This window comes from Hemiscyllium ocellatum, chromosome 35 (genome assembly GCF_020745735.1).
Source record: "Hemiscyllium ocellatum isolate sHemOce1 chromosome 35, sHemOce1.pat.X.cur, whole genome shotgun sequence".
Classification (NCBI taxonomy): Eukaryota; Metazoa; Chordata; class Chondrichthyes; order Orectolobiformes; family Hemiscylliidae; genus Hemiscyllium; species Hemiscyllium ocellatum.
Genome location: NC_083435.1, coordinates 11,189,243 through 11,450,370, shown reverse-complemented (window position 1 = coordinate 11,450,370; position 261,128 = coordinate 11,189,243). Strand labels below are relative to the sequence as shown.

Genomic DNA, 261,128 nt, shown 5'->3' with positions numbered 1-261,128 from the left:
TATTCCCAATTCCTTTGTCTCCGCCGCATCTGCTCCCAGGAGGACCAGTTCCAATACCGTACAGCCCAGATGGCCTCCTTCTTCAAAGACCGCAGAATCCCCCCAGATGTGATCGATGATGCCCTCCACCGCATCTCCTCCACTTCCCGCTCCTCCGCCCTTGAGCCCGGCCCCTCCAACCGCCACCAGGACAGAACCCCACTACCACCCTACCAACCTCCGTATGCAGCATATCATCCGCTGTCATTTCCGCCACCTCCAAACGGACCTCACCACCAGGGATATATTTCCCTCCCCTCCCTGATCAGCGTTCCGCAAAGACCACTCCCTTCGTGACTCCCTCGTCAGGTCCACACCCCCCACCAACCCAACCTCCACTCCCGGCACCTTCCCCTGCAACCGCAGGAAATGCAATACTTGCGCCCACACCTCCTCCCTTACTTCTCTCCAAGGCCCCAAGGGATCCTTCCATATCCACCACAAATTCACCTGCACCTCCACACACATCATCTATTGCATCCGCTGCACCCGATGTGGCCTCCTCTATATTGGGGAGACGGGCCGCCTACCTGCGGAACGCTTCAGGGAACACCTCTGGGATGCCCAGACCAACCAACCCAACCACCCCGTGGCTCAACACTTTAACTCCCTCTCCCACTCCACCAAGGACATGCAGGTCCTTGGACTCCTCCATCGCCAGAACATAACAACATGACGGTTGGAGGAAGAGCACCTCATCTTCTGCCTGGGAACCCTCCAACCACAAGGGATGAACTCAGATTTCTTCAGTTTCCTCAATTCCCCTCCCCCCACCTTGTCTCAGTCGATTCCCTCGAACTCAGCGCCACCCTCCTAACCTGCAATTTTCTTCCTGACCACTCCGGCCCCACCCCCACTCCGGCCTATCACCCTCACCTTGACCTCCTTCCACCTATCACATCTCCATCGCCCCTCCCCCAAGTCCCTCCTCCCTACCTTTTATCTTAGCCTGCTGGACACACTTTCCTCATTCCTGATGAAGGGCTTTTGCCCGAAACGTCGAATTTCCTGTTCCTTGGATGCTGCCTCACCTGCTGCGCTTTAACCCACAACACATTTTCAGCTCTGATCTCCAGCATCTGCAGACCTCACTTTTTACTCAAGTCATTCCACCCATGCACCACCCTCTGCGTGAACAAGTTGCACCTTAGGCCCCTTTTAAATCTTTTCCCTCTCACCCTAAACTTCTAGTCCCAGACCCACCCAACCCAAGAAAAAGACCTTGTCGATTTATTCTTTCCATGATCCTCATGAATTTTTTTAACAAACCCAGGGAACTTCAACTCTCCAGGGAAAACAGCCTCAACCTATCCAGTGTCTCCATACAGCTCAAACTCTTCAATCAAGCAACAGCCCTGTAAATCTCCTCTGAACCCCCTCACGTTTCACATCTTTCTCATAGGAGGGAAACCAGACTTGCACACAATAATACAAAAGTGGCCTAATCAATGTCCTACACAGTCACAACATGACCTCCCAACTCCTATGTTCAATGTAGTGACCAATAAAGGCAAGCATACCAAACGGCCCCTTCACTATCCTGTCTACCTGTGACTCCACCCTCAAGGAAATATGAACCTGCAAGACAAGGTCTCCTCGTTCAGCAACACCCTCCAGGACCTTACTATTGAGTGTACAAGTCCTGGCCTGGTTTGCCTTTCCAAATTGCAGCCCCTCACATTTTTCTAAATTAAGTTACATCTGCCACCTCTCAGCCCGTTGTCCTTCTATACATCTATGTGGTGACAAATGCCCTGAATAATTGACCTGTAACATTCCTACTTTGATAAAGTACTGCAGATGTGGTGATCTGAAATAAAAACAGAAATTGCTGGTGAAACTCAGCAGGTCTGGCAGAATCTGTGAAGAGAGATGACATGTGAATGGTGATGGTCTACATTATCATGCAATGACACTTGCATTGTTTACATAACACAAGATGTGGGTCACACAGTACTGAAAAATTCAATTCATTTTTAGTCCAGTACTTGGTATCTCACCAGCATTAAACCCTTTGCATGATCGGGCTCAAACTGAACAATTCATATGCACTGCACCGTGCTTCACTCGGCATGTCATGCTGCAAAAGGACAGAGTTCAGTAAGTTAGAGACTGAGAACTTCAAGTCACATATTATGATATAGTGATGATATGAGTATGTCATTGAAGATGTATTACACTACTGCTGTGAGACGTAACACGATATCGCAAAAGTTTTCAAAAAGATACCTGACATCAATAAACAATGTTGTACATAACCAAACATTTTCAACTCTGTACCTATACAGACATGTATGAACAAAGTTAACAAGATTAACAACTTAAATTTTGATACAATGTTTTCGACAGTATGCCCTGATCTGATAATTATATGCCCATTTGGAGAGTTATGTGTTATTCATGGCTCCTCCTGGTCATCTTGATGCTGGTGCTATCACTCAGCATCATCTAACAATCATTACCTTTAGTCTTTTATTCCTGACTGTCGGCACACCCTACATTGCTCTGGAGTTGGTTTTGTTGTTTTACAATGTAGCATGGTGATCTATCATGATCACATACAACATGGGTTGATTGCCTATCTTAGAAACTTTTCCTGTTATCCAAGTACTTGTGGCTGGATTTCTGATCCATTCTCTGTGTCCGGTGCCTAATTGTGGTGGTCCATCCAAGTCTAAATTGTGTTGGGGATGATGATCCTTTCCAAATTAGTGGTGAACATTTGGCATTGTAATGTGAAAATCCTGTTTTGTTGGACGACACTTGAAGTATATGAATTTGATGTTTGGATCATTGGTTGTGCTAAACTGTAGATTATGGGATGACAATATTATATGAGTAACTTCCCAATTAGCAGATGCTTTGATATGCTTTGCCAGTGAAATGTGTTTTTTGTGAGATACAATTTGCTCTGGCACAGTGAATGAGCTGAAAATAGAAGTCTGTGTTTCAGTGATGGTTGCACTGATTTTGTTACTCAGTCCATTGAACTATAGGAAATTTACAAAAGCAATGTCACAAGGATGTAGTTTTCCCCATGTACTGTGAGTAAATCTGTTACTATTTTTTTTCCTGAAGACTGGAAATAACAATGTATGGATGCAGAATCACCTTTCACTGCTCGGGTTAATCATTTTCATACAGCCAGGAGGCTGGAAGAATACAAGAAGTTAGTTGGAAGAAGTCAACATTTCGGGTATAACACTTCTTCAGAACAGGGTGGGGGTAAGGGGAACTGCAGAAAAAGGGAGTGGGGAATAGGGGGAGGGTTTGTAGGGTAGAAGGGTGGAGGAAGAGTGGTGAGGTAGCGACAGATAAACACAGGTAGAGAGTCTGAACTGATCGGCCGACAGATGGAATGAATCCAGTTGGTAGCTGGAGGGAAGGATCACACAGAGAAATAGGAGGAAGGAGGATGTTCTGGAAAGGGAGTCAGGGGAAAGGAAGGGAGGCTAATCATTTGGTATGCTTCATGTGTATTCATGAGTTGTTGGATATCCCCATTCATCTCTGGCCAGTTTAAAGATTCATGTGCTCACATTCTCTGTGTTCAGTACTCATTATTGTTGGTGTAACATGGTCATAATATCTTGGTGTAATGCTTTTGATATTATCACTTTCTTTCTCTTGAAAATTACTTGGTGTGAAATGCCATGTTTATCAACTCTGGCCAAAATGAGCAATTTTCTTCGGAACTTCCTTAATAATGTCAGGCTACCCTCGGTTGGTTTTGGCAACTCTGCAGTTGCCAACTGCAGTGGTGCAAGTGATTCCAGCCAAAACACTTGTTTGGCTGCTTTTGGAGTATTATATGCAGTTTTGGTTACCACCCTGCCAGCAGGATGTGGAAACTTTGGAAAGAGTGCAGAGAAGGTGCACCAGGATGTTGCCTGGTCTCAGGTCATTGGCAATGAGAAAATGTTAAGAAGACTAGGATTACTTTCCCTGGAAACATGACGGCTGAGAGAAGGCTTATAGAAATCTACACAATTATGGGAGGCATAGCTAGGATATACAGTGAGAGGCATTTTTCCAGAGTTAAAATATCAATTACAAGGGGGCTCAGATTCAAGATGAGGGAAAGTTTAAGAGAGATGAGTGGAGAAATTTTAAACACAGACAGTGATTGGTGCATGGAGCACGTTGCCATAAGAGGTGGTGGAAGCAGACACGTTGGTGAGACATCTGGATAGTAACATGAATAGGGAGGGAATAGAGAAATCCAAACTAAATAAGAGCCAGAGGATTTTTTGTTAGATTAGCTCAGGCATGATGATTGGCACAGGCTTGGAAGTCTGAAAGGCCTATTCCTCTGCTGTATATCTCTATGTTCTCTGTAAGAGATCGACCTTGAGAAATCCAGAACATCCATGACCTTCTTGCCGATAAAGTAGATATGAAATTTCAATTTGATATGATTCATTATTGCCACATGTACCAACACACTGTAAAAGTATTGTTGCGTATGCTGTCCAGGCAAATCATACTTCACAGAAGTACATCAGGGTAATAGAAAAGAATGCAGAATATAATCCTATAGCTGCAGACAAGGTGCAGAGAAAGACCGACACTAATATATGAGAGGTCTGCACCAGTGCTAAAATCGAATGTTTTCTACTGAAATAATTCACTCTAAACAAAAGTAATAAGATTTTTGTGTTACATATAAGAATGTTATATACAGCGCCATCATAACCTTGAATCGATTTATTATTTTCACATGTACCTACATACAGTGAAAAGTTTGGTTTTGCATGCTATACAGACAAGTCCAGAGCTCTTTGTTCTTGTATTCAGTGCCCTGAGTAATAGAAACAATTATCTCAAATACCATCTTGATCACCTCCTAACTGCCCTGCTGCCTCAATGCACTATGGAAATGTACATCAAGATCCCTCTGATCCTCTGGACCAACTGAATCCTACTGTTCACCATGTAATCATTGGTTGTCCCACAATGCATCACTTCATAATTTTCAGGATTAAATTCCATTTGCCACCATTCATATATTGTCAGGACACAACGCGGCCTCCACTATCCAGAAGAGATTTGCACTTTCTGCCGTCACTCGTCTTGACTGAGGAGCCTGGATCCACTGAACCGGTTAGCTGCCTGTTCACACACGCTCTCCAATGTCTGTGTGTCCTCCCGCTAACACACTGGTCAAAAACCTGCTCATGTATCCTTCACATCCTGAGATCCGGGCTCCCTTCCTGTGTTTATCCAGACCCCTTCACTGTTAATAAACACAGCGCTGGGAACTTCAGTCACTTACTCAGAGGAATCCACAGAAACTAAATGTGAAAAGGCATTAACGGCCGGCAACATGAGTATTTAATACGAGGCCTGGGGCTCCCTTAATCCTTTCAGAACAGGATTTATCAGCAGAATTATTACCAGAGCTTTACTGGAGTTATCTAGCATTGCTCTCCACTCTGTGTACGTGCCTTTAAACTTTGTGACAGGCAGGGGGCTATCAGCTACTGAGATCATTGTCACTCAGTCTGTAATTATTGAACAGTCAACGGAATGAATTTGTCTTTGCTCGAATGTTTAAGAATTGATTTCGGTGCTCACTATCCCAGCATTATCATTCCCGACAGGCTCGGCATTAACCAGGAAATAAATCCTCATCAACAATTTCACTGAACTGCTGTTCAGTAAAGAGCGTGTCATTCGCTTTCCACAAACTTCCTCCTGAACTCATTCCAAACTGAAACAGTGAGCCTGACAGTAACAGACCCACGGGAAGATGTGGTGAAATGAGCGGAGACAGAACAGATGGGAATGAACAGGGGGGATGGAAATGGATACACTTTGAAAGGAAGGTTGAGGAGTGGCATTATAAACTGAAACTTAACCCGAGTCCCCGGTTACGTTGATAGTGACTGTCACACACCCACTGTATCAGGGAGGAGAAAGTGAGGGCTGCAGATGATGCAGATCAGAGTCGAGAGTGTGGTGCTGGATAAGCACAGCAGGTCAGGCAGCATCCGAGGAGCAGGAGAATCGATGTTTCAGGCCAAAGCAAAATGTTGATTCTCCTGCTCCTCTGATGCTGCCTGACTTGCTACGCTTCTCCAGCACCACACTGGCGACACTGCATCAGCGACCCACAGATATTCACAACATGTACTTGTGACTGGGGGTTCCTGCACCTAACCGACCAAAGGAGCAGTAAGGATGGAAAAAATATGTCAATCCTCACAGATTATTGGTGTCAGAACATGAAATGTAAATTATTGTCGGATGACGCAAACTGTGTAGGTTTTACAGTGTCATGCTCACGATGCGTTATATGAGAATATCAAATACACATTGGGTTGCTATGAGAATTTCAAACATATATCGGTTTATAGAATCATACAGTGATATAGCTTGGAAACAGACCATTCGGTCCAACTAGTCCATGCTACACATTGGTATGAAATATCAGCAAATGTGTAAATGCTCCACAGACGGGAGGTGGCGCTACATGACGGTGTTGGAGATAAATCAGTCAGTGTTTCTCAGCCTGGGCTTAGGGGAGTCTTTCCAAGGGGGACCCAAATCATTTCCGTGCAGGGTCAGTGGAGTCTTTCCAAATCATTTCTCCCAAGTGTGATTGAGGAACTCATGGGGACAGAATGGTGAGGGAATGGAAGAAAAATTGCAAGAATAGCCCACATTCCACAAGTTAGCACAAGCTTTACTTATTTTAACATGGCGACTTGAGCGTGAAAGCCCTTGACATCAAAGCCACATTTCATCAAGTGTGGTATCACGGCAATCGAGCAAAACTGGAGTCGGTGGAAATCAGGGGGTTGTGGGGACAATGTTTCCACTGGCTACCTGGCACATGAGAAGATGGGTGTGCTTGTTGGAGCTCAATCATATCAGCTCCAGGATATCTCTGCTGGAGTTCCTCAGTGTGGTGCCCTTGCCCAACTATCTTCAGCTGCTTCATCAATGATCTTCCCACCACAATAAGGTCTGAAGTTTGATGATTGTACATCTTTCAGCACCAGTCCTGACTCTGCAGATTCTGAAACCGAACATGTATAAATGCAGCAAGAACTTGACAATATAGAAGCTTAGGCTGACGCTGTCCATTTAAATTTGTGCCACACAAATGCCGAATGAGAGCCCATCCAGCTACTCCCCATTGAAATGCAATGGCTTCATTAAGTTCCCTGCTGAAAACATCCCAGTGGTTACCATTAACCAGAAGTACAATTGCCCTCACCATATAAATGCAGAAGGTTTCAGAGCAGGTCAGAGGCTCAGCATAGTGTATGAAGTCACTCACCTCCCGACTCCCCAAAGCCTGTCTATCATCTACAATGCACAAGCAAAGAGTGTGATGGAACACATTCCATTTGCCTGGGTGGATGCAGCTCCAACAATACTCAAGAAGCTTGACATCATCCAGGACAAAGCAGCCCACCTGAATGGCATTACATCAACAAATACCTGTTGCCTCCGCAACCAATGCTCAGTAGCAGCAGTGTGTACTATCAACAAGCTGAACTGCAGAAATTCACCACAAAGCCTTGGACAGCACCTTGCAAACCCATGACCATGTCCATCTCGAATGACAAAGTAGCAGATACATGGAAACACCGCCACCTGCGAATTACTTCCAAATCACTCACCAACCTGACTTGGAAACTTGTCTCTGCTGCTGAGTAGAAACCCAAGAATTCCCTCCCTCAGTGTGTTGTGGCTCTACCATGTGACTCTGCACATCGACTGCAGCGATTCAAGAAGAGAACTCATCGCCTTCTCAAGGGCATCTAGGCCCAGCAGGAAGAACACATCCCTCGAGCAAATGCAAACATGAGTATTTTCCCCACTAAACTTCTTGAAGGGGCAGCATGGTGGCTCAGTAGTTAACACTGTTGCCTTACAGTGCCAGGTTCCATTCTAGCCTTGGGCGACCGTCTGTGTGGATTTTGCACATTCTCCCCATGTCAGCATGGGTTTCCTACCCCAGTCCAAAGATGTGCAGGTTAGGTGAATTGGCCATGCTAAATTACCCATCCTGTGAAGTGCATCAGTCAGAGGGAAATTGGTCTGGGTGGGTTACTTGTCGGAGGGTCAGTGTGGACTTGTTAGGCTGAAGGGCCTGTTTCCACACTGTAGGGAATCTAATTTAAATCTCACCTTCTTCATAGTGACGGGGATTCTTGGTATTATGATTTTCAGCAGGGAGACTCTGATTCACTTTCAGTGGGACGGGAGTTGGGTGACCAGCTGCTGCTGTGATATTTGGCTCTCTTCAATTTGGACTCAGGCAATGGGCAAGTGCCAAGGTCATGCTGCCTGGCCTAATGAGTGTGTCCATCATTTTCAGGTTAATGTCTGCAATTGGGATAAACTTGCCAATTTCACTTCACTGGAAATCTCATCATGCTGCAGCAATGTCCTTTCATGGTAAAGTAACACTGACAAAGTGGATTGGGTTTGCACAGGTCTGTGAATATTGTTATTTATATTTATAACTGCATAAATTATCATTTATTGTGAACATGTAAATAATGTCACATTAAGGGACATTTTATGTCATAATATTCAGTAGAAAGAAACTCATATCTATATAGCTTCCTTTTAAACATTGAGTAGGCCTTCAGCCTTTCCAACATTTATGTGGAGTGAGACTGCGGTGAAGACCGATATAACTATCTGTGTTGGATGTGATGTGCAATTCATTGTATTCATCAGGCCATTTCCACATAATGTTTCTCCCCATGAAACTATCTGTTCTGCAGAGTATTGGTGAAGTTACAAAATACAATTCTTTCTTGTTTAATGTTCTTTCTCATCACTGACCACATCAGTGTCAATAACCTTGACTCACAAATATGCAATTGATAGCATGATAAAGTACACTGTACATGCAGCCATTTCAAATTTCTATGGTATATTTTACTCGGATTTGGGGAAGGGTGGGTGGACATGATAACTGGTTCGCTTGGCACAGAGTCATCAATCAAAAGTGCTGCAGTAAAACTGAACTAGAATTTATGTGAAAGAAAAATGCTGACAAAAATCAAAAGAATTATAGATATTGAGGCAGCAAATCATCAAGTCATAGAACACAGAAACAGCCCCTTCGGTCCAACTCATCCATGCCAACTAAGTCTCTCAAACTAATCTCAGCCCACTTGCCTGTGTTTGGTCCCTGTCCCTGTAAACATTTTCTATTCATGAATCTGTCCAAATATCCTTTAAATGTTGTAACTGTAAGTGCATCTATCACTTCCTCGGGCACATATGCACCATCCCCTGTGTAAAAAGGTAGCCTGAAATTCCATTTTGAATCCTTCTCCTCTCACCTTAAAAGTGATGCCCTCTAGTTTCAAACTCTCATGTCTTCAGGAAGCCACCTTTGCTATTGACCTTACCTACACTCCTCATGATATTATAAACCTCAACCTCTTGTGCTCCAGTGAAAGAAATCCCAGTCTATCCAGCCTCTCCTTATAATCCAAAACCTGCAGTCTAGGTAACATTCTTGTAAAACTTTTCTAAACCTTCTCCGCTGTCGTGATATTCTTCCAAAAGCAGGGTGACTAAAAATGTACACCTTACTCCAGAAGAAGCCACACCAGTGTTTTATACCTGCTATGCCAGCGCTTAATACCTTCTTCTGATTAAAAACAATGTTTAAACACATGCTTTGAAATTAACTTGCAAAATAGTGATAGAGAAAATCAAGAAATGTCTATGCAACCCAAACACTGAAGTAAGTTTGTTCAGAGCGGTCAGATGTAACTCATGTTGATGATTCCTAATTTGGGAAATTCCTACTTTCAAAAGAGGATAGTTACAAACAAATGTCAAGGTGCTTTGCCATATCAAGGTGAGGAAGGGAGAGAAAGGAAATGAAGGAATTAGGAAAGTACAAGAATAAAAGAAGATTCATACATCAATAATGTCATACAATCCAAACTAAGCAACAAAGTATCAAGAAGACGATTATTTCATTTCAGATTCAAGTTACAATACAACCATTGCATAGGCACACTGCTATTGCATTCACCAAAATAGTGGCAGGAACTTGCAATGTGATTATCATATCAGAAATCCAGGCCAACCACATCCAGAAATTTAATTATTTAACTATGCAGTGGCAAATCTTACCGCAAGAATTAAGTAAGTAAAAGATAAAGTATTAATTTTTACGGCTGATCTCACATTTAAGATGTCTTCATGCCCATTGCACTCAAACACTTTGGTGACACAAATGGATCAGAAACATGACACACGTCAATGATTTGAAATCTTGTCACATGTAAGAATAAAAAAGATGGTGAAAAGTGTTGTTAAGTTTCACCACTGATAGCGCCGTCTTAAAACCCAGAAAATAAGCCAAAGCACAGACTACAAAGTGAGAAAAATAAAACAATGACGTTCATCTTAAAGAACTTATCTCAATAAAGTGATGTGGCCTTTGGAACAGCTCCAGTTTCTAGCTCAGACATGGGCCCAGATACAGGCTCCTTCATGCCAATGCCTCAAGTCCCCTGCTGCTAAACCAATGACATGACTGCTGCCACGCATCATCACACCATCGTTACTGCAACAATGAGTGACCACACTCCGGCACCTTCTCGCCTCCACCAGTGCCACCACCACGATTTCACGCTGGGCCGACCTCACCTGTGAAGCCACTGCTAGGGCTGTAGGGTCCTATCCTGGGAGCAAACTCATCGCCGTCACTGTCTCAGCCATCTGGCGCACAGGCTGAGCCACAGATCTGGAACCTTGGCTAAGCCTGTTAGTGTGGATCTGATGGTTAAGATTGGGACCTGCTCTTTCTCACCAGGAGACCTTAGGCTGGTGCATTTGCCACATTCTAGCATTGCTGCTGCAATCACCAAATGACTTCTTGTTTGTGATTTACTCAGCCTCACCACATCCCATGACTGTGCCGCCAGCTCCATCTGGTACTCCCTAGGGTCCATTCAATGCAAGGGACAACAAAATGTTTAACATGATCAACAGAAATAAAGTGTGTGTGTCAAATATTCTCTTGCAGTGAAACAATTTGTCACTTCTTTACACGATATGCAGTGTACTGCAACACCAATGTTGTTTACTTAAAACTGAACAATTTGATGTCCCTGCATTGACCCTTAATCCCAGTCATGCAGTTGTGTAGAAAAATCAAATGAAAGGGGAATGGAACAGTTTGGCTGCCTTATGGGTCTCAAAACTGGGCAAACCTCTAGTACAGTTCAATGAAGGGTCTGACCAGCCTCAAGACTTCAATGAACTTAAGCTAGAAACATGTGAATCAGCAGGAGCGGGCCATTTTGCTCTTCGAGCTGTTCTGTCATTCAGTAAAAATTAAGGCAAAGTTAGCCAGAGTTATAAAACCATAAGGTATAGGAGCAGAATTAGGCCATTCAGTCCATCAAGTCTACTAATCCGTTTGATTGTGGCTGATACGCTTCTCAACTCCATTCTCCTGCCTTCCCCCATAACCCTTGATGTCCCCACTGGACAAGAATCTACCAATCACTGTCTTACATCCACTCAATGACTTGGTCTCCACAGCTCTCTGTGGCAATGAGTTCCACAGATTAACCACTCTCGGGCTAAAGAAATTCCTCCTCCTCTGAATAAAGGGGTCAACCCTTCATTATGAAGCTGTGTCCTCATATCCGAATCTCTCCTATGGTAGAAACATCTTTTCCATCTGCACTCTATCTAGGTGTCTCAGAATTCTGTAAGTTTCAATCAGCTCCCCTCCCATCCTTCTATACACCAAGGAGTAAAGACCCAGAGTCCTCAACCACTTCTCATTTGGCAGGACTTTCATCCCCAGAATCATGCTTATAAACGTCCACTGGATCCTCTCCCCTTAGAGATACTGAACAGAGAGATTTTGGAGTCTTAGTCCATGCATCACAGAAAACTGGCATCGATTTCAGTGGGTGTTAAAGATGCCAAATGTAATGTTGGCATTAATTGCAAAGGCCATGAGGAATAAATGGCCATCTGGATCATCTCTGACACCTCCCTCCCCTTCCTCGACCTCTCCATCACCATTAATGATGGCTGACTTGACACTGACAATTTTACAAACCCACCGACTCCCACAGCTCCCTGGATTACACCTCTCCCCACCCTACCCCCTGCAAAAATGCCATCCCGTATTCCCAATTCCTCCACTTCTGCCGTATCTGCTCCCAGGAGGACCAGCTCCACCACAGAACATAACAGATGGCCTCCTTCTTCAGAGACCGCGATTTCCCTTCCCACATGGTTGAAGATGCCCTCCAACTCATCTAATCCACATCCTACACCTCCGCCCTCAAACCCCACCCATCCAACCGCAACAAGCACAGGGCCCCATTGGTCCTCACATTTCACCCGACCAACCTTCACATAAACCGCATCATCCACCTACATTTCCATCATCTCCAAATGGACGCCACCACAAGCGATATATCTCCCTCCCCACCCCTTACCACTTTCCGCAAAGACCTTTCTCTCCGTGACTACCTGGTTAGGACCACACCACCCCAACAACCCACCCTCCCATCCTGGCACCCTCCCCTGCCACCACAGGAATTGCAAAACCTGGGCCCACATCTCCTCTCTCACCTCCATCTAAGGTCGCAAAGCAGCCTTCCACATCCATCAAAGTTTCATCTGCACATCCACCAATGTAATTTATTGTATCCGTTGCTCCCAATGTGGTCTCCTCTACATTTGGGAGACTGGATGCCTTTTCACAGAGTGCTTCACGTAACATAGAACACAGAACAGTACAAAACAGCACTTCAGCCAACGATATTGTGCTGACAATTAAACATTTCCAGGACACCCGCATCAATTAACCCCACCGCCCGGCCCGATCATTTCAATGCCCCCTCCCACTCTGCCAAGGACATGCAGGCCCTGGGCCTTGTCCACCTCTTCTCTGACACCACCTGACACTGGAGGAAGAACGCCACATCTTCCACTCAGAACACTTCAACCCCAGGGCATCAATGTGGACTTCACCAGTTTCCTCATTTCTCCTCCCCCACCTTACCCCAGTTCCAACCTTCCAGCTCAACACTGTCCACATGACCTGTCCTACCTGCCAATCTCCCTTCCCATCAATCCGCTCCACCCTCCCCTCTGACCTATCACCACCATCCCCACCCCATTCACCTATTGTACTCTTTGCTACCTTTCCCCACCCTCCTCTCTGACCTATCACCTCCATCCCCACCCCCATTCACCTATTGTACTCATCCTGCCAACCTAAATTCCATCCATTGGCCACATCCTTCCTGCGACTGGTACACTATTCTCCTATTACTGGTACATCCTGCTACACGGTTGCTCTGCCCTATTAGTCATAGATAATTCTACCTGTTTTCGCTTCTTCTGTTTTCCTAGTTAAAAATCACACAACACCAGGTTATAGTCCAAAACGTTTAATTGGAAGCACACTAGCTTTCGGAGCAACAGTCCTTCATCAGGTGATAGTGGAGGGCTCGATCGTAACAAAGAATTTATCGCAAAAATCTACAGTGTGATGTAACTGAAATTATACATTGAAAAATTGATTGTCTGTTAAGCCTTTCATCTGTTAGAATACAGTGATAATTTCACTTCTTTCATGTATAAAACACACAACCTTTTTTTAAAGTTGCATTCTCGGGTTAGCAGTTAACAATGGTGAGAGCTAGACAATATGTTGAAGGTGTTAGCCCCTGTGTTCTCTGTCTATACCATTGATTCTAATCTAAAAAGTGAGATAACGGAGTTTTACATAAATTCATGCAGTTTTTGAGCTCAGAGTTCTACATGAATGCATGCAGTTTTTGAACAAATTACAATGTAATTCTGCAAGTACAAATTCACCCCACAAAAAATATATGTGTGCATGTGGGTCTGTGTGTGTGTCTGTCTGTCTGTCTGGGGCTGGGGTTATGAGTGTGAGAAAGTGTGTGTGCATCTGCTGACCTAACTTTCTCCCCAATTTGCATTCGGCTAATCAGTCTAACGTATACCTTGAAAAAAAACAAATTCCGATCCAGTTTGAATTTTTTTCTGTGCCATTGTCCTTCTACAGTTCCCTCAATTCAAGGTAATGTTTTTCAATTTTGCTCCACAGTTCAAAAGTAAATAAAATAAAAGATGGTCTTCCTTCCAAAAGGGACACCTGCCATTCTAATCTGAGCTCCAGTTTTCACCACAGACACAGCAAAGTGATGGGGTGCAAATCACTTGGAAATACTACATCCATATGAAATGCAGTAAGTAGATCTAAAATGATTTCAATGGAATCTCCTCAGGGCAATTAGGAATGGCAATATCAAAGGCCATACTGTTAGTAACTACATCCTGTAATGGATTATAAAAAGGGGGCTGTGGTCTGTGTTCCAAGGATTCTCTGTTCTTTCCTCATGTACCAACAAAAGTAAAATACCCTGGAACATCTATGAGAATGCGATCTTGGCAATTCCACAGAGAAAAGATTCCCGGAAGCATCCCACCTTCGGAGCTCACATCTGATTGAAGGAATTGCTCCGGCTGTAATTGCCGTTATCTGTGACACTCCACTATAGCTGTGGTCTACTTCTCCAATAGTTCGGAAACACCTACCTCTAAGATGTTACAAAAAATGTGTCACCACAGCTACTATAGGGCTTCCAATGATGAATGTAACACCCATCACACATCGGGGTGGCGAAACCCCTTTGTTTCCTGTGCTGTAAGATTCAGTACGTTTGCGCAGAGCTACTCTTGACTGGGAACTTTCTTGTTTGTATTTGCAGAGGGAAGCTGTGACTGGAGCGCGTGGTTACAGAAACTCCGTGTGGAGGGCCGAAAGCCTGCAGAATGAGTACCTCCCGGGTATGGAGACGAGTTTGTTTTTTAACCCTACCTGCCGGGAAGGTTCCAATCAGGGAACAACAACATCCTTGCACAGAGAAAGGGGGAGAGTGGGCATTGTGTGTAATAGAGCAAAGAGCAATACAGCACAAGAATGAGCCTTTCAATCCTCCAAGCCTGCACCGACACATTTGGCCCTTCCATACAAAAACTGTCCTCACTTGCAGAATCTGTATCCTTCCAGTCCCTTCCTATTCATGGATTCGTTCAGGTTTCTTGAATGCTGCCATTGTGTCTGCTTCCACCACCTCCTCTTGCAGTGGGTTCCATGCACTCACCACCGTTTGGGTGAAAAACCTGTCTCACAAATTTCTTTTAAATCCTCAACCCCACCCCAGCCCACACTTTGAACAGTATCCCCTCGGAATTGATCCCTCCACCACGGGAAAAAGCTTCATACTTTCCACTTTAACCATGCCATTCACAATCTTATAATATTCTGTCAGGTCGCCCTTCAACCTCCAACCCAACCAATCAAACCATTCTTCTCAGCTAAAATCTTTTGTACCAGTCTCCCATGAGGGACCTTGTCAAACGTTTTACGGAAGTCTATGATGTAGGCAACATCAACCAACTTTCCCTCATCAATCACTTTTGTCACCTCCTCAAAAAAGGCAATCAAGTTAGTGAGGCTTGACCTCCCCTGCTCAAAACCATGCAGCCTATAAACAAAAGCTGTCACTCGGGGAAGAAGCCCACGAAGCCTTTGATCTCTGGTGAGGAAGGACGCCGAGAGAGAATGGCAGGGAGGATTATTCATAAATGTATGTGACACCTTACATTAGTGATTTGTTTCTCAGTATGGAGCTGGATAACTAGGGGTTTATAAAATCCTGAGGGGCATGGATAGGGTAATTAATCAATCCCTTTCTCTGAGAGTTGGGGAGGCCAAAATTAGGAGACATTGGTTTAAGGTAAGAGAGAAAAGATTATAAACTGGCCTGAGGGATTACACACAAAGGGGAGTGCGTTTTTGAAATGAACTGCCTGAGGAAATTCTGGAGGCATGTACAATTGCAACATTTGAAGGCACCTGTATAGTTTTATGAATAGGAAGGGTTTGGAGGGCCAAATGTTGGCAGATGGGGTTAGGTCAGACTTGGATGTATTGTCCGGCACGAATGAAATGGGCCAATAACTCTGTTTCCATTCTTTATAACTCTATGACTTCTTTGTACGGAATTAATTGAACAATATGGAAAGCATTATTTAACTGCAGGTTCTTCTTGCTAATCTTAATCAATAACACCTTCCAAACCTGTGACCTCTTCCACCTAGAAATGCAAGTGGAGCAGCTATAAAGAAACTTACTGGTTGCCCTCAAAACCAAGTAACATCCTGATTTTGATCTATATTGGCATTTCCTCAATGTGATTGCGTCAAAATCTTGTAACCAGTGCTGTGCAAGGATTGCATTAGCTCAAAAAAGGTAAAAACATTGACTGCAGATGCTGGAAACCATAGTCCAGATTAGAGTGGTGCTGGAAAAGCACAGCAGTTCAGGCAGCATCCGAGGAGCAGTAAAATCCATTTTTTGGGTCGATTTTACTGCTCCTCGGATGCTGCCTGAACTGGTGTGATTTTCCGGCGCCACTCTAATCTAGCTCAAAAAAGCTACTTTCTTCCATCTTTTCAAAGATTGTGAGAATGGACAACAAATGCATGCCTAACCCATGATGATCACATCTTCCCTTGTCTCATACAATGCATTGAATTGAATTTGTCCAAGTTCAAACTATTTGTATTCTTTTCCCAAGTTAATGTGTGATTTTATCTGATGACTTATTAAAATCAATTGCCTCTGCATACAGGTGCAATTTTGAGCTTTTGCTTTGACTTTATGAACCAGATTTCATTTAAGTTCCAGGTGGAGAAGGTTAAAAAAAAACAGCCCAAGCATGAGACCAATGACACACAAGTGCATATGTAAACATTGTACAACCTTTTGAGGTCCCTTTCAGAGCTGGCTTTGCACACAACCTATCATGTTTCAAAAACAAAAAGAGAAGTTTCTAGAAAAGATCAGCAGATCTGACAGCATCTTTCACAAAACATTAACTTTGATTTCTCGACACAGATGCCACCAGACCTGCTGAGCTTTTCCAGCAGCTTTTGATTTTGAGTCTGATTTACAGCATCCGGACTTCTTTTAGTTTTTATTCTATCAAATTTCATGCTTCACTCTCCCAACAGCATTAATCAGTGTGTTTTCAATCAGTGTTCCTTTATTACCGAGCAGATAAAGTATTCACTTCATGACAATGAAGACAAAACTCCATCAGTTTAAAGCTGGCAAGAGAAATGAAGATGGTATGAAATTACATGCAGGACTCGTAGTTGATCTTAAATCTCACTGGTTGTCAGTGGTGCTGAGTCCTATCCACCTTTCTTAGATGTTGGATTGAAAAAGGGAAAGATCCTCTCAATGAAAGTGTGAGTGAAGGTGTGGAGATGACACATCTCGTCTGTACTGTAAAATGACACCTGTCCTTTCTCATAGTCCATGAAAACGCCAATATCCTGTAATTAAACCTTTTGGATGAGAGGAGCCGAGAAGACATTGATGTTGATCAAATAACCTTTTCCAAGAAAAGCCATACAATCCAATAGTTGATGTCAGGGTTTGAACATTTTTTTTCCTTCTTCACAGATGCACCGACTGCTCCCAGAATCCACTCAGTCTTGTTTCCTAACTCCACCTCCAAGCAATAACTCCCTGATGTGAATCCCTTTGATCCCAGGACAAGACGCCAGTGTCGAATGTTTCAAGATGTTAGGTAGCCACTGGGGTTTGTCTCCGAGTCTCACATTGGTCTGGTCCTCAGACAGGGTGAGCCAAAAGTTCATTGTGTTTGGATCTGGAGTCAGAGAAGCTGGAGCTGGGATAATTAAAACAACATAGTCATTTATATTCATGCTATTATTTACTTAAATAATTATTTTTGAAAATGCCACACAACAGGTTGCTCAATTCTTCAATCTTCAGTCACTGGCTTAGAATAAATCCTTGGAGAAAGTGAGGACTGCATATGCTGGAGATCGGAGCTGAAAAATGTGTTGCTGGAAAAGCGCAGCAGGTCAGGCAGCATCCAAGGAGCAGGGGAATTGACGTTTCAGGCATAGAAGGGCTTTATCCAAAACGTCGATTCTCCTGCTCCTTAGATGCTGCCTGACCTGCTGCACTTTTCCAGCAATACATTTTTCAGCTTAGAATAGATCCTTACCCTAATCAGGAAGGTATTCTTTTTCTCCCTTCAGTTGGGATATGCAAAAAGTAGTTTTGTGGAAATAGGTAAATGGGAATGTCTAACAAAAGGAATTGGGCACAATGGCCAAGTAGTAAATTTGCTAGCTCCTTAATCCAGGAATTTAGCTAATGTTCTGAGTGGAATTTGAATTGAAAAGCAAGAAAAAAGCTGGAATTAATTATCGACTGCCAAACATGAAACCATTTTCAGGAAATCCCATCTGATTCACTAATGTCCTTCAGACAAGGAAACTGCCATCCTCACCTGGTCTGGCCTACATGTAACTCCAATGTGGTTAACTCTTAATTACCATCTGAAATGTAGAGGCATGACTTTCAGATGTACCCAACCACTAAAAAGTCCCTTCAAGGGCAATATACTGACCAACCGGCGATGCTTCCATCCCACAAATGAATTAAAAAAAGAGAAGCTTGATTTACTGGTTCATTTCAGATGTAGGTGAGAGAGATATTGCTGTCTCTAGCTTCTTTCCGTGCAGAAGGCAAATTCACCCTTCTTACTTATATGGAAAAACTGGACACCATTATTTCAAAGCTGCTTCTCCTTTGCTCCATCTCCAATCAACTTCTCCTGGTCAATGGAAAAGCTGGACGTCATCAAACTATTGTCATTGCTTAGGTAGTGCTGAAAACAAACAAGTAGAGAGAAGTTGCCTGTGCCGATGTTCCCTCAGATGGAATTTAATTTAGATAATGCGAGGTGCTGCATTTTGGAAAAGCAAATTAGAACAGGACTTATACCTGTAATGGTAAGGTCCTGGGGAATGATGCTGAACAATGAACGCTTGGAGTGCAGTTTCATAGTTCCTTGAAAGTTGAGGTCATGTTGCAGCTGTGCAGTACATTGGTTCAGCCAATTTTGGAATATTGCGTGCAGTCCTGGTCTCCTTCATATCAGAAGTATATTGTGAAGCTTGAAAGAGTTCAGAAAAGATTGACACAGATGTTGCCAAGATTGGAGGATTTGAGCTGTAAGGAGAGGCTGAACAGGCTGGTGCTGTTTTCCCTGGAGGATGGGAAGCTGAGGGTTGACCTTAGAGGGGTTTATAAAATCATGAGGGGCATGGATAAGATAAATAGACAAGGTCTTTTCTCTGTGGTGGGGGAGTCCAGAACTTGAGGGCATAGGTTTAGGGTGAGAGGGGAAAGATGTAAAAGGGACCTAAGGGGCAACTTTTTCCTCACAGCGGGTGGTGTATGTATGGAATGAGCTGCTAGAGGAAGTGATGGAGGCTCGTACAATTACATTATTTAAAAGGCATCCGGATGGGTATATGAATAGGAAGAGTTTAGAGGGATATGGGCCAAGTGCTGGCAAATGAGACTGGATTACGTTAGGATATCTGGTCGGCATGGACGAGTTGGACTGAAGGGTCTGTTTCTGTGCTGTACATCATTCAATGACTGTATAATTCGGAATGGCGACATTAAAAGGCTATGCTGCTAAAGAAAATACACCCTGTAATTGATTCCCTGCTCTTTCTTCATTTACCAGCAGAAGTAAAGTGCATGCCCTAGCACATCTGTGCGAATGCGATCTTGGCAGTTGCGGAGAGCAAAAATTCCCTAAAGCATCCCAGCTTCTGGGCATCAGCATGGTAACATCCGATTGGAAGAATTGTTCTGGCGATAATTAACATTATATGTGAGACTCCACTATTGTTGTTTCTATAAGCGGGATTCCGCTTCTCCATAAATTTCAAAACGACTACCTCTCAACCGTCACAATAAATGTCTAACCATAGCTACTGTACGACTTCCAATGGCAGTCTGTATACCCATCACTCATCGGGGTCTCAAACCCCTTCCATCTCCTGCGCTGTAAGATACAGTGCGCTTGCGCGGCGGTGCCTTCGCCCGGGATCTTTATTGTTTGTACTGACAGAGGTGAGTGGTGACTGGAGCGGGAGGCTTCAGAAGTTCTTCGTGGCGGCCACAAAATCTGCAGAATGAGTCGCTCCTGGGTGTGCAAACGGTTTTCTTCTTAACCCTTCTTGCCAGTAAGGTTCCCATCAGGGAACAGCCACCATTCTGGGACAGAGAAAAACGGTGGTTCAGGTTCCCGAAATGGGAGGGGAGCACTTTGTATGTAATAGAACAAAGAGCAATATTGCACAGAAAAAGGCCCTTCGGTCCTCCAAGCGTGCGCCGACACATTTAGCCCTTGCAAACTAAAACTTTCTTCGCTTGTTGGATTGGTATCACTCTATCATCTCCTTTGCATGTATTCGTAGAGGTGTTTTTTGAATGCTGCTATTGTGTCTGTTTCCATAATCTCGTCTGGCAGCGCATTCCAAGCACTCTTTGTGTGAAAAACTTGCCTCACACATCCCTTTTAAATCTTCCACCCCAGCCCACTCTGCACCTTGATTCTGTGTTCCCGAGTAATTGACCCTACACCCTGTGAAAAAGCCTCAGTCTGCAGCCGGAGAACGAGGAGTTTATAAAATCATGAGGGGCATGCATAGGGTCATTAACCAATCTCATTTTCCTGAGGTGGGGAAGGCCAAAATTGGAAGGCACAAGTTTTAGGTGAGAGGGGAAATGTTATAAGATGGCTGAGGGATAACACAAGAATGGTAATGCATGTTTGTAATGAACTGCATGAGGAAATTCAGGAGGCAGGTACAATTGCAACATTTAAAGGTGTCCGGATGGTAAATGAATATGCAAAGTTTTGAGGGCCAAATGCTGACAGATGGGACTCGGTCAGACTAGGATGAATGGTCGGCATGGATGAGTTGGGCCAAAGGGTCTGTTTCTGTTCTATATAACTCTATGACTTCTATGTGTATAATTAATTGAAATGACATGGAAAGCATTATAGGTTAATATTTGCTAATCTTAATCGATAGCACTTTCAAGTCCATGATCTCATCCACCTAGAAATGCAAGGACAGCAGACATAACTGAACCTACAAATTACCCTCAAAGCCTAGTACCATCCTGATTTTCAATCATGTTGGCATTTCCTCAATGTGACTGCATCAAGCTTTGTAACCAGCACTGTGCCTACCACTACATGACAAGTTTCACACCATCTCTGCTAGCTGTGTTCTTCCATCATCCCAAAGATTGTGAGAATGGACAACAAATGCAGGCCTACCCTATGATATGGACCTCGCCCCCTGTCTCTTATTGTGCATTGAATTAAATTTGTCCAAGTTCTAACTATTTACATTCCTTGCCCAAGTTAATCTGTTATTTCATCTGTCAATTTACCAAAATCAATTGCCTTTCCTGGTCTGTAACCAGTTGCAACTTTGAGGTTTCATCTTAATTTTTCTGAACATGTAAGTTCCAGATGGGGAGGGTATAGCAACAAGCAGCTCAAGCACCAGACTAATGATACACAAGTGCCTATGCTACCATTACATGCAACTTATTGAGGTCCCTTTGAGAGCTAGCTTTGCACATAACCCATCACATTTCATAAACAAAAACACGAGAAGCTGGAAAAACTCAGCTGGCCTGGCAGCATCTGTGAAGCGAAATCAGAGTTAACATTTCCCAAAACATTAACTTTGATTTCTCTACTCAAATGCTGTCATACCTACTGAACTTTTCCAGCAACTTCTATTTTTGTGTCTGATTTATAGCATCCTCAGTTATTTTAGTTTGTATTCTATTGCGTGTTGTGTTTTAATCAGTGTGTTGTCAATGGGTGTTTCTTTAATGTGGAGCAGATAAAGTATTAATTTTATGATAATGAAGTGCACATCTCCATCAGTTTATACTTGGCAAGAGAAATGAAGATGGTATAAAATTACGTGCAGGACCCGTAGGTGATCTTAAATCTCACAGATTGGCAGTGGTGCTGAGCTCTTTCCACCTTCCTTAGATCCCGGATTGAAGAAGAGAAAGACCCTCTCATTGAAAGTGTGGGTGAAAGTTGTGGAGAAGGGCCTTGTTGTCGATATTGTAAAATGACACCTGTCCATTCTCATAGTCCAGGAAAATGCCAACCTCCTGAGGTTTAACCTTTGGGGTGAGAGGAATTGAGAAGACAGTAATATTGGCTAAATAACGTTTACCAGGGAAAAGCTGTATGATCCAATAGCTGGTGTCAGGTTTCAAACTAATTTCCTTTTTCTTCTCCATAGACTTCTGGACCACTCCCAGAATCCACTCAGTCTTGTTTCCCACTTCCACTTCCCAGTAATGACTCATTGATATGAATCCTGCTGATCCCAGGACAAAGTAAAAAATGAGGTCTGCAGATGCTGAAGATCACAGCTGCAAATGTGTTGCTGGTCAAAGCACAGCAGGCCAGGCAGCATCTCAGGAATAGAGAATTCGACGTTTCGAGCATAAGCCCTTCCTGATGAAGGGCTTATGCTCGAAACGTCGAATTCTCTATTCCTGAGATGCTGCCTGATCCCAGGACAAAGGGCCAGTTGTCAAATCTCTCCGGGATGTTAAGTAGCCATTGAGGTTTGCCTCCCGAATCTCACACTGGTCTGGTCCTGAGACAGGATCATTCAAGGATTTGCTGTTTTCAGATCCAGTGTCAGAGCAGCTGTAGCTGAGATAATTAAAATAACATTTAATTTACTTATCCTTTTGTGTGGTATGTGAAATGTACTGCCGCAACAGGGTTTATGCTCAGCAGAGGAGTTATCTATGCCTATCACCACAATGAATCAGGGTCTTATTGCCTGGAATCTCAGAAATCACCAAAAATAGCGTCAATAGGAGGGAAAAACCATCAAGAAGTGTTGGAGAGACTCAATCGGAGTGGTCAGGTGAGTTTGCATGCGAGTGGTCATAAAGATAACAGAGAGCTTTGTCTGACAGGCAGTAGCAGTGAGAATTTACAATGTTTGGGGAACTAGAGATGTAATGAATAGGAGAATCAGAGCTATGACAAAAGAGACACTGGTGGATAGAAGAGGTAGCTGACAACAGGAGGATGCAAGTTGACATCATTAGGAGGAAAATCAGTTGTGGAGTAGGGACAATAGTGAATGCAAGACAACTGATGAGGCAAGGTCTCAGACGGTATGGAGTGCTAAGAAGGGGAAATAGTGGCTGGGAGAGACATATCTGTGGAGATTTTAGGCAAAGACAGTTTATGGAAGAAAGAAGGGAGCACAAAAAAATATAGGTATTCATCTAACATTGTGTTAAGTAGAGACAGTGAACTTAGTTGTGGTTTGACCAGAGTCAGAGAATCTCAGAATCCAATTTCAAGTTCACATTGCTCAAATGCTCATTTGAATTCTTTTAGTTGCATATTTCAGTGTTTAGCTGGCTTCAAGGGCATATCTAATTCCTGAAAAAAAAATCCACTGCAATTTTCTCTCATCTCTTTTCAGTCAGAAAAATGTCGAACACTTGAGGCTAAATGTCTAAGTCAAACAATTCATCAGAAGTTAAGGTTTGCTATCTCGTTATCACCATAAGGAGTTGAAAATGCAACTTGAGGCTGAATAATGCATGAAGTGCAAACCTGCTGTTCCAGTGTGAAAAACGTGGCTGGGGGAGGATGAAATCACAGGCAAGCCTGCAAATCTCTGAGAAGTTTCAAATTACTTTCGAATCATGACTCCAATTCAAAGGACTGATTTGCGTCTGAAGCATGGTGAAACTTTCTTACTGTTGTGAAGGGTGCAGAAAAATCAGTGTAAATTCACCCACAACAGCATACTGAAACATAATGCAAGGAGCAGATTTGGCCTCTGGTGAACAATGGGCTAGGTGGTGTTTGGCTGCCCTTTCAAATAGGTCAGTCAAAATACTGTTTTGCAATCTAATCTGTCTTTACAACTCCATTCTCTTTTTGTGCTTTTCCCTTTATTGTGGTAGAAATTGATGCGATGCAAAAAAACACCTATGGTTTTTTTGTGGTCTATTTTCTCACATCTCGAACTCATAAATTAATCTCTTCACTAAATGAGATTTCCAATCTCTAAAGACTTTCCTCTGGGGTAATTTAATTGATCAAATTAATTTGCATTTAACATGTACTCTTCCAGACTGGATTCTCAGCAAAGCTGTCAATATATTGACCAAAATGTCACCAAAATATTCTGCTATCACCTTTCTGATAACCAAGCTAGAATTTACTCCATGACAAGCCTGTCATTAACCTTTATTGGTTTTCTCTTACTCGGCTTTTAAATACTGGGATTGCATTTGCCACTCTGCAATCTGTCAGGCTGCTTGAGAATCTATTGAAGTTTTGAAAATGTTTCCACTATGTGAAATGTCACTTCCTTTACTGCAGATTACCAGGCACTATGTATTGATTGATCTAGAGTCATAGAGTCATAGAGATGTACAGCATGGAAACACTCTTTGGTCCAACCCGTCCATGCTGACCAGATATCCCAACCCAATCTAGTCCCACCTGACAGCACCCGGTCCATATCCCTCCAAACCCTTCTTATTCATATACCCATCCAAATGCCTCTTAAATGTTGCAATTGTACCAGTTTCCACCACTTCATCTGGCAGCTCATTCCATACACGTACCACCCTCTGTGTGAAAAAGTTGCCCCTTAGATCTCCTTCCCCTCTCCTCCTAAACTAATGCCCTGTAGTTCTGGACTCCATGACCCCAGGGAACAGACTCTGCCTGTTTATACTATCCATGCCTCTCATAATTTTGTAAACCTCTGTAAGGTCATCCCTCAGCCTCCGACGCTCCAGGAAAAACAGACCCAGCCTGTTCAACCTCTCCCCATAGCTCAAATCCTCCAACCCTGGCAACATCCTTGTAAATCTTTACTGAACCCTTTCAAGTTTCACAACATCTTTCTGATAGGAAGGAGACCAGAATTACACACAATATTCCAACAGTGGCCTAACCAATGCCCTGTACAATCCCAATTCCTGTACTCAATACTCTAACCATTAAAGTAAAGCATAGGGTGGAACGGTGGCACAGTAGTTAGCACTGCTGCTTCACAACTCCAGAGACCCAGGTTCAATTCACGCCTCAGGTGACTGTCTGTGCGGAGTTTGCACATTCTCCCCGTGTCTGTGTGGGTTTCCTCCAGGTGCTCCGGTTTCCTTCCATAATCCAAAAAAACAATGTGCAGGTTAGGGGAATTGGCCTTGCTAAATTGCACGTAGTGTTTGGTGAAGTGGTAAATGTAGGGGAATGAGTCTGGGTGGTTGCGCTTCGGTGGGTCAGTGTGGACCTGATGGGCCGAAGGGCCTGTTTCCAAACTGTAAGTAATGTAAAATACCAAACGCCTTCTTCATTATCGACCTATGACTCCACTTCCAAGGAGCTATGAAGCTGCACCCCAAGGTCTCTTTGTTCAGCAACATTCCCTTGGGCATTATCATTAAATGTACAAGTCCTGCTAAGATTTGCTTTCCCAAAATACAGCACCTCGTATTTATCTGAATTAAACTTATCTCAAGAGGGTTGGAATATGAAAGCAGAGATGTGCTACTGAGACTTTATAAAGCTCTGGTTAGGCCCCATTTGGAGTACTGTGTCCAGTTTTGGTCCCCACACCTCAGGAAGGACATACTGGCACTGGAACGTGTCCAGCAGAGATTCACACAGATGATCCCTGGAATGGTAGGTCTAACATATGAGGAACGGCTGAGGATCCTGGGATTGTATTCATTGGAGTTTAGAAGATTAAGGGGAGACGTAATAGAGACGTACAAGATAATACATGGCTTGGAAAGGGTGGACGCTAGGAAATTGTTTCCATTAGGTGAGGAGACTAGGACCCGTGGATACAGCCTTAGAATTAGAGGGGGTAAATTCAGAACAGAAATGCGGAGACATTTCTTCAGCCAGAGGGTGGTGGGCCTGTGGATTTCATTGCCATGGAGTGCAGTGGAGGCCGGGACGCTAAATGTCTTCAAGGTAGAGATTGATAGATTCTTGTTGTCTCGAGGAATTAACGGCAACGGGGAGAATGCTGGTAAGTGGAGTTGAAATGCCCATCAGCCATGATTGAATGGCGGAGTGGACTCGATGGGCCGAATGGCCTTACTTCCACTCCTATGTCTTATGGTCTAAACTCCATCAACCACTTCTCAGCCCATTGGCCCATCTGGTCAAGATTCTATGGTAATCTGAGGTAACCCTCTTCACTGTCCACTACACCGCTAATTTTATTGTCATCTGCAAACTTACTAACTATACCTCTTATGCTCGCATCAAAATCATTTATGTAAATGACAAAAAGTAGAGGACCCAGCACTGATCCTTATGCCTCTCCACTGGCCACAGGCCTCCAGTCTGAAAATCAACACTTCACCACCACCTTTTGACTTCTATCTTTGAGCCAGTTCTGTATCCAAATGACTAGTTCTCCTTATGATCTAACCTTGCTAATCAGTTGCCCAAGGGGAACCTTGTCAAACACCTTTCTGATGTCCATATAGATCACATCTACTGCTCTGGCCTCGTCAATCCTCTATGTTGCTTCCTCAAAACACTCAATCGAGTCTGTGAGACATGATTTCTCACGCACATTGACGATCCCTAATCAGTCCTTACCTTTCCAAATACATGTACATCCTGTCTCTCAGGATTCCCTCCAACTACTTGGCCACCACTGAGGTCAGGCTCACCAGTCTATAGTTTCCTGCCTTGTCCTTACCTCCCTCCTTAAACAGTGGCACCACATTTGCCAACTTCTAATCTTCCGGCACCTCTCCTGTGACTATTGATGATACAAATATCTCAGCAAGAGGCCCAGCAATAACTTTTCTAGCTTCCCACAGAGTTCTCAGCTACAATTGATCAGGTCCTGGGGATTTATCCACATTTAGCCGTTTCAAGACATCTAACACTTCCTCTTCTGTAATCTGGATATTTTGCCATATGTCACCATCTATTTTCCTGCATATCTTCCAAGTCCTTTTCCCCAGTAAATAGTGATGCAAAATACTCAATTAGTATCTCCCCCATTTTCTGTGGCTCCACACAAAGGCTGCCTTGCTGATCTTTGAGGGGCCCTATTCTCTTCATAGTTACCCTTTTATCCTGAATGTATTTGTAAAAACGCTTTGGATTCTCCTTAACTCTATTTTCCAAAACTATCTCATGTCCCCTTTTTGCCCTCCTGAATTCCCTCTTAAGTATACTCCTACTTCCTTTATACTCTTCGAAGGATTCACTCAATCTATTGTGTCTATACCTGACATATGCTTCTTTCTTTTTCTTAACCAAACCCTCAATTTGTTTAGTCATCCAGCATTCCCTATACATACCAGCCTTTCCTTTCACCCTAACAGGAATATACCTTCTTTTGGATTCTCATTATCTCATTACTGAAGGCTTCCAATTTTCCAGCCGTCCCTTTACCTCTGCATCTGCTTTCAAAAGTTCTTGCCTAATACCATCAAAATTGGCCTTTCTCCAATTTAGAACTTCAACTTTTAGGTCTGGTCTATCCTTTTCCATTACTATTTTAAAACTAATAGAATTATGGTCGTTGGCCCCAAAGTGCTCCCCCACTGACACCTCAATCCCCTGCCCTGCCTTATTTCCCAAGAATAGGTCAAGTTTTGCACCTTCTCCAGTAGGTACATCCACATTCTGAATCAGAAAATTGTCTTGTACACACTTAAGAAATTCCTCTTCATCTAAACCTTTAACACTATGGCAGTCCTAGTCTATGTTTGGAAAGTTAAAATCCCCTACCATAACCACCCTATTATTCATACAGATACCTGAGATCTCCTTACAAGTTTGTTTCTCAATTTCCCTCTGACTATTAGGATTCTGTGGTGCTGTGGTAATGTGCCTTCCTCTGAAGTGAGTGACCTGAGTTCAGCCCCTATCTGTTCCATGGTGAGTCAGAACACCTGTGAAGAGGTAGATTTCAAGTCTCTGACAAAAAAAAATTCTGTTTAGCTCTTGGGGAAGTGATCAGCTTCCATGTTTATGCTGATGCTTATGATGTTTTGTTGTTCATAGCATCATACAGCAAGGAAACATACCCAACTCATCTGTGGCAAACAAGTTTCCCAAACTAAAGTAATCACATTTGCCTGTGTTTGGTCCATATCTCCCAAAAGCTTTTCTATTCATACACCTGTCCAAGTGTCTTTGAAATAATGTCACTCTATGTGTATCTGTCACTTCCTGTGGCAGTTCATTCCACATACAAATTACCTCTGGCTAAAAAAGCTGCCCCTCAGGCCCCTTTAAAATATTTCACCATAAAAATATGCCCTCCAGATTTTACTCCCCAACCATTAATAACAGACTTTTGCTATTCACATTATTTATGCCCCTTGTGATTATCTAATCCTTGATCAGGTCAACCTTCTCTCCTCCAGTTCAAAAAATGTCCCAGACTTTCCAGTATCTGCTTATATCTCAAACTCTCCAGTCCTCGGAACATCCTTGTAAATCTTTTCTGCACCCTCTCCAATTCAATAATATCCTTTCTCGTACTCTAACAGTGTCCTCACCAACATCCTAGGCAACCACAACATTTGATACTTAATGGTCTGAGCAATGAAGGCAAGTGTGTCAAATTCCGCCTGTACTACGATGTCTACCTGTGCCACAACTTTCAAAGAACAATGTTCCTGAGCCTCTAGGCCTCTCTGTTCAACAGCAATACCCAGAACGCTACCATTGGAGCCAACTTGTTTTTGCAAGCCGCCCTAAACCAGTACTGAAAAATGTGTTGCTGGAAAAGCACAGCAGGTCAGGCAGCATCTAAGGAGCAGGAGAATCGATGTTTCGGGCATAAGCCCTTCTTCAGGAATGAGGAAGGTGTCCCAAGCAGGCTAAGATAAAAGGTAAGGAGGAGGGACTTGGGGGAGAGGCATTGGGAATGCGATAGGTGGAAAGAGGTTAAGATGAGGGTGATAGGTTGGAGAGGAGGTGGGGGCGGAGAGGTCGGGATGAAGATTGCAGGTCAAGAAGGCGGTGCTGAGTCTGAGGATTGGGACTGAGATAAGGAGGTGGTGGGGAAATGAGGAAGCTGGAGAAATCTGCATTCATCCCTTGTGGTTGGAGGGTTTCCAGGCGGAAGATGAAGTGCTCTTCTTGCAGGCGTCGTGTTGCCATGGTCTGGCAATGGAGGAGGCCAAGGACCTGTATGTCCTTGGCAGAGTGGGAGGGGGAGTTAAAGTGTTTAGCCACGGAGTGATTGGTGCAAGTGTCCCAGAGGTGTTCTGTGAAACGTTCTGCAAGTAGGCGGCCTGTCTCCCCAATGTAGACGAGGCCACATTGGGTGCAGCGGATGCAGTAAGTGATATGTGTAGAGGTGCAGGTGAATTTCTGATAGATATGGAAGGATTCCTTGGCACCTTGGAAGGAAGTGAGGGGGGAGGTGTGGGCACAAATTTTGTATTTCTTGCAGTTGCAGGGTAAGGTGCCCGGAGTGGAGGTTGGGTGGGTGGAGGGTGTGGACCTGACGAGGGAGTCGTGGAGGGAGTGGTCTTTCTGGAACGCTGATAGGGGTGGGGAGGGAAATATATCCTTGGTGGTGGGGTCCGTTTGGAGGTGGCGGAAATGATGAAGGATGATACAATGTATCTGGAGTTGGATGGAGTGGTCGGTGAGGACCAGTGGGGTTCTGTCCTGGTGGCGATTGGAGGGGCGGGGTTCAAGGGCGGAGGAATGGGAAGTGGAGGAGATGCGGTGGAGAGCATCGTCAACCACGTCTGAGGGGAAATTGCAGTCTATGAAGAAGGAGGCCATCTGGGTTGTTCAGTATTGGAATTGGCCCTAAACCAGTAACTTGGCTGACTCTAAAAATCGTCTGCCATCACCTTGTGCCTTCTGGAGACAATCAAAAGACCTTTAAAATGAAAAGGATTGCAAAGAAGACCTCTTGGAATGCAAAAGGAGATTGAATAGAATCCTCAAAGTTGCTGCTTTTGAATTGTAATCCCCAGTATGTATTGCTCCACTCATAACACACTTCTTTGATTATTTGTGCCTACCTGTATGTGTGCAACTGCTTAAAGGGATTAGACTCTCAATTTATTCAGTTATATGTTGCTAACTCATATTTCTCTTGTGTGCACTTAGCTTGGATTTATTTGTAATAAAATGTAGTTCTCAGTACATAAACCAGGGCAGTTTTTTTAAAAAAAATTAAACTATCTCCAAAATATAGGTAAATTTGGAACTTTCAGTACTGCAACTAAAAGTAATGTTTGTGACAACCCCAGGAATACTGCTGTGCATTCTGAGGTGTAACACGAATAATTCTGGGGTCCTGCCTATTTTGTGTCCTCATTAATGGATGAGTATTCATATGACCTCTAAATTAGACATTAAACTTTTTTCCTTCTTTCCATCACATTCTCCTTCAACAGAAACATCCAAACCCACAACCTCTACATAACAGTTGATAAATCCATGGACCCTGATCAGGTGTAGCTGAGAACTCTGTGGAAAGCTAGGCAGGTGATTGCTGGGTCCCTTGCTGAAATATTTGTATCATCAATAGCCACAGGTGAGCTACCAGAATACTGGAGTTGGTCAACATGGCACCACTATTTAAGCAAGGTGGTAAGAAAAAGCTACGGAACTATGGACCAATGAGCCTGACATCAGTGGTGGGCAAGTTGTTGGAGCAAATTCTGAGGGACAGGATTTACATGTATTTTGAAAGACAAGAACTGATTAAGGATAGTCAACATGACTCTATGGATGGCAAATCATGTCTCACTAACTTCACTGAGTTTTTTGAAGAAATAATGAATAGAATTGGTAAGGGCAGAGCAGTGGACGTAATCTATATGGAATTCCATTAGGTGTTTGACATGGTAAACTGGTTAGCAAGATTAGTTCATATGAAATACAGGGAGAATGAGCCATTTGGATACAGAACTGGCTCAAAAGTAGAAGACAGAGGATGGTGGTGGAGGGTTGCTTCTCAAACTGGAGGCCAGTGACCAGTGATATGCCACAAAGATTGGCGCTGGGTCCACTGCTCTTTGTCATTTATATAAATTATTTAGATGTGAACATAGGAGGAATGGTTAGGAAGTTTTTAGATGACACCAAAATTGGAGGTTAAGTGGATGCCGAAGAATGTTACCTCAGAGAATCACAGAATATTGATCAGATGGGCCATTGGATCAAGCAGTGGCAGTTGGAGTTAAATTTGGATAATTGTGAGGTGCTACATTTTGGAAAGGCAAATCAGAGCAGAACTTATACACTTAATAGGAAGGTGAAGTGTTGCTGAACAAAGAAAATGTGGAGTACAAGTTCATAGTTTCTTGTAAGTGGAGTCACAAGTACGTAGGAGAGCGAAGAACGGTGAGAGCATTGAGAATAGGAGTTAAGAGGTCATAGTGCAACTGTACAGGGCATTGGTTAGGCCACCTTTGGAAAACTGTGTGCAACTCTCATCTCCCTACAATAGGTTGTGAAACTTGACAGAGCTCAGAAAAGATTTACAAGAATTTTGCCAGAGTTGGAGGTTCCAGTTATAGGGAGAAGCTGAATAGACTGAGGTTATTTTCCCTGGAGCATCGGAAGTTGAGGGGTGACCTGATAGAAATTTAAATTACATTCTCAAGATATGATTGATATACTATCACCTGATGGAATGTCGCTCCGAAAGCTAGTGAGCTTCCAATTAAACCTGTTGGACAATAACCTGGTGTTGTGTGATTTTTAACATTCTCAAGATAGCTCAGGTTTTTAAACAATAGGTGTGAATTCCGTCTGTGTCTCAAAGCTCTGTCAGACTGACGTCAAACCCTCTAGTTTGTCAGAAAAGAAGTTCTGGGATTTGCATATCAAAGTTCAGAAGCTAGCAGATCCCATTCAAAAAGATGAAAGTTTTAATCTAAGGTTGTTTACTGTATCACATCTCCCTGACACTGGACTCCTTTGGCTACAAATACTGTGAGCATGATCTTAACATCCACAACCACCTGGTGAAGAAGTGGCGCTCAGAAAGCTAGTGCTTCCAAACAAACCTGTTGGACAAGAACCTGGTGTTGTGTGATTTTTAATTTTATTTTATCGGTACCTCCAAATTATTTAAGATGAAACCGCAACTCATCTGCTATCGAAGTGGGGCAAGTGTTAGTTCGAACAGAAAAAGCCTGAAATTTTCATCTGTGCTTCAAACATCGCCACTTTGATAAACAGTGAAGCTTCGTAAAGTCAAACGGATGGATAATATTAAAGGACACTTTGTAAATGATCTGGATCTTTTAAAAGCTCTTTGTCTATTTGCTACCATTCACTATATCCTTTCTGTCGAGTCCTAAAGGTTTTTTCTATGATTAGATAATCCCTCAGATTCCTTTGACTACTTGCTGTTAAACTTCATTCACCTCCATTTCAGGAATGCATCCCTGCAACTAATTTGCAGCATAAAATACCCTGCTCATTTCCATCTGGTTCCTGAGGCAATCACCTGAAATCTGATACTTTGATTGTCTACCCACAGCAATTAAGTGGCCTTTTGTGGATCCTTTTTGTTCCACGAATACCCATGAGAATATGAACTCCTATGTCAAATCCTTTTTAACATCCTCTCTCTGTACTGTGACTTCTTGTGTACAATTTTGTGCAGTTTGACAGAGATCATTAAGTTAAAAACTCTGTTCGTTATTTAGCAAAGTTAAACATCACACTACATCAGATTATAATCCTTCGTTCAGAGCTGGCGCTCTCAAAGCTTGTGCTTCCAAATGAATCTGTTGGACTATAACCTGATGTTGTGTGATTTTAACTTTGTCCACCCTAGCCCAAAACAGGGACCTCCACCTCACAGTATTTAACAGTCATCTCAACAAGTTCCGACATTGTGACATATGGCAATTTCTACCGTGATCAAGGTTTCCTCAGTCTTTAGTGCGTTTGCACTCTTAACTGTTAATTACTGATTCCAAGTATGTCTTATTTTATTGTCAAATGCATCTCAAACATGGCTTGCCATGGTATAAGATCACTACATGTAAATCATCAGAACTCTTTGTTTTTAAACAGACATTAGATTTGGAGAATTGTTCTCTTCATATTGGTTTTTCTCATTCTTCTTACAAAAAACACATCACTTCAAAACTCTCTGTGCCAAATGTCATCCCTTTCCTGGCCCATAGAACCAGTTTGACTCGTTGTCAACTTGTTCACTTCATGTTAATCCATCAGATGGTGGAAGAACTGGAAAGCCCACTCCCCTCCCGCCTCACCCTGCGCTGGTTTATCCCAGTTTTGCTCAAGCCTAACCTTGCTCCTCTCCAGACACCCTGTGTCAGATACTATGTTTCAGCAGCAGCACTGATGCCTCACATTCGGTTCAATTCCCACCTCAGGCGACTGTCTGTGTGGAGTTTGCACATTCTCCCCGTGTCTGCGTGGGCTTCCTCCGGGTGCTCCGGTTTCCTCCCACACTCCAAAGATTGCAGGTCAGGTGAATTGGCCATGCTAAATTGCCCGTAGTGTGGGATAGGGGGTAAATGTAGGAGTATGGGTGGGTTGCGCTTCGGCAGGTCGGTGTGGACTTGTTGGGCCGAAGGGCCTGTTTCCACACTGTAAGTAATCTAATCCAGCATGTACCTCGCTGGTCTTTGTGTCGCAATCAGAACCGTCATCCATAACAATGCATGTGTTTTGGTTTAATTTGGTATTGATGAAGGGGAGGGTAATGCCTTGCACATCTGGACCATGGTATCAAAGTCGGTATTGTAAAAGAAATGGGAACACTAGTGACACACCATTGTTCTGCCATTCTCACATTCCGATCACTTAATCTGAACAATCAACACCTTTTCTTCACCAGCACCCGACACACACTGCCCCAACCTCATTCCACGCTTCCCCTCTAAATAAACTATAACATAGATGTTGTCCCTTCCACACTTTATTTCAGCTCTGATGAAGTTATCTGGACTCCAAAGTTAGCTTGCTGCCTCTCCGTTGTGGTCTCCAGCATTTATTGTTTTCAGTGGGAGCACTACAACATGGAGAAAGTGAGGACTGCAGATGTTGGAGATCAGAGTCAAAAAGTGTGGCGCTGGAAAAGCACAGCAGTTTTCGGGTTTAGGCCAGAAACGTTGATTCTCCTGCTCCTCGGATGCCTCCTGACTTGCTGTGCTTTTCCAGTGCCACACTTTTCAGCTCCACAAGTAAGAGATGCCTTTGGTTTGTTTGTTGTATAGAGTCAAACACCAATGCTTGTTTTCTTCATATGCTACTGTACACAACCGAACTGCGTTTGTGACTTTATATATGGAAATATTTTTAGGAATAAAATATACTTCTGAAATAAAAGGAAATGGTGGTTGGTGTCATACTGAGAGGTGTACATATAGAGGTAGTAGCCTAACCCCTGGACCTGGCGGCCCGGGTTTAGGTCTCACGTGCTGCAGAGGACTATCATAACAGTGGAGTGTCATACCCTTGTACTTCCAAATAAAGCTCGTGGACTATAAGCTGGTGTCGTGTGATTTTCAACATTGTCCACTCCAGTCCAACACCTGCACCTCCACATCATGGTCATTTCTGAATAAGATTGGTTTGAAAAGTTCTTTATCTGTCATGAGAGCAGGACGTATTATCTAATTTACTGAACAATCTTCAATAAAAAAATAATTTATTTCACTTTGCTGATTGAAACTGTTTTCCCTTGCCCAGTGTATTTTTTTTAAAAAAGCATTACAATCTGTCACGCAAAACAATGGCACCTGCCCAGCGTCCTTGCAACTTTCAACTTCGTTATTTCCTTTTCCATGTCGAATGAAATATGATACTTCAAGCAAATACAAAACAAGTTCCAAGTAAAGTTTGTGCACGGTAGAAAGACATCTTGGAATTCCAACCTCGCTGTGAATGTGTCGGTGTTTCCTCCCTCAACCACTGCACGTGACAGCGTGTTCCCTATATATCTAATATGAAGGAAGATATTAGATATCTGGCTAAGTCCTCAGTGTTGTTTTGTATATAAACTGTTGTTCAAAGCTTTGTGCCTCTGTGTGTGTGTGCGCGTGCGCGTGTGGACGCTTTAGCGCGCAACTGAGCCGATGTGTTTCCTTGCAAAAGTGGAAGGAGACGCTAAAACTATTTCATCGGCGTTCAGGCGGTCCGGGACTCCTGGTCGTGGATGCTGCCATCTAACTGCAAGTCTGTATTCCAGGAGAGAAAAATGAAAATCTCATGTTCAAACTCCCTCCCCCTCGTGCCCCTTCATTTCCTCTCTGCTCCTGTCATCCGACATGATTCTTCACCTTTTTTTTCGTTTGGAGAAAGTGGGAGGATTGGAAAGAGAAGTTGTTCAGAGTAAGGACCAATTCAGTCAGTCCAAAGAGGGTGTCAGTGGAAGGGTACTGGTTGGGTTGGCGGGAAAGGAAGAAGCGGAGGGCTTTAAGGCCTTCCTGATGGGGGATGGAAGTGTCTAGGGACTGGATGTCCATGGTGAAGATAAGGCGTTGGGGGGCAGGGAAGCCAAAATCATGGAGGAGGTGGAGGGCGTGGGTGGTGTCCTGAACGTAGGTGGGGAGTTCTTGGACCAAGGGGGACAGGACCGTGTCGAGGAATGCAGACATGAGTTTGATGGGGCAGGAGCAGGCTGAGACAATGGGGCAGTCAGGTTTATGGATTTTGGGTAGGAGTTAGAAACGGGCGGTGAGGAGTTGTGGGACTATGAGGTTGGAGGCGGTGGATGGGAGATCCCCTGAGGTGATGAGATTATGGATGGTCTGGGAAATGATAGTTTAGTGATGGAAGGTGGGGTCATGGTCAAGGGGAGCAGTAGGAGTAAGTGTCCATGAGCTGGCGTTTAGCCTCAGCAATGTAAAGATCGATGCGCCAAACTACCACTGCGCCTCCCCTTCCCCATCATTGTATAGTATTCCTATAAAAATTGGCTTGATTCTCAGCTACGGGAAGAGAACCCTTGATCTCCCTATAAAGGCTGTCAGTTCTGTGTTAGCCTCGTCAATTTCTCTTCCAGTGATATTGCTTGCAATAAACAGCTTGTGAATTTCACCCGATCTGGCTTGTGTGGTGTCTTTTCAATTGGGCTCAATTCTCTGACATATATTTACCAAAAATAACTGGACAACACATTAATAAAGTGGTGTTGAAGCATATATTTTATTTTCTGCTGTTAGATTATTCATTTTGACATAATTAATGAATTTCTGATAAAAGAGAAGAGAAGGCTACTTATTTCTGGCAATATTTTATAAATCAACCCTCAAAGAATGTGGCGATGCATAATAGATATTCTTCACACTGGTACGGAGATAAATTATTTCCTATTTTCTCATTTAAGGAGAACATCCATAAAGTGGAATGTAGAACATTGAACAGTACAGCACAGGACAAGCCCTTTGTGCCACCCCATCTGCTATGACCATAATGTCATTCTAAACCAATCCCATCTAACATGGTCCATGTCCCCCTATTCTCTGCTTGTTCATGTGTCTGTCCAAATGCTTCTTAAACTTTGCTGTTATATCTGCTTCTACCTCCTCCCATGACAGCGTATTCCGAGACCTATGACCATCACTGTTAAAAACGTTCCTTGAAAATCTCCATTAAACTTTCCCACTCTCACCTGAAATCTCTGCCCCTGAGTATTTGACACTTGCATCATGTGAAAAAGGCCCATCCACGCCTCTCATAATTGTATATACTTCTACCAATTTGCTCCACAGCCTCCAACACTCAAGTGAAAACAATTCAAGTATGTCCAACAACTCCTTATCGCTGAAGCACTCCAATCCAGGTCCTCTTTTGGACCCTTCTCAAAGTCTCCACATCTCTCCACATCCCAGAACCGCACACAATACTCCAAATGTTGCCCACATAAAGTTTTATACAGCTGCAACTTGACTTGCCAAGTTTTATACTAAATATCCTGATTGATGAAGGCAAGCATGCAGTACCCCTTCTTTACCATTTTATCCACTTGTGCTGCCATTTCCAGGGAACTGTGTACTTACAGTCCCAAATCTCTCTGCATATTGATACTCTTATGGGTCCTGCCATTTCTTGTGTGCTTTCCGCTTGTATCTGACCTTTCAAAATATGTCACCTCACACTTGTCCAGATTAAACACCATCTTCCATTTCTCCACACTATTTCCAACTGATCTAAATTCTGCTGTATTCTTTGACAACCTTCCTCACGATCCACAACTCCACCAGTGTTCAAGTCAACTGAAGACTTACTAATCAGAGCCCCTTCATTTTCACCCAAATATATTATAAACAACCAAGGTTCTAGCACTGATCCTTGTGGAACACTACTGGTCACAGATCTCCAGGCAGAAACATACCCCTCCACTCTGTCTTTCCTGACCAAGACAATTTTGCATCCAACATACCAACTCACCACAGGTCCCATATGACTTCATCATCTGGACCAGAAGGCCATGAGGGACCTTGTCAAATGCTTTAGTAAAGTCAAATTGAGAACATCCACTGCCCTACCCTTAGAGATCATCTTGGTCACTTCCTCAAAAATTTCAGTCATATTTGTGAGATGAGACGTCCCCACACAAAGCCAGGCTGATTATTCCTTTAAAGTATTGTGTGCTGTTCTGGACTCCTTCCAATCGGAAGGAAGTTGTGAAACCTGAAAGGGTCCAGAAAAGATTTACAATGATGTTGCCAAAGTTGGAGGGTTTGAGCGACAGGAAGAGGCTGAATAAACTGGGGCTGTTTTCACTGGAGTGTTGGAGGCTGAGGGGTGACCTTCTAGAGGTTTACAAAATCATGAAAGGCATGGATAGGGTAAATAGATAAAGCCTTTTCCCTGGTGTAGGGGAGTCCAGAACTAAAGGGCATAGGTTTAGGATGAGAGAGGTAAGGTTTAAAAGGGACCCAAGAGGCAACATTTTCATGCTGAGTGTGTTGAATGGAATGAGCTACCAGAGGAAGTGCTGGAGGCTGGTACAATTACATCTAAAAGGTATCTGCATGGGTATATGAACAGGAATGGTTTAGAGAGATATAGTCCAAGTGCTGGCAAATGGGAATAGATTAATTTCGGATATCTGGTCAGCATGTATGAGTTGGACCAAAGGGTCTGTTTCCATGCTGTACAGCTTTATGACTGTATGATTCTAAGTCAATTCTTTTTCAAATGCAAATAAATCCTGTCCCTAAAAATATTCTCCAATAATTTCCCTACCACTGAACTAAGGCTCTCCAGCCTAAAATTTCTTGAATTATCCCTGTTGCCCTTTGTAAACAAAGGAACAACATTGGCTATTCTCCAGCCTTCTGGGGTCTTGTCAATGACTAAATAGACACAAAGATTTGTGTCAAGGCCATGCTTTCCTCAAAGATCCCATTCTTTCCTCAGAGAACCCTAGAGTAATGGAGATTTGCGCAAGGGAAAAGGCCATTCAGCCCATTGAATCAGTGTTGGTCAAAAACAAATGCCTCCCTGTTCTAATCCCATTTTCCAGCACTTGGTCCCTCACCTCATATTCCTTGGCATTACAAGTGCACATTGAGATACTTCTGAAAGGATTTGTGCCTCTAGCATACAGCGAGTTCAGGTCTTGACCACCCTCTCAGACAGAGTCACAGAGTCATACAAGACAAAAACAGGCTATTCGGCCTAACACATCTATGCTGACCTAGTCCCATTTGCCTTCATCTGGTCCATATTCCTCTTCACCTTTACTACCCATGCATCTTTCCAAATGTCATTTAATTGTTTTCTGTGTAAAATTCTGTAAAAAATAAAGCTTACCCCACATCTCCCCTTCACTGGCTGCCCCAATAAATGTGCCATTGATCCCACCATCAAGGGTAAAAGTTCTTTGCACTCCATGCACCTTATAACTTTGTACATCTCAATGATGTTCTTCCTCAGTCTCCACTGCTCCAAGGAAAACAACTTCAGTCTGTCCTATCTTTCTTTATAACTGAAACTCTCCAGCCTAAGCTAAATCCTGGCAAATCTCCTTTGCACCCTCTCCAACACATTCACATCCCACCTGAAACCTGGATTCCAGAACTGCACACAGCACTCTAGATATAGCCTAATCATAGAATCCCTAAAATGTGGAAGCAGACAGTTTAGCCCATTGAATCCACAAAGACCTTCTGAAGAGCATCCCACCCAGATCCACCCCACCTCGATACTGGAGAAATCTTCTCTTGCTTTACATCAGTTGTATATGGTAGAAATGACAAATAAAAGCTACGCTCCCTATCTCTACTCTCTCTCTGTAACCCTACATTTCCATGGATAATTTGGATGGCATGGTGGCTCAGTGGGTAGCACTGCTGCCTCACAGCACCAGGGTCCCCAGTTCAATTCTAGCCTCAGACAACTGTCTGTGTGGAGTTTGCACATTCTCCCCATTTTCCTCCCACAGTCCAAAGATGCACGGGTAAGGTGAATTGGCCATGCTAAATTGCCCATAGTGTTAGGTGCATTAGTCAGAGGGAAATGGGTCTGGATGGATTACTCTTCGGAGGGTCAGTGTGGACTGTTTGGGCTGAAGGGCCTGTTTCCACACTGTAGAGCAGCTGGAGGAAACCCACACAGGCATGGGGAAAATTTTAAATTCCAAACAGAACATTGCCCAAAGCTAGAAGCAAAACTGGATCCCTGGTGTGAGACATCAATGCTAACCACTGAGCCACCATGCTGCCCCTGCCTACACCACCTGGTATTCCCTGGCAGTCACCTGCCAAGTTCTAACCAGGACTGAATCTAAACAACATTTTATACAGCTCCAGCATCACCATTCTGCTTGTAAGCTCTGTGCTTTGACTAACAAATGCAACTAGCCCATACACACACTTAGCACTTTATCTACCTGTCCTGATGCCTTAAGAGACCTGGAGATATGCACTTCCCAGAGTCCTACAGTTAATTATCTACTCACTTGCCTTGTTTATCTTGATGTGAAGGTGCTAGTGTTGGACTGGGGGTGGACCAGTTAAAAATCACACAATACAGGTCAGAGCCCAAACTTAAAATTCACACAACACTAGATTATAGTCCAACAGGTTTATTTGAAAGCACTAGCTTTCAGAGTGCTGCTCCTTCATCAGGTGGTTGTGGAGTATAAGATTGTAAGACACAGAATTTATAGCAAAAGTTTCCAGTGTGATGTAACTGAAATTATATATTGTAGAAGACCTGGAGTGTTTGTTAAGGCTCTCATCTTTTAGAATGGCCATGTTGGTTTCAATTCTTTCATATGTAAATCACAAAACTTTTTTTTAATAGTTATATTCTCAAGTGAACAATTGGTGTTATGTCAGTCCAGATAATGCATTGAAGGTGCAAGCTGTTCTGTGTGAGACTGTGCCACAATGGTCAGACTGATTCTAATCTAAAAACTGGATTTACAGTATCTTACATGGATTCATGTAGTTTTTGAGCAAAGTAAAATGTAATTCTGCAAGTACAAATTCAACCCACAAACTTATATATTTGTGCGTGTTTGTGGTGGAGGTGGGTGTTATGAATGTCTGTGAGTGTGTGTGTGAATGTGTATGCATGTGAGTGTGAGTGTAAAGGGTAAACAGTCTGTGAGAGGGTGTGTGTGGGAGTGTATGTGTGAGTGTATGCATGAGTGTGTGTGTCTGCAGGAGACAGTGTGTGCCTGCAGGAGTGTATTTGTGTGTAGGAGTGTCTGTCTGTGTTTGTGCATCTGTTGTGTCTGTGTATAGTGCAGTGGCGTCACCTGCAGTGTAACGTGAACCCAAAGGTCCTGGTTGAGGACATCCCCATAGGTACTGAACCTGGCTATCAGCCTCTGCTTGGACATTTTTCATTGTTGCCTGTCCCGAATTTCATTTTGGAGAACGGTCACCTGAAGGTCTGAGGGTTTAATGTCCCAGACCACTGAAGTGTTCTCTGACAGTTTCTCTGACAGGAGAATATCTGATGGATAGGGTGAATCACAGTTCCCCTTTAAATGGTCACGGCAGATTTCTTTATTTTGGCAGCTTTGTTACTCCTATCTTTGATATGTTGCTGAAGGTCAATTTTGCCCATTTGTTTCACAGGATTAAGCAAGATTTCCAGTGATGGGAGGTGCTTCCAATATCCTGGCTAGGCCAAGTAGCTCTCATTAAAATGAATGTCCTTCCCAACTGCTATATCCTATATGAATTCTCCCCTTAATTTTTCCTAGACAAATGTTCCAGAGACTTCATGGTTGCTTTAGTTGCTTTATCTGGTGCCACAGGCGGCCTCTCATTAAGCTGGCTAAATTGCAGTGGGGGTTGGGGTGTGGTCTTCGTGATATGAAAACATATCAACTGGGCTCTCTTTTATCTTTTTGTTAGTGACTGAGCTTGTGATGATCTGGCACCAATATGGATAGATATTGAGGCCTCCCAGGTAAAATGTCCCCTCATTAGTCTTTTTTTAGATATAATGAAGGCAATTCCGGAATATTGTCATAACCTGATAATTATAAATACTGTCAAAGCATGGAGGGCAATTCAGCAGAGTAAGGGTAGCATATCCAAGAGGGTCTTTTCTTACCCCTACAGCTGGTATGCTGGGTTTTCAGCTGGGGAGAATAGACCCTGGGTTTACACTTTGGGAACCTAGTAGAATCTTCTGTCTGGGTGAAGGTGAAATAATGATGTCCTTTGAGCAAATAACCCGAAAGTATGGTTCAGCTAGCAGTGAACCTTTTCGTTTTTTTCGTGTCAGGGGTTTTATTCAAAAAGGGACTACGGTTTTGACCGACTCTTACAGATCTGTCACAGATGAGAGGATGCTTTATGCTATAAGTACTCTCTCTTTTCAGAGATTAGGAGATGCTCTTTCAGAATGCGTTGAGCAGCTTTCTGGGTTCTGGGAGAGAGGGCAAGGGGGTGAGATGTCTATGAAGACATTGAAGAACATTTGTAAAAACATGAGAAAGATTTCAATCTGTAACAGGACCAAGCCATGCAGGTAAAAATTCTGTTCAGGGCCCATTTGGCCCCAGAGCATCTCACTAAATTTAAGGTGGGAATATCTTCACTATGTCCTAAGTATAAAATAGGTATCAGTAGTCTCACTCATTGTCTGTGGTCTTGCCACAGGCAGATATTGGAGTGCTGTGGCAGGAGTAATAGAGAGGTTCTTGGGGATCGAAGTTAAGAAGGACCCTATCTCTCTTCTCCTGGCCCTCCCCAATTTTTCTTCTTTAGATGCTCATGGAGAAAAAAACCTCTTAATATTCTCACTTTTCGTGCAAGGAAAAGAATTGTGATGTGCTGGATCTCTGAAACCCCTCCCCCCACCACTGGGTCTCTTGGCTTGGCATATACTAATTATGGAACATATTCCTTTGGACTTTATTATGAAAATGGTCCACCAAAAACTGAAAATCTGTATAGGATATGGAAGCCCTTTTTGGATTATCCGGATGTAGATTTATCTGGCATCTTATCTTGGGCTTTTGCATCGCCATAGCGATCTGATTTAGTGAACTTGATGCCCTTGAATCAAGACTTTCAAATAAATCCAAGTGCAATACTCAATGCTCTCAGAGGTCGGGAGCTTATGTTTCATTTTGCTGCACTGTTACACTGAAATATTGTGGACAGTGAGGAAAGTTCTCATAAATTGTAGCGGGACCTTGATCAGCTGTGGCAGTGGGCCACAAAGTGGCAAATGGAGTTTAAAATAGATAAGTCTGAGGTCCTGTATTTTGGGAAGTCAAATCAAGATGGGCATTTCCTGATGAATGTTAGAGGCTTAAGGAGTGTAGTAGAACAGAGGGACTTGGAGTTCATGTACACAATTCTCTGAAATGTGAGTCACAGGTAGTCAGGACAATAAAGAAGGTTTTTTGCACACTGGCCTTCATCAGTCAGGGCACTGAGTTTAGAAGTTGGGAAGTTATGCTGCAGTTATACAGAACATTGGAGAGGCTGCACTTGGAGTATTGGGTTCAGTTTTGGTCACCTTGCTGTAAGAAGGATGTTATTAAACTGGAAAGAGTCCTGAAGGTGTTTACAAGGATGTTGCTTGGACTCAAGGGTCTGATTTATTGGGAACGTTTGGACAAGTTTAGAGTGGTGGAAACTGAGGGGGTAGTCTTACAGAAGTGAATAAGATCATGAGAGGCATGGACTCATGAGATGAATGCACTCAGTCTTTTACCCACAGTTGCAGAATCAAGGAAGAGAGGACATCAGTTTCCAGTGAGAGGGGAAAGAATAAAAGGGGCAATGGTTTTACACAGAGGGTGGATTGCATACAGAATAAGCTGCCAGCGGATGTGGTTGAGATGAGTACTTTAACAACATTTCAAAGAAATTTGGAGAAATACATGGATAGGAAATGGTTAGAAGGATACGGGCCAAGTGCGGGAAAATGGCGTTAGTGTGGATAGACCTCTTGGTTGGCATGGACAAGTTTGGGCCTGTCTCTGTGCTATACAATTCTATCAATATCTGACTCTAAGGCCCTAAATAAGGTAGCAATGACTGAAGATCCAGAGTAAATGTGGGATAATTCCGAGGTAACTAACATTTCATTGAGTCGAAATAATGAATTTCAAAATAATCTCGATGAAGCTGGAATCCGAGCGGCAAGGATATATATTCTGAAGAAATTTGCAAATAAAATTACAGCAGGTTTATTCTCTTGGATTCATTGATGAATTAATTTGTTTAGAAACCTTGCTTTCACTCTAGCGAATCACAGTTTCTTCAATCAAATCAACATCTATTTCCAAATTTGATTCTGCACTCCAATATAAATTATACATAAACATAAATATTGACAAAATCTGAATAGGTTCTGCACACAGAGTGCTACAGTAATTATTTTTATCAAACAAACATTTTCTTTGAGATGACTTAAGGATTATTTCACCAAAGGTAATGAGTAGAGAGCAACAACTCCGGGATAAATGATAACTGTGACTCCAATTACATTGCAGTTTGTACCAGCTGAACGGTTTCAAACATGGTTAAATATTATCTGATCATGACAGAAATGATTAGTTCACCCATCACTTTCAAATCTGAGGTTTTCAAATTTTCCAATTTAATGAAAGAGCAGTAACATTCTGGGCAATAGTTACAGACCTGAGCAAAACAAGACCAGTTTCTCAATGTTATTAAACCATGTGTGGGATATACATTACTGACACATGGTGAAAGTCTAAAGAAGATCAGTGCGACATTTTTATTTTGACTGAGCCCAGTCTCCCTGGAAACATACCACTGACCCTGCAGGGACATGAATTGGTGTCTCCTGGAAAGACTCCACTTGCCCTGCAGGGAAATGATTTGGTGTCACCCCCTGAGCCCAGACTGAGGCCCACTGACTGATTCATCTCCAACACCGTCATGTAGCGCCACCTCCCGCCTGTGGAGCAACATTACAGGCAGGAAGGTCCCCGGGTTCCTGCAGCTCACAGCTCATTCTACCCAGTCAGTCCCTCTCTACAATTGAGCTTCTATTTGTTTCTTCTCTCCCCCTCCTTCTCTCCCCCAGACTGAGACCGACCCCGATCAGTTTACAGCTGGCAGGAAGCAGGGGGACGGGGTGAAATTATGGGATGGATCTGTCAGTGCCCTTTAATCCCGCAGATTGTCAGCGGGGCGGAGTTTTTCCCGCCGTCATTCCCTCCCGGATGGAAGATGGGAAAGAGCCTCTCAGTGAAAGTGTGGGTGAAAGTGTGGAGATGGGACATGGTGTCCGCATTGTAAAATGACACCTGTCCACCCACATAGTCCAGGAAAACCCCGATCTTCCGGGGATTCACACTCGGGGAGAGGGTGGTCCGTGAGGCGGAGGTGGCGGCTAAATAACCGCATCCGGGATACAGCCTCACAATCCAGAATCCAGTCTCCGGGCTCAGGATGATTCCCCCCTTTCCTCTTCACGGACTCTCAGGCCATTCCTAGAATCCACCAGGTCTTCTCCCCCACCTCCACTTCCCAGTAATGTCTCCCTGATGTGAATCCCTCTGATCCCAGGACATAGGGACAGGAATCAAATCTCTCCAGGGAGTCAGGGAGGGGCTGTTGTGTATCTCCAAATCTCACACTGGTCCGGTCCTCAGACAGGATGAGCAGGGGATGCGCTGTGTTCGGATCCAGAGTCAGAGAGGCTGGAGCTGGGGGAGAGATCAAATAACACCGTCAGAGAGAGGGAGGGAAAGACAGGCAAGGGAAAGTGAGGGGAGCAGGGAGAGAAGGAGGGGATGCAGGGAAAAGGGAGTGAGTGAGAGAGGGTGCAGTGAGTGATGCGAGTGGAGGAACGAGTTGGAAGGATGGGAAAGGCAGTGGGTTCGAAAGGAGGAGTGAGCGAGGTGAGAGGGTTCATTTGGAGGGAAGTGTTTAGGGAAATGAAGAACAAAACCCTCACCTTAACATTAACCTTATCGCAGGGGGGAGGGGAAAGTTAAAGAGAGGGGGGATGTGGGCGAGAGGGTGGAGAGTGAGGAGGGGTGGGAGAGTGAGGAGGAGAGAGCGAAGGGGTGGTATGAGAGAGAAGAGGTCTGGAGAATGAGGGGGAGCTCAGAGGAAGCTGAGCACTGGGAGGGTTAAGTGCTCAGGTGAGAGTAATGAGAAGTGGTCAACCGAGGGCTGGGGAGGGAGAGAGCAGGCCTGGGAGTGCAGCATCATCTGGAGAGTCAGGTGGAGTGGGAGAAGAAGGGGGAGACGAAGTGGCAAGTGTGAAGGTAGTGGCAAATGGGAGTGTGCTGGGGATGGTAAACTGAAGCAGATTGTGAGGGGAGAGTGAGGGGCAGAGTGTGTGGCAGAAGTGGACGGAGAAGAAGCACATGGGTGTGGGGAAGTAGAGTGTGAGTGAGAGGAGAGCAAGGGGGTATGAGACAGCAAAGGGGAGTGTCAGACTTTGGGGGCTTGGAGGGGGTGGGGAGAGCAATGGGAAGAATGAGGGGTGTGGAAGAGGTTGGGGAGAGTGAAAGAGTTAGTGAGTGTGAACGGTATGGACAGGTTGGGGAGAGGGCAGCATGAGGGAGAGGAGAGACTGGGAGATAGGGATGGGACATGGACTGCAATGGGAGATGGGACAAGATTTGAAGACGAATAGGTCCAGGACGGAGATATGAATTAGGAGGGGAGAGTGAGTAGGAGACTAAGGGTGATGGAACTGAGAAGGGAGAGGGACACGGAGAGCAGAAGGAGAGGAGGGAAGAGAAATGGGGAAGTGAGCACAGGGAGGAGTGTGATAACAAAATGAGTGTCAGGGAGAATGGAGAGTGAGGAAAGCAGACAGTAAGTGGTTTTAAGGGTAGGGAACAGTAAGTGGTAGGTTGTTGAATGCAAGAGGAAGGGGAGAGTGAGATGATGTGAGTGGATGTCAATGAGGATAGTGAGGAGAGGCAGGAGTGATGGGTAGCAAGGGAGTGGGGAGTCTGAGGGAGGGTAGAGTGAGGTTGCATTTTTAAGGGAGGTTTCAGGGAAGGGAGAGGGAAGCATGATGGGGAGTGAGAGGAAATGAGGGATAGCTTTTTAAATTTGAGATCAGGAATGGGAGAATGAAGAAATGGGACAAGTGATGGAGGAGGGAATGAGTAGAAGCTAAGTAAGGATATGGGAGAAGGTGTGGAGGTTTTGTGAAGGAAGGGGACTTTTCGGGGTGGGGTAGGAGAGAGTCAGTCATAGTGTAGAATGGGAGGGTGCAGACAGAAAGTCTGCCAAATAAGTGGACGTTTGAGGATTGGAGATCGGGAGAGTGAGTTGAGAGATGAAGTTGCATTGAGTGAGGGGAAGAGAGAAAGTGAGGTGAGAGTGAGAAGGAAGGGATGGCTGAGCTGGAGGGAAGAAAGACAGGTTCCTTTTGGGCATGGGAGGGATGAGTGAGTGGGGGAGGAAGATGTGTGGCAGGGAGTGACGAGATATATGAGAGGAATGGGTGAGTGGGAGTCTGGGGAATTAATCTGTATGTGGAAGTGAGAGAGCAAAATAAGGGAATTCTGGAGGTGAGTGATTTGGAGGATGAGGTGGAGTCTGTGAGGGAGAGAGGAGAGTCAAGGTGAGGTAACTGTCGGACAGGGGTTTCAAAGGAAGGAGACAGTCAGGTCTTGGAAGTTGAGAAAGTCTGTGGAATGTGAAGATTAGATTAGATTCCCTGCAGTGTGGAAACAGGCCCTTCGACCCAACAAGTCCATACCGACTCTCCAAAGAGCAACCCACTCCCCTCTGACCAATGCGCCTAACACTAGGGGCAATTTAACATGGCCAATTCACCTGACCTGAACATCTTTGGACAGTGGGAGGAAACCAGAGCACCTGGAGGAAACCCATGCAGACACGGGGAGAATGTGCAAACTGCACACAGACAGTCGCCCAAGGCTGGAATTTAACCTGGGACCCTGGTGCTGTGAGGCAGCAGTGCTAACCACTGAGCCATCGTGAGTGAATTTGAGGATGAGGTGGACAGGGAGAGAAGTGGAGGCGAGAGTGAAGGGGAAGGTGATACTGAGGAGGCAAGATTAAAAGAGAGGGGAGATCAGAGTTGGAGAAATCATGGCAGAGTGATAATGGAGGAATCGAGTGGAAAGGGAGGGTAAATGTGAGATGGGAGTGAGGTACAGTGTGAGGCAAAAGGTGAGACCAGAGACTGCGGGGAGACTGACCAGATTGGGAAACTGTGCTCGAGGGGATAATGAGAGAGAGCTGAGAGGGTGTGAGGAGTGAGCAGAAGGAGGCTGTGATGTTGAGGGTAAAGGGAGAACAGGAGGGAGTGAGGGAGCATTGATGGGGAGGGAGATTGGAGAGTGTGGGCAACCAGACTGTAAGGGGGAGGTGGAGGGACAAGGAGAGTGAGGTGGAGGGGAAAATGAGGAAGAGGGAAGAGGTTGTCAATGAAGGGGGTGGGGGAGGACTGAATGGTGAACAATCGAGAGGACTAGATAGATGTGGTGAATATAGAGGTGAGTGGGGTGGAGGGTGGAGAATGCAGTGAGGCCATGGTCTGTCAGGCTAAGGGACAGTGAATGAGAAGAATGAGGTTGAGAGGAGAGTGATCGGATGGGAAGCTGAGCTGGAGGGGACAGTGAATGAGAGGGAAGAGTGGATGAGAGTGAGCAGTATGGCAGAGAGGGTGTGGGAAAGGTGAGGGTGGGTGGTAGGGAGAGTAAGGTCAAGAGAATAGGAGTGGCGAGTGAGCAGAAGGGAGACAGTGAGAGCAAGAGGGAGTAGTGTGGGAGATCAGGAGGGAGTGTTGGTTAGAGGTAGGGGGTGGTGAGTGAAATCCATGGAAGAGTGATGGGGAGGGAGGGGGGAGGAGAGTGGGGCCTATATAGAGACAGACGGGGAATGCAGTGAGGGGCACAGACTGCAGGGATAAAGAAACTGAGGAGAGAGTGATGGGGTGAATAAAGAGGTAGGCTGTATACGAGGTCATGAGTGTGGAAAAGTTGAAAGGCAAGGGATAACAGAAAAGGAGAGGGAAATTGGCAGCGAGGGGGAGGGGAATGAAAATGAGGAGGGTGTTTCTGAGGAGGAGAATCGGGAAGGGGAGGAGAGAGGGAAAGGGAGACGTGTGGGGTGAGTGAGGGGTGTGACGATGCTGTCCCTGTGTTTTCTTTCGGGGGTTGGGGGGGGGGGGCGGTGTTGTGGTCATAACGGCATAAATTCCCAAGTGTCTGGTTTTAGGGCCAATTTGATTAGAACTAACAGATACTGTCTCAGGTTTTTAAAAGGCTTTCAAGTTTTTTTTAAAATAAAACACTTTACAATGAAAGAGGAGTGGCCATTTCTACCAGGTCAGCTTCGCTTGGTTTTGGTTTGATTTAGTTTGGTTTTAGCAATCGGTCAGGTTTTTGAGGCTGTTGTACAAAGAAACAGCTCCATGCTGATCCTCTCTCTCTCTCTCTCTCTCTGCCTCTCTCTCTCTGCCTCTCTCTCTCTGCCTCTCTCTCTCTGCCTCTCTCTCTCTGCCTCTCTCTCTCTGACATCTCTCCTGTAAGAATCTGGGCTTGAATTTTCTTTTTGCCAAGGCAGTATTTATGGGGATGTTGCAAATATTTGGAACAACATCACTAAGTCGGAAGGATGTTGTGAAACTTGAAAAGGTTCAGAAAAGATTTACAAGGATGTTGTCAGGGTTGGAATATTTGAGCTATAGAGAGAGGTTGAATAGGCTGTTTTCCCTGGAGTGTTGGAGGCTGAGGGGTAACTTTAACTGTAAAGGTTTATAAAATCATGAGTGATTGGGCCAGCTGTATCCCTCCTGGAATATCCACTGTGCAACTGCTGAAAACAACTAGAAATGTTAAGGTTTGGACTACTTTCTTGAGGGGGTGTGGCCTGGTCCATAACAGGGGAGTGAAGAGTCAGGAGGATGTGAGTGTCAGAGAGTTGCACTGAGGTGGGGAGTAATTGGAGAGTCGGCTGGAAGAGAAAATGAGGGGAAGTGTGAGGCTAAATAGACAAAGTCTCTTCCCTGGGGTGGGGGGGTCCAGAACTAGAGGGCTTAGGGTGAGAGGGGCAAGATATAAAAGAAACCTAAGGGGCAACATTTTTATGCAGAGGGTGGCACTTATATGGAATGAGCTGCCAGAGGAAGTGATAAAGGCTAGTACAATTGCAGCATTTAAAAGGCATATGGATGGGTATATCAATAAGAAGGGTTGAGAGGGATATGGGCTGGGTGCTGGCAGGTGGGACTAGATTGGGTTGGGATATCTGGTCAGCATGGACAAGTTGGACCAAAGGGTCTGTTTCTGTGCTGTACATCTCTATGACTCAAAGTTGTGATTGAGTCGATTGGGTTTTTAAGTAGTTATATTATTCTAAATTCAGTTTTCTTCTGTTCATGTGTAAATAAATACTTCTCTGTTTAAAGCTGAGTGATTGGGCCAGCTGTATCCCTCCCGGAATAGCCACTGTACACCTGCTGAAAACAACTAGAAATGTTCGGGTCTGGGCTACCTTCTTGAAATGTCTTGAGGGGATCTGGCTTGGTCCATAACAGGAGAATGAAGAGTCACAGGATGTGAGTGTCAGAGAGTTGGAGTGAAGTGGGGGAGTAATTGGAGAGTCAGCTGGAAGAGAAAATGAGGGGAACTGTGAGTGACAGGAGAGAGTGAGGACGGGTAAATATGAGGGTAAGAGGGCCAGATGAGTGATGTGTTTGATGTTGGTGTAGGATGAGTATAAAATGTGAGGAGAGACGGAGCAAGGGGGAGTGCAATTGAAGTTTTAAAATAGTGATGGAAAAGTCGAAGTTTTAAATTGGATGAAAGCCAGTTTTGATGGTATTAGGCAAGATTGTTCAAAAGCTGATTGGGGACAGATATTCGCAGTTGAAGAGATGGCTGGAAAATGGGAAGCCTTCAAAAATGAGATAATGACAGTTCAGAGATAGTACAATCCTCTGAGGCTGAAAGGCAAGGTTTGTAGGTGCCAGGAATGATGGATGACTGGAGAAATTGAACTTTCTGGTTCAGAAAAAGAAAGAAGCATACATCAGGAAAATATAGCACAGATTGAGTGAATCATTAGAAGTGTACAAAGGCAGTTGGAGTACACTTAAAAGGAAATCAAGAGGGCAAAAAGGGGATAGACCAAAATCTTTGGCAAATAGTGTTTAGGAGAATCCAAAGGGATTCTATAAATGCATTGAGGACAAAAGGGAAACTGGGGAGATAATAGGGCCCCTCAAAGATTAGCAAGGCAGCCTCTGTGTGAAACAGAAGGAGATGGGGATATTACTAGGTGAGTATTGTGCATCACTGTTGACTGTGGAGAAGGACATGGAAGATATAGAATGTGGGGAAATACATGGTAACATTTTGAAAAAATGTCCATATTTCAGAGGCGCCCCAGCACTTAAAATGCATCAAGGTGGATAAATCCCCAGGACCTGATCAGGTCTACCCTAAAACTCTGTGGGAGGATAAGCAGGTGATTGCTGGGCCCCTTGCTGAAATATTTATATCATCTATAGTCACAAATGAGGTTCTGGAAGACTGGAAGTTGGTAATGTGGTGCCACTATTTAAGAAAGGTGGTAAGGAAAAGCCAGGGCACCATAGACCGGTGAGCCTGACATCGGTGGTGGGCAAGTAGTTGGAGGAAATCCTGAGGGTCAGGATTTACATGTATTTGGAAAGACAAGGACTGATTGGGTTTGGTCAACATGGCTTTGTGCATGGGAAATCATGTCTCACTGACTTGTTAGGATTTTTGAAGGAATTACAAAGAGGATTGATGAGAGGAGAGTGGTTGAAGTGATCAATATGGACTTCAGTAAGGCATTTGGCAAGGTTCCTCATGGATAGACTAGTTAGCAAGGTTAAATCTCCTAGAACACAGAACTAGCCATTTGGATACAGAACTGGCTTGAAGGTAGAAGACAGAGGATAGTGGTGGAGGGTTAATTTTCAGTCTGGAGGCTTGTGACCAGTGGTGTGCCACAAGGATCAGTGCTGGGTCCACTGCTTTTTGTCATTTATCTAAATAATTTGGATGAGAATACAGGTGGTAGAGTTGGTCATTTTACAGGTGACACCAAAATTGCAGGTGTAGTGGACAGCGAAGAAGTTTATCTCAGAATACAATGGGATCTGGATAAAATGGGCCAATGGGCCGAGGATTAGCAGATGGAGTTTAATTTAGATAAATGTGAAGTGCTGCATTTGGAAATGCAAATCCGAGCAGGATATATACACTTAATGGTAAGGTCCTGGGGAGTATTGCTGAACAAATTGGGGTGCAGGTTCAGGGTTCAATCAAAGTAGAGTCACAGGTATATAGGACAGTGAAGACGACGTTTGGTATGGTTTCCTGTATTGATCAGAGTATTGAGTTTAGGAGCTGGGAGGTAATACAGTGGCTATAGAGGACATTGGTTCGGCCACTTTTGGAATATTGTTTGCAATTCTGGTCTCCTTCCTATCAGAAGGATGTTGTGAAATTTGAAAGGGTTCAGAAAAGATTTACAAAATGTTGCCAGGCTTGGAATATTGAACGATAGGGAGATATTAAATCGGCTGGGGCTGTTTTCCCTGGAGCGTTGGAGGCTGAGGGGTGACCTTATAGAGGCTTATAAAATCATGAGGGGCATGGATAGGGTAAATAGGGGAAAAAGGTGCTGGGGATCCAGAACTAGAGGGCATAGGTGTAGGGTGAGATGTCTATGTGTGTAAGATGCTTGAGATGCTAGATGAATATTTCACGTCAGTGATTTACTGTGGAGAAGGAAAAATTTTAAAGAGATCTAAGAAGCAAACGTTTTCACACAGAGGGTGTTGCATGTGTGGAGTGAGCTGCCAGATAAAGTGGTGTAGGCTGGTACAATTACAGCATTTAAAAGGCATCTGGGTGGGTAAATTAATAGGAAGGTTTTAGAGGGAAATGGGCCACATGCTTGCAAATGAGACTAGATTAGTTTAAGATATCTGATCAGCTTGGAAGAGTTGGGCTGAAGGGTCTGTTTTTGTGCTGTACATCTCTATGATTCTCTCTGATAATGTGGCCTAAATGGAATGGAAAATGAGATGCTGTTCTTCCAGTTTGTGCTGAGTCTCGAGTTGGAAAGAACAGGATCTCATTTCCCACTTGGGGACCCTGCAGCCTTCAGGAGTTAGTATTGAGTTCAATAATGTTAGGGCCTGAACACCTTCTTCCATGTCCTTTACCCACACGGACATCCCAGGCCCTGTCATGACATCAGGTACTTTCAGTACAGCCAGCCCTATTTCACTTCCTTTTAGTCCCCACTATCAGGTTTTCTGTCTCCCTGGCTCACCATTATCCATCCCCTCATCAAATATGTTGCCAGGGACTGGACCAGTTCAGCAAAGACTGAGTCAAGGTAAAAATTGATGAGCTCAGTGGGGCAGGAGCAGAAACAATGAGTTTGTTTGTGAATTTTGGGAAGGAAGTAGACGTGAGCTGTGTGGGGCTGGTGGGCTGTCAGCTTGGAGGCAGTGCTCTCAGATCCAACCCTGACTTTGTTATGAAGCCTGCTGATCAGGGTGGGGCTGTTATAGTCTGACAAACTGACCTCTGCATTGCAGAGACTGAGCACCAGCTCTCAGATACCTCCTCCAATCGCTCCCTGGTCTGTGAAGCCACAATGAAACATCAGCCCACTGTGATAACCACGGCCACTGACCTCATTTGATCTGGTGATCTCCCCCGTACTACCTCCCAGCTGATAGTCCCCCAACCCAACACTGCTCACTTCTACCATCTTGTGAACATTCACAAACATGACTGTCTGGGCAATCCCATTGTTTCTGCCTGCTCCAACCCTACAAGAACGCATCACTTCCTACCTTGATGCTTTACTCCAGTTCCAAAACTTCCAATTTGCGGACTCCAGCCACATCCTCTTTACCATGGATGTGCAATCCCTCTTCACCTCCATCCCCCATCAGGATGATCTCAGGGCTCTCTGCTTCTTCCTGGAACAAAGGCCTATACCGTCCCCACCCTCCACCACCCTCCTCCCCTTGGCTGAGCTCATCCTCACCCTGAACAATTTCTCTTTTAACTCCTCTCATTTTCCTCAGGTCAACATTGGTCACAGTTAAACTTGTCTCTTTGTGTGGTAGTTGAAACATTCCTTGTTCTAGTCCTATTCTGGACCCCAACCACAAGTCTTTCTGTGGTATGTCAATGATAACATTAATGCTGCCTCACTCTCTCAACTGGAAAAGTTTATCACTTTCACTTCCAACGTCCATCCCGCTCTCATCTTAACCTGGTCCAGCTCTGACTCTTCCATTCTTTTCCTGGGAATAGACAGGCCACCAATATCCATTATTAACCCCTGACTCCTACTGCATCCTGCTCCATGTAACAATTCAATTCCATTCTCTCAATTTCTCCATCTCCATCACATTTGTTCTGATGATACCAACTTTGACAAGGGAGCCTCCAAGATGTCCACTTTCTTCCTCAACCAAAGATACACCAGCAATGTTGTTTACAGGGCTGACCCATCTCTCACAATTCTGTCCATGTCCCCATGTCCTTCCAGAAACAACGATAGGCTTTCCCTTGTCTTTCCCTACCATCCCACCAGCATCCACATCTAGAGGATCATTAGCTACAATTTCAGCCACGTCCAGTGAAATGCCACTACCAAACACATATTCCCCTCCCCTCTCTTATCTGCCTTCCGCAGAGACCATTCCCTCAGAGACACCCTGGTGCAATCTTCCTTCACTCCCACCTCACCGCCACAGTTTCACAGTACCTTCCCTGCAACCGCCGAAGTTATAACACCTGCCGATATACTTCCTCTCTCCTCGGTATCCAAGATCCAAACTGTACCTTCCAGATGAAGCAGCACTTTACCTGCACTTCCAGCAATTTAGTCTACTGTATTTGCTGCTCACAATGTGGTCTCCGCTCTATTGGGGAAACAAAGCGTAGATTGGATGACCACTTCGAAGAGCATCTGCTTTCCACCCAAAAAAGACCCTGAGCTTCCTGCCACTTTAACACAGCATTCCTGATTCCTGATGAAGGGCTTATGCCCGAAAAGTCAATTCGCCTACTCCTTGGATGCTACCCGATCGGCTGTGCTTTTCTAGCACCACACTTTTCAACTTTAACACACCATCCTGTTCCCAGCCCAATATCTTCATGCAGTGCTCATTTTCTGCTTGCAAACGTTGCATTCCTCTGGAGTTAGTATCGAGTTCAATAATTTTATGGTCTGAGTTTTTCCATGTACTAGCTCCCCCACCCAACACACCAGGCCTTTTTTAAGATTGTCTGACATTGCAAGTGTCCTTTTGATGGCCATTAACAGCAATAAACTCTCCTACATAGATCATTATCCACTCCTTTTTCTGTCTAACTGCTCTTCTCTATCTTTGGGTTCTAACCGCACCTATCATTTACTCCTTACTCCCTCCCTCCCCCCTATCCTCTGCATATAAACTGCCATTTCCCGAGCTAGAATCTGTTCTAAGGAAGCATCACTCGAACTGAAATATTAACTCTGATTTCTCTCCACAGATGCTGCCACATCTGCTGAGCTTTTCAAGCAACTTCTTTTTTTGTTTCTCACACATTAGATATGTGCCTGTTAACAATGGCTCTTTAATGTCTACATGTCTTCCTGATATTATGATAAAAACTGTTCCTCCAATGTAATCCCAGATGGAGCTAGCCCAGTCTTCTCGAGAAATCATATTTCCATGCTCAAATCCTCTGGTTAGACAGAACCCTTCACTGCTGGGACACACAGAGCTGATGGCCTCAGATACTTAGAGTCATAAAGATGTACAGCAGCAAAATGGAGCCTTCGGTCCAACCCGTCCATGCCGACCAGACATCCCAACCCAATCTAGTCCCACCTGCCAGCACCCGGCCCATATCCCACCAACCCTTCCTATTCGTATACCTATCCAAATGCCTCTTAAATGTTGCAATTGTACCAGCCTCCACCACATCCTCTGGCAGCTCATTCCATACACATACCACCCTCTGCGTGAAAAAGTTGCCCCTTAGGTCTCTTATATATCTTTCCCTTCTCACCCTAAACCTATGCCCTCGAGTTCTGGACTCCCCACCCCAGGGAAAAGACTTTGCCTATTTATGCTATCCATGTCCCTCAGAATTTTGTAAACCTCAATAAGGTCACCCCTCAGCCTCCGACACTCCAGGGAAAACAGCCCCAGTCTGTTTAGCCTCTCCCTGTCGCTCAGATCCTCCAACCCTGGCAACATCCTTGTAAATCTTTTCTGAACCCTTTCAAGTTTAACAACATCTTTCCAATAGGAAGGAGACCAGAATTGCACGCAATATTCCAACAGTGGCCTAACCAATGTCCTGTACAGCTGCAACATGACCTCCCAACTCCTGTACTCAATACTCTGACCAATAAAGGAAAGCATACCAAATGCCTTCTTCACTATCCTATCTACCTGCGACTCCACTTTCAAGCAGCTATGAATCTGCACTCCAAACAGACCCACAGAAAGTATGACATTTCTAGGGAGATTCACTCTGAATTAACAACTTGCGATGTGAAGATGCAAACTGGGGCCTGAGAACTCCTGCACAACTAGATCTATCATCAGAAAAATGAATACACATGTTTACCTGGGTGAATGCTGTGTGACATTTCTCTCCAGACTGTGTACTGTAAAGGGCCGGTGAACTGTGCGAGAGACAGAGAGCCATCAGCAGTTGAGAGTTTATTCTCCTCCTCGCAAATCCTGTAAATATCAAACAGTTGACATTGTAAATTCTGCTTTTTTCAAATATTTATGAAATCATTTAAATGTTCTAGCTTTCACTGTTATTCATGTTTGAGTTAATGAGCTAGAAAGTGAAATGTTTAGCTTATTTTTGTAACTGATCCAACAAGAATTCAATAATGCAAGGGCAAGAATTGGAAATCCCCCGGTCCAGAGAAAGGCCCATGTTCTAAAAACAGATTATTTACTGAGACATCACACCCACGGAGATAATAAACATATCCTCCATCCTTTTGCCGTGTTGTAAAGAGAGCTTGTAGAACAGAGACAAGAAACTGAGACATCTAAAAGCCTTTTTATAAATATATTAAGGACAAAAGGGGTTACACTTTTAGGGAGAGAATAGGCCCCCTCAAAGATGAGCAAGGCAACCTTTGGGTGGAGCCGCAGGAGATGGGAGAGATACTAAATGAGTATTTTGCATCAGTGTTTACTGTGAAGAAGGACGTGGAAGATATAGAATGTGTGGAAATAGATGGTGACATCTTGAAAAATGTCCATATTTCAGAGGAGGAGGATTAGATACCTTGAAATGGATAAAAGTGGATAGATCCCCAGTGAGGTGCTGGAAGATTGGAAGTTGGTGAATGTGGTGCCACTATTTAAGAAAGTTGGTGAGGAAAAGTAAATTCAAAGTGCTGTATTTTGGAAAAGCAAATCAGAGCAGAACTTACATGGAAAGGTCCTGGGAAGTGTTGCTGAACAAAGAGACCTTTGAGTGTAGGTTTAAAATTCCTTGATAGTAGAGTGGCCGGTAGATAGGATAGTGAAGAAGCCGTATGATTTCCTTTATTGGACAGAGCATTGAGTACAGGAGTTAGGAGGTCATGTTGTGGCTGTACAGGACATTGGTTAGGCCACTGTTGGAATATTGTGCGCAATTCTGTTCTCCTTCCTATTGTATGGATCTTGTGAAACTTGAAAGTGTTCAAAAAAGACTTACAATGATGTTGCCAGAGGTGGAAGATTTGAGCTATAAGGAGAGGCTGAATAGGCAAGGGCTGTTTTCTCTGGAGCACTGAGAAACCTTAGAGGTTTATTGAACCATGAGGGGCATGGATAGGATAAACAGTCAAGGTCTTCTTCCTGGGGTGGGGGAGTCCAGAAGTAGAGGGCATCGGTTCAAGGTGAGGGGGGAAAGATATAAAAGGGACAGAAGAGGCAACACTTGCATGCCAAGGGTGGTGCATGTATGGAATGAGCTGCAGAGGAAGTGATGGAGGCTGGTAAAATTGAAACATTGAAAAGGCATCTGGATGGGTATATAAATAGGAAGGGTTTAAAGGGATATGGTCCAAGTGTTGGCAAATGGGATTAGATTAAATTAGGGTAACTGGTAAGCATGGACGATTTGGCCCAAAGAGTCTGTTTTTGTGCTGTACATCTCTATGACTCTCTGACTCTGTGATTCCTCCTTTCAACTCTAACTGTCTCAGGTTGTAATGCAGGGAGAGGGATGGTCATTCCCTGGAAACATGTCTCTCTCAGGTTCAGCGGGAAGGTCACAGTCACACAAACAGCCCAAATCAGGGCAATGATCACTTCCAGCCTGAGAACCAGGTTGTATTATTTACAGGCATCTTGTCATTGTTTACAATACTGTAGAACAGTTTTATGAAATCTAATAAGGTTTAAAACCTGTAATGAGCTTCTTGTAAATACACGTGTGTGAACGATAACCAGAGTTCCTGCCCCTTTAAACCAGAAAATAACCCCATAATAACCCGTCCCTGAGTTACTGAGCAAACTGGGCAGAGTTTCAGGAAAGAGCATGTCCCACCTTCTCTTCCGACCAGCTTCCTCCTGAAAGAAATGAATCACAAACAGTGAGGATGGCAGTAACAGATTTCAGGAGGAGACAGACAGACTGCTGAAATGAGCAGACACAAACACGGAAGTGGAAAGTGATATATTTTGGAAGGAAGATTGAGGATAGGGTAAAATAAACTGAAATTGACCATCAGTCCCGCTCACAGACACAGTGACTCTCACACTCCCACTGTACAAAGACATGCCCGCAAGCTCTCCACATGGACTGGAACTGGATTACAATGGGAGTTCCAGGAAATAATTAAACTTGGGGAACACGGAGATAATAACAAAACATGACACCCCATTCCTGGGAAAATGTCGGTATTCCTGAGAACCTGCAGACAATGCAGCAGCAGTTACAAAAACAGATTACTGGAAAATCTCAGCAGGTTTGGGAGGATCTCTGGAGAGAAATCACAGTCAATGTTTCGAGAACACTGACCCTGATTCAGTGACAACAGCAGAACCATCCGATCAGTCACAAGTTCAGTTCAGTTTTTTGCATTAAATCCCATATTATTTTTACAGTTGTCATCATGTCCAAAATCTGTCTGAAATAACCTGCAATATCAGCCCTCACCTTCAGAAACATCAGCTCGTCTTTTTGCTCCATCTGTTTCTGCAACTTTGAGAGTTCCTCTTCAATAGAATTTAAATTCTCCTGAATCTCTCGAAGGTTTTTCTCCATTGGTTCTACAATCCTCTCCTCTTCTTCCCTGAGATCTCTGAGTAAACGCTGCTCTTTCTCAGTGAGAATCTGGTGCATTTTAGTGAACTCGGATGTGATGTGGGTCTGCAGACTGCTCGCCTGTTCCTACCAAATGAAACGTGAAACCTCATTAATGTCCCGCGATAAAGGGAACAAAACTAACCGAGATCCCAGAAAATCAGCACAGGGAGAGCTCACCCTCACTTCGGAAATCTTCCGTTTCTGGGTCAGTTCAACTTGGAGAACCGCCGATTTCTTCTCTGTGAGAGAATCTAAGGAAGATTTCAGTTGATCCTGGAATTGGAAAATAAAATTACATTCTTCAAGTGTTCGCCCCTGAAAATGCGACAAAACTTTTAAAAAATATTTAACGCTGCAGGAGAGCAATTATCAGCGATAGAGTTCCTGTCTCTGGTCCCTGTTGAAGGTGTCTGAGTCTCCCTGCTCCGGATGTGTCTCATAGAATGGCCTGAAGCGATTGATTAGAAATATCGATTACAAAATACAATGACTTGGAGATTCCGATGTTGGACTGGGGTGTACAAAGTTAAAAGTCACACACCAGGTTATAGTCCAACAGGTTTAATTGGAAGCAGTAGCTTTCAGTGCGTCCCTCCTTCATCACGTGCTAGTGGAGGGCTCAATCCTAGCACACAGAATTTACAGCAAAATTTTAGTGATGTAACTGAAAGTATACATTGAAAAATTGATTGTCTGTTAAGTCTTTCATCTGTTTGAATATCATGATAGTTTCACTTCTTTCATATGTAAATCACGAAACCTTTTTTTATAAAAAAGTTGCATTCTCGGGTAAGCTGTTAACAATGGTGATAGCTAGACAATATGTTGAAGGTGTTAGCCCCCTGTGTTCTCTGTTTATGCCATGATGTTTAGATTGATTCTCATTTAAAAAGTGAGATAACGGAGTTTTACAGCAAGGAACCGTAATGACCTCCTCAGGAGCCAGACTCGTGCTGCAACCGACAGGGTACCCTGCGTTGTTCAGTATTTCCCAGGAGCTGAAAAACAAGCCATGTTCCTCGTGACCTGCAACACATGATCAATGAGGATGAGCGCCTCACCAAGACCTTCCCCACACCTCCACTGCTTGCCTTTTTCTTTTTCTTCTCTTTCAGTAAATATAGGAGCTTCCCGAGGACCTGGAACAGTAGGTATTAGAGAATGAATCACCACTTCTTGTGGGTTCAGGGCTGCTTCCCTAGCCATTTCATTGGCTAGTCTATTTCCCCTAACTTCTGGTTCATTTCCTTTCTGCTGACCATTTACATGCACTACTGTTATTTCTCGGGGGTGTAATAGGGACTCCAAGACCCGTTTCATCAATTCTTCATGTACTAATTCCTTCCCCCGGCTGTTGATCAGTCCTCTTTCCTGCCATATCTTTCCGAAAGTGTGCACAACACCAAAGGCATATTTGGAGTCAGTATATACAATTCCCTCTTTATTCTCTAATGCCCTCAGGGCTCTTTCCAATGCATAGAGTTCGCAGGTCTGAGCTGACCATCCATTAGGCAAATTTCCTGCCTCCACCACACTACCTTTTGTCCCATCTATGACTGCATACCCATTATGTCGTCTCCCTTCAGTCACCCAGGATGATCCGTCTATAAAAAGTCTAGCCCCTGCATGACGTGGAACATCTCTCAGGTCCATACGGACCTTAGTTTGGTATTCTATAATGTCAAGGCAGTCGTGAGGAGATTCTCCTTCCCCTTTCCAAAGAAAGGCAGCTGGATTTAAACAATTGTCTGTGACCAACACTAGATCATCCTTTTCTATTAATATTGCCTCATATTTCAAAATCTGTGAATCTGTCAACCATCGCCCAGCTTTTTGGTTTTGGATCGTTCTCACTTGGTGTGGGGTGCTTACTATTAGGGCTCCCCCAAATGTAAGCTTTCTGCTTTCCTCCACCAACAGTGCAGTGGCAGCCACAGCCTGCACACACTCAGGCCGACCCCTGGAACCAATAGCTTCGAAAGATATGCTACTGGCTGTTTCATTCCTCCCCTTTCACCCCAGAAACAGTCATTGACTGTGTCGACATTTCTACTTCCTTCGGTTTAAAATTCAGCGATGACCGTGCTGCCCCCATATCTACTAGGAAGACTACCTCTTCCCTACAGGGTCCCACCTTCAAATTTATCAAGGGTTCCTGGTGGGTCCCTGAGGGCAGGAACCCCTGACACCCCTATCCATTATCAAAATTCATAAGCGGAATTGCTCTTTCTTCCCTTTGTAGATCAGGACACTCCCACCTAAAATGTCCTATCTTTCCACAATAATAGCATCCTTCCTGTGGAGACCTCCATCTCTGCCCCTGTCACTCGAACCCTCTATCAAATGCTCCCCCTTGTCCTCTCCCTCTCCCCTTTCCTCTCTGCCCTACATGCTGTCACCCGCTGCTCCGGTTGCTCAATATTGGTTCCATTCTTTTCTTAACTACCTCATTAACCGTAGCTACCATCATTTTCACCGTCTGTTTCTGTCTCTCATCCTCTCTCTTTACAAACACTTTCTGTGCCTCTCTTAACAATTCATCTAATGGTTTTTCGCTCCACCCTTCTATCTTCTGTATCTTTCTCTGTATGTCTGGCCGTGCCTTTGTCACAAAATGTACTTTCAAAAGACCCTGTGCCACTGGGTCCTCAGGATTCATTCCAGAGTATTTCCGCACTGAGTCTCTTAATCTCTGCAAGAAAGCTGAAGGAGCCTCATCTCTCTCCTGACTAACTTCAAAGGCTTTAGTCAGATTCTGCAACTTCGGAACAGCCTCTCTTATTCCTTTTAGAATCAGGTCTTTCAATTCCCTCATTTCTTCTCTATGCTCTGGGTTTTGATTTTCCCACTGGGGGTCTCGGAGGGGAAACTTCATCTCTCCATGTCCAGCATCCCCATCTCCAATCGGGTGTTCCATGTCCCATATTTTAATGGCTGCTCCCCGTATAAGTCCCCTTTCCTCCCCAGTAAATAGTATATTCAAAATAGACATTAACTCAGCCCACGTATACAGACTGGGCCCCAAAAATTGATCAATTTATTCAGACAACCCTACCGGATCCTCAACCAGGACCTTCATTTCCTTTTTAAATGTTTTGACCTCCCCACTGGTGAGGGGGGCACTTACAAACCCAATCTCTTTGTCCCCTATTGGTACCTCCTGAAGGGGATAAGTCATTACGTTCTTCCCCTTTTTCTTTTTTTTTAAGAAATATTACAATATTTCTAGCTTCCCATAACTTCAAATACTAATTCATCAATTCATGCTTGACCAACTCCTGTTCTTTTTACAGGTCATGACTGTCTTCCTATCAGTTTCTAACTAATCTCTTTATCCTTACATAAAAGCGATTTATGGAGGACAGTTGAAGTTTCAGTTCAACATTAGATTGTAGTAAAAACAAAAACTCCTATGGCTAATATCTGTGACCTTGGATTCGGCCATTCCTCACTTGTAAATATATTTATATATTTACGTTCATTTATTCAGCATTTAATATTTAAAATGTAACATGCATACAGTTCCCAATATTGAAACCCACTGTAATCACCCAATTTAAATCCAAAATTAGTTTTCTTAAGTAGTCCTGACCAATTATTGCTCAATTACAATACTATAGGTCATGAAATAATCAGAGCTGCCTTAAAAGAATTTGTCTGTTCAAGTTAAAAAGAAACTTCTAATGCATGAACAATGGCCAAATCCAAGGTCACAGATATTAGCCATAGGAGTTTTTGTTTTTACTACAATCTAATGTTGAACTGAAACTTCAACTGTCCTCCATAAATCACTTTTATGTAAGGATAAAAGAGATTAGTTAGAAACTGATAGTAAGGTAGTCATGACCTGTAAAAAGAACAGGAGTTATCACCATTTTTTTTTCATAATCTCTAATGAATCCTTAACCTTAAAAGAAAACATGTTAAGTTTCCATAATAAAAATCAGATTTAAAACAATCCTGGAACTCAAGCTCCAGGGAATAAAGTGCAAACATTCAATCACCAACAAACAAATGTGCATTCAAACCAAATCACAAAGGGTTAAACTTTCTACCAGCTGTACAGCTCTTTTCATTCACTCTCTCTCACGCATTGACATATAAATGCAGATATTTACAAACCCAGTCTTCGTCCGACCTGTACTTTGGCCAGAAGACGTCGGGATGAAGAATGGATTCCTTAATCCAAACAAAGCAACAATATTTAATCATCTTTTTCCCTTGTACAAGTATCACTTGTCCAATTCCACAACACCCTGCCCAACGGACTTTCTGGAGGTATGTTGTAAGGGACCCCGCCTCCATTTCCATTGCCTTGTTCTTCTTCAGTTTTCCCGGAGGCTTTTTCCTTACCCACGGCACAACCCATATTGAGTTCCTTCGTTAGTCCCTTATTAACTACTAAAACTCAATCCCAGCCACCAAGGCAATACTTAAAAGTGAATTTTCTTACCTTGGTCTGTGCACAGAGTTGCCTGGCCCCTTTTTGCCATATTTCCTATCAATCTCCTGTCACTGTCTGATTCAGATGTCTCTCTTGTGGGATTCATACCAGTCGCCCAAGGGAGCGGACCAAACCGGGACACGAGACCGCTCCTCAATGGGGAACGGGACGCGTCTTCCCAGTGTCCAGGGCCAGCCACTCCCCCCTGCAATGGAAGAACATCCCGGACAGCCCTCAATTGTGAGAAACAAAGCTCACTCACTGCAATAATTTCAGTCCGAGACAAGATCTGAATCAGTAGTGCCTTTTATTTCACACTTGCAAGTGGGTGTGATGTCCACAAGGCAAGGACAAAACATACTGAATTCAACAAATACTCGATATTTATATAATTTGGTTCCTACATTTTTTTCCTTATTTCATTGTCCCGCCCCCGTTTACATCCTCCACTTCCCTAAGACCGGTACCCATTACTCCTGTTTATCTCTTGTCTTATTCGGCCTTGTCTGTGACAAAATGCTTATTCCTGTTCTCAAGGCCATTTGACCTCCTCCTGCTGTGGGCACATCCTTGCCTTACCATTATTTACTCCCTCCATCTGTGCTGCCCTTCACAGCATCTTATCACTAAGCCCTTTTAATTGGGGTTTGTTCCTGTGTTTCTGTCAAAGTGGGAAACAGATGTTTATACCTACTGTTTATACAGGCCTGTCTTCACAGCATCTTATCTAGTGCCTGTATTATCTACCATTGTTTTGCAGTCCCGTTTCTTTCTTGCATACATTTTTAGCCAATACAAAAAAAAAATTATGCATTTCCTCCACATAGTTCCCATTCTTGTTGACTCAGCTCCTGGCTGAAACAATTACACACTGATGTGAGTTCATTCACCTTGTATCAGAAATTATAATTGCAGAATTGCAGAAGTAACATTAATTTACCTATAGCATAGCTGAAAATGTGTTGCTGGTTAAAGCACAGCAGGTCAGGCAGCATCCAAGGAACAGGAAATTCGACGTTTCAGGCCAGAGCCCTTCATCAGGAATGAGGAGAGTGTGCCAGGCAGGCTAAGATAAAAGGTAGGGAGGAGGGACTTGGGGGAGGGACGATGGAGATGTGATAGGTGGAAGGAGGTCAAGGTGAGGGTGATAGGCCGGAATGGGGTGGGGGCGGAGAGGGCAGGAAGAAGATTGCAGGTTAGGAGAGCGTTGCTGAGTTCAAGGGAATCGACTGAGACAAGATGGGGGGAGGAGAAATGAGGAAACTGGAGAAATCTGAGTTCAGCCCTTATGGTTGGAGGGTTCCCAGGCGGAAGATGAGGCGCTCTTCCTCCAACCGTCATGTTGTTATGTTCTGGTGATGGAGGAGTCCAAGGACCTGCATGTCTTCGGTGGAGTGGGAGGGAGAGTTAAAGTGTTGAGCCACGGGGTGGTTGGGTTGGTTGGTCCGGGCGTCCCAGAGGTGTTCTCTGAAGCATTCCACAAGTAGGCGGCCCATCTCCTCAGCATAGAGGAGGCCACATCGGGTGTAGCAGATGCAATAGATGATGTGTGTGGAGGTGCAGGTGAATTTGTGGTGGATATGGAAGGATCCCTTGGAGCCTTGGAGAGAGGTAAGGGAGGAGGTGTGGGCACAAGTTTTGCATTTCCTGCGATTGCAGGGGAAGGTGCCGGGAGTGGAGGTTGGGTTGGTGGACCTGACGAGGGAGTCACGAAGGGAGTGGTCTTTGTGGAATGCTGATAGGGGAGGGGAGGGAAATATATCCCTGGTGGTGGGGTCCGTTTGGAGTTGGCGGAAATGACGGCGGATGATACGCTGTACACGGAGGTAGGTGGGGTGGTAGGTGAGAACCAGTGGGGATCTGTCTTGGTGGCAGTTGGAGGGGCGAGGCTCAAGGGCGGAGGAGTGGGAAGTGGAGGAGATGCGGTGGAGGGCATCGTCGATCACATCTGGGGGGAATCTGCGGTCCTTGAAGAAGGAGGCCATCTGGGCTGTACGGTATTGGAACTGGTCCTCCTTGGAGTAGATGCGGCGGAGACGAAGGAATTGGGAATATGGGATGGAGTTTTTACATGGGGCAGGGTGGGAGGAGGTGTAGTCCAGGTAGCTGTGGGAGTCAGTCGGTTTATAGTAGATGTCTGTGTTGAGTCGGTCGCCTGAGGTAGAAATGGAAAGGTCTAGGAAGGGGAGGGAGGAGTCTGAGACAGTCCAGGTGAATTTGACGTCGGGATGGAAGGTGTTGGTAAAGTTGATGAACTGTTTGACCTCCTCGTGGGAGGACAAGGCAGCGCCGATACAGTCATCGATGTAGCGGAGGAAAAGATGGGGGGTGGTGCCAGTGTAGTTGCGGAAGATGGACTGTTCCACATATCCTACAAAGAGACAGGCATAGCTGGGGCCCATGCGGGTGCCCATGGCAACTCCTTTAGTTTGGAGGAAGTGGGAGGATTGGAAAGAGAAGTTATTCACGGTGAGGACCAGTTCAGTCAGTCGAAGGAGGGTGTCAGTGGAAGGGTACTGGTTGGTACGGCGGGAAAGGAAGAAGCGGAGGGCTTTGAGTCCTTCGTGATGGGGGATGGAGGTGTATAGGGACTGGATGTCCATCGTGAAGATAAGGCGTTGGGGACCAGGGAAGTAAAAATCATGGAGGAGGCGGAGGGCATGGGTGGTGTCCTGAACGTAGGTGGGGAGTTCCTGGACTAAGGGGGACAGAACCGTGTCGAGGTACGCGGAGATGAGTTCAGTGGGGCAGGAGCAGGCTGAGACAATGGGTCGGCCGGGGCAGTCAGGTTTGTGGATTTTGGGCAGGAGGTAGAAACGGGCGGTGCGGGATTGTGGGACTATGAGGTTGGAGGCGATGGATGGGAGATCCCCTGAGGTGATGAGGTTATGGATGGTCTGGGAGACGATGGTTTGGTGGTGGGAGGTGGGGTCATGGTCAAGGGGGCGATAAGAGGAGGCGTCCGCGAGTTGGCATTTGGCCTCAGCGATATAAAGGTCAGTGCGCCAAACTACTACCGCGCCTCCCTTGTCTGCCGGTTTGATGGTGAGGTTGGGGTTGGAGAGGAGGGAGTGGAGGGCTGCACGTTCTGAGGGTGAGAGGTTGGAGTGGGTAAGAGGGGTGGACAGGTCGAGTTGGTTAATGTCGCTGCGGCAGTTGGCTATAAATAGATCGAGGGCGGGTAAGAGGCCAGCACGGGGTGTCCAGGTGGATGGGGTGTGTTGGAGGCGGGAGAAGGGGTCCTGATGATCTCCAGCATCTGCAGACCTCACTTTTTACTCGAAGATGTGATCTCCAGCATCTACAGACCTCACTTTTTACTCTTTACCTATATCGTACACAATTAAACCTGTTCCACTATAACCTAGTGCCGTGTGATTTTTAACAAAATACAATGTTTACCTTGTATATTCCAACAGCCTCAGTGATCGGCAGGAAGCGGTGCTCTCTGTGTTCCCGCGAATCTCTACAAATCAGACAGATCAATTTCTTGTCAGTTTCACAAAACAGTTTCAGATCTTCCTGATGTACCTCACAGTGAAGTTTACTCTCATTCTCTTTCGTTTCCAGCTTTAATTTTCGAGCCTCCTCGGCCAGATTCGCTAAGGCCCGATTTACCCTGAGGTTTCTTTCCGGAAACACCTCTCTACATTGCGGGCAGGAGTTTATCTCCTTCTTTTCCCAACTCTGGGTGATACAGGAGCGGCAGAAGTTGTGTCCACACTCCAGTATAACCGGATCGGTGAAGAAATCCAGACAAATGGGACAAACTGCCTCCTCGGACAGTCTCAGGAGCTGCTGTCTGGAAGCCATGATCAATCTCAGCGCTTCCTGTTTCAAACCGTTCCCAGTCTCACTGTTCCTCCGCAGTTCATGAATTTCCCGATGAAATTCACTGCAAACAATTGTTACTTTAAACTTTCTCCTTTCGATATTTTGACAGAGACGAAACGAAATATTCATACATTGAAGAAGAAACACAACTTGAACAGAGGGAGAGAGATGGACCCTGGTCGGGAGGGTGAAGAGGCACAGAGTGCTGTCCCTTGGGGTGAGACAGAGAGGGGGCGGGGTCACAGGACACAGAATGTATAGTAAAAGATCAAAGCATCATACACTGATGCAAGGTATTGGACAAACCTAGGTTGCTGTTAAGTCTTTAATCACTGAAAATGGGTTGTAGGTTTCGGTTGATTGCTCTGTAAATCCCAGAATTTGATCCGCCCCACCCCTCCCACTGACCAATTACAATAATCCTTACCTGCATCCACCTCTCATCTCCTTTCCCCAGCCCCACCTCCTCCCTCTAAAATTCTGCGTTCCCCCAGCTAATTGTGAGGGTTTCTGCTCTTCCCATGCTATTGATTAGATTCCCTACAGTGTGGAAACAGACCCTTCGGCCCAACAAGTCCACACCGACCCTCTGAAGAGTAACCCACCCAAGCCCATTTCCCTCTGACTAATGAACCTTACACTATGGGCAGTTTAGCATGGTCAATTCACCTGACCCGCGCATCTTTGTGACTGGGGGCGGAAACCGGAACACCCGGGGTAGGGTGCCCACGCAGGAATGGGGAGAATGTGCAAACTCTACAGAGACAGTGAACCTGGGATCCTGGTGCTGTGAGATAGCAGTGCTACCCACTGTACCGTCCCAATTCTGACCTGCTGTGCTTTTCCAGCTTCACATCTATTGACTCTGACTTCCGGCATCTACAGCCCTGACTGTCTCCCAGTTCCCGTCTCTAGGACACTGTAAATTTTTGCTATAAATTCTGTGTTACGATCGAGCCCTCCACTATCACTTGATGAAGGAGCGCCGCTCCGAAAGCTAGTGTGCTTCCAATTAAACATGTTGGACCATAACCTGGTGTTGTATGATTTTTAACTCCAAGTTCCCGAGTTGTTATCCCCTTCACAGTGGTTGAGATTCCCGCTGTCATGGTTTTCAGCGGGGAGTCTCAGATTTCCTTTTGAGAGGAGAGGAGGGGAGCTGGGAGACCCCCTGCTGTTGCGATACTCGGCTCCCTTCAATTTGGACTCAGGCAGTAACTGCCTCTCTTAGACTTTCCACACTGTAAGTCTAATCTAATCATTCTCCCTGACCCGCTGAGTGTTATCTTTTGTTTTTTTGTTAATTTGGTTTGTTGCTTGTAATTGTCAGAACAATATCAAATCAATTGTATTCAACATATAACCACACATGACTGACTAACATGGATAAATAGACTGTTTCGACAGGTCCAGAATATCACTGCCCTGTCAGACAATTGAAGGGAAGGAAACTGCTATGTCTTTGGGAGGTTACTTTACAATCGAATGGGAGCCTGTCTTGAGATGATTTAGTCATCCATTTAGTGAGACTCTTGTAAATACTGATTTGAAAACCTGTCAGATTGGAAAGTGGTGAGTGAGCTGGTTCGTTATGGATGTGATGATCAGATAATATGTAACCATTTTAAACAGTTTAGTTGATCCCGACTGGAAGGTGGCTGGAGTCACAGATATCATTTATCCCTCATTATTTGCTCTCTCATCAATACGTACATTGGTGAAACAATCCTTCAATCACCATAATGTAAATGTCTGTTATATTAAAAGTATTACTCACACTGTCTACATGTAACCCATTTTTATTGTGGCGATATATATCGAATGATAATTTATATTGGTACAGTTTAAAGTTTGAAAATAATTTCTTCCGGTCATAAAAATAATCAAAAGCACAGATAATCAATTAAAAAAAACACTGTAAGCATTACATCCAGAAATCAGAACATAAATTTGACTGTTTTATTTGCAAATTTCTTCAGAGTTTGTTTCCTTACAGCTCTCATTCCAAACGCATCGGGATTATTTTACATGTGTCTGGATGGAGTCGATAGAGTGTGAGTTACTAAAAAATGCTGCCAAGTTGACTCTGCAAATTCAGTCATTGACGCTGTGGGGGTATGGTCATGAGGTGATTAGTGGGAACGACCATCGGTTACAGTCCTTGAGTTTGTTGAGGCGCCTGGATAGAGCTATTCTGCTGGTCCCCATCCAGTTTCTTTTCTCCCGCTGCCCTGCAATTTGCTTTTCATTCAAGTGTTCAGCCAATTCCGTTTTAAAAGGAGCCGTCAGATGTCTACAGTGTTGTAAATGTTTCAGTTTGTTCAGTGAAAGGAAAGTTAAAATAGGTAAAACAATGAAGCAGTGCACCAGCGTCAGTGCGAGGATAGGTTCAGGAAGAAGTTAGATAAAATAATTCAGTATTACCGAAAGAAACTCAATAGGGATTTATCAAACACGGGTTGAATGAACTTGAGTGAGTTTGTTTTTCATGAAGAGATGAACAGAATTAATAGAAAAGTATGTTTGTGGACTTCCAAAGTGTCTGGAAAAAGTGTCACTTAAAATATTTACAATTAAAAGTGAAGCCCAAGAAATAATAAAGAAAGAGAGAAGGGGAATATGAATTTGGTAGGGAGACCGAAAATAGAGAGAATGATTCGTTTTCAGACTGAGTGAGTTTTAAAGCGGTGTTCCATAGAGGTTAGATCCAGGATCACTGCTTTTCTGGTACATATTAATAATGACTAGACGTGAGTACATGAGTTATAAATTAAAGAAAGATAAACATATAGTGAAGATTACACTGACATGCTGTCGAAACGTTGTTAAGAGGGGTCTAGGAAGACGATACCAGACAGCCGTGATCAATGCACTGCGTTTCAAAATATCAGCAATGAGTTTACAGGATATACCCAGAAGCAGACAATAATTCCTCTCAGAGGAGTTAAAGGGAGAGATACAGCAGACTCAGAGCAGGAACAATCGATCTCGGTGGACCAGCTTCCTATCAGCTGTGCAGACACCCAGTGCTCAGAGCCCAAGGCAGACAGTGTCCATGAGATTAGACTAATGGACATGACCCGGTCAGCACAAAGCAAAATGATATCCCAGGGAAAAGTCAGGGCAAAGGGTCAGCACGGACACACCGGGCCGACTTGCTCCTTGTATCTGCGCTGACCCATCTGGATTCATGACTTTCTTGATTTTGAGACATTCCTGACTAATCTTCAGCTCAATTCCAATTATGCGCCCCAACTTCAATTCACTGCACTCTCCAGCAATCCACACTGTAATCCAGTAGGAATACCAACAGCGTTCTCTTGCTGCTAGAATTCTGTCCGTTACCACAGTGAGATATATAACCCAGATTTGGAGGTGCCGGTGTGTTAAAAATCACAGAATTTATACTTGCAGAGTTACATTAGACCTAGCTCAAAAAACTGCATACATTCATGTAGAACTCTGAGCTCAAAAACTGCATGAATTTATGTAAAACTCTCTTATCTCACTTTTTAGATTAGACAAACTGAGTATTGTCGCAATGTCCCATCCGCCCTGTCTCTGACTCCCACGACCTCTGGGATATATAGAGTTAAAAATCGCACAACACCAGGTTATTGTCCAACAGGTTTATTTGGATATAACTTATACCCCACAACCAACTGATGAAGGATCAGCTCTCCTTGGTGTTGTGTGTTAAAAAAAATCACACAACACCAGGTTATAGTCCAACAGGTTTAATTGGAAGCATACTAGCTTTCGGAGCAACGCTCCTTCATCAAGTGACAGTGGAGGGCTCGATCATTACACAGAATTTATAGCAAAAATTTACAGTGTGATGGAACTGAAATTATACATTGAAAAATTGATTGTCTGTTAAGACTTTCATCTGTTAGAATACAGTGATAGTTTCACTTCTTTCATGTGTAAATCACAAAATCTTTTTTAAAAAGTTGCATTCTCGGGTTAACTGTTAACAATGGTGATAGACAATATGTTGAAGGTGTTAGCCCCCTGTGTTCTCTGTCTATGACCTGATGTTTAGATTGATTCTAATCTAATAAGTGAGATAACAGAGTTTTACATAAATTCATGCAGTTTTTGAGCTCAGAGTTCTACATGAATGCATGCAGTTTTTGAGCAAAGTACAATGTACTTCTGCAAGTACAAATTCACCCCACAAAATATATGTGTGCATGTGGGTCTTTGTCTGTGTGTGTGTGTCTGTCTGGGGTGGGGGTTGTGAGTGTGAGAGAGTGTGTGTGTGTGTGTGTGTGTATGTGTGTGTGTGTGTGTAGTGAGTAAAAAATGAGGTCTGCAGATGCTGGAGATCACAGCTGAAAATGTGTTGCTGGTTAAAGCACAGCAGGCCAGGCAGCATCTCAGGAATAGGGAATTCGACGTTTCGAGCATAAGCCCTTCATCAGGAATGCACTGCAGAGTGTCTCAAGTCTGTGAGGGGGTGCATGTGTGAGTGTGGGAGTGTATGTGTCTATAAGAGTGCGTATGAGCGTCTGTATGCGCATCTGTGTGTACCTGTGTCCGTGTATATGTGAGTGTGTGTGTGTGTGTAGTGCAATGGTGATCACCTGTAAAGTGACATGAATCCAAGGTCCCGGTTGAGGCCCTCCCTATGGATGCCGAACTTAGCTATCAGCCTCTGCTCAGCCACTTTTCTCTGCTGCCTGTCCCGAAGTCCACCTTGGAGGATGGTCACCCGAAGGTCCGAGGCTGAATGTCCTGGACCACTGAAGTGTTCCCCTACTGGGAGGGAACCTTCTTGTCTGTTGATTGTTGTGCAATGCCTATTCATCCGTTGTAATAGCCTTTGCTCGGTTTCCCCAATGAACCACGCCTCCGAGCATTCTTGCCTGCAACATATAAGATAGATAACGTTGGCTGAGTCACATGAGTACCTGCCATGTACAAGGTGACAGGTGTTCCCACACATAATAGTGGTATCTATGTCCACAATCTGACACGTCTTGCAGCGTCCACCATGACAGGGTTGTATGGAGTTGTCCTTGAGAGCCGGGCAGTTTGCTACAAACAATGATCTGTTTGAGATTTGGTGGTTGTTTAAAGGTAAGTAGTGGAAGTGTAGGGAAGGTCTTGGTGAGGTGCTCATCCTCATTGATAATGTGTTGCAGGTGACAAAGAACATGGTGTAATTTTTCAGCCCCTGGGAAGTACTGAACAACGAAGGGTACCCTATCAGTTGCAGCACATATCTATCTCCTGAGGAGGTCATTACAGTTCCTTGCTGTGGCATATTGGAACTGATGGTCGATGATGAGAATGGGGTAAGATGCTCAACTCATCAACCGCCAGTTCTGACATGCCACAGCAAGGAACCGTAATGACCTCCTCAGGAGATAGATACATGCTGCAACTGACAGGGTACCTTCGTTGTTCAGTACTTCCTAGGGGCTGAAAAATTATGCCATGTTCTTTGTGACCTGCAACACATTATCAATGAGGATGAGCACCTCACCAAGACCTTCCCCACACCTCCACTACTTACCTTTAAACAACCACCAAACCTCAAACAGATCATTGTTCGCAGCAGACTGCCCGGCTCTCAGGACAACTCCATACAACCCTGTCACGGTGGACGCTGCAAGACGTGTCAGATTGTGGACATAGATACCACTATTATGCGTGAGAACACCTCCCACCTTGTACATGGCAGGTACTCATGTGACTCAGCCAACGTTGTCTATCTCGTACGTTGCAGGCAAGGATGCCCGGAGGCATGGTACATTGGGGAAACCGAGCAAAGGCTATGACAACGGATGAATGGGCACCGCACAACAATCAACAGACAGGAGGATTCCCTCCCAGTAGGGGAACACTTCAGTGGTCAAGGACATTCAGCCTCGGACCTTCGGGTGACCATTCTCCAAGGTGGACTTCGGGACAGGCAGCAGAGGAAAGTGGCCGAGCAGAGGCTGATAGCTAAGTTCAGTATCCATAGGGAGGGCCTCAACCGGGACCTTGGATTCATGTCACTTTACAGGTGATCACCACTGCACTACACACACACACAGTTATTCCTACACACATACACACTCACATGCACACGGACACAGGTACACACAGACACCCACACACACCCTTATAGACACACACACTCCCACATGCACCCCCTCACAGATTTGAGACACTGTGCACTCAGTACTCTACACACACACACAGACTGACAATGACCCACATGCACACATATATTTTGTGGGGTGAATTTGTACTTGCAGAGGTACATTGAACTTTGCTCAAAAACTGCATGCATTCATGTAGAACTCTGAGCTCAAAAACTGCACGAATTTGTGTAAAACTCTGTTACCTCACTTTTTAGATTAGAATCAATCTAAACATCAGGTCATAGACAGAGAACATAGGGGGCTAACACCTAGCTATAACCATTGTTAACAGCTAACCCGGTAGTGCAACTTTTTTAAAAAAAAAGGTTTTGTGATTTACACAAGAAGTGAAACTATCACTGTATTCTAACAGATGAAAGACGTAACAGACAATCAATTTTTCAATGTATAATTTCAGTTACATCACACTGTAAATTTTTGCTATAAATTCTGTGTTACGATCGAGCCCTCCACTATCACCAGATGAAGGAGCGTTGCTCCGAAAGCTAGTGTGCTTCCAATTAAACCTGTTGGACTACAACCTGGTGATGTGTGATTTTTAACTTTCTTCAGGGCAGGCATCCTTGTAAGAGGGTTCGCCTGTCAATCGAAATGTGGGAGGCGGTTCCACGAGCATTGACGGATTGGTTGAAACAGCCGTCACTCAGAATGAGGGCGGGGTTCCGTTGGGAATACTGAAAGCAATTGGTTAGACAACATATCAATCACAGGGAGGATGGAATATTTTAAACGGATCCTGGATATGATTGGTCAGAGTCGATGCCACTAAGTGGCTGAGGCGAGTCTCTGTGAAAACCATGTCCAATCGGATGGCCGGCAGCATTTCCAAATGCAAATTCTGAGCGAATTCAATTTCCTTCCGAAACCCCGGAACAATCTCGAGATTCACTGGGTCGTTACAAATGGAGGGGGAAATATTGATTTCTCTCCACCCAGAGGCTGTGGATATTGGGATAACTGGAGCTTCCCAAGGGATCTTGGACGCGGAGAAACTGAGCAAAGGTAAAGATCACCCGCTGTCTCATAGAAAGACAGAAGGGATTCAAGAAGCTAAATGGTCTCTGGATTAGTGGTGCTGGAAGAGCACAGCAGTTCAGGCAGCAACCGAGGAGCAGTAAAACCGACGTTTCGGACAAAAGCCCTTCATCAGGAATACAGGCAGAGAGCTGAAGCGTAGGCTAAATGGTCGTCCGTCTTCGTCTCCCCTCTGCTTGCTCCTTCCATTCAGTAATATGTTAAACCGAGACCGTGTCTCCCTCAAGAGGAGGAGGGGAGTTCTCCCGGCGTTTACACAGCATTCCTCAATCAGTTCTCACAACTAAAAAGAGATTCACCGTCAAAGAGCTGACGATGCTGAAAATCAGAAATGAGAACAATTTTGACTGCAATGACACAGGTCCACCGTGAGACCACTGTGACTCACTTTGGTCTCCTTCCCCGAGGAAGCACAGACCTGCCTCAGAGTGAGTGCAACAAAGCTTAACAGATTGATCTCTGGTGGGAATTATTCTCTGAGCGGTGATTGAGTGGACTAGGCCTTTTGTTCCTCAAAATTTAAGTGAATGAAATGTGAGCATAAATGTATTAATGCAACTTCATATGGAGGTCATGGGGAGGGTATTTTCTGTGGACAGGGAGAACTCTGGACCTTAACAATAAACGGCAATCTTCTGGACAATAACCTGGACCGCCATCTGAGAAGCTAACTTGAGATTTCAGCATGATAGCAGCGAAGATAAATTAATTAAACGCATTTCGAACAAAAAGCTGGTCTCAAGCATGCCGTCTCCCGCAGTTAGCAAGGATATCTGGCATTGTTTCCTAGTCTGCGCCTCACATTGCCTCACACCTGCAGGAATGTGAAACAAGAACGGAAATTGCTGGGGAAACTCAAGAGTTGAAACAATTCACTGGGAAGTGAGAGAATCTGTATAGCAGCCTAAGTTAGGTTGAGATTGCATGTAGTGCCACAGGAAGTAATACAACGAATTAACAAGCATAGGTGAAAGGCTAAGTGTAGGGGAATGGGTCTGGGTGGGTTGCGCTTCGGCGGGTCGGTGTGGACTTTTTGGGTCGAAGGGCCTGGTCCCACACTGTAAATTATCTAATCTAATCTAAAATCTGGCAGCATCTGTGGGGAGAAAGCAGAGTTAATGTTTCGAGTCTGGTAACTCTTCTTCAGGACTTCTTACAGCTGGGAGTAAATTGTGTTTATAGCAAACACTAGGTTTGGGCGTTAGTGGTTTGGGGTGGGGGAGGGGGAGGGAAAATGGGTGGAAATGAAGCCCAGGGAGAAAGAGAGCAAAGAGCAAGGAGATGATCGCAGAGACGCTGAATAAGTTATAATCGGAACTGAAAGTAGAAGAGAATGGGTGAAGAGAATAGAAGAGAAACCCAAGGCACTTTCCAACCTTCTGGACTTAGCACTGAGTTCAAAGCCGTCAGTTTGTGAACCCACTCGTATTCCTTGCCTTCCATTTAGCTTTACTTGTTATATTATCAATCGCCAAGCCCTCTCCCTAACCCCCACCCCCTTCATGCAGAGCTGTCTGTGCTTTCCCCTGTCTGGAAGTTAGTAGCATTCTCACATTTCATCTGAACTGTCAACATCCTTTCGCCCCCAGCACTCCACCCCCACCTCCCATTACGTAAAAACTGCTGCCTCCACACTTCAGTTCTGAGAAGCAACATCTAGACTCGAAATTTCAGTTTGCGCTATCTCCGTGGATGCTGCCCAACTCGCTGTGATATCGGGCATTTCTTGTTTCCACAACAGGTTCCAGCATCCGTAAGAATTGGCTCCTATTATAAACCCGCTAATAGTCAGCGGGAAATTGAGAAACAAATTTGTAATCTCAGTTATCTGTTAGAACAATAGGGCGAGTATGGGAGGGGATATTTAACTTTCCAAACACAGACTGGGACTGCAATAGTGTTAAGGGTTTAGATGGAGAGGAATTTGTTCAAGTGTGTTCAAGAAAATTTTCTGATTCACTATGTGGATGTACCTACTAGAGAAGGTGCAAGACTTGACCTACTCTTGGGAAATAAGGCAGGGTAGTTGACTGAGGTGTCAGTGGGAAAGTAATTTGGAGCCAGTGACCATAGTTCTATTAGTTTTGAAATAGTGATGGAAAAGGTTAGACCAGATCGAAATGTTGAAGTTTTAAATTGGAGAAAGGCGAATTTTGATGGTATTAGGCAAGAACTTTCAAAAGTTAATTGAGGGCAGGTGTTCACAGGTAAAGGGATGGCTGGAAAATGCAAAACCTTCAGAAATGAGATAACAAGAGTCTAGAGACTGTACATTACTCTTTGGGTGAAAGGAAAGGCTGGAAGGTGTAGGGAATGCTGGATGATGAAAGAAGTTGAGAGTTTAGTTCAGAAAAAGAAGGAAGCATATGTTAGGTCCAGACAGGAGAGATCGAGTGAATCCTTAGATAAAAAGGCAGCATGAGTATATTAAGAGGGAAATCAGGATGGCAAAAAGAGGACATGAGACAGCTTTGGCTCATGAGTTAATAGTAAATAGAGTTAAGGTGAATCCAAAAGATTTTTACAAATACATTTAAGGACATGTGAGGTGCTGCATTTTGGGAAAGCAAATCTTACTGGACTTATGCACTTAATGGTAAGGTCCTAGGGAGTGTTACTGAACAAAGGGACCTTGGAGTGCAGATTTATAGTTCCTTGAAAGTGGAGTCACATATAGATAGGATAGTGAAGAAGGTGTTTGGTATGCTTCCCTTTATTGGTCAGAGTATTGAATACAGGAATTGGGAGGTCATGTTACGGCTGTACAGGACATTGGTTAGGCCATGTTTGGAATATTGTGTGCAATTCTGGTCTCTTTTTCCTATCAAAAAGATGTTACGAAACTTGAAAGGGTTCAGAAAAGATTTACAAAGATGTTACCAGGGTTGGAGGATTTGAGATGCAGGGAAAGTTTGTATAGGCTAGGGCTGTTTTCCATGGAGCATTGGAGGCTGAGGGGTGACCTGATGGAGGTTTATGAAGTCAAGAGTGGCATGGATAGAATAAATTGACAAGGTCTTTTTTTCCTGGGGTGGGAGAGTCCAGAGATAGAGGGTATAGGTTCAGGGTGAGAGGGGAAATATATAAAAGGGACCTAAGGGGCAATTTTTTCATGCAAAGTGGTGTAGTATGGGCTGCCTGAAGAAGTGGTGGAGGCTAGTGAAATTGCAATAATTAAAAGACATCTAGATGGGTCTCTGAATAGGAAGGGTTTAGAGGGATATGGGCCAGGTGCTGGCAGGTGGGACTAGACTGAGTTGGCATATCTGGTCAGTGTGGATGAGTTGGTGCAAATGGTCTGTTTCCATGCTATACATCTCTATAACTCTATAATGTGATACTGCTATTTAGGTAAGGAAAAGCCAGCAAACTATAGACCAGTGAGCCTGATATTGGTGATGAGCAATTTCATGCAGGGAATCCTGAAGGAAGGGATTTACATGTATTTGGAAAAGCAAGGACTGATTAAGGATAGTAAACATGGCTTTGTGCACGGGATATCGTACCCCACCATTTTGAATGAGTTTTTGAAGAAGTGAGGAAGAGGATTAATGAGGGCAAAGTGTTTGATGGGATCCAAATGGACTTCAGTAAGGCGTTCATTAAGTTTCCTCATGGTTACTGGGTAGTAATGTTAGATTACATGGAATACATGGAAAATTAGCCATTTGAATACAGAACTGGCTCGAAGGTCAAAGACATGGTGGTAGTGGGTTGCTTTTCAAACTGGAGGCCTGTAACCAGTATTGTCACCAGTATTGTGACACAAGGATTGCTGCAGCATCCACTGCTTTTTGTCATTAATGCAAATGACTTGGATGTGAACATAGGTATGTATGCAGTAAATAAGTTCGCACATTGGCCAATTACATCAAAATTGGAGGTGTAGTGGATAGTGGAAAATGGGACTAGATTAATTTAGTATATCTGGTTGGCATGGACAAGTTGGACTGAAGGGTCTGTTTCTGTACATCCCTATAACTCTATGATAATCTCTCATTTTGAGAGAGACCTCTTATGGTGTACAGTGATGGTTGTGTCCCCACACCTTGACCAGGAGGTCCAGTTGTAAATCCCACCTGTTCCAGAGGTGTGTAATAAAATTCGAAATAGTTAATGAGGAAAAATAGCTGAAATAAACTTGTCCAATTTTACTGGTCCGGTCATCCCCAATAACTAGTCCCAATTCCCCAGGAATCTGCCCTCGTACCATCTCTTCAGAAATGGATTCATCGTCTACAGTCCATCTCTAATTGCTCATTAGGTTGCATTCGTATCCTTTCCTGTTGCCTTATCGGTTCCTCCAGAGGGTTTGTCATTACTGTATCAGTGTGTTCAGTCTGCAGCTAAGTCCAAAGGTAAAGATCTGTCCCCATCGCCCCCCCCTCCCCCCCGCCACCCCGCCCCACCGCTGCCCTTTCAGTCCCTCCCTCAATGCTTACACTCCTAGCACCTTCACTCCCACTTCCTCCCTCACAGATAGAGTTTAACTTCCCAGCTTCTCCTCCCTGTGAAAATGTTGAGAACACAAAGAGTACTATAAGATCATTATTCTCTCGAGCATTGTGATGGAATCTGAGGGTGGATCACTAAGCTGAATGTGTTCAGTACAGTAACTCAGAAATTGAAACCAGTTTGAATCAGATTGTGAACATGGCTTCCAGACAGCAGTACCAGACACTGACCGAGGAGACAATTTGTCCCATTTGTCTGGATTTCTTCACCGATCCGGTTATACTGGAGTGTGGACACAACTTCTGTTGCTCCTGTATCACCCAGAGTTGGGGAAAGAAGAAAAACTCCTCTCCAGAATGTAGACAGAGGTTTCTGGAAAGATACCTCAGGTTAAATCGGGCCTTAGTGAATCTGGCCGAGGGGGCTTGGAAGCTAAAGCTGGTTTGAAAGAGAAGGAAAGTAAACCTCACTGAGAAACATCAGCGAGAACTCGGGCTGTTTTGTGAAAGTGACAAGAAATTGATCTGTGAAATGTGTCACAGCACCGAAACACAGACAGCACTGCTTCCTACAGATTAAAGAAGCTGTTGAACTCTATAAGGTAAAGGGGAAATATTTACAAAGACTGAAACTTTTGTCAAAACAGAAAATGCTGGTAAATCTCAGCAGGTTTGGCAGCATCTGTAAGGAGAGAAACACTCTCCAGGAACATACCACTATGTGTATAAGTCCTGCTCTGATTTGTTTCTCCAAAGTGCAGAACCTTGCATTTATTGAAATTAAACTGCATGTGCCAATTCTCAACTCATTTGTCCATCTGAACAGAAATAACTGATGGGAAAACAACAATGGGATAAAGATCAGATGGGCCAATGGTCTGAGAAGTCGCAAATGGAGTTTAAGTTAGATAAATGTGAGGTGCTGAATTTTGGGAAAGCAAATCTTAGCAGCACTTATACACTTTATGGTAAAGTCCTAGGGAGTGTTGCTGAACAAAGAGACCTTGGAGTGCAGGTTCGTAGCTTCTTGAAAGTGGAGTCTCAGGTAGATAGGATAGTGAAGAAGGCATTTGGTATGCTTTCCTTTATTGGGCAGAGTATTGAGTACAGGAGTTGGGACATCATGTGACAGCTGCATGGGACATTGGTTCGGTCACTTTTGGAATATAGCGTGCAATTCTGGTCTCCTTCCTATTGGGACAATGTTGTGAAACTTGAAAGGGTGCAGAAACGATTTACAGGATGTTGCCAGGTTTGAAGGATTTGAGTGAGAGGGAGAGGTTGAATAGATGAGGGCTGTTTTCCCTGGAGCATTGGAGGCTGAGGGATGATCTTTAGAGGCTTATAAAATCATGAAAGGCATGGAATAGGGTAAATAGACAAAGAATTTTCCTGGGGTGAGGGGAATCCAGAACTAGAGGGCATAGGTTTAGAGAGAGAGGGGAAAGATATAAAAGAGACTGAAGGGACACCATTTTCATGCAAAGGTGGTAAATGTATGCAATGAGCTGCCAAAGGATGTGTTGGAGGCTAGTACAATTGCAACACTTACAAGGCATCTGGATGGGTATTTGAATAGGAAGGGTTTGGAAGGAGATGGGGCAGATACTGCTAGGTGGGACTAGATTGAGTTGGGATATCTGGTCGGCATGGACCAGTTGGGCCAAAGGGTCTGTTTCCGTGCTGTGCATCTCTATAACTCTTAATGTTACATTAATGTTGCTCACCTGAATGGACAGGAGGAAAATTAAACTTGGTTTTTGTCTGATTGGTCCTGACATTGTCATGATACAGAAACTGCTCCCACACTGTCTGCAGAATCACAGTTACACCAAGATCCACCAGCGAATAGGCTGTGAGGTTGATATTCATCTTGTTATTATCTCGGTGTTCCCCAAGTTTAGCAATCTCATGCTCTCACTGTAATTCTGTTCCCATTCCATGTGGAGTGTGTGCGTGTGGCTGGTACAGTGGGAGTGTCAATGTCTGTGAGCGGGAGTGTCAATGTCTGTGAGCAGGACTGATGGTCAGTTCCAGTTTATTTTACCCTCTTCTCAATCGTCCTTTCAAAATGTATCACTTTCCAGTTCCGTGTTGTGTCTGCTCATTTCAGTCGTCTCTGTCTGTCGTCTTCTGAAATCCGTTACTGCCATCCTCACTGTTTGTGATTCATTTCTTTCAGGAGGCAGCTTGTCGGAAGAGAAGGTAGGACATGCTCTTTACTGAAACTCTGCACAGTTTGAACAATAACTCAGGGACGGGTTATTATGGGTTTATTTCCTGGTTACTTTTGCTGTTTTAAAATATTATTTAACTCCATTTGTGGTTCACATTCAAGATGGTTCATATTAACTGTCCATCGGTCCTTTGGCACCTCTCTGTTGGCCAGAGAGGAATTGAAAATTATTGCCAATGCCTCTGCTATTTTCAGTCTAGCCTCATTTAATGGCACGAGAGTTTGTCATTCAATTTAGATTATATTGTCATGTGTTCTCGGGTACAGAAGTAAAGGAGTATGATGAATAGTACATGATGTTGCCACACAGGTACCATCATAGCTAAAAAAGTCTCTCTGTTACTTTTTGTAAATGTTTGTAACAATGTTAAAAATGTAAGTATTACAGACCTTCATAGAATAAGTAGAATAAATTATGAAATAAGGTAATAGATAGTTTTAGATATTTTCAGCTTTTTCCTTTGTTTCACAAGCTCTATTTATGTTACAGCAATAGCACAGGCTGGAGTTTTATCATCTCCTGTGGTGTGCGATGTCTCTTATCAGGATATGGTTTTTTGTCTTTCCATGATGTGGTTTTCCACCTGGAATTTTGTCTTTCCAAGTTGTTTGGTTATGGAAACAAATGTTTCATTTAATTTTGTCTCTCATTTGCTGAATGACAAAGCATGCTGAAACCTGATGAGATGAATCATTTATAACTTATTCTAACAAAGTGCAATTTGTTAACACGAATTGCCTGATATTTGCAGGATTAGCAATAACAATTGGACATCACCAGCAGATGATGCCTTGTCTCTAGGAACGTACATCGGCCCTTTACTGTACACAATTTGGAGACAAATGATGGATGATATTAACCTGGGTAAAAAACATTTAATATTCCTGATTGTAAATCCAGCTACACCTGTAGCACGATATTATCTGAAAAATATGTTGTCACTTGAGGGCTTATGTTAACAGACCACTTGTGTGGATGGAATCAGACAGGAGGGGCAGCAGAAACTCTCTACTCTGATGAGGAGGTGCCTATGTTAAACTGGGGTGGACATAGTTAAAAAAAATTCCCAACTCTGTCTATTCTAGTCACTGGAGGCTGTGACGATCCTTTTGAAGTGTCCAAGGTTCAAAACAACAGTGAATAACATTCATATGCTTAAAATGATCACAAGTTCTAAAACATGGTGCAGATATATGACGACTTCAGTAATGGTGAGTAACAAGGTCTTTTGGAGATATTGAGGCTGATAGATGGATCCCACTGACTGAGCAGTGAAGCTCCTGATCTCCATGAATTTGACCAGCATCCGAATCTATTCTGATATTTGAGCTTCAGTACAACATTCCTGTCAGTTTTCCATGGATTTGTAGTGTGGAAAGATGTTGTGTGGTCCCTGATGAATGGGTGGCAAATAATAATCTGTTCTTGCTTCCAGTGAGGAGAGAGTTTCATTGGGAGTGACAGTAACATGGGGTCATGGAGGGAGAAAGGAAACATAAAGGAACAATATGCAACTCAATAAACTCACATCGTAGTCAGATAAATCATCACAGAAATTCAGACAAATTGTCTTTCACTTAAATCCCTTTGTATCCTGTTTTGCTCATGTATCGTATTGAATGAGTTGCTAAATCCATCAGAAAGGAGGTCAGTGGAAGATGAAGGACAGCCCCAGTTGCTTAAGCATCTCTTCTGGGCAGATGTGGGCTTATCAACTGAGCATTCAACTGTCTTTGGGCTTTGTTCTGATCTGCAGATATGCTGCTGCTTTTTACTGAGAATGTTTTCTCTGCCCACATTCTGGTCTATTTGCCCCTAAACTGTTTAACTTCTGCCTACTGTTTCCCACACAAGCTCTCAGTTTTGTTGGGGCTGGCTCCTCATGTCCAATCCAAGATTCTTTCCAGATTTTAGCAAACCAAGCTCTAACAACCCATCCTGCATTTCTCTGTTTTTGGAATTATCTCTCAATTTACAAAGTGCTTCAATATTCTTGATTACCACAGGGGATCAAAAGGTATGGGGAAAAGATAGAGGAGTGCGTCTGAGAAACATATCACCACGATCATAGCAGAGCAGACCTGATGGGTCAGACAGCCTAATTCCACTCCAATGTTGCATGGTTTTATGGTCTCACTTGATTAATTCTGAAATCCATGCCCATCTCCATCACCTCGTGAGATCGTTTAACTGAATGTGATCTTTCACATTAAAACTGAAAGCAGGTGGATTCCGGAAGTGCGGAGAGTGATCATGGCATCCGCACAGCAGCTCCTGAGACTGACCGAGGAGGTAATTTGTCCCATTTGTCTGGATTTCTTCACCGATCCAGTTACACTGGATTGTGGACACAACTTCTGCCGCTCCTGTATCATCCAGAGTTGGGAAAAGAAGTTAAACGCCTGCCCGGAATGTAGAGAGGTGTTTCCGGAAAGAAACCTCAGCGTAAATCGGGCCTTAGCGAATCTGGCCGAGGAGGCTCGAACATTAAAGCTGGAGACGAAGAGTAAATCTCACTGTAAGAAACATCAGAGAGAACTGGAGCAGTTTTGTGAAACTGACAGAAAGTTGGTCTGTGTGATGTGTGTCACTGCACCGGAACACAGAGAGCACCGCTTCATGCAGATTAATGAAGCTGTTAAAATATACAAGGTAAAGACGAAATGTTAAAAAGCTGTGAATTGTGTCACAGTTTCAAAGTCTGACAGTTTCATGCTGCGATTTCTCTTCCAATTCCAGGCTAAACTGAAATCTGCCTTAGATTCACTCACAGAGAAGAAATCGGCGGTTCTACAAACGGAACTGACCCAGAAACGGAAGATTTCCGAAGTGAGGGTGAGGTCTCCCTGTGCTGATTTTCTGGGATCTCGGTTAGTTTTGTTCCCTTTACCGCGGGACATTAATGAGGTTTCACATTTCATTTGGTAGGAACAGGCGAGCAGTCTGCAGACCCACATCACATCCGAGTTCACTAAAATGCACCAGATTTTCACTGAGAAAGAGCAGCGTTTACTCCGAGATCTCAGGGAAGAAGAGGAGAGGATTGTAGAAACAATGAAGGAAAACCTTCGCGAGATTCCGGAGAATTTAAATTCTATTGAGACGAAACTCTCAAAGTTGCAGAAACAGATGGAGCAAACGGACGAACTGAAATTTCTGAGGGTCAGTTTTGACAGTCAGGTCCATGAAACGTCACCTGGTTATAGAGTCAGATGTACAACGTGTCCATGCCCTTCAGTCCAACGTGTCCATGCCGACCAGATATCCTAACTGAATTCAGTCCTGTTTGCCAGCACTTGGCTCACATCCCTCTAAACCCTTCTTATTCATGTACCTATCCAGATGCCTTTTAAATGTTGCAATTGTACCACTTTTTCTAACAGCTCATTCTATACACGCACCACCCTCTGTGTAAAAATATTGCCCCCTTGGGCCCCTTTTATATCTTTCTAGTCTCACCACCATACCTCTGTCTTCTAGTTCTGGACTCCCCCACCCCAGGGAAAAATACCTTGTCTATTTATTCTATCCATGCCCCTCATGATTATATAAACCTCGATCAGGTCACCCCTCAGCCTCAGATGCTCCAGGGAAAAAGCCTCCAGGCTATTCAGCACCTCCCTCTAGCTCAAATTCTCCAACCCCGGCAACATCCTTGTAAACGTTTTTCTGAACCCTTTAAAGTTTAACAAAATCCTTCTGATACGAAGAAAAGCAGAGTTGTATGCAATTTTTCAAAGGTGTACTAATCACTGGCCTGTACTGCCACTACATGACCTCACAACACTATATCGGTGGTCTCAACAATAAAGGAAGGCATACCAAATGCTTTCTTCACTATCCTAATCTATCTGTGACTCTACTTTTCAAGTAGCTATAAACCTGCACTCCAAGGTCTATATGTTCAGAAACATTCCCCAGTACCTTACAATTAAGTGAATAAGTCCTGCTCTGATTTGCTTTTCCAAAATGCAGCACCCTTTCATTTATTGAAATTAAACTCTATCTGCCACTCCTCAGCCCATTTGCCCATCTGAACAGGAATAACTGATGAGAAAATGACAACAGGATCTTGATCAGATAGGCCAATGGGATGAGAAGTGGCAGATGGAGTTTAATTTAGATAAATGGGAGATGCTGCACTTTGGGAAAGCAAATCTTAGCAGGACTTATAGACTTAATGGTAAGATCCGAGGGAATGTTGCTGAACAAAGATCTTGAAGTGCAGTTTCATAGCTCCTTGAAAGTAGAGTCACAGGTAGATAGGATAGTGAAGAAGGCATTTGGTATATGTTCCTTTATTGATTAGAGTATTGAGTACAGGGTTGGACAATAGACAATAGGTGCAGGAGTAGGCCATTCAGCCCTTCGAGCCTGCACTGCCATTCAATATGATCATGGCTGATCATTCCTAATCAGTATCCTGTTCCTGCCTTATCTCCATAACCCTTGATTCCACTATCTTTGAGAGCTCTGTCCAACTCTTTCTTAAATGAATCCAGAGACTGGGCCTCCACTGCCCTCTGGGGCAGAGCATTTCACACAGCCACCACTCTCTGGGTGAAGAAGTTTCTCCTCATCTCTGTCCTAAATGGTCTACCCCGTATTTTTAAACTGTGTCCTCTGGTTCAGCACTCACCCATCAGTGGAAACATGTTTCATGCTGCCAGAGTGCCCAATCCTTTCATAATCTTATATGTCTCAATCATATCCCCTCTCAGTCTTCTAAACTCAAGGGTACACAAGCCCAGTCGCTTCAGTCTTTCAGTGTAAGGTAATCTCTCCATTCCAGGAATTGACCTCGTGAACCTACGCTGCACTCCCTCAATAGCCAGAATGTCTTTCCTCAAATTTGGCGACCAGAACTGCACACAGTACTCCAGGTATGGTCTCACCAGGGCCCTGTACAGCTGCAGAAGCACCTCTTTGTTTCTATATTCAATCCCTCTTGTTATGAAGGCCAGCATGCTCTTAGCCTTCTTCACTACCTGCTGTACCTGCATGCTTGCCTTCATTGACTGGTGTACAAGAACACCCAGATTTCTCTGTACTGCCCCTTTACTACCTCAATGGAATTAATTTAGGTAATCTGCCTTCCTGTTCTTGCCACCAAAGTGGATAACCATACATTTATCCACATTAAACTGCATCTGCCCACTCACCTAACTTGTCCAGGTCACCGTGCAATCTCCTAACATCTTCATCACATTTCACCCTGCCACCCAGCTTTGTATCATCAATAAATTTCCTGATGTTATTGCTGATACCACCTTTTATATCATTAACATTATATTGTAAAAAGCTGCGGTCCCAGCACGGATCCCTGCTGTACCCCACTGGTCACTGCCTGCCATTCCAAAATGGAGCCATTTATCACTACCCTTTGTTTCCTATCAGCCAACCAATTTTCAATCCAGTCTAGTACTTTTCCCCCAATACCATGCGCCCTAAGTTTACTCACTAGCCTCCTATGTGGAACTTTATCAAAAGCTTTCTGAAAGTCCAGGTACACTACATCTACTGGATCTCCCTCGTCCATCTTCAGAGTTACATCCTCAAAAAACTCCAGAAGATTAGTCAACCACGATTTCCCTTTGACAAATCCATGCTGACTCTGTCCTATCCTGTTACTACTATCCAGATGTGTTGTAATTTCATCCTTTATAATAGACTCCAGCATGTTTCCCACCACTGAGGTCAGACTAACTTTCTATAATTTCCTGCTTTCTCTCTCCCACCTTTCTTAAAAAAGTGGTATAACATTAGCCACTCTCCAATCCTCAGGTACCGATCCCGAATCTATCGAATTCTGGAAAATAATCACCAACGCATCCATGATTTCCTGAGCCACCTCCTTCAGTACCCCGGGATGTAGACCATCAGGCCCCGGAGACTTATCAACCTTCAAACCTAACAGTCTCTCCAACACCAAATCCTGGCAAATATAGATTCCCTTAAGTTCAGGTCCTTCAGCCACTGTTACCTCAGGGAGATTGCTTGTGTCTTCCCCAGTGAATACAGATCTGAAGTACCCATTTAATTCTTCTGCCATTTCTTTGTTCCCTGTAATATATTTCCCTGTTTCTGTCTTCAAGGGCCCAATTTTAGTCCTAACCATTTTTTTTCCTTGCACATACTTGAAAAAGCTTTTACTATCCTCCTTTATATTATTGGTCAGTTTACCTTCGTACCTCGTTTTTCCTTTGCGTATTTCCTTCTTAGTAATCCTCTGTTGTTCTTTAAAAGCTTCCCAGTCCTCTGTTTTCCACTTATCTTTGCTATGTTATACTTTTTCTCTTTTAACTTTATATGTTTCTTAACTTCCCTCATCAGCCACGGCCGCCCATGCCTCCTCCTGGGATCTTTCTTCCTTTTAGGAATGAACTGATCCTGCAACTTCTGCATTATACACAGAAATATCTGCCATTGTTCCACCACGATCATCCCTGCTAAGGTATTGCACCATTGAACTTTGGCCGTGTTAAAGCTGTATGGGACATTGTTTCGGCCACTTTTGGAATATTGCATGTAATTCTGGTTTCCTTCCTGTGGGAAGGATGTTGTGAAACTTGAAAGGATTCAGAAAAGATTTACAAGGATGTTGCCATGGTTGAAGGATTTGAGGGAAAGGGAGAATTTGAATAGACTAGGGTTGTTTTCCCTGGAGCATCAGAGGCTGAGGGGTGACCTGATAGAGGTTTATAAAATCATGAGGGACATGGATAGGGTAAATAGACAAAATCCTTTCCCTGGGGTGGGGGTGGGGGGTCAGAACTAGAGAGCATAGGTTTAGGTTGAGAGGGGACGATATGAAAGAGATCTAAGGAGCAACATGTTCATGCAAAACGTGGTACATGTATGGAATGAGCTGCCAGAGGAAGTGGTGGAGGCTAGCACAATTGCAACATTTTTTAAAGGCATCTAGATGGGCTTATGAATAGGAAGGGTTCGGAAGGATATGGGCCAGGTGCTGGCAGGCAGGTGGGACTAGATTAGGTTGGGATATCTGGTTTGGCATGGACAAGTTGGTGCAAAAGTTCTGTTTCCGTGCTGTACATCTCTGACTCTTAATGTTACATTAGTGTTGCTCACCTGAAATGGAAAGGAGGAAAATTAAACTTGTTTTTTGTCTGAACTGTTCTGATGTTGTCACGTACAAAAACCGCTCTCACACTGTCTACAGAATCTCAGTAATACCGAGATCGTCCTGGGATTGGGCTGGGAGGTTGATACTCATTTTGTAATTATCTCAGTGTTCCCCCCCAAGTTTAATTATCTCATGGAACTCCCATTATAATCCAGTTCCAGTTCCATGTGGAGAGTGTGTGGGTGTGTGTCTGGTACAGAGGGTGTGTGAGAGTCACTGTGACTGAGTGGGACTGATGGTCAGTTCCATTTTTATTTTATCCTCTCCTCAACCTTCCTTTCAAAATATATCACTTCACACTTCCGTGTTGTGGCTGTTCATTTCAGCAGCCTGTCTGTCTCCTCCTGAAATCTGTTCCTGCCATCCTCACTGTTTGTGATTCATTTCTTTCAGGAGGCAGCTTGTCGGAAGAGAAGGTAGGACATGCTCTTTTCTGAAACTCTGCAGTTTGCTCAATAACTCAGGGACGGGTTATTATGGGTTTATTTCCTGATTATTGTTGCTGCTTTGAAATATTATTTAACTCCATTTGTGGTTCACATTCCAGCTTTGTTATAAGAAGATACTTACTGCAACTAAGTAGTAAGAAAAATGGAGATTTAGAGGACAAAGAGGCACTTCAGCCATTGAGTCTGTCTGTCAGTCAAAAACAAACGCTTCCCTTTTCTCATCCCATTTCCAACACTTGGCACACTGCCTGGTATGCCATGGCATGATAGGTGCACATCTAAATGGTTTTAAAATGTTTTGAGGGTTTCTAAACATCTTGCATTCTTACTGACCAGTGAGTTCAGATTTTCACCACTTGCTGTGGTGAAAAAAACATGCCTCACATCCCCTTCTAGCCCACTCCTCCACCCACCCACACACACACACACCCCTTAAGTCTGCACAACCGGTTATTGATCCCTCCATCAAGGGGAAACATTTCTCTTGTCTGCATTTATCTATACCCATCGTTATTTTGTACATCATCATCATGTCCACATTCTGTGTGCTCTGCTCCAAGGAAAATAACTTCAGTCTGTCTAATCTCTCTTCACAACTGAAACTCTTCAGCCCAGAGAACATCCTAGTAAATTGCATCCTCTCCAGGCCAATCACATTCCTTCTGTGATGTCGATTCCAGAACTGCACACAACACTCCAGCTGTGGCCTAACCAACACTTCATACAATTCCATCATCACCTTCCTGTATTTAAACTCTATGCCTTGACAAATAAATGCAACTGTCATATGTATTCTTAAACACTTTATCTACCTATCTTAGTAAATTCAGGGACCAGTGGGTATGCACACCAAGGTCAGACAATCTGACCAGCCTGTCTACATCCTCCTGTAATGCCAAGCTATCCTCTTCACTATTTAACAACTCAATATTTGTGAGATTCCATGTCCAGTGAAGTAGCTCGGCTTCCTCTTGAGCTAACACAGTTGACTTTGAGAACAGCAAAGGAATTAAGGGTTATGGTGAGATTGCGCTTAGTGGAGCTGAGATCACAAAAAGATAAGCCATGATCATATTGAATGAGAGCAGGCTGAATGGACCAGGTGGCCTACTCCTGCTCCTAATTCTTCTGTTCTTAGGTTCTAACCCATTAATTTTCCTACCATCCTCAAACTTACTGATCACTTCCTGCCTTCAAAGCTAAATCAGTTATACATATCATAAACAGCAAAGATCACAATACTCATTTCTGTGGATCCTCCCTGTACACCAGCTTCCAGTCACAAAACGCATCTCTCAAACATCACTCACTGCTTCCTGCCACTTAGCCAATTTTGTATCCAATCAGCCAATTTCCTTTGCCTTCCAGGACTTTTGATGTCACTGTCAGTCTCCCATGCACGATGTTATCAAAAGCCTTGCTCAATCCAAGTAGCTTTGGTCAAATGCAGTGCCCTCATCTGGACTGCTGGTTATATTTTTGAAAAATTCAGTCAAGTTGGTCAGACTTGACTCCCCTTAACAAACCCATGCTCTCCCACTTTGAAGTGCACATAAATCATTCAAATAGATTCTATACCATTGTGGTCAGACTGACTGGCCTTTAGATTCCTGCTTTATCCCTTGCTCCATTCTTGAATAATGGTTCTACATTAACTATCCATCGTTCCTCTGGCAATTCTCTGGTGGCTAGAGAGGAATTGAAAATTATTGCCAATGCCCCTGCTATTTTCAGTCTAGCCTCATTCAACAGGGCTAGAGTTTGTTTCAATTTAGATCTTATTGTCACGTGTACTCAAGTACAGAAGTAAAGGAGTACAATGAATAGTGTATGATGCCACACACGTGCCATCTTCGGTACAAAGATACTTCAGCTCGCTATTACGTTTTTAACAATTACAAAAATTTACAAAGTAGTAAGATTACAGATCTTCGTAGAATAACTTACGAAATAAGGTAAGAGATATTTTCAGCTTTTCTTTGTTTCACAAGCTGTCTTTAAGTACAGCCTGTGTTATTGCTGTAACTTTTATCATCTCATGTGGTGTGTGATGACTCATAATTAATCTCTTGTCAGTATATGGCTTTTTGTCTTTCCAAATTGTTTTGTTTGGTTATGGAAACAAATTTTTCACTTAATTTTCTCCCACATTTGCTGAATGACAAACCATGCTGAAAGCGGACTAGATAAATCATTTATAACTTATTCTAACAAAGTGCAATTTGTTAACACGAATTGTCTGATATTGGCAGGATTAGCGCTAACAATTGGATATCACCAGCAGATGGCGCCTTGTCTCTTGGAAAGTACGGCCCTTTACAGTACACAATTTGGAGAGAAATGATGGATGACATTAACCCGGGTAAAACACAGTTTAATATTCCTAATCGTAAATCCAGCTGCCACGTGTAACAGGATATTATCTGGAAATTATATTGTCACTTGAGGGTTTGTGTTAACAGACACCTCCATGTGGATGAAATTTAGAGAGTTAATAAACAGAAGGGGCTGCAGAAACTCTCTACTCTGATGAGGAAATGCCGGTGTTGGACTAGGGTGGACACAATTAATTTTTTTAAAACTCTGCCTACTCTAGTCACTGACTGCTGTGATGATCCTCTTAGTGTCCAAGGTTCAAAACAACAGTGATTAACATTCATATACTTAACATGATCACAAATTCTAAAACATGGCACAGATATATGACAACTTCAATAATAGCGAGTAACAAGCAACTTGGAGATCGTGAGGCTGATGGTGGGATCAATCTAACTCTGCAGTGAAGTTCTCCTGATCCCTTCATAAATTTGACCAGCGTCTCGATCTCATCTGATATTTGGGCTTCACGACAATATTCCTACCAGTTTTCCACGGATTTGTAGTGTGGAAAGATGTTGGGTGGTCCTTGAGGAACGGGTAGCAAATAATCTGTTTTGCTTCCAGTGAGGAGAGAGTTTCATTGGGAGTGACAGTAACATGGGGTCATGGAGGGAGAAAGGAACAATATGCAACTCAAACTCACATTGTAGTCAGATAAATCATTACAGAAACTCAGACAAATTGTCTTTCACTTGAATCCCTTTGTACCCTGTTTTGCTCATGTATTGAATGAGTTGCTGAATCCATCAGAAAGGATGTCAGTGTTAGGTGGAAGACAAACCCAGTTGCATGAGCATCTCTTCTGGAGAGACATGGGCTTTATTAACTGAGCTGAATTCAACTGTTTTTAGTCTTTGTTCTGAGCTGTAGATTTGCTTTCTGCTTTTTACTGAGAATGTTTTCTCAGCCCACCTTTTTGTGGTCTATTTACCCCTGTCCTGTTTAATCGCTACTCGCTGTTTCCCACACAAGCTTAGTGTAAACGGAGTTGTGTCATCATATCCAATTAAAGACTCTTTCCAGATCTTAGCGACCCAAGCTCTAACAACCCATCCTGCATTCTTCTGAATTTGGAATTTTCTCTCAATTTACTTTCTTCTACAACGTGCTTCAATATTCTTGATTACCACAGGGGATCAAAAGATATGTTTCTCAGATCCCATCACCTCCCTTTTCCCCATATCACTGTGATCATAGCAGAGCAGACCTGCTCGGCCAAATGGCACAATTCCAGTCAACTGTCACATGGTCATAGGGTCTCACAGGATTAATTATGAAATCCATGCTCCTCTGCATCACCTACTATTTGAACCACACCAGCCAGATTTTACCCACTCTGAGAGCACCACAATAGTCTTGATGTGGGATGTCACTTACACGATCAGCATTTGCTTCCCATTACTAACTGCCAGCGGGAAGGAGAAGTACCAGGTTTCCTTACAATGATTCAACAGATACATTCGATGTGCTGAATGGCCTCTGTACTAGATTATTCTAATCTCCCTCTCCAATTCCACTCCATCCACTACCCATTCTTCCCTGCTCTTCCAGCACACTCTCTCCCATTTCCCCCAGTCTTATCCCTTTCCCTGCTCTTGCTTACCCCTCCCTGCTCTTCTTTCTCCTTCCCTCCTCCACTTATCCCACTGAACCTCCCCAATATTTCCCACCCTTCCTCACCTCCTGCACTCTTACTAACTCCTCCCCTTTTGTTCCAAACCCCCTCCTTTCCCTCACGTTTCCTCTCCCCTACTCTTCATCCATTCTTCTGTTTACACCCTCCCACTAATACCTCTCTGTGCCCTCCCCACGCCCTTTTTCTGACCTACCCCCACTCGTCCTCCCTTCCAAGCCTGCTCTTCCTTCTCTAATGTCCTGCTCTACAATCTCCTCTATCCTGCTCTCCATTTTTCTCCCTGCCCAACCCCTCCCCACTCCCAATCTTCCATCCTCTCCCCTATATTTTCATCTCATTTCTCCACAACTCTCATGCAGCATTGTCCCTTCCTGTTCCCCATTCCCGCTCTTTCTACCTCACTCCCCTCCCTTCACACGATTATTATTTTCCCTCCCCTCAGCTGCTCTTCCTTCCCCCACCATTCCACCATTTGTCCATTCCTCAATTTTCCCACCCCACAAAATGCTCCCTTCCCCACACTTACCTCTCCTCCAACATTCTTCCACCCTCCTCTCTTGCTTCCTCTCCAATGCACTTTCTTGTCCGTCCCTCCTTCCCTCCACTCTCCCAATAACATCCCATCTCCCTCTATTCCCTCCACTCGTTCACTGTTCCCTCCCCCACTCCCTAAACAGTTCCGACTTGCTGCACACATTCCCCTCTCTGTACACCACACTCTTCTGTTTTCCACTCTCTTCCCCCACTGTTTCTTCCAACTCCTCCTCCGCTCTTCCTTGCCTCATCCAGCACTTCCTTCTCCATTCTCCTCCCCATTCTTCCTATAAGTAGGTTCCATTATTCTCTGTCTCTGTCTCTCTGATGGTGTTATTTGATCTCTCCCCCAGCTCCAGCCTCTCTGACTCTGGATCCGAACACAGCGCATCCCCGGCTCATCCTGTCTGAGGACCGGACCAGTGTGAGAGTCGGAGACACAGAGCAGCAGCTCCCTGACTCCCCGGAGAGATTTGATCTCTTGCCCTTTGTCCTGGGATCAGAGGGATTCACATCAAGGCGGCATTACTGGGAGGTGGAGGTGGGACAGAAGACGTGGTGGATTCTGGGAGTGGCCCGAGAGTCTGTGAAGAGAAAAGTGGGATTCAGACTGAACCCGGAGACGGGACTGTGGACTGTGGGGTTGTATCCCAGAGATGGTTATTTTGCCGCCACGTCCCCCTCACCAACACCCCTCTCCCCGAGTGTGAATCCCCGGAAGATTGGGGTTTTCCTGGACTATGAAGGTGGACAGGTGTCATTGTACAATGCGGACACCATGTCCCATCTCCACACTTTCACACACACTTTCACTGAGAGGCTCTTTCCCATCTTCAATCCGGGGTTGAATGACGGCGGGAAAAACTCCGACCCGCTGACAATCTGCGGGATTGAAAGGCACTGACAGATCCATCCCATAATTTCACCCCGTCCCCCTGCCTCCTGCCAGCTGTAAGCTGATGGGTGTGGGTCTCACAGTCTCAAGTGGAGAGAGAAGCCAGGTTAACATTCCGGGAATAAATCCTGAATCAGTACTGAAAACAGAAAGATCAGCAAGGAGCTGTGTATGACTGGGGGAACAGAAGAAACAAATAGAAGTCCAATTGTAGTGTTAGAAATCACACAACATCAGATTATAGTCCAAAAGGTTTGTTTGGAAGCACTACCTTTCGGAGCACTGGTCTTTCATCAGGTGGTTGTGGAGAGTCGGTGGGGTCTTTCCAGGGGGGACACCAGATCATTTCACTGCAAGGCAGAGAGAGACAGGGAGATCCAGAAAGGGTTGAGGAAGTGAAGGCAACGAATACAAGAATTCCTTGAGTCACTGTTATTCCCACCTTCACGGTGATCAGGTGGTCTTGGTTTCCAGTGGACGGAGGTTCAAATCCTTGTGAACAACTGAGTAAATTTGGATGGTTTAGCTGGCTCCCACACCACTCCCGACACACAGCAATGTAGGTGACTCTTAATGTCGGCTGGGCATTCAGTTCTGAGCAACACCAACACGAACATCTCATCAATGATTATATCAAAGAAGACTGGAGGGGAGACCAGTTGCTGTTGTGATCCACGTCACTCTTCAGTTTGGACTCAGGTAGTGAGCAAGTGTCATTCCCATGTTGCCTGGCCCACTGAGTGCTTCCATCGTTTTCTGCTGATATTAATGACTCATTGGTTTGATTCCTGTATTTATGATAGCACTGTCAGTTTGTTAAACTTTAAATTCTCAACCTGTTACAATAATGTCAATGATTAAATAGTGCTGGCCATTGAACTGGATCTGCCCAGGTTTGTAAATATTAATCAGAACATCACATTCATGTGGGTACTCTGTAATAAAATTGTTGGTAAGGAGACTTATGTATATGTGATGTCTCCTGCTGTGAATATTGTTGATAATCTGTACTGAATGTGCTATATAAATTGATTTGGATACGTACACCATTCCTGTAAATGTTGAACCACATGAAATCCACTTCACTTGAACTGAAGTCAGTATTCATTGGTCGCTGGGTTTCTGGTCAATCTCATCATCGGTTTACTTCAGTGAAATCATCCTTAAATCATGATGTTGTAATTACTTGTTTTTTTTTGCAAAAGTATTAAAGCACTCTTGTTAAACTGCGCAGTTTCAGGCAGAAGAGATCACACTGAGTCAGACACAGCCCAAGTGCACATATAGTTGAAGGCATGTGGAGGTAGTGTGAGACTAGAACTGGTTCATGTTTTGTTTTTCCATTTTAAAAGTTTGAAATTTGGTCACTTCAGTAATGAAAAGGTCGCTGACCCAGCTGACTGAGGGACAGGAATCTGCTGAAGCCTGAACAAGGTCTCAATAGGTGGTGATTACTGTTAAAGCTCAATACATCGGAGTCAGTTGTATATAACGAATGAATGATCTTACTAAATGTTACAATGCAAACGCAATAAAATGCAGTGAAAAACTTCCACTGTCCACTGGTACCATTTTGCATAGTTTCTAATAATTTACAAATGAGACTCCATTAGTGTTTCAAAACCGCCAACAACAGATCCACTCAACGTCAAAGTTGCCAGTCTTCGGATTCCATCATTTGCCGCAGGGCCTAACTTGCTGATTCAGGCTGCCATGCTCGCCCGTCTGCCAGCCACCTCCTGGACACAGCTCTGTGCTCACCAGCCTCTGCCATATTCCCAACCCAAACAAAGCACCTTTCTACCAACTTCCCCAATGATGCCAAAATAAAAATGGGAAAAGGGTAAAAAAAAAGCAGGCAGAGTGAACCTTGGATGCTACCGTAGGACTCTTGAAAGGAAAGATTTCTGTATTTCGTACTTTCAAAAGGAAGTGAAAGTGAAAGAGAGAAAGGCTGTGAGAGGTTGTAAAGCACTGACCGTGAAAGGTGTTTCGTATGCTTTCCTTTATTGGTCAGAGTATTGAGTATAGGAGCTGGCAGGTCATGTTGCAGCTGTATAGGATGTTGGTCACGGCACTTTGGAATATTGCGGGCAATTCTGATCTCTTTCCTATCGGAAAAATATTGTGAAACTTGAAATGGTGAAACAGATATACAGGGATGTTGCTAGTGTTCCGATTTGAGCTAAAAGGAGATGCTGAATAGGTTGGGGCTGCTTTCCCTGGAGCATCGGAGGCTGAGGGGTGACCTTATAGAGGGTCATAGGTCGGATAAATAGCCAGTCTTTTCCCTGGGGTGGAGAAGTCTAGAACAAGAAAGCATAGGTCCATGGTGAGGGAGGGAAGATACAAAAGAGACCTAAGGGGCAACTTTTTTTATGCAGAGGGTGGTGAGTGTAGGGAATGAGCTGCCAGAGGAAGTGGTGGAGGCTGGTACAATTGCAACAATTAAAAGACATCTGGATGGATAGATGAACAGGAAGGGTTTGGAGAGAAATGGGCCGGATGCTGGTAGTGGGACCAGATTGGGTTGGGATATCCCCCAAACGGTCTGTTTCCATGCTGTACATTTCTGACATTGACTCTATGACTGCACAGAGTGTGAAGATAGGCCATAGCTTTACTCGCCTGTCTCACTACCTACTGATAACACATTGCTCCCGACCACCCGATCCCAACTGTTATTTCACAGGGCTAGAAAACATCTTTCTGGGCTGGTTGTTCTGGGTATTCACTCCCTGTCTGCTTGAATGGGTGTATCCCTTTCCACAGACACAGCAGATGAATGGTTACTCCCCCGCCTTGCTAGTGTATCTGCAGATGAGTTGACTGAGTGAACCCCTTTAAGAGGGGATATGTGGAAGTAAACTCTGCACTATCAGGAAAACGGGAGTGAGACAGGCCGACAGTTCGAGGAATTCGGAGGCAGTTAGGGAACTCACGGCAGAGTAGAAAAGGTGCATTTTGTTTGGTTTATTGGCACATCGTTTGGAAATATTTTTCAACAGGACATATTGAAGCCCACACAAGAGAGAGTGACAGCATATGCTCATTGGTTGGAAATAGCTGATAATGTGACCAAAATAGAAATGCTGGGCCAGGCGATGTGTTGTACTTGCAAGACGTGGTGGATCCATTCTGGTTCAAGATGGGCACATCTGCTGCTCGGTTGGTTTGGAATAATTGTTCTGAGTATTGAGAGCAAATCCTCGTGAGATCGTTGAACTGTGTGTTCTTTCACATCGAAACTGAAAGCAGGTGGATTCAGGAAGTGCTGAGAGTGATCATGGCATCCGCACAGCAGCTCCGGAGACTGACCGAGGAGGTAATTTGTCCCATTTGTCTGGATTTCTTCAGCGATCCGGTTACACTGGATTGTGGACACAACTTCTGCCGCTCCTGTATCACCCAGAGTTGGGAAAAGAAGAAGATAAACTCCTGCCCGGAATGTAGAGAGGTGTTTCCGGAAAGAAACCTCAGGGTAAATCGGGCCTTAGCGAATCTGGCCGAGGAGGCTCGAAAATTAAAGCTGGATTCGAAAGAGACGAAGAGTAAACCTCACTGTGAGAAACATCAGCGAGAACTGGAGCTGTTTTGTGAAACTGACAGAAAGTTGGTCTGTCTGATGTGTGTCACTGCACCGGAACACAGACAGCACCGCTTCATACAGATTAAAGAAGGAGTTAAAGTGTACAAGGTAAAGAGGAAATGTTTAAAAGCTGTAAATTGTGTTACAGTTTCAAGGTCTGACAGTTTCATGCTGCGATTTCTCTTCCAATTTCAGGATAAACTGAAATCTTCTTTAGATTCTCTCACAGAGAAGAAATCGGCGGTTCTCCAAGCAGAACTGACCCAGAAACGGAAGATTTCCGAAGTGAGGGTGAGCTCTCCCTGTGCTGATTTTCTGGGATCTCGGTTAGTTTTGTTCCCTTTACCGCGGGACATTAATGAGGTTTCACATTTCATTTGGTAGGAACAGGCGAGCAGTCTGCAGACCCACATCACATCCGAGTTCACGAAAATGCACCAGATTCTCACTGAGAAAGAGCAGCGTTTACTCAGAGATCTCAGGGAAGAAGAGGAGAGGATTGTAGAACCAATGGAGAAAACCCTTCGAGAGATTCAGAAGAATTTAAATTGTATTGAGAAAAAACTCTCAAAGTTGCAGAAACAGATGGAGCAAACGGACGAGCTGATATTTCTGAAGGTGAGGCATTATATTGCAGGTCAGATCCATGAAACGTCACCCTACACCTTAACCTCCTTCCACCTATCGCATTTACAAGCCCCTCCCCCCCAACCGTTTATCTTGATTTGGAGATGCCAGTGTTGGACTGGGGTGTACAAAGTTAAAAATCACACAACACCAGGTTATAGTCCAACAGGTTTGATTGGAAGCACCCTAGCTTTCGGAGCGACGCTCCTTCATCAGGTGATAGTGGAGGGTTCGATCGTAACACAGAATTTATAGCAAAAATTTGCAGTGTGATGTAACTGAAATTATATACTGATTGTCTGTTAAGCCTTTCATCTGTTAGAATACAGTGATAGGTTCACTTCTTTCATGTGTAAATCACAAAACCCTTTTTTTTAAAAGTTGCATTCTCGGGTTAGCTGTTAACAATGGTGATAGCTAGACAATATGTTGAAGGTGTTAGCCCCCTGTGTTCTCTGTCTATGCCATGATGTTTAGATTGATTCTAATCTAAAAAGTGAGATAACAGAGTTCTACATGAATGTATGCAGTTTTTGAGCAAAGTGCAATGTGACTCTGCAAGTACAAATTCACCCCACAAAATATATGTGTGCATGTGGGTCTTTGTCTGTCTGTGTCTGTCTGGGGTGGGGGTTGTGTTTGTGTGTGTGTATGTGTGTGTATGTATGTGTGTATAGTGGGTGCAGAGTGTGAGTGTGGGAGTGTGTGTGTCTCTAAGGGTGCGTGTGGGTATCTGTGTGCGCGTCTGTGTGTACTTGTGAGAGTGTGTGTGTAGTGCAAAGGGGATCACCTGTAATGTGACATGAACCCAAGGACCTGGTTGAGGCCCTCCCTATGGGTACCGAACTTAGCTATCAGCCTCTGCTCGGCCACTTTCCTCTGCTGCCTGTCATGAAGCCCACCTTGGAGGATGGTCACCTGAAGCTCTGAGGCTGAATGTCCTGGACCACTGAAGTGTTCCCCAACTGGGAGGGAACCCTCCTGTCTGTTGATTGTTGTGTAGTGTCCATTCATCCATTGCCGTAGCCGTAGGCTCCTGCCCGAAACATCGACTCTCCTGCTCCTTGGATACACATTTTCAACTCAGATCTCCAGTATCTGCAGTCCTCACTTTCTCCTCGGTTACAAATATAACCAAAAAATGTTACATTATTGTCGCTCGCCGGAAATGGACCGGGGGAAAATTAAACTGGGTTGTTGTCTGAGCGGTTCTGAAGTCACAGTGCAAAAACCGCTCTCTCACAGTCTGCAGAATCTCAGTCAAACCGAGCTCCGCCTGCGAATGGGCGGTGAGGCTCATACAGGATGGCACAGTGGTTAGCACTGCTGCCTAACCTCACCAGAGACCCGGGTTCAATACCGGAGTGTGGAGTTCGCACATTCTCCCGTGTCTGCATGGGCTTTCTCAGGTTTCCTCCACAATCCGAAAATGTGCAGGTTAGGTGAATTGGCTAAATTGCCCGTAGTGTTAGTATAAGGGAATGGGTCTGCATGGGTTGCTTTTCAGAGGGTCGCTGTGGGCTTGTTGCGTTTCCACTCAGTAAGTAATCCTAATCTCTACTTGTTTTGTTATTATCTCCGGTTTAATTAACTCATGGAATTCCCATTGTAATCCAGTTCCAGTTCCATGTGGAGGGTGTGTGGGTGTGTCTTGTACAGTGGGAGTGTGGGAGTCACCACGTCTGGGAGCGGGACTGATGGTCAGTTCCAGTTTATTTTACCCTGTCCTCAATATTCAATCCAAAATGTATCACTTCCGTGTTTGTGTCTGTTCATTTCAGCAGCCTGTCTGTCTCCTCCTGAAATCTGTTACTGCCATCCTCACTGTTTGTGATTCATTTCTTTCAGGAGGCAGCTTGTCGGAAGAGAAGGTAGGACATGCTCTTTACTGAAACTCTGCACAGTTTGCTCAGTAACTCAGGGACGGGTTATTATGGGTTACTGTATTTTGTGGTTATTGTCGCCACTTTAAAGTGTAATTTAACTCTGTTTGGGGTTCACACTGGAGCTTTATTATATAAAAAAAACCAAGTAGAAACCTGAAACTAAGTAGAAAGAGTAATAGAGATTTAAAGGACAAAAAGAGGCATTCAGCCCATTGAGTCTGTGTCAGTCAAAAACAAATGCCTCCCTTTTCTCGTCCTATTTCCAAGAGTCAGCACCTTGGCATCACAAGTGCACATCGAAATGCTTGGGAAATGTTTTTGAGGGATTCTCAGTATCTTGCATCCTACTGACAGTGAAAGAACTGAAAAGAACTGAAACCAACATGCCCATTTTAAAAGATGACCAACTTAACAAACAATCCAGGTATTTTTCAATACCTGTATATAATTTCAGTTACTGTAAAGTTTTACGATAAATTCTGAGTCCTACGATCTTATACTCCACAACCACCCGATGAAGGAGCAGCACTCTGAAAGCTAGTGCCTCCAAATAAACCTGTTGGACTACAACCTGGTGTTGTGGGATTTTTAACTTTGTACACCTCAGTCCAACCCCAGCATTTCCAAAATCTACCGACAGTGAATTCAGATTCTCACCAAATCCTGTGTGAAAAAAAAGATGCCTCACATCCAGGATGGGAAAAATTTCTGGCTGTAACAGCTGCTTCTTTTTTTGAGGTATTTTAGGTGTTAGAGGTGATTTCCTCGGATTGCAGGAGCAGCAATTACTGTTTTATATGCTGTTGCATTGTTTTGGAACTTTGGGAAAAAAAGTCAAAACAGCAGCAGTTTTAAAAGGGAGAAGAACAGACATAGGAAGCACATGGTGAGGTCATTGCAGGAGAAAGAAAGAGAGGGAGAACCTGCACAGGTACTGCCTTTGCTGTTTGAATTCACATATTGCTGCGTATCGGAGTGCAACTGGGAAAATTAACAAGCAGTGAAATTCACAACTGATCTTGGAGGAACTGTTGGGCGAAGTTCACAGCACAGTATCAGGTAAGTTAATTGTTGTTTTTAGGTGTGGCCCACAGCGAATCTACAGTATGGAGATTATATAGAGTCATAGAGTTATAGAGATGTACAGCATGGAAACAGACCCATTGGTCCAACCCGTCTATGCTGACCAGATATCCCAATCCAATCTAGTCCCACCTGCCAGCACCCAGCCCATATCCCTCCAAACCATTCCTATTCATCTGCCCATCCAAATATCTCTATGTTGCAATTGTACCAGCCTCCACCACATTCTCTGGCAGCTCATTCCATACACGTACCACCCTCTGCGTGAAAAAGTTGCCCCTTAGGTCTCTTTTATATCTTTCGCCTCTCACCCTAAACCTATGCCCTCTAGTTCTGGACTCTCCAACCCCAGGGAAAATACTTTGTCTATTTATCCTGTCCATTCCCCTCATAATTTTATAAACATCTATAAGGTCACCCCTCAGCCTCCAACACTCCAGGGAAAACAGACCCAGCTTGTTCAGCCTCCCCCTGTAGCTCAGATCCTCCAACACTGGCAGTATCCTTGTAAATATTTTCTGAACCCTTTCAAGTTTCACAGCATCTTTCCGATAGGAAGGAGACTAGAATTCCAACAGTGGCCTAACCAATGTTCTGTACAACCACAACATGATCTCCCAACTCCTGTACTCAATACTCTGACCAATAAAAGAAAGCATACCAAACGCCTTCTTCACTATCCTATATACCTGCAACTCCACTTTCAAGGAGCTACGAAACTGCACTCCAAGGTATCTTTGTTCAGCAACACTCCCTAGGACCTTACCATTAAGTGTATAAATCCTGCTAAGATTTGCTTTGCCAAAATGCAGCACCTCGCATTTATCTGAATTAAACTCCATCTGCCACTTCTCAGCCCATTTATCCATCTGGTCCAGATCCTGTTGTAATCTGAGGTAACCCTCTTTGTTTCCACTACACTCCAATTTTGGTGTCATCTGCAAACTTACTAACTATACCTCTTATGCTTGCATCCAAATCATTTATGTAAAGGACAAAAAGTAGAGGACTCAGCACTGATCCTTGTAGCACACCACTGGTCATAGGCCTCCAGTCTGAAAAATAACGCTGCACCACCACCTTCTGTCTTCTACTTTTGAGCCAGTTTTGTATCCAAATGGCTAGGTATCTCTGTATTCCATAAGATCTAACTTTGCTAATCAGTCTTCTATGAGGAACCTTGTCGAATGCCTTACTGAAGTCCATATAGATTACATCTACTGCTCTGCCCTCATCAATCTTCTTTGTTACTTCTTCAAAACACTCAATCAAGTTTGTGAGACATGGCTTTGTGCATGGGGAATCATGTTGACTATCCCTAATCAGTCCTTGCCTTTCCAAATACATGTACATCCCCTCCCTCAGAATTCCCTCCAACAACATGCCCACCATCGAGGTCAGGCTCACCAGTCGATAGTTCCCTGGCTTGTCTTTACCGCCCTTCTTAAACAGTGGCACCACGTTTGCCAACCTCCAGTCGTCTGGCACCTCACCTGTGACTACTGATGATACAAATATCTCAGCAAGAGGCCCAGCAATCACTTCTCTAGCTTCCCACAGAGTTCTTGGGTATACCTGATCAGGTCCTGGGGATTTATCCACCTTTCCCCATTTGAAGACATCCAGCACTTCCTCCTCTGTAATCTGGACATTTTGCAAGATGTCACCATCTATTTCCCTCCAGTCTGTGTCTTCCATATCCTTTTGCACAGTAAATACTGATGCAAGATATTCATTCAGTATCTTCCCTTTTTCTGTGGCTCCACACAAAGGCCACCTTGCTGATATTTGAGGGGCCCTATTATCTCCCTAGTTACCCTTTTGTCCTTAATATATTTGTAAAATCCCTTTGGATTCTTCTTAATTCGATTTGCCAGAGCTATCTCATGTCCCCGTTTTGCCCTCCTGATTTCCCTCTTAAGTATACTCCTACTTTAATGATACTCTTCTAAGGGTTCACTCGATCTATCCTGTCTGTACCTTACATATGCTTCCTTCTTTTTCTTCACAAAACCCTCAATTTCTTTAGTCATCCAGCATTTCCAGCCACACTGCTACCTGTGAACATCTGCCCCAATCAGCTTTCGAAAGTTCTTGCCTTATGCTGTCAACATTGGCGTTTCTCTAGTTTAGAACTTCAACTTTTAGATCTGGTCTATCCTCTTCCATCATTATTTTAAATCTAATAGAATTATGGTCACTGGCCCCAAAGTGCTCCCCCACTGACACCTCAGTCACCAGCCCTGCCTTACTTCCCAAGAGCAGGTCAAGATTTGCACCTTCTCTTGTAGTACATCCACACACTGAATCAGAAAATTGTCGTGTATATACTGAACAAATTCCTCTCCATCTAGACCTTTAACACTATGGCAGTCCCAGTCTATATTTGGAAAGTTAAAATCCCCTACCATAACCACTCAATTATTCTTACAGATAGCTGAGATCTCTCAAGTTTGTTTCTCAATTGCCCTCTGACTATTAGGGAAATGCTGAAAGCTTGATGATATAACTAATTTATAACATATAACATATTATAACAAAGTGCAATTTGTTAACACTAATTGTCTGATATTTGCAGAATTAGCGATAACAATTGGATATCACCAGTAGATGGCGCCCTGTCCATTGGAAAATTCAATGGCCCTTCACAGTACACAGTTTGGAGAGAAATGATGGATGACATTAACCCCGGTAAAACACATTCTAATATTTCCGATCGTAAATCCAGCTGACACTTGTGACACAATATTATCGGGAAAATATATTGTCGCTTGAGGGCTTGCGTTAACAAACAGCTAGTGTGCTGGAGGGAATTAGACAGTTTAGTCAACAGAAAGGGCTGCAGATACTGTCTACTCTGATGAAGAGGTGCTCGTATTGGACTGGGATGGGCAAAGTTAAACATGTTTAACTCTTGTCTACTTTGGACACTGGAGGCTGTGACGATCCTCTTGAAGTGTTCAAGGTTCAAAACAGATATTAACAACCATATATTTAACATGATCACAAATTCTATAACAAGACAATGATATTGAACCTGTGTTTTATGGAGCTTCAGCAAAACCTCACAGTTCTTAAACTGAATCCCTCTGTTAATGAAAGCCAAAATACCATATGCCTTCGTAACAACGCTATCAACTTGGGTGGTAACTTTGACAGATCTATGTACATGAACCCCATGATCCCAGTGTTCCTCCACACTGCCAAGAATCCTGTCTTTAACTCTGTATTCAGCATTTAAATTCGACCTTCCAAAAGGTCACTTTGCACTTATACAGGTTGAACGCCATTTGCCACTTCTCAGCTCTGCATCTTGTTAATTTTTTCTTCTAGCCTGCAACAGCCCTCATCACTACAACACCACTGACCTTTGTTTCAGCAGCAAACTTACTAACCCACCCTTCCACTTCTTCATCCAAGTTATTAATAGAAACTACAAAGATCAGAGGCCTACAAAGAGATCCCCGCAGGACACCACTAGTCACCAACCTCTAGGTGAAACACTTTCCATCTACTACCACTCACTGTCTTCTTTCAGCCAGCCAATTCTGTATCCAGACAACTAAATTTCCCCGTATCTCATACTTGCTAAATTTTTGAATAAACCTACCTTGGGGCACCTTATCAAATGCCTTAATGAAATCCATATCCTCCACATTCGCTGTTCGATATTCATCAACTTGTCTCATCACATCCTCAAAGAGCTCAATAAGGTTTGTGAGGCATGACCGGTCCCTCAGAAAACCATGCTAACTATTTTAATCAAATTATGCTTCTCCAAATAGTCATAAATTCTATCTCTCTGAATCCTTTCCAGTACCGTGCTTAACACAGACGTAAGATTGACTGGTCTGTGATTCCCAGGGATTTCCCTATTTCCTTCCTTGAACAGAGGAGCAACATTTGCCTCCCTAAAATCATCTGGTACTACTCCCATTGAGAGTGAGGATGCAAAAATCATCATCAGAGATGCAGCAATCTCATTCCTTGTTTCCACGGTGACCTTGGATGTATCTGGTCCAGTCCTGGAGATTTATATACTTGAAGCTGCACAGAATTTCCAGCACAACCACTTTTTTTAATGTCAAGCTGTTCAAGCCTATTGACCTAGTCCACAGTGATCGTACTGTCAACAAGGTCCATCTCTCTAGTGAATACTGAAACAAAAACCCACAAGAACCCTCCACTATCTCTGATCAGTCCTACCCTCTCTCTGATCAATCTTTTATTCCTCATGTAAGTGTAGAGTGATTTTGAGTTTTCCCTTATCCTTCCCAGTAAGGCTTTGCAATGCCCCTCCTAGCTCTCCTCAGTCCAGTTGTAAGTTTTTTTCCTAGCTACCCGGTAATCCCCTCTAAAGCTGTCCAGACCCTTGCTTCCTCAACTTTAAGTAAGCTTCCTTCTTCCTCTTGATGAGAAACTCGTTTCTTGTCATCCAAGGCTCCTCTACCTTATCATTCCTGACCTATCTCTTCCTTGTTTGGAATTTTCTCTCAACTTATTTTATTCTACCATGGGCATCAATATTCTTGAGGCTCTAGCTTACTACAGGGCATCAAAAGATATGGGGAGAAGGTAGGGGAGTGGTCTAAGAAACATATAACCATGATCAAGTAGCAGAGCAGACCTGATGGGCCAAAAGGCCTAATTCCGCTCCAATATCTTCCAGTTTTATGGTCTCACATGATTAATTCTGAAGACCATACCCATCTGCACCACCTACTGTTTGAACCACACCAGCCAGATTTTACCCAGTTCGGGATCTCCACAATAGTCTTAATGTGGGATGTAGGGGTCACTTACACAGCCAGGATTTGCTTCCCTTCACCAGCTGCTGGTGGGAACGGGAAGTATCATGCTTCCTTAAAATGATTCAACAGACACAATATGCTGAATGGCATCTATACTAGATGATTCTAATCTCCCCCTCCAATCCCACTCCATCCACTTCACTGCTCTTCCAACATCACTCTCTCCCATTCCCCAATCTTCTTGTCCCTTCCCCTGCTCTTCTTCCCCCTCCCTACTCTTCTTACACCTTCCCTCCCCCACTCATCCCACTCATCCTCCCCAACCTTTCCTACCCACCCTCACCTCCAGCACTCTTCCTCACTCCTCCCCTTTCTTCCAAGCCTCTTCTTTTCCTCACGTTTCTTCTGCCTGACTCTTTTCATCCATTCTTTTCTCATACCGTCCCTACTCACACTTACATCCTCTCCCACATCTTCCATCATTTCATTGCTCCTCAACGCCTTCCTGCTCTGCCTTTCCCAATCTTCCTACCTCACTCCGTCCCCTCACATTGCTATTAATTTTCCTCCCTTCATCCACTCTTCCTTCCCCCTACCACTCCACCACTTCTACCTTCCTTAAGTTTACAATCCCTCATAGTGCTCTATTCCCACATTTGCATCTGCTCCCCCATTCTTCCAGATGCCTCCCCCATTCTTTCACCCTCGTCTCTTGCTTCCTCTCCAATACTCTTGTCCCTCCCTTCTTCCACTCCTCCTATAACATGTGGGTGGCAAGGTGGCACAGTGGTTAGCACTGCTGCCTCACAGTGCCAGCGACCCGGGCTGAATTCTTGTCTTGGTCAACGGTCTGTGTGGAGTTTGCACATTCTCCCCGTGTCTGCGTGGGTTTACTCCCGGCGCTCTGGTTTCCTCCTACAGTCCAAAGGTGTGCAGAGTAGGTGAATTGGCCATGCTAAATTGCCCAAAGTGTTAGGTACAGGGGGTAAATGTAGGGTTTGGGTGGGCTACTCTTCAGAGGGACAGTGTGGAAAGGGCCTATTTCCACACTGTAGGGAATCTAATCTAATCTAAACATCCCATCCAGTTCTGTTCCCTCACCTTCCACTCATTCACTATTCCCTCTCCCACTCCTTAAACACTTCTGAACTTTCTTCACACCTCCCCCTCTCTGTACACCAACCCCAAACACTTCCGCCTTGCACCCCCTCCCCACTGTTCCTTCCAACTTCCCCATCCTTCCGAAGTTTTCCCCCACTCTTCCTTGCCACATCCCACTTTTCCTTCTCCATCCTCCCCCCATTCTTCCTACACATTCCCTCCATTATTCCCTCGCTCTCCCTTTTTTCTCTCTGACTATTATTTGATCTCTTCCCCAGCTCCAGCCTCTCTGACTCTGGATCCGAACACAGCACATCCCTGGCTCATCCTGTCTGAGGGCCGGACCAGTGTGAGACTCGGAGGCAAACGGCAGCCACTCCCTGACTCCCCGGAGAGATTTGATTCCTGTCCCTGTGTCCTGGGATCAGAGGGATTCACATCAGGGAGACATTACTGGGAGGTGGAGGTGGGGGAGAAGACCCGGTGGTATCTGGGAGTGGCCCGAGAGGCTGTGAAGAGGAAAGGGAGGATCACCCTGAGCCCGGAGACTGGATTCTGGATTGTGTGGCTGGGACCCGGATGTGATTATTTTGCCTCCACCTCCCCCTCACGGACCCCCCTCTCCCCGAGTGTGAATCCCCGGAAGATCGGGGTTTTCCTGGACTATGAGGGTGGACAGGTGTCATTTTACAATGCGGACACCATGTCCCATCTCCACACTTTCACCCACACTTTCACTGAGAGGATCTTTCCCATCTTCCATCCGGGAGAGAATGACGGCGGGAAAAACTTCGCCCCGCTGACAATCTGCGGGATTAAAGGGCACTGACAGATCCATCCCATAATTTCACCCCGTCCCCTGCCTCCTGCCAGCTGTAAACTGATGGCGGTCAGTCTCAGTCTGGGGGAGAGAAGGAGGGGGAGAGAAGAAACAAATAGAAGCTCAATTGTAGAGAGGGACTGACTGGGTAGAATGAGCTGTGAGCTGCAGGAACCCGGGGACCTTCCTGCCCCTAATGTTGCTCCACAGGCGGGAGGTGGCGCTACATGATGGTGTTGGAGATGAATCAGTCAGTGGGTCTCAGACTGGACTCAGTGGGGTCTTTCCAGGGGACAGCAGATCTTTTCACTGCAAGGCAGAGAGAGACAGGGAGATCCAGAAAGAGTTGAGGAAGTGAAGGCAACAAATACAAGAATTCCTTGAGTCACTGTTATTCCCACCTTCAGGGCGATGAGGTGGTCTTGGTTTCCAGTGGACAGAGGTGCGAAGCTTCAACGTTTGAATGAGTGAGTAAATTTGGATCATTTTGCAGACTTTCACACTTCTCCCGACATGCAGCAATGTAAGTGACTCTTAATGCCGGCTGGGCATTCAATTCTGAATTTCCCTGCAACACCAACACGAACATCTCATCAATGAATTTATCAAAGAAGATTGGAGGGGAGACCAGTTGCTGTTGTGATCCACGTCACTCTTCAGTTTGGACTCAGGTAGTGAGTAAGTGCCATTCCCAAGTTGCCTGGCCCACTGAGTGCTTCCATCATTTTCTGCTGATATTAATGACTCATTGGTCTGATTCCTGTAATTATGATAGCACTGTCAGATTGTTAAACTTAAGGTTCTCAACATATTGCAATGATTCTATGGGTGCTGATCATTGAACTGGATCTGCTCAGGTTTGTAAATATTAATGAGAACGTCACGTTTAAGTGGGTACACTTATAAAATTGATGGTAAGGCAACTTATGTGTTTGCGGGATCCCCTTGCTGACGTATCTGCAGTTAGGTTGACTGAGTGAACCCCTTTAAAGAAGGGGATATGTGGAGGTAAACTCTGCACCGTCAGGAAAAACAGGAGTGAGACACAGCCCTACAGATCAAGGAATTCGGAGGCAGTTAGGGAACTCACGGCAGAGTAGAAAAGGAGCATTTTGTTTGGTTTATTGGCACATCGTTTGGGAATATTGTTGATAATTTGTGTTGAAAGTGCTATATGAATTGCTTTGTGTATGTATACCATTCATGTATAATGTTTAACAACATGAGAGACACAAGTCACTTGAATGTAACTGCAGTAAATTATTTATCGGTCCTTGGTTTTCTGGTCTGTCTTATCTCTGTTTATTTCAGTGAAATCATCCGAAAAATCATGACTTTGTAATTATCTGCTTTTTGCAAAATATTAAAGCGATCTTGTCAAGCTGCACAAGGTCAGGCAGGAGACATCACAGTGGGCGTGAGACACAGCCCAAGTGACTATATAGTTCAAGGCATTTGGAGGCAGTGTGAAAATTTTAAAAGTTTGAAATTCAGTTTTTTCAGTCATAAAAAGTTTAATAAGATTGCTGATCCAGCTGACTGAGGGACAGATATCTGCTGAAGCCTGAACAGGGCCTCTAGGTGGTGATTACTGCTAAAGCTCAATATGTGTGAGGCAGCTCTATTTAATGAATGAATGATTTTATTGTTACCTGTATATTACAGTGCAAATGCAATAAAATGCAATGAAAATCTTCCACTGTCACAATGGTTCTGGTACCATTTTGCATTGTTTAAAAAGCAATATACAAAAAACATTGCTTAATGATCGTCCATAACTGTTTCACCGCCACCAACAACAGACTCAACCAACATCAACATCGCCAGTCTTCAGATTCAGTCATTTGCTGTTGGGCCTACCTCGCCGATTCAGGCTCCCATGCTCACCCCTCTGCCAACCACCGCCTGGACACAGCTGCAGGCTCACCCAGCCTCTGCCATGCTCCCCAGACAAAGCTGCATTCCTACCAACTTCCCCATTGATGCCAAAAGAAAAATGATGAATAAAAGGGAAAAAAACAGGTCGGGTGGACATACGCTGGACACAGGAGTCTTGGATGCTGCCTATTCCACCGTCGCACTTTTGAAAGGAAAGATTTCTGCATTTTGTATTTTCACAAGGAAGTGAACGTGAGAAAGAGAGAGGCTGCAAGAGGTTGTAAAGCACTGACTGCACAGAGTGTGAGGATAGGTGGGTGAAGCTGTGGTCTGTTTTCACTACCTACTGCTCACACCCAACCAATCCCAACTTTATTTCAAAGGGATGGAAACGATCTTTCTGTGCTGGTTGTTCTCTGTATTCACTCCCTGTCTGTGTGGCAACAGTTTGCATGGGTGTATTCCGTTCCACACAGACACAGCAGATGAATGGTTACTCCCCTTGCTGGTGTATCTGCAGTTAGGTTGACTGAGTGAACCCCTTTAAAAGCGGGGGTATGTGGAAGTAAACTCCACACTGTCAGGAAAAACAGGAGTGAGACACAGCCCGACAGTTCAAGGAATTCGGAGGCAGTTAGGGAACTCACGGCAGAGTAGAAAAGGTGCATTTTGTTTGGTTTATTGGCACATCGTTTGGAAATATTTTTCAACAGGACATATTGAAGCCCAGCACAAGAGAGTGACAGCACATGCACATTGGTTGGAAATAGCTGATAATGTGACCAAAATAGAAATGCCGGGTCAGGCGATGTGTTGTACTTGCAAGATGTGGCAGCTGGTGGACCTCATTTTAGAAGGAAGTGTTGGTTGCTTGAGGAATTCTAGCTCATTGTTGCTGAGCTGAAGTCTGAGCTTCAAACACTGTGACACATCAGGGAGTGGAAGAGATAACTGGATGCAGGAATCAGTCACAACCCTCAGATTAACCACCTTGAATTCAGTCGGTGGTCAGGGACAGGAGGATGACCATGAGTGAGAAGAGTCGAGAGATCCCAGAGGTAATCTCAGCTTCTCTAACAGGTTTGAGATTCTAGCTCCCTGTGTGGATGAGAGCAGGGGATGAAGGGACGATGAGCAAACTGACCACAGCTCAATCATTAATAGTTCCTTCCTTCCTAAAGAGATTTGAAACATTGCTACAGAACAGATTTTGTTAGGATAGTTATCGGTTATGGAATAAAAAGGATAGTGGCAACATGTATACAAATTGTATGAGAGACAGAGAGCAATGTTTATTTGGCAGGTTTTAAGGCTGCATCAACATTTTTTCATGAAGTTTTCCCGGAGACTGCTTTAACTCATGTTTAAGGTGTGATAGGGACCATGTTAAATTTACAGGCAACCCAAAAATGGTAAAATGCGAGGAGAAGAGCATAGAAATGCAAGAGATCATTGATCTGTTCATGGATTGGGGGGATATGTGGCAGATGAATTTCTATGTAGAGAAATGTGAGGTGGTGCTAAGGTGAGGAAACAGTATAAACTAAAGAATGTTTTTCTAAACGTTGTGCAGGAGCAGGTAGACCTGTAAATATATGTACATAGGTCATTCAATGTGGAAGAGAAGATAGAGAGAGCTGTTAATAGATAAGTAGGTTTGTAATTAAGACAAAGAGTAAAGGAATAGTGATATTGTCATGAACTTGAACAAGAGCATTGTTAGAGGTACTTTTATTGAACTAATGTGGACAGTTCTGGTGTCACACTATTTGAAGGAAATTAAAAATATTGAGAGATTAGCACCAGCACATTCCAATTCGTATCTGGCAGCAGCATCTGTGGAGAAAAAGCAGAGTTAATCTGTAGGATCCAGTGCATCTTCAGAAGGGTCATAAGACGGGTCACTACACCTGAATCATTAACTCTACTGCTTTCCTTTATTGGTCAGAGCATTGAGTATAGGAGTTGTGGCTGTACAGGACATTTGGGCTCAGCCACTTTTGGAATATTGTGTACAATTCTGTTCTCCCTCCTATAGGAAGGATGTTGTGAAACTTGAAAGGGTTCAGAAAAGATGTACAAGGATGCTGCCAGTTTGGGAGGGATGAGCTATAGGGAAGGGCTGAATAGACTGGGGCTGATTTCCCTGGAGGCTGAGGGTTGACTTTACAGAGGTTCGATTACAATTACAACATTTAAAAGTCATCTGAATGGGTATATGAATCGGAAATGTATAGATGGATATGGGCCAAATGCTGGCAAATAGGATGATAAAAGTTCAGAAACATAGAAAACCTACAGTGTGGAAACATGCCTTTCGGCTCAATAGTTGATACCAACCATCCTAAGAGTAGCCCACCCAGACCCATTCCCCCATGTTTACCCCTAACTAATGCACCTAGCCCACACATCCCTGAACACTATGGGCAATTTAGTACTGCCAATTCACCTAACCTGCACATCTTTAGATTGTGGGAGGAAACCCACGCAGACACAGGGAGAACATGTGCAAACTCCACACAGACAGTCGCCTGAGGCTGGAATTGAACCCGTGTCCCTGGCACTGCGAGGCAGCACTGAGCTACTGTGCCACCCAGTTTAGGATACATGGTTGGCATGGATGCATTAGACTGAGGGTCTATTTTCTTGATGTACATCTCTATGACATTATGTTGCCACACCTGCAATGTCTGTACTTTTCCATCAATGTCTGTTTTTTTTAAATATTCAGATCTTCCTGATTCAGTTTGAATACTATTTGAAAGTTAGTGCACTGCTGAACACCTCTGGGTCTGCAATTACCAAACAAAATTGAAAGCACACACGAAAATATGATCATATTCTAGTTCGTGCTTCTTGAAGGGGCAAGTCTTAAAACAGTGCAAAGGGTTTTCAGAATGAGAACACAGAACTGGTGTGACTGCACCCTGCCTGACAGGTTCAACATTCACAGATAACAGTGAGTAGGGAGAAAGATTGGAGGGAGGGAGAGAGACAGAGAGACAGAGAGAGAGAGAGAGAGAGAGAGAGAGAGAGAGACAGACAGACAGAGAGGGGGAGAGAGAGAGAGAGAAGGCAGAGGTGGATGAAGGTGAAGATTCCATTGTGCTTTGCACATGGCTGAACTCGATTTTGGTTGCAAACTTTCTGGAGAAAAGCGGTGCAAAATTCTGATTCCAGAAATGGGCTGTGTTACTGATTTTAGCTTGTCAAACTGAGAGATAATGTGCCACAAATGTCAAAAAGCTACTTCAACACAGAATCACAATATAGTTGCAACACAAAATAAGACCATTGGGTCAGTCGTGCTTAGACTGATTGACAGCAGGAGGGAATATTAGCTATGGGCAGGCAGTGGTGTCCTGCTCATGTCATTGACCTAGTAATCACATCTTGGTTTATTTTTCTGAATTGTTGATTGTGGATTGGAATGGGAAATGACTGCTTAAATGCAGAATGCTGTTGATGGATTCTGATGAAGCATCACCAGACTTGAAAGGTTAACTCTGCTTTCTTCCCTCAGATGCTGCCAGACCTCTTGAGTTTCACCAGCAATTTACATTTTTCTTTCAGATTTCTACCATCCAAAGGATCATTCACCACCATTTCCGAAACCTCCAGCGGATGCCAACACCTGACTCTTTCCTTTCCTCCTTGATGCCTTGGTCTATTCTCAACCCTTCTCATGGCACCTTCCTGTGCACATCCTAATAATAAGTGGTAGACCTGTTAGGACAGAGATAAGGATCATTTCTTTCACTCAGTGGTGAGCCTGTGGAATTCCCTGTCACAAGAAAATGTTAAGCCCAAAACAATGAAGACTTTCAAGAAGATAGGGATATACTGCTTAGAACTAAAGAGATCAAAGAATCTGGAGTGTAAGTGGGAACAGGGTACAGAGTTGGATGACCATGATCATATTGAACAGCAGAACAGGGTCAAAGAGCTGATCCTGTATTGTATGTTTCTATAACATGGCTGTTGTGAGGATGGGACCGTGTGCACTTCTTTATGAAATGTGCCTTTGCAAAACAGGTTAACAAAAATTATTCAGTTCCTTTGTTTGTGGGTCAGCCCAAGTATCTCCTTAATACAGGGCTCAAAGTACTTCCCTTCATACCATCAATTCTCTACCACCAAAACTATGTAAAATCTGCACTCCCTCCACTTTCCAACACTAGGCCGTAGACTTTCAATGTTATGACATTTCAGGTGCTCATCTAAGTGTGTTTTTAAAGATTTTGAAATTACCTACCTCATTTACACTCCCAGCAATGAACTTCAAATTGTCACCATCCGCGTGAAGCAATGTTTTTTCAAATCCTGCTTTCCATCTTAAAAATGCTCCCCCATGTTGTTGACCCTTCAACTAAGATTACATTAAATTAGATTAGATTAGATTAGATTCCCTACAGTGTGGAGACAGGCCTAACAAGTTCACACCCACCCTCCAAAGAGTAACCCACCCAGACTCATTTCCCTCTGACTAATGCACCTAACACTATGGGCAGTTTAGCATGGCCAATTCACCTAACCTGTACATCTTTGGATTGTGGGAGGAAACCAGAGCACCCGGAGGAAACCCACGCAGACACGGAGAGAATATGCAAACTCCACACAGACAGTCACCCGAGGGAACATCACTTTCTATCCATCTTGTCCATGCCCCTCACATTCTGATACACCTCAATTAGGACGCCACCCCCCCCCCCCAAACTTCTCTACTCCAAAGAAAACAACCCAAGTCCATCCTGCTTTTTGATGTTATTCCCCCTGTTTGTCACTGTCCATTTTTAGCTTTACTTCCCATATCCAGTGGCTATTGTAACTCCACTCTCCCTCTTAAATCCTTCAGGTTTAAGGAAACCTGTTCTGGGCCGATATTCCCAAATGGACATCACTGTACTGGTGCCCTTACAGCTTTTGTTTATGGCTGTATTAGGATCTGGATAGATGCTGGATTTCAGCTTTATTTAGAGCACTGTATTGACTGTACTTTCTACTCGTGTGTATTCTCCATTGGGCCTATCATCTGATCTCTCTAACTTTAAATCTTTCCAGTGTAACTGCTGCTCACCTAAACTTTCTAGGCAAGCTCATTTTATCAATGGATCTCTCTGCTCATGTCCTATCCAACTCTCTTTTTTGATTTTGGAACCCAATCTTAAATGATCCATACAGGATCCATCTCTGTGCAGAATTGTCCTGTATGAATAGCTATGAAGCATCATTGCTAAGCACTGAGTTCCCATGCTGCCCCTGCCAACTCCAGTTGGTATGCACAGGCATTCGCCCTGCCACGTTCTAACTAGGATTGTAACTAACCAACACTTCATACAGTTCCAGAATCACCACCCGACTCTTAAACTCTGTGCCTTGTCTAATAAATGCAATCAGCCAATATATGCTCTTAGCCACTTTATCTACTTGTCCTAATAACTTAAGAGACCTTTGGACATGCACACCAAAAGCCCTGTGATCTTCAGCACTTCCCAGAGTCCTGCAGTTAATCATGTACTCACTTGCTTTATTTATCCTACACAAGTGCATCATCTCACACTTACCCAAATTGAATTCCATTTGCCACTGCTCAGTTCTTGTGACCAGTCTGACTATAATCTCAGCTATCCTCCTTACTATTTAACATCTGCTTCCGTAATGACCTTCCCTCCACCGTAAGCCAGAGTGCATAATTTTCAGCACCATTTGTGAATCCTCAGTTACTGAAGCATTCCATGTACAAATGCAATAAGACCTGGACAATAACAAGGCTTGAGTCAAAGAGTGTGGAGCTGGAAAAGCACAGCTGGTCAGGCAGCATCCGAGGTGCAGAAGAATCAACATTTTGGGCATAAGTCGTTCAACAAGAATGAAGGCTTGGGCTGGAAATTGACAAGACTTCACACTGCACAAATGGCATGCAATGACCATCTCCAACAAGAAACTGTCTACCCACCACCCATTGACATTCAATGGCATTGCCATCACTGAATCCTCTGCCAACAACATCGTCAGAATTACCATTGACCAGAAATTGCAATGGACTTGCAATAAAAGTACATTAGCTAAAAGAGCAGCCCAGAGGATGGGAATACTGCAGCAAGTAACTCACTTCCACAAAGCCTGTCCATCATCTACAAGCACAAGTCAAGAGTTTGATGCAAAACTGTCCATTTCCCTAGATTAATGTAGATCCAACAACTTTCAACAAGCTTGGCACCACCTAGAACAAAGCAACCCATTTGACAGGCAGCATGTCCACTAGCATCTAATCATTCCATCACTGACCATCAGTAGCAGCAGTGTGCACAATCTACAACATGTACTGCAGAAATTCATCAATGAGCCATAAACATTGTCTTCCAAACCAACCACCACTTTCATCTAAAAGGACAGGGCAAAAGATACATGGGAACAAAATTGCATGCAGGTTCCCTGACAAGCCACTCATCTGCGATGTGGAAGTATATGGCCATTCCTTCACTGTTGCTGTGTCAAAATCTTGAAATTCGCTCCTTAACAGAATTATGGGTCTACCTATAACAATTAGACTTCAGCAGTCCAAGAAGGCAGCTCACCACCAACGTCTCAGGGGCAACTGATGATGGGCAATGAATGGTTGTCCAACCAGTGATATTCAGGTTCCAAGAGTGAGTTTTTAAAAAAATTGTCCCCTCATTCACCATTCCTGATGAAGAGCTTCTGCTTGAAATGTCAACTCTTCTGCTCCTCAATGCTGCCTAACCGACTGTGCTTTTCCAGCACCACATTCTTTGATTCTCATCTCCAGCATCAGCAGTCTTTACTTTCGCATCCTTCATTGACCATGACCAACTTCAGAAAGTGATATTTTAAAGGAATAAATCCTATGGGTTTTATTTAATACTGTATCTCGCAATGTATTTTAATCAATACAACATCAAAATTCTGCACTTCAGTGTAAAAGTTCGAATTTGAAATTAGAGTAAGGCCAATTTTGACGGAATTAGGCAAAACTTTCAAAAGTTAATTGGGAGAAGCTATTTGTGGGTAAATGGATGGTTGGAAAGTGAGAAGCCTTCAAAAAGAAGATAGCAAGTGTCCAGAGGCAGTACGTACATACATATCTGTTAGCAAGAAGAGTAAGGCTAGTAGATTTTGGAATGTTAAATGACTAGTGATATTGATGTTCTGCTCAATACAAGAGGAGAAGACTAGAATTGAATCCCTGGAGGAGTATAAAGAGAGTCGGAGTATATTTGAGACGACAATCAGAAGGGCAAAATGTGGTCATCAGGTCGCTTTGACAAATAAGGTTGAGAATAATCCAAAGTGATTCTACACATATATTAAGTAAGTACAGAGTCAGTAGGGCCCCTTAAAGACCAACAACATTATCTATGTGTGAAACCATAGGGGAAGGATGAGTTACTAAACTAGTATTTTGCATCAGTACTTACTATGGAGAAGGATATGGAAGCGAGAGCATATAAACAGTGATATCTTGAAAAGTGACCACATCACAGAGGAGGAGTTAGGCATCTTAGATGGATGAATCCCTGAGACATGATCAAGTGTATTCTAGAACCTCCTGGGAAGCTTGGGACATGATTTTTGGGTCCCTTGCCGAGATAATTGGATCATCTATAGTCATAGGCGAGGTGCAGGCAGATTGGATGGTGGCTGATGTGGTACCATTATTCAAAAAAAGTTAGTAGGAAAAGCCTGGAAACTATAGACTGGTGAGTCTGGTATCAGTGGTGGTTAGGTTGTCAGAAGGAATTCTGAAAGAGATGATTTGCATGCATTTAGAAAGGTGTCTGTCTGTCTGATATTTGTATGGACTTATTAGGGTTAGTCAACATGGCTTTGCACATGGGAAATTGTTTCTCACTAACTAAGTTAGTGAGTTTTTTGAATCCGTGACAATGAAGGCAGAGCAGAGTACAGAGTCAATGTGAACTTCAATAAGGCATTCAACCAGATTCTGTATAGTAGACTGATTAGCATGGTTAGGCAAAGGTGAGTACTGCAGATGCTGGAAACTCGAGTCTAGATTAGAGTGGTGCTGGAAAAGCACAGCAGGTCAGGCAGCACCTGAGGTGCAGGAAACTTGACATTTCAGGCAAATGTTCTTCCTGAAACATCGATTTTCCTGCTTCTCAGATGCTGCGTGATCTGCTGTGCTTTTCCAGCACCACTCTAATTTAGACTCTGATTAGCATGGTTAGATCATATGGAATTCAGGGAGAACAAACCATTTGGATTCACAATTGGCTTGAGAGAAGGAGACACAGAGTTGTTGTTGGGTGTTGTTTTCTGGATTGTAGGCCTGTAACCAGCAGGGTGCCTCAAGGATCAATGCCGGATCCATTGCTTTTTGTCATTTCTATAAATAGTTTGGATGTGAACACAGGAGTAATGCTTAGAAGCATTTTGCAGATGAGACCAAAATTGGTGGGGTAGTGGACGTGTGAAGAAGATTATCGCAGAGTATAATGTGACCTTGGTTAGATGGACTGAGAAGTGGCAGATGGAGTTTAATTTAGGTAAGTGTGAGTTGTTGCATTTTTGGACGACAAAGCAGGGCTGGACTCATACATTTAATTAAAGAGTTCTGGGAAGTGTCACTAAACAAAGAGTTGAGGGTGTAGATTTATCATTCCTTGAAAGTGGAGTAGATGTTAGACAGGCAATGTCAGTGCATTGAGTATAGGAGATGGGAGGTCATGTTACTGCTGTACCGGACATTGCTTAGGCAACATTTGGAATAATGCATTCAATTGTGGTCTCCCTGCTAGAGGAAGGATGTTGTTAAACTTGAGAGAATGCAGAACGTATTACAAGAATGTTGCCAGGGCTGGAGGGTTTGAGTGATAGCAAAAGGCTGAATAGGCTGGGGCTTCTTTCCCTGGAGCACTGAGGCTGTGGGGTTACTAGATTAGATTACTTTTAGATTAGATTACTTACAGGCCCTTCAGCCCAACAAGTCCACACCAACCCGCCGAAGCGCAACCCACCCATACCCCTACATTACCCCTTACCTAACACTACGGGCAATTTAGCATGGCCAATTCACCTGACCCGCACATCTTTGGATTGTGGGAGGAAACCCACGCAGACACAGGGAGAATGTGCAAAATCCACACAGTCAGTCGCCTGAGTCAGGAAATGAACCCGGGTCTCAAGCGCTGCGAGACAGCAGTGCTAACCACTGTGCCAACGTACCGCCCACTTATACAGTTTAATAAAATCATGAGGAGAATTGACAGGATGAATAGCCATGGTCTATTTCCAAGGATAGAGAAGTCCAAAACTTGAGGGCATAGGTGCAAGGTGAGAGTGGAAAGGTTTAAAAGGGACTTATTGTGTAACTTTGTCCAGGCAGAGGGTTGTGCATGTATGGAATGAGCTGCCAGAAGAAGTGATGGAGGCTGGTACAATTGCAACATTTAAAAGGCATCTGGATGGGTACATGAATAAGAAGGATTTAGAGAGATATAGGTCAAATGTTGGCAATGAGGACTAGGTTAATTTAGGATATCTGCTCGGCATGGACGATTTGGAATGAAGGGTTTGTTTCCATACTGTATAACTCTGTCTCTATGACTCATTTTCATAGGAGAGCTAGAAAGCAAAATTTGACACATATTTATTCATGTGATTGGTGTAGCTTTTAGAGCATTTTAAAAACTCCATTTTAAAAAGGAGGGAATTCCAAAGTTGACCGTCTTGGCAGTTGAAAGTCCAACCTTGAAAGGGGGAGTGACTGAAATCAGATGTTCAAGACACCGGCAACGTACAGGAGAAGGATTCCGGAGACTGTTGGACCCATATCTTACAGTTGGACATGAGGCTTTTAGATGTTTTCAGTCTCTATTGTTGTTCTGCAAGCTCTGTTTATGTTACAGCAAGGGCACAAGGTGAACATTTGTTATATCTTGTGGTGTGTAATATCTTAATTATTAGCATGTCATCAGGGTTTGTTTTTGTCTTTATATGGCATGGATTCCATCCTCTTCCAAGTTAATTTTTATGCAGTAATAGAAACAGAATTATCACTTCATTTTCTACCATATGCGCTCAAACACGAAAATGCGAAACCCTTGATTACAAAAAATAATTTCTAACATGTTCTAACAAAGTGGAATTTGTTGACACTAATTGTTCAAAATTTGTAAGATCAGTGATGACCATGAATCACTCTCAACAGCTGACGGCACCCCATTTATTGGAAAATTCAAAGCCCCTTTCCAGCACCCAGCCTGGAGAGAAATAATCAATGACACTAACCTGGGTAAAACACGTTCTCATGTTCCTGACTATAAATCTGGCTGACACTGACGGGAAAAATTTCTGGCTGTAACAGCTGCTCCTTTTTTTGAGGTATTTTAGGTGTTGGAGGTGATTTCCACGAATTCCAGGAGCAGTAACTACTGTTTTATATGCTGTTGCATTGTTTTGGAACTTTGGAAAAAAAAAGTCAAAACAGCACAGTTTAAAAGGGAGAAGAGCAGACAAAGGGAGCACATGGTGAGGACAGTGCAGGAGAGAGAGAGAGAACCTGCATACCACCTTTGCTGTTTGAATTCGTGTATCGCTGGACATCGGAGTGCATCTGGGAAAATTAACAAACAGTGAAATTCACAACTAATCTTGGAGGAACTTAGACTTAGACTTACAGTGTGGAAACAGGCCCTTCGGCCCAACAAGTCCACACCGACCCGCCGATGCGCAACCCACCCATACCCCTACATTTACCCCTTACCTAACACTACGGGCAATTTAGCATGGCCAATTCACCTGACCCGCACATCTTTGGACAGTGGGAGGAAACCGGAGCACCCGGAGGAAACCCACGCAGACACGGGGAGAACGTGCAAACTCCACACAGTCAGTCGCCTGAGTCGGGAATTGAACCCGGGTCTCTGGTGCTGTGAGACAGCAGTGCTAACCACTGTGCCACCGTGCCGCTGTTGGGCGAAGTTCACAGCACAGAGTCAGATAAGTTAATTGTTGTTTTAAGTCTGTCAAAGAGAAAGCCTTCAGGAGTGGGTATAGTGTATTCTTTCTTGATTTTATGATTTTGAAGATAAGTCTCTTGATTAAACTTAAAATATAAGCCACAGCTATTAATTTAACCTGGGGCAGTGTTTGCAGAGGAATAAGATGGTGTGATTTTCTGGGTCTGTAGATTGTGAAGGAGCAAAAATTGCCTTTGCAGTAATATGTACTTCTTGTCAGATGTGGGAGTTTAAAGAGAGTTTAAGGGTTACTGCAGATTATATCTGCCATAAATGCTGTTGGGTGCGAATCTTATCAGATCGAGTGGATTGGTTGGAGAGACAGATAGAAGCGATGAGGAATTTGCAACAGTAACAGTATATGATGGATGGCAGTTATAGGAAGGGGGTAAGTCTCAGATACAGTCACATAGATGGGTTTACTCCAGGAAGGGTAAGAGAGCAGGAGACTTTTGTGGATATACCCATTTCAAACAGGTATGCTGTTTTGGAAAATGTAGGGGGTGATGGATTCTCAGGGGAACGTAGCACAAACAGCCAAGTTTCTGGTATTGAGACTGGCTCTAATGCAACGAGGGGGACGTCGGCTTCCAAGAGACCAATTGTGTTAGGGGATTCTGTAGTCAGAGGTTCAGACAGACATTTCTGTGGCCAGCAGAGAAAAAGCAGAATGGTGTATTGTTTCCCTGGTGCCAGGATCAAGGATATCTCAGAGAGGGGTCAGAATGTTCTCAAGGGGGAGAGGGGCCAGCAGGAGGTCATTGTCCACATTGGAACCAACAACATTGGAAGAGAAAATGTTGAGGCTCTGAAGTGAGATTACAGAGAGTTAGGTAGAAATTTAAAAAGGAGGTCCTCAAGGGTAGTAATATCTGGATTACTCCCAGTGCTGCGAGCTAATGAGGGCAGGAATACGAAAATAGAGCAGATGAATGCATGGCTGAGGAGCTGGTGTATGGGAGAAGGATTCACATTTTTGGAACATTGGAATCTGTTTTGGGGTAGAAGTGACCTGTACAAAAAGGATGGATTGCAAATAAATTGGAAGGGGACTAATATACTGGCAGGGAAATTTGCTAGAACTGCTTGGGAGGATTTAAACTAGTAAGGTGGGGCGGTGCGAACCAGGGAGATAGCGAGGAAAGAGATCGATATGAGACGGGTACAGCTGAGAACAGAAGTGAGTCAAACAGTCAGGGCAAGCAGGGACAAGGTAGGACTAGTAAATTAAACTGCATTTATTTCAATGCAAGGGGCCTAACTGGGAAGGCAGATGTACTCAGGGCGCGGTTAGGAACATGGGACTGGGATATCATAGCAATTACGGAAGCATGGCTCAGGGATGGGCAGGACTGGCAGCTGAATGTTCCAGGATACAAATGCTACAGGAAGGATAGAAAGGGAGGCAAAAGGGGAGGGGGAGTGGCAGTTTTGATAAGGGATAGCATTACAGTTGTGCTGAGAGAGGATATTCCTGGAAATACATCCAGTGAAGTTATTCGGGTGGAACTGAGAAATAAGAAAGGGATGATCACCTGATTGCGATGGTATTATAGACCCCCCAATAGTCAGAGGGAAATTGAGAAACAAACCTGTAAGGAGATCTCAGCTATCTGTAAGAATAGTAGGGTAGTTATGGTAGGGGATTTTAACTTTCCAAACACTGACTGGGGCGGCCATAGTGTTAAAGGTTTAGATGGAGAGGAATTTCTTAAGTGTATACAAGACAATTTTCTGATTCAGTATGTGGAAGTACCTACTAGAGAAGGTGCAAAACTTGACCTACACTTGGGAAATAAAGCAGGGCAGGTGACTGAGGTGTCAGTGGGGGAGCACTTTGGGGCCAGTGGCCATAATTCTATTCATTTTAAAATAGTGATAGAAAAAGATTGTCCAGATCTAAAAGTTGAAGTTCTAAATTGGAGAAAGGCCAATTTTGACGGTATTAGGCAAGAACATTCAAAAGTTGATTAGGGACAGATGTTCACAGGTAAAGGGATGGCTGGAAAATGGGAAGCCTTCAGAAATGAGATAATGAGAATGCAGAGAAAGTATATTCCTGTCAGGGTGAAAGGGAAGGCTGGTCCGTATAGGGAATGCTGGATGACTAAAGAAATTGAGGGTTTGGTTAAGAAAAAGAAGGAAGCACATGTCAAGTATAGACAGGATAGATCGAGTGAATCCTTAGAAGAGTATAGAGGCAGTAGGAGTATATTTAAGAGGGAAATCAGGAGGGCAAAAAGGGGACATGAGGTCGCTTTGGCAAATAGAATTAAGATGAATCCAAAGGGTTGTTACAAATATATTAAGGAAAAAGGGTAACTAGGGAGAGAATAGGGCCCCTCAAAGATCAGCAAGGCAGCCTTTGTGTGGAGCCACAGAAAATGGGGGAGATACTGAATGAATATTTTGCATCAGTATTTATTGTGGAAAAGTATATGGAAGATATAGACTGTAGGGAAATAGATGGTGACATGTTGCAAAATGTCCAGATTACAGAGGAGGAAGTGCTGGATGTCTTGAAATGGTTAAAGGTGGATAAATCCCCAGGAACTGATCAGGTGTACCCAAGAACTCTGTGGGAAGCTAGAGAGGTGATTGCTGGGCCTCTCACTGAGATATTTGTATCATCGATAGACACAGGTGAGGTGCCGGAAGATTGGAGGTTGGCAAACGTGGTGTCACTGTTTAAGAAGGGCGGTAAAGACAAGTCAGGGAACTATAGACTGGTGAGCCTGACCTCAGTGGTGGGCAAGTTGTTGGAGGGAATCCTGACGGACAGGATGTACATGTATTTGGAAAGGTAAGGGCTGATTAGGGCTGGTCAATATGGCTTTGTGCATGGGAAATCATGTCTCACAAACTTGATTGAGTTTTTTGAAGAAGTAATAAAGAAGATTGATGAGGGCAGAACAGTAGATGTGATCCATATGGACTTCAGTAAGACGTTCGACAAGGTTCCTCATAGAAGACTGATGAGCAAGGTTAGATCTCACAGAATACAGAGAGAACTAGCCATTTGGATACAGAACTGCCTCAAAGGGAGAAGACCAAGGATAGTGGTGGAGGGTTGTTTTTCAGACTGGAGGTCTGTGACCAGTGGAGTGCACAAGGATCGGTGCTGAGTCCTCTACTTTTTGTCATTTACATAAATGATTTGGATGCGAGCAAAGAGGTACAGTTAGTAAGTTTGCAGATGACACCAAAATTGGAGATGTAGTGGACAGCGAAGAGGGTTACCTCAGATTACAACAGGATCTGGACCAGATGGGCCAATGGGCTGAGAAGTGGCAGATGGAATTTAATTCAGATAACTGTATGGTGCTGCATTTTGTGAAAGCAAATCTTAGGAGGATTTATACACTTAATGATAAGGTCCTAGGGAGTGTTGCTGAACAAAGAGACCTTGGAGTGCAAGTTCATAACTCCTTGAAAGTTGAGTCGCAGGTAGATAGGATAGTGAAGAAGGCGTTTGGTATGCTTTCCTTTATTGGTCAGAGTATTGAGTACAGGAGTTGGGAGGTCATGTTGTGGCTGTACAGGACATTGGTTAGGCCACTGTTGGAATCTTGCATGCAATTCTGGTCTCCTTCCTATCAGAAAGATGTTGTGAAACTCGAAAGGGTTCAGAAAATATTTACAAGGATGTTGCTATGGTTGGAGGATCTGAGCTATAGGGAGAGTCTGAGTTGGAGGCTGAGGGGTGACCTTATAGAGGTTTACAAAATTATGAGGGGCATGAATAGGATAAATAGACAAAGTGTTTTCCCTGGGGTCGGGGAGTCCAGATCTAGAGGATATAGAGTTAGGGTGAGAGGGGAAAGATATGCAAGAGACCTAAGGGGCAACCTTTTCACACAGAGGGTGGTACGTGTATGGAATGAGCTGCCAGAGGATGTGGTAGATGCTGGTACAATTGCAACATTTAAGAGGCATTTGGATGGGTATCTGAATAGGAAGGGTTTGGAGGGATACGGGCCGGACGCTACCAGATGGGACTAGATTGGGTTGGGATATCTGGTCAGCATGGACGGGTTGGACCGAAGGGTCTGTTTCCATGCTGTACATCTCTATAACTCTATGACTTGCATCTCAATATTATCAGGAAAATACACTGTCATTTGAGAGCTCCGATTAACAGACAATCATTGTGCTGGATGGAATTAAAGTCAAAAAGTGCGATGTGGAAAAACACAGCCGGTCAGGCTGTATCCGAGGAGCAGGAGAGTTGACGTTTCGAGCATAATCTCTTCTTCAAGGATGGGATGGGGTGGAAGGGGGCGGAGAGACAAATGGGAGGAGGGTGTGGTTGTGGGAGTGGTAACTGGGAATGCGATAGGTAGATAAGGTTGGGCGTGATGGTGATAGGTCGGAGTGGAGGGTAGACAGATACGTGGGAAGGAAGATGATTCAGATAGGAAAGTTCAAAAGGGCAGGGACGGATCTGGGCTTAGGTGGGAGGAGAGGGAATGAGGAAACTGATGGGATCAACATTGATACAGTGTGATTGGAGGGTCCCCCATTCTGGTTCATATTGTGCACATTTGTAGCAAGTGTGGGTGTGGAATAATTGCTCAGAGTATTGCGTGAAAATCCTCGTGAGATCTTTGAACTGAATGTGACCAAAAGAGAGACAGCGGAGCAGGCGAAGTGTTGTATCTGCAAGATGTGGTGGATCCATTCTGGTTCAAAATGGACACATCTGCTCGGTTGGTTTGGAATAATTGTTCTGAGTATTGAGTGCAAATCCTCGTGAGATCGTTGAGCTGAATGCGTTCTTTCACATCGAAACTGAAAGCAGGTGGATTCAGGAAGTGCTGAGAGTGATCATGGCATCCGCACAGCAGCTCCTGAGACTGACCGAGGAGACAATTTGCTCCATTTGTCTGGATTTCTTCACTGATCCGGTTACACTGGATTGTGGACACAACTTCTGCCGCTCCTGTATCACCCAGAGTTGGGAAAAGAAGGAGACAAACTCCTGCCCGGAATGTAGAGAGGAGTTTCCGGAAAGAAACCTCAGGGTAAATCGGGCCTTAGCGAATCTGGCCGAGGAGGCTCGAAAATTAAAGCTGGATCCGAAAGAGACGGAGAGTAAACCTCACTGTGAGAAACATCAGAGAGAACTGGAGCTGTTTTGTGAAACTGACAGAAAGTTGGTCTGTCTGATGTGTGTCACTGCACCGGAACACAGAGAGCACCGCTTCATACAGATTAAAGAAGGAGTTAAAATATACAAGGTAAAGAGGAAATGTTTAAAAGCTGTGAATTGTGTCACAGTTTCAAAGTCTGACAGTTTCATGCTGCGATTTCTCTTCCAATTCCAGGATAAACTGAAATCTGCCTTAGATTTCTTTTCTGAGAGAAAATCGGTGGTTCTCCAAGTTGAACTGACCCAGAAACGGAAGATTTCCGAAGTGAGGGTGAGCTCTCCCTGTGCTGATTTTCTGGGATCTCGGTTAGTTTTGTTCCCTTTACCGCGGGACATTAATGAGGTTTCACATTTCATTTGGTAGGAACAGGCGAGCAGTCTGCAGACCCACATCACATCCGAGTTCACTAAAATGCACCAGATTCTCACTGAGAAAGAGCAGCGTTTACTCAGAGATCTCAGGGAAGAAGAGGAGAGGATTGTAGAAACAATGGAGAAAAACCTTCGAGAGATTCAGGAGAATTTAAATTCTATTGAAGAGGAACTCTCAAAGTTGCAGAAACAGATGGAGCAAAAAGACGAGTTGATATTTCTGAAGGTGAGGGAACATAGCGCGGGTTAGTTCCGTGAAACGTCGCCCGGTTACAAAATAACTGATGAGAAATGTTTAATTAATGTTGCTCACCTGAAATGGAGAGGAGGAAAATTCAACTAGGTTGTCGTCTGAGTGGTTCTGATGTTGTCACGGTACAAACACCGTTCTCACACTGGCTGCAGGATCTTGGGAATACAGACAGACATTCTCCCTGGAATGAGTGGTGATGTTTTTACTTGTTTTCTTATTATCTTCACGTTCCACCAAGTTTAATTATCTCATGGAAATCCCATTATAATCCAGTTCCAGTTCCATGTGGAGAGTGTGTGGGTGTCTGATAAAGAGGGTGCGTGAGAGTCACTGTGACTGAGTGGGACTGATGGTCAGTTCCATTTTATTTTATCCTCACCTCAATCTTCCTTTCAAAATATATCACTTCACATTTCCGTGTTGTGGCTGCTCATTTCAGCAGCCTGTCTGTCTCCTCCTGAAATCTGTTCCTGCCATCCTCATGTTTGTGATTCATTTCTTTCAGGAGGCAGCTTGTCGGAAGAGAAGGTAGGACATGCTCTTTCCTGAAACTCTGCAGTTTGCTCAATAACTCAGGGATGGGTTATTATGGGTTTAATTCCTGATTATTGTTGCTGCTTTGAAATATTATTTAACTCCATTTGTGGTTCACATTCCAGCTTTGTTATAAGAAGATACTTACTGCAACTAAGTAGTAAGAAAAATGGAGATTTAGAGGACATTGAGTCTGTCAGTCAAAAACAAACGCCTCCCTTTTCTCATCCCATTTCCAACACTTGGCACACTGCCTGGTATGCCATGGCATGATAGGTGCACATCTAAATGGTTTTAAAATGTTTTGAGGGTTTCTAAACATCTTGCATTCTTACTGACCAGTGAGTTCAGATTCTCACCACTTGCTGTGGTGAAAAAAAACATGCCTCACATCCCCTTCTAGCCCACTCCTCCACCCCCCCCCCCCCACACACACCCCTTAAGTCTGCACAACCAGTTATTGATCCCTCCATCAAGGGGAAACATTTCTCTTGTCTGCATTTGTCTATGCCCATTATTATTTTGTACATCATAATCATGTCCACATTCAGTCTGCTCTGCTCCAAGAAAAATAACTTCAGTCTGTCTAATCTCTCTTCACAACTGAAACTCTTCAGCCCAGAGAACATCCCAGTAAATCCCCTTTGCATCCTCTCCAGGCCAATCACATTCCTTCTGTGATATGGATTCCAGAACTGCACACAACACTCCAGCTGTGGCCTAACCAACACTTCATACAATTCCATCATCACCTTCCTGTATTTAAACTCTATGCCTTGACAAATAAATGCAACTGTCATATGTATTCTTAAACACTTTATCTACCTATCTTAGTAAATTTAGGGACCAGTGGGTATGCACACCAAGGTCAGACAATCTGACCAGCCTGTCTACATCCTCCTGTAATGCCAAGCTATCCTCTTCACTATTTAACAACTCAATATTTGTGAGATTCCATGTCCAGTGAAGTAGCTCGGCTTCCTCTTGAGCTAACACAGTTGACTTTGAGAACAGCAAAGGAATTAAGGGTTATGGTGAGATTGCGCTTAGTGGAGCTGAGATCACAAAAAGATAAGCCATGATCATATTGAATGAGAGCAGGCTGAATGGACCAGGTGGCCTACTCCTGCTCCTAATTCTTCTGTTCTTAGGTTCTAACCCATCAATTTTCCTACCATCCTCAAACTTACTGATCACTTACTGCCTTCAAAGCTAAATCAGTTATACATATCATAAACAGCAAAGATCACAATACTGATTTCTGTGGATCTTCCCTGGACACCAGCTTCCAGTCACAAAACGCATCTCTCAAACATCACTCACTGCTTCCTGCCACTTAGCCAATTTTGTATCCAATCAGCCAATTTCCTTTGCCTTCCAGGACTTTTGATGTCACTGTCAGTCTCCCATGCAGGATGTTATCAAACGCCTTGCTCAATCCAAGTAGCTTTGGTCAAATGCAATGCCCTCATCTGGACTGCTGGTTATATTTTTTAAAAAATCAGTCAAGTTGGTTAGACTTGACTCCCCTTAACAAACCCATGCTCTCCCATTTTGAAGTACACATAAATCATTCAAATAGATTCTATACCATTGTGGTCAGACTGACTGGCCTTTAGATTCCTGCTTTATCCCTTGCTCCATTCTTGAATAATGGTTCTACATTAACTATCCATCGTTCCTCTGGCAATTCTCTGGTGACTAGAGAGGAATTGAAAATTATTGCCAATGCCCCTGCTATTTTCAGTCTAGCCTCATTCAACAGTGCTAGAGTTTGTTTCAATTTAGATCTTATTGTCACGTGTACTCAAGTACAGAAGTCAAGGAGTACAATGAATAGTGTATGATGCCACACACGTGCCATCTTCGGTACAAAGATACTTCAGCTCTCTATTACATTTTTAACAATAACAAAAATTTACAAAGTAATAAGATTACAGATCTTCGTAGAATAAAATACGAAATAAGGTAGATATTTTCAGCTTTACTTTGTTTCACAAGCTGTTTTTATGTTACAGCAATAACACAGGCTTGAACTTATATCATCTCGTGTGGTGTGTGATGTCTCGTAACTAATCTCTTATATGGCTTTTTGTCTTTCCAAGTTGTTTTGTTTGGTTATGGAAACAAATTTTTCACTTAATTTTCTCCTTCATTTGCTGGATGACAAAACATACTGAAACCTGACTAGATAAATCATTTATAACTTATTCTAACAAAGTGCAATTTGTTAACACGAATTGTCTGATATTTGCAGGATTAGCGATAACAATTGGATATCACCAGTAGATGGCGCCTTGTCTCTTGGAATGTACAACGGTCCTTCACAGTACACAATTTGGAGAGAAATGATGGATGACATTAACCCGGGTAAAACAGTTTTATATTCCTGATCGTAAATCCAGCTTACAGAGAGATCTGTGTGTTCTTGTACACCAGTCAATGAAGGCAAGCATGCAGGTACAACAGGTAGTGAAGAAGGCTAATAGCATGCTAGCCTTCATAACAAGAGGGATTGAGTATAGAAGGAAAGAGGTGCTTCTGCAGCTGCACAGGGCCCTAGTGAGACCACACCTGGAGTACTGTGTGCAGTTCTGGTCGCCAAAGTTGAGGAAAGACATTCTAGCTATTGAGGGAGTGCAGCATAGGTTCATGAGGTCAATTCCTGGAATGGAGGGATTATCTTACACTGAAAGACTGAAGCGACTGGGCTTGTATACTCTTGAGTTTAGAAGACTGAGAGGGGATATGATTGAGACGTATAAGATTATGAAAGGATTGGACACTCTGGCAGTAGGAAACATGTTTCCACTGATGGGTAAGTGCCGAACCAGAGGACACATCTTAAAAATACGGGGTAGATCATTTAGGACAGAGATGAGGAGAAACTTCTTCACCCAGACAGTGGTGGCTGTGTGGAATGCTCTGCCCCAGAGGGAAGTGGAGGCCCACTCTCTGGATTCATTTAAGAAAGAGTTGGATAGAGCTCTCAAAGATAGTGGAATCAAGCGTTATGGAGATAAGGCAGGATGCGGACACTGATTAGGAATGATCAGCCATGGTCATATTGAATGGTGGTGCAGGCCGAAGGGCTGAATGGCCTACTCCTGCACCTATTGTCTATTGACACGTGTAACAGGACATTATCTGGAAAATATATTGTCACTTGAGGGCTTGTGTTAACAGACACCTCGTGTGGATGAAATTTAGAGAGTTAATAAACAGACGCGGCTGCAGAAACTCTCTACTCTGATGAGGAAATGCCGGTGTTGGACTAGGGCGGAAATAGTTAATTTTTTAAACTCTGCCTACTCTAGTCACTGACTGCTTGATGATCCTCTTATTGTCCAAGGTTCAAAACAACAGCGATTAACATTCATATACTTAACATGATCACAAATTCTAAAACATGGCACAGATATATGACAACTTCAATAATAGCGAGTAACAAGCAACTTGGAGATCGTGAGGCTGATGGTGGGATCAATCTAACTCTGCAGTGAAGTTCTCCCGATCCCTTCATAAATTTGACCAGCGTCTCGATCTCCTCTGATATTTGGGCTTCACGACAACATTCCTATCAGTTTTCCATGGATTTGTAGTGTGGAAAGATGTTGGGTGGTCCTTGAGGAACGGGGAGCAAATAATCTGTTTTGCTTCCAGTGAGGAGAGTGTTTCACTGGGAGTGACAGTAACATGGGGTCATGGAGGGAGAAAGGAACAATATGCAACTCAAACTCACATCGTAGTCAGAGAAATCATTACAGAAACTCAGACAAATTGTCTTTCACTTGAATCCTTTTGTACCGTGTTTTGCTCATGTATTGTATTGAATGAGTTGCTGAATCCATCAGAGAAAGGATGTCAGTGTTAGGTGGGCATCTCTTGCGTTGCGTGAGAATCTCTTCTGGAGAGACATGGGCTTTATTAACTGAGCTGAATTCAACTGTTTTTAGTCTTTGTTCTGAGCTGTAGATTTGCTTTCTGCTTTTTACTGAGAATGTTTTCTCAGCCCACCTTTTTCTGGCTATTTACCCATGTCCTGTTTTACCGCTACCCGCTGTTTCCCACACAAGCTTAGTGTAAACGGAGTTGTCATCATATCCAATTAAAGACTCTTTCCAGATCTTAGCAACCCAAGATCTAACAACCCATCCTGCATTCCTCTGAATTTGGAATTTTCTCTCAATTTACTTTCTTCTACAACGTGCTTCAATATTCTTGATTACGACAGGGGATCAAAAGATATGGAGAAAAGGTAGTGATTGGATCTGAGAAACATATCACCATGATCATAGCAGAGCAGACCTGATGGGCCAAATGGCCTAATTCCCCTCAACTGTCGCATGGTTTTATGGTCTCACATCTTTAATTATGAAACCCATGCCCATCTGCATCGTTCCCTACTATTCGAACCACACCAGCCAGATTTTACCCAGTCACAGCACCACAATAGTCTTAATGTGGGATGTGGGGGTCACTTACACGATCAGGATTTGCTTCCCATTACTAACTGCCAGCAGGAAAGAGAAGTACCAGGTTTCCTTAAAATGATTCAGCAGATACATTCGATGTGCTGAATGGCCTCTGTACTAGATTATTCTAATCTCCCTCTCCAATTCCACTCCATCCACTACTCATTCTTCCCAGCTCTTCCAGCATCACTCTCTCCCATTTCCCCCAGTCTTATCTCTTTCCCTGCTCTTGGTTACCCCTCCCTGCTCTTCTTTCTCCTTCCCTCCTCTCCTTATCCAACTGAACCCCCCCCAATATTTCCCACCCTTCCTCACCTCCTGCACTCTAATTCCTCCCCTTTTGTTCCAAACCCCCTCCTTTCCCTCACGTTTCCTCTTCCCCCACTCTTCATCCATTCTTCTGTTTGTGCCCTCCCCACGCCCTTTTTCTGACCTACCCCCAGTCGTCCTCCTTTCCAAGCCTGCTCTTCTTCTCTCATGTCCTGCTCTACAATCTCCTCTATCCTGCTCTCCATTTTTCTCCCTGCCCAACCCCTCCCCACTCCCAATCTTCCATCCTCTCCCCTATATTTTCATCTCATTTCTCCACAACTCTCATGCAGCATTGTCCCTTCCTGTTCCCCATTCCCGCTCTTTCTACCTCACTCCCCTCCCTTCACACGATTATTATTTTCCCTCCCCTCAGCTGCTCTTCCTTCCCCCACCATTCCACCATTTGTCCATTCCTCAATTTTCCCACCCCACAAAATGCTCCCTTCCCCACACACACCTCTCCTCCACCATTCTTTCACCCTCCTCTCTTGCTTCCTCTCCAACGCACTTTGTCCGTCCCTCCCTCCACTCTCCCAATAACATCCCATCTCCCTCTATTCCCTCCACTCGTTCACTATTCCCTCCCCCACTCCCTAAACAGTTCCGACTTGCTGCACACATTCCCCTCTCTGTACACCACACTCTTCTGTTTTCCACTCTCTTCCCCCACTGTTTCTTCCAACTCCTCCTCCGCTCTTCCTTGCCTCATCCAGCACTTCCTTCTCCATTCTCCTCCCCATTCTTCCTATAAGTAGGTTCCATTATTCTCTGTCTCTGTCTCTCTGATGGTGTTATTTGATCTCTCCCCCAGCTCCAGCCTCTCTGACTCTGGATCCGAACACAGCACATCCCCGGCTCATCCTGTCTGAGGACCGGACCAGTGTGAGACTCGGAGACACACAGCAGTTCCTCTCTGACTCCCCGGAGAGATTTGATCTCTTGCCCTTTGTCCTGGGATCAGAGGGATTCACATCAAGGCGGCATTACTGGGAGGTGGAGGTGGGACAGAAGACGTGGTGGATTCTGGGAGTGGCCCGAGAGTCTGTGAAGAGAAAAGGGGGATTCAGACTGAACCCGGAGACGGGACTGTGGACTGTGGGGTTGTATCCCAGAGATGGTTATTTTGCCGCCACTTCCCCCTCACTAACACCCCTCTCCCCGAGAGTGAATCCCCAGAAGATTGGGATTTACCTGGACTATGAGGGTGGACAGGTGTTATTTTACAATGTGGACACCATGTCCCATCTCCACACTTTCACCCACACTTTCACTGAGAGGCTCTTTCCCATCTTCAATCCGGGATTGAATGACGGTGGGAAAAACTCCGACCCGCTGACAATCTGCGGGATTGAAAGACACTGACAGATCCATCCCATAATTTCACCCCGTTCACCCTGCCTCCTGCCAGCTGTAAGCTGATGGGTTTAGGTCTCACAGTCTCAAGTGGAGAGAGAAGCCAGTTTAAGATTCCGGGAATAAATCCTGAATCAGTACTGAAAACTGAAAGATCAGCAAGGAGCTGTGTAGGACTGGGGGGAAAGAAGAAACAAATATAAGCCCAATTGTAGAGTTAAAAATCACACAACACCAGATTATAGTCCAAAAGGTTTGTTTGGAAGCACTACCGTTTGGAGCACTGGTCTTTCATCAGGTGGTTGTGGAGAGTCGGTGGGTTCTTTCCAGGGGGTACACCAGATCATTTCACTGCAAGGCAGAGAGAGACAGTGAGATCCAGAAAGGGTTGAGGAAGTGAAGGCAACGAATACAAGAATTCCTTGAGCCACTGTTATTCCCACCTTCACGGTGATCAGGTGGTCTTGGTTTCCAGTGGACCGAGGTTCAAATCTTTGAAATGTGAACAACTGAGTAAATTTGGATGTTTTCGCTGGCTCCCACACCACTCCAAAACACACAGCAATGTAGGTGACTCTTAATTCCGGCTGGGCATTCAGTTCTGAGCAACACCAACATGAACATCTCATCAATGATTATATCAAAGAAGACTGCAGAGGAGACCAGTTGCTGTTGTGATCCACGTCACTCTTCAGTTTGGACTCAGGTAGTGAGCAAGTGTCATTCCCATGTTGCCTGGCTCACTGAGTGCTTCCATCATTTTCTGCTGCTATTAATGGCTCATTGGTTTGATTCCTGTAATTATGATAGCACTGTCAGTTTGGTAAACTTAAAATTCTCAACCTATTACAATAATGTCAATGATTAAATAGTGCTGGCCATTGAACTGGATGTGCCCAGGTTTGTAAATATTAATCAGAACATCACATTCACGTGGGTACTCTGTAATAAAATTGATGGTAAGGAGACCTATGTATATGTGATGTCTCCTGCTGTGAATATTGTTGATAATCTGTACTGAATGTGCTATATAAATTGATTTGGGTACGTACACCATTCCTGTAGAATGTTGAACCACATGAAACCCAGTTAACTTGAACTGAAGTATGTATTCATTGGTCGCTGGGTTTCTGGTCAATCTCATCATCGGTTTACTTCAGTGAAATCATCATGTTGTAATTACTTGTTTTTTTTTGCAAAGTATTAAAGCACTCTTGGTAAACTGCGCAGGCTCAGGCAGAAGAGATCACACTGAGTCAGACACAGCCCAAGTGCACATATAGTTGAAGGCATGTGGAGGTAGTGTGAGACTAGAACTGGTTCATGTTTTGTTTTTCCATTTTAAAAGTTTGAAATTTGGTCACTTCAGTAATGAAAAGGTCGCTGACCCAGCTGACTGAGGGACAGGAATCTGCTGAAGCCTGAACAAGGTCTCAATAGGTGGTGATTACTGTTAAAGCTCAATACATCGGAGTCAGCTGTATTTAACGAATGAATGATCTTACTAAATGTTACAGTGCAAACACAATAAAATGCAGTGAAAAACTTCCACTGTCCACTGGTACCATTTTGCATAGTTTCTAATAATTTACAAAAGAGACTCCATTAGTGTTTCACAACTACCAACAACAGATCCACTCAACGTCAAAGTTGCCAGTCTTCGGATTCCATCATTTGCCGCAGGGCCTAACTTGCTGATTCAGGCTGCCATGCTCGCCCGTCTGCCAGCCACCTCCTGGAAACAGCTCCGTGCTCACCAGCCTCTGCCATATTCCCATCCCAAACAAAGCACCTTTCTACCAAATTCGCCAATGATGCCAAAATAAAAATGGAAAAGGGTAAAAAAAAAAGCAGGCAGAGTGAACCTTGGATGCTCCCGTCGGACTCTTGAAAGGAAAGATTTCTGTATTTCGTACTTTCAAAAGGAAGTGAAAGTGAAAGAGAGAAAGGCTGTGAGAGGTTGTAAAGCACTGACCGTGAAAGGTGTTTGGTCTGCTTTCCTTTATTGGTCAGAGTATTGAGTATAGGAGCTGGCAGGTCATGTTGCAGCTGTAAGGATGTTGGTCACGGCACTTTGGAATATTGCGGGTAATTCTGATCTCTTTCCTATTGGAAAAATATTGTGAAACTTGAAATGGTTTAGAGCAGATATACAGGGATGTTGCTCGTGTTCCGATTTGAGCTAAAAGGAGATGCTGAATAGGTTGGGGCTGCTTTCCCTGGAGCATCGGAGGCTGAGGGGTGACCTTATAGAGGGTCATAGGTCGGATAAATAGCCAGTCTTTTCCCTGGGGTGGAGAAGTCTAGAACAAGAAAGCATAGGTCCATGGTGAGGAGGGAAGATACAAAAGAGACCTAAGGAGCAACTTTTTTTATGCAGAGGGTGGTGCGTGTATGGAATGAGCTGCCAGAGGAAGTGGTGGAGGCTGGTACAATTGCAACAATTAAAAGACATCTGGATGGATAGATGAACAGGAAGGGTTTGGAGAGAAATGGGCCGGATGCTGGTAGTGGGAGCAGATTGGGTTGGGATATCTGGTTTGGAGTGGATGATTTGACGCGAAGGGTCTGTTTCCATGCTGCGCATTTCTGACATTCTGACTCTATGACTGCACAGAGTGTGAAGATAGACAAGTAAAGCTATGGCCTGTCTCACTACCTACTGATAACACATTGTTATTTCACAGGGATGGAAAACATCTTTCTGGGTTGGTTGTTCTCGGTATTCACTCCCTGTCTGCTTGCATGGGTGTATCCCTTTCCACACAGACACAGCAAATGAATGGTTACCACTCCCCTCCCCCACCCCTTGCTAGTGTATCTGCAGATGAGTTGACTGAGTGAACCCCTTTAAGAGGGGATATGTGGAAGTAAACTCTGCACTATCAGGAAAAACGGGAGTGAGACAGCCTGACAGTTCGAGGAAGTTGGAGGCAGTTTGGGAACTCACGGCAGAGTAGAAAAGGTGCATTTTGTTTGGTTTATTGGCACATCGTTTGGGAATATTTTTCAACAGGACAGATTGAAGCCCAGCACAAGAGAGTAACAGCACATGCTCATTGGTTGGAAATACCTGATAATGTGACCAAAATAGAAATGCCGGGCCAGGCGATGTGTTGTACTTGCAAGACGTGGTGGATCCATTCTGGTTCAAAATGGGCACATCTGCTGCTCGGTTGGTTTGGAATAATTGTTCTGAGTATTGAGTGCAAATCCTCGTGAGATCGTTGAACTGTGTTCTTTCACATCGAAACTGAAAGCAGGTGGACTCAGGAAGTGCTGAGAGTGATCATGGCATCCGCACAGCAGCTCCTGAGACTGACCCAGGAGGTAATTTGTCCCATTTGTCTAGGTTTCTTCACCCAGCCGGTTACACTGGATTGTGGACACAACTTCTGCCGCTCCTGTATCACCCAGAGTTGGGAAAAGAAGGAGATAAACTCCTGCCCGGAATGTGGAGAGGTGTTTCCGGAAAGAAACCTCAGGGTAAATCGGACCTTAGTGAATCTGGCCGAGGAGGCTCGAAAATTAAAGCTGGATCCGAAAGAGACGGAGAGTAAACCTCACTGAGAAACATCAGAGAGAACTGGAGCTGTTTTGTGAAACTGACAAGAAATTGATCTGTCTGATGTGTGTCACTGCACCGGAACACAGAGAGCACCGCTTCATACACATTAAGGAAGGAGTTAAACTGTACAAGGTAAAGAGGAAATGTTTAAAAGCTGTGAATTGTGTCACAGTTTCAAAGTCTGACAGTTTTATGCTGCGATTTCTCTTCCAATTCCAGGATAAACTGAAATCTTCCGTAGATTCTCTCACAGAGAAGAAATCGGCGGTTCTACAAACGGAACTGACCCAGAAACGGAAGATTTCCGAAGTGAGGGTGAGGTCTCCCTGTGCTGATTTTCTGGGATCTCGGTTAGTTTTGTTCCCTTTACCGCGGGACATTAATGAGGTTTCACATTTCATTTGGTAGGAACAGGCGAGCAGTCTGCGGACCCACATCACATCCGAGTTCACTAAAATGCACCAGATTCTCACTGAGAAAGAGCAGCGTTTACTCAGAGATCTCAGGGAAGAAGAGGAGAGGATTGTAGAACCAATGGAGAAAAACCTTCGAGAGATTCAGGAGAATTTAAATTCCATTGAGGAGGAACTCTCAAAGTTGCAGAAGCAGATGGAGCAAAACGACGAGCTGATATTTCTGAAGGTGAGGGAACATAGCGCGGGTCAGTTCCGTGAAACGTCGCCCGGCTACAAAATAACTGATGAGAAATGTTTAATTAATGTTGCTCACCTGAAATGGACAGGAGGAAAATTCAACTAGGTTGTCATCTCAGCGGTTCTGATGTTGTCACGGTACAAACACAGTTCTCACACTGGCTGCAGAATCCCTGGAATGGGTTGTGAGGTTTTTACTTGTTTTCTTATTATCTTCACATTCCACCAAGTTTAATTATCTCATGGAAATCCCATTATAATCCAGTTCCAATTCCATGTGGAGTGTGTGGGTGTGTGAGAGTCACGGTGTCTGTGAGAGGGACTGATGGTCAGTTCCAGTTTATTTTACCTTCGCCTCAATCTTCCTTCCAAAATATATCACTTCACACTTCCGCGTTGGTGTCTGTTCATTTCAGCAGCCTGTCTCCTCCTGAAATCTGTTACTGCCATCCTCACTGTTTGTGATTCATTTCTTTCAGGAGGCAGCTTGTCGGAAGAGAAGGTAGGACATGCTCTTTACTGAAACTCTGCACAGTTTGCTCAGTAACTCAGGGACGGGTTATTATGGGGTTATTTCCTGGTTATTATCGGCGCTATAAAGCGTTACTTAACATTGTTCCAGTGTGAACCACAGACGGAGTTATGTAAAAAAAAACACTTTCTACTTAGTTATAAAGTAAGGTGAATAGACAATTAAGGGACAAAAACAGGCCTTTCGGCCCATTGACTCCATGTCAGTCAAAAACAAATGCCTCCCTTTTCTCGTCTTATTTCCAACACTTGGCACATCGCCTGGTAACACCTTGAACAACTGCACGTCTAAGTGCTTCTGAAATGTTTTGAGGGTTTCAAACATTTTAGCATTCTTACTGATTTTCACCACTTCCCGTGGTGAAAAAGAAACATGCCTCACACCCCCTCCCAGCCTACTCCTCCCACCTCCCCCACACACACCTGAAATCTGCACCCCTGGTTACTGATTCCTCAGTCAAGGGGAACCATTTGTCTATGCCCATCATTATTTTGTACATCATAATCATGTTCACATTTAGTCTCCTCTGCTCCAAGGGAAACAACTTCAGTCTGTCTAATCTCTCCATTACAAACTCTTCAGCCCAGAGAACATCCTGGTAAATCCCCTTTACACTCTCTTTAGTGCAATCACATCCCTTCTGTAACCTGGATTCCAGAACTGCACATAACACTCGAGCTGTGGCCCAAAACACACTTTATACACTTCCAGCATTACCATCCTGTACTTATGCTGTGTCTCGACAAAGAAACACAATGTAATATGCATTTTAAGTCACTTTGTCTACCTGAGTACCTTCAGGGACCAGTGGATATACACACCAAAGGTCCCACTGATCCTCTGTGATTCCCAGGGTCCTTCCTTTCTACATACATTCACTTGCCTTGTTTATCCTGCACAACTGCGACATCTCACACTTGCTCAGACACAATGCCCTTCACCACTGATCAGACAATCTAACCAGCCTGTCTATATCTTCCTGTAATCCCAAGCAATCCTTCTCACTATTTAACAACCCAATATCTGTGAGATTCCATGTCCAGTGAAGTATTTGGGGCTTCCTCTTTGTTTATAAGCTCAGATAGATAACTTTTTTAAACAGCAAAGGAATTAAGGGTTACGATGCCAGTGCATTTAAGTAAAGCCAAGGCCATAAAAGGTCAGCCATGATCATATTGAATGGCAGAGCAGGCTCAATGGGGCAGATGGCCTGCTCATTTCTTATGCTATGGAGCCATAGAGATATACAGCACAGAAACAGACCCTTCGGTCCAACTCATCCATACCAACCGGATATCCTAACCTTATCTCGTGTCATTTGCCAGCACTTGCAGATACTGGGGAGTTCCTTCACAACTCACTCCTCCCACATTGAGCAGTAGTGTCACTGCCACTGCTGCTGCCACTGATGCTACTGCTTTTGATCTCCACTTGCTACCTCCAGAACACGCCCAATCAGAAACCTGCACATGGCCTTCATTCACAGGACCCACCTCACCGCTTCCAATCACTGGGTGCACACTGCACCTTACTCTCACCACCAGCTGCCTCAGAGGTCGGGCCAAGAGAATGAAGCGGGCTGCCAAAAAATCTCCCAATCTGATCTGAGCCTGCCGTGGGCTAACAAGGCACTGCAGCATCAGGCCGAGGCACTGGGCTAAGACACCACCACAGGCCACTAAACCAAGAAGAAAAGGAAACAAATCCGAAGATGGAATCAAAAGGAGGAAAAGAAAAGAAACAGAGCACCAGCTGGAGCATCCTACTCCTCCACCATCTTGATTTTTGCCTGGGATACATTTCATCTGGCCCTGGGGACTTATCTACCTTTCAGCCAGTCAGTGCAGTCACAGTATCCTTTGCTGTCTATTCTTGATTTTTAAAACTAAATCATTGTTTCTTTACCTGATTTCTACAACTACATTGTCAGTTTTCATGATGGCACAGACAATGTTTTCATTTCAAATCATGTCTTCACCCTCTGGTTCCATGCATAAACTAACACTATGGACCTGAATGGACCCCACTCTTTCCCCAGTTCTCATTTGATCCTTCTACAATTGTTGTATTCTAAACCAAGCTACCAGCATATGGCCCATACCAATATATGCTCTACTGCTTCAAGTGTTTATCCATATAGTTCTTAAATGTCTTGTGTGTTCTTGCCACTATCACCCTTTTAGGCAATGAGTTCTCCAATCTATCGACATTCTCAGTGAAATAGGATTTTCTCACATCCCTTCAGCTCCTTACTATCAGTCTGTGACCTGGTTAATATTCCCTCTACTCCACATCTCCCACTGTGTATGCCTCCCAGAACTTTGCACATTTCAACTGGAACCTTCCCTCAAGTCTTTCTGCTCTCAGGAAAATAACTCCACCTTATCAAGTCTCTCTACTCAGCTGAATTGCTTCTGCCCAGGCTTCATCCTGCACTCCCTCCAGTTCATTCACATCATTCCAGGAGTGCCATGACCAGACTACACACAGTACTCCAGCTTTGGCTAAATTCTTATTCAGCTTCAGCATAACAACCCTTGTATTCAATGCTTCAACTAATATGAACCCAGATTCATTCTTAACTACTTATATGCCTGTCCTGCTATGGTAACATGTGGACATCCACACCTAAGATTCCTCTGATCCTCTCTACTTCCTAAGCTCCAACCATTTAATGTGTACTTCCTTGCCTTGTTAACAGTCTGAAAATGCATCAGCTCACAATGTTAAGATTTAAATTCCACTTGCCACTGCTCAGTCCATCTTCACCATCCTGTACTGTAACATTTTCCTCCTTGCAATTTACCACATTACCAACTTTTGTGCCAATGCAAACATACTGATGATACCTTCTTTATTCAACTCTAAAGCATTAACGTACTCAGCAAACAGAAAGGGACACAGAATTGAACTCTCATTATGACAATGTAAACTTTACAGTATTAATAACTGTTCATTGATTTAAATAATCAGCAATAACTCCTTCTGGGATAAGCTGTTTCTTGACATAAATGGTGCAAGGAGAAAGTGATATGAAGGAATTAAAAGCAACATGTCAGAGATGGCTAATTCTCAAGAAGTAGACAAAAAACAAGCTGTCCTCTGGGAGAGAGGAGATAATAACTGCTTGAAAATCTGTCTTATGACAAATAGATAATTAATTCTACCTGCAGAAATTGTTTTGAAGGGGCTAATTGCAGGAAAAGTTGTGTTTCAAACAGACAGCTAACCCTAAATGAAGCAAGGTACAAGGAAGCTACTTCTGATAAGCTACAGACTTGAGGTTCTTGGAAATGCAATCAATGTTTGGGGATGAAATAATCAATTGAATCATCAGTAGTGCCACACTACAAACTTGGAAGTGAAGAAATTCCATAGGAATTGAACAATAGAACAAGTCAGTAGCAGAAATTCGAAGGAAGCACTGCATAAGGATCAAACCCTGGACACTGAGTAGGTCATCAGATTCCATCATCAGGTAATGGCCAAGTTGTGTTAGGGGACTTAACTTGCAAGTTTAGGTCATTATTTCAGAGATTTCTTAAGTAGCTGAATTGAAGGTAACCTTTTTGGATTTATCCACAATGATATACCACGGGACAAAGGCTTCCCTCCGAAAATTGCCCTCTGCTTCCTCCACTCAGCCAATTTGGATGCAAATTACCAAATTCCCCTGGATTCAGTCTGGGATACCTTTCATTGAGTTGAGGGCTTTGTTCATTTTCAAGACTGTTCAAAGTACAAATACCTCTCTTCTCTCTGATGCTAACTAATTCAAGTATATCACACGTTCCCATCAGATTTATAGACCCGCATTATCTTTTTCAACTGTGGATGCAGATGCAAAGTACTCATTTAAAACTACATTGATTGCTTCTGGCTTCATACATTGCCATTTTGGTCTTTAACAGGCCCCAAGCTTTCCTTAGTTATTCTCATGCTCCTGATAAACTTAGGAAACATCTTTTGGAGTGTCCTTAAAGTTACCATTAGCGTCTTCTCATGTTAGCTGTTTGCTCTCCTAATTTATTTTTGAAGCAACCTCATACACTTTTGATATTCCTGGAGCCATTTGCTTTTTTTAAACCAAGCATCAGTATGTACCATAAGGTTCCTTTGTTTCTCTTAACCAATCCCTTTGTATATCCTTTTACATCAAGGGTCTCAAGCTTGTTTGCCCCACCCTTCACCTTCACAAGGACATGTTGGCCTTATTAGATTAAAATCAGATTGTATAAAGCTTACTTACAGTTTTGTAATCAAAGTACCTGTACATAATACAACCTGGGTCAGAACTGGAGATGATCACTGACCTGATTTTGGGCAGTTTGTGAGATGGTGGCCATTTCCCTGTTCCTGAGACCGTCACATGGCCCATTTTGTTTTCAGTAGATGGTCATCCATGTTTGGAGTCAGACCTGGCTCATGGGAAGACTGACGTGGTTATTGGAGGTCAGTCAACTTAGCTGCAGGAGATCTCTACAAAATATCCTGAGGATAGTGTCCTGGGCCCAACCATCTTTAGCTGTTTCAGCAATGATCTAGTCTCCATCATAAGGACAGAACTTGTAATGTTTGATAGTAATCGTATAATATTTGGTAGCATTAAGGAACTCTCAAGTAAGGAAACAGTCCTCACCCAAGTGCAGCAAGACATATATAATATCCAGGCATAGGCTGGAAATGGGAAAAAATATTTGGATCAGACAAATGGCGATCTCTAAAAGCAACAATCTACCCACTGTCCCTTCATATTACCCCTGTACCATCATCCACATCTAGGAAAGCACATGCAATGTACCTTAATGACTACTGCCCAGTGGCTCTGACCTCAATAATCATGAAGTCCTTCAAGAGATTGATCATGGCCCCCATAAATACCAGTCTCCCAGCCTACCTCGATCCTCTACAGTTTGTCTACTGCCACACAGTTACATAGCAGCTGCCGTATCTCTAGCCCTCTCTTCCCTGGAACACCTAGTTAACAAGTACATCTACATCAGATTCCTGTTCACTGATGACAGCTGTCTTCAACACCATTATCCCCTCCAGACTGATCACAAACTGCATGACTACAGCTTCAGCTCCACTCTTTGCAAGTGGATCCTCATCTTTCTGACCCACAGACTGCAATCAGTGAAGATAAGCAACTGCACCTCCTCCACAATACTGCACAACACAAGAGCGCCTCAAAGGATGTATCTTCAGCCCTGTACTGTACTTCCTGTCCATCCATGGTGTTGCCAATTCCAAAATGAATAGCATTTACAAATTTGCTTATGGCACAACCATAGTAGTACCAATCTCTAACAACAAAACATAGAAGGGAGATAGGTGTCTTGGTGACATGGTTCAATGAGAACAATCTTTCTTTCTCAACGTTAGCTAAAGCAAAAGAGCGTTGACTTCATAAAAGAGAGAAGGAGAACATCTTTGGGGTGCCCTTTGGGGTGGCACAGTGGCTTAGTGGTTAGCACTACTGCCTCATAGCACTAGGGATCCAGTTTCAATTCCTGCCTCAGGCAACTGTCTGTGTGGAGTTTGCACGTTCCCCCCCACATCTGCACGGGTTTCTTCTGGATGCTCCGGTTTCCTCCAACAATCCAAGATGTGCAGATCAGGTACATTGGTCATGCTAAATTGCCCAGTGTTAAGTGCATTAGTCAGGGTAAATATAGGGTAGGGGCCTGGGTCTGTGGGTTACTCTGCGGAGGGCTGTTGTGGACTTGTTGGGCCAAAAGGGTCTGTTTTCATATTGCAGAGAATAAAATCTTAAAAAAAAAAATCCCCACCTCCATCAACAGAACGGAGGCTGGAAAGTGTCAGGTTCCTTGGAGTGACAATAACCTACAATCTGTTCTGGACTTCCCACATTGGTGCAATGGTCAAGAAGGCACAACAATGCCTCTTCCTCACTCGGCTCAGAAAATTTGGCATGTCCATAAGTTCCCTCAACAACTTCTACAGATGTGTCATTGAAAGCATACTGTCAGGGTACATAAAGGACTGGTATGGCAATTGCTGTGTACAGGACTGTAAGAAACTACAGAACATGGTGTGCACAGCCCACACCATCACAGAAGTCAATCTTCCATCCATGTACTCCATTGACCCAGCTCACTGCCACTGTAAGGCTGTCAACATCAAAGACCCACCACATCCCATTATTGATCTCCCATAGCCTCTTCCATCCGGCAGATGATACGAAAGCCTGAACGCGCATACCATCCTAGCAGGTTCAGGAACAGTTTCTTCCTGGCTGTTATTAGAATATTGAATTAACTCTCTAGCCTCAAATCATGCTAATCGTGTTAATGGTAATCTCACGTTGTGCACATCCTGTACACTGTAACCTTATGACTGTCTAAGATTTTTTGATCTGTATATCCTTGCTTATTATGATCTGTCTGTACTGTTCATAAACAAGGCTGCACTTCAGTACAAGTGAGACTAAATAAACCAATCAATATTCATTGAAGCCCCCATTTTCCACATCAGGGGGTTTAACATTGAGCAGTAACTGAACTACACTTGTAATAAAAATACTTTGGCTCAGACCAGGCCTGAAGATAGGAATACTGGATTAAGTAACTCATCTAACTCCCCAAAGTCTGTCCACTATTGTGGGTAAGTCACCACAAGTTACCTTTCATTTAGCTCATTGTTGAGAATGCTCACATATGAAATACTGAAACAATGATTCAAACTTTACTGCATGTAGCAACCAAAATAAGGACCCTCAAGTAAACAACTTAAGCCTCCCAACTCAACTTAGCTATTACCCAATAAATGGTGAAATTTAGTTGTGATTCCAACCAACTGAGAGGGAGAAAATGAACACTGCAGAAACTGGAGATCAGAGTCAAGGAGTGTGGTTCCCAAAAAGCACAGCCGGTCAGGAATGGCCAAAACATCGATTCGCCTGCTCCTTGGATGCTGCCTGATAGTGTATGGTGCTAGAGAAGCACAGCCTTCGACATCCAACAAACAGTTCCTGTCTATGAATGGAACGTAGAATCCACACAGGTTCAAAACAATCATTCAGCCTAATGAGTCCACACTGTCCGAATGGAGGACATCCCACCCCCATCTCTTCAACCCAACATTTCGTATGGCTACCCCACCTAGCCTGCATACCCCTGGACATAATGGGCAAGTTAACATGACTAATCCACCTAACCTGCACATCTTTGGACTGTGAGAGGAAATCAGAGCACCCAAAATTAACCCCCACAGACATGCGGAGAATGTGCAAATTCCACACCAGTCACCCAAGGCTGGAATTGACCTCAGGTTCCTGGCATTGTGAGGTAGCACTGTTAACCACTGAGACACTGCCATCCCATTCTCAAATATCTAAGATTTGAACCTTGTGCAGTGTTGTTCTCCAGAGTTCTGCTGAAGAAGAACTTGTGCACAGTTTTTGATCCTTAAGGTCATTGATGTGGCACAGTTGATGATTGTTTTGATTCTTTCATCCAAAATGTTGATTACTCTTTGGAGTGCTCAAATCTGCAATTTGCTTCTTTATCAGAAATAAGTCCTCTGTTCCTTGTTATATGTGACCTCAACTGTCTGTTATTTATCCTTGTGGCATAAAGCAGCCAGTTATCAAAACAATTTTGTTTATGTAGCCTTGATTCCTTATTTTCCCCACACATGACTGATTACCTTCAATCTCCCATGTAACAGCTTGTCTTTGTCCCTGAGCAATTTACTGCAAACAGTTAGTTATTGCTGATCTGTTTATGTGTAACAATTTACCTTTGTTAATCTTTGAGTCCATGATTATCTACTAAAATTCTGAAGTTTATAGTTTCACACGACCATCTTTAACACAAGTAAAGATTGTGATGGAATCCTGCCCATTTGCCAGCATGATGAGTGTAGCTCCAGCAACACTCAAGAAGCTTGATACCATCCAGAATGAAGCAGTCCATTATCCACAAAATATCCTGTCCCTCCACCACTGACGCTCAGTAGCAGTACTGTGTGACAAGATGTCTGCAGACATTCTTCAAAGATCCAGAGATACCACCTTGCAAACTAATGACCACTTTCACCGAGAAGTATCAGGGCAACAAATACATAGAGTCATAGAGATGTACAGCATGGAAACAGACCCTTTGGTCCAACCCGTCCATGACGGCCAGATATCCCAACCCAATCTAATCCCACCTGTCAACACCTGGCCCATATCCCTACAAACCCTTCCTATTCAAAATAACCATCCAACCATCGCATGCAGGTTCCCCTACAAGCCACTCATCATCCTGACTTGGAAATATATTGCCATTTCTTCACAGTCGCTGAGTCAAAATCCTGGACTTTACTCTCAAACAGAATTGTGGTCTAACTACAGCACATGGCCTGCAGTGGTTCAAGCAGGCAACTCACCACCACCTTCTCAAAAGGAAACTGATGACAGGCAATAAGTACTGGTCCAGCCAAGGGATGTCCATGTCTCATGAGTGAATTTCAATTAAAACAAAATCCCCTGCATGGACCTTGGCCAGCCTGAGCAATCACACTTTCAAGAGCGAGTGAGTCGTTCTTTTTTATACTACACCTCACATTGTATGTTAACCAACATGACAGGAAAATTCTGTACTTGCACTGCCCTTTTACTGTAATATGAGGACTCAAGTCATTTTCACAGGAGAACTAGAAAGCAAAAAGTGACACGGAGGTTTTAATACAAATGACTGGTTTAGGTTTTAGAGCACTTTAAAGGAGAAATGTGAAATGGAAGGGATCAGGGAGGGAATTCCAGAGCTGAGGGACTCGGCAGCTGAAAGTCTACCCTCCAATAATGAACAGACTGAAATCAGAGATGGTCAAGATTCCGGAAGTACAGCAGCAGGATTCTCCAAGGGTTGTGGGACCCATCTATTACCCAGTTGCTTATGAAGTTTTTAGTTGTTTTCTAGTTTTTTTTTCCTTGTTCCTCAAGTTCCATTTATATTACAGCAAGAGCACAGACAGAACTTTTAAAATCTCCTTTGGTGTGAGGTGTCTCGGTAATTAATGTTATCAGATGTGTGTGGCTTTTTATCTTTACAAGGATATGGTTTTCCACCTGTATTGCTGCATTTCCAAGTAATGTTTTGTTTGGTCATGGCTTTTCAACTTAATTTTTTCCCACATTTGCTGAAAGACAAAATCTGCTGAAAGCTTGACTATATAAATCATTTGTAACATTTGTTAAACTAAATTGTCTAATATTTACAGGATCAGTGAGCATAACTGGACATCACCAGCAGATGGCTCCCTGTCTATTGGAAAGTACAAAGGTCCTTTACAGTACTCAGTTTGGAGAGAAATTGTGGAGGACATTAACCTGGGTAAAATACATGCTCATTTTACCAATTGCAAATCCAGCCGACAGTTGTACCACAATATTAGTAGGAAAACATATTGTCACATGAAAGCTAGTGTGCTGGATGGAATTAGCGAGTTTAATCAACAGAAAGGGCTGCAGGAGCAATCTACTCTGCTACTCTGAAGAGGAGGTGACGGGTATTGAACTGGGATGGACAAGAGTAGTTTTTTTTTAACTTTACCTACTCTGGAGACACTGAAGGCTATGACGATCCTCTTATGCTCAAGGGTCAAAACAACAGTGATTAACATTCATATGTTTAACATGATCACAAATTCTGTAACAAGGAGCAGATGTATGATAGTATCAATAATGGTTAGTAGCAAGGTAGTTTGGAGGTAGTGAGGTTGAAGGACTGATTCTATTGACTGAGCAGTGAAGCTATGACCCCTCCAACGAATTTGATCAGTATCTCAATCTAATCTGATATTTGGGCTTCAGTGCAACATTCCTGTCAGTTTTCTGTGGATTTGCAATGTGGAAAAGTGCTGGTTGGTCCTTCAGGAACAGGTAACAAATAATCTGTTTTGCTTCCAGTGAGGGGAAGGTTTGATTGGAAGTGACAGGAACTGGGGTCGTGGAGAAAGAAAAAACATAAAAGGAGCAAACTGTAACTCAATAAACTCACATTGTAATCATAGAGAGCCATCACAAAGAGATTCAGCCATATTGTCTTTCAACTGAAATCCCTTCGTACCATGTTTTGCTCTTGTATTGTATTGAATGAGTTGGTGAATCCATCTGAAAGAATGAGCGTAAGATGGAGGACAACCCCAGGTAGTGTAAGTCTCTCAGAGAGATAGAGATGTACAGCATGGAAACAGACCATTTGGTCCAACTTGTCCATGCCGACCAGGTAACCCAATCTAGTCCCACCTGCCAGCACCCAGCCATATCCCTCTAAACCCTTCCTATTCATATGCCCTTCCAAATGCCTCTTAAATGTTGCAATTGTACCAGCCTCCACTACATCCTCTGGCAGCTCATTCCATACCCTTACCATCCTGTGTGCAAACGTTGCCCCTTAGTCTCTTTTATATCTTTCCCCGCTCGCCCTAAACCTATGCCCTCTAGATCTGGACTCCCCAACCCTAGGGAAAAGACTTTGTCTATTTACCCTATCCATGCCCCTCATAATTTTGTAAACATCTATAAGATCACCCCTCAGCCCCCGACACTCCAGAGAAAACATCCTGAGCCTGTTCAGCCTCTCCCTATAGCTCAAATCCTCCAACCCTGGCAACATCCTTGTAAATCTTTTCAGAAACCTTTCAAGTTTCAAAATATCTTTCTGATAGGAAGGAGACCAGAATCACATGCAACATCCCAACAGTGGCCTAACCAATGTCCTGTGTAGCCACAACATGCCCTCCCAACTCCTGTACTCAATACTCTGACCAATAAAGGAAAGCATACCAAACGGCATCTCCATTATCCTATCTACCTGTGACTCCACTGTCAAGGAGCTATGAACCTGCACTCCAAGGTCTCTTTGTTCAACAACACTCCCTAGGATCTTACCATTAAGTGTATAAGTCCTGCTAAGATTTGATTTCCCAAAATGCAGCACTTCGCATTTATCTGAAGTAAAGTCCATCTGCCACTTCTCAGCCCATTGGCCCATCTAGTCAAGATCCTGTTGTAATCCGAGGTAACCATCTTTGCTGCCCACTACACCTCCAATTTTGGTGTCATCTGCAAACTTACTAACTGTACCTCGTATGTTCACATACAAATCATTTATGTAAGTGACAAAGTAAAGGACCCAGCACTGATCCTTGTTTCACCCCACTGGTCACAGACCTCCATTCTGAAGAACAACCCTCCACCACTGTCCTCAGTCTTACCTTTGAGCCAGTTCTGTATCCAAATGTCTAGCCCTCCCTATATTCCATGAAATCTAACCTTGCTGATCAGTCTCCCATGGGGAACCTTGTCGAATGCCTGACTGAACTCCATATAGATCACATCTACCACTCTGCCTTCATCAATCCTCTTTGTTACTTCTTCAAAAAAGCTCAATCAAGTTTGTGAGACATGATTTTCCATGCACAAAACCATGTTGACGTTCCCGAATCAGTCCTTGCCTTTCCAAATACATGTACATCCAGTCCCTCAGGATGCCCTCCAACAACTTGCCCACCACCAAGGTCAGGCTCACTGGCTTGTCCTTACCACCTTAAACAGAGGCACCATGTTGCCAACCTCCAGTCTTCTGGCATCGCACCTGTGACAATCAATGATACAAATATCTCAGCAAGAGGCCCAGCAATCACTTCTCTAGCTTCCCACAGAGTTCTTAGGTATACCTGATCAGGTTCTGGGGATTAATCCACCTTTACCCATTTCAAGACATCCAGCACTTCCTCCTCTGTAATCTGGATATTTTGCAAGATGTCACCATCTATTTCCCTACAATCTATATCCTCCATATCCTTTACCACAGTAAACACTGATGCGAAAAACTCATTAAGTATCTCCCCCATTTTCTGCCACTCCACACAAAGGCCACCTTGCTGATCTTTGAGGGGCGAAAATGTGTTGCTGGTTAAAGCACAGCAGGTTAGGCAGCATCCTAGGAACTTGGGGGAGGGGCGATGGAGATGTGATAGGTGGAAGGAGGTCAAGGTGAGGGTGATAGGCTGGAGTGGGGTGGGGCGGAGAGGTCAGGAAGACCTGCTGTGCTTTAACCTGCAACGCATTTTCACCCCTCAAAGATCAGCAAGGTGGCCTTTGTGTGGAGTGGCAGAAAATGGGGGAGATACTTAATGAGTTTTTCGCATCAGTGTTTACTGTGGTAAAGGATATGGAGGATATAGATTGTAGGGAAATAGATGGTGACATCCTGACCTCTCCTCCCCCACCCCACTCCAGCCTATCACCCTCACCTTGACCTCCTTCCACCTATCACATCTCCATCGCCCCTCCCTCAAGTCCCTCCTCCCTACCTTTTATCTTTGCCTGCCTGGCACACTCTCCTCATTCCTGATGAAGGGCTCTGGCCCGCAACGTCGAATTTCCTGTTCCTAGGATGCTGCCTAACCTGCTGTGCTTTAACCAGCAACACATTTTCAGCTCTGATCTCCAGCATCTGCAGACCTCACTTTTTACTCGAAGAAGATCTTTGAGGGGCCCTATTCTCTCCCAAGCTATCCTTTTGTCCTCAAATGTTTTTGTAAAAATACTTTGGATTCTCCTTAATTCTATTTGCCAAAGATATCTTATGTCCCCTTTTTGCCCTCCTGATTTTCCTCTTAAGTATACTCTTACTTACTTTATACTCCAAAGATTCACTCAATCTATCCTGTCTATACCTTCCATATGCTTCCTTCTTTATCTTCACCAAACCATTGATTTCTTTAGTCATCCAGCATTCCCTATATCTACCAGCCTTTCCTTTTCACCCCGACAGGAATATTTTTTTTTCTGGATTCTCGTTATTTCATTTCTGAAGGCTTCCCATTTTCCAGCCATCCCTTCACCTGCGAACATCTGTCCCCAATCAGCTTTCGAAAGTTCTTGCCTAATACTTTCTAAACTGGCGAAAGGCCAATTTTGACCTTCAACTTTTACATCTGGATGATCCTTTTCCATCACTATTTTAAATCTAATAGAATTATGGTGTCTGGCCCCAACATGCTCCCCCACTGACACCTCATTTGTGGACTGGGGTGGGGGGGGTTATCCTGAGCTAAGTCCAACTGGTTTGTTCTCATCTCCAGATTTGCTGCTGCTTTTTATTGAGATTGTTTTCTCTGCACAACTTCTGGTCCTTTTTAACCACTGCTCACTGTTTCCCATGCAAGCTCACAGTGTTAATGGAGTTGTCTTCTTACGTCCAATGCAAGACCCTTTCCAGATTTTAGCAACTCAAGCTCTGATAACCCACCCTGAATTCTTGTGTTTGGAATTTTCTGTCAACTTACGTTCCTCTCCAAGTTGTTGGATTATTATTGAGGTTCTTGATTAGTACAAGGAATCAAAAGATATGGGGAGAAGGAACAGGAAGGTGTCTGAGAAATATATGACCGTTCTCATAGCAGACAGACCTGATGGACCAAATGGCCTAATTCAACTCCAAAATCTTATGGCTTTATGGTCTCTCATGATTAATTATGAAATCCATACCCATCTCCATCACCTACTGTTTGAACCACACCAGCCAGATTTTACCCACTTTGAGAGCACCACAATAGTCTTAATTTGGGATATGGGGGTCACTTACACGGCCAGGATTTGCTTCCCATCACTAACTGCTGACGGGAAGGGGAAGTACCATTATTCCTTCGACAGACACATTTGATGTGCAGAATGACCTCTGTACTAGAGGATTCAAATCTACCCCCCCTCCCCAATCCCACTCCATTCACTATGCACTCTTCCCTGCTCTTCCAGTATCACACTCTCCCATCCCCTTGTCTTCTTATCCTTTTCTCTACTCTTGCTTACCCCTCCCTGCTCTTCTTTCTCCTTCCCTCTCCACTCACCCTACTGTACCTCCTCACCTCCCGCACTCTTGCTAACTCATCCCCTTTCTTACAACCCCCTCTTTTCCCTCATTTCCTCTCCCCACTCTTCATCCTTTCTTTTTTTCACACGCACCTGCTAATTCTTTTCCCTGCCTTTGCCCTTTCTCCTCTACCCTCTTTCAGATCTGCCATCCATGCCTGCTTTTCCTTCCCTCAAGTCCTGTACTATGATCTGGTATACCTTGCTCTCATATTCCCCCGCCCTTCCCCCCCCACTCTCCACTCAGTCTCCCACCCTCTCCCCCATCTTCCCATCATCTCATTCCTCCACAACTCCAATTCAGTGTTTCCCCTTCCTGTTCCCATTCTTCCTACCTCACATGCTATTATTTTTCCCTCCCCTCAGCTGCTTTCCTTCTCCCATCACTCACCACTTTTTCTTTCCTCAATTTTCCCCCCTCTGATAGTGCTCCCTTCCTCACGCTTTCATCTCCTCCTGCATTCTTCCTCCCTTCTCCCCACCTCTCTGGCTTCTGTCTCGAGTCTCTATTTTTTCTAAAAGCTGTTCCTTGGCTCAAGGATACTCTGTCCTTGATTTTTTTCAGAGGGGTATAAACCAGGCTGAGATGCGATCAGACTGGTTTGGTAGAGTGATGAAGTGTTTTGAGAGGCCTGTTTACATATAAACAAAAGATGAGACTTCAGACCAAAGTGGTCATGTTTTAAAAGTGACCTGTATAATGAAAGGGGAGTGGTCAGCTCTCTAGCTGTACACTTGCTGAAACAAATTGCAAAGTTATGGTTTGGGCTGCCTGCTTAAGAATGTTTTGAGTGGTCTGGCCTCGACCATCACACTTCCTCTCCAACACTCTTTCCTGCCGCTCTGTTCCTCCACTCTTCTTATAACATGCCATCCACCTCTGTTCGCTCCCCTAAATTCCCGAAACACGTCTGACTTTCTGCACAGTTCCTCCACTCTGTACACCCACACCACACAGCTCTGTCTTCCACCACCCCACCCCACTGTTTCTTCCAACTTCCCCATTCTTAACTGTTCCCCCACACTTCCTTCTCCAAATCCCCCATTCTTACTACACATTGCCTCCATTATTCTCTCTCTTTTCCCTCTCTGACCGTATTATTTCATCTCTCCCATAGCTCCAGCCTCTCTGAGTCTGAATCCGAACACAGCGAATCCCTGGCTCATCCTGTCTGAGGACCGGACCAGTGTGAGAGTCGGAGACGAATGGCAGCCGCTCCCTGACCCCCCGGAGAGGTTTAATTCCCGGGCCTGTGTCCTGGGATCAGAGGGATTCACATCAGGGAGACATTACTGGGAGGTGGAGGTGGGGGAGAAGACCTGGTGGTATCTGGGAGTGGCCCGAAAGTCTGTGGAGAGGAAAATTAGAATCAGATTGAGCCCAGAGACCGGATTCTGGATTGTGGAGCTGTATCCCGGACGCGGCTATTTGGCCGCCACCTCCCCCTCACAGACCCCCCTCTCCCCGAGTGTGAATCCCCGGAAGATCGGGGTTTTCCTGGACTATGAGGGTGGACAGGTGTCATTTTACAATGCGGACACCATGTCCCATCTCCACACTTTCACCCACACTTTCACTGAGAGGCTCTTTCCCTTCTTCTGTCCGGGAGGGATTGACGGCGGGAAAAACTCCGCCCCGCTGACAATCTGCGGGACTAAAGGGCACTGACATAAATTCACCCCGTCCCCCTGCCAGCTGTAAACAGATGGGGGGGGTGGGGGGGGGGGGGGTCGGTCTCAGTCACAGATGGAGAGAGAATCCAGGTTAATATTCCCGGAATGAACCCTGTATCGGAACTGGGAACTGAAAGGTCAGCAAGGAGCTGTGTAGATTTGGGGAAAGTATTCAGGGGAGATAGAGAAAAAAAAACAAAGAAGCTCAGTTGTAGAGAGGCCCTTCATCAGGAATAAGAGAGAGAGAGCCAAGCCGGCTAAGATAAAAGGTAGGGCCTTCCTAGACCTTTCCATTTCTATCTCGGGCGACCGACTCAACACAGACATCTATTATAAACCGACTGACTCCCACAGCTACCTGGACTACACCTCCTCCCACCCTGCCCCTGTAAAAACGCCATCCCATATTCCCAATTCCTTCGTCTCCGCCGCATCTGCTCCCAGGAGGACCAATTCCAACACCGCACAACCCAGATGGCCTCCTTCTTCAAGGACCGCAGATTCCCCCCAGACGTGATCGACGATGCCCTCTACCGCATCTCCTCCACTTCCCGCTCCTCCGCCCTTGAGCCCCGCTCCTCCAACCGCCACCAAGACAGAACCCCACTGGTTCTCACCTACCACCCCACCAACCTGCGCATACAACGTATTATCCGCCGCCATTTCCGCCACCTCCAAACGGACCCCACCACCAAGGATATATTTCCCTCCCCTCCCCTATCAGCGTTCCGCAAGGACCACTCCCTTCGTGACTCCCTTGTCAGATCCACACCCCCACCAACCCAACCTCCACCCCCGGCACCTTCCCCTGCAACCGCAGGAAATGTAAAACTTGCGCCCACACCTCCACACTCACTTCCCTCCAAGGCCCCAAGGGATCCTTCCATATCCGCCACAAGTTCACCTGTACCTCCACACACATCATCTATTGCATCCGCTGCACCCGATGTGGCCTCCTCTATATTGGTGAGACAGGCCGCTTACTTGCGGAACGCTTCAGAGAACACCTCTGGGCCGCCCGAACCAACCAACCCAATCACCCCGTGGCTCAACACTTTAACTCCCCCTCCCACTCCACCGAGGACATGCAGGTCCTTGGACTCCTCCACCGGCAGAACACAACTACACGACGGCTGGAGGAGGAGCGCCTCATCTTCCGCCTGGGAACCCTCCAACCACAAGGTATGAATTCAGATTTCTCCAGCTTCCTCATTTCCCCTCCCCCCACCTTGTCTCAGTCGGTTCCCTCAACTCAGCACCGCCCGCCTAACCTGCAATCCTCTTCCTGACCTCTCCGCCCCCACCCCACTCCGGCCTATCACCCTCACCTTGACCTCCTTCCACCTATCCCACCTCCATCGCCCCTCCCCCTAGTCCCTCCTCCCTACCTTTTATCTTAGCCGGCTTGGCTCTCTCTCTCTTATTCCTGATGAAGGGCTTATGCTCGAAACGTCGAATTCTCTATTCCTGAGATGCTGCCTAACCTGCTGTGCTTTGACCAGCAACACATTTGCAGCTGTGATCTCCAGCATCTGCAGACCTCATTTTTTACTAGTTGTAGAGAGGGACTGACTGGGTAGAATGAGCTGTGAGCTGCAGGAACCCGGGGACCTTCCTGCCTGTAATGTTGCTCCACAGGCGGGAGGTGGCGCTACATGACGGTGTTGGAGATGAATCAGTCAGTGATTCTCAGACTGGGGTCAGTGCAGTCTTTCCAGGGGATTCCAAATCATTTCACTGCAGGGCCAATGGAGTTTTTCCCAGGGGGACACCAAATCAGTGCACTGCAGGATCAGTGGAGACTTTCCGGGGGTAACATCATATCATTTCTCCAGAGTGTAATTGGGAAAATCGTGGTGAGGGAAGAGGAAAAGTGCAACAAAAGTGGCCATGTTGTATAAGTGTCCTGGAGTTTATGTTTTCCGACATAGTGACCTTAGAGTTCTAACCTTTGGCATCAATGCTGCATTTGACCAACGGTGGTATCAAGCAGCCCCTTGCAAAATTGGATTGGGGGAGGAATTCTCTGCTGGTTGGAGTCATACTTAGCACAAAGAAGAATGATTATGGTTGTTGGAAATCAGATCTCAGCTCCAGGACATGCCTGCAGGAGGTCCTCAGGGATGTGACCTATGCCCAATCATCTTCAGCTGCTTTGTAAATGATCTCCTCTCCATCATAAGATCACAAGCAGGGCTGGTTGCTGATATTTCACAATGTATAGCACCACTCAACTGTTCAGATACTGAAGCAGTCCATATTCAGAGACAACAAGATCTGGCAATATCAAGACTTGGGCTGACAAGTAGCAAGTAACATTTGCTGCACACAATGGTAGGCAATGACCATCTTCACTAAGAAACAATCTAATCGCCACACCTTGGCATTCAATGATGTTAGCACCACAGAATCCCCGAATAACATCATCAATGGGATTATCATTGACCAGAAACTCACCTGCACTCACCGTATAAACGATGGCTACAAGAGCATGTCAGAGGCTAGGAACTCATCTCTATCTTTCAAGCTTGTCCACCACCTACAAGGAACAAGTCAGGTGTGTAATGGAATACTCCAAACCTGCCTGGATGGGTTGCAGCTCCACCAAGTCAGAAGCTTGATGCCATCCAGGATAAAGCAGCCTTTTTGATTGGCACCACATCCACAACTACCCACTCTCTCCTCCACCGAAGCTCAGAAGCAAAATTGTGTACTCTTACAAAACACGCTGCAGATATTCACCGAAGATCCTTTGAGGACACTGAAAACCCACAGCCACTTCCATATGGAAAGACAAGGGCACTCTATACATGGGAAACCATCACCTGCAAGCTACTTAAACGCCTTTACTTGAAAAATATATCGTTACTTCAATGTCAAATGCTAGGTCAAAACATAGCAGAGTATTTGCAGCGGTTCGAGAAGACACCTCACCAATACCTTCTGGAGGGCACCCAAGGGCAGCCAATAAACGTTGACCAGCCTGCAACATCACGACCCTCGAGTGCAAAAAAAGACCCTGTGAAAAATTTTACCTTAAATATTCCCAAATTCTCACCTTCTTTGTGGTGTTGGGATTCCCGCCGTTGTGATTTTCAGCAGGAATCCTTGGATTTCCTCTTGGTCGAAGAGGAGGTGGAAGACCAGCTGCTGCTGCTGCGATATTTGGCTTTCTTCACTTTGGGCTCAGGTATTCCTATGCTGCCTGGCCCTCTGGGTGTTTCGATCATTTTCGGGTTATTTTCTGCAATGGTGAGAAACCTGTCAATTTCACTGACCCAGAACCGTCCCCACGCGTTGCAGCAACTACTGTTTATGTTCCCCGGTCCTTTTCACTATGGACATCCAGTCCCTGTACACCTCCATCCCCCATCACGAAGGACTCAAAGCCCTCCGCTTCTTCCTTTCCCACCGCACCAACCAGTACCCTTCCACTGACACCCTCCTTCGACTGACTGAACTGGTCCTCACCCTGAATAACTTCTCTTTTCAATCCTCCCACTTCCTCCAAACCAAAGGAGTTGCCATGGGCACCCGCATGGGCCCCAGCTATGCCTGCCTCTTTGTAGGATATGTGGAACAGTCCATCTTCCGCAACTACACTGGCACCACCCCCCACCTTTTCCTCCGCTACATCGATGACTGTATCGGCGCTACCTCATGCTCCCACGAGGAGGTTGAACAGTTCATCAACTTTACTAACACCTTCCATCCCGACCTCAAATTCACCTGGACTGTCTCAGACTCCTCCCTCCCCTTCCTAGACCTTTCTATCTCTATCTCGGGCGACCGACTCAACACAGACATCTACTATAAACCGACTGACTCCCACAGCTACCTGGACTACACTTCCTCCCACCCTGCCCCTGTAAAAACGCCATCCCATATTCCCAATTCCTTCGTCTCCGCCGCATCTGCTCCCAGGAGGACCAGTTCCAACACCGCACAGCGCAGATGGCCTCCTTCTTCAAGGACCGCAGATTCCCCCCAGACGTGATCGACGATGCCCTCTACCGCATCTCCTCCACTTCCCGCTCCTCTGCCCTTGAGCCCCGCTCCTCCAAACGCCACCAGGACAGAACCCCACTGGTTCTCACCTACCACCCCACCAACCTCCGCATACAACGTATCATCCGCCGTCATTTCCGCCACCTCCAAACGGACCCCACCACCAAGGACATATTTCCCTCCCCTCCCCTATCAGCGTTCCGCAAGGACCACTCCCTCCGTGACTCCCTCGTCAGATCCACACCCCCCCCACCAACCCAACCTCCACTCCCAGCACCTTCCCCTGCAACCGCAGGAAATGTAAAACTTGCGCCCACACCTCCACACTCACTTCCCTCCAAGGCCCCAAGGGATCCTTCCATATCCGCCACAAGTTCACCTGTACCTCCACACACATCATCTATTGCATCCGCTGCACCCGATGTGGCCTCCTCTACATTGGGGAGGCAGGCCGCTTACTTGCAGAACGCTTCAGAGAACACCTCCAGGCCGCCCGGACCAACCAACCCAACCACCCCGTGGCTCAACACTTTAACTCTCCCTCCCACTCCACTGGGGACATGCAGGTCCTTGGACTCCTCCATCAGCAGAACATAACAACACGACGACTGGAGGAGGAGCGCCTCATCTTCCGCCTGGGAAGCCTCCAACCACAAGGAATGAATTCAGATTTCTCCAGTTTCCTCATTTCCCCTCCCCCCACCTTGTCTCAGTCAGTTCCCTCAACTCAGCACCGCCCTCCCAACCTGCAACCTCCTTCCTGACCCCTCCGCCCCCACCCCACTCCGGCCTATCACCCTCACCTTGACCTCCTTCCACCTATCCCACCTCCATCACCCCTCCCTCAAGTCCCTCCTCCCTACCTTTTATCTTAGCCTGCTTGGCAAACTCTCTCCCATTCCTGAAGAAGGGCTTATGCTCGAAACGTCGAATTTCCTATTCCTGAGATGCTGCCTGACCTGCTGTGCTTTAACCAGCAACACATTTTCAGCCACTACCATTTATGGTCAACTAACACTGACAAACGAGAGGGGGCGCGCTCGGGTCTGTAAATATTATCTAGAATGTCACGTTCAAATGGGTATTCTATTTAAAAAAAGGAAACTTGTTTATTGAAACTTATGTTTCAAAATATTATAATAAAATATATTTTTAGCATTTTCAAATCTTATATGGGACGAGAATGCAATGAAGACCGAATTCGATGTGATGTGCAATATATCACGTTAGTTAGGCAATTCACGCGTTTCTCCCTGTGATAACAAAACGGTATCGTTTACATCCAGAATATTGAGAGAGTCATTTCTAGCTCATTGTTCTCTCTCATTACTGTCCACATCAGCGAAAATATCCCTTAAAATCACCAACAATTGCAAGACTTAAATTTTTCTTTTTTAAAAAGTCATTAAATACTTCACATAGCACCTGTTCAAATCGTACTGCATTATGTTTTACATGGATGAAGGCGGTCGAAAGCGTTCTAATCACTAACCTCCTTGGCAGGGAGTTTTCAATCAAAAAAAAGGGGGCGCAAACACAAAAGGAGTAGGCCTTTCAGCCTCGCAAGCACTGCAATTCGGATCATTTATTTGAGCACTATCTCCATACCCCTTGATTTATTTTTGTGTTGAAATCCATCGATCTCAATGAGTCGACAAACTCAACGATGGAGGCTCCATTTATTTTGGGAGAGGGCCCACCATCATTATGTTCCACCTCCCAGTGAAGAAATTCCTCCACATCTCAGTCTTTTTTTTTCTTTATTCTGAGACTATGTCTCCTGGTTCCATATTACTCCAAGGACAGGATAGCGTCTTTTCTGTACCTCCCCTGTCGATCCCATACGTCTTTTATTTTCGAAATTGCTCGTCACAATTCGAATCCAAGTAGCAAAACCAAACAAAAAAAAAAGCTGGTTGTTTTACTTGCAAATTGTTCCAAATGCTGCATCCTTGCGTCTCCAGTCGTAGCATCACCTGGGTAATGAAGTCGATTGCCCAACTCTCCTCTCAATCAGACACCGGGAGGCGGGACAATGGAGGATTGCATAGAGGATTGGCCGGTCTACCCGCCAATCAAAGTGTGGGCGGCAGAACAGCTGTGGATGGATTGTTCAAGGTACTTGTCATCACCTGTTGGGAGGCGGGACGTCAGAGAGCGCGGAGCTGAATGGTGAAGGGAAGGGGCGGGTTTCCCGGATTGTCCCTCAGTCCGAAAGGGGCGGGTTTCCAGGGACTTCCGGAGACTGAATGACTTTTCTAACCGCCATTCAAATAATTGGGGAGTTGACTGGTCATCCATGCCTCTAAGGAGGGCCTCAACCGGGACTTTGGGTTTATGTCACACTACAGGTGACCACCATTGCAGTAAACACACACTCACACATGCATCCTGTCACAGACTTAGGCCACTCTACACTCACACACATATTCACAAATCTCCACCCCAGAGACACACTCTGACACATGCACCCCCTCACAGACTTAGACACTCCACACTCACATCCCCCCCCACCCCAGACACACAAAAACTCACATGCACACATATACAGGGTAAAAACGAGGACTGCAGATGCTGGAAACCCAAGTCTGGATTAGAGTGGTGCTGGAAAAGGACAGCAGGTCAGATGCATCCAAGGAGCAGGAAAATCAACATTTTGGGCAAAACCCTTCATCAGGAATAGAGGCAGGGAGCCTGCAGGGTGGAGAGAGAAATGAGAGTGGGGTGGGGTGGGGAGAAAATAGCATAGAGTACAAGAGGTGAATGGGGGTGGGGATGAAAGTGATAGGTCAGAGAGGAGGGTGGAATGGACAGATGGAAAGGAAGATAGGCAGGAGGATAGGTCATGGGGATGGTGCTGAGCTGGAAGGTTGGAACTGCAGTAAAGTGGGGAGAGGGGAAATGAGGAAACTGGTGAAGTCTACATTGATGCCCTGGGGTTGAAGTGTTCTGAGGTGGAAGATGATGTGTTCTTCCTCCAGGCGTCGGGTGATGAGGGAGTGGTGTGAAGGAGGCCCAGGATCTCCATGTCGTCAGCAGAGTGGGAGGGGGGTGTTGAAATGTTGGGCCACAGAGTGGTGTGGTTGATTGGTGCAGGTGTCCTGGAGATGTTCCCTGAAGCACTCTGCAGGGAGGTGTTCAGTCTCCCCAATGTAGAGGAGACTGCATCTGGAGCAATGGATACAATAAATGACTTTGGTGGACGTGTAGGTAAAACTTTGGATGTGGAAGGTTTTTTAGGGCCTTGGATGGAGGTGGGGGAGGAGGTGTGGGCAGGGGATGGTGCCAGGAAGGGAGGGTGGGTTGTTAGGCGGCGTGGACCTAACCAGGTGGTCACAGAGGGAACGGTCTTTGTGGAAAGTGGAACAGGGTCGGGAGGGAAATATATCTCTAGTGGTGGGGTCGTTTGGAGGTGACGGAAATGTCAGCGGATGATGTGGTTAATGCAAAGGTTGGTCGGGGGTGGAAGGTGAGCACCAGGGGGTTCTGTCCTTGTTAGGGTTGGAGGGGTGGGGTTTGAGGTCTGAGGTGCAGAATGTGGACAAGATGCATTGGACCTGAAAATGTGTTGCTGGAAAAGCACAGCAGGTCAGGCAGCATCCAAGGAGCAGGAGAATCGACGTTTCGGGTATGAGCCCTTCTTCAGGAGATGTCAATTCTCCTGCTCCTTGGATGATGCTTGACCTGCTGTGCTTTTCCAGCAACACATTTTCAGCTCTGATCTCCAGCATCTGCAGTCCTCACTTTCTCCAAGATGCATTGGAGGGCATCTTTAACCACGTGGGAAGGGAAATTGTGCTCTGTAAAGAAGGAGGCCATCTGGTGTGTTCTATGGTGGAATTGGTCCTCCTGGGAGCAGATACGGCAGAGGTGAGGAATTGGGAATATGGGGTGGCATTTTTGCCGGAGGTAGGGTGGGAAGAGGTGTAATCCAGGCAGCTCTGGGAGTCGGTGGGTTTGTAAAAAATGTCACTGTCAAGTCGATCATCATTAATGAAGATGGAGAGGTCCAGGAAGGGGAGGAATGTATTGGTGAAGTTGATGAATTGCTCAACCTCCTCGCAGGAGCACGAGGTGGCGCCAATGCAGTCATATCTTGGTACTTGCAGAGTTACATTGTACTTTGCTCAAAAACTGCATGAATTCATACAAGACTTTGTTAACTCACTTTTTAGATTAGAATCAGTCTAAACATTATGGCACAAACAGAGAACACAGGGAGCTAACACCTTCAACATTATTTGGCTAACACCATTACTACAGTTAACCTGAGAATGTAACCTTTTTTAAAAAAGAAAGTTTTGTGATTTACATATAAAAGAAGTGAATCTAGCCTGGTATTCGAATAGGTGAAAGACTCAAACAATCAAGGTATTTTTCAATGTATAATTTCAGTTACATCATACTGTAAACTTTTGCTATAATTTCTGTGTCTTACATTTGTGTACTCCACAACCACCTGATGAAGGAGCAACGCTTCGAAAGCTGCTGCTTCCAATTAAACCTGTTGGACTATAACCTGTTGTATGATTTTTAACTCTGGTCGCCACAATGCAAGTGGAGTGGGGGTGGAAATCTTTCCGGGAAACCGAAAGCGGATTGGGTGACCGGCTGTCGCTCAGACAGAAGGAGGCGGGTTTCTAGGGAATCCCTGCATTGTGATTGTGAAGTCCACCTGCCACTCAGAGACTTGGGGAATAGATTGGCAGTTCGCCGGCCACCGGCTGGGATTGGGGGGCGGGTGTCCGGAGAATGCGATCGCGGATTGGGTGGTTGGCCTGTCGCTCAGGGCGAGTGGGCGGGTTTCAGGGACGGGAGCTCGGTTGGCCTCTGAGCTCGGGCAATGAGTCGGCTTCCATGCGGAGAGAGGCCTAGCTGGTTGTTGTGGCGGTGATCCGGAGCCGGCCTTCGCCTGACCTGTGTCACCTGTGGGAGAACGCTTGGTTTTGGTCGTTCGCTCGACGGAGGCAGAGACGGAGACGTCATGGCAACGGATTTTGTGAACGAGCTGGAGAGTCGCTTCTTCCCCGAAAACCTGCTGAGCAGTGAGGCCTGGGGTAAGGGGGGGAGAGGGGCAACCGGACAGCGGGTGGGGAGGGGGAACAGGGGCAGGGGAACGGGGGATCGGGGCAGGGGGAGGGGAGATCGGGGCAGGGGCAGGGGGAACAGGGGGAGGGGGGGATCGGGGCAGGGGGAACAGGGGGAGGGGGGATCGGGGCAGGGGGAACAGGGGGAGGGGGGGATCGGGGCAGGGGGGAGAAGGGGCAGGGGGAACAGGGGGAGGGGGGGATCGGGGCAGGGGGGAGAAGGGGCAGGGGGAACAGGGGGAGGGGGGGATCGGGGCAGGGGGGAGAAGGGGCAGGGGGAACAGGGGGAGGGGGGGATCGGGGCAGGGGGGGATCGGGGCAGGGGGAACAGGGGGAGGGGGGATCGGGGCAGGGGGAACAGGGGGAGGGGGGATCGGGGCAGGGGGAACGGGGGGAGGGGGGGATCGGGGCAGGGGGAACGGGGGGAGGGGGGGATCGGGGCAGGGGGAACGGGGGAGGGGGGGATCGGGGCAGGGGGGAGAAGGGGCAGGGGGAACAGGGGGAGGGGGGATCGGGGCAGGGGGAACAGGGGGAGGGGGGATCGGGGCAGGGGGAACGGGGAGGGGGGAACGGGGAGGGGGGATCGGGGCGGGGGGAGAAGGGGCAGGGGGAACAAGGGGAGGGGGGATCGGGGCAGGGGGAGGGGGGGATCGGGGCAGGGGGGAGAAGGGGCAGGGGGAACAGGGGGAGGGGGGATCGGGGCAGGGGGGAGAAGGGGCAGGGGGAACAGGGTGGGGTGGAGACGGGGAATTAGGGCACGGGGATTCGGGGCGGGGGGGTTACAGAACGTGGGGGGGTGGGGGAGAACAGGGGAGGGTGGGGTACAGGACAGGGAGGGGGAGAGGGGGTACAGGACGGGGGGACGTGGGTAACAGGAGGGGGGTAACAGGACGGGGGGAGGAGGGGGTAACAGGACGGGGGGAGGAGGGGGGTAACAGGACAGTGGGGGGGTAACAAGACGGTGGGGAGGAGGGTGGGGTACAGGATGGGGGAGGAGGGGGGTACAGGACGGTGGAGAGGAGGGGGGCACAGGACGGGGGGAGGAGGGGGGTAACAGGACGGTGGAGAGGAGGGGGGCACAGGACGGGGATACAGGACAGGGGGAGGAGGGGGGTACAGGATACTGTGGGGCGGGTGAGTTTGAGGCGGATTAGGTGGAAGGAAGGTTCTGAGGGGGGAAGGAGTGCAAGAAGGATCAGGGGAGAGGTGGAATGGGATGGCCGAAGGTGAAGGATGCAGAGGAGGAAGAGAGTGGTGAGCTGTGGAGCAGGTCAGGCTGTCTCACATTATGTAAATGATTATTCTGTTTTGTGGTCTCTCTGTTTCTTTAATTTCAGCAGCTTGCTGGTCCTGTTTCTGTCTGCTGATCAGTAACCTTGCAACTACTTGTTATTCAGGATCTTTTGGTTTATTTTTTATGTTCAGTTGGAGGAGGGGGGGTGCGGTGGTGGTCTCTGTCAAGGGAAAGCATGTGGCTGGATGTGCCAGTGCTTATCGGACCCCCGGATGTATGTCCTAAGTGTTGAATAGTAGTGATGAGGACCAGTCAAAGATTGAGTATAAGAGAATCTGTGACAGTCTATGCTATAGTGCCACATGCTTTGTCGTAGATTTTAACGAACTCTTAAATGCTGGCTTTACAATTGTTCTGCTAATGAGTGTGAGTCACTTCATTTGCTTTTGGGTACAGATTGTACTCCAGGAAGTTCAGATTTAAAATGTAACACATTGAAAGGTGATATATGGGAGTGCATTCTGGCAAAGTATCAGATATTTGGAGGCAGTTGGAGTGAGTGCATAAGTTTTTAAAGGAACAATCCACACCCATCTTCAGGTCTCAAGAGCGCAAATATACTGAACCATGGAGCCACCTCTTCTACAGTCTCGGGCTAAACTCTGGAATGTTCTATCAACAATTCCATGTCTCTCTGCTTCTCTTTTTTTTCTCGCTTATGGTATTCCTTTAAACCTGCATCTTTGATCAAGTTTTTAAAAAAATTATCTCCCCTAGTAGCTGCTTGAGTGTCAATTTCTGTTTAACATTGTATGAAGATACTTGATAAAAAGAGCCAAAAATAACGAATAGCAATGTGAGGGATCCTAAGTTATTGTCAGTCATTGTGGTTGGAAATTGACTCTCAGGGAGAGGTGGAACCTGATTTAATATCAGCATTCAGAAGGAATTGGGGTTCAAATTTCAGAGGAAAGGTTATGAAAGTGGAATTGATTAGATGGCTCTACAAATAACCTGTGCAGATTCGATGGGCCAAATGATCGCTTGCATGATAGCATGGCATGGCATTAGTCTACTCAGCACAACAGATCATTTGATCACCAGCTCACGTTGTGTTTATGTTCCACTCAAGCTGCCTCTCATCTGCCCTCCTCTAGATAGGCCATCATGATCATCTGTTTCCTTCTCCTTCATAAACCTGTGTAGTTTATTCTTTAAATTCATCTGACTTATCTGCCTGGTTGTTTGTTAGCACAGTTGGCTGGACGGCTAGTTTGTGATGTAGACCAATGCCAACAGCGTAGCTTAAATTCTCTCACAGATCACCATGAAGATCTCACCATTTTAATCTTGCTCTTTGCCTGAGGTGTGGTGACCTTCAGCATCACCAGGCATCTCTCTCTCTCTCACTCTTTCCTTCTCCGTCTCTCGAGTGACAAAGCAGTGTATGGTCCTCTGGGACTATTTGTCTCAACCACTCTGTGTTTGCAAGTTTTCCATTCTTGCCACTCTTTGGATGAGAAAGTTTCCTCTGAATTCATGATCTGATTTCTTAGTAACTTGCAGATGCGATCAACAGTCTTATTCTTTCCCACAGGAGAAAGTGCTCTCTTTATCCACTCTCCAAAACTGTCTATAATTTAAAAAAACCTCTGTTAGTTCACCCTTTGGCTGTTTCTCGAGAAAAAAAAGAGTTACTCTGAATGCTGAAAATTTTGAAATAAAACACAGACCTTGTCAGGAATGACCTAAAACTAACTGGAACAGCCATGTAAGTACTGTGATTCCAAGAGCAAGTCTGTAGTTGTGCAGTGAGTAACTAGCCTCCTAACTCTTGAAAGCCTCTTCACTGTCTGCAGCGTGCTCAGGAAAAATGTGATGGAGTACCCTCCACTTAGCTGGATGAATGCAGCTCTGACAGCACTTGAAGTTCAACACTGCCTAGAATAAAGCAGACTATTTGTTTGGCATCTTAACCACCACCTTCCACATTCAATCTGTCCAGTTCTGGCTTCCACCAACAGCCATGTATACTGTCATATGGGGAGGTAATGACCTCATAATATTTATCATCAGGCCATTATTCCAACGACTCAGGTTTGGATCCCACCATGCCATATGTTTGAATTCGAAACCAGTAAAAATCTGGAATTGAGAGTCTAATGACGACTAAGAAACACCTGTCGATTTGTCAGAAAAAAAACCTATCTACTTGAGGATATCCTTCAGGGAAGGAAACTGTCAACTTTACCTGGTCTGACCTACCTGTTATTCCAGGTATACAGTAATGTGGTTAACGTTTAACTGCCATCTGGCCAATTAGGGATGGACATTTAATGCTGGTCCAGCTAGTGAATCCCACATCCCATTAATGAAGCAGCAAAATCTTCAAGACGCAATGCAGCATTTCACCAAGGCTCCTTTGATAGCATCTTCCAAGTCTGCAGCCTGTGTCACCTAAATGGACATTGGCGGTAGAACAATAGGGGCACTGACAGATGCAAGTTCCCCTCCAAACCATATACCATCATGTCTTGGAACTATACAGCCATTCCTTGATATTGCTGTCCTTGAACTGCCAGCCTACCGTACAATAGTGGACTCTTTGTGTCGTGGATCTCTGCAGTTTGTGAAGGCAGTTCACCACTGTCTTCTCAAGGACAATTAGGCATGGGGCAGCCATTGATGCTGACTGCCCATGAGTGAATAAGACAAAGTCTCAGGTGAGAGAATCAATATACATGTTTTAAGTATTATGTAAAACTTCAGAACTGAAGAAAAGTGGAAATGATAGATTTAAGCTGTTGCAAAAGAGAACGGGAAGTTCAGAGCAGTTTAAGATTGATGGAGATTAACTAACAAATATCAGAGAGCAACCGTCAATCCCTTCCTGATGTATGTACCCACAAATTTCTGGTATTGCATTTGCGAAAATTTGCTGCACATTCTTCAAATCCTCAATTCTGTTCTATAATTTGGTGACCAGGCCAGATGCAGTATGCTTAAGTCCCATCCAGTCACAGTTCAATCTAAATTTGACATAGCTTTGTTACTTTTCAGTTTTACCTTCACTTGAAATAAAGCCCAGTGCTTGGTTTGCTTTTTATAGCCTTGCTAACCTGTGCTGCAACTTTCAATGATTGGTGCGTTTTTAATCATCTTCCTGACTCTGCATTCTCTTACCTTTATAAGTCTATTCTGGGGCACCACGTTGAAGGCCTTAAAAAAATCCAGATGAATTCTACCTAGTTTGTTGCCTTCCCTCTCTCATTGCCTCAAGAAAATTAAATGATTGTGAACCAAAATATCACTTTTGAAATGTACATCAAGATGTTTATTTCTATTGTCTCCTTCACTCAGACCTTGATTAGTTTTCTTGCTGATATTCAGCTCACTGCTGTGGAGTACCCAAGATATATTCTGTCCTTCTCAAATATGGGGTTACATTACTGATATCACCAGGTCCTCTGGTGATAGAGTTCTGTCTGACCAGTTGTTATGAGTAGAAATGCCTTTGCTGTTTCTTCCCAAGATTCTTTTGAAATATGCAGATTCAGTATTATCAGGGGTTTATCCTCAGAGTTTGTTCAGTTTATTCAATGTATTTTTATTTTGTGTTATTTCTGTTTCTCTACATTCATTGACTTATTTATTGGTCTAGTTCCCTAGAAAATATAAAATAATAATGTGCGTGGAATCTTCAGTTTTTTTTGGGACAGAGCTGGTTGCCATTGGTATGCCTTAGTTTAACTTAGAATTAGAACAAAGGAAAATCTGTGAACTGTTGGGATAAGGGCCAAAAATGATGGAATCAGTAACGACAGGAAGTGATGCTTCATAACGAACTTCTTGCTTATGTTTCTGGCTTGTTTCTCTTTTAAAAAAAAATTCTGTTGCTGTGATGATGTGTATTAATCTTGGGGAGAAAGAGAGGGTTTGAATTTAAATAGTTCACTATGGCCAGTTAAGTACCTTTGAAGTGTCAGCTCCACTGTCCAGGCAATGGCACTATGTGAATTGCCAATTCAAATAGATGAAGATCTGAAAGGGTAAATGCCCTCCTTTGTAGTTTGTGTTATGTAGGAACATGCTGTAACCAGCTTGTGTACAGCAAGATCCCTCAACAGTGATGTAACGATGACCAGTGAGTCTTGTGTCATGTTTACAGAGAAGTTGATTTGTCTGTGCTAAATGTTGTCCAGACCACTGGGGAGAACTGACCTGCTCCTGAAGTCATTATGTAGGATTTTTAGGTTTATCTGAGAGCACAGATGATTTAACAATTAGTGCAGCGCACACCCTGTACTGCCATTGAGTGTGGCATTATGGAACTCTATTTCTGCAGTGAAATTTGAGCACCAACCCTTTGGCACCTTGTTAATATAAAGCCAAACTTGTAATATATAAAAACAATTGGTTTAAATTGGGACATTTCTTAGTATTGGTGGTTTCCAATCCAGAGAATTGTTGAGTGTTGAGCTTGTTCTTACATCCTTTGGTTGAGGTGAGTAGCATCAATATATTTAACATGAAGCTGGATGAGCATAAAACAAATCAAAGGATGAGACGACAATAGGTGATCTCAAAGCCCAGTGTGCAGAGTTTGGGGGCAAGTGACCTATCTCTGTATTGTAGACCAACTATGGTGCCAACTGAAATTGAGTAATTTCATCATAACATAAAGGAAAGCTTGTATTTTAATTAAAGTCAAACCTTATGCTCCTTTCACAACCCTGTAAGTATATTTTCCTCAGTTGTTAATTCTCCTCCTGTGTGGGGCATTATCAAAAACCACCTGTAAGTCGAAGTACACCTCATCTACTGGATCAGAAGTAGCATCCTAACCTTACTTAATGGGACTTCCATTCATACAGTCACTCAGTCCAATCTTGAAGATGGGAGAAAAGTACCTAATTAGTTTTTGTGCCATTTCCTGTTTTACACCACAAATTCTCGAGACCTCAACTTCAATGGCCCACACTTATCCTTGCTAATCATTTTCTGTTATATATCAACAGAAGCTTTTATAGATCATCTTTATGTTCCTCATTAGGTTGCATTCATATTCTGTTTTTCCAATTTATCAGATTCTTGACTGTTGTTAAATTATACAATCCTCAGGCTTACTATTACATTAAATAATGCAGAATCTCAACTTTCCTTTTGCCATTTGTATCTGAGAGGAATGCGTATATGTTATAGCTCTTGTTGTGTTTCCTTAAATGCTAACTATTGTGTCCGCCATCAAATATTCCAGTGTCTTTTCCCAATCTGCCACAGACAGCTCACTCCTTGCACCCTTTTCCCTTTGCTCAAATTAATGACCCTAATTTCATTATGAACTCTGTCACATTGAACCTTCATAAAAATTCTATATAAAAGCTCCTTTAAAGTAAGATTTGGCTCCTCGAGATACTATTCCAAAAATCTACTTCATTCTCAGTCCAGCAATTCATCCTTCAAAGCATTAGTGCTGACTTGATTAACCCAATCTATATGCACATTGAGGATACTCATTAATACTGTTTTGCTCACCTTATATGCCTCTCTAATTTCTTAATTTATAACGCGTCCAACATTATAGAATGCAAATTTTTGCTTTCCCTTGCTGTTTTTTAGCTTCACCCAAACTGATTTGCCATCTCAAACATGAGTCAAGATCCTATTTTTCTGATGTACAATGTCATCTTTTAATAGTGGAACTACACCACTTCCTTTGTCTTTTTCTCTGTCTCTCTGAGTGTAGGATATCCTTAGATATTTATTTCATAGTGTTGTTCACCCTGAAGCCTTATCTTTGTAATGACAATTAAATCCTATCCATTTACCTCAATTTGTGCATTCAATTCATCAACCTATTTACAAACACCGTGGGCATTCAGAGAGACGGCTTTTCATTCAGCCATTTTAATATTATTCTCCATTTTGACCCCACATGATGCCTGCTGTTACTGAATCTATTTTTGCTTAGAACAATTTAACTTCCTTTTACTAGTTTTGCTTCTGTTGAAACCAAGCTCTCTGGTTCAATCCCGCTACCAATTTAGTTTAAACTGCGCACACGGACGCACACACACAGACCAAATGTCTCTGCAAGGAACTTAATCTTATGTCTGGAAAAATGTGCTCCACCTGCCCCAGAACCGGTCCCAACTTTGCAGAAGTCGAGTGCCCTGCCCACTACAACAGTTTGCCAAGCACATGCTCAATCCCTCTATTCTCCTGTTTCCATGCTCACTAGAATGTGAAGCTGTGAGAATTCCTGAAATGTCTGTTTCTCAGTATATTTCCTAGCTCCATGAAATCTGTTTTCAGGACCTCATTCCCCCTTCCTATCTGAGTCATCAAAACCTCTGACTGATTAGATTAGATTCCCTGTAGTGTGGCCCAGCGAGTCCATTCCGACCCTCCGACGAGTGACCCACCCAGACCCATTTCCCTCTGACTAATGCATTTGCACTATGGGCAGTTTAGCGTGGCCAATTCACCTCACCTGCATATCTCTGGTCTGTGGGAGGAAACCAGAGCACCAGGAGGAATCCCATACAGACATGGGGAGAATGTGCAAACTCCACACAGTCAGTCGTCCGAGGCTGGAATCGAACCTGGGACCCTGGTGCTGTGAGGCAGCAGTGCTAGCCACTGAGCCACCATGCTACCCTCCTACCTGAAAAATGTTCTGATATCAGGGAGAGCTCTTCAGAAGATTGGCTGTGGGAACTCTTGAGTCCACCTGAGAGGGATTCCATTTAATTTTGCATCCAAAAGCCAGCACTGCCAAACCACGTGGCATATCTTCAATACAGTTTTGGATTTTCTCCTCGAATCTCTGGACTAGAATTTGAAGATGCAATATGACAGAGGTGGGAATGCTATTCACTAAGACTAAAACACTACATACCACTGTTAAGCGATACTTAGCATTGAGTTTCTATTGAAATTTTATGGCAACACAGGTATTTCATTTGTCAGACAAGTTAAACTCGTCTGTCTGCTGTATAATTGCTAATGCTTTTGCCAGTTAATAAATGCTTCAGTGCAGTGAACTGAACCGTATGACTGTGTTCAGACAATGGTGCAATCTATATCCCATCATACATCATCCCACTCACCCCAAAACCTAATTAGTTATCACTTAATTTGGTTTGGAAATTCATTTTTAATTTATTCATTCATGTGTCACTGGTTAGTTGTTGCCCATTCTTAACTGCTCTGGAGACAGTGGTGGTGCATTGTCTTAAGCTGTCACAGTCCATGTTGTGTAGGTCCAGTAGTGGAGAGATTCGATGTTAAAATTCATAGATAGTGTACTATGCAAGCTGGCTGCTTTGTCAAGTAATGATATCAAACACCTGCACTGTTTGTTACATTATCCAAGTAAGTGGCAACTCCTCCATCATGCTCCTGTGTCTTGCAAGTCATGAATGGGCTTTGGGGAGTCAGGAGGTAACATCTTTTTCTTGCATTCTTGTCTTTATTATGCCTGTTTCAGTCTGCAGATTTATTTTAGCAACTTGTGATCTGAGTTACTAAAGAAAACTGATACTTGGCTGACCGTTTCCAAGAATCGAAATTTAATTTGAAAAATGTGGCCGTATCATGGCATTGAAGAATCATTTCTTTTGGTGAATGTCTTTTAAGTATAGACCTCAGTATTGCGAGAGCTTTCCTAAACATCAGCAATATTGCACAAAGCATAAAGTAGTACCAGCCTCCCAATTAATATAAAAGCACCACATAAGCAATCTGCCAGCTTCCCATAGGACTTGGGGGAATTTTAAGAGACATGCCTGCTGTAGGTTTTTTTCACCTACACTATCAGAAATGTGGGTCATTCGCATTTGACAGAGTGAGGTGATTTTGTCTGCACAAATAAAGCTGTTCTGCAGGGAGTGTGGATGTGATGGAAAGTTTCCATCAGTGTGTCTCTTGTCTCTTCCAACAATCTTCTATTTAATTGAGTTTCACGGATTTAATTTGATTTGTGGCTGGCAATGTTCGACAAACATGAACACTCAGGTGCTTTGTCCAGATTTTTTTTTAACTAACCTCAATTGTGCTGTTTGTGCAGACTTGTTTTTATGGTAAAAATCTAATGGACAAAAGAACACATGCCACTTTCTCTTTTTACTGTCTACACCCTACACATTAAGAGCACAATGCCTTGGGTGAAAGTCCGATATAATTGCCTGTCTGTGATTTCTTTTGAAATGTGCCCTGGCCTGATTACTATGGAGCCTTACACCACTGCAGTATATTCTCAGCACCATGATCTGCTGATTGCCTGTTCTGTGGGGTTGCCTGAGCCTCCTTTTCTGCTACACACCCCCACGCCTTCAGTTTTCTGTTTTGCTGGTGTTTATATGGAAGTTTTAGACTAACTTGGCTGGAGAGGGGGAGGAGAGGAAGAGATTCAATGCAAGTTCAGGGAATACGGCAGACGATTTGAGGGCACAGGTAGGCAGCTTGTAGTGTACAAGCTGGAAGAAACTCCTTATAGGATAATGGTTCTAAGCACAGCTATGATGAAAATGTGGCTTAAGTAGCAACAGCATCGCAATGTTTCTGGCTCGACTGTCTGTCTGCATTAATGATCGAAATGAGGATGAAAAGAATAAAAGAACCATAATGTTTGTTAAAGGAACATTCCCACCTGTGGGAAGGGGCGTAATGCTAAAGGAACATCATATGAGTTTACATGGCATAAAGTGAAGAGCAGATCACTTTGCCAGGAATATACTACCCAGCATCAAATAGTGAGAGGAGCTAGAAAAACAACAGGAGAGTGATTTTAGTTAGCACATTGCAAACTGAACAAGAAATGGTAGTTCTGGGCTTGGTTCTGCAGAATGAAGCTGGGCAGGTAGGTGGGGTTAAGAGGAAAGATTGAATAAGTTGATGCTTTTTTCTTTAGAAAATGGGAGATTTCATTGAGGTGAACAAAATAAATAGACTGGAGTTCTAATGACACAGTGGATAACATCGCTGTCTCTGAACCTAAGCTCCTGGTTCAAGTCCTGCTAGAGGACTTGATGGCCAAGGCTGGTGCATTAAAATCGTGAGCGATCAACCTGTAAATTCTTCCAATACACTCAATGCCAGGCTATAAGAGTGGGAAAGTTTCTTTCAGTCATACTACTGCCCTGCCAAGCATAATCATTGACAACATAAGATGGAAGTCTACAGTTGCCAATACCTCTTAGGTGATTATATTCAGAAAGGGAGATAGTAGATAGGAAGATGTTTGTGTCGAGTTCTGTTTGCAGGCTTTAGATTTAGAATAGCTAGATGAAAAGTTAGATGGAGTTGAAATTCTTTCTCCCTTGAAGAGAGATGAAGTTCAGAACTCATTGACTGAAAGAGTGAAAAGAATAAATGCCTTCCACCTCATACCTTCTTATTGGGCTACTTTGAGAATAGTGACGTCTTTGCCCTAATTGCTTGTTGAATGGGAGGTAAATAATGGCCAGGAAAGACAGCATGCACCTCTTAACAGTTGTGAGAGAACAGCCAAGTTTTTTTGGCTGATTTCTTCATGTATAAGACCAAAGGTCAGTGTTTGCGAAATAAACATATACTTAACAGTTTCCTGTCATTGCTAAATCAACCATGGGACACACATGCTTTCACTAAATAAACTGCAGTGTGCAAACTGAACCCTCTTGCTGCATCATGGAATTTGACAGAGGAGTGGCAAAATGCAATGTTCAGGTGGCGAAATGCAACTGAGGACTGCTACATGCAGTGTTGATTAATTTGCCAGTGGGTTTTGCAGTAAAGTGAAACCTACTTTTCTATAAGGCACAAGAACACTTCCTATTCCTTCAGTATCCTAACTTGATTTCCCACAAGAATCGAGGTTGCACCTGTTAGTTTCAACGAGTTTAACCTTCTGTAGGGTTTAGCAGTTTTCCATTTAGAGTTAACTGCTTGAGGCATGATTTGTTAATTGTGCCTTCACCACCCTAGACGGGAATCAGCTGCGTTGAAACAGAAAAACAGATCTCTGCTTCCCTGTAGCTCTTGATAATCTCCAAATTTAATCACTTAACTATGACCAACCAGTTTTTCAGCTGCCTTAGGAATACTCTCCTGAATTTCCTCCGTAAATTTCTATATCTCTTCTTTACCCAAGGCAATTTTCTTTTGAAAATCTGTGTTTGACCAAGCTTTGATAAGCAATAATCTCCTCAGGTGCCTGGGTGTCCTGTTTTATTTGATTATTGCTTTTGTAGAGTGCATGAAGGTGCTATATAAATTCAGTGTTTGTAGGAGCACTTGTGACATGGTCCAGATATAATGGGATATCACCAAAACCTTTCGACTGGGGACTAAACTTTTGCGACCGGATAAAGGTCCTGTCCTGGTTGAAATTTTACCATTTTGTCTGTTTATAATATTCACATTTAAACATAGAACCTCTAAACCTCATTGTTGATTTTGGAACCACAGAGTTGAAAATATTGGCTGTTATTTATCGACTGTGCAGCGATGAGTGTTAGAAGTTGCTTGTTTCCTGTGTGCTGTCACAGATCAGTAGGTCCTACATTCACACTTGCCTTGTGAAGTCAGACAGCTGGATTTTGCTGAGGGCTGGGTGAAAGTGGAGCCTAGGCATTTTATTACAAATAAGTGTGAAAACTTAAGAAATGTTCGAAGAATTGAAAGGCAGTATTCGAGAGCTTATTGCAAGTTACTTTATAAGAACTTGGACATTTCAGTCAAGAAATGGCTTTCATAACCTCCAAAATCTAAGGCAGTTCTCAGTCAATTAAGTCCTTTTAAAATGCAGTCACTGCAGTGTTTTTTTGAGGGAAATTCAGGATAATCCATCTTCAACAATGATCGTATCCCAAGAATGAGAAGAAAAAGACTCAACTCATTGCTATTGATTTTTTTCAGACTTATGATTTTGTTTTCTGTTGAGGAAGAGTATTAAGAGTTTAGATACAGATCAACCGTGATCTAATTGAGTTGCGGAAAAAAATCAAGAGGCTATTCACCATTGTCCTGATCCTATTCCTTTTTTACTTACGATCAACAATTTCAATCGGTTGAGCATCCATGAAATTTAGGTGAGAGTTTCATGTTTTCCAGGCCAGAAACGATTGCCTTCTGAGGGCAAAGAGAGGACTGAGAGGAATCCAAGCTCCAGGCATTGTTAGATGCTGGAAACGAATGAAATCGAGAGAGATGGAGCAGCAGTGGGAAAGTGGAGTTGAGCAATTTCAGATCAGCCATGGTTTTGTTAAATGGACCAAGCTTGACGAGCTAAACAATCTACTCTTTTTTTTGTCATCATCTTAGGAAGTATGATCAGACAAAATTGGACATGCAAGCACAAGGGTTAGATACTAGAACTGACTGCAAGCATTATCTAGGAATTGGGTTTTGATGGCCAACTTGGAGAATATGTAGTTTTGGGAGTAAATTACAAAGTGATCCATGCAGCTGAAGACAGTCTCATGGTGGGTCATTGGAGAGGAGGGTGTACACCAGCAATCAGAATCCATGGTTTGCAGTGCCCGTAGAGGTTAGACATAAAAACAGATTGCAAAATGATGAAGTGTATCAAAATACAAAGATGATCATTTAAAACTTGATGCCAGGTATTCTTTTATTTTTGAGATGTAGATGTCTCCAGCAAGGCTCACATTACAAAATGGTGTATTCTTACGAGCAGAGTGCATAATCTTTCGCTTTGCTGCATTGTATTGTTGTCCCATTTCCCCCCTCTGTCAGAGAAAAACACTCTATTTTTACGGTATAGTTTTACCTCCTTCATCTTTATTCCGGGCTCTGGAGGGAGAGAGAACAATCGCAATATGTGCACAATGATATGGGTTCCCGGTCTTCTCAATGAACTATATAGTCATTTTACAGGGAGGAGCATCCAGATAAGGCAATGTACAAATTAATTAGGTGACCGTTACAGTCAACGAGTATCAATAGCAGAGACCAAGCCCTTTACTGTTATACAATAAATGTTCTTAACCCTGTTAACGGGATTCATACAATGGATACTTTCCCCTTGTTAACTGACCTTGCATACTGAATGCTTCCAGTATTGTTCAATGGCTCGACATAATGACTGCTTTTCCACCTTGTTAACCCATTACCCTTGCCTGCAGCACCCCATTGTTAACTGTAAGTTCTTACCTCATCTGAGTCATGCTCAGCTGAATCTCTTGTTTCACAAAACTGAAAACTTAATTCTTTCCCTGCCTGTTTATGCCCTATACACGTTCTCATATTCCATCTACCACTTCTTTGCCCACTCACCTAGCATATCCAATTCTTTTGCAGCCCCCCCCCCACACACACACACACACACACACACTTCCATGATCTGTCCCTTCAACTATCTTTGTGTCATCTGCAAATGTGGCAGCTATGCCCTCTGTTCCTTTTGTCCAGATTGTTTATAACATGAATAGTTACAATGCCAATTCTGACCCCTGCAGAACTCCACTAGTCATTGGTTGTCATCCTGGAAAAGATACTTTTCTCCCTACTCTCTGCCTTCTGCCAGTCAGCCAGTCCCCTATCCATGCCAATGCATTGCCCCTAACTCCTTGGTCTTGTTCTATTTCACAGCTTCTTGTGCAGCATCTGGAAATCCAAATTGATCATGTCCACTGGTCCTCCTTTGTCTAACTTGCTCATTACTTCCTCAAAGATTTGAAACAGATTTGTCAGGCATGGCCTTCCTCGGTGAGACTGTGCTGTCTCTGCCCTATTTAACCATGCTTCCAAGAGTCCACATTCTCATCCTTAATAATGGACTTTAAAATCTTAAAAAGGACCACGATCAGGCTAAGCGGCCTACAGTTTCCTGTCTTCTGCCACCCTCCCTCTTAAACAGTATTGCATTAGCCATTTTCCCGTTTTCTGGGATCCTCCCTGATTCTAGTGATTCCTGAAAGATCACCACCATTAGCTCAACAATCTCCTCTGCTATCTTTTTCAGAACTCTAGAGTGTAGTCCATGAGGTGTTTTCTCCATTTTCACTCCTTTCAGCTTCCCTAGCACCTTCTCCTTAGTGATGGCATTGCACCCACTTATGCCTCCTGATTCTCTTGAAGTTCTGGTGTCTTCCACTGAAGCACCTATTTACTTCCTCGGCCATTTCTTTGTTCCCCATTACTACTACACCTGCCTCACTTTCCAGCAGTCCAGTGTCCACTCAAAATGGCACAACATTCATTAAATAATGATAGATGGTGAAATCTTGATGCACAAAGTGTTTTTCTTGTCCACCAGTCACTGCAGCAAGCAATTAGAAATTGCTTGATGTAGGGAGAAAATGCGAGTATGGTGGGCTGTGATTACGTTGACTGGTGGAGCTGGATTGATCAGCCAAATGACTCTCTCCTGCTCGTAAACTCCTCTCCGTTGATGAGACACTGACCTCAAAATGCTGATTCTTTCCTCCTGCGATGCTGCCAGACGTGTTGAGGTTGTCCAGCAATTTCTATTATTATTTCAGCTATCCAGTGTCCGCAGTTCTTTTAATATTTTTCTGATGTTTTGAGTTGTAGGCAAGAACATAAATTAAACACCTCTGAAAAGAAAATCTTGCTTTTCCATAATACATCTCACAACCACTGCATGTCCCAAAACATTAAAAAGCCATTAAAATGTCTTTGAAACATTACTTACAATTCAAGACTGGCAATTACAGTTGTGATGCTAGGAAACCCTGTAATCTCAAAACTATGGAATCAAAGCTGGCTTAGAGAGAGACATCATGGTATTCCTATTGTAAAACTGGTTGAGATGTATTTCAGAACTATCTGGAATAGCACTTTGATAGTATGAATAATGCCATCGCTCTAGAATTTCCCTGCATTCAGTTCCCTTGGCTATTAGCAGTTGGTAACATTGGACTGCGGCCAAATCTTGGCGTTTAATGGAGACAAAACCAGGGCTTGTGCCAAAAAACATCAAGGCAGCTCTATTTGTTTTCGACAGGTTTGTGGATATTAAAAGCAGCAGTCTCACAGATTTACATTTGGGAAACAAACATTAAAAATGTGAAGTAAAAACCGGAAAAATGCGGATGCTGTAACTCGGAAGCATAAACAGAAACAGCTGGTCTATTTAATCTGTCCCGATAGTATAACTCCTCCATGCTAGCAATGTAATTGGTAAACCTTTGCTGCACTCCCTCAGTAACTTGACTGGTGCCTGTATCCATTAGTTTATTGGAATGAAGGGTGATCTTATTGAAGCATACAAGATCATGAGGGGTCTTAACAGAGTGACAGTTCTGAGGAAGGGTCACACTATTTCTCTGCAGAGCTTTTCCAGCAATTTTTTGTTTTGTCATTAAAAATGCCCTTGTTAAGGAGCAGGAAATACTGCTGTTCAGAAGCTGTTGGAAAATATCAGCAATCTCCTGAGCACTGTCATGAGAACTTTAATTGAACAGCTCCTTTCAGCATATGCGAAGCTTTCCACAGCCAGTGTAGCACTTTTGAAATGCGGTTGTGGTTATTCATTTGAGACACATACAGCAGCTAATTTGGGTGCAGTAAACCCCAACAAACTTCAATGTGACTTATTTTTGTGTAGTGTAACCATTATCCTTAGGACACCAGCAAAAGCTCCACTCCTGATTTGGAATAATGACAGTGGGAACTTTTGTGACCAGTCTCTGGACCTGATAAGACCTCAATTTTAACACGTTATCCTGAAGATGACGCTTCTGGGCTGTCCTGCATTCCCTCAGTATAGTTTTGACCACGTCACCTTGGGTTATTTGCAAAAGTCTCTTGCCGAGGCTTGAACACGATGCTGCTGAGTTATAGCTGACTATAAAACTGATGTTAGAGAATCATGGCATCCTAACAATATCTGTCTATTTCTCATTCATGCACGCTCGCAACCATTCATGCAGGAAATGTTTGCGTCTACCTTGAGAATAGTATGACTTGCATCATTGATTTGAATTCTATTAATATCTGTGGTTTACTTCTACTCTGAGCTTTTTACAAACTGCGCAGTTTGAAACGTGGCTCTCGGCTATTGGAGATAGATACTGGAGCTGGGTGAGAATTGAAGTGACTTTACCGTTTGCTTCTGGGGAAGGCATGTTACCTGACAGAAATTTAAATAGACTACAAAACATTTTCATAACACTGATCATTCTGAATAACAAGCTTGTGCAAAGTGGTAGTTGGCAGCATAAAAATTCTTTGCTCTGTGCAGTTTTTGAACAGTATTGATGCTAGCTTCCATACACACAAAAATTGGAATAAGCTGTTTAACCCCCTCTAACTTTCTGCCATTTGATAACGCCCTGGCTGATCAGATTGTGGCCTCAACCCTACTATTCTGTTTGCCTCCTTTACTCTTGACTTCCCTGTCAATCAACCATCTATCTAACTCTGCCTTAAAAATATTCTGTGAAATCTGTCTGCCCTGCTCTATGTGGAAGAAAATTCTACAGACTAGCAACACTCCAGAACTTAAATGTCATCCCCCAGCTTAAATGGAAGTCCTATTATTTTTAAATAGTGTTGACCTAGTTCTGGTTTCTCCCGTAGGGAAAACATTCTGTCAGCATCCACCCTGTTAAGATCCCTCATAATCTTGTATGCTTCCAATGGATACAGGCCCCAATCAAGCCATTGAGGGAATGCAGCAAAGGTTTACCAAATAAATTGCTAGCATGACGGAATTATGCAATGAGGACAGATTAAATTGATTAACTGTTCTTTGTCTGGATTTTAAAAAGGAGAGAGTAGGAATGAAGGGTCTTTTTCAGGATAACGGCTGGCGGCTACTGGAATTCCGGGATAGTGTTGGGGCCACAGCTATTCATATTGTACATTAACAATCTGGAGGAAGAAATGAGAGCATTAGTGCTAAGTTTGCAGGTGACACAAAGGTAGGTGGAGAGACAGGTATTGTTTAGGATGCGGGAGATGGCAACAAGATTTGGACACTCTAAGTGAGTGGGCAAAGAAGTGGCAGATGGAATGCTATGTGGGAACGCGTGAGATCATGCACTTTGGTCGGAAGAGTAGAGGTGTAAACTATTTTCAAAATGGGAAAACAGTTTCAGAAATCTGAAACACAAATGGACTTGAGAGTCTTAGTTCAGGATCCTCTTTCGGTTAACATTCGGGTTCAGTTGGCAGTTAGGAAGACAAATGCAACGTTGGCATTCATTTCAAGAGGGCTAATGTGCAAGGGTAGGTATGTACTGCTCAGGCTGTATAAGGCTCTGGTCAGACCGCAGTTGCAGTCTTGAGTAGTTTTGGGCCTCGATATGTAAGGAAAGATGTGCTGGTGATGGAGAGGGTCCAGAGGAGGTTCCAGGGATGAAGAGCTTGTCCTGGATTGAGCGGGTATGGAGAAGATGTGTTTCCACTAGTAGGAGAGACTAGGGCCCAAAGGCTCAACCTTTGTGCAAAGGGACCAACTGTTTGGAACTGAGATGAGGATGAATTTCTTCAGCCAGAGTGTGGTTAATCTGTGGAACTCAATACTGCAAGGCTGTGGAGGCCAAATCATTGAATGTATTGAAGACAACAATAGATAAGTTCTTGATTTGTAAGGGGGTCAAGGGTTACAGTGAGAAGGCAGGAGAATAAAGTTGAGAAACATCAGCCAGGATTGAATGGCAGAGCAGACCCGATGGGCTGAACGACCTAGTTCTGCCCCTGTATCTTACGGTCTAAGTGGTCTCGTGCATACATGCTGCATTATTACATGGCTTGGCAGGGTAGATGGGGGAATGACATTCCCCTGGTGAAGTGTCCAAAGCCACAGTGCACTGTCCCAGAAATGAATTTATTGTCACATGTGCCAAGGCACAGTGAAAAGCTTTGTCTTGCGAGCAATATAGGCAGATCGCATAGTTAAATAGCATAGATCAGTAAATAGTTGGTAAGCAGCGGCAAAAACAAAAGAAAGCAGGTACAGGCGAATGCTATGAGTCCGTATTCTAACAACAGTATGGTAGAAAGTGTTTTGAAACTGGTTGGTGCATGTGTTCAGGCTCTGTACTTTCTCCTTGATGGGAGAGGTTGTTGAAAAACATTGCCAGTTGGGGTGGATCTTTGAGAATTCCTGTGGCCTTTCCTTGACAGCGGGCTTGGTAGATGGATTCTATAGATGGGAAGTTGGCTTTTCTGATTGTCCAGGCCAAGTTCACCACTCTCTGTAACCTTCTCTGACCTTGAATGGTACAGTTAACATACCAGGTACTAATACATCCAGGCAGAATTCTCTCGATGGCGTACCTATAAAGGTTGGCAAGAGTATTTGCCGTCATGCCAAATCTTCACACGTGCCTGAGGAAGAAGAGACTTTGGGCCTTTGTCACCAGTGTGTCCACATGAACAGTCCAAGAATGCTTGTTGGTGATGACCACTTCTAAGAGCTTGACACACTCTACTCGTTCCACCTCTATGCTTTTAATGTGTAGGGGGGCATGACTAACGTCCCACTGAAAGTCAATAATGAGTTCCTTGGTTTTGCCAGCATTGAGAGCTTGGTTGTTCTCAGTGCACAATTTTTCCAGATCTTCCACCTCCTGCCTGTAGTCTGTTTCGTCGACATCTGACATTCAACAGACTATGGTCTGTCATCAGCGAACTTGTAAATGGCATTAGTCTGGTATTTGGCAATGCAGTTATGGGTATACAGTGAGTACAGTAGAGGGCTGAGTAAGCACCCCTTGGGGGCTCCAGTGTTGAGTGTTAGTGATGATGAAATATTGCCTCCAGTCTTCACTGATTGAGGCCTGTGGGTCAGGAAACTGAGGATCCAATTGCAGAGAGTGGGGCTTAATCCGAGATCACTAAGTTCAGTAATCAGTCTCAAGGGGATAATGGTGTTGAAGGCTAAACTGTAGTAAATGAGTAGGATTCTTAAGTAACTGTTCTGTGTCAACATGTTCTAGGGAGGAGTGAAGGACAAGTGATATGACATCTGATGTGGATCTGTTGGTCCGATAGACAAATTGGAGTGGGTCAAGAGTAGTTGGGAGGCTGGAGTCGATAATGCCATGACCAGCCTTTCAAAGCACTTCATGACGACCGAAATTAGGGCCACTGCGCTGTAGTCATTGAGACATGCTGCACGAGCCGCCTTTGGTACAGGGATGATGGCCCTCTTGAAACAGGCAGAGACAGTCGCCTGCTGCAGGGAGAGGTTGAAGATATCTGAGAAGACCTCGTCCAGTTGATCTGCACATGCTCTGAGTGCACGGCCTGGTACTCCATCTGGTCCCCTTGCTTTCCTTGGATTCACATGAAGGAAAACCGATCTGACTTCTGGTGCAGTGACTGTTGGGATAGGTTCCTCAGGACTTGTCGCAAGAGGTGTTACCTCCCTACCAAAATTCTGCTCAAAGTGAGCAAGGCAGACGTTGAGACGGTCCGGGAGAGATGTGTCATAATCTACCTATCTTGCTCTGTCTTTTTTTTAAAACCTGTGATGTTATTCAGTCCTTGCCATAGTTGTCGGGTGTCTGTTTGAGTCTCTAGTTTGGATCGGTATTGGTCCTTGGCTGTCTTAATGGCTCTGCGAAGGTCAAACTGGGATTACTTATATTTGAGTAGGTCTCCTGATCTGAAAGGCCTCACGTCTGGATTTTAGCAGGTTGTGTGTGTCCTGAATCAGCCAGGGTTTCCTATTGTGGAACACCCAGATTGACTTCCTCGGATAAATTCTGTGATGGTGGTGGTGTACTTGTCCAAGGTACCCTGCGGACTGTTTGAGCGTGGCCCAATCAGCCTCCTCTGACCAGCACTGGACCTGTATCTGCGAGGGGTCTCCTGCTTGAGCTTTTGCCTGTAAGCCAGGAGAAGAAACACTGCATTGTGATCAGAGTTCCCAAAATGAGGGGTAGACTGGCACTCGGTTGAAGAATTTCCTCGAGGACAGTGCATCAGTGGAATCCTGTGCCTGAAAACAGTGGAAGCTCAGTCACTAAATATGCTTGAGACTAAGATTGACAGATTTCTGCTTATGCAAAGCATTTCAGTACGTGGAGATAGTTTATGAAAATATTGTTGAAATAGCAGTCAGCCATGGCCTCATTGAATAGCAGAGGTGGATTTGAAGGAGTGAATGGCCTTATCCTGAAGAATATCATGTTTTGGTAAACTCAACTATGATCTCGACAAACTCTGTGGGTGGAGTCCTTTGAACTATTTTCCCATTGCTTCCCTTCACTCATAGCACGTGTGTGTGTGTGTGTGTGTGTGTGTGTGTGTGTGTGTTTGTTTGTTTGTTTGTTTGTTTGTTTATTGGGAAGCTTCAAAAGGGTGGTAAGAGTTTTACTTAGTGGTACCAAGCTGTTGACAGTTTGTAGGTATTTGCTTGTATCTCTAATTTGTTTTGTAATAATTAGTAATCCTTGGTAAGTACAGAATGTAGTTCGAATCACTAGTGTGGAAACAGGCCCTTCGGCCCACACGGACTCTCCGAAGAGTAATTCACCTGAACCCAATACCCTACCTTTTTATTATCCAATATTTGCCCCTGACTGTGCACCTAACCTATACATCCCTGAACACTCTGGGCAATTTAGCATGACCGATTCACCTAACTTTAAATCTTTGGATTGTGGGAGGAAACTGGAGTCCCTGGAGGAAACCCATGCAGACATGGAGAATGTGCAAACTCCATATAGACAGTTGCCTGTGCTGGAATTGAAGTTAGGTCCTTGGAGCTGTGAGACAACAGTGCTAACCACTGAGTCACCATGCCACCCAGTGCTGGTCTGCATCTATTATCTGTAGCCAGGAGACTGACTGGGATTCGCTGCTATTGAACTCACTAGACCTTGATAAAAACATAGAACAAGCCATATGACACACACCTCCTCTATCAGCCAGTTCTATCATTCCATAAAATCAGTCAGTATTCTACCTGCATTCCCATTTCTCGTCCTTTCCCCATTGACTCCTTCCTCGACTCGTGTTCAAAAAAATCCTTATTGATCTTATTTTGAGAATACTTGACGTCTGAGCACCCACAGCCTTCTGAGGTAGAGAATCTCAAAAGAGTCTCTCACAAAGTAATTTCTCTTCATCTCGATGCAATTCTGTGCAGATGGCCAGCTGCATTTCTGGCATGTTATTAGCAACAACACTGCAAAGGCACGTCATTGGCTGTGAAACACTTTGGGAGGTCCTGACGTGGGGAACTGTATATAAAGGCACTTTGTTTTCGTGGCACACTGCTTGGGGGTTTGTTGTGTTGCTGATCCTGTCAGGTATGTAGTCTCATATGTGAAGATATTGCCATTGCAGTTTTGAGAGTTCTGATGCAACCATGCTCGTTTATCGAGGGACCGAGGAAGTAAGTTATTGTGACTGTGCTGGCCTTTTGTTAAGTTCCTTTCCAATTTATCAAGCTTGAATTAAACTCTATATCAATAATATTGCTGAAATTTTGCTATAAGCATTTAAGAGCCTCTGATGAAATGGACGTAAACTCGAGCATCATGCACCACTGCTTCAATTTCATTTGTTTGTGTTTTACTTTCTTCTCTTTGTGAGTTTGTACTCTGTGATATTTGGTGTTTAGTGTTGTTCGCAGTTGGTCCCAGTTATGCGTGTGGGGATTGTCCCTTTCTTAGACGACTGCACTCTCAAAGAGTGAGAGGAAACAGGCAGCTGTGTTTTTCACCCGGTTGGCTAAGTAGCAGCACTGAACCAATCAGAACAAAGTAAATTACAGCACAGGAAACGGGCCCTTCAGCCTCCAAGTCTGAGTTGATTCAGATCCTCTATCTAAACCGGTCGCCTATTTTCTAAGGATCTGTATCCCTTTGCTCCCTGCCCATTCATGTATCTGTCTAGATACACCTTAAATAACCCTTTACCGCCTCTACCACCTCTGCTGGCTACGCGTTCCAGGCACCAAACATCTGCATAAATAACTTTCCATGCGTATCTCCCCTAACCTTCTTTCCCTCTGACTTTAAACTTGTGACCCTTAGTAATTTGAGTCCCTCGCTCTGGGAAAAAGCTTCTTGTTATCCACCCTGTCTGTGCCTTGTGATTTTGTAGACCTCAATCAGGTTTCCCCCTCAACCTCTATCTTTCTAATGAGAATAATCCTAGTCTACTCAATCTGTCTTCATAGCTAGCGCCCTCCATACCAGGCACATTCTATTGAACCTCCTCTGCACCCTCTCCAAAGTATCCACATCCTTTTGGTAATGTGGCGACCAGAACTGTGTGCAGTATTCCAAATGTGGCTGAACCAAAGTCTTATACAGCTTAACATGACCTGCCAGCTCTTGTACTCAGTACCCCACCTGATGAAGGAAAGCATGCAATATGCCACTTTGACCACACTATTGACCTGCGTTGCCACCTTCAATGGGCCTTCTGCTCCTGTTTGCTTTTTTGTTGTCTTATCTGAGGTGCCCAAAATGATTGATTTTTCAACAGAAAACCAAAAGAGATTCCAAACCAATGTAAGATAATTGACATGTCCAGCAAGCGATGATCAAATTTTACAGCAGCCAACTTAGGCAGAAGGAAGAGTATCATAGACTAGAATCATGGAATGATGCTATCACTCTTGACCATCGTGCTAGCTGACCTCATCCCAAGTAATGCCTTGACTTGAAAATTCTCATCCTTCCATTGAAATTCCTCCAAAACCTTCCTTCTCCTGTTATCTCCTGCAGCACCATATACCTCTGAAATAGCTAAATTTCTCTCATTTTGTTGTTTTGTCCAATCTAAATAACAGTGAAGCAACTATGATTGAACATGCTTTCAGTTACCTCAGTCACACATCTTGGGAATTATCTCTTTGCATCTTACTCCTTTGCTTTCCTCCTTTAAGGCTTTTGTAATAAAATCGAACTTTTCTTGATTGCGATCTGTACACTGAAGTGGATAGGAAATTAGCTAGAGAGTTGTAGCAGTCATGGAATATAGTGTACCAACAGTTGCTATGCCCAGTTCTGTGGGGCGTGTTGCAAACTTTTGAACAGGTCACTTCAAAGGTCACTAAACAATCCATTTCAGTAAGTCAGACATAGTGAAAGGTGAAGATTGCTCACTTCAGGCTGGCCAACCAAGTACTTGGTAGTAGGGGAGGGGCTTCAGGCTGATAAGGTGCTGTTGCAGCATGCAGTGGGCAGTTAGGGCTTGCAAAAGCCCTCCAAGCCCGTATGTACTGGCAAGAATTTTTAAAATGGCCCTGAGTGCCATCCGAAATGATTTAAGTTTAGAAGAACCTCTAGGAACCATTAATAGTTAAGCACTGATTGGTTTTGGGATGAAAGAAGTCCACAGTATGTATTATTTGAAGTTGAGAAATAGTTGATCTTTGAGAAACTAGAAGGGGGGAGGGGAGTGTCAGCATGGTGAAATTAGTGGTCTGTGAAAGAGCTGGAATTGTACTCTGAACAGATGCTAGTGTGCACCAGATATCCAGTGGATTGCACTTCCTTGGGAAGAAATTGAATTACCAAGATGTGAGCAGTTGTTGAGGCAGCAATGTTTGGAGTTTTGAACCCAAGTCTTACGGTAGATTTGGAATCCCTTGTAAAAGAAGCAGGGATTAATATTTGGTGACTCATTAGCATTCATGTCTGGAGGATTGCTGAGAAATCCATGGGATGTGGCTTGTCTGCATGTGGTTGATGTGCTCTTTACAGTGTTTGCTCGAAGTTGTTTATTAATACAAATTGACCTCATGCTAATTTTGACTGTTAGAGTCTAATATATATGCAGTACAGTTTTTTTTAATTCAGACTTTTTCGCGAAAGTTTTTTTTTCCATCAAAACCTTTGACGGTTGTGGCTTTATTCATGGCAAGTTTAGTCAGATCTGATTGCCTGGCAGAGCAAGCTTGAGGGGGTCGAGTGACCTATTGTTATTCCTTTTCTTCTTAAATTCACCTATTTTTCTAATCCACCTGTACAGTGCTGTTATTACACATATCTGGGACAGGTGGGACTTGAACCTGGGCATCTCAGTGCAGAGGTAGGGACTCTACCTCTGCACCACCAGAGGGCTCCAGCACTACTAAATAGTACAATTGTAAGTAACTGGAATATCAAATCTTGTCTATTTCAAACAAAATATTACTGGTCCCTGCCCAGAATGTAATATGCAGTTATCAGTCACTTGGGGATCATAGCTTCTTAAAACATACCCCTGTGCCCAAACATTTGATCATCTGACTTGACTTGTTGCAACTGTTTTGTAATGTTCCTGTGCAGAACCTTGCGATTTTTAAACTATGCCAAACTCACTTTAAAAGTATAAACTATTGATATGATACACAGAGGTCACTTAGCCCACTGATGTGCTGACTCTATGCACAAGTTATCCAATTGGTTCCACAGATCTCCCCACAAGTAGTCATTAAGTTTATTTCTCCTTTTAAGTGCTGTATATACTTGTTTCTCCTTTGCCAGTTACCGTTGAATCAGGCTGCCTCTGCCACATTCAACGAGTGCATCATAGACCTCACTGTGTAAAAACACATTCTAAAACCTGTGAAAACAAGCTTTCTGCTAATAATGCCCCAGAGAAAAGCTACACATCATACCATTGGAAGTGTTGAGCATGTATAGGATTGTGCTTAGTCACAGCACAGCAATATACAGTACCTATGACTTGATACAAAAACAGAAATTGCTCGGAAAGGTCCAGCAGGTCTGGAATCAACCGTGGAAAAAAAATCAGAGTTAACGCCTCACGTCTGGTGACTCTTCCTCAGAACAGAACCTCTGTAATTGAATTCGCGAACCACTTATCATTGAATACTTGAGTGAAGAATTGAGCAGGTGAGCATGTTCTGTTGTAATATGGAAAGCACTGAAAATCTTCAGAACAGGCAGCATCTGTGAACTGAGAAACAGTCAACCTTTCAGGATTTAAAGCCATTAACCTGAAACATTGTTGAGAATCTATAAGTGAGCAATTCCATTCCATCCGCCAGCTGTTCCAGGACAATTAAGGATGGACTTGCGAATACTGCTCAAATCCCATGAAAGAATGAAAACACAAATAGGTTCTAAAATAACTCTCTCTGCTTGCAATCCCCCTCACATTGCGACTACGTAGTTGTAATCATCAGTTATCCATAATATAACAATTTGCTGTGAATGACGCAAAACAAAGGCTATTCAGTCATTGTGCTGGCTTTTTGTCAGAGCTATGTGGTCAATTTGTGGGCGGCACGGTGGCACAGTGGTTAGCACTGCTGCCTCACAGCGCCTGTAGACCCGGGTTCAATTCCCGACTCAGGCGACTGACTGTGTGGAGTTTGCACGTTCTCCCCGTGTCTGCGTGGGTTTCCTCCGGGTGCTCCGGTTTCCTCCCACAGTCACAAAGATGTGCGGGTCAGGTGAATTGGCCATGCTAAATTGCCCATAGTGTTAGGTAAGGGGTAAATGTAGGGGTATGGGTGGGTTGCGCTTCGGCGGGTCGGTGTGGACTTGTTGGGCCGAAGGGCCTGTTTCCACACTGTAAGTCTAATCTAATCTAAAAAAAAGCCCCACCTATTAGCTCTATCCCTTGTCACTTTGAAGTTTTTTGTTCTTTTCACTTACATGATTCTCGTTTGAACATTCCTACCCCTTGACAATAACATAACTTTGGAATTTTGCTGCTTGAGCCCACTACATTATTATTTCTACCGTTCCAATTCAGGAACTGAGTTTGTAAAAATTATTGTAAATGCACATATGATGACTGCAACCTTTGAACCCTGTACTATTTTTGTTCCAGTTATGCAAAAGTGAATTTGTGTTCTTCTTTCACCGCCATTTTAGTTACATAGTGCATGCAGACGTGTACCTCTCACCATGGGCAGCCTCTCCATTTCCGTTTCCTCTGCTCGCTCGCTCTCCCTCTCTCCCTCTCCCTCTCTCCCTCTCCCTCTCCCTTGGCACTTCTTAATACCGAGCTGTTTTCCCAAGCCTTTGGTCACCTGTACTAGTATCCCACTGTTTACTTAGATTGGCAGAAACCCAGTTTAAACAGAAAAGTAGGTCTCCTACTGCCCAACTTTATTAAAGCTCCAGCTTTATTTTGGTGTTTGCACCTGCTGTGCATGACCTGTGCAATACTCTGGGGATCTGAAAGCACCATAGCCAATAGGCGCACTAAACCCAGCAGTGATTATATTTGTGTAACATAGTTATATTCATTTGTTTAACAAACTGAGCTTTTCTTCCATGCATTTACCCCAATCAGATGACTTAAAATGTAAAGTGCTAACCTTGTGTACGCTGTGTGTGGATGACATCATAGCTTGACTCTGTTTAAGCAGTTTTGTTTCCACGTCTACACCTCCCAATGCTTGTAGATCAGCTGTCAGTAATAGTGAGGCACCCCTCGTGTTTATATCGTGTTAACACCTTTGTGATTCAAGGAATAGAAACTGATACACTCAACTTGTTCCCTGCATATCATGGACAGACAATTCTCAGACTGTCTTTGCAAAGTGGATGCTTGGCGAATTTGAACTGGCATTCCCCAGCTATTTATTTCATTCAGATCTTGAGATTGCTAACTCAATTACACAGCCACTGTACTCAGAGCAGGTGATATCTATCTTAAAGGAGTGAGATGAGGAAAAATGACTGGATCAGCAATGTTCCATCTATACCAAGCAATTCAACAATTTCTGCGTGGGCAGTCCCATAAGTTCATCACTTTGTAAAGTATGCCTGTTCCGCCACTCAAAAATACTGCAATGATCCCACACTTGCTCACGTCAGCCAAATACCATGAAAAGAAATTAGAGAGTAACTGAGACAATCAGGCATGGTGCCTCTTGGCTGTATCGTTTATTAACTCTCCTCTCTACAACACACCTCCATTGTCTTTGTGTAAGTGCGGAGTGTGTTTTTGTGACAGTGTATATAGTACTCAGACAGCACGTGTGAGTCCTGTTTGAGATCCTATTTACTGGGAAGTTTGCCTATGTCAGGTTTTGTTCCAAGAGATGTAGAAACTTCACTGCGTGTGATTAGAGTTTGTGTGATTATTGCTGGATTTGAGCTGTCTGCTGGTCCATCTCCTCCTCAACTGCCATTGTTAGAAGGGATCTCGAATTGTGAGTAGTAATGTAGTTTTGAAGCCAGCAGTAATATTAGGAGCTTAGGAACACACATAGGCTATTGATTCCCTTGAGGTTATTTCATCAATTGGCTCCATTTCAGGAGGTCTGGATCCTAATCCTATCAACCTGCCTCAGTGCTGTAATTCTTGAAGCTCTTACCGAACTAATATCTATTAATTTCTTTTTGCCTCAGTGGGCTTTTTTTAGGGGCAGTAGATGTCCAAATTGTTTGTACAGTGTGAAGAAATACTTTTTCACTTTGCTCCTGTATGACTTGGCTCTAACTTTATGATCATGTACTCTTGTTCTGGTCTCCTGCACCAGAGAAAATAGATATTTGCAACTTTCCAGTCCCTTCACCATCTCAAACACTTCAGTTTAAGTGATTCCCTCAATCATCAGCAGTGCTGAAGGGAACTCAAGCCTGGTCCAGTCTATTTAACAGTGAAAAGTGTATGTCCTTTTGAAAACCTATTTTTTTTTGGCAATGAAGGTGACAGAGCGCTTGGCAGAGAAATACTGCATTTATGTAGATGCTTTCTGATCTGTGTGTGCATTTCCTGCTTGAGAAATTAGGATATGTTGCAGAAAGTCAAGAGCTTGAGATTAATCTGTGACCTAATTTTCACCTTGAAGGTAGAATGGAATATGGGGACTTAAATACTCTTAATTCCAGGTTTTTATTGGATTCAAATTTTACTGTCTGCCATGGACAGATTTGAACTCTGGTGTTCGGGACTTTACGTAGATTTGTGGATTAGCAGTCCAGTGATAATACACTAGATAATCATGTGTGATCATTTCTTTACCAAAGGATTGATTGCAATGAATTTTTAGCTTACAACAGGTAAGTCAGTAGTGGATCATGACCATCATCTTGTAAATGTCTCTTCCAAAGATGCTTGTGTATACAGAGTAAAAAAGTGATCAAAAATCCATTTTTCCTTTTACACTTTTAAAGAGAACATGTTGCTCGGTTTTTATTGATTCCCAGTCCACTGTTCTATTGTAATTCTAAAACACTGTTACCACAATAAATGTGGCACATTTCTATTCATTGTCAGAGATGTTATATCAGCATTTATTACCTATCCCTAATTACCTTCAAGAATGTGGTGTTGCTGCTGTCTGTGTAGTATCGGTGCATCCACAATGTTGGTAGGACGGATCTTCCAGGATTTTGACCAGTGACTATGAAGGAATGCTAATGTTGTTGCTCATTGTAACGGTGTGTGTGACCTGAACGCTCCCAAAATGGAAGAGGTTAGTGTATCGTTCACACCACTGTCCCTTCTTTTCCTGCAAGTCATCCAATCATGTACTGAACTCTTCAGCTATTACTGTCAGTTGTGCCTCCATTACAGAAGCAGCCTCATTACCTTTCCCTATTTATCCCAGTTCAAGAACTCCCTAATAACAGTTCTTCTGTTTGTCCACTTATCGTTGACATGGGCCTATGATTTAACTGCTGTCCATGCTTGCTCTGTCACTGCCTTTTGAAGAGGAATTGCAGCAGGTCAGTTATGACTTTCAAAACGCGTCTGGAAAGTTTTACCTTTTTACTCCTTCCTGTCCAACCATCTCCATCTTAAACACTTCTCCATGCCGAGGATGATAGGAGTATGGAATTCTCTTCTACAAATAGCAACTGTTAATTTGAAATCTGTGAGTGCTAGATTTTTCTTGCCAAATGTATTAAGGAATATAGGGCAAAGGTGATAACTTGGATTTTGGTCACAAATCAACCTTGATCTCAATGAATACAGAACAGGCTTCAGTGGCTGAATGGCTTCCTCCTGTTCCCATGCCTATGTGTCATGAATAGTTAAGCTGGATCGCACTCAGAAAATGAGCAGAATTTATCCATTCTGTCAAAAATTGTATGCTTGGTTGCTCTAGAGGTGTTTACCTAACTCACAACTGTCATTACTAGCTGGAGTAAGTTACCGTAACAATCCAAACAAGATCCAGTGTGCTGTGGTCCACCTAGGGCACCTCTATCTATGACAGTTGCTAAATGACCCTGTAGCTGTAAGGTGTAAACTGTCAGCTCCTTTTGTGGAGAGAGTTGAATATGACTTCAACAGAACATTGAGTAATCTGTTCATAATCTTATCATACATTTTGTGTCTGTATTTAGAGAGGTCTAGCCATGTTGGTTTCGGGCGCAGTCTGGCTATAAATTGATGACAGATTTTCCTTGCATAATACCTAGTATTTGGCAGAACCTCAGAAAAACTCTCCGCTTCTCTTGCTCCATGTAAGCATGATATAACTGTGGTTGGATAACTAACAGCTTGGGCAAACTGAATCGACACGCTGACTTAGTTTCCAGAGTGCAGCCTGTAAGCATAGACCCATTCCAGTTCCTTGTATCTTGCACGCTTCAAATCCTGGAATGTGAAAAATTCAGCGCTCTCGTTCTACCTCACTTGTATTGAGTTGTTGTTTTATGGTTTGTAGAAGTGGTTGGCATTGAAGGATGAGGAAGTTGGTAGATGAATTGGGAGGTAATTGAATGCCTTGGTTTGAAGGAGACTTTGTGAAGTAGGAAAGGATCCATGCGACGGAGGACTTGAGCCGGAAACTCACGCAGCACCAGAAAGCTTTTATCATGATGTTTACTGATGACATTAAATAAGACAAAACTGCTTCCAACAGCAAGAGGGCCAGAAGCCAAAAACACAGTCTTAACTTATTCTGGAAATAGTTTGTTTAGTTGCTACAACTATACAAAGCGCTGGTGCAGCCACACTTGGAATATAGGTCCAAGTGTTGTCCCCATATTTTGGGAAGCTTGTGGAAGCACTGGAAAAGTTGCAGAGGAGGTTTACCAGAATGTTGCCTGGTCTGGAGGGAAGGTCTTCTGAGGAAAGGCTGAGAGACTTGGGTCTGTTCTCATTGGAAAGAAGAAAGCTAAGAGGGGATTTGATAGAGATTTACAAGATGATCAGAGGATTAGATAGGATAGATAGTGAAAGTCTTTCTTTTTCCTGGGATGATGACATCAGTGTGTACGAGGGGAGCATAATGACAAATTGAGGGGCGATAGATTTAAGACAGAAGTCAGAGGCAGGTTCTTTACGCAGAGAATGGAAAGGCCTTGAATGCCTTACCTGCTAATGTAGTCAACTCCTCCACATTAGGGAGATTTAAACAATCCTTAGATAAGCACATGGATGATTTTGGGATTGTGTAGGGGGACAAGCTGAGAATAGTTCACAGGTCAGTGCAACATCAAGGGCCTGTTCTGCTCTGTATTGTTCTATGTTCTAAAGCAGAGAGTTAAATGCAAACTATATTTTACATTGAGTTGTGATCTACAATGCATTGTATCAAAACTGAGGTATTCATTAACAAATTTCAAGATGTCATTGGATCATTTCTTTCTTGAGAAAGCGGAAGAGACGTATTGACTAGATAGCACTACAAAATAGCTGGCAAAAGTTGAATGGGCTGAGTAAAGTATTTTTCTGATTCTTTGTGCAGTGTAGGAATAGCTTGGGTGGGAAAAAAATTTAAGTTAGAGGGCAAGGTTGGAGAAAGATGACAAGGAGAAGATAGGTGCAGCTATAAGAGTCTGTGTGCACAGGATGAAGATTTAACTTTAGGAATGGAAATAATAAGTCATTTCTTTTTCAGATGCCTGCCTGTATGACTGTGAAACAATGGAGGAGATGGATGATCCTACTGATCTCTTTCACTGCTTTGATAACATCACTGAGGTATGAATACTCGAGTTCAAGAATGTTTAATCTTTTCTGTAGCTCTGTAGAATTGTCTGCTTTCCATTGCAACAGAGATGGGCACACAAACTCATGAACCAATTGGAGACCTAGCCAAGAGAAATGTTGTAACTTCAGGTGCCATGGAGAAAATATGGAAGTCGAGAAGGAATATGTCCCCTAGTTTTGATTCTCTGTGCTTCCCCTGCCTCTGCCCAACCAGGAATCCAGCAGCCAGCCTTCAGTCACATTGACAGCATGAATTTGCAGGTTTTCAAGGCAGGAAGCTAACTTTACCAGGAGGACGTTGTGAAGGTTGCTTCCCAGCTGACAGCTAAAGAATACCTCCATTGACACAGGACCTCATCGGGGGGATAAAAAGACCCACCAACTCAGTTGAGATCCCAGTGCACATATTGGAACACAGTCGACACTGTGAAAACCAAACGACTGAGCCACTGTGCTGCCCTGCTAGGAAGCCCATGAACTTGAGTGACTTTATTTGGGGGAGATATCTACTTCCAGGTTGTAGGAATTCTGATTTTTTAATAACAGCCTCTCACTCTTGCTCTCTCTTGTGCTCTCGCTCTCTCCCTCTCTCGTTCTCTCTCTCGTTTGCTCTCTCTTGTGCTCTCGCTCTCTCCCTCTCTCGTTCGTGCTCTCTCGCGCTCTCTCGTGCGTTCTCGCGCGCTCTCTCTCTCCCTCTCTCTCGCGCGCTCTCTCCACCTAGCTGCTTGTGAACATCAATCATAGCTGAGTAACTGATCGAAAAGTCCCAGGTTTCAACCTTCCAGTAAAAACCTGGACAGTCCTTGATGGCCCAGGGAAGATATGGTCAGCTCAGAATTTGAGCAACATCCTTCTCATATAACCTGTCAACTCTTTTCAAAAAAAAAATCATTTGCAGAGTCTGGAGGACCTGACAGACGATGCATAAATGAATAATCTTTAATAGCACTCAGTTCATCAATTCTTGTGGCGTTGACCACCTGATATTTACATCTACTTTTCAGTTCAACGCAGATTTGGATTTGAATTTGAATATGGACATTGAAACATCAGACTTACCTTGGAGTCAAATCAATGGAGACATTTATTCAGGTAATCACTTCTAAGTAAACTTGTGAACCAGGGAATTGGAGCAGTCACCTTCCTGTATAAAAGTGAGTCATTGGGTGATATAATTGAGGGAAGATTTTACTGGGATAGTGGGAATAATTGAATAGCTGTATTTAGAATGATGCCCTCAACTTTGTCGGGAGGATGAGCTTTCAAGATCCACTCCCATCCTCAAGTTAGACTATCACAGCTGGGCTCTGCGGAGGTGTGATGGCATTTGGCATCCTAGCATGTTTGAAAGAAGAGCAAATTAATTCAGCTCTCGATACCATGGACATCATTATCCCTCCATCTGATCACCCGGCACAGGTTACTGTGCTACCTGACTGCATGCGAGTAGCCGCTTACTGAGTTAGGGCACTGCAGAATGTACTTGTTGCCCTGAGATCTGAAATGATGCGAGAAGCTCGGTGAATGTGGAATATTCCCAGGTGATGGATGTAGATTTGCTCACTGACCTTGAAAGTTAATTTCCAGAAGTTTTGTCACCTTACTAGGTAGCATCTTCAGTGGCCCTCAGGTGAAGCGCTGCTGAAAATTCCTGCTTTCTATTTAAATGTTTGGATTTTTTGGGTTGGTGATGTTATTTCCTGTGGTGAAGTCATTTCCCATTCCTTTTCTCAGGAAGTGGTAGATGGGGTCTAACTTGCTAAGTCCTAGGTGAAGCACATAAAAATGTTCAAGACTGACTTAGTCCGGTTTTTAATCTACAAGTAGGAAAAAATTGCATTTAGGTTGTACCTTTTGTATCCTCCAGACATCTCAAACTTCATCATGTCCAGCAAAGTCATTTTGAAGTGTAATGTTGAGATTGTAACAGCTAATTTGCACTCCACAAACTGCCACACACAGCAATGTAATAACCAGATAGTCCCTTCTTTTGGAATTTTGATTGAACAAGAAATATTTACCAGGTCATCAGGACAAACTCCAGCTCTTTGAAATAGTGCCATGGGATCGCTTGCAGAGACGAAAAAAACTGCAGACACTTGAATCCAAAATAGAAAGGTAGTTGTTTGGAAGAACACAACAAGTCAGGCAGCATCAGGAGGTGGAGAAGTCGACGTTTCAGGCGTAACCCTTCTCCACCTCCTGATGCTGCCTAGTTTGCTGTGTTCTTCCAGACTCCTGCCTGTCTACTATAGGATCACTTGCAGCCACTTCATTGTGTAAGTGAAGCCTCAGTTTGATGTTAAAGGGTGGTCACCATAAACCATGCAACACTGCAGTGGAATATCGATCTTAATTTTTTGTGCTGAAGCTCTGGAGTTGGAGTTGAGCTTCAACCCAGAACATTGTGATTCAGAGGCTTATGTGGCAACTGAGGCAGTAGCTAACATGGACAGGTATTGAGGGTTATTCAGAAGTGGAGGTAGTGATAGGTAACAAATGCAGCTCAGGCCAAAAACCACCATTGGGTCAGCCATAACCTTTCTGAACAGCAGACCAGGCTTGAGATGCTGAATGGCCTACGCCTGGTCATTTTTATAAATTTTATGTAAATCTCTGCTTTCATAAAACTGAATACCATAGAATTGATGCCTGAAATTGACAGGTATTTTAAATGTTTATATCCGAGAAAAGTACAGCACACAACAGGTCCTTTGGCCCACGATGTTCTGCCGAGGGTTAATCCTTCAGTAAAATAAAATAACTTAATCTACTCACCCCTCAACTCACTACTATCCATGTGCATATCCAGCAGCTGCTTAAGTGTTCCTAATGACTGTTTCCACCACCACCACCACCACCACCACTGGCAACACATTCCATGCAATCACAACTCTTTGCGTAAAGAACCTTCCTCTGATGTCCCCTCTATATCTTTCTCCGGATATCTTAAAATATGACCCCTCGTACCAGTCAGTCCTGCCCTGGGGAAAAGTCTCCGGCTATTGACTCTATCCATTCCTCTCATTATCTTGTATACCTCGATCAAGTCATCTCTGTTCCTCTTTCTCTCCAGACAGAAAAATCCAGTCCAGGCAGCATCCTGGTAAACCTTCTTTGCACCCTCTCCAAAGCCTCTATCTTTTCTATAGTAGGGCAAACCAGAACTGGACACAATATTCCAAGTGTGGTCACACCAGGGACTTGTAGAGCTATAGCAAAACCTCACGGCTCTTAAACTCAATCCCCTGTTAATGAAAGCCAAAACCCCGCAACCCTATCCACTTGGGTGGCAACTTTGATGGATCTATCTACTTGCACACCAAGATCCCTCTGTTCCTCCACACTGCCAAGAATCCTGTCTTTAATCCTATATTCAGCATTTGAGTTCGACCTTCCAAAATGCATCACTTTGTATTTATCCACGTTGAACTCCATCTGCCATTTTTCAGCCCAGCTCTGCATCCTGTCTATGTCACGATGCAGCCTGCAATAGCCCTCAATACAATTGATGGCACCTCCAACCTTTGTGTCATCTGCAAATTTACTAACCCACCTCTCAACCTCCTCATCTAAGTCACTTATTAAAAACTACAAAGACCTTTTGTAGTAAAGGCAGAATACTTTCCATCTACAACCACTCTCTGCCTTCTGTCAGCCAACCAATTCTGAATCCAGATCGCCAAATCTCCCTGTATCCCATATTTCCTGACTTTATGAATGACCCTACCATGGGGAACCTTATCAAATACCTTGCTGAAGTTCCTATATGCCTTATCCACTACTCTACCTTCGTTGACTTGTCTTGTCACCTCCTCCAAGAACGCAATAAGACATGACCTGCCCCTCTCAAAGCCATGCTTGACTGTCTTTAATCACGCTGTGCTTTTCAAAATAGTCATAAATCCTATCCCTCAGAATTTTTTCCAAAACTTTGCTGACTACAGGCGTAAGACTGTACCTAGCCATTTCCTCCCCTGTCTGTGTGCTGGTTATTCCAACATTAAAAAAAATCAAAATGATCACCTTGAGTGTGATGCTGTTATGTTTCTTGTTGCTTCAGTTCACCTACAATTTACCTTCCAAAGCTTTACCTGTTCTGGCAAATGTAAATGCAACTTCATTTCCAAATGTTGAAATGTTGTTTGTGCTTAGGTGTAACCACTTTCCATAAAATATATGGTGCAATCTTAATTCCACTAAATCAATCATGCCCCGTGTCGTGACCTCTGTCATGCAGAGCATGCAGTCAGTACGCAAAGGCCTGAAGCTATTAGTGAAAAGACCACCTAGAAAAGCAACAACTTGTATCAATGTCGTGCCCTCAACAGATTGTCCTCTAACCTCCAGCTTTAAACGCTGTGGGTGTTTAGAATCTTTTGATGAAGCCATGTGAGTTGTGTGTTTGCAGAGACTGGAGTAGACAGCTTAGCCACAACTGCCTGCCCACACCTCCTCAGGAATGCTGCTGATCCTGTGCATCTTTCAATATCATCTGAACTGACAGTATTGCACAGTGACATTGCGGTCGGGCTTTTTCATTAGGAATTGTGTGGGTACACCTTGCTGTAACAAAGACTTGCTTTTATTACTCAAAACAATATTGACATTAAGGCTAAGCTATGCTTTCCGGCACAGACCTGCGAGTGAAGTTGGAACCACTTTCACCGGCATCTTCCCGCTGCTCAGATTCTTCTCTTGCTTCCTCATGTGACATTCCCCTTTTATCTCAGGTGAGCAAACAAGTTTGTAAACTGCCGAGTTGATGCCATCTTTAATAGATTGTTATATTTCATATGCGTTTGAGATCGTGAAAAGCTGCGATGAAAGGGAATTAGTTGAAATCGCTTTCCATCTATCTTCCTTTGTATCTGAAAACTCTTTTTTTTGTGCAAATTAGTCTCCAGAAGCTCAGCACTAGCTTCTCTGCAGACGAACAATTGCTCCTCTTTCAAATCAGCCAAACTCCTGCAGATGTGCATTCAGTTGCAGAGCGTCTGTGCCTGAACATTCCTTTCCCAAAAAGAAATTGAGTGTAAATATGGAGGAAAATATATTGTGGACGATGAGAAAAGAGCAGGGGGACTGGGATGAATTCGTGAGCTTTACTGAAAATCTGCAGCAGGCCGAATGGGCCGAAGTGCCTCATCGTATGGTCTGTAATTCCAGAAGTTCTCTCTCTCCAATGGAAGGCTCACTTGAGATCACCTTCCCACTTGATACTCATCCATGGACTGCTAGTAATTGCTGGTCTGTCTTTGTGAAATGGAACATGAAGGGCACCTTTGCCGAGCATTCATCATGGTGGAGCAAATCTTTTCTGTTAGTCACTTCCACCTCTGGACAGCTGGTAATGTGAATACTGAGGTAACTGGCCTTTAAGCCCTTCTTCAATTTTTTATATCTCTCTCTCTCTCCCCTCATCCAGAGAGAGCAAAAGATAGTTAGACAACTCCGACCATTTGGGCTCAGGAGGGGAGAGAGAAACCCCTTACAATGTTGCTCAGGAATGTTTTGGTCTGTGTGGTAGGTGCAACAACTTGGGCATAAAATAGATACCTGGATCAGCAATGAAAATCCAAAGTGTCTATTGACACCACTGTTTTGATGAATGATCTAGAGACAGTATTCACAGCAGATTTCACAGGTTTAGAAATGCAGTGCACAACACAATCAGTGTGCAGAGCCTTATTTTTATCTTTACAAACTACAGCTAGTCAGATCTATGACTAAAACTACAGCAAAGTCTTATGATTAAAAAGTGTACAGTAAAATGCAGTGATTGAAGGGCAATCGTTAACACAAAATTGTATATTTTTCTGGGGAAGGAGTGATGGATACAAATTGAGTAACCTAAATGCAAGTCGCTTATAGTGTGGTCTCAATGGGGAATTACCCAAGCACTTCCATTTCTCTAAACAGTATCATGAAATTCTCTCACCTATGAACCTTGCCTTTGGGAATGGCTACAGTCTGAGATGTCCAACCTCTCCTCATCCAGGGAAGGCTATATACTAGGACAGAATGGGGGCTTTGAGAGTAATGGGAAACGGGCCACTTTTTTGTAAAATTGTAGCAGTTGTGTCAAGACTCTCTCCTTTTCTCTTCCAATGCAAAGCCTCATCAGGACGTAAACACGGAGCCAACTCTTCCAGTCATGAAGACTGAGGATCCGCCAACACCACCCAGTGTATTTGGGGATGTTCTCAACCCACCACTGAACATTGTCCAGCTCAGCATGGTGAAAAAGGAAAATGGGACCTCGCCGGTGAAACATGGATCAGCAAGTAATTGGCATTCTTTAACTGAGAAAATGTAACCTTTTTTTAAAAATACAATCATGTCTTAAGAGTGAGGCTTGGTCTAAAATTGTGGAAGAGAGAATATTTTGAGTACAGGTCCTGGCAATTGCAATCTCCAGGTTGGCAAATGAAACCAATTGTGTCTTGTGCTTAACCCACATGCTACACAGAAAACTTTATCATGCTTCCACTGGGGTTTGTCTGACGAATGATTAATAGTCACATTCGTAGGGGAGGGAACCTTACTGAACCACTTCAGTTCATATGAGATAAATCCATGGAATTGTAAAGGTATAGAATTTGTTATCACTCAACCAGGAATATGGTGAGATCTCACTGGAAGTCCTGTGAACTATTTGTTCTCCATTTTATTGAAAGGGGTGCAGAGGCACCGTGAGTACAAAAACGTTCTGTCCGAATAAGAGCAGAGCTGAGGTTATAACTTTCAGCAAAGTAATCTTCTTGCTCAGCATAAGGAGGATGGGGATAGGGTGTGCGTAGACTGTTATTGGTGACCTGAAATCTTCAAAATTATAAAGGGATTCAAGAAAGTAGACAGAGAAGGGACCTTTCTACTTGCTAGAAGCACGATGAACAAGACTTCAGAAACTGATTCTAATTCTGAAACTACAAAAAAAAATTTGATAATTCAGAAGAAACTTTTCTTCACCCAGAGTGGTTGAGACTAAGGTGTAGTTGAGGAAAAAGGCATGCATACATTTGAGATGAAGCTTAAATAGATGAGGGAAAAAGTAGAGGATTTGGTGGATAGAGGAATGTGGGAGGCAGCTCCTGTGGAACCTACCCATCAAGATGGGTCAATTGAGCTAAATGAGTGGTTGCTAACCTCTTAATTGATCAAATAGATAAAGCATTGCTCTGAAGCTGTGTTCAGCTCCTTCTGTTGGTCCTTGAGAATATGTGCCTCAGCCTGTGCTTGAGGCAAACACCTACAAGGGGGCTATAGGCCTTGGGATAACGTACCAAATGGTGCTGAATTGAGAGCTGTTGTCCGTTGTCTTCCAAACTGTGATTGAGACAGACTGACCCTTCGGCCATGGGAATCTTTCACTTGCTCAATCTTTCTGACCTTTTGTTTGAGCACAGGGCTTAGGAGTGTCTAGTGCCCACTGTACCATACAGAATTTATATTCTCCTTTGGAAGTTTGTTTGCTGTTTTCGTCGTGCTAAAATATAGCTTCAGGTGTTGTAACAGAGAAAGGAATTGGGTTTTAAATTTATCGTCTAGCTGGAGAGTATGGTATTATTTTTGCAGTCTAACTTGTGGTGCAGGAGGTCTCCTGATGTTTTCTGTGATTTCACTTTTGTCTCTCCTTTGCTCCAGTTCAACCCGCCACAAATGTGAAAGCGAACAGCATCTTGTGCAACAAGCAGAACATCCAGCCTCAACCAGTCGTCGCGACAACGCTATCCACTGCTCCGGCCGCCAGCCCAGCAAAGACCATCATGCTTCAGTCGGTACAGACTAGTTTGCCAGTGTCTCAGCAACAGAGTCTACCATTAAAGCAAACCATTCCAGGTACACATCTGCTACCTTTCCTTTTTTTTTATTCGGTGAGCTTCCTCTGACTTTCACATCTTTAGAGTTTACTTGCTCACAGAAGACACATGCTGAAAATGTGTTGCTGGAAAAGTGCAGCAGGTCAGGCAGCATCCAAGGAACAGGGGATTCGACGTTTTGGGCATAAGCCCTTTATCAGGAATTCCTGAAGAAGGGCTTATGCCCGAAACGTCGAATCTCCTGTTCCTTGGATGCTGCCTGACCTGCTGCACTTTTCCAGCAACACATTTTCAGCTCTGATCTCCAGCATCTGCAGACCTCACTTTCTCCACAGAAGACACATGGCCCATGTAATGTCTGTTCACTTGGCAAAGGAAGCTAGGGATGCAGGATCTACTTTCTCATTCTACTGATTCCTTTAGAGGATTCTGCAAGGAAAGGGGCTGTTTGGACTATCCTTGCTCTGCCAAAGACCTTCTCATTTAGTCGCACGATCATGTCCTTTTCCAATAGTGTAGCCATTTTCTGTTGTGCAGCGATTTGTTCTGCATTGCCTTTGAAGCAGGGCATTTTAGTTCATAACTTATTGAGAAAGAAAACATAAGACCATCCTCTTCCCATTTGTTTGCCAGTTTCCTTAAATCTTGTTGCAGCCAGGAATGCCAAAAGAAGCGAATAAAGCATAAAAGATCATGAACTTTATAAGTAAGTGCATAGAGTACAAGAGCAGCATGTAACATTAAACTCATAAAAATTGGTTCATCCTGAGTTTGGATTATTGCATCGTGTTCTGGGCATTGCACTTTATGGAGGATTAGGTGGCATTGGTCTGTATGGGGAAAGGATCCATGAGAATGAGAAACTTCAGTTACATTGAGAGATTGGAGAAGCAAGGATTACGGGGAGGTTTGCAAGTGGGATGCAAAATCTTGAGGGATGGGGTCAGAACGCATGGGGAGGACCTCTTGCTGTTGAATTTAGTTAGTTTTTAAAAAAGAAGCAATTGCAATGTGAAGAAAATTGCAACTAAACCTGTTCAGTCGTCACCCCATACTCCCTGATCTATATCGGCAGCGTATTGACCTTAAAATTCTTATCCTTATCCCAGCATGAATCTTTCTTATTGGAACTGACTCTAGCCCTGCAACTATCCAAGATATCAGCGCTCCTCCATTTGTGATTTTGAGCATGCCTAATTGTAATAGCTGCACAGTTAGTGGCTGCGCTTTCAACTGCACACTTCCAAGCTCTAAATAACCCTCGAACCTCTTCAGCCTCTTCTCCCTAAGAAATCCTTAAGACCTACTTTTTTGACCAAGCCTTGGTTATTTATCCCTGCATCTTATGTGGCTCAGAGTCAATTTTTTTTTGGTAACACCCCTGTGAGGTGCCAAGACAGTCTGCCAATGTCAGTTTTGAAATTTTAAAAAATCACACAAAACCAGCTTATAGTCCAACAGGTTTATTTGGAAGTACAGTACTAGCTTTCAGAGCACTGCTCCTTCTTCAGGTAACTAGTGGGGCAGAATTATAAGACACAGAATGTATAGCAAATGCTCACCGTGTCATGCAATTAAAGCAATATACTGAACAAACCCAGATGCTGTTAAGTTGTTTTAATGTCAGTTGTTGTTGTTGCTCTAATGCATCATTTGCTTTCCACCACTTGATGGCACAAGTGAACATTTTACTGTGTCAGATACAAAGTGTATTTGCTCCTCTCCCTGCATGTTCTCTTGAAAGGTTGAAATGCTCAAGTACAAAGCTGCAATGCATGTTTGCAAATGGGCTGATTCAGCAATGTTCCAAATCAAATTGGAGCCCAGACACGTGCACCATATCTCAATTAAATTAAAATTCATATTCCGAGCTTAAGATCAAAGACTCTGCTTTTTAACTGTGGTTCATTTAATCGCAGATGAACTGGGCTTGTAAAGACCCTGTAATTAATTGTTCCTTTGTAGCTTTAAAAGATCATTTGAACAGATGCAGTTATACCTTGGTCATGCTTTCCAGTAATGTGCTCTCTGAGACACTCCTGTTTCAACTTAAATATAGTGCTGTCAACGCCATGTGTTCTGTGAATATTTTAATCTGCTTGACAAAAAACTGCTGGTCTTCCTATCAAGACAAAGATGCAAAGGAGGTGGGGGTGGGGAAGGAGGGGTGGAGGGTGTATGATCACATGTTGCTGTATCCTGTGAAGGGAAGTAATTAGAGTCATAGACATGTACAGCATGGAATCATACCCTTCGGTCCAACCCGTCCATGCCAACCAGATATCCCAACCCAATCTAGTCCCACCTGCCAGCATCTAACCCATATCCCTCACCCCTTCTTATTCATATACCCATCCAAATGCCTTTTAAATGTTGCAATTGTACCGGCCTCCACCACTTCCTCTGGCAGCTCATTCCACACATGTACCACCCTCTGCATGAAAAAGTTGGTCCTTAGGTCTCTCTTATATAAGACCATAAGACATAGGTTTGGAAGTAAGGCCATTCGGCCCATCGAGTCCACTCTGCCATTGAATCATGGCTGATGGGCATTTCAACTTTCCCCTTTCAATCTAAACTTATGCCCTCTAGTTCTGGACTCCCCCTACTCCAGGGAAAAGACTTTGTCTATTTATCCTATCCATGTCCCTCATAATTTCGTAAACCTCTAAAAGGTCACCATCCAGCCTCCGCTCTAGGGAAAACAGCCCCAGCCTGTTCAGCCTCTCCCTATAGCTCAAATCCTCCAACCCTGGCAACATTCTTGTAAATCTTTTCTGAACTCTTTCAAATTTCACAGCATCGTTCCGATAGGAAGAGACCAAAATTGCACACAATCTTCCAATAGTGGCCTAACAAATGTCCTGTACAGCCGCAACATGACATCCCAACTCCTGTACTCAATACTCTTGACCAATAAAGGAAAGTACACCAAATGGCGTCTTCACGATCCTGTCTACCTGTGACTCCACTTTCAAAGACCTATGAATCTGCACTCCAAGGTCTCTTTGTTCAGCAACACTCCCTAGGACCTTATCATAAAGTGCATAAGTCCTGTTAAGATTTGCTTTCCCAAAATGCAGCACCTTGCATTTATCTGAGAATTACCTTCTCAGAATCTCTCTCTGTTTTGTATGAGTATCCAGAGAGGGACAGATTTGCAAACGTATCAGATGCAGTCATCATCAATGAGACCCTTATTAACGCTGTGTGTTCCTATGCTTCGGAACATTGTCTGAAAAGGTGATTAAAGCAGTCAGACAGTGTTAGCTATAACAAAATTTTGAATTAAAAAGAATCTTGAAGTGGGAATACTTGGAGTGTGATTTTGAATCAGGAAACGGTAGAATCAATATGATTACTTGTTCAAAGAACCAGTGCAAGTTGGATAGCTGCCTCCTCTCTGTGCCATCCACTGTAATAATTAAAAACTAATGGTGCGCTTTGTACATCTGGGCCTTTTCCCTTAATGAACTAAAAGTGACAGTAAGTGGAATGTGTTTTTGGAGGATGTTAAAAGTTGTCTTTTTTTGCACAAGTGTCAAGGCAGTCAGTGGTTCTGGCCCAGTCAGACCTGGTGAGAATTCCTGTCCAGGGACTGATCAAAGTACCAGCAGTGACTGGGGTCGCCAGCAACTGTAAGCCAGCCAGTGGCATCTGCAACAAGATCGCTATCAACAAATCTGCCAACAAACCAATCGTGCCCGCACCAACACAGACGGACAATAACACTTCAGAGATCGACGTGAGTACGGTAGCTGTTGGAGATTGGATATCCTAACTCCTTATGCAAAATAAATCTTTTCGCTTTAAACTTGATCGAATATTACCTGAAAGAGGAAGGAATACATTTCCAGAAATTCTGGTGCTGAATTTGGATAGCATAAATAGTCTGGACTTGATTTTTTTCAATTTCTTGTGTACTCCATTAATGTCCTGGATCAATATTTATCCTGCAGCAGCATCGTTTTTAAAACAATGGTGGCACGATGGCTGAGTGGTTCACACTGCTACCTCACGGCACCACGTACCTCAGGTCAATTCTGTCCTTGGGCAACTGTCTGTGTTGAATTTGCATTTTCTCCTGTGTCTGCGTAGGTTTCCTCGGATTTCCTCCCACAGTTCAAATATATGCAGGTTAGGTGAATTGGCCATGCTAAATTGCCCCAGGGATGTGCAGGTTAGGTGGATTAGCCAGGAAAATGTGGAGTTTACGAGATCAGGGTGATGAAGCTGCTGGGTCTCAGTAGGATGCTCTTTAGAGAGTCGGTGCAAACTCTATGTGCCAAATGACCTCTTTCTGCACAGTAGGGATGCTACGATTCAATGATTTGGTCACCTAATTCAGTATGTTTGTGGGATTTTGCTGTTTATAATTTGTTTTCTGCATTTTCCAAACTAAATCTTCAAAAGGGTTGATCATTATCTGTGAAGCACTTGAGGATGCCATCATGTAGTGGTGGGCACTATTTCAATGTCAGTTGGTTGTCCATGAATTTCATTGTAGTAGTAGTCACTACAAAGATGTGCTGCCGAAGATTACCAAGTCAGCTTAAAGCCCCTACCATCCTGTAATTTCTATCTCCTAGAAAGGCAAGTGCCAAGTCCCCATTCAAACCTCATACTGCCTTAACTTGGAACTATATGGCGGTTCCTTTCTAGGTCAAAATCTTGGAAGTCGGTCCCTGAATAGCACTGTGGATGCATCTACGTGAGATGAACTAGCTTCACCACCGTCAGGGTTATTAAGATGGGCAGAAAATGCTGGCCTTGCCAGTGATGCCCACTGTCCACTAGCAGATTTTGGTTTGAAGTGTTAAGCCAAAGGTCAGGTGATCAAATGATTTTGGCTTGAGTTTTAAATGGAGAGAGAGCAGGCTGATTCCAGAGTTCTCAGTCATGATCTAGCAAGGTTGAGATGAATGGTATGGAGCTGTTGAGAGAGTAAGGGAGGGAGAAAGAAAGACAAAGAAAGATGTGCTAATTGGCTAGCTCAAGTTGGGTGGGAAGACATTCACGTGGAACGTTAATACTGGTAAAAACTTCAATGTAATTCTGTGTGTAACTCCGCCTCGCTTAGATCAAACTGCTAAAGCGGCAGCAGCGAATGATCAAGAATCGGGAGTCGGCCTGCCAGTCCCGTAAAAAGAAGAAAGAATACCTCCAGGGTCTGGAGAGCAAATTGCGCGAGGCACTCAGTGAGAATGAGAAGCTGAAAAGGGAGAACTCGCTGCTGAAAAAGAAACTAGACAGCATCATGTCCGAGGTGAGAAGCTTGACAGTTATGTTTGCGTGTGTGTGTATACACAATATGTATCACTGTGTGTACATTTCTGCACCTGTCCATCCAGAGACAGTATATGGGGGGGGGGTCTCCCATGGTAATTAAGGAGTAACCAGCTCTCTCCAAGCTCCTGGATCACTGCTTCTGTCAAGCAACATTGGTTTATAAAGCCTGAGAACTGCTCAATCATCCTTTTTACTTGTTTTGTAGTATTACTGCTTTCCACATAGCTGAGATCTAAAAGACCTGCTTCTCTTCTGGGATGTGGTAGGTCTTGCAATATAGATAGGTTTTTTTTTTGTTATTTGACCATTTTTGTTTTTGCCTTGTAGATGCAGCATGGCTGTTGTTGTATCAGGATGTTGGACCTAATTGAGCAGGTCACTCAGAATTAGCCAAGCTTCAGAATTGTTTGGACTGCACCCATGCTTTTCTTTAAAAAGGTTAGGTTTGTCTCGTTGGGAAAGCATTTTGAATGCAAGAAAATGGTGGAAGGCAGACTATTGACTCCATGGTTAAGTTATAGTGTTTACAACTCCTCATTGTAGAACAGTGCAGCACAGAAAATTTTCAGCCTTTGAGAAAGCTGGTACAAACTCAGCAATCCAGTTAGTCCAGCTGTCCTGCACCATATTCCTGTTGTCATTTCTTCAAGTATTTCAGTGACTGTTAAGGGACTTGGCAAGATTAATGCTGAGAAGATGTTTCCCCTTACAAGAGTGTCAAGGACCAGAGGGTATAGTCTCAGGATAAAGGGGTGCCAGTTTAGGACTGAAGTGAGGAGGGATTTCACCGCTCAGAGAGTGGAGAGTCTTTGGAGCTTTTGCTGCAGCCTTTATGCGGGAAAGCCTTTGTGTTTATTAAAGGTTGAGATGCAAAAGTTCTTGACCAATAGGGGAATCAAAGGTTATAGGAGAACGGCAGGAATGTGGACATGGGGAATATTGGATCAACCATGTTCATATTGAATAGTTGAGCAGGTTCATGAGGCTGAAAGGCCTTCTCTTCTTTGTATCACTTACAGTCCTATTTATCCAACTGTGTTTTGGAAATTGTGAATGAATCGTTATGCACTTCCTATGCATTCCAAATCCTAACACCTTGTCCAAAACATACAGTCCCTTCTGTGACTACCAGTTATTTTGTATTCATTTTAAAGCTGTACTATCTGATTGACCCTTGAGCCATTTCGTCACTTCATGAATTTGAGCACATCTGTCAAATCTCCCATTTACCTTCTCTGCTCTTAAAGCAAAAGCCACAGGTTCTTTGTGAAATGTATACGATCCTGAAGGGACTGGATGGAGTAAGTACTGACAGGATATTTCCTCCTGTGCTGGAAACCAGAACAATGGGACACAGTTTCAGCGTAAGAAGTTTTGCTTTTTGATGAAGATGAGAAGAGTGGAATTCTCTTTCGTAGAAAACAATCAAGACTAGGTCACTGAATTTATTCAAGGTTGGGCTAGATAGATTACTGATTGGCAGTGGGAGTCCAGGATTGTGAGTCAAGACCATGATATTAGGTAATAAGATATAGCAGCAGGTTTATGCCATTCACCCACTGAGTCTGCTGTGCCATTCAGTCATGGCTAAGATGTTTGTCGACCCCATTCTCCCTGTAATTCTTGATCTCCTTACTAACCAAGAACCGATCTATCGCTCTCTGAAATACTCTGAATGACTTATTGCTGCGGAGGGCTGTGAAGGCTGAGTTCCATTGATTAGCACCCTATGGCTGAAGAAATTCCTCATAATATTTCTAAAGAGTTGTGCCTTCACTCTGAAACTGTCCTTGGATTCTAGCTCCTCCTAGTGAAGACACCTTCTCCACGTCCACTTTATCCAGTTATTATGAAATGATGGAGCTAATTAGAAGATTCAAAGGGCTCACTCCTCCTAAACTTTGTATTCAATTTATTCACGTTACTGTAATCCCTCAGTACTGTAGCCAGTCCATTAGATCTCTTTATATCCTGAGTTTTTTTTATATGTTTAATCAGTGTACAAAACTACTATTGTACATCTGGGCCAGAATTGCTCCAAAATAATGGCACCTCATGGTTTAGACAGCAGCCTAGCTTGTTGGAAAGGTGATTTTGCAAAAACTAGTCTTCAGACTGTTAAATGTACAGCTACTCTGGTCCTGTAAAGAGAGTCTGTGAAGTTTGCTTTCTGCCTGGTCGTAGGAGGGGCAAGATTTACTACGGACCGAAGGGGCATCTTGTTCAGCAGAGGGTGGTGTGTGAATGTAATGAGCTGCCAGAGGAGGTGGTGGAGGCAGATACAATTACAACATTGAAAGGGTATCTGGATGAGTACATGAATAGGAAGGGTTTAGAGGGATATGGCCCAAATGCTGTCAAATGGGACTAGATTTGGTTGGATATCTGGTTGGCATGGACGGGTTGGACTGAAAAGTGTGTTTCCAAGTTGTACAGCTCTATAACTCTGTTTACCAGTGCAGGAACAGCAGCATTCATCCTGATTTCTGATGAAGGACTTTTGCAGGAAAACATCGATTTTCCTGCTCCTTGGATGCTGCCTGACCTGTGTTTTTCCAGCACCACACTTGACTATAATCTCCTTACTTTTGCTTAGCAGTCATCTCAAATGCAGATGTATTTGTTCTGTCAGCCAGGAGGGAGTGATGTTGTTCCAGATTTGTCTGCAGTAATTGTGCACTTATTCTAGCTCCTCCCCAGGATCTCTGTGTGGAACTCTGAACCACCCTGGTCTTTCCTCCCCTTTAAACATGCAAGCTGTGTGTTGCTTATTACTTTGCAATTTATATTCTCTTTGCCTCACCAAGATATTCTATTAGGTCACTTGATTTGTTTAAACATATACGCATCAGATTTCTGAACTAGGACCAGGCGTAGGTCTCTGGGCATCCAGTCCGCTCTGCCATGGTAATAAAAGTCTGACGTAATGGTTCCACATTCCCGCCCAAACTCTAATCATTCATTACAGCTTTTCAAAAATGTACCTATGTCCAGCTTATAGATATTAAACATGCTGCCGCTTCCACCCATCTTTCAAAAAGAAAGAGTTCCAAACATTCACTGACCTTAGTGAGAATTTCTTCCCCTCAATCTCTGTCTTAAATGTGCAAAACAAATCTCACCTCATCTCCCTTTTGCATGTCCAACCACACTGGTTTGATAGGAATTCCAAAGTTGCCCTTTAAGACCGGGACAGAATCTGAGACAGTGAAAGTATGTGTTGGAGTGTAAATGCATTCCACTACAACTTGGGCATGGTTCCATAATGGGACCTGTAACTGGATTAATCATCGTGGACGGGACTGATCCAGTCACATCAGAGAAAAACCTTATTGTGGCAGCCAGAATATTTGAATTCAATGTAATAAATCTGAAGTAAGAATGCAATCCTGATTAAGTTTATGAAATGACCTGGATTGTCAGTGAGCGCACTGCTCAGGAATCACCAAACTGTGATGGCTGCATTTGGAGTGTACAGTGCTGGTGAGAAAAACTTCCCTCCCGTCTCCGAAGCGGGGTGCTGCTGGTTAGTGACAAAAGTACAGAGGAGATCAAAAAGTAAGCATCCCAGATAGGAGTGGTGATTGGCATCTCCAATAAAATGAGTATAACCTGGCAGGGATCAGCATTTGCGCCTTTAATCCCACAACAAACCAGATTAAACAGTCAGGGCTGTTTGCTCCTAAAAAGAAGCAAATGTTGAGTGATGCCCTGAGAGAAGTCTTCAAGGCCACTCCATTTTATAAAAGATACAGGGTAGGGAGCGAGAGTCATCTTAACTGCTCCACAACCCCTCTACTTTTATCAGTTGAAGAATGTATTCTATGCTGAAGCATATTTCTTTGAATAGTTTGTTATTTGTGGGATGAGTGTCACGGGCTGCCAGCATTTGTTGCCCATATCACAGTGTCCTTGAACCTTCTTGAAGTGCTGCCATCTGCCTGATGCTGAAGCACTGTGCTGTTCAGTTGAACACCTAGTGCAGTGAATCAGAAATTAATCTATAATCAGAAATAACCAATGAATAGCATGCAATTGTCTCTTGGCCAAATAGCCTCCTGCTCCTTTTTTCTATGTTTTGGCTTACATTTCTTTGGAAATGAAGGGTATCTTGATGGAGTTGGGCAATGAAGGACTGGCGGAGGCTGATTACCCCTGGCAGTTCTGTGAAACTGCTGTTGTCCCTGCATTGGAGCACTTTGCAGCATCAGTGTGTCACTTGCCTTTGAACCCAAGGACCTCCTGATGTCCCATCCTGTGGCGGACATCTGTAAATCATCATTTCAATGATCACAAACACAATAATTAGTTTTATTAAACGTAGAGCATTCGTGAGAACTTAGTAGTCTATTTGCCTTTTGAAGCTGAGGTAATATTTGACTTTAGTTTCTGAAGCATAAGCTTGCTCTCCCACTTTTGGTCAAGTGCAGGTTCAAACTTAGCAAAGCTTCAGTGGTGTCCCTGTGCCGCAGTGACCCAGTGATATTTTGGGGAGGTTCCCATAATTGGGTGAGAATCCCATGAGATTTAATGGAATTGGCAGGTTAGGTGAGTGTTGCTCTTGAGTCTTTCACCTAATGAGAATGGGAAGAAATGCTGGAATTTCCATAATGAACTTTTGTGGTGCCTGGTCCCCTCCACATTTAGGGACAGGAATGGTTCTAGATGTGAGATGGAAAAACTGGAGCTTGAGAAATTAAGCGGCCTACAGTATGTAGTACCTAACTAAATGATTGGCATTCTTTCAAATGGCAGAACACTCGAGCCATCAGTTTGCTAGACTTGTGTCCATGGGTGGAGACTGTTGCAGATTTGTTTAACATTTGATTGATGTGCATTCCCATCTTTTTAATTTTCAGAACACCGAATTGAAGCTAGGCTCGGGCAATCGTAAAGCAGTGTGTGTGATGGTCTTTCTGCTCTTCATCACATTCACTTTTGGACCTGCCAGGTGAGAGAAAGTTTTTTGGTCTTCTTATCTCAGGAAGGATTTTCCAGCTATGAAGGGAGAACATCAAAGATTTGCCAGACTAAGTTTTAGGATAGCAGAACTGATATATGAAGAGAGACTGGATCAGTTAGGACTATATTCACTGGAGTTTGTGGGACTTTTTCAAGATGAGTTGGGTATAGTGCTCAGACTAAAAGAATCCAAGGGTATGGGGAAAAAGCAGGAACAGGATACTGAATTGGATGATCAGCCATGATTGTATTGAAGGGCAAAACAGTCTCGAAAGGCCGAATAGCCTACTTCTGCTACTGTTTTCTATGCTTCTGTGTCTCCTCATTGGAAAGAGGTGTTCTCGTTATGGTGCCACCTTTCTCAAGCTTACATTTCCCTTGGATTGATTTCTGATTTTAATAGTTGGGGATGGGGGCATTTCTTCCATTCTAAAAATCTCATCCTTCTTTTCAAATCCTGTCATGCCTTTGTTTCCTTTATAACTCTGTAAACTCTGCGCATTTACAGCCCTGCAGATCAAAGCAGCCTGTTTGATCCACACCCTCTCCACTATCTTTAATGTTCATTGCCTCCCTCACCAATCATGCAGAGTAGCAGCAATGTACCACCCACACAATGCGGACCTGTGGCAAGGCTCCTTTAACAGTGGCTGCCAAACCTTCAGCCTCTTTCACCTGGGAAGGCCAGGACAGCAGATTTGCCTGTACCTGTAAATTGTCCTTGAAGCCATGTACCACCTTCACTTGGAACAATATTGCCTTTTCTTCATTATTGTTGGGTTAGAATCCAAGAGCTCCCTTTGAAACAGCAATGGGGATGTACTTGCAGCACATGACTTCAAGGAAGCAGCTCATTGCTCTATCCAATTTTCTTTCGGGAAGGAAAGCTGCCACCTTACCCCTTTTGGCCTCCAAATGTCTCCAGACCCATAACAATGTGGTTAACTCTTAACTGCCCTGTGACATGACCTAGCAAACCAATTGTTTAGTGATAAGGGACGGGCAACAAATGCTGGTACTGCCAGTAATGTCCACATCCCATGAGAAAAATGAAGTAAGCTAAATAATATTAGGGATGGTCGCAGTTGAATCTTGCAGAGTTATCTACTCTAAACTTTAAACTCATGTGAAGTTACTGATTTCCCTCCCTTTGGTTAGAGATGGTTAAACAAGGACTGACTGGGATAATGGATTTCTTGTCCTAATTTGGGAAGGTGACTTGATTTGGTGGTAGAATGCTCGTTGGTCTCCCACTGACAAGCCCTACACGATTTGTTAAGCTGCTTCACTGGGGGAGAAGTTATTTCCTCATCGACATGTCACCCTATGTATTGAAAAATACCCCATAGGAATGCTGGTGAAGAAATGAAAAATGACCATCTTGTTTGCCTACCAGGATTTTGGTGGTTGCATGATTTCTACACACAGGTCCTTCTTGAATCCCTCCATGATGTCAACCCGTCCTGCCCACATTGTGGCTCAGGTCAGACAATGAGAGATGCCTCACAGTTTGTTTTGCCTTGCAAAGATTGTGCACTAGTCCTCCAATTTCCTGGGCTGTTCATGTGGTTTGTGATATGGGGATTAGGTACAGTGCCAGTTAAATGGGTGAAGATCAATGTGCACTTCAGTCAAGTGCTGAAGAGAGCCATCTCTTTCAGATAAATCCTTTTGTAATCTTCTTTCTGGCAACTGCTGCCGATTTTTGTTTTTTCATCCAGTTTTCCAAAAGGCTTGTGCGTAATTGTCAGTTCAGGCCTAATGCAGTCTGTGGTTTGTGTCAAAGAAGCAGCATGATGCAATGCATAGTTTCTGAGTTGAAGCACATCCCCTTCATGTCCCACTAGTTTGAGGCTCTTGTTGAAAGTAAACAGCTCCCAGAATAGTGATGGTAGTTTCTTGGCACCTTTCAAAGTGTTCCATAGCCAGTGAGAGCTTTCCCCATGAAGTGGAGTCATTTTTGCAATATGTACAAATGGCTACATAGACCAGCACTGAGAACATCTGACTCGATTTTGTGCTCCTGCACCTGGAGTGAATTTAAAACCCATGACCTGATGAATCAGAAGTGAAAATGCTACCAACTGATAGAAGGGCCAGCTGTGACATATTGGTCCATCTCTGCGTATCTCTTGGTTCAGAACTTCAAAAATGCTTTGGCTGTCCAAAGGGAACCCACTAAAGTCAAGGCTATTCAATCTCACGCTAACCCACCAGTAAAACATCAAGCATACTGATTCTGGCACTGCAGCCTGCAAACTCTGCCTGTGCTGCTTACAACTTCAGGGAAGCAGCCACCTCTGCACCATTTCTAAAAGTACCACAGTGCAAACTAATTCAGTCTCTTGGCCTGAAAGGCTAACCTTGACTTTAAAGGATCATCTGTTGATTGTCCAGCTGTCCTTTTCCATCCCATGCAACTCACCTCAAGGTTTGCTTTCCTGGTTTAAGTCCTGTCAGGTGGCTCTATGGAGATTAGCCACAGTGTGATTATAGATGTTCAGCCAACAGCAGTCACTCAGGGTCACAAAGGGTTAAGGCACTGTTTCACCGGGAGAGAAATTATTCCCTGTGAATATGTATATTGAAAAATGCACCGCAGGAGTGCTGGTGAAGAAATTAAAAATTACCATCTTGTTTGTTTTCCAAGATTTTGTTCGTTACATGACTCATGCACGCATGAATCCCTACATGATGTTACACTGTGCCTCAAGGCTAATCTCACAGTCCTGTAACCTTCCAAATTCAATGCAATCCTCCAATTTGACTGTCTCAATCTTGCATATCACCAGTTTTATTCACCCCTCAACAGTGGTGGCTGTACCTTCAGCTACCCCAGCTGTAAGCTCTGAAATTCCCTTCCTCCATCTCTCAGGATGTTTACTGCTCTCTCTTTTGGGATGGCTGCTACTTAGAAAAAAATTACAACTTTCAAATTTGCCCTCATATCTCTCTATGTGGCATAATGTCAGATTATGTTTTTTGAATTTTGCTCCTGTGGAGGCTTTGTACCACCATAAAGGTGAGGAAATTACATCTTGTTAAAGCAATAATGAAGCTGTTGACAAATTTATCTGAGAGTCTTCGACAAAGTTCAGCATGATCTGCGGGAAACCTCCATTGATGAAGAGCTTTCTCTTCATTCTAATCACTACATGCCATGTTTCAAATTATTACTATACTCTCCAAAAATGTTACTTTTTAATCAGTGAAGTGAATAACTTTGATGTTTTCGTTGCATTTCTGAACGTCTTGGATTATTGTTTTAGGCTGTTCCATTTTGGCCATTCTTGCAATGCATCAAGAAAGAATTTAAAAATGAAATGAATTTGTAATCACTTGCCCTGCGGCTGTAATGAAAGCAGGAACTTGAGCAGCTGCAAACCGACTGTAAACTGTGTCACACCTTTCCCACAAATTCTCATTTGGGTTTAGTGTGCATCAGTGGATGTCATACTATGTGTCAGAAAGTTGGAAGTCGCCCTTAATATTTGACCACAATGTTTTGACAGACTTTACAGAGCTGGGGGAATATTGCGTTGCTCAAAGAACTATCTTTCCTACACTCCTTTAATTTTAAAAATGGACTCAAGTGTACTGCACCTTTTATGACCAGTGAACTTTCTACTCACTTTCTGGCTGATTAAGTACTTTTGAAGAATAGTTACTGTGGGAATCACAGCCGCCATTTTGTGCGTGAAGCATCAAACAGAGGCCCTCTGCCCCCGCAACAGAGTGTGAAAGAAACTATTGTGAAAGAGAGCAATTTTCTCCACTGTCCTCAACAGCATTAATCCCTCAACTAACATCATGTCAACAAACAACAAATCAAATTTGTCAAACTAAAGCAAAGTACTGTCCTTTCTAGATGTCTAAAATAAAAACAAAGTGCGAGGTCTGACAGCAGCTGTGGGAAGAGTAAACACTAAAGTTTCAAGTTGATGAAATTAAGGAAGGCTGCAGAGGTGATAAATTTTATATTTGGAGAAATTGGCAGAACACCAAGTGGAGCAGGTGGTAAAGATGCCTCCGAGCAAAAGGCAAAGGCTTTACAACCGTGGCACCGATCTCTTTTCTCTCTGTTTTTCTCTCCCTCCCCCTCTTCCCTTCTCTCTCCCGCTTTCTCTCTCCCGCTTTCTCTCTCCCGCTTTCTCTCTCTGTCTCTCCCTCACATTTTTGCTCTTGCCCAAATGTCCTTGACAAATTAGTGCTGAGCCACCACCTTGAGTTGCTGCATTCCTAGGTTGCAGGCTCTTAAGTGGAATTTAAATTCAGAACCTTGTGATCTAGAGGTATGAGTACTACCCATGGAGCCACACCCATTCAACACTATAGAATATCTAATGGAGGAAGACAGCAAAATACTGACCCGTTTCAAAGTGATTTTTTAAACCGAAATTTGGAAGTGCTGAGCAGATCAGGAGTCTCGTGGAGAGTTAAAAGTTTCAGGTACTTAACTTTATTGTTTTGATTTTACAAAGCTGTTCTGAAAAGGGAGTACAGGCAGGGGAGGCTTTTTTGATCTGTGAAACGCTGCGCTACTTCTCCTGGTCCAATTAAAACAGACAAGCTGGAAGTCAGGGTAGAAGTGAGCCCTTATTGCTCATCACTTCGAATTGGGTATTAATCCGCTTCCTTCTCAGTGAAAATGTTCAGGTGGCTGGTGCTGTCAAATTGCTGCATTGCGTGTGTTTAATGATCACCTGTCTACGAGCTAGGTCTGATCTTTGCTTAGTGATATTTGTGGCTTTTGGATGAAATGGAGCTTTGCTTTATAATTGCAGGCCTCTGGTTTACTGACTAATTTTTGTATTCAGAATAAAAGGCCCACTTGCTGAGCATTCCACCCTCTAATTTTATAGAGTCTGCACGGTGTTATCATTAAACAACAAAAGGCTGTACAGATGTTGCAGTTACTGAGATCGAGCTTCTGCCCCTGTCACACTTGGTCAGCTTTAAACCAGTAATCATGCAGCTGCAGTTCATGGGTGGTGTTTCCTGGTTAATGAGTCTAACAATCTTTACAAGCAAATCCTCATGTTTAGCCAGGCCTGCACAGAATGTTGCAAAAAGGGAACAGCTCCATCCATAAAGTGCCTTCTACAAGGCAAAGGATTTACAGAAAGTTAGCTATTTTATGAATTATAGGCACATGCTAAGTAACACAGCAGCCAATTTCTTCACATGAAGCTCCCTCAGACAGCAGTATAATAGTGATCTCTTGATTTCCTCTCTTGCACCTTCCCTGACCCAAGTGCTATTGATTGAACAATAAATATCGTCCAATTGGGTTTAAATCAGCCTTGTTCTTCATACTAGTGACTGTAGAATCTTTTAAGTCTATTAAGGGAAGGCCACCTCTGATTAGTGTATCTCCTGAATAACCACAATCCCGACTGTAGCACTGACTCAGCAGCAATGGGAGCAATGGTCTGGAGTTTGTACTGACACTTCATGGAGCTGTTGAAGCAAGGTCTTAGATAAGAGACAACATTCAGTCTTCCACAGTTCAGATTTCTGATAGCTGTTTTCCACTCCTGTCTATCCCTTTCCCCCTTCCTCTTCTCATGCCAGTATAACAGAGAAGAAGCCAGATCTCTTCCAGAAGACAGAAGACAGCATGTACATCAAGAGGCACCTACTGGCTTTCAAAGAGGAGCCAGGTACAGAGAGCGAGACAGAGGAAGCGACAAAAGATTACGCTCAGAGGGAGAAATTCAGGTAATAATGCACTTCAAGAAAATAAAGGAGAGATTTTCTCTCTGCTTACAAAAATGCTTCCTCAAATTAAATAATGTCCCAGAATAACCCAAACTTGGTTTGTGTTTTGGAGGTACTATTGCAATCTGGTGCCTTGTACATCTTGACCTTGCAAAGGTGCACAAGTCTGTTCACCATCATCTTTAGCTATTTAGAGGAGTGACTTATTTAAATTGCCAATGAAAAGGCTTAATTTGGAATAAAAAATCTCCAGACTGTAATTAACAGTGGATGCAAGAAAAGGCAGATCATTGATTTTCAGATGTGTTACCCAAGAACAGATTCCTACCTCACATCATTGCCATTTCCAAGACCACCTTCAAACAATTTCACATAATTGCCCTGTCTCCATTCATCTACTGCTGAACCCCTCCTCCATGCCTTCATTACCTTTGAAAATTCTAACACACTCCTTGTTGGATTTTCATCTGTAAACTTAGCCAAGATTGTGATGTCCACGTCCTAGCTTGCATCATGTCCCCATTTTCCTGTTGATCCTGCCTCAGCCACTGACATTGGCTACGGATCAAGTAATGCCTTGACATCAAAATTCCTATCCTTGTTTTTCATTCCCTCCAAGGCCTCAAACCTCCACTTCTCTGCACTCTTCTCCAACCCCATAAGTCTTGGATAACTCAGCACTCCTCCAATTCCAATCTCTTAAGCATCCCTAATTTAAATCACTCTACTCTTGGTGGCTGTGACCTCAGCTTCAAGACTGCAACCTCTGGAATTCTCTTACTAAGCCCATCTCTCCTCCTTTAAGGCTTTGCTTCAAACTTAAATCTTTCACTAAGCTTTGTTTGTCTGTCCCAATAGCTCCTTATATTGCTATATTATAAAATTTATATTTTGTTTTAGAAAGCAAACTTTTCCTATATTTGTGGAATTTTATAAATACAAGCTGTTTTAGCTCTTTGTTTCATCTGAACTGGGCTACTTGTGAATTGTTGGCATGGCCAGCATTGTTGCCGATCCCTAATTTCCCTTGAACTGAATGGCTTGCTAGTCCATTTCAGAGGGTAGTCAATAGTCAACCACATTGCTGTGGCTCTGGAGTCTATAAGTCAGACTAGAAGGGAGGGCAGGTTTCTGTCCCTGGAGGAGATGAATGAACAAGGTAAGTTTTTTACAAAAATAGATGATAGGTTCACGGTCACCATTACCGAGACTAGCTTTGTGTTGGAAAATCTTGATTAATTGATTTAAATTCCACCAGATGCCATGCGCGGGACGTGAGGTTATACCCAGAACAAAAGTAATTTTCATTTTACAGCTGATTCATTTATTGTGTTTCCATGTTTCCAGCATTTTCTCTTTCAGTTACAAGTTTCTCCTTAATGTTCAACTACTAATGGAGGGGATAATTCACGTCTCTTTATTCTGCATGCTGTTTTGTTTGAGAATTAGGGGATGTTTTCAACACTGAGTCATGCAGTGCAACAGGAGGCTATTCAAACGTTTGTACATTTGCTGCATTTTGAAAGGGCTGTCCAGTTTTTTTTCCCCACTCCCCCTTTTTTTTTCATCCCTTCAAGCATTTATCCAGCTCCACTTTGAAAGTTGCCATTTCTTGCACTGCCCTTTAGGTCAATGCATTCCAGATTAAGGGAGTGATAATCAGCGTCTTGAACAGCTGCCATCCATGTGGTGTACATTCATCCACAGTGCTATGGAGGAGGAAATTCCAAGATGTTGACTCCATGAGGGTGGTGTGAGACATGAAGAGGAACCTGCAGAAGATGATATGCCCATGTGTCTCTTGCCCATCCTTCTAAGTGGTAGAAGTCATGGATACTGTTGAGGGAGCCTTGATGGTTTGTACTGCATCTTGTAGTTGACACACACACAGCCACTGTGCATCACTGCTGGAGGGAGTCAATGTTGGTAGTGAATGGAGCGCTGATCAAGTTGCATGGTTTCTCCTGGATTGTGTCAAGCTTTTTGTTTGTTGGAGCCAGACTCGTGGTACAAGAGCATTTTCCAGTGCACTCCAGCCTTATCCCCTGGAGATGAGGAGTTGGAGGTGAGCTACCTGCCAAGGAATTTCCAACCTATGACCTGCTCTAACGGTAAAGGTAAAGCCATCATAGTCCTATTGGATCATGGATTGCACCCTCATTGCAGAGAGATGACTGGTGGTGATTTTAGCTTTAGGGTTACCACATCACAGGAGAGTGGAAAGGTGAAAAGGAGGTTATTACATGGTAACCTCAGCTTGTGTGGGAACTGAACCCACAATTTTACCATCATTCTGCACTGCAAAGCAGCTGTCCAGCCAACTGCAATAATAATGTTCACGTGTTTATTCTAGTTACATTTCTGAACATTGATAGTGGAGGGTAATGGTAATGGCTATTGAATGTCATGGAGAGATAGAATCTAACTATCTTATAGAAGATGGTTATTGTCTGGCACTAATGCAGCTAATGTACTTATCATATGTCAGCCTGTACATTGTCCGGCAAGGGTCACTTCATTATCTGAACCGTCTTGAATGATCTTGTGTAATCTTCAGTGAACATGGATAGTAGTAGTAATAGGATAGGTCAGAGTCAGCATGGATTTATGAAGGGGAAATCATGCTTGACTAATCTTCTGGAATTGTTTGAGGATGTAACTCTGAAGATGGACAAGGGAGAGACCGTGGATGTAGTGTACCTGGATTTTCTGAAAGCCTTTGATAAAGTCCCACATAGGAGGTTCGTGAGCAAAATTAGGGCACATGGTATTGGGGTACTGACTTGAATTGAAAATTGGTTGGCTGACAGGAAACAAAGAGTAGTGATAAACGGCTCCATTTCGGAATGGCAGGCGGTGACCAGTGGGGTACCGCAGGGATCAGTGCTGGGACCACAGCTTTTTACAATATATATTAATGATTATAGAAGATGGTATTAATAGTAACATTAGCAAATTTGCTGATGATACAAAGCTGGGTGGAGGTGAAATGTGAGGAGGATGTTAGGAGATTACAGGGTGACCTGAGCAGGTTAGGTGAATGGACATGCACGGCAGATGCAGTTTAATGTGGATAAATGTATGGTTATCCACATTGGTGGCATGAACAGGAAGGCAGATTACTACCTAAATGGAGTCAAGTTAGTAAAGGGGCAGTGCAAAGAGATCTGGGTGTTCTTGTACACCATTCAATGAAGGCAAGCATGCAGGTACAGCAGGTAGTAAAGAAAGCTAATAGCATGCTGGCCTTCATAACAAGAGGGATTGAGTATAGAAGCAAAGAGGTTCTTCTGCAGCTGTACAGGGCCCTGGTGAAACTGCACCCGGAATATTGTGTGCTGTTCTGGTCTCCAAATGTGAGGAAAGACATTCTGGCTATTGATGGAGTGCAGCATAGGTTCACAAGGTCAATTCCTGGAATGGCGGGACTATCTTACGTTGAAAGATTGGAGCGACTGGGCTTGTATATCCTTGAGTTTAGAAGATTGAGAGGGAATCTGACGTATAAGATTATTAAAGGATTGGACACTCTGGAGGCAGGAAACATGTTTCCGCTGATGGGTGAGTCCCAAACCAGAGGACACAGATTAAAAATAAGGGGTAGGCCATTTATGACAGAGACGAGGAGAAGCTTCTTCACCCAGAGAGTGGTGACTGTGTGGAATGCTCGGCCCCAGAAAGCAGTGGAGGCCCAGTCTCTGGATTCGTTTAAGCAACAGTTGGATAGAGCTCTCGAGGATAGTGGAATCAAGGGTTATTGAGATAAGGCAGGAACAGGATAGTGATTTGAGGATGATCAGCCATGATCATAACGAATGGTGGTGCAGGCTCAAAGGGCAGAATGGCCTTCTCCTGCACCTATTGTCTTTTGTCTATTTCTGAGCTGATGTAGGAGGAAAGGTCATTTGATGCAGCTGAGAATGGTTTGATCTGGGCTCGACATGAGTTATTCCTGCAGAGGGACCCAAGAACTATGAAATTGGTTTCCAACACACTCAACATAGTTATGAACATAGAACAATACAGTGCAGAACAGGCCCTTCAGCCCTCGATGTTGCACTGACCTGTGAACTAATCTAAGCTCGTTCCCCCTACGCAAATCCATCATTCGTATGCTTATCCAAGGACTGTATAAATGCTCCTAATGTGGCTAAGTTAACATCATTGGAAGGCAGGGCATTCCATGCCCTTACCATTCTCTGATAAAATAACCTATCTCTAACATCTTTCTTAAATCTGTCATCCCTCAATTTGCAGCTATGCCCCCTTGTACAAGCCGACATCATCATCCTAGGAAAAAGACTCTTACTGTCCACCCTATCTAATCCTCTGATCATCTTGTATGTCTCCATTAAATCCCCTCTTAGCTTTCTTCTCTCCAGTGAGAACAGACTCAAGTCCCTCAGCCTTTCCTCAAAACTGTCCCTTCAGACCAGGCAACATCCTGGTAAATCTCCTCTACACCTTTTCCAATGCTTCCACATCTTGCCTGTAATGGGGAGACCAGAATTTTACACGATACTCCAAGTGAGGCCTCACTAGCACTTTGTACAGTTGCAGCATGACATCACAGCTCTAGAACTCAATCACTCTACCAATAAAACCTAACACACCGTATGCCTTCCCGTGGCAACTTTGAGGGATCTATGTACATGGACTGCAAGGTCCCTCTACACATCCAAACTACCAAGAATCTTTCCATTGACCCAGTATTTTGCCTTGCTGTTGTACTTCCCAAAGTGAATCACCTCACATTTATCTACATTGAACTCCATTTGCCACCTCTCAGCCCAATTCTGAGTTTATCCAAGACCCCGGCAATCTGCAACATTCTTCCACACTGTCCACCATTCCAACAACTTTAGTGTCATCTGCAAATTTACAAACTCACCTGCCTATGCCTGCGTCCAAGTCATGTATAAAAATGACAAACCACAGTGGTCTCAAAACAGATCCTTGTGGCACACCACTAGTAACCGGACTCCAGATTGAATATTTTCCATCAATTAACACTTGCTGTCTTACAGAAAGCCATTTCTAAGACAAAACTGTTAAATCACCCTTAATCCCATGCCTCCACATTTTCTCCAAAAGCCTATCATGTGGAACTTTCTCAAAGGCTTTACTGAAGTCCATGTACACCCATGTCAACTGCCGTACCCTCGTCCACATACTTGGTCACCTTCTCAAAAAACTCAGAGGTTTGTGAAACAAGATCTGCCCTTGACGAAACCATGTTGACTATCTGCAATGAACTTATTGTTTGCGAGATGATTATGAATCATATGTCTTCTCATACTTCGAAAACTTTTCCTACAACAGACTCACTGGTCTATAATTACCAGGTTATCTCTACTGCCTTTCTTGAAGGGTGCAACATTTGCAATCCTCCCATCCTCTGGTACTAAACCTGTCAACAATGACGACTCAAAGATCAAAGCCAAAGGCTCCGCCATCTCCTGTCTAGCTTCCCAGAGAATCCTCTGATAAATCCCATCCAAGGCCCAGGGGACTTACCTACTTTCGCATCTTCTACAATTGATAACACCACATCCTTATTAACCTCAATTCTTTCTAGTCTAATAGCCCGTACCTCAATCGTCCTGTCTACTATATTCTCCTTTTCCTGAGTGAAAACAGATGAGAAATATTCATTTAGCACCTCTCCAATCTCCACAGGGTCCACACACAATTTCCCACTTTCTATCTTTGACTGGCCCTATTCCTACCCTAATCATCCTTTTATTCCTCACATACCTATCGAAAGCTTCAGGGTTCTCCTTTATTCTACCTGCTGAAGACTGCTCATGTCCCTCTTTGCTGTTCTTAACTCTATCTGTAAATCTTTCCTAGCTAATCTATAACTCTTCATCGCCTTATCTGAACCATTTCATCTCAATGTCACATAAGCCTCCTCCTCCTTCCGCTTAACAAGAGATACAATTTCTTTAGTAAATGTTACCTTATCATTTCCTCCCTGCCTGACAGGGACATACCTACCCAAGGCACGCAATACCTGTTCCTTAAACCAGCTCCACATTTTGATTGTCCCCATTCCCTGCATTTTGCTAGCCCATTCTATGCCTCCTAAGCCTTGCCTAATTGCATTATAATTACCCTTTCCCCATCTATAACTCTTGCCCTGTGGCATGTACCTATTCCTTTTCATTGCTAAACGTAACCGAATTATGGTCACTCTATCCAAAGTGTTCACCTACTGCTAAATCAAACACCTGGCCTGGTTCATTACCAAGTCAGATCCAGTGTGGCCTACCCTCTTGTCAGTCCTTTGACATACCTTGTCAGGAAACCCTCCTGCACATATTGGACAAAAACTGATCCATCCAACGGATTAGAGTTATAGCATTTCAAGTCAATGTTGTGGAGGTTAAAGTCCCCCTAATGATCACCCTGTTTCTTTCACTCCTACCCAGAATTGTTTTACCAGTCCTCTCCTACACATCCCTGGAACTTTGCGGAAGCCTATTTTTAAAAAACTCCCAGCAATGTGACCTCTCCTGTCCTGTTTCTAACCTCAGCCCATTCCCACCTCAGTCAACAAGTCCTCGTCAAAAGTTCTTTCAACCACCATTATACTGCCCTTGACTAACAAAGCCACACCTCCCCCTCTTTTACCACTTTTCCTGATCTTAATGAAGATCTAAACCCAGGAACCTGCATCCATTCCTGACCCTACTCTATCCAAGTCTCTGAAATGGCCACATCATCAACCTATACATGCTGCAAGCTCACCTCCCTTTTTTTCAGATACTGCTGGCATTAAACTACACACACTTCAAACCAGCACACTCCTATGACCGTGAAATCCTGTCTGTGTCCTCCCTACTCTCCTCCTCCTGTACACTGGAACTACACCAGTTATAGTTGTGACTCCAACCAGTGAAGAGCTTTCCCACTAGGTAAAAACAAAGACTGCAGATGCTGGAAACCAGATTCTAGATTAGAATGGTGCTGGAAAAGCACAGCAGTTCAGGCAGCATCCAAGGAACAGGAAAATTGACGTTTCAGGCAAAAGCCCTTCATCAGGAATGGAGGCAGAGTGCCTGCAGAGTGGAGAGATAAATGGGAGGCTATCCCTACTGCGAATCCTAGGGCTTTTGCTCGAAACGTCGATTTTCCTGCTCCTCGGATGCTGCCTGAACTGCTGTGCTTTTCCAGCACCACTCTAATCTAGAAGAGCTTTCCCACATCTACTTCAATGTTGCTGGTTCTGTTAGCTCAGTCAAATTCTGTTACTCTCATCTCACACAATTTTCTATAATTGGGCTAATGCTATCATGAGGTCAGGAACTCGGTGACACTGGTGGAATCTAAGTTGAACATTGGTCAGAAAATTTCTGTACAAGTGCTTTTGATAACACCATCAATGAGCATTTCTGTCATGCTGATGGTTATGGGTAGACTGGTGGTAATTGGCCAAATGTGACCTGTCCTCCTCGTTGACGGGCTGAACCTGGGCAAATTTCCACAATGCTAGTTTAGTACCATGGTGGGTTGGTTTGGGAAATGATAAAATTACAAAATATGAAAGCTCTATGTTTCCTTTACATCTTTGATAAGATTCATGAGCAACAAGTTTATGAACCAAAGATGACATGTATCCAGAATCAAAAACCTGCATTACTGATGGGCAAGATAAAAAAAAATGTTTTCACGAAGCAGGAAGGAGCAAGTGTTGCTTCAGGAGTTTAACAGAGCTATCTCTCTGGGCTTCTGGTAGCTGATTCAGACAGACCGATCTTGCTCTGGAAGTCTGCTAGATCGATGGGTTGTCTCCAGGTGACTGGAGGGTGAGCACTCAATTAAAACTGTATTCTCAATACAAGACAGTTCACTTCACTGGCTCCAAGTTATGGATGTTGAGGAGAAAGATTTGCATTGTGGAGACAATCACGCAAAAAGAGTTTAATAAAGATTTGAAACTGAACTGACCAGGAATGGAAGATCACTGTCGGCTAATTCAAGATATCGCATGTTTAAGATCAGAATGGCTGGGATGTGTCCGCTGGGTTGGAATTAAAGAGAATAAGGGGAAGCTGAAACATTCTGGGTGTTGATTGACCCAGTCACTTACTATGGATTATAGACCTCTCCTCAGTTTTGATAATTTTTATAGGGTTTACAATCTAGTATTGACGCTGAAACTGGAGGCTACCCTCGTCAGGCTGCACATGTTGTACTACCTTGGGTTCTTGCAGGAAACACCCAGGAGGCAAACCCATTTAATCCCTCTTCACTGTGGGCTGGAGAAGAGGAGCTGTGAACCACTCCACTGGATGTCAGGAAGAATGTAACAAAAGCTTTAATAAGTGGTGTAAGGAATGTGACTGATGGCATTCACTAGGAAAGGAAGATGAAAATACAGGTTTGTGATTCAGCAGCTGACGTGTACACACAGATCAGCAGTAAGTTGGGCTACAGCCAGGCTGAGGCATGTATCCTGCATTCATTTAAACCAGAGTCAAAAAGTGTGGTGCTGGAAAAGCACAGCTGGTCAGGCAGCATCCAAGGAGCAGGAGAGCCGACGTTTCAAGCATAAGCCCTTCAGCAAGGGCTCTCCTGCTCCTCGGATGCTGCCTGACCTCCTGTGTTTTTCCAGCATCATACTTTTTGACTCTGATATCCAGTATCTGCAGTCCTCAGTTTCTCCCAATTCATTTAAACCAGTGAATGAAACAGCACTAAAGATGAGAAAGGTGGATTAGATTGAATGGACTTGAATGTCCCTCCCTGATTGTTTCTTTTACAGTGCGACCTCCATATCCACAGGCCCGGTTACCACGGTTTCACTTGCCCGTGGTTTATTGTGGCCCGAACATATAAAAGGGAACATTCCAGAAGCAGGGACCAGGAATCTGCTGGGGTGCTGTGTTATTTATTTGAATGAATGGGTTTGCACCTATCCGTGATAGGTCAGGAATGTATCCCCTGTGGGTTTGGGGGGGGTCTACTGTAATTACCCTTCTGACTGACTGCACCAAATCCTATTCATTGATCAGCTTCAGTGCTTGCTGACCTACATTGGTAATGCCTTGGTTCTACAATTCTTATCCATCCTTTCAAATCCCTTGGTGGATTCTCCCATCCCTGTCACTCTAAATGCCTGCAGTCTTGCCGCCCTACACTATTTGCAGCCCTCCCATTCTGGCTGCCTAATTTGTTTAATTTTAATTGCTGTGCCATCAGTAGGCCATGCCGTCAACTGCCCGTGTCCTGAGGCTTGGAATCTCCAGCCTAAACCTTTGCATCTCATTGCTCCGAAAAGATGTTTCTCAAAATGTTTCGCCAAGCTTTTGAAAGGAAAAAGGTGTTGACAAATATTCAAGGCAATGTTTGAATACAAACCTAGCCTGTGTGCGGAGTTGGGAAATACTTTCAACTGCAGGCTGTGTAAATTGCAGCTTGAGTAAAAAATTGGCATAAGGTTAAACAGTTACTAAAAACAGTTATCCTGAACCTGGTCATTGGTAATGTATGTCCTTTTCTCCATGGTCAAATTGGTGTTCCAACCTTGAAGAGTTAAATCTGATTTGCTGTGTAAGTATACATGTTAATCTTCAGCAAATCTCCCAGCCGCTGCCAATTTGCTCCAGGGTTGCACATTTATACTTTATAGTTAGTCTGGTTTCCAAGGCAGCACTGAATAAACAGGTAGATTGCCTTCTGACCTTATCTCCCACCCACAGATTGTTAGTGCTGATATTGGCGCCAGAAAATTCCTTCCGTTGCTCCTTGTTGTTCCTAATAATCCTAATCTTGAACTTGCTTTGCTGATTGTTTATTTCTTTCGTGCTGTCTTCAACAATTCTTCAGTTAGCAGGGAAGGACAGATATCCCCTATTTGAATCTCCCAGTTTTTTGTTTATTTTTGGATTCTTGTAGTTCATATGCAGCCAGATTCTCCGTCAAAGCCCAAATTCTGAAATCAAACCTGCCCCAATCCTCCCAGCGAGACCAGTATCAGCATAAGAAAATGGGCAGGAGTAGGCCAATATGGCCCACTTGAACCTCCTTTGCCATTCTAATTTTCTACCTTAGCTCCGCTATCACAGCCCTGCCCCACATCCCTCAATTCCAATTATGGCCCAGAACCCATCGATTTCCGTCTTGAGTGTATATTCTGGTGTTGAGAAGTCCAAAGAATCACAGCCTTCTAATTAACATTTTATTCTGATACTGTGCCCCTAACTTTCAACTCTGCAGCCAGGCTGAGTGACCTCAGCTTCTGCTATCCAAAACATGAAGTCATTACAGTGTCGAAGGAGGCCATTCAGTCCATGCTAGCATTAGAGCAATCCAGTCAGTCCCATTCCTGAGTCTGTTCTCAGAGCCATACAGGTTTGTTTCTTTAAGTACTCATCTGATTTTGCTTTTAACCTTTACACATCTCTCTTTCTCCTGCCCTAGTAGGCTGAATTTGCAGGTCAGCTGCACTTGCTATTTAATAAAGTTTTACCTCAGAATCTCCCTGAAATGTACAAAATCTTCAGTCAGAGTGCCCTCATTCTTGTACAATCAGCCATTGGGAGCAGCTTTATTTTGTCTACCTTAATTAACCCTGTCATAATCCTGTAATCTCTGTAATCAATATCAAATGTCCTGTCAACTTCATTACCTTCAAGGAGAACAACCCCAGCTTCTCCAATTAAACCTTGGACTGCAGTTAAAATTCTTCATCCCTGGTAAACCTCCTCTGTTCCCTGTCAAGCACCCTTGACACCCATGTGCCTCTGAGTTTTTAGTTTTTATATCAGGTATCTTTTGCGGAGACTGGAAGCAGGATCTGCATCAAGCCTTACTCCCTCCTTTGATGTGGCTTTGCACCTTCTAATTTGATATCAATCAGTTGTCCCAAAACAGCAATAACTCCCATCTAGTAGAGTGCACACTCTGTGAAAACCGAGATGGACAAGAATGTGGAGCGAGAGCGGAGATTGGCTGTTTGGGGTGGAAGGGTGCAATTAGAATGTTTTAGTTAAGAATGGCTCCGCAGTGTCTTCAAGGTGGAGATGTCTCATGTGGAAATAACGGAAGAGAGTTAAGTGGCTGGAAGTCAGCTAGAAAGAAGGAGGAATGCATTAGCAGTTCCGAGCCAGGGAATTGGCGAATTGGTGGAGAAAGATTTTATTTCCTCCATTCTGAACTGAGTTTGATTGATAGCTGAAAGGGCTGTACATTAACCCACTGCCCTACATGTAAAGAAGGAACAACTCATTCCAAGTTTGACGTCTGGTTTACTGCTAGCTGGATTTCAATGAAGGGAAAGAACAGAAGTAAGCTTTCAGATTTTGAGATGTAGGAATCCGTTCAATGTTTAGTGTGACAAAATCTCGCCATAATTTTGGCTTCAAAGAAACAAAGCAGAGTGGTGTATTTAAAAGGAGAATATATTCATTTTAAATACTGCACGTTTGCAAGCTTTTGAGGAAAGAACGATGCTTGGTTTTGCATAATGCACTGGGTTCTTAGATTTCTTATGTTCACTCGTTACCAAACCGAGAGGACCAAGCCCCTGTGGAATACTCCCATCGTTAACAGTAATTAGTGTATATTATTGCATAGGAGAAAGTGAGGACTGCAGATGTTGGAGATCAGAGTCGAGAGTGTGGTGCTGGAAAAGCACAACAGGTTGGGCAGCATCCGAGGAGCAAGAAAATCAATGTTTCGGGCATAACCCCTTCATCAGGAATCGCAGAATCGACATTTTGGGCATAAGCCCTTCCTCATGAAGGGCTTATGCCAGAAACGTTGATTCTTCTGCTCCTCTGATGTTGCCTGACCTCCTGTGCTTTTCCAGCACCACACTCTATATTATTGCGTAGCATTGTTGCCTATAAATTATTCTTTATTGGGGCATGAATATCACTGGCTAGGCCAGTATTTGTTGACGATCCTCAATTGCCCTCAGAAGGGCGGTGCACCTCCAATTGAACATCTTTCAAGCGGATACAATGGAGCGACTTACTGACCTTTTGAGAGTGGTTCACAGTCGACTGGTTCTGAGTCACATGTAGGCCAGAGCAGTTAAAGATGGCAGATTTCCTTTCCTAAAGGACACTTGTGAACCAGCTGGGTTTTTATAACAATCACTGTTAGACTTGAGTCTTTTAAATTTACATTTTATTTGCAAATGATGGCATAAAATTACTCGGGTATATTGATAGGCTAAGTGAATGGGCAGAAGTGTGGCAGGTGGAGTTCAGTGGAGGAAAGTGTAACGTTATTCATTTTGGATTGAGAAAGGATAGATTAGGTGCTTTCTATATGGTATGAAATTACATGCAGCGAATGTCCAAAGAGACTTACAGGTTCAGGTGCATAATCTTTAAGATATGACAAACACTTGCAGAAATCAGGAAAGCTATTGGAAAGCTGCCCTTTATAGAGAAAGAGTCATGCAGAATAAACACACCCTTCAGTCCATCCAGTCCATGCTGACCATAATCCCAAACTGAAGTAGTCCCACTTGCCTGTGCTTCGTCCAAATCCCTCCAAACCTTTCCTATTTATGTACTTATACAAATGTCTTTTAAACATTGAAATTGTACCTGCATCCACCACTTCCACACACTAACCACTCTGTGTATTTAAGAAAAGTTGCCCCTCATGTCCTTTTAAAATCCTTCTTTCAAAAATAGTGCCACACCATGTCTTGAAATGTCCCACCCAAGGGAAAAGACACCTGCCATTCACCTTATCCATGCCCCTCATGATTTTACAAACCTCTGTAAGGTTATCCCTCAACCTCCTATGTTCCAGTGAGAAAAGCCCCAGCTTATCCAGCCTGTCCTTATAACTCGACAACATTCTGGTAACTCTCTTCTCAACCCTCTCCAGCTTAATAATATCCTTCTTAGAATAGTGTGACTAGAACTGGACACAGTCCTCCAAAACAGGCCTCCCCAAATCCTGTGCAACCTCAACATAATGTCCCAACTCCCCACTCAAAGGTCTGAGCAGCGAAACCACCTTAACCACCTTTATCTACATGTGACGCAAATTTGAAAGGATTTTGTACTTGAACTCCTAGTTCTCTCTGTTCTACCCATGGCCATATCATCAATTGTGTAAGTCCTGCCCTTGCTTGTTTTACCAAACTGCAATACCTCAACATTTATCTTAATTAAATTCCATCTGCCACTCTCAGCCCAATGACCCAATTGATCAAGATCCCTTTGCAATAGCATTCTTCACTGTCCACTATACCACCATTTTTGGTGTCATCCACAAACTTACTGACCATGCTTCTTCCATTCTCATCTAAGGCAAAAGTGAGGACTGCAGATGCTGGAAACCAGAGAGTGGTGTTGAAAACGCACAGCAGGTCAGGCAGCATCCGAGGAGCAGGAAAATCGATGTTTTGGGCAAAAGCTCTTCATCAGGATTCCTGCTGTGCTTTTCCAGCACCACTAATCTAAAATCCACTCTCATCTAAGTCATTTATATAAATGACAAACAAAAGTAGACTCCGTACTGATCTCTGTGGAACACTACTGGTCAAAGCTCTTCAGTCTGAATATCAACTGTCCACCATCAGTCTGTCTCCTGCCATTCAGCCACTTTCGTATCTAATTGGTAAGCTCATCCTGATTCCCACGTAATCTAACTTTACTAATTAGTTTACCATGTGGAACCTTGTCAAAGGCTTTACTAAAGTCTAAATAAACAAAATCTACCATTCTGCTCTCATCAATATTTTTGGTTGCATCCTCAAAAAAAAGATCAAATTTGAGAGATACAATTTCTCTCACAAAACCATGCTGAGTATCCTTAATCATACCTCGCCTCTTCAAGTACATATAAATCCTATTTTTCAGAATCACCTTCGGCAACGTACCCACCACCGAAGTCAGGCTCTCAGGACTATGGTTCCCAGGCTTCTCTTTCCAGCCCTTCTTAAATGAAGGCACAACATATTAGCCACCTTCAGTCATCCGACACCTCCCCTGTGGTTATAGATATTTCTGATCGGGGCCCTGCAATTTCCTCTTGATTTCCCCCAACATTGAGGTATACTTGATCAGGTCCCAGAGATTTATCTACGTTTAGTTTTCTAAGACCTCCAGCACTTGCTCTTCTGATTATGAATTGTTTTGAAAATATCAATATTTATTTCCCTTTCTCCACTATAAAAACGGAAGCAAAATATTCATTAATATCTCTCCCAACTCCAGTGGTTCAACACAAAGATGACTTGGTTGATCTTTAAGACATCCTACTCTTGTAGAAGCTCTCTGGATTATCCTTCACCTTATCTTCCAAGATTACCTCGTATCCCCTCTTTGCTTTCCTGATTTCCCTCTTAAATATGCCCCACACTCTTTATCCTCTGTAGAAAATAAATGCAAGTATAGGTTATTGGGAATTTTAAGCCTTCTCCAACATTCAGTATGATGATAACTGATCATTCAAGTCCACACCCTGTAACTGCTTTCTTCGATGCTGTTTGAACCCTTTCACCCTGAGAACCATGTCTGACTCCTCTTTGAAGATATTCAATATTTTAGCCTCAACTGCTTTCTGTGGCAAAGAATCCCACAGGCTCACCACTCTCTGCGTGAAAACATTTCTTCTTGTCTCAGTCTTAAATGGTCTACCCTGTCTTCTCTGTGTCTCCTGGTTCTAGACTACTCAGTCATTGGGAACATCTTTCCTGCATTTACCCTCTGTGGTCCTCATAGAATTTTCTAGGTATTCTGATATTTCCTCCCCCCTCACGCTTCTAAATTCCAATGAATATAATCTTAATCGATACAGTCATTCTTTGTACATCAGTCTTGCCAAGCTAGACAAGTCTTTATTGGGCATTGAAATGCTCTTCCAGCCAATATCACCTCCATCCCGTGGTGAATAAAATCTTTATTAACCTATTTAAGATTGGGGTAAGATATTTCTTTCTGAATATTCTCTCACATATTTCCTTGACTGTATGCATTGACATGGTCTTGTTTCCTTATCCTCCCATCAGAGAGTGCACATACATTATATCCTCAGTGTTTAAATACCACTCCGATGACTTGAATCACAGCTATTGAACATTGTTTTCAATGTACTGAACCACAGTTGGCTTCATAGTAAGTTATCAATTAGGAGGCAGGATGGCATGAACTAGAGTTGCATTGCTGGACTATTGATTGAGAGGCAATGTGACTCTACTTTTCATGATTTCGAAAGAAATGTGATACAGTGTATTGAGAAAATTATTCCTGTGCAGGACGTCGTGACACAAAGATGTACCTTTTTACGTCTTGTTTCCTTATCCTCCCATCAGGTCTTTCAGGAAGTAAGTTAGGAATATTTTTCCCTACACTGAGAGGATTTATAGACCTGTAGATTTTCTTCCTTCTCTCTTGCAAGAAATAATGCTTGCAATAATTAGTCATTTTAAATCTGAAAACCGATCCTTTCCAGTGATTATAAAGGGGCATAGAACCTAATCAAGCAGGTGAAGTGAGGTCACTGAGCTGCAATCACACTAAATGGTGGAATAGATTGAATGGGCTGAATGATCTCATCCAGTTTCTAATTGGGGGCAGATATTGGAAATTGGTGGTACTTTAAATGTCAGCTCGTCTAGTGTAAACTTGCTGCCAATTTTACTTGCAGGAGTATTGCTCCATTAGATTTCCTAAGCAAACAAATTCCTGAAACATTAAAAGCGATACATGTGTGGCCCAAAGTCCATACAGAACATTGATCCTTATCTGGCTCACCGTGAATGCTGTGTAGTGTGATTACAGTTGTTATGGAAATCCTGTCTATTGTACAGCCTGTGCTTGTAGTCAAAGTAGGCTAAGCTGTTGGTACAAAAACATTCCCTTCTGCCCAATGGAGTAAACCTATTTACAAAGTAAGAATTAGCCACCCAGTGAGCTAGCATGTCTGGAATTTGTGGTTGCTGCTGCGGGTTTGAGGGCACTCAGCAGGCTGATTATTATTGGTTGCTGTGCGCCCTTCACTATCTCGGCATCATCTGCTACAATAGCAGCTCTGGATGCAGGCAGGCAAAACACAGAGAGGCCTTCCTTACCCTGCTCCTCTGCCAGTTTGTTTCTTGCTCTCTTGGAGACCTGCAAGCCCCCTCAGATAAGAGTTACACACTTCATTTATTTCCTGATCCCATTGCATGACAAATAAAAGTCTACTGAGCAAGATTTCTTTTGTGTAAAGATGCAAGAAACGAAATGAGAGTTGTGTGCGCGGAATCGAAACTCCCAAGTCCGTTAAATTAACCTCCTATTTCCAGGCAATGTTTATTAAAGTACTTTTTTATTATGGTGGAAATTACAGTTGACAGCTTGTGGTTTTCAGCTTTTATTTGTATTGCTTGAAATTTATAACTATGTACTCATAATTTGTTCATTCCTTCGTAATGGAGGGGAAGGGCAGTTATACGTGCCATCAAATCTATCTTCTCATTAAAGCTAAGAGTAGTGCTGAGAAGGATTTAAACTGAATACTCCAATTGATTTTGGGAGATTCCTGAGCAGAGAAAGCAGTTGAAGTTGATGCCCCTTGGAGTTCAAAAGACTTGCACTGATGTAGCACTTTTCATGACCACCAGATGTCTCAAAGTGCCGCCATGCAGCGCAGTGTTTGATAGATTGTTGCCATTATTCTGTAGGAAACAAATTGGGCAGGGTGTTGCCTTGGAGATTGCTGCAGTGAGCAGTTACCCCAAAGTTTTTGTTGAACTTGCCAACCAACCAGCACCCAGTTGTCATGGTGTATGTTGTTGTTCTCTTTTAGAATTAGAATCACTACAGTGTGGAAACAGGCCCTTCGGCCCAACAAGTCTACATTGACCCTCCGATGAGTAATCCATCCAGACCCATTCCCCCACCCTATATTTGCCCCTGACTAATGCACCTAACCTACAAGTCGCTGAACACTATGGGCAATTTAAACATGGCCAATTCATCTAACCTGCACATCTTTGGATTATGGGGGGAAACCAGAACACCGAAGGAAACTCACGCAGGCACAGGGCGCATGTGCAAACTCTACACAGCCAGTTGCCCGAGGCTGGAATTGACCCCGGGTCCCTGGCGCTGTGAGGCAGCAGTGTTATCCACTGAGCCACCATGCTGCCTCTGTTTGTAATTGGTATTCTTGTATCTGTGCTGATGAGTACAAATAAGCTTTGACAGCATGTCCCACTTTTTCAGCAATGCAACAATGCACTGCGAGAAAGTCTGCAATCACCCATTAATGAGAGACAAAAAAAAGCAGATGCTGGAATCCAAAGTAGACCAGCAGGCAGCAGCAAACCAGGCAGCATCAGGAGGTGGAGAAGTCTACATTTCGGGTGTAAAGAAGAGTTATACCCAAAACGTCAACTTCTCCACCTCGGGTGATCACCCATTAATGAGCATGAACTATTCCCCACTTATCTCCTGTGTTTCGTACACACTGCCCTATCTCTCACTAATTGGACTTACCTGCCCTTAGTCATAGATACGTAGCCGTTTTGTTCATGAGCTGAAAATGTGCTTTGTGCATGATCCAAACTTTGGAAGATGACATCTATAATTGTATAACTGGCTGGGTGTTTATCCACAATTGTAGTCTTGAGGGAATGCTGCACTGTCAGAAGTGCCATATCTTGAATGAGATGAGGTTTCATCTGTGCGATCAGGTGGACAGTATAAAATCCAGTGCCACTTTTGCAGAAGATCAGGGGCATTACAATAGTGTGGTTGCCAATATGTTTCCTAATTTAACATTTTGAAAACAGTCTGGTCACAATTGGATTACTATTGTACAAGCAGGTACGAGGCTTAGAACAGTGACTGCATTTTAAATGTGCCTCATTGTCCATGAGGTGATCTGGGAAAGATATGGGGAGGACCTGTCCAGAGTTGATTGGAAGAGGAATTTAGGTGAAAATGAGGACTGCAGATGTTGGAGATTAGAGTCAAGAGTATGATGCTAGAAAAGCACAGCAGGTCCGGCAGCATCTGAGGAGCAGGAGAATCGACATTTCAGGCAAAGCCCTTCATCAGTAATGAGACTGTGAGCTGAGGGGATGGTGAGGTAAATGGGATGGGGGAGGGAGTGGGGCTGGTGGGAAGGTAGCTAAGAGTGTGATAGGTAGTTGGAGATGGGTAATGATGATAGGGTGGAGCGAAAAGGCGGGAAGGAAGATGGACAGGTAGGACAGGTCATGAGGGCGGTGCCGAGTTGAAAGGTTGGAACTGGGATAAGATGGGGGTTGGGAATATGAGGAAACTGGTGAGATCCACTTTGTTGCTGTGGGGTTAGAGGGTCCTGAGGCAGAAGATGAGTGTTCTTCCTCCAAGCGGCGGGTGGTGAGAGAGTGGTGATGGAGGAGTCCCAGGACCTGCATGTCCTTGGCGAAGTGGGAGGGGGAGTTGAAGTGTTCTGCCACAGGGCAGTGAGGTTGGTTGTTGCGGGTGTCCTGGAGATTTCTCTGAAACGCTCTGCAATTAGGCATCCTATCTCCCCTGTGTAGAGGAGACCACATCAGGAGCAACAGCTACAGTAAGTGATGTGTGTGGAAGTGCATGTAAAACTCTGGATGTGGTAGGCTTCTTTGGGGCCTTTGACAGAGGTGAGGGGTGGGAGATGTGAATCTCACTAGGAACTGGTAGAAAAATAATAGGAGGGATTTCTGAGGGTAATTCGGGATGCACACAAAAACTCATTCCAAGGAAGAAGAAACAAACTCAGGGAAGCTGGGCAACCATTGCTCCCAAGGGAAGTCAGGGACAGAATAAAAACAAAAGAAAAAGCTTACAATGTGGATTAATGGGAAGCCAGAGGATTGGGAAACATTTAAAAACCAGCAGAGGAAACTGAAAAAGCAATAAGGGGAGGTGGGGGGAGATGAAAGATAAGCATAAGTTAACTAGTAAATTGAGAGAAGATTGAAGGAGTTTTTTTATATATATATAAAGGAAAATGTGAATGTTGAAATGCTAGAAAATGAAGCTTGAGAAGTAATAATGAGGATGAAAGAAATGGCAGAGGAACTGAATAGGTACTTAGCATTGGTTTTCACAGTGGAAGACATAATTGGCATTGCAGAATTTCAAGAGTCCAGGGCAGAGGTGAGTGCAGTGGCCATCACTAAAATGGTGCTGTGGAAGCTGAAAGATCTGAAGGTGGATAACTCACCTGTATCAGATGGACCACACGCCAGGGTTCTGGGGAGATAGCTGAGAAGACTGTGGAAGCACTGGTGGTGATCTTTCAGGAGTCAGAGAGGGTCCCACAGGACTGGAAGTTGGCCAGTGTTACATCCCTGTTTAAGATGGCAGGGAGATAGAAATTCTAGGGTATTTAACCTGACTTCTGTTATTGGTAAGATTTTAGAACCCATTAATAAGACTGGGATTGTAGTGTGCCTAGTAAAATAGGGCTGAGTCAGCATGGTTTCATCAAGGGCTGGACATACCTAACAAATCTAATCAAAATCTTCGAGGAAGTAATGAACAAGTTAGATAAAAGACTGAGTGGATATAATCCATTTGGATTTTCAGAAGGCCTTTGACAAAGTGCTGCACTGGAGGTTGCTAAGTAAGATAATAGGCCGTGGTGTTAGAGGCAAAGTACTGGCATGGATAGAAGATTGGCTAGCTGGCAGAGGTAAGGGTTAAAAGGGTCTTTATCTGGGTAGCAGTCACAGTCTAGTGGAGTGCATCAGACATCAGTGTTAGTACCATACTATTCATGTTAATGACCTGGATGAAGGATCTGTGAGGGCACTGTTGTTAAGTTCGCAAATGTTCGAAAATAGGTGAAGGAACAGATTGTGTTGAGCAAGTGGGGAAAGACCTGGACAGGCCAAGAGAGTGGGCAAAGTAGCAGATGGAATACAATGTGGACAAATGTAAGATTATGCACTTTGGTAGAAAGAATAGGGGTGGTGACTGTTTTCTAGATTGGGAAACGCTTTGCAAATCTGAAGCGCACAGACTAGGGAGTCGCAGTTCAGAATTCTCTGAAGCTTAACATGCAGGTTCAGTTGGCAGTTAGGAAAACAAATGCAATGTTTGCATTACTTTTGAGAGAGCCTATAATACAGGAGGGATGTACTGCTGAGGCTATATAAGGCTCTAGTCAGATCTCATGTTGAATATTGTGTGCAGTTTGGGTCCTGTTTGGAAGGAATGATGTGCTGGCTTTACAGGGAGTCCAGAAGAGGTTTACAGAAATGAAACTAGGGGTGGAGGGTTTGTCATACAAGGAGTGGTTGAGGAGTCTGGGACTATGGGACTGTACATAATGATGTTTAGAAGGATGAGGGGAGACCTGATTGTAGCTTACAGTATACCGAGAGACCTGGATAGAGTGGACATAAAGAATATGGTTCCACAGATAGAGGAGACTAGGACCTGAGAGCATGGCTTCCGGGTGAAGGCTTGGTCTTTCAGAACTGAGATGAGGAGGAATTTCTTCAGCCAGAGTGGTGATCTCGGGAGGCCAAGTCATTGAGCCTCTTTAAGATGGAGATGGATAGGTTCTTGATTTATCAGGGGATCAAAGGTTTTGAGGAGAAGCCGGAGAATGGAGCTGACAGACCTATCAACCATGATCAAATGGTGGAGCAGGTTTGATGGGCCAAATGGCCAAACTCTGTTCCTAATCTTATGGTCTTACAGGAAGCTTAGAGTTTGTGAAACCTGGATACAACTCTCCCTTCATTGAGGTCCAATGGGTCAAGTGATTGCCTGCAGTGCAATGAATTCACTAACTCAACTGCTCTCTGTCAGGACTGAGGGATCATATGTTAACTGATTGGACCAGTCTCTCCTGTGTGACTTTTAAACTGGGTAAAGTTAACATTAGAAGTACTGTTGGTCCGTAAGGTAGTGAGAGTCCTGTTTAATCCATTGCTCTGCAGTCTTATCCTAAGCAGGCTGAGCCGATGTTTTTCTTCACACTTTGACACTTTTTCCTCAGCAACATCACTATGGCTTACTCCGACGTAAAAGACCTGGTGCTTCGTGACATTGATCGGATCCTCTTCCCTTCCTCGGATTGCCGTCAGTTCAACAAGACCGAATCGCTCAGGTACGTTTAAGCTTGTGAAGGGCGGTTTGGGTAGCATTGGCTGGGGTTTTGTGTGTGGAGGGGAGTGTGTGGTGAAGGTCGGGGAGGAAGGAGAAGGATGACCGTTGAAATGAGATACCTCAAGCTTCAATCCTTACCCAGAGCTATCACCTAAATGGCTGGAGAATCCTTTTTATTCTTTCTCCCACCCTCAGTTAGAAGTTGCACAGAAGCAAAGGTTGTCCATAACCAACCAATATTAACCTACTTACCCTGTGGAGAAAACCAATTTTGGAAGTCAAGTGTGTGTGTGTGTCTCCAATGCTGATTTGCCAATAAATTAAATGGCGCTCGCTGTTATATTGGGAGTTGTGTTGTTTTCAATGTCTCTCTCCAATCTAGACTTGCCGATGAACTGCGTGGCTGGGTACACCGGCATCAAATTGAAAGGACGAAGTCCAATGAGAAACCAAAGCGTCAAAAGAAATTTAAACAAAGCATGGTAAGGTGGAGATTACCCAAGTGCTGAAACGTGTTCATATGTGGTGAAAGTAAGTGTGACTAACTTCGCCATTTACCTCTGTGTACATGTTCCCTCACCAAGGAAGTTGGCAGAGGTTATTACTTCACAAATTAACATGCACTCAGCAGTCTCTGCTGGAAAACAGACGTGTGGAAACCTTGAGGACTAACAGTTATTATGATCTCAACCTTGTTGTCAGAAATGGACAGTCTCCGCTTTGAGCTGTTCTTCATGCTGATAGATTTGTGCTTCGTTTCCATCCTTACTCATGAGTCCCTTCACTGTTTAACCTCTTGCTATCTCTGTAATCTCCTCCAGCTGCACAATCCTCTGCGTTCGATGTGCTCAGCTAATTCTGATCACTTGCTGATCATTAGTTTATTTCAATGGCTGTGCATTTATGTGTTCAGACCCTAAACATTCCTCCCTATACCCTCTACCTTTCTGACCCCTTCAACTTTAACCAAACTTTGCTCACAGTTTCCTCATAAATCCTTCTGTAGTTTGGTCGTGGGTGATATCTGATGATGCTTCTGTGTACATTTTATGTTAAGGGTGCTACGTTAAAATGTGAATAATTCAGGATGTGTTCATATCTCTTGTAGCTTGTGGAATCAGTGTGTTAGAGACACGCACTGCCAAACTGACATTTCCCTGACATTGCTCTTTGTGTGAGGCTGTTCCTTTTCTGAGCTCCATCATAATCCAGAGCACTAAGTGATGACTGGTAATCAGGATGATTGAAAGCCAGGGATTACATCACTGGAAAACTTTTGAAGTCATTGTGCATGCACTGCTGACTAACACCAATAAGGTCTGCAGATTATAATGCTTGCCAATTTTTTTGTATATACGCTGAAAATGTGTTACTGGAAAAGCGCAGCTGGTCAGGCAGCATCCAAGGAGCAGGAGAATTGATGTTTCGGGCATGAGCTCTTCTTCAGGGATCCTGAAGAAGGGCTCAAGCCAAAACGTCAATTCTCCTGCTCCTTGGATGCTGCCTGACCTGCTGCGCTTTTCCAGTAACACATTTTCAGCTCTGATCTCCAGCATCTGTAGTCCTCACTTTCTCCTAGAATTTTTTTATATATGCGAATTGCTGTGCAGCATTGACATCTCCATGCCCTTCAGACAATGAAGAAAGAATTTGCATTTTGTTGACCATCCCCCCCTCATTCTCTGGGTAACAAAGGGCTTTTTAGTTAGTTAATTCCTTTAAATGAGGTTGATGTTATTATTAATTGTCAGCTAGTTAATTCACAGTTTGATTTTAAGAGGAATTTTTATCAAGTGTCCAGGAGGATACCATACTGTTCTGTATTAAGAATAAGGTTTTACACACACATTCTGAGCAATGTCGCAAGTATGCTTTTTACATGTATCAAATATGTTCCATCATTTCTCACATGCAGGCGGGACCTCTGTTTAATGTCTTACCTGAAAGTTGGCATCTCCAACAAAAGGCACTCTTACAGTGCCACACAATGGGTCAACACAGATTGTGCTCTCAAAACTCAAGATGTTTCATAGAATCCCTACAGTGTGGAAACAGGCCCTTCGGCCCAACAGGTCCATACTGACACTAAAGAGAAACCCACCCAGACCCATTCTCCTACCCGATTATTCTATATTTACTCCTGACTAATGCAATTAACCTATATATCCCTGAACACTATGGGCAATTTAGGATGACCAATTCACCTAACCTACCCATCTTTGGATTATAGAAGGAAACCGTAGCACAACATGGGCGGGGCATATTTTGTTCGGATAATCGCATACCGAATAACACAGTTTAGCAAAGCATCTTGCAATCTTGTTCAGATAATCCAAAATTCAGATAATCAAATGCCGCGTAATCGAGGTTCCTCTGCACATTCTTATCCGTCAAGGGCAAGAGAGATGCTGCTTTTTGAATCCTTTTGCACTTGTGGCGTGGAGCAAGGGGAACATTGTCAGCAAGCTTACTTGTTCATCGCTATCAATGTCTTTGTTTCAGAGGACTCAGCAGAGGAAGATCAATCTATCCCGGTTTATTCCAGTTCAGTCTGCCGAGACTTCCACCAGGTGCGTTCCACAGACTTCTGCCTCAGTGATTCATCCATGCGTTTGGACCATCGATTACTTTATTTTAGACAATTGACTGACTGTGTAGAATTAAGTCATTTTCTTCCCACACTTCAAGCTAGCTTCTTTTCAACAATCCAAAATTTCTTGCCTTACCCAGCAAGCAAAAGAGGCTAGTTCAGATTTGAACTATAACAAGTAATTTTGAAGAATCCTGAGGGATGCTAATCAGGCTGTGTGTTTACATTCCAAAGCTGCCTGATGTAACAGTGCTGCAAAATTACAGACAAAATGCTGTGCTTTGTGATCATTAATATTGGCTCCAATTTGGGGGATGTCAACTGATTAAAGCACATCATTCTGTTTATAGAATTTCTAACTTGGAATCTTTTCATTAGAGTTTTTTTTTCACTCTTGGCTACTGTCATCCAAATATTCCACATCAGATTGAGAATGGACTTTTTAGGCTAGCTTTTTAGTTGCGCATTTTTTATTTTGCTTGGGTCATTCCCATCTTTATTTATCCTCTCCTTTTCCTCTTCCACAAATGGTAATGTTTGCTACAGTTGTAACTTGTAGGTTTCCAAAGCTGTGATCATGGCCACTTCTCACCTTTTTGGGTGAGGAGTCAAATCAAGAGCCCATAAGTAAAATATTCCACAGATACCTTATTAGAGAAGAGTAAGCGGTTTTCCCACCAGTATCTTCAGCCATAATTATCCCTCGACCTGTATCATTTAAAAAATATATACAATATGGCCATTTGTCATTGCTGTTTGTGAGAGATTTCAGTGTATAAATTGGCCGTTATAGTTCCACCACTACAGTAGCGATGAGTCTTCAAGATTACTGCCTGTATTGCACATTGAAATGTCCTGAGGTTGATCATTTTGCCACGTAAATACAAGCTTTGTGTTTCTTCCTTCCTTGTGCCATGAGTTTAAATTTACCTGTGCAACAATATTTCTCCCAATACCAGAAAAAAAACTTTGTCATTTTAAAAATAAAAGTGCCTCAAGTCCATTCGCATCCTTCACACACATGATCTACTGTGCTTTGAAGTTGATCTGATGCCCTCTGAGATGTCCAATCAGTCACTATGTTGCGAGCCACATCAGTGTGGGAGCATCATCCAAAGTTGTGCAAGTTGCGTGAATTGGCCATGCTAACATTGCCCATAGTGTTCAGGGATGTGTAAGTTAGGAGCATTATTGAGGAGTAAATGTAGGGAATGGGTCTGGACAAGTTACTCCTCAGAAGGTGTGGACTTGTAGGGCTGAATGGTCTGTTTCCATACTGTAGAGATTCTATGATCATTGTGAACCTGTTCTACTTGACCACCTGAGGGAGGCCAGAAGCAATGAGTGTGTCATCTGTACAGTGGGTGGAGTTCTTGGAAGACTTCAGTACCATAGGAGACATGTCAAACCAGTGTTGGAAATGGCCACAGGCCCAGGTTGTTACACATTCCCACCACAGTCTTTCCATGTTTAAATCAGAATCTGGTCATCACACTATAGTTTCCCTGGTTGAAACTGGGTCTGGAGCGAGAGCAAGAATACGGCATGAATTAGAGGATCAGCTGTGATTGTATTGAACAGTGGCTCGATGGACAACTCCTCCTTTTCTCTGTTTTCTGCTTCTGGTGGTTTAAGATGTTTTCCTTGTTGGCAGGTTGACATCCAGTCAGTTGCAGGTTTATCAGAGCCCTGAGCAGAGTTACAATGACTTCATGGATGCTATTGATAGGAGGGAAGACACCTTCTACGTCGTTTCGTTCCGAAGGGTAAATATGAGCAGTTTTGGAATGTTGCAGAGTTGTGTGTGACCGCTCATGGGCACGAGCGTGTGGCAGGATTTAAATCATAACTTTTTCTACCCTGTTGCAGGATCACCTGCTGTTACCAGCCATCAGTCACAACAAGACCAACAGGCCAAAGATGTCCCTTGTGATGCCAGCCATGGCAGTGAATGGTAAGCAAGAGGAGAGCCTGCTTATAGTTGAACTAGACCATCTGAGAACAGAAACAAACCAAAAACGTGAAAGAACACTTAATGATTTTAAATGTGTTTCCTCTTTCTCTCTGCTCTAAAGGGAAACAGCCAGCTCAAGATATATTGTGGCAATTCCATACCCTGCAGATTTAGACACTGCTTTCAACTTTTGTTACTAATAGTCAAGAGTGTGATGCTGTAAAAGCACAGCCTGTCAGGCAGCACCCGAGGAGCAGGAGAATCAGCATTTCAGGCATAAGCCCTTCATCCTTCCCTTCCTGATGAAGGACCTATGCCTGAAACATTAATTCTCCTGCTCCTCGGAGGCTGCCTGATTTGCTGTGCTTTTCTGGCTCCACACTCCTGATTCTGATCTCCAGCATCTGCAGTCTTCACTTTCTCCCTGCTGTTACTTATAGCCTGTCTGCTCCAGCTGGGGAACCTGAGGAATGGTCGTAGAATCCCAATAACGAGGAAGTGTGCCATTTGGCCCATCGAGTCTGCAGCAACCCTCAAAAAAGCATCCAACCCAGAAACACACACCCCTACCCTAATCCTGTAACCCTGCATTTCCCAATGCTAACCCACTGAGCCAGCAAGTCCCTCGAGATACAATGGACAACTCAGCAGAGCCAATCCACCTAACCTGCACTTCTTTGACTGTGGCGGAAACCGGAGCAAACCCATGCAGACGTGGAGAATGTGCAAACTCCACAAAAGCAATTGCCCGAGGCTGGAATAGAACTCAGGTCCTTAATAATGTGAGGCGGCTGTGCTTACCACTGAGCCACCCCAGCATGGGAAGCTGAGAGGAGCATTTACAATGCAAGTCAAATAGACAGTTTTATTTCACCCTGGTGGGCGGGGCTTAATGTTTCTTGAAGAAATGTAAAGAATCAGAATGGTATAGTTTGGTAGAATCTTGTCAACAAGAATAGAAGCAAATGCCACGAACACATTCAAGTCTCCATTCTAAGCTTGGCCTAAGAGCCACAAATCTTCGTGTGCTAGTGTGTTTGAGTCTAATTGATTCAGAAGTGGGTTCTCAATCAGTTGTCACTGTCCTTGTACAACAAACCATTTCCAAACAGTGAAGCAGTGTGTGTGCACGTAAACAGTGCTAGTGTTGCCACGCTGTTCTAAACCACAAGCTGTGAAGAAATGAGTGAAAGTCCATGATTAGTCAGTTTCTGTCCAAAAACTGTACTGTGGAGCTTTCCACACTCCTGACCCCTGGTGGGTCACTGTTCACGGGAAAGATAACAGGTTCAAATGCTAAAGCACAGAACTTAGAGGTTGAAGATTGACACGCAATGGTAAACCCCGATCCCAGCAACCCTCCGCCATCCCAACTGAATGAAGCCATTATTAACAGGGCCACAGTTTCTGTGAAAGCGATTTTATCTGGAAAATCAGTTCATAGAGGAGTTAGTTGCCATGGTAGCTGGAGGCAATCATGAGAAATGTGACCTCTCAGGGTTGCTCCACCATTTATTAAAATCATAGCTGCCTGATTGTAGCCTCAGCTCCAATTTACTGTCCCATCCTCTCAAAATAACCGTGGAGTCCCTCATCAAAAATCTAACTCCATCTTCAATAGATGGAGGAGTAAAGGATTCCAAACAGTAAAGACTCTGTCCGTCTCTGCTGTAAATGGGCAACCCCTTACTTTCAAGCTGTCCACCAGAACTGGATGTCTGAATGAGGTGATGCATCTTCTCAGAATCCACCTTGTGAGACCCCCTCCAATTCTTTTGTTTTGATTAAAATCATTTTGTTTTTCTAAACTTCATTCAGTATAGGGTGAACCTGCTCAACCTTTCCACATACAATAACCCCTCTATCTCACAAATCAGCCTCGTGGATATTCTCTGATTTGTTTCTGAAGCAAGTCCTCCTTTGGGAATATGATCTCAAACTATACTCAGTGTCTTTTCTCATCAATACATTGTACTATTTGAGCAAGTTTTGCTGACTTATATACTCTGTCCTTGCAAAATAAAATTAATATTACACTCACCTTCCTAATTACCTACTATACCTACATAATGGCATTTTGGGATCCATTCCTTATGGTTATCTGTACCGAAGAGTTGTGATCTTCCTTAGATTTCAATAACCTGCTTATCTTCTCTTCCTCCCAAAGATGACAGTGTAACATTTTCCCACATCACACTCCCTCTGACACTGTTTTTGGCCAACTCTGAACCAAACTGTTCTCCTTTTCAAAATCACTATTCTCTTAACAATTTGTGTTTCTTCTACTTCTGTATTGCCAGCAATTGTGGATACAATAAATTGATCACTCCATCCAAGTCAGTGATACAGATAATAAATAGTTAAGGCCCAAGCACTGATTTTTGCCGTATTCCAGCAGTTGCTGTCTGTCAACCTGGAAATGGCTCATTTATCTCAACATTGCTTCCTGTTGATGAGCCAATCCACCATCCATGTCAAGATATAACCCCAACACCATGTGCTTTTGTGCAGTAGATTGTGACACCCAATCAGATGCTTTTTCAGACATGCCAGAACAGATTTACTTGGTTCCCCCTTATCCACATTGTTTGTTTGTTGCATCTTCAAAATCATGTCCTTCTGTTTTTTGACAAGTGATGTTACGTTTGCAGTTTTTCAATTCACTCGGACCTTTCCAGAATCTCAAAAATTTTTGAGAGTGAAAGCCAAGAGTGGATGATGCTTCAGGGCCTAAATATTTCTTTGTAGTTCATCCATCAGTGGGAATTGACAAAATGACCAGGGAGACTAGTGCAGCTGGGACTAATGCAGTGTTTAACCGCAGCGTGATGACACTGGTTACATGCTCAAAATCACAAAGGATTTTGAAAGGGTAACTCAGGAAAAACTGATTCAAGTGGCCAGATGGATCAGTAACCAAACCATGCAGATTCGGGATACTTTGCATAAAATCGGAGGGAAAGATGATTGACAGCAAGCTATCATGATTCGGGAAGCAGTGCATTATTGGGCAGTGGAAGCTGATTTTAAAGTAACTCGCAATGAGGAATTGGATCTCTATTTGAAGAGAATCATTTGTATGGCAATGGGGAAAGATCAAGAAGGATGAGGCTAATTAGTCCTTTAAAGAGCTGACAGTGCCATGATGAGCTACTGAGCTGCCTGCTCTCCTAAGAAGAGAAATGTGAGCTTGTATTGCTGGCACATTCCTATCCATTTGCATTTTCAGGATGACTCGCCCGATAAATTTGCTTTCCACTTTTGACTTTTTTGTTTACCCGTTGACTTGTTTATTATTGTGATGTCCACAGTGAGCCACGGGAATTTCCTGCTGCATCTTATTCAGGACTGAAAGCTGAAGTTGTTGACGACTAACAGCTGCTATCTTGAGGCATTGGCCTTGCCGCTCTCTATCTCTCTCACTTCCCAAGATCATTGTATTACTCCACTGCTGGCATCTTGTCTCTTAGTGTTGATGACTTCAAGATCATCTATGGCACCACTACTTTCTGTGCCTCCGTGAATGTCAAATTTTGTTCAATCATCACTTTTAAAGTGCTTTCAAAATGTTTTACCACATCACAAAAACACTTGCTGCTATTTCTTTTGGGTTTCCAATAGGTCTTGGTTGTTGGAATGTACAAATCAGGAACAGAGGGAGATTATTTAGCCCCTTCAGCATGCTTCACTGTTTGATTTGATGGCTGAAATAAAAGCAAAATTATAAATCTGAAGTAAAAGCAGAAAATGCTGCAGAAACTCAGCATCTGTGGAGAGAGAAGCCAAATTAACATTTGAGCCTGATGGTTGATTGTTTATGTTTCAATTTCCATATTTCAATCCATCTCTGAAAATTCTTTTATCTGACAAGAATCTAGCCATTTAGAGTCATAGAGATGTGCAGCATGGAAACAGACCCTTTGGTCCAACCCTTCCATGCCGACCAGATATCCCAACCCAATCTAGTCCCACCTGCCAGCACCCGGCCCATATCCCTCCAAACCTTCCTATTCATATACCCACCCAAGTACCTCTTAAATGTTGCAATTGTACCAGCCTCCACCACTCCCTCTGGCAGCTCATTCCATACCCGTACCACCCTCTGTGTGAAAACGTTGCCCCTTAGGTCTCTCTCATATCTTTCCCCTCTCACCTTAAACCTGTGCCCTCTAGTTTTGGACTCCCCAACCTAGGGAAAAGACTTTGCTTATTTCCCCTATCCATGCCCTTTATAATTTTGTAGACCTCTATAAGGTCCCCCCTCAGCCTCCAACGCTCCAGGGAAAACAGCCCCAGCCTGTTCAGCCTCTCCCGTAGCTCAAATCCTCCAACCCTGGCAACATCCTTGTAAATCTTTTCTGAACCCTTTCAAGTTTTACAACATCTTTCCGATAGGAAGGAGAGCAGAATTTCACACAATATTCCAACAGTGGCCTAACCAATGTCCTGTACAGCCGCAACTCCTGTGCTCAAGACTCTAACCAATAAATCTACCTTAAAAATATTCAGTGACACCCCACCCCACCACCTCCACTTTGAGGCCTAGAATTCTAAAGTCATAGAACCCTCATAAAATAAAATTCTGAGCTCAAAGGATGCCCACTAATTTTAAAATATTGTTGCCAAATTCTCAACTTTCCCACGAAAATAAAATCCTTTCCCACATCCACCTTCTCAGGATCATTCAGAATTTTATGCACATCAGTCACACCTCCTGCTAGTAAAATCTAGAGAAAATAAGCCCAGTCCGTCCAATCGTTCTTCCTCAGACAACCCAATCCTCCAGGTATCAATCTAATATGGTTCCTCTGAACTGCTACCATCACACACATATACAGAGGAGACTCGATTAGCCGAATATTCGCTTATCTGAACAAAATACTCCCCATCCGTGTCATGTAGGTAATCGAGGTTCCTCTGTGTGTGTGTGTGTGGGTGTGTGTTTGTGTGTGTTTTTATATATATCCTTGCTCAATTGAACAGACAGAAATTGCATGCAGCACCTGAGATGTGGTCTCACCAATGCCCTCTACAGCTGAAGTGTAACATCCTTATTTCTATATTCTGCTGCTCATAATACAGAATAGCCTTTTCTATTAGCCGCCTTAACCACTTGCTGTATCTGCATATTAACCTTGTGACGTACTATTCCACTCATTTCTCTGCAGCAGTACTTTTTAGTGTCTCGGCAGTGTTTTGGGGCAGGTTCCTGGGACTTGTGTACACCTGTGCTGACATGCAGGGCTCTATGCGCTTGAAGACGTTCATAATTCCTCTGCATTCTTGGAGCAGATCCTCAAATTTTGCAGGATTTGCTCTCAAACTGCAATTCTTTCTCTGTTTTTACTGAAGTTGTTTTGTGAAAGCATCTCTTTGTGTTGGGCTCCAGGCAGCTGTTGGTCTCACTGCTGTCATTACAATCTAATCCTGCATTTTCGTTGTACAGGTGACTGTGGAAATCTGTGATCTGTTTAGTAATGGGCGGTACATACCAGAAACACATGGGTGTCTGGACTCGCACAGATCAGTAACCCAATAGCAAAGGTGTTTTGAATTTTTTTTTAAATGTTGTCAGCAACTCAAAGCAGAAGTAACCTAGCTTTAACTTTGGAAGTGTTCCCTTTGTTAGAGTGCCTCACATTTAAGTGATCCTGATATCTGTCCATAAACAGCAAATCTCTATTCCCTCGAGCAAGTGACTCAATTACCAGAAGGAAGTGATTTCAGATTGTTGGCCACATTTCGTGGGGTGGGTCATGAGCAATCCTTTCACTGAGCTCTCAGGATCTGGGGCATCAATTGTTGCAGCTGATTGTTAGTTTTGCAAGCGAACTGGCAGATACTTGAACTGTGGGGGGAGGTTAAATGGTAATGGGTAGAGGTGGGGGTGTGAGGGCCAAGACCAAATGCTCATTCTGAGAGCCAGTGCAGGTGCAATAGACTGAATGACCTCCTCCAATGTTGTTGTTTCAATGATTCTACAACAGACAAGGTTGGCAATCAACCTCTGCAGTCAGGAAAGGCAAATTAGTCCATTCTGCAAGAATCATGATTGGTATTTCTCCTGTCTAACTTCCTAGCATTCCCCCCCCACTCTGTTTCCTACTGATTGCCTAAAGACAGGTCATAAGAAAAGATACAACAGGAGGTAATTACGTCCTGCAACTCTGCGCAAATAAAATTCAAATAAAACTGTTAAGCTCTCGCTTTCTCATCGTTGCCTCCCATGACACTGTTTTGAAGAAATGCAGAGGAATCCTCCCAGTACTCTGGAGCCAATGCACACATCATAATAAAATCACTTGTGGCAAAAAGGTAGAATTATGTTTGTGGGATCTTGTTCTGCCCAACTCTCCCTGCTACAATTCCTACATTACGTCAGTGACATCACTGCAGTGAAGCCCTAATGTGACCTGGGGTTCTCTTGGTGACTGCAGGGTGTTGCACGACCATCCAAGGAGTAATGGACATCTTGGTTCAGTGCAACAGTTCGCACACAACTCAGCAACGCAATGCTGTATTTGAGCACCTTCAAAGTGATTTATTTGTGGCCTGGCGTGAATCCTTCGCCCAGAAAGTCTGTACTGTATAAGATGACCTCAACCTAGTGGTCGATGTAACTTCTCCCCAGAATAAAAGCTGTACTTTGTTTCCCTGGCACTACATAAACTTTATGCTTTCTCTAATTTGCTCCCTCTGGAGAAAGACAGTTGATAGTACCTCTCAAAACTTCAGGCCAACTGAGCCAGTGAAATATGATCACTGAAGTAACGTGGCAGCCACTTTATGCGGAGCAAGCGCCGCCTGCTACGAGATGGTTTTTTTTGATTTTAAAAATGCAGAGAACTGTGGGTGCAGGAAATTTGAAACAAAAACATGTAGCTGGAGAAACTCTGCAGGTCTGGCACATCTGTGGAATGAAAGCAGAGTCCATGTTTCAGGTCAGGCGACCCTTATGTGATGTTGGTTGAGGGATAAATATTGACCGGGACACTGGGGAGAATTTCCCCTGCTCATCTTTTACATCTAGTGGACAAATTGTGTCTCATCTAAAAGACCGTCTTTCTGACGATGCCACAATCCGCCAGTGTTGCACGTGAACTGTTGGTTTACATTTTTGTTCTCAAAATCTCTGGATTGGGATTGAACCTTCTAACTCAGAGGCAAGAGTGCTTCCTACTGAACCACAGCTGATCATGAATTATTTAATGGAAAACCAGAATCCTTTTCATACAGGCTGGAAATCAGCTGAAAATTTTCAAAACTTGGGATGATAGTTTTGGAGGAGACTGTTGAAAATTTTGGCATCAAGGTGGGTAAATACGAGTTGTAATGTAGATCCTTAGTGGCCTGATTTGAAGCGCACAAAAGATCAGAGTGTCATGGTCATCTAAGATTTGACTTGGAGTAAGCAGTATTTTCTTATTCATGTATTTCTCCAAACTTAATGCATTCTCCGTTGTTTGTTCCATCAGAGAGTTTGCACAACACCACTCGGGGTTATGAAGTCATGATGCAGATCGATTGCGAGGTGATGGACACCAGGATTATCCAGATCAAGAGCTCGTCGGTGCCTCCTTCCCTCCGGCAGCCTCAGCAGAATGGCACGGGTTCCTATCATCCCCACAGCAATGCCAGCAGGGCACCCAGTCCCAGGAGGCTACGGCCCCAACCCCTTCCTGTCTCTGCATCAAGCACAAAGGACCCACTGTACCTCACGACAGAAGACGGTGAAGTGTAGTTCTGGTGCTTCCTAGCTCTGTGCCCTGTTTTATAGCTCCACCCACCAGGAAGGATAAAGAATCATTGAAGGATTGGAGACATTCATCATCTGTTGTGGTTCCCAACCTCCTCCTCCCCTCCACAAACTTCTCCTGTGATGACTTGATGATTCTGCTTTAAGGTTACAAATGAAACCTGGTACCCGGTGGTGTTGGGGACATGAAGGAAGATTCTGATTGCTTTCAAGCTTCTGTAAAAGGGACAAGGACCAAACTGTGCTGGCCATCTTCCTGTCTTGGAAAGCTATAACACGCTACCTACTGCTTTTAAAATTTCCAGGTCTGTGGCTCCACACGAATCTTTGGTAATTGTGAAAACCACATTCCCAGGAAGTTGTGCAGATCTGCACTAATGGCTTATAATTCCACTATCACTACCACTACTGTGAAATGTTTTTCAGGCCTGTTCTGCACCTAAAATTTTAAACGTGGGAATATGGGCTAGTACTTCACGGTTTTTTAGGGAAGACCAAACTAGCAATGATCATCTGGTCCACCGTGCTGACCTATTGCATGCAAATCTTGTGTGTTTATCTTTACTCCTTTTGCACTATGCAAGTTGTTTATTTCCCTCTTTCTGTTCTGAATGTGAAGCTGTGTCGCGGTTATACAGCATGCAGATGGTCTGTTCCAGCACAGCTTGCTGTATATTCACTGATGTCCACAAGCTGGAACATCACTTATCAGATTGGACTTTTGCCCCGTAAACTGTGTGTGTGTGTATATAGAAAATATCCGAAAAACTGTTATGTAATCTTGGTTTGGCTATCACAGAGTTCAGATTTACACTGTAATGACTTGGTCGCAATGATCTGTTCCTTACTTGATTCTGTCCAGTTATCCTGGGATGGCGACAAACCATTTCTAATCTCACCCAAGTGGAAATCTATAATTGACCACTGTTCATCATCCCTGATCTGTTTGCTTTCCAATGAAAATGTTCACCATAGTTGTGTTTCTAGCTCTATTACCATGTGTAGTACAGAGTAGGAATTTCAATGTTCAGGAATGTACATAGTTTGGGTTTCTATTATGTTGTCATTTTGTTAACTGATAATTTTGTGAATGTGTGTGTATGTCCTTGAGCACTTGTGTCCCACATGAGGTTCAGCACAATTTATAGTTTGATTTTTGTTTGCCTTCGTATGTTCTGAATCATCAAGCATTAATTTTTGCTATCATAAAGCAGAGGCCCTTGCTTCATTTGTGGGAGGTTGTGTGGGCAGTGTGAGGCTTGCTAGCTTCATTGTATTTGAAGTGGGGTTGATGTGATTTGGATTTCACAGTTTCACAAAAGATTCCAATGAGAAGGAAATAGGGGGTGGAGCCAATCTAACGACCAACCATTTTCTGACTTTTTTTTCTGTTTGTTACGGTGCCCCCACCAGGAGCTGTCTAACTTGTTTACAATTACACAAAATAGCAAGTCAGAGGTGGCAAGAATATTTCACATGATTAGCAACCCCACCACTTCCGGGTGAAGTGCAGAAACCCATCAACGTGTAACTAAAACTCTGTCTAACCCACCATCGATTGTGAATTTGTTGCTGAGCAATGACTCACCATTACGATGGCATCCCAAGTTGTTAGCTGACATGGTCTACATACACATCTAATATTGGGTTTTTTTGTACAAAATTATATAATTTATTATTTAACTTGGTTTTTTTTTGTGTGGTATCTTTAATTCAATCTCTCAAAGTTTTTCCATTAGACTTGAAATATGCAGAAGCCTTTTGCTAGACTCTCCTCCTCTATGCTAGATATGTCAATGAATTGCCTTTATTGATAGACTCCTGAAGAGTGCTTAAGTAAAATCACACAAGCTGGTCAATGTTTAAGATTGTTTTGTGATTGAAAGCAAACATTTTTTCCCTTTGTATACATGGTTTGGGACCCCAGTGTGTATTGATAGATCTTTTGCAGGAATTGCATTAATGACATAATGCAGGAGGAATTAGATTAGATTAGATTATTTACAGTATGGAAACAGGCCCTTCGGCCCAACAAGTCCACACCGACCCGCCGAAGCACAACCCACCCATATCCCTACATTTACCCCTTACCTAACACTACGGGCAATTTAGCATGGCCAATTCACCACATCTTTGGACTGTGGGAGGAAACCGGAGCACCTGGAGGAAACCCACGCAGACACGGGGAGAACGTGCAAACTCCACACAGTCTGTTGCCTGAGTCGGGAATTGAACCCGGGTCTCAGGCGCTGTGAGGCAGCAGTGCTAACCACTGTGCCACCGTGCCGCCCACAATAAAGCACGCATTGCCCCCGAGCGAGGTAGGACTCGAACCTACTATCTTATGATCCGAAGTCAGATGCGTTATCCATTACGCTACTGGCCCGAAGCGAAGCGTGCTCCAGCTCCAACAATGCTGCTGGTTGATTTACAGAACAGCAGTGAAATATCTTGAAGGCTGGCTCTTTTGGGCCGGGAGCAAGCAGAGGCCTTGAATACCTCCTCCTTGTTCGGACATTCAACTAGATTCCAGCTGATCTGTACATTATTTAGGAAGAAGGAGTTTATTGCATTTATACAGTGCTTTTTTTAAACCTCCATACCTCCCAAGGCACTCTACCAAACCTCTTTCATCCCCCCTCATATATAACTGCCATTGTAATACAGGAAACACAGCTAATATGCATCCAGCAGACTTCTACAAGCAGCAGTATTGAGCAAAGAACTGGTTTTGTATTGGTCAGGCCATCAAGGCTCAACCTACCCCTGCTGCACTTGCAGCTGTGTTCTGGCATTTGTTTTGGTTTTGAAAGAACAAAAGATTTTGCAGTGCGGTGGCTGCTCAGAATAGTACTGTTAGCCAAGACACTGAGTTCTAGTCTCTGACATAGGACTCGAACACACAACCTTCTGACTCCAACAAGAGTGAGCAATGTTAACCCACTCACCTTGGGCTACCTGTCACACACGAAAGTCTAAAAGAACTAAATAATACGGCATTTTGAGGGACAGATGGCAAATTTCCATCGTCCCTACATCCTGCTTTTACTCCTACCCTTAAGATGGCACAGCCTTGATTTGGATTAATTTACATCTAAAAAATGATTTGTAAACACCATAACTTCCTTCGAGAATCCTTTTCTTTTAGATAGCGTGCTGCTGTTCCTTTGCTGCTTTCTATAGATCTTATGTAGGAAAAGGACACTTGGTTCTCAAAACTGATCTGTATCTTAACTCCTTCTGTTGTGCTCAGTTCCATACCCCATAATAGGACATGCCCAACAAAGAGTCATATCATTTCCTCTTAGCTTCACCTTGCTCCCAGGCTTTTGGGGGAGGGTGTTTCACATTGTGTAAACAAGTCTTTCCTATTTTCAGTGAATTTTAAGGTTAAATTGTCTTGCTCTGGAACCAGAGGAACTGGTTTCTCTTTATCTTTCTTATGAATGTGTTTTTGTAAACTCCCAACAATCAAATAATGCCTCAGTCTTTACTCCGGGGAATACAAGCCTGGTGAATGTTCTGCTAGTTTAAACCCCGTCAGCCCTAATTTTGTTCTGGTTAGCTGCACCTTCAAGGTTAATATTTCTGGACAAAGCTTCTTGCTGGGATTAGATTTGAACAAGCAGAGCTCTTGTTGAATTGAAGAGTTTTACTTGCACAGTTTTCCATGGCGCGATGTAGTGAGATTTTATTTTCATTTGCTAGTGTCTTTTCTGTCCTGCTTCTTGCAGCACTTTGCCATTTAAAGCTTAGTGAATGCAAGTTGGAGAGAATCCCGCCTGCTACCATGGTACAAAGGTTGTGCAATTTCTGTCAGTGTAGAGAGTCATTGCAGCACAGAAGGGAGCTATTTACTCCCTCAAATACATGCCAGTTCTCTAGAGAGTGATCCACTCAGTGTCACTCCCTTTCTGTCATCCTAAATGTTGATTTTTCTCTTGCAGTCTGATTTCCCTTTTAAATTTTCAATTGCCTCTGCTTCCATCACCCTTGTGGGCGTTGAATTCCAGGCTTGAGCCTCAGTGCGAGAAGCCCTGGCCTAATCCTACACTTCCACCTGATGAGAATGGTTAGCTGTTGGCTGGAGAAGATGGGATTATTCTCCTTCCATCAGATGACGAGGTATTTGGTTATTTTGGGGTCACTCAGAAAGATTCAGGTCTGAGCGTCACTCATTGATGTATTCCAACCTCTAGGGGGGAGTTATTGGTGTACAGAGGAAGGGGCAGATATGTCACATCAGAAAATCCAAAGAACTAATTCACCAAGCAATAGGCATTCTCCATCAATGGGCACCTAGAACTGAGAACACCCTGTTTATCCTAGTTGCACTAGCCTACCACCAGTAATCTTACTCTATCATATTAAATACAGAGAAACATTAATATGCATTAATTCTCAATGAAGTACTGAAATATAACAAATGACAAATGGAGAATATTTTTAAAATTTAAGTATTTAAATGACATTAAGAAGCCATAGCACTTTTGTAAATATCCACCCACCACCGAGTTAAAAGCCTCCATCATGGTGCCACACAACGTCCTCCAACAGTCTGCTGAATCCTGGCACGAAAGGTTCACTGACAGTTATACCGGTGAAAAACTGGACTGTATTTATTGCCTTGTTCTGTTACTGAAAATTTGTAGAAGTTCCAGTGTTAGAACTACAGTTAAGTGTAAGACATCCTGAGCGAAAGACTTAAACCTTTGAATCCCAAGGAACCTCATGTGGTTGTTCAATTTGAACAGTTTGCCTCGAGTGCCCATGCCAAAGCTGAAGTGAGCAGGTTGACCTCTTCCAATCAGTTCCATGGTTTCCTGGCCCAGCTGTTAAAAGTTTTTTGTTCTAAATAAATTTCCAGTGCCTTATTACAGCCTTCAAATCATACTGAGATATCATTGACTGTGGTGACTTGGTCTTTCTTGAAGATTATATTTATTTTCTATGACAATCAATCCTTGTTGTTTAGCCCTGGCTCAATGTATATTGCCGATCCTTACTTTCCAACTTATTGTTGTAACTTGGCAACAATGTTGTTATGGAATGTTTTTGATGAATGGGCAAATCCCCGCGATATTCTAATGTTTCCAGTGAATACCTACAGCCATGCCACACCTTCAGCATGTACAGTCTATCTCAGTAGTAGTCTTATTCGGATATAGAGACAATTTAACTATTAATCCATTAATCAACCTTGATGATTGGATATTGTCCAAAGCTTTAATTGAGACCAAATAATTTTTGTAATAACTGATCCTCAATCCTTGGCTCTTCAAGTATTTGACCATTTGCCAGTCTCTGTATCACGTAGTTGGTCACAGTAACTGTTTCTGATTTAATGGGTTGGGGACCAATGTGATTCGTGGACTCCTCCATGTCTACTCTGAATTTTCTTGCTTTGGTGCGAAAGTCTTGATCTTCTTCAAGACCTTAAGTTATCATACTCCTTTCACAATGTCAGAGGTCTGTATCACAGGATGTTTTGAGTACTTGGCATTTCCGAATAATAGCTTGGAACTTGTATCTCGAGCTTCGGCAAACCTAATCCATTGTCCTTATTTTTGGCAAATATCTAGGTCAGATATGGCATGAGATGATGAAACAGTTTGGCATTGCCAATGACTGAGTCAAGTTTGTCCAGGATATTCTGGGATTCTTCTGTGAGGATAATGGTATATCCTGGGGATGATACGTGTTCTGAGGAGTTGAGTTTTCTGAATTGAACAAAGAGCAGCCAAATCCAAATTGACAATCCAGTTCTTGAACTTCTCCCAATCAATTTCTGTGATGCTAACCCATGGATCGATTTGGGCACCAAGGTATCTGTCTGTCTCACCTGGAAAAAGATATTCACTACTTCCTTCTTTCAATGACCAGGTCTGTAGTTAATTATGCAAAGTCTTATCTTTACAAGTGATATTGAGAACAGTGTAGTTGCAAACCACCTGGATTATGGTTCTTCATCACACTGGTGTGAGAGTCACTCAACAGCATAATATTATCAGCGATTGCCAAGGTGAAGCAACTAATTCTTCTGTTTTGTTTAACATCATATATACTCCTGAGCTTCCCACTCTTCCAGGGTGCACAATAATGGATCCAAGGTAATGTTGAAGAGTATCAGAAATAGGAGTTCCGCTTTACTCACTTTTCAGTATCAATTGGGTCAATTTTCAATTAGTTATCCATGATTTCTGTTGTGTGTTTTTGGTCACTGATTAATTGTACTATTGTTTTGCGAAGACGCTCATTGAAAGGCCTTAATTTATGTCCTACCAAGTTAATACCTTCACAAAATGGACAACAGGAACTGAGGCCCTTCCTATTTTGTTTGATGCCTTTGATTTTCTCCAGGACTAAATGTTTTCAATGTATCCTGGGGATGCTGCTAAAAACAAAAATTACTTTAGTGTCAGGCTTATATCCCTTTTACCACTGACTCTCCTTGTCCTAGTTTTACAAAAAGGGAAAGTAATATAGGGCCAAATGTGATGAGCCTCAGTTATCTATGTTTCTCAGGTGCTCAGTGTCTTCTGTCTTTGGAATCAGGACTGTTCACTTCTTTTTAAGGGAGTCCAGAACTATGATAGATCCTAACACCAGGACAAGAGTTGAAGCATCCGTGTGACATCTCCATTGTTAAATATCTTGAATATCATCCAGTTTCATTCCGTTCAGACCTGCCTCGGGGTCCATATCTATGATGCTTGAGTTGACCTCTTCCTGTATGAATCATCTACCTCTACCAATTGACTATCATCCCTTTAACCAGAGGAATTCATTCATTTTATTAAGGTTTGCCTTGTTGGTCAGCTCTGAAGGTTTGGTGCTGAAATTGGGTTGAAGTTCCTGTTTGGAAAGCTGACTTAAAGTATGGCTGGTGCCTTTATGATCTGCCAAGCTATTTGACACTTTTCATGTTCATAGAGCATTTGTGTTTCTTTGACTCTCATCTTCTTTTCTTGCCCAACGTTTGTTCATAGCTGTATTCTTTTTCCTCCTTAACTTTCAATCTTTCTTGAGCTGCATTCTAACAGCCTGGAAGTAGTTCTGTGCAATTCACTTCCATTTCATTAGTAAGTGGTGAAGCTGTCTACAAGCCCTAAAACAAGCACTCTGACTTTAGAGTCACCATTCTTTCTTTTTCGGTCTTGAGCTTAGTCAATGTCCCAGTGTTTAGGGCTGTAGACTGGACAATAAACAGTCTCTCAGCTGCTTCGGTGTACTGTTCTCTTCATTAAGACCAGCAATCTTCGCCAGTCTCATTCAGCATTAGTGGTTGGGCTACCACTTGGGTGTTCTGCAACACTCTGTGTTTATCAGAAATTTGCTTGGAGGGTTTGGTGTTTAGAATACTGCCAGAGTTGAGATGAGGAAGCTGTTTCTTCTTCTGTTCATTTGTAAGCTTGCTTCTGTGGCTTTGCATCGATTTTAGGATCTCCAGCTGTTTGTCATTGTGTAGCACTGCTTTTGTATGGCCCAGGCCCATTCTTGATGAGAATGTTAGTTCATAATTGATTGTGCATAGGCTGCAAGTTGTTTAGCTGGTCTTATGCCATTACGTTTACATTCATGATATTTGCCTCTTTTCTTACGTTTGGAGTGCATAATTCAAATGTTATTGATCTGATGTTTCTCGACCATATGGACATGAAAAGTGCCTAACGTCAAAAGGAATGAGTTCAAGAATAAGCTAAATAACCTTCCAATGGTGTCTCACAACCTCATTTATGGTGGTTCAGTCATATGTCAGATCAATGATGACAAGCTCCATGCATATATGCCATCATGTCCAATGTTCCAGTTTTTAGAATTAATTAATGGGATGAGTGTGTTGCTGACTGGGCCAGCATTTCAACTCATCCCCAAATGTTGTCAATCACGTTGCTGTGGGTCTGGAGTCACATGTAGCCAGATGGTCATAGATACGTCCTGCATGGAAACAGACCGTTCAGTCCAACTCATCCCTGGCGACCAGAGATTCTAAATTAATCTAGTCTCATTGCCAGCACTTGTCCCATATCCCTTTAAACCATTCTTATTCATAAACCCATCCAAATGCCTTTTAACTGTTGTAATTGTAGCAGCCTCCACCACTTCTTCTGGCAGTTCATTCCATACAAGCAGCACCCTTCGATCCCTTTTCAATGGCAGTTTCCTTCCTTAAAAGGCATTAGTGAACCAGATGGGTTTTTCCAACAATTGACAATGTTTCGTAGTTATCAGTAGGCTCTTAAGTTCAGATTTTTAAAAAAATGTTGAATTCAAATTTCACCATCTGCTGTGCCAGGATTCAAACTTTGGTGCCCACACCATTCCCTGAGTTTCTGGATTAATACTCTGGTAATATCACTACGCCATCACCTCCCCATTGCCTATACTATTGTTGACCACTTCAGTCAAAGTTGCTGTTACCAAATCTTTATCATTTCTGTTATAGAAAGATTGAGTCTCAATGATGGTGCTCTGCATTGGCTAGGCCGCCCTACACATTTTCCTCAATCACAGGCATGTCAGCGTCTACCAGAACACCAATCCTTTAGGGAGTGTCGATCACTGTTCAAAATCATAAAGAATTTTGATAGCGTACAGAAGATTTCTAGTGGCCACTAGAGACAATAAGGTAATTTGCAAAGGAACCAGTGAGAGAATTAGATAAATATTTGAAAGGAAGGAATAGCTGGACCATAGCGAAAGAAGTCACCAGCAACTTGCATTTATATGGTGACTCTAATATCATCACTCCCACAGAGGCATTGTAAAGCAAAATGAATACTGCTTATGAGGAACTGAGAGCAAATACACTAAAGCTTGGTCAAGCATTAGAATTGGCACTAACTGGAGAGCTCTTTCAAAGACCTACACCAGGAATGGTCGACAAATGATCTGTGTGCTGCAGCATTCTTTGGTGGAGTGAACAAAAATGAATGGCAGACTTGCATTTGTTTTGCATTACATCACGCAATGATCATCGTTATTTTGGTGTATATTCAACTCTGCTTGCACCAACTTGTTACTCTGCTTTCCTTGATGTCATTGTTACTCCCGCTTCTGCCTTCCCCCAACCCACTTCAAGTTTTGAGGCCCAGCTTGTTTGTTTAACAATTGATTCAATTACAGTCATTGTGTCAGTGACATTATTCTGCAGGTGAGAATGCAGTAATGTTGCATCAGGTTTCACCTTTCAATTTAAAACAAAATCATGCTTGTAACCACGGCTGAAACTAAGGTATAGTTAGCTGTTCTCACATTCCCTTTTTTCAATTAGATGTTAGGAGGCTCTGCCATCAAAAGGTAACCCGACTGCAATTGTTTATCCAATTCCATTCCTCTTCCATTGCCCCAACAGCAGCTTCATGAAACCCAAGGAGAAACTGGTGCACAGAGGAACCTTGCTGTAGTTGAAGCTGCATTTAAATCAAGTGATCAGATTCTTGTGCAAATAAGTAATCATTGTTGCAAAATGAGGTATGCTGCCTCATTCTCATTAGGTCAGAACTGCAAAGCTGCCAAAATTCTAAAGGGCAACCATGGGCTGCATAGTACATTCACCTCGAGGTAATGGCAACTCTTTGCAAGTGGATTCTGCTTGGTCAAACCATTGGACATTCTGTTCTCAGTATAAATTCTAGTTTCATTCCCCTCCCTTTGGAAATTTGGTAGTCTTGTGATTCTGTCCTGACTAGTACAAGACACATCACAAGTCTTTTTACAGCAATGCTGAAGTTGTGTACCGCCAACCAAATAAGTGATGCAGTTTATCTGTCTCTAATATTGGTGTGGCACCATTAGAAATGGTTTTAAGTAAGCCTGACTCAGTTGAGACTGTTGTTGCAGGAGTCTGATGAGATGTTAGGGTGATAGCTACAACTGTACTTGAAAGTAAATAGCTGTTTTCTATTGCAGCCTGTTGCTCCAGTTCCAATATCGGCTGGTCTGTGACATGTCCTTGTTTCAAGCAATTTCAATCTTTGGTCTGCTTGTTGTTTCACTCTGATCAAGTAGGTACTTGAAATTAAAGTATTCTACCTAGACTCTGTATATATTCAAGCATAGTTAGTCCAAGAAGAGAAAATGGGCAATATTGTTAATTGCTGTTTAGGGAGTTTTAATGAACATTTTACTTACAGGCTTTCAAGAAAACCTTGTGACTCCTGTAAGTTTTCCTCCATGTTGATATGTTGGATTCTTGTACGTTCTTCCAATTCCTCTTCATTTTCTTTTGATTATCAATGAACAGTTGTGCTGTGATTTGATATCTTAACATCTTTTTCTGGTGCTTTGTACCCTTGAAATGTAACACCTGCTGACAGTTTTAATGGGGG

General features: G+C 43.7%; 5 protein-coding genes and 1 pseudogene across 5 annotated transcripts; 5 read left to right on the top strand and 1 right to left on the bottom strand.

The window, feature by feature from the left end:
* Nucleotides 1-44,071: 44,071 nt before the first annotated feature.
* LOC132832962 (zinc-binding protein A33-like) lies at nt 44,072-67,401 on the bottom strand (annotated as a pseudogene).
* An 11,523-nt stretch (nt 67,402-78,924) lies between these two features.
* On the top strand, nt 78,925-95,536 carry LOC132832961 (zinc-binding protein A33-like). The gene is made up of 8 exons (XM_060851209.1): nt 78,925-79,167; nt 80,908-80,930; nt 83,188-83,614; nt 83,702-83,797; nt 83,891-84,124; nt 88,503-88,525; nt 90,811-90,920; nt 93,461-95,536. The coding sequence occupies exons 1-8, from the start codon at nt 78,925-78,927 to the stop codon at nt 94,009-94,011; spliced, it is 1,707 nt and encodes a 568-aa protein (XP_060707192.1). The 3' UTR covers nt 94,012-95,536.
* A 1,752-nt stretch (nt 95,537-97,288) lies between these two features.
* LOC132832422 (zinc-binding protein A33-like) lies at nt 97,289-109,553 on the top strand. Its single transcript, XM_060850400.1, has 6 exons — nt 97,289-97,699; nt 97,787-97,882; nt 97,976-98,209; nt 100,067-100,089; nt 103,766-103,878; nt 107,318-109,553. The coding sequence occupies exons 1-6, from the start codon at nt 97,289-97,291 to the stop codon at nt 107,866-107,868; spliced, it is 1,428 nt and encodes a 475-aa protein (XP_060706383.1). The 3' UTR covers nt 107,869-109,553.
* Nucleotides 109,554-125,566: 16,013 nt separating this feature from the next.
* LOC132832423 (zinc-binding protein A33-like) lies at nt 125,567-134,721 on the top strand. The gene is made up of 6 exons (XM_060850401.1): nt 125,567-125,980; nt 126,068-126,163; nt 126,257-126,490; nt 127,023-127,045; nt 129,309-129,421; nt 132,650-134,721. The coding sequence occupies exons 1-6, from the start codon at nt 125,570-125,572 to the stop codon at nt 133,198-133,200; spliced, it is 1,428 nt and encodes a 475-aa protein (XP_060706384.1). The 5' UTR covers nt 125,567-125,569; the 3' UTR covers nt 133,201-134,721.
* Nucleotides 134,722-136,482: 1,761 nt separating this feature from the next.
* LOC132832960 (zinc-binding protein A33-like) lies at nt 136,483-153,504 on the top strand. Its single transcript, XM_060851207.1, has 6 exons — nt 136,483-136,747; nt 136,932-137,074; nt 137,168-137,401; nt 137,892-137,914; nt 147,176-147,288; nt 152,954-153,504. Exons 1-6 carry the CDS (start codon nt 136,483-136,485, stop codon nt 153,502-153,504), a joined length of 1,329 nt encoding a protein of 442 aa, XP_060707190.1.
* Nucleotides 153,505-162,368: 8,864 nt separating this feature from the next.
* Nucleotides 162,369-255,685, top strand: atf6b (activating transcription factor 6 beta). Its single transcript, XM_060850387.1, has 16 exons — nt 162,369-162,574; nt 193,552-193,634; nt 194,648-194,735; nt 198,282-198,376; nt 199,762-199,930; nt 201,291-201,485; nt 205,006-205,211; nt 206,547-206,732; nt 211,615-211,706; nt 217,292-217,438; nt 238,388-238,498; nt 238,880-238,979; nt 241,000-241,067; nt 242,742-242,853; nt 242,957-243,041; nt 250,517-255,685. Exons 1-16 carry the CDS (start codon nt 162,502-162,504, stop codon nt 250,780-250,782), a joined length of 2,076 nt encoding a protein of 691 aa, XP_060706370.1. The 5' UTR covers nt 162,369-162,501; the 3' UTR covers nt 250,783-255,685.
* Nucleotides 255,686-261,128: the final 5,443 nt, after the last annotated feature.

What these genes read in the sequence shown, in the direction of transcription:
- LOC132832961 (XM_060851209.1), top strand. Translation starts at nt 78,925, where the DNA reads ATGGCTTCCAGACAGCAGTACCAGACACTGACCGAGGAGACAATTTGT. An exon ending in AAGCTGTTAAAATATACAAG is followed by an intron (nt 83,615 to 83,701) that starts GTAAAGACGAAA and finishes TTCCAATTCCAG; the next exon opens with GCTAAACTGAAATCTGCCTT. An exon ending in GCAGCTTGTCGGAAGAGAAG is followed by an intron (nt 88,526 to 90,810) that starts GTAGGACATGCT and finishes TGATATTGGCAG; the next exon opens with GATTAGCGCTAACAATTGGA.
- LOC132832422 (XM_060850400.1), top strand. Translation starts at nt 97,289, where the DNA reads ATGGCATCCGCACAGCAGCTCCGGAGACTGACCGAGGAGGTAATTTGT. An exon ending in AAGGAGTTAAAGTGTACAAG is followed by an intron (nt 97,700 to 97,786) that starts GTAAAGAGGAAA and finishes TTCCAATTTCAG; the next exon opens with GATAAACTGAAATCTTCTTT. An exon ending in ACGAGCTGATATTTCTGAAG is followed by an intron (nt 98,210 to 100,066) that starts GTGAGGCATTAT and finishes CATTTCTTTCAG; the next exon opens with GAGGCAGCTTGTCGGAAGAG.
- LOC132832423 (XM_060850401.1), top strand. Translation starts at nt 125,570, where the DNA reads ATGGCATCCGCACAGCAGCTCCTGAGACTGACCGAGGAGACAATTTGC. An exon ending in AAGGAGTTAAAATATACAAG is followed by an intron (nt 125,981 to 126,067) that starts GTAAAGAGGAAA and finishes TTCCAATTCCAG; the next exon opens with GATAAACTGAAATCTGCCTT. An exon ending in ACGAGTTGATATTTCTGAAG is followed by an intron (nt 126,491 to 127,022) that starts GTGAGGGAACAT and finishes CATTTCTTTCAG; the next exon opens with GAGGCAGCTTGTCGGAAGAG.
- LOC132832960 (XM_060851207.1), top strand. Translation starts at nt 136,483, where the DNA reads ATGGCATCCGCACAGCAGCTCCTGAGACTGACCCAGGAGGTAATTTGT. An exon ending in GGATCCGAAAGAGACGGAGA is followed by an intron (nt 136,748 to 136,931) that starts GTAAACCTCACT and finishes ATTGTGTCACAG; the next exon opens with TTTCAAAGTCTGACAGTTTT. An exon ending in TGTGGAGGACATTAACCTGG is followed by an intron (nt 147,289 to 152,953) that starts GTAAAATACATG and finishes TCTCTCCCATAG; the next exon opens with CTCCAGCCTCTCTGAGTCTG.
- atf6b (XM_060850387.1), top strand. Translation starts at nt 162,502, where the DNA reads ATGGCAACGGATTTTGTGAACGAGCTGGAGAGTCGCTTCTTCCCCGAA. An exon ending in GCTGAGCAGTGAGGCCTGGG is followed by an intron (nt 162,575 to 193,551) that starts GTAAGGGGGGGA and finishes TTTCTTTTTCAG; the next exon opens with ATGCCTGCCTGTATGACTGT. An exon ending in GCCAGCCATGGCAGTGAATG is followed by an intron (nt 243,042 to 250,516) that starts GTAAGCAAGAGG and finishes TTGTTCCATCAG; the next exon opens with AGAGTTTGCACAACACCACT.